The 288,358-nt window shown below is 44.2% G+C and overlaps 1 protein-coding gene, 3 long non-coding RNA genes and 1 other non-coding gene across 14 annotated transcripts; 4 read left to right on the plus strand and 1 right to left on the minus strand.

Moving 5' to 3' along the window:
- The first annotated feature begins 16,280 nt into the window (after positions 1–16,280).
- Positions 16,281–16,387, plus strand: LOC132693386 (U6 spliceosomal RNA). The gene has a single exon (XR_009616772.2). It is a non-coding gene; the product is annotated as a U6 spliceosomal RNA (small nuclear RNA).
- Positions 16,388–85,879: 69,492 nt separating this feature from the next.
- On the minus strand, positions 85,880–92,742 carry LOC132691535 (uncharacterized). 4 transcript variants are annotated; one of them, XR_014137650.1, is made up of 3 exons: positions 92,584–92,742; positions 87,258–91,453; positions 85,880–85,952 (listed from the first exon to the last, which is right to left on the minus strand). It is a non-coding gene; the product is annotated as an uncharacterized LOC132691535 (long non-coding RNA). The 4 variants fall into 4 exon arrangements; XR_014137648.1 differs by having other exon boundaries at positions 92,440–92,742; XR_014137649.1 differs by having other exon boundaries at positions 87,258–87,462; positions 90,438–92,742.
- Positions 92,743–92,880: 138 nt separating this feature from the next.
- On the plus strand, positions 92,881–180,131 carry IRF2 (interferon regulatory factor 2). Of its 7 annotated transcripts, XM_078445278.2 has the most exons (10): positions 92,881–93,058; positions 93,172–93,326; positions 136,587–136,682; positions 145,114–145,213; positions 146,895–147,071; positions 147,394–147,440; positions 157,409–157,526; positions 169,404–169,568; positions 177,399–177,445; positions 178,771–180,131. In XM_078445278.2, the coding sequence occupies exons 3-10, from the start codon at positions 136,596–136,598 to the stop codon at positions 179,077–179,079; spliced, it is 1,050 nt and encodes a 349-aa protein (XP_078301404.1). In that variant the 5' UTR covers positions 92,881–93,058; positions 93,172–93,326; positions 136,587–136,595; the 3' UTR covers positions 179,080–180,131. The 7 variants fall into 7 exon arrangements, with proteins under 7 accessions (XP_078301404.1, XP_078301402.1, XP_078301401.1 ...); XM_078445276.2 differs by lacking the exon at positions 93,172–93,326; XM_078445275.2 differs by lacking the exons at positions 92,881–93,058; positions 93,172–93,326 and adding an exon at positions 93,365–93,449.
- A 4,847-nt stretch (positions 180,132–184,978) lies between these two features.
- Positions 184,979–210,279, plus strand: LOC132691536 (uncharacterized). Its single transcript, XR_013554991.2, has 3 exons — positions 184,979–200,880; positions 201,617–201,818; positions 203,297–210,279. It is a non-coding gene; the product is annotated as an uncharacterized LOC132691536 (long non-coding RNA).
- Positions 210,280–227,693: 17,414 nt separating this feature from the next.
- LOC144616093 (uncharacterized) lies at positions 227,694–238,473 on the plus strand. Its single transcript, XR_013554990.2, has 3 exons — positions 227,694–228,585; positions 229,774–229,981; positions 234,311–238,473. It is a non-coding gene; the product is annotated as an uncharacterized LOC144616093 (long non-coding RNA).
- The last annotated feature ends 49,885 nt before the right edge of the window (positions 238,474–288,358 follow it).

Raw genomic sequence — 288,358 nt, forward strand, 5'->3', positions numbered from 1 at the left:
CATTAAGAGTGAGTGGGCATTTTACAGGACATTGTAAACAGTTTGTAAAGCTTTATAACACCAACAGTGTCTCCAACCACCAACATAATCCAGATCCAACAGGAATAGTAAAAATATGAAAACTGTATTTGAAAAGAAACTTGCCATAATATATATTAAAAATGGCCCTGCCCACAGCATGAACAGGAAATCTATTGCTTATAAAAGACTGGCACTCTCCTCATATGAAGTATTAATTTGTAGAACTTTCAGTCCTCCCAACATTTCCGGCAGAATATACATCAGCTAAATGGTGCTGTGTTGAATTTTAACAACACATATGGGATGCAACTTTTCACTCACAGGTAAGAGAGGCTCTACAATCGACCCAGTTGATCATGAAGCAACAATGTTTTCACATTGGGGTTCATCAGTTTTCACTGGAAGGGGTTTTATAAAGCCCCTCTAACACATATGGCTGTCAAATATGAAGTTCTTTTTTTTTTAAATTTTTTTTTAACATTTATTTTTGAGACAGAGAGAGACAGAGCATGAACGGGGGAGGGGCAGAGAGAGAGGGAGACACAGAACCCAAAACAGGCTCCAGGCTCTGAGCGGTCAGCACAGAGCCCGACGCGGGGCTCGAACTCACGGACCGCGAGATCGTGACCTGAGCTGAAGTCGGACGCTTAGCCGACTGAGCCACCCAGGCGCCCCAAATACGAAGTTCTTTTATCTTAAACCCCTACGTCCCACAATAAGCAGACGTCAGTCCCCTTCAACATATAAATCTATGCTCTTCATGTCTCTTTTTCTGCCTAGACACAGGGATTAGCGACCTCCTCTCCACTATGTTCCAAATCAGTAGTGGCACCATGAAGTGTCCCAAGGGCGACCTGAAGCTCCAAGATCAACAGACAGACCTGCTACTCTAACCTATGCCTGCCAAGTAACACGTTCCAACCTGTGTTCCTCTGTTGTTCGACAATCTTCCCGAACGAACGCTAAGTCCATCCCATTACAACTGGGAAGACTGAAGAAAATTTCCAAGGAGACATTTTTCAACCTACCTGTTGTCAACAAGAAGGCAGGTCTAGTGCCCATCGCGAGTATCAGCAGCACACGACAGTGATCACACACCATGATGTTTGCTATTTTGCTGCTTTGCTCCATCTGAACTTTCTGGTTTGGTCAATGAGTCATGACTGGGAGGTAAAGGGGATTCACTTTCAAAGACCAAGACGGACTGTCTCTGACACCTTGCCTTGACCTAGTTTACTGTCACTGGGGTCTTGCATTCAGGAGCTAAAGGACACAATAACATTTTGTTCCTTTGATTATCACACTAATACACAAACTACTTAAAAGCTTCTAAACGGTGGGTCAGCTCTCATGCGCCACAAGGCGCTAAGGGAAAAATCCCTATAAGAAGGGTACCTTTCACATGAGATACGAAGCGTGACAGGCAGTGGAAGTTTAAAAAAACAAAGTTCCTTTAACGTTACGAGTGACACAACTAGTCTAACTTCACAGACTGTACTTTCCTCTTCCAACTCAGTGGGAAGATACAAAGATAACTAGCAACTGATAGATCAGTGTGCCAGGACGTTGATGAATCTGTGTCGTCAGAAGACAGCATTTCATCCTATCCTAGGCCACGATAAAAATCAGCCCAAACACTGGTAGAGTATAATGCCACCTTGTTTCTAGATGACAGGTACAGTTAGAAAGGAAACAACAGCTTACATGAAAAATTAATACTTACAACACGTTGCAGAAGCTGAACCCTGAAAAGAATGTATTCTGAATTTTCTCGACTGGACACTAACAAATAGTGAACACTACATATTTAAGAGTAGGCTTGGAAAATAAATCTGAAGGACCAAATGTAAGAAATTTTATGAAGAATCAAATTTTAAAATAAAGCATTGCTAAAGGAGGCGACAAAGAGAAGCACCTGGGTGGCTCAGTCGGTTGAGTGTCCGTCTCTCGATTTTGGCTCAGGTCATGGGTCTCATGGTTCGTGAGACTGAGCCCCACAACGGGCTGCATGGGACAGCATGGAGCCTGCTTGAGATTCTCTCTCTCCCTCTGTCTTTGCCATTCCCCCACCCACTCGCTCTCAAAATAGATAAACTTAAAAAAAAAAAAAAAAAGGCAATATGGGGCTCCTGGGTGGCTCAGTCAGTTACGCATCAGACTTCTGCTCAGGTCATGATCTTAGCATCCATGAGGTCGAGCTCCTCATCGGGCTCTGTGCTGACAGCTGGAGGCTGGAGCCTGCTTCGGATTCTGTGCCTCCCTCTCTCTCTGCCCCTCCCCTGCTCATGCTCTGTCTCTCTCTCTCTCAAAAATAAATAAACAGTAAAAAAACGGGGAGGGGCAACAAAGAGAATTGTAGACTAAGAAAATAAGAAGTTGTTCATTGCATTTGTTTAAAATTGTTTTACTTTTCTTTTTTAAATGACTTTAATTACACAAAATAGATTAATCATAATTCTTGATTCATAGGACACATTTGTTCATAGTTCATCCTGGACTGGGCTTGGGCCTCTACGTAAATATGTTTGAGTGTATTCGAATAATACAATGATCACCTGAGACCTCAACACACAACACAAGAATTGGAACTCTGACCCTAAAATCTACTGAAAACTACTCTTCCCTTATCCTTCTCCCCACTTTACACCATCCAGCTCAGGGGCAACCACCATCCCAAATTTACGTTTATGATTCCCTTGCTTTAAAAAAAATAATGTTTTATGGGGCACCTCAGTGGCTCAGTCAGTCGGGCATCCCACTCCTAACTTCAGCTCAAGTCGTGATCTCATGGTTTGTGACTTCAAGCCCCACATCAGACTCTGCACTGATGGCACAGAGCCTGTTTGGGATTCTCTCTCTCCTCTCTCTCTGCCACTCCCCTGCTGGGGCTCTCTCTCCCTCTCTCTCAAAATAAATAAACTTTAAAAAAAGTTAAAAATAATAAAAATAAAATAAATGTTTTATCACATATATATGATTGCCTAAATTATAGATTGTTTTTGAGTGTATAACTTATTTATCCATTCTCCTGTTAATTTACCCATTCTCCTATCAGTGAACATCTGGATTTAATTTTTTTTTTTTTTTTAGGTAGACTTCATGTCCAGTGTGGAGCTCAATGTAGGACTTAAACTCACGATTCTGAGATCAACACCTGAGCTGAGATCAAGGGTCAGACACTTAACTAATTGGGTCACGTAGGTGCCCCCAACATTTGGATTTATTTCTGTTTTTTTGCTATTATGAATGGCACTGAGCTTTTTTATTTTTATTATTATGATTATTATTTTTAATATCTTCTGATGCACATGGGCAAGAATTTCTCTGTGGCTTATAGTAATTACTCTGCCATAAGATAAGGGAATGCTCAACTTCATGAGATAATCCAAAGTGTTTTCCAAAGCAGTGGTTCTTATTCAAACTCTCACTCAATAGTAAATAGGTGATCTCTTGGTCCACAATCTCTCCAAATTTGGTATTGTCAAACTTTTTTTTTAAATTTTTTTAACGTTCACTTATTTTTTGAGAGACAGAGAGAGACAAAGCGTGAGCAGGGGAAGGGCATAGAGAGGGAGATGCAGAATCTGAAGCAGGCTCCAGGCCCTGAGCTCTCAGCACAGAGCCCAAACAGGGCTTGAACCCACGAACCATGAGATCATGACCTGAACCGAAGTCGGACGCTTAACTGACTGAGCCACCCAGGGACCCTAGTATTGTCAAACTTCTTAATAGTTGCCGATTGAATAGAATAGAATGTCTCATTCATTTTCCTGATTACCGAGGTTGAGCAAAAGTTTGTGAGTTTGTTGGCCATGTTTCCTCTTCTGTGAAATCCCTATAAATGTATTTTGCCAGTTTTCTACTGGACTGTCATTTGTTATTAATTCACAGGAGCTCCTTATACTGTGTTGATATGATATTAACACTTTGTAGGTTTCATGTATTGCAAATGCTTCTTCCAATTTGTAGTCTGTCTTTTTCTTTTTGATGAAAGTTCTTAATTTTGCTACAGTCAAGAATTTCATTCTCCTTTTATGGTTACATATCTTTTTGCATCTCGTTCTCCTACATTTTCCACTAAATATTTTAAAGTTTTGCTTCTGACATTTAAGTCCTTGATCCATCTGGAATTAATTTTTATAGCTAGAGATAGGAATATAATTTCATTTTTTCCCTGTGTCAACAACCATTCTTTTCTAGTCCTATCTATTGAAAAGTCCCTCCTTTCCTTACTGATTTGCCATGCTACCTATGTTACATATCAAAGATTAAATATGTGGAGGTCTGTTTGGAGACTATTCTGTTTCATGAACCAGTTTCATTGGTCAGTTTGCTTATCTTTGTGGCAACACCACACTATCTTAAGTGTCGAAGCTTCACACAAGTCCTGATATTTGGCAGGATAAATCCCTCTTTCTTCTATAATGGTGTCTTAGATGTTCTTGGCTCTTTTCACTTTTTTCTATTTTAAGATCTGATCGCAAGTCTGCTTTTTTCTCTTGGTACTGTTTAGAACGACCGTGCTTAGCCCTGGGAAAGATGCTAGTGAACGATAATAATCTAAGGAATATAAAAATAAAACATTCCCTCTTCTCTATTGCGGAAAAGCAGAAAATCTCCTGAATCATATAGTTAGTTCTGATAAATCGGTACATTGAAAGCATTCACAGTGATATTAATTAATCTTGATTGAATTTCTGCTTAACTTGGAATCTCAACATACATAGACTTAAAAGATTATTGCTCTGTTCTATGAAATGTAACCTATAACCCCTACAATTCTGCCATTCTAGCTGGCTGTCTTACTTAATAATCCATTGCTTTGTTTAACAATATGCAAATTGGCATCAATATCAGTGAGGTTTCTTAGTTACTCTAGAGGAAACTTCACCTTCAATTACCAAGGTGACTTATGCATGAGTAACAAATCTTCCAGCTCCTTTTTTTTCTTTCCATCATAGCATTCACAGAAAACAATATTCCTACAGCAGATGGGGATAAATGGACCACAGTGCTTGTGACCTGAGGTGAGTGGCTCAGGGTCTCGGGTGTTCCAGGCCTCACTGAGCCTTCCTGATAGCTGAGAGCATCGGTCATCTCCACACACCTATAACATACGGTGCCCCAGAACATAAATCAGAATGCTCTGCTTTATTCAAATGAAGAGTTGACTCTATCTCATTTTAACTAAATCAACAAATAAGCACTTATGTATACTTAAAATCTGGTTCCGTTTATGTCCCTTTACAAAGCCAGTTGCTTCAACTGAACCACAAGCAAATGCAGAGAAAACATAAGTTAAGCACATATGCTTTCTGTGAGATACTATTCCAAAATCTAATTTAAACCTAATTAGGAATGCCAATAAAAACTTCAAACACTGAACTCATTAATTTCTACATTATTTTACTTTAATGTACTTATTTCTTTTTATGAATTTACTGTTTTTAAAAATGCTCATCTTAAAAATATATATAGCAGACTAATATAGCAAAAGACAAAGAAGATGGTAAAGAACCATTCTCAACCCCACAACCTAGAAATAACCATCATTAATATAGGAAAATACCATACCATCCACCTCTCTGGGAACACATGCAGATAAATAGGAAGATAAAAAGATAAATGATGGTAGGATGGATAGACGAAAATAACTCTGAATAAATGAGATCACTATAATTCTAATTCTGATGCAAAATTTTACATTTGCCTTTAATTTGAATTTTGAAGCTCTGTTGTTTGGTACACACACAATTTATATCTCTATGTCTTCTTGGTGGATTTTTAAAAACAATTCTATAATGCGCTTTTATATCCCTTTTAATTTTTTCTCTTAAGTCTGTTTACCTGTTATCTTTATCTGTTACCAATTTTAATATTAGCATATATATCTTTTTTTTTACCCTTTAACTTTCAACCTACCTATACTGTTGTGTTTGAAGTGAATTTCTAGTACACAGCATGTACATATTTTCTTTTTTTATTTTAAATTTATTCTGCTAATCTTTGTCCTTTACTTAGTGTTTTTAGACCATTTATCCTTAAAGTAAGTCTTGAAATGTTGGAGCTTAAGTCTGCTATTATTTATTTTCTCCTTGTTTCCTCTGTGTCTCTTTTCTTGCTTTCCCATGGGATGCTTTAATCATCTTCTTAGGATTCCATCTTGTTTAATTTATACTGTTTTTGAGTATATTGCTTTGTATAGCTTTCTTAGTGGTTGCTCTAGGTATTACAATATACATATGTAAGTTATCACAGCCTATTGGTATTAATGTTTAACTACTTCAAGTGAAGTATTGAAAGCTTACTTCCATTTAAACCTTTTTACCCTCCCTTATTTTAAAATAGAATTGTTTCAAGTATTTCTTCTACATATTTTGAACACACTACAAATACTGTTGTAATTTTGGCTTCAACCATTGAATAGGATTTCAGAAACTCATGAGGACAGTTCATTATTTTTACCCATTTCACTGTTCTTTTCTTTCTGAAGTTGCAAACCCTCTGTTATCACTGTCATTCTATTTGCAGAGTTTTCTTTTACTATTTTTTAAGGGTAGTCTGCTAGTGACAAAGTCTCTTAGTTTTCTTTCATCCAAGGATGTTTTTATTTTCCCTTCCTTCACAAAGGGTAGTTTCTCTGGACACAATTCACAGTTTCCTATTCTCTTCTATCAGCACTTGAAAAATCTGCCACTTCCTGCTGACCTCCATGGTTTCAGATGAGTAATCTTCTGTTATTTGAGTTGGAGCTTAAGTCTTCTATTTCAGATCTCCAACATTTTTCTCTGATTGCTTTTATGTTTTTTCTTTGCCATTACTTTTCAAAAGTTTGATTATGACATGTCTTGGCACAGATTTCTTTGGTTTGGGATTCGTTTAGTTTCATAAATCTGTAAGTTTGTGTATTTCACCAAATTTGGGAGGAAATTTGCAGTCATTATCTCTTCAAGTGTTTTTTCAGCTCCCTATTCTTTCTTCTCTCATTCTGGAACTCCAATTGTACAAATACAACTTTTGTTGTTCCACAGGACCATAAGGCCCTATTCATTTTTTTTCTAATCTATTTTCTGTTGTTCACGTTGAGTAATTTTTATTCACTGCTCTTAAGTGAATCATTGCTTTTATCTTTTGTCATTTCCACTGTACTGTTGAGCTCATCCAACCCAGTTTTTTATTTTAGTTGTTGTATTTTCTTGAATTTAACAGAAAAATAGATAACTGAAATAAAAGTGAAATCAATGCTGACCTTTAAAGAAATTATTTTTTTCACTCCCTGACAAGATAAGCTATTTCCTCAGTCCCCTTCTCTTCAATATGGGGCATATTAGCAGGACTATCCAAATGATCACTCATTTGGGAGGTAACTCTTGTTTTTTGTCCTCCCAGACATATTAAAGTGATCACATATTCCACAGAGGAAAATAATTTTCCTATAACATATTTAAAGATTTTTAAATAAAATGGCATGGAAATTTTTATTTTTTTTTTTTTTTTTCATTTTGAGACAATAGCAAATATTCTTGGATGTCGTTGTGGTTTTGCGGTCCTAGACTCTGCACCTGCACTGCCCAGTAGCTCTGGACTTATGTTGTTCCTGAGAATGGTCTTGACACCTGGCAGAGCCTTGCCAAAGTTTCTTTCTCTTTCATTAGCTAGCATCTCCTTCTAAAGGTTATAGCCCGACATTACATCATGTTTTGTTACTCCAGGGCAACTCTGCTCATGCCCTTTGGGTAGTTTATATCATCTGGTACTGAGGGAGGTAGGTCTCGTGATCCAACTGCATTCAATCATCTTTACCCAAACGTCTACCATTTTCTTAAAAAGTAGAAACTTCCATTTTTGGTCCTTTCTCAGTGTTATGTGTCCAAAGCAAGACACTGTTAATTTTTGATACTTCAGAATGTGCCTATCATTCCTTCATTGTCATTTATTCAGGTAACATTTACCCCTAGATTACTAATTAAATGTGATTAAGTCCTAGTTAAATTAAATTAATCCTAAAATTTGGCCTAATATAATTTCAGTTACTTTCATTTTAAATGGCTCAAAATTGCTTCCATCCTGTCAACCAAGGTTGCCCAAATGTAAAACATTATTCCTTTTGTTCATCTATTAAGGATGGATATATCTCAGTCTACTTTTTACTGAGATTTGTTCCTATATTCAGATCAATGCATATTGCCTCTTTTCCATCTTGCATCTGGCATGACAAAGACATCCGAGGCTCGGGTCACTGTATTTATTTTCTTTTCCCGATACTGCTTGCTAAGATTTTTGCTGTTTCCTTCATTACTGTACTTCCAACTACTTTTTTAACTTGTAATTTGGCATATTTTAAAAGTTTACCCTGTTGTTTTATCATGACAACCCTATAGTTACCAATTTATTTTATCCCTCTCTCCTGAAATTTCTGGTGTTTGATGCTCTTAATAATATTAGCATAAAAAGCCAGTTGGTTGCTTCTACACTGATGTTGCAAACATCATAAAGTGATGAAGTTGACAGGTGTTTCTTTTTTTAAATGTGCATAATAGGAAAAGTGTTTTGTTGTGGTGGTTTGTTTGTTTTGGACTTTCACAGACTAGATTTAAAGGTTTATGGAAGATGAGACAAATTGCCTGGTGAAAGCTGTATCCTATGGACCACAGGCTGACCTCAGGTAATGGGCATTGGATCTAGCAAAGACATCTTCCTACTTGGGGTGTTTGCATCTTTAAAACAGAAGCCTGGAGAGGGGCTCGGTCAGTTAAGTGTCTGACTCTTGATTTTGGCTCAGGTCATCTCACGGTTCGTGGGTTTGTCATGCGTCGGGCTCTGTGCGGACAGTGTGGAGCCTGCTTGGGATTCTCTCTCTCTCACTCTCTCTGCCCCTCCCCTGCTCTCTCTCAAAAAAAAATTATAGATCTAACTATATATATGTGTATGTATATACACATACATACATACACATATATACATACGTGTGTGTGTGTGTGTGTGTGTGTGTGTGTGTGTGTGTGTATATATATATATATATATACACTTTTTTTTTTTTTTTTTTTTTTAACAGGAGACTGGAGAGGCAGCTATAAAAGGTTTGTTTTAGATGTCTGGGGAGGGAAGAGAATACCTCTATATTCCTCCTCCTCCATTTACATTTTGTTGAACCACTGTCATCTAGGGGGAAAATATGAAAAATAAAAGATCATTATACTGTCTATAATAGGACATGTCACACTGAATGTAATGATTTGTTGATTGTTCATTCCAGGGAAAGAACTGTGAGTTCCTCTAGACAAAGGCCCAGTGTTATTGATATTTCTATCCCAAGGCCTAGAACAGTGCTTGCCCCATGGTTCATTTCAATAAATGTTTGCTTAATAATACCTGGAATATTTAAAACATTTTTCTATGGCTTTGTATCTGGAGGTCAAAATCTTGATTTTCCAGTGCTTGTACATAAAAGGTGTCTATAGCAATGACATTTTCATTTCTGAAGAGGAGGACCAAATCTACAAGGTTATTGTTGCACTGATTATAAGGACAGGTAACTGTCTATTCTTAGATCTGTAAATGTCTGTTTCCTTGGAGGTACTAACACCAGTGTCCATTCCTGGGTGTGCCTTCTTACCTCCACCACTGGGGGACAGCACAGATAGTGAAATCAACTCTATCAGTTTACACAGTGCAGGATCCCTCCACACCAGTTTATAGTACAAAATGAGCCCTTGAAAACATCAGTAAATAGCAAATGGTTGCAAGATGCAATCATTTTAGGTCTTAGGATTAATTTTCCCAAATCTGTAGAAAACCCAGTATATTACCTTAGGCTGTAATCCTATGGCAGAGTCTCATCTGTTAAGTGAGGGGTTGGTTAGTCCTTCTAGCTCTAAGATTGATGGTTTCCATGGTTGATCTTCTCTCTGCCATGCATCCCATTTTGGGTTTTTAAGTTGGGGAGGTAAATAGTAGATGGCCAGGTTCACCTTTAGGTCATGAATGGCTCCTTTCCACAGGGGCCAAAGTCTGGGCACCACGGTCTCTACTTGGAGTCTGGTAGTAAAAACGGATGCAGAGCAAAGAAGTTCCAGAGGCCAGCTTTCTGCAGTAGGGTGCCCTATACAGGGCAGGCTGTGCACGAAGTCGTGTTTGTTGGTCTCGTCAAAAAGCTCCTTCCAGGAGCTGGGCACTATGTACCCTGTAGGAAGCTAGTCGTAAGGCTCTGGCTCTAGACAAGGCACCCAGGCAACAGACAGTGGTCCCTGGCTTGACTATGGCTTTGGATGGCCTGTGGCCCTATTTTCCGAATCTTAAATCTGGACAACAGTCTGACCAGAGGAATGTGTTTCTGAATCTCATGTCAAAAATCTGAAGTGGGGACTGTCCGGGAAACTCTGGCATATGTGATCCTCAGCTCAGTGGTCAACTGTATGAAGGGGCTATTTGCACTTCATCTTGTTCATTGTAATCTTTGACATCAAAATTACGAACAGCTTTCTGCTTCCTTTCCTTCTTCATTTTCCATAAGCAACTCCTTCCATCCTGCCTCCCAATAGGCTATGGTCGATTTGGGAAATTCTAGCCGTGGAAGTGAGGGTTCATAATTGAGACATCTGAATAGAGGGAAGACCAAAGGGACCACCCCTCAAAGGAAAAAAAACAACAACAAAAACCTCTTTAATAGGAATTTAGGTTCTAATATAAATGTGTTGGACAATACTTTTTACCTTCAGACAAGTTTTTAAACAATTGTTGGTGAGGGACCTCAATGAGATTGGGCTGGTAATGTGGTTGGTTGTACTTGGAAGGGGCTGGTCCCTTTTTTTTCTTAGATTTGTCTCCTTATTCTGTTGAGAATCCCTAACAGCAGAGCCTGAGGCAAGGATGTGAGTGTGGAGATTTATCTGGGAAGTGATTCCAGGAACCAAGAGTGAGAGAGCAGGGTGAATGAGGCAGGGAAGAAGGAAAAGCCAAGATAAAGGTGCGTTGTTGAGGTGGCTGCTGTGAGCAGTGGGCTCGTTTCTACCAGGATCTCAAAAGTAGGGCCTGGAAAGCTGTCCAGATTTGTCTGCCTGAAGAAACAGGAGGCTTAAGCCCTTGCCCACCTGCTCCTGTCCTGTATTAGTCGAGGCTTCCTCCAAGACCGTCAACTCAGCGATGTGTCTGGTTTGCATTTGTATAAGGCAAACTCCTACAGTGTTGGAGATGGCCTTGGGGCAGAAAGTTGAGCTCGAGCTTGAAGTAGGAGGCGGGCAGCGCAAGGAAAGTTATGTTTCCGTGGAACTGTCCAGGGCAGCTGAGACTGAAATGAGAAATGGCTGAGAGGGCAGGGCACAGCGTTGGGTTGAGCAGTTGACTTAGGTAACAAGGCCCCTGCCTGGACCCATGCTTTAGAAGGTGCCTCTTTGGTCTTCCCCTGACTGCACTCCTTCCTACCTGGAGCTTGTACCCTCTGTTCTAGACCATTAGGGAATTAGGACCCTGTCTAAATGGCCCTGAGCCTTCAGGGCCTCTTCCCTGGGTCCATCTTCAAAAGACAGACTGCTTGTCCAAAGGATGCCCAAGGTACTGCTGTCTGAAGAGAGTGAGGATGTGTGGACGGAGCCTGAATGGGGCTTAGGGAGTCCACACAAGGGGATGCAAGGCCCCCTATGTGGGGAACAGGGCTGGGGTAAAATGAAAGGGGACTGGCCCAGGGCTGGGGGCTAGCTTTCCCTCAGTCACCACTGCCCTGTACAGAACACCAAGGAGTCTGAAAGTTATGAATTCAACCTTGGCCTCATAGGTCATTACCGTGGCATATTTGTTATGTTAGAGAATAGAGTGTGTTTCATTTAACAATTTGTTTTCTTGATTTCTAACTCATAATTATCTAGACATAAGGCAAATGTGGGTTGGAAGTCAAGTTCCATCACGTTCCAATTTTTGTGGCCTTGAACTAAGAAAAAGGAACCTTGGAAAATAGGCTTTATATGCTTGGATGATTTCATAGAATTCCCAAGTTCATTAGCTTCCGTAATGACTCATGGTTGTTACTAAAATAAACTTTATATTATCTTTACAAAACTGGGGATCTTATTTAGGTCAGCAACTAGAAGGCACTAGACTCAACATTTCTGTGAACTAAGGATATGAATGACTAAAAGCAGGGGAATTATTACCTGAGGGCTGACTCTCAGAATATTACATATGAAATTTTTCCTGTTGACTCAGTGCTGGCTGCAGGTGGGGCAGGAGAGCACCGGGACTGATGCATATCTGGAACAGTAAGGAATGTGGGAAGCAAACTGGAGAGAAACGGGCTCTGTTTTAGGCAAAGGTGAATCTTACAAGATGAAATTTTAGAAGAAAAAAAAAAAGGTGGATTGTGTGGTTGAAGTGGGGACGGCAGAAACTGAGTGGCAAAGAGAAAGAACCAACTGAGAAATGTGAAAATGCATATCAGAAATTGGATCCGTATCTTACACCATATACAAAAATAAACTCAGAATAGATAAAATGTAAATGTAAGACCTGAAAGTGTAAAACTCCCAGAAGAAAACATAAGGGAAAATCTTCGTGACGTTGACCTTGGCAATAATTTTTTTGGATATGTCAACTCCAAAGCAGAGGCAACAAAAGCAAACATAGACAAACAGGAACTACCAAACTAAAAAGTTTCTGCACGGCAAGGAAAACAGTCACTGAGTGAAAAGCCCACCTACAGAATGGGATAAAATATTTGCAAACCACGTGTCAGAGAAGGGGTTAATTTCCAAAATAGTAAAGGGACTCACACAGCTCAATAGCAAAAAAACTCCAAACAACGCGATTTTATTATTATTATTATTTTTTTAATGTTTATTTATTTTTGAGAGAGAGAGAGAGACAGCCCGAGTCGGGTAGGGGCAGAGAGAGAAGGAAACACAGAATCCGAAGCAGGCTCCAGGCTCTGAGCTGTCAGCACAGAGCCCAATGCGGGGCTCAAATTCCTGAACCATGAGCTCATGACTTGAGCCGAAGTCAGACACTTAACCAACGGAGCCACCCAGGTGCCCCCAAAGAACCCAATTTTAAATGGGCTAAAGACTTGAATAGACATTTCTCCAAAAAAGACACACAAATGGCCAACAGGTGTATGAAAAGATGCTCAATTTCACTAATCATCAATACAACTCAAAATCACAATGAGATACAATCTCACACCTACGAAGAAGTGATTATCAGAAAAAAGAAGAAAAGATAGCAAGTGTCACTGGGAATGTTGAGAAATTGAAACATTTGTATACTGTTGGTGGGAATACAAAATGGTGAAGCTGCTATGGAAAAGAGTATAAAGTTTCCTTTAAAAATTAAAAATAAAACTACCATATGACACAGCAATCCCACTCCTGGGAACTTACCCAAAGAATTAAAATCAGGATCTTATAGAGATATTAGCACTCCCGTGTTCCTATTCCCAATAGCCCAGACATGGAAACAACCTAAATACTCAATACAAATAAATGGATAAAGAAAACGCTGCATATCCATACAATGAAGTATTATTCTGCCTTTAAAAAGAAGGAAATCTTGAAAAAAAATATGTGACAGCATGGATGAACCTTGAAGACGTTACGCTAAGTGAAATAAACCAGTCACAAAAGGACAAATATTGCATGATTCCACTTACATGAAGTACCTGTATTTAAATCAGTCAAACTCATAGAAGCAGAGAGTAGAATGGTGATTTCCAGGGGCTAGAGGGAGGGGAAAATGAGGAGTTGTTAATCAACAGGCATCAAGTTTTTTATGCATGGTGAACAAATTCTAGGGGTCTGCTGTACAACATTGTGCCTACAGACAGCAATACTGTAAAATACACTTAAAAATCTGTTAGGAGGGTAGGGGCACCTGGGTGGCTGTTGGTTAGGTGTCTGACTCTTGATTTAGGCTTAGGTCATGATCTCACAGCTCATGAGATCAAGCCCTGCATTGGCCTCTGTGCTGACAGCACGGAGCCTACTTGGGATTCTCTGTCTCCCTCTGTCTGTCCCTGCTCCGCTCACATGCTCTCTCTCAGTCTCTCTCTCTCTCTCTCTCTGTCAAAATATATAAATAAAAACTTTTAAAAAAATCTGTTAGGAGGGTAGATCTCACATTAAGTGCTCTTACCATAACAGAATTTTCTTTTATTTTTAAAAAAAAATTTTTTTAACGTTTATTTATTTTTGAGACAGAGAGAGACAGAGCATGAACAGGGGAGGGTCAGAGAGAGGGAGACACAGAATCTGAAACGGGCTCCAGGCTCTGAGCCGTCAGCCCAGAGCCCGACGCCGGGCTCGAACTCACGGACTGCGAGATCATGACCCGAGCCGAAGTCGGCCGCCCAACTGACTGAGCCACCCAGGCGCCCCCAGAATTTTCTTTTAAATATCGTATCAATGTCCTTTCACATCTCCAATGTCTGGTATTCTTTTGAAAAGCGGGATATGAAGTAGCAATCTTTCAGTCTGTTATTATTAATATTATTATTACTACTATTATTAGAGTGGATAATTATCAAGTGCTCACTATGTGATAAGCTTTCTTCAAAGACCTTTACAAATATTATCTCCAACCATAAGTGTTAAGTAGTATTATTATCCCCTTTTTATAGATCAAGGAGTGGAGGCACAGAGAGTCTAAGTAACTTGACCATGGCGCAGCAGCAAATAATCGACAGAGCGGATGCAAATCCAGGTAGTTTCCTTCTGTTATATGAAATTCAGTATTTTTCTATGTTCATTCTGTTACAAATATACCTGTTTCCACAAGGGTTTTGAAGCTATCTAAAAAACATTTCAGAGTTCAGCTGTTAAATAAGGGGTGAATTCAACCAGCATTTGATGAGGACCCACTAAGTGTGTTAGCACTGTGAGACAATTAAGGATGATACAACCATGAATAGGCAGGAGTTAATTCATCCCTAAATCACTGAACAGCGTATAACATGAGGCAGAAAGTGATAAATGTTCAAAGAGAAGAGCTACAAAATGCTACAAGAATGCAAATGTGAGTAGGCTTATCTCTCTGGGTTGTGGAAGGATTAAGGCATGACCAGGAAGAAGTCACTTGGCTCCTGGGCTAGGCCTTGAAAGATGGGTAAGGTTTTGACATTTAGAGACTGAATTTTGAGGTTCTGGCCTTGTCAATGAATAGATTGTACTCATATGTATTTTTATATCTAGCAAGATTTACTCTTGTACATTTTTAAAGATAATTTATTAAGCACCTACTGTGTGCTCTGTGCTTAGCTAGGCACCAAGGATACAGGGAACATACGACACAGTCTCTGTTCTTGAGTAACTTACACTCTAAAATAGGAAACAGATATGTATATAAATATATTATAATGTGATAGGCATACACAGTGAGTAATCGCCATTTTCTATTCTATTTTCTAGAATATTAAAGTACTTCCTCTTCCTAAAAAAAAAAAAAAAAAAAAAAAAAAGCCCATTACACAAACCCAGAAAAATTTTCAGTGTATAATCCTCATGTTGGTCAAATATTATTTTGTAACTATTAGAACAGTCCAGACTCTAGGGAAAAAATTCCATTATTTTTATAAAAGGTACCATTCACAAATCTCAGAAAAGAAAATAAAGTTCTATACTAGAGGAATAAGATAGCATCTGAACTGTTCTCTTAAAGCTATTAAAGTTCTAAAAATATCTCATGGGCATAAAACCCCAAGTATATGCCAACAAATCCTCATGATGCAAAACTGACACCTTTCCCATCTCCTTTATTATTATTACTTTTTTTGTTGTTGTTTTAAGAGATACAGAGTGGGAGCAGGGGAGGACAGAGAGAGGGGAAGACACAGAATCTGAAGCAGGCTCTAGGCTCTGAGCTGTCCGCACAGAGCCCAACACGGGGCCTGAACTCACAAATCATGAGATCATGACCTGAGCCGAAGTCAGATGCTTCACCAACTGAGCCAGCCAGGCATTCTTCCCATCTCCTTTTTTACAAAAGTTTCCAATTCAGTCTCTTGCAAGACTACTCTTTTTTTTTTAATTTTTTTTTTTTTTAATTTACATCCAAATTGGTTAGTTAGCATATAGTGCAACAATGATTTCAGGAGTAGATTCCTTAGTGCCCCTTACCCATTTGGCCCATCCCCCTTCCCACAACCCCTCCAGTAATCTTCAGTTTGTTCTCCATATTTAAGAGTCTCTTATGTTTTGTCCCCCTCCCTGTTTTTATATTATTTTTGTTTCCCTTCCCTTATGTTCATCTGTTTTGTCTCTTAAAGTCCTCATATGAGTGTGCTCGCTTCGGCAGCACATATACTAAAATTGGAACGATACACAGAAGATTAGCATGGCCCCTGCGCAAGGATGACACGCAAATTCGTGAAGCGTTCCATGTTTTTTTCATATATTGAAAAAAATAAATAAATAAAATAAAGTCCTCATATGAGTGAAGTCATGATTTTTGTCTTTCTCTGACTAATTTCACTTAGCATAATTCCCTCTAGTTCCATCCACGTAGTTGCAAATGGCAAGATTTCACTCTTTCTGATTGCCAAGTAATACTCCATTGTATATGTATACCACATCTTCTTTATCCATTCATCCGTCGACGGACATTTGGGCTCTTTCCATACTTTGGCTATTGTCGATAGTGCTGCTATAAACATGGGGGTGCCTGTGCCCCTTCAAAACAGCACACCTGTATCCCGTGGATAAATGCCTAGTAGTGCAATTGCTGGGTCGTAGGGTAGTTCTATTTTGAGTTTTTGAGGAACCTCCACACTGTTTTCCAGAGTGGCTGCACCAGCTTGCATTCCCACAAGACTACTCTTGATAGCTGCATATTTCCAATTGTGTAGTGCAAGCAAAGGAAAGGCAGAAAGGTAGGAAGGGGCCTAACATTTGTTAAATGCCACCTGCTGTAAGGACCAGGCACTGCCCATGGCATTCGTGTTTATTCTCTTTGATCGTCACATCAACCATAATATGTAGATGTTAATCTCTACTTTACAGACAAGGAAATTCAAACTCTGGGAGAATACATAATCTAACCAAAGTCATGCAGTTTATATATTAAAGGCTGGAGTTATAATCTGTGGGATTCCCAAATCCCACTCCACCATGAAGTTCCTTATTTTATTTTGCAATCAATGTAACTGGGATATTTCTGCCCTAAAATAATAAGTAGGAATACTGGTCTCTATACTTCAACTTAACATCCATGGGTATGCCTTTAGTACTTGTAGGTGTCATTACATTACAACAACTGGCTTTTATTTGAATAGCAGGCATTATACTACATAGAGATTTGTGATATTCTGGTCTAAATTGAATGAAAGCTGTTAGGTTAAGATTAACCTGCTATGTGGGACGCCTGGGTGGCTCTGTTGGTTATGTGTCTGACTTTGGCTCGGGTCATGATCTCGCTGTTCCCAGTTCAAGCCCCACGTCAGGCTCTGTGCTGACACCTCAGAGCCTGGAGCCTGTTTCAGATTCTGTGCCTCCCTCTCTCTCTGCCCCTCCCCTGCTCATGCTCTGTTTCTCTTGCTCTCAAAATAAATAAATATTTAAAAAAAAAAGATTAACCTGATATGTAATTTTAAAGCAACTCCCAGACATTGTCAATTTTACCAAAAAAAAAAAAAAAAGACTAACCTAGTATGGTATCATAAAATAGAAATAAATTGAATTGCTATGGAGTTGCTACTTCTGAATTTAAAACTAGACAAGATGAAGCAGATCTCTACAGTTTTTACTTAAATAATTCATTTTTTAATGTTTATTCTTTTTTGAGAGAGAGAGTGCGAGCACAGGACGGGCAGAGAGAGAGGGAGACACAGAATGTGAAGCAGGCTCCAGGCTCGGAGCTGTCAGCACAGAGCCCTAGGCAGGGCTTGAACTCACAAATCATGAGATCATGACCTGAGCCGAAGTCAGACGCTTAACTGACTGAGCCACCCAGGCGTCCCTTAAATAACGCATTTTTTGATCAAACAACACATAGGCTTACGTATGGGCAAATAAAACCGACCTTAAAATACTAATTTCATTTCCTCTGCTATTTTTTGAAGGAAAAAAAGAAAAAAAAAGATGATGCTGACCTACTATTAGGCAGCAAAACAATGTTTCAAGAAAACCAAGTGACTTGAATAAAGAAAATTCTCAAAGATGAGTAGGTCATAAACCTGCAGACAGCATGGCACAGCAATCAGTGTGTTCAAACTCCAGCGGTATCAACATGTTGACTTGAAGACTGAGGCATATATAAAAGTAATTGTATACTCAGGGGCATGGAATCTGGAAGTCAGCAGACTGCTTCTATGAAGAGTTTCTTTGTTACTTTGTTCTTTGTTACTCTACAGTCTTCCAAAAAATATCTATGATCAAACTGCTTAGTTAGCTTTTAAGAGTGTGACTTTGGGGGGAAAATATGTATGTGTGTGTGTAGCACCATACTTATTTTGTTTTCTTTTCCTAAAAATATTGTAAAAAGCAGGAGGAGCCAAGATGCCGGAACAGCACGGAAGTTTTTTTGTGTGTCTCGCGTCCATGAAATACGGCCAGACCCACACTAAACCATCCTGCACCCCTAGAAAACTGATTGGAGGATTAAGACAACACTCTGCACAACCTGAACCACAGAATTCAGCAGGTACACAGCGCAGAGAGGTGAACTGTGGGAGGTAGAAGTCACAGAGGGCAGGGAGCTTTGTGTGGGGAGAGAGGACAGAGATGGGAGTGGGGGGGAGTATGGGAAAAGCACCACCATCCCCCCACCAAAACAGCCGGAGAGAAAGTGGAAAAGTGGAAATAGCCACAGGGACTGAACTAAAAAGGGAGAAAGGAGAACGGAGAGGGTTTAAATTCCATTAAGACTCTATAAACAGGGAGACCGCAGAGCCTGAAACTCCGCAGCTCCATATGTGGCAGTGCTCTGGTGGGAAAGGCGAATCCCCAGGAGCAGGGTGAAGTCTGGGGGGTCCTCAGGTCACATGGGGAGAGGCGGTTCCCCTGCTGGGAGGACATTCGGTAGAGGCTGTGCGGCCACCCCACAGGCAAATGTGCCAGCGGACCCCTTCAGAGAACAATCAGATTTTCAGGTGCTGGAACAAGGCCATTAAGGGTGAAGCCTGGTGCCAGATGTGTGTTGCGATGTTCCATAATTCCTGAAACGCTGCTGCTACACGATTGTGTGAGCTTTTTCTGGGGCAAGCTGGCACCCAGCCTCAGTCTCTGGGCATCGGCACCAGCACGATCCTGTGACCATTCCTGGGTGCAGCCGGCAGCCGGCCATTGCTCAGCGAGACCCTCTCCCAGACGATCCGAGCAGTCACAGCCACAGTCCCTCAGAAGTGAGGGGTCAGGAAACACAGCCTCATCTGAGATAAAACTCAGGAGGGAGGTGCCGCCTGGCAACCTGATAGGTAGGTCATGGGCAGCATAAAACTGGGGAGTGAATGGAAGCCGGAGATGAAGGGTGGGTGCGTGACTGCTGATCAGGGAGAAGAGAGTTCCGATACTAGAGACTGGGTTGCTGGGTGACGCCATTTTCACCCCTCCCACACATGAGCATACACGCTTGCATATTTTCAGACCACAATGCTATGAAACTCGAAATCAACCACGAGAAAAATTTGGAAAGGTAACAAGTAATTGGAGACTAAAGAAAATTCTACTAAAACATGAATGTGCTAACCAACAAGTTAAAGGGGAAATTTAAAAGTACATGGAAGCAAATGAAAATGGTAACACCACAGCCCAAAACCTCTGGGATACAGCAAAGTGGCCATACGAGGGAAGTATATAGCAATCCAGGCCTTCCTAAAGAAGGAAGAAAGGTCTCAGATACACAACCTCACCTTACGCCTTAAAGAGCTGGAAACATAACAGCAAATAAAACCCAAAACCAGCAGAAGACAGGAAATAATAAAGATTAGAGCAGAAATCAATGCTATCGAAACCAAAAACAAACTAACAAACAAACAGTAGAACAGACTGATGAAACCAGGCGCTGGTTCTTTGAAAGAATTAACAAAATTGAAAAACCACCAGCCAGTTTGATCAAAAAGAAAAAGGAAAGGACCCAAATAAATAAAATTGAGAATGAAAGAGGAGAGATCACAACCAACACAGCAGAAATGAAAACAATAATAAGAGAAAATTATGCAATTATACACCAATAAAATGGGCAATCTGGAAGAAATGGACAAATTCCTAGAAACATACAAATTACTAAAACTGAAACAGGAAGAAATAGAAAATGTGAACAGACCCATAACCAGTAAAGACATCGAATTACTAATCAAAAATCTACCAAAAAACAGAGTCCAGGGCCAGATGGCTTTCCAGGGGAATTCTACCAAACATTGAGGGAAGAGTTAACACCTATTCTCTTGAAGTTGTTCCAAAAAATAGAAATGGAAGGAAAACTTCCAAACTCTTTCTATGAAGCCAGCATTACCTTGATTCCAAAACCAGACAAAGACCCCACTAAAAAGGAGAACTATAGACCAATTTCCCTGACGAACATAGATATAAAAATCCTCAATAAGATATTAGCCAATCAGATCTAACAATACATTAAAAAAAAATTATTCACCACAAGCAAGTGGGATTTATACCTGGGATGCAGGGCTGGTTCAATATCCGCAAAACAATCAATGTGATTCGTCACATCAATAAAAGAAAGGACACGAACCACATGATCCTCTCAATAGATGCAGAGAAAGCATTGACAAAATACAGCATCCTTTCTTGATAAAAAAACCCTCAAGAAAGTAGGGATAGAAGGATCATACCTCGAGATCATAAAAGCCATATATGAACAACCCAACGCTAATATCATCCTCAATGGGGAAAAACTGAGAGCTTTCTCCTAAGGTCAGGAACAAGACAGGGATGTCCATTCTCGCCACTGTTATTCAACATAGTATTGGAAGTCTTAGCCTCTGCAATCAGACAACACAAAGAAATAAAAGGTATCCAAATTGGCCAGGAGGAAATCAAACTTTCACTCTTCACAGATGACATGATACTCTATATGGAAAGCCCAAAAGATTCCACCAAAAAACTGCTAGAACTGATCCATGAATTTAGCAAAGTCACAGGATATAAAATCAGTGCACAGAAATCGGTTGCATTCCTATACACCAACAATGAAGCGACAGAGAAATCAAGGAATTGATCCCATTTACAATTACACCAAAACCCATAAAATACCTAGGAATAAATCTTACCAAAGAGGTGAAAAATCTCTACACTGAAAACTATAGAAAGCTTATGAAAGAAATTGAAGAAGACACAAAAAAATGGAAAAATATTCCATGTTGCTGGATAGGAAGAACAAATATTGTTAAAATGCCAATACTATCCAAAACAATTTACATATTCACTGCAATCCCTATCAAAATAACACCAGCATTCTTCACAGAGCTAGAGCAATCCTAAAATTTGTATGGAACAGAAAAGACCCCGAAAAGCCAAAGACATCTTGAAAAAGAAAACCAAAGCAGGAGGCATCACAATCCTGGACTTCAACGTGTATGCCAAAGCTGTAATCATCAAGACAGTATGGTACTGGTACAAGAACAAGACACTCAGATCAATGGAACAGAATAGAGAATCCAGGAAACAAAAAGCGAAAATGAACTTTTGGGACTTCATCAAAGTAAAAAGCTTCTGCACAGCAAAGGAAACAATCAGCAAAACTAAAAGGCAACCAATGGAATGGGAGAAGATATTTGTAAATGACATATCACATAAAGGATTAGTATCCAAAATCTATAAAGAAATTATGAAACTCAGAACCCCAAAAAACAAATAATCCAGTGAAGAAATGGGCAAAAGACATGAATAGACACTTCTCCAAAGAAGACATCCAGATGGCCAACCGACACATGAAAAAATGCTCAACATCATTCATCATCAGGGAAATACAAATCAAAACCACAATAACATACCACCTCACACCTGTCAGAATGGCTAACGTTAACAACTCAGGCAACAACAGATGTTGGCGAGGATCCAGAGAAAGAGGATCTCTTTTGCATTGTTGGTGGGAATGCAAGCTGGTGCAGCCACTCTGGAAAACAGTATGGAGGTTCCTCAAAACATTAAAAATAGAACTACCCTATGACCCAGCAATTGCACTGCTAGGCATTTATCCATGGGATACAGGTGTGCTGTTTCGAAGGGGCACGTGCACCCCAATGTCTATAGCAGCACTATCGACAATAGCTTTCCAAAGTATGGAAAGAGCCCAAATGTCCACTGATGGATGAATGGATAAAGAAGATGTGGTACATGTATACAATGGAGTATTACTTGGCAATCAAAAAGAATGAAATCTGGCCATTTGCAACTACATGGATGGAACTATAGGGTATTATGCTAAGCAAAATTAGTCAGAGAAAGACAAATACCACATGACTTCACTCATATAAGGACTTCAAGATACAAAACAGATGAACATAAAGGAAGGGAGGCAAAAATAATATAAAAACAGGGAGGGGGACAAAACAGAAGAGACTCTTAAATAGGGACAGCAAACAGAGGGTTACTGGAGGGGGTGTGGGAGGGGGGATGGGCTAAATGGGTAAGAGGCATTAAGGAATCTACTCCCGAAATCATTGTTGCACTTGGATGCTAACTTGGATGTAAATTTAAAAAATAAATTAAATTTAAAAAAATAAAATAAGCTATCAAAAAAGAAAGAAAGAAAGAAAGAAAGAAAGAAAGAAAGAAAGAAAAAATAATTGTGGTACACCCATACAGCGGAATTCTACTCAGGCAGAGACGTGATGAATTTCAAAAACATGATGTTGAACAAAAGAAGCCAGATGCAAAGAAAGTACACAGTGTGTCCTCCCAGTCTCCCCACATCTTAGAAGAGGCGAAACTAACCCACAGAAACCGAAGTCAGAGGAGAAGTGACGTTCAGTGGGAGACCAGAAGACAGATGGAGGGGAGCTTCCCGTGCTGATGGATTTGTTCTCTTATCTCCATCAGAGGGGCAGTTACCCAGATGTACACAAATGTAAACACATGTTGCGCTGCACACTTAGGATTTATTGTTTTACTGCGTGTAAATAACACCTCAGTAAAAGGAAATACATAAAATGTAAAACAGAGAAGCAGTGACCACGCATGGCAGGTGGTAACAGTGGAGAGTGGGAAGGAAGGGAGGGTTCAGGAGAGGTTTTGTGGAATCATCTTATTTATCCTCTCTGAGCCCCACCTGCAAAGCGGATATAATAAAACGATCTTTGCCGAACTATTGGAAAAAATAATAATACAAAAAATAAAAATACTGTAAAAAGCAGCAAAAGCTCTTGGTGGACTCACTTGCATGTAGTATTATTAATTCTTTTACTTGTTGTTGTTTTGCTTTGTTGTAACCACAAGGCTAACCGTCACACTATGCCACACTTCTAATGGCTGCTTTTCTTATTGCCTTCCCTCCGGGGGACTTGACTCTCATTAAAGTGAAAAGGGACATGAACTGAATTTTCATAGAGTTCCTGGACAAACTGCAAGAAATACACAGGCAGAAGAGACATGGTACGGTGATGTAAGAGTCAGGGGAAAGACAGGAGGGCAGAGATTTTGCAGGTAATACTTTATAAAAGATGTGCATGGCTAACTTATGGAATTTTGGCTGCAACTTCCAACCAGAAAGATGGATGGTTAAACTAGGCTGGCGTGTAAAGAAGCAAAATCTGCCAGCCCAAAATGTGTCTCTTTGCATGTGGATTATTTTAAGCTAAATACTTTTTTGTTTTATTTTAGAGAGAGTGCGTGAGCAGGGGAGAGGGGCAGAGACAGACAGACAGACAGACAGAGAGAATCCCAACAAGGCTCCATGCCCAGCACAGAGCCCGACACAGGGCTCGATCCCATGACCCTGGGATCGTGAACTTAGCCGAAACCAAGAAATGGACGCTCAACCAACTGAGCCACTCAGGCACTCCTAACCTGATTAGTATTATTTAAAAAAATGTTTTTGTTCATTTATTTTTGAGAGAGAGAGAGGGAGAGACAGAGCACAAGTGAGAGAGAGAAGGAGACAGAGAATCCAAAGCAGGCTCCAGGCTCTGAGTTGTCAGCACGGAGCCCGACGTGGGCCTTGAACTCACAGACTGCAAGATCATGACCTGAGCTGAAGTCAGACACTTAACTGACTGAGCCACCCAGGCTCCCCTAAGCTGATTATTTTTAAGAACAGAAAAGTCAGGAAGAAACTTTGACCTTCCCCCTAACTACCTAAAATTTTTTTTAGATAGAGGACTGGCTGGCTCCAGGAAGGAAGGCACTACCACAGACAACTACAGTATAATATGAAGAAAGTATGATAGACTGGGAGGAACCTAGCAAGGCCTATTTGATCAAAGTCCTTTCTATGTCCCGTTGTTTCTGGATGGCCCCACAAACATGTTTCCTAAACATTTACTCTTTCCATTCTTTCTGTGAATTACGTCTCTTCCCCCTGAAGCCCCAGGCCCCTACCCCCTTCTCCTTAGTTCAGAATGACATATGTGCCTTGTTTTGCCTGATTGTCTTTGGATCTCTCACGTTTACGTGGACTCCTCATACACACATAATCAGATTTGATTTTCTCCCGTTCATCTGTCTCCGTCAATTTAATTTCTTAGACCAGTCAGAAGAACCTTGTAGGGTACAGGAAAATTTCCCAACCTCATAGGCGCCAACTCCCCTAGTCACCATCATGCTAACTACATAGAAGCTTTGCCGGAATAAAATAAATCTACAAATCATAGATGTTCCATAACAGATCTATTTTAGTAAATTCCCATCATAAGTCTTCCTTGGTATCCCTAAACACCACAACGAACACCTTTCAGATCAAGGGTCCCACATCCTCCTTGCCCCGGGTTTCCTATCGCCACCACTTCTGCTTACGTGGCAGGATCACTGCTGTCTAATAATCACACAGAGCGTGGCATCTCACACTGGTGAAGTCACTTCTCTCCTGGTTCCCGGCTTTCTTGAGTGGACATAAGTCTGTGCCCTACCGACGAGCAGGGGGAGAGTCTGAACAGAAGTGCCTTGTTGATCAGGCTGGCGACTTAACTAGCAAGTAGGTCACATCAGGCTGGTTATCTTGTCCTCAGTGGAAATATTTCTCATCTGCCTGGGAGAGCTGCAAGCCATCTAGAGACCTTCAGAGGCAAGCAATAATCACTACTGACTTTCCTGCCACATCCTATCCAGGTGAAGCGGTGCACTTGTGAGGCAGTAGAAGGTCTATGTACCTTGGGAGTAGCTTTTAATTCTCGAGAGGCAGCACAGGGATGGGGTAGTTTGCTCTTAGTAGAAATGCCTGGAAGATAAGCAATGAAGGAAGCAGACCCTAAAGGGAGATGTGTCTTTGACTGTCTATCCAGAGCCGAAGTCTTAAGGAAGGCAAAGAATATGACCAGGAGGAAATTCAGCTGATTCAGCCTAAAGAGGAGGCTTTTCTCTAGATGGGGACCCTCACAGGGTAAGACTTCTGTCAAATCTCCTGAGGAGATGGTAGGAAGGTGTGAGCTTCTGCCTTAAACTTTCACACCTAGAGCAACTTGCCCTCATCAGCAGAGGGTAGGTAGAGGGGAAACTAACTTGAATATACGTATGAATTTCTTAGAAGAGTGGGGTATAAAGGCAGTTGTGATCCAGAGATCAAAGTGTCCAATAGTCTAAAATGAGCCTACAGCATCTTAAAGTTCACATTAAAAATCTTTTCTTAATGTTTATTTTTGAGAGAAAGAGAGACACAGTGCGAACAGGGGAGGAGCAGAGAGGGAGACACCGAATCTGAAGCAGGCTCCAGGCTCTGAGCTGTCAGCACAGAGCCCGAAATCAAGACCTGAGCTGAAGTTGGACGCTTAACCGATAGAGCTACCCAGGAACTTGAGGCATGATGTTTTTAAATTAAAAACTGAAAGTTTTCTGACACCCAAAGCACAGGCAATAAAAGAAAAAGAGAGAAAAAACTTCTGTGCATCAGAGGACATTATCAACAGAGTGAAAAAGAAAACCCATGGAATCTGAGAAATTATTTGCGAATCATCAATCTGATAAGGGATTAATATCCAGAATACATAAAGAACTCGTACAACTCAACAACGACAACCGAAAAACCAATTACAAATGGGCAAGGGATTGAATAGGTACTTCTCCAAAGAAGATCTGCAAATGGCCAAGAAGCACATGAAGAGATGCTTAACATCACTAGCTACTAGGGAAATGCGAATCAAAACCATAATGACACAAGACTTCACAGCCATCAGGATGGCTATTATCAAAAACAACGATGTAACAAGTATTGGAGAGGATGCGGTGACATTGGAGCACCTACCACACGGCTGGGAGACACGTGAAGTGGTGTAGCCGCTGTGGAAAATGGCATGGCAGTTCCTCGAAAGAAGAAAGGAAAGAAAGAAACAGAATTACTGTATGAGTCAGCAATTTCACTGCTAAGTATACACACAAAGGAACTGAAAGGACAGAGTTTCAGTTCGGGAAGACGAAAAAATTCTGGAGGTGGATGATGGCGGTGGGTTATACGGCAGTGTGTGAATGTACTTCATGCCCCGGAACTGTATACTCAAGAATGGTTAACGTGGCATGTGTTATTTACATTTCACCATGATGAAAAGCTCGAAGACTTTGAAAACTTACAAGCTTTAAAAAATTAATTAAAGGAAAAGTTCATGAAAACTAAATCAAAATGAAAACCTACAATTCATTCATCAGTCCCCATAGCCACGTGCCACGTGTACAATTTCTGCTCTTTCTGGTCATTCCACTGACTGTGAGCAGCCATCTGTGGCCTTTTGGCTGGCTCATCAAAATCACCTTGGATGAGCATCATTTCTTCTAATTCTCCTCCTCTAGCCCACCAGCTACATCCTACGTCCTGCAGACCACACCTGCCGGTTATTAAGTGTTGCTCTGCCCCTCCCCCACTGTCCTCTGGTCTCTGTGTTTTCATTCACCACCTCCTGCTGCTCTAGGCTCAATCTCTGTGCAGTTGGACATGTGGGTATTGCTAACTACTGACCCGGATAAGCAAGAAACACAATTCAATGGACGTTTGCTCTTTGCAGATGATCCCGGAACAGGAGAGCCTTGGGGTGGCCCGTCCATATCCATTTATTCGCAGTGGCATTGCAACAAACGTTTTGTGGCTGGGGATTTCAAAGAAACGGGATTTTATTAATTTATGTGCTGAACCAGCATTACAACAGTTTATGTAGAGTTTGCAAGTGTTTGGGTTGTGAGCATGGACAACGTGAAACACTTAACGGAAAACTTTCACAAAACTATTTCCGGCAGTTTAGCTACGCGAGAATAACTTTCATATGACGACACCCTGAAAATAAAATCACTTTTTACTTAAAGCTGCTCGTCTAGTTGCTGTTTTAAACTTTATCCCAAGAACAGAGGTGTTACTCGGTAAAATAGAACTGCAGCCTTCTCAACAGCAAGGTTCACTAATTGTTAAATGTTTTCTGGTGATGATTTTTTTTTTAATTTTTGAATTTATAATGATTATTATAAAAGCGGTTGTTGATAGTATCACCATAATTTACTTTCTAATAGAATGATTTTTATTTTTAAATGTAAGAGCTACAGGTCTGATAATATGAGAATTTATTTTGTGCCATTTCTATAATGATGCCAGAAATACTGTCTTCTCAGCAGTATTTTTCAATGTTTCAGATTATTAACAAAATTATCTGTTTTAAAACTACGGCATTAAAATATACCCTCAATAAACCATTATAACGTCCAGGTCTTTGAAGTTTGTATAAATAATGACGTAAACATTTTTCTCTACAATGTAAAGTTTTAATTTCTACCAGAATAGAGCCCTCCTTTGATTAGAAATGTGATTCCCAGGGGCATCTGGGTGGTTTAGTCGGTTGAGCTTCCGACTTCAACCCAGATCATGATCTTGCAGTTCATGGGTTCGAGCCCCACGTCGGGCTCTGTGTTGACAGCTCAGAGCCTGGAGCCTCCTTGGGATTCTGTGTCTCCCTCTCTGTCTGCCCCTCCCCCGCTCATGCTCTGTCTCTCAAAAATAAACAAACATTAAAACAACAATAAAAAAAAAAAAAAAAGAGATGTGATTCCCAAACTGTGAACCAAAGCACCCCCGGGGTGACATGGCAAACTCCAGAGGCACTGTGGGCTATTAAGGTGTTGGGGACACAGGTACCAGTTGCACACCACATGAACTATGTCCTTTAGACCTAACTACTGAATAAAGACAATTGTAAGGTGTTTGTTTTGTTTTGTTTTGTTTTGTTTTTTTGGCCGCAGGGCTGCAGGAATCAGGGAAATTTGGGAATCTCTGGATTAGAAAGATTAGTGGCCACAAAATACAAGATGACCGAGAAGTCCTTATGTAGTATAACCCTGTTGTTTTACACATGAGAACACAGTTCAAATCTGAAATCTGTGGTGGGTCCTAAACACTCAGCCTCCTGGCTCTCTGGTCAGGGCTGTAAGTCAAAAGACCCGATGAACTTGAAGTCTGTTGAGGCTTCCATTCTTCCGCTGCCCCTCTGCCTCACTGCTTCCTGGTCAGTAGACCCAAACTGTGAAGCCCCAGCTTGACCACCTCCCAGCTGAATAGCTCCAGCCAAGTTCCTGACCCTCTGTGAACCCACACTTCGTCACGGGCAAAATCAGTGGGATGACGATAATTGCTAATAAGAAAACGGAATCACTTCCAGAATCAGTAGAAATAACGCACTTGAAAAAGCCTTGTAAACTGCCAAGCACTTTATAAATTGTTTTTCACCAAACAGTATTTAAACATCTATGTTACAAGCACCGGGGAGACACAAAAGGAAATCAAAATCATCTCTGTGTTTAAGAGGCTTATCTCTCTGGGAGGGGAGAAATAGAAATGATTATAACAAAAATTGATTCCCGTTACAATGGTAGTAATGACCAAGTATAAGGTGAATAGGGAAGAAGGTCCTCCTGAGGGGGTTAGGAAGTCCTGGCCGAAGAGACAGGGCCTTCAGTCTGACTCAGAGAGTGAGTAAGTAATGGACGGGGGAGGGAGAGCAGGCCACCGAGGGGGAACAGCCCGGACCAATGAGAGAGGTGAAGGATTAGACTGCCTTCTGGATGGCATAGCACTCCACAGGGCTGGACGGAGAAGGACAGGAAACAAGAGATGAAAGGTTACAGATGGGAGCCTAAATGCACGCGCTGGGATCTTGGTTGTTCAGGGCCTGGCACTCCTTTCAAAGGAGTGGACGTTACCCCGAAAACCTTGTGCAGTGCGCGGCTCCTCCTCCCGGCCTGCATCTCAGATGGAGGCTCTGTAAATCTCGCCTCTTTAAAATTGACAGCAATACCTTAAGTTACTGGCACGTGGGTTTCATTTTCTTCGTGGCCATTTAATTCTGTCACACATAATGTCCCTAAGTGAAAGCCATCTTCCCGTCTGTCACATTCGCTAAGACATCAAGCTTTGGTGACGACGCCTGTCCTCACTGAAGCCCTACGAGGAGGCGCCCCTCGCACCCTTCCACAATGAACACCAGTGGAAAAAAGGCCTTTATTATGGAATTCATTCACGATCAAGGGACCTCAGCTTTTGTGTGGGTTCCCTCCCAATGTGTCAAGCAGGTAGCCCCATTACCCGTGTGGCTCAGGCCCACAATGTCACAAGTGTGGGAGGCTCACAACCCAGAAGGGGGATGCAGTCACGTTTTGGGCAGCTCTCTCTGCTGAACATGCACAAGGCCCTGGGGTCCCACCTGTCGAACAGACTGACCTTTGAGAAGTCTGGCTCTTTCCTCCAGAAGCGAACGGGCTCCGCGGAGGTCCCCGCCGACTTGGCAGAGCCTTCCGGAAGGCAGAAGCTGCTCCTGCGTCGGGGCGCCAGAAGGTCAAGCTCGCGGGGTGGGGCGCCAGAAGGTCAAGCTCGCGGGGTGGGCCGCAGGTCACACGCATGCGCACTCACCTCACCGCGTCTCCGTGGACGTATTATTAGCTCACGTCACCGCAAGAAGGACCAGGAATAGTACGAGTATTTTGAGACAGAGAGAGACCGTAGTCATAGAGGTTTTATTTTATTTGTTTATTTAGTTTAAAATGTTTGTTTATTTTTGAGTGGGGGAGGGGCAGAGAAACAGGGAGACACAGAATCCGAAACAGCTCCAGGCTCGGAGCTGTCGGCACAGAGCCCAACTCCGGGCTCGAACCCACGAACAGCAAGATCATGACCTGAGCCGAAGTGGGGCGCTTAACCGACTGAACCACGCAGGCGCCCCCATATGGCTTTTATTGTAGCCTATCGTTGTAATAGTTGTGTTTTATTATTAATTGTTGTTAATCTACTGTGCCTATTTTATAAGTTAAGCTTTATTACAGGTATGTGCGTACAGGAAAAAACAGTGTATGTAAGGTTCGGCACTATGCATGGTTTCAGGCAGTCACTCCAGGTCTTAGAATGTAGCCCCGATGGAACAGGGGGGACTTCTGTACTTGCCCCGACCTCGGCAAAGCTTGGCTTCCAGAGCCTGTCAAGACAGAGATGCTCTCTTGTTTTCTGTCTTGATCTCACGTTTGTTGCTTCCTCTCAACATCACACAGTTGCTTTGGTCAGGAGTGACTAAGCCATGGGTGGATTCAGGCCTCAAAATCCCTGGGATGAAACGGGGTTCAAACGGAACCGAGACGTGGCAGGTGTCCCCCCAGTTGAAGGCACCCCACAGCACAGCATGTGGGGTACAGGCACCTCACTCCCTCCTACGCTGCAATCAGACCTGGTAACAAGCCTCTGTGGCCGGACTCTAGCAACTCTGGCAATAATTTAATTATTATTTATTCACTGCTTATTATTCTTCTATGCCAAGTGTTACAATAAATGTTAATCCTGATAATCCACCTGTGCGTTAAGTTCTAGTGTCACCTTTGAACTAGGTTATAATATTACCACCACTTGAGGTAAGGAAACCGAAGCTTGTAGAAGTTAAAGTGTATCCCAAGTCACGTAGGCTGTAAGTGGCAGAACTAGGATTTGAACTCAGGTCTGACTCCAAAGCCCCACGTCCTCACTGGAGGGATGGGAGCAAGAAGAGAGGTTCTGCAGGAAGACTCCAGGGTCCTGACACTCCTATATGTGTCCAATATCAGTGTGTTTGTCTCTCTTGATCCAGGAGATATCAGTGCTGATGGTTTTAAAACTCCTAACTGAACCAGTCAGAATATACATAGCAATCAGTCTCAACCCAGTAACTTGACCTACGTTGCCTTATGTCGCCATTGATACTTGAATGATAATCAGCTACTTTGACATGATTGCACTTGCTTCTCTAGAACTGAAATAGGTTAATGTACTTCTTGAACCCAACGTGGTGATAAAAAGGTCGAGTACATACAAAATAAGACAATGTCCATTGATGATACTTCTGCATTGAAAGTTCTTGGTCAAGTCTATGCCAAATTCTTCTCTGAACAAACTTAGAACTCTCTCTGGCTCAGAGGAGCCTGAAGTCTGCTGTTCAGGGGTGTGTTGAACTGGCTTAGACTGGCTTATGAGAATGAGCTGTGTTTACCCCTTGGGAATTCTGCATTCACTGAAGTCCTATCAAATGGCCAGGACAGAGGTATTTATCTGTGTGTGTTAGTTTCCTAGGGTTTCCTTAACAAAGTACCACAAAGTACCATAATTGAGAGTTAACTATTACTATGTCATATGTTTATTAGTTATTATGTAGCATTCTTTTTTTTTTTAATGTTTATTTTTTGAGAGAGAGAGACAGACAGAGTGCAAGTAGGGGAGGGGCAGAGAGAGAGGGAGACACAGAATCTGAAGCAGGCTCCAGGCTCGGAGCTGTCAGCACAGAGCCTGACACGGGGCTGGAACTCACGAACCATGAGATCATGACCTGAGCTGATGTTGGAGGCTTTAACCAACTGAGCCACCCAGGCGCCCCTATAGCATTATTTTCTTAACCACTGTAATGCTGTAAGTAATTGATAGCATAAAGATAGTATCAGTGATATACATGTTCTGTGTTCTCTTACAGTTCTGGAGGCCAGAAGTCAAGGTGCCAACAGGACTATGCTTCCCTAAGATTCTGGATGGAATCTTCCTTGCCTCTTTGTAGCTTCTGGTAGTGGCCATCGATCCTTGGAATTCCTAGTCCTGTAGATACATCCCTCCAGTCTCCACCTGTGTGGGCCCTGGCATTCTCCCTGTATGTCTCTCTGTGTCTCTTCTCTTCTTATAAGGCCATCGGTAATATTGGGTGAAGCCTCCACCCGACTCCAGTATGACCTAATCTTAACAAATGACATCTACAATGACTCTATTTTCCAAATAAGGTCACATCGGGAAGCACTGAGGGTTAGGACTTAAACATGTATTTTGGGGGGGATGCAATTCAACCCATAACACCATGGAAATCAGAAAATGCTACAAATTAGGGGTTTTTGTTTTTTGGTTTTTTTGAGTTGGTTTCCAGCATATCAGTGTCTCACATGGCATCAAGAGAGGGCCACTCGCCTCAAATATCACTTTTTCCATGGGAGTTTTCGTCAAAAATTTCCTCATACTCCAAATAGACTACACCTCCCTGACAGAGTAAGAATTAAAGTTGGAAGCGTACTAGGTGAGATTTGCCAGCCATTTATTAGCCCTTTAAAAATTTCTTGTATGGGGGCGCCTGGGTGGCTCAGCCCATTGAGCATCCGACTTCGGCTCAGGTGGTGATCTCGCACTCCGTGAGTTCGAGCCCCGCGTCGGGCTCTGTGCTGACAGCTCAGAGCCTGGAGCGTGTTTCGGATTCTGTGTCTCCCTCTCTCTCTGCCCCTCCCCCGTTCATGCTCTGTCTCTGTCTCAAAAATAAATAAATGTTAAAAAATTAAAAAAAAAATTTCTTGTATGTATTTCCATTATTAAAAAAAATTGAAAAATACAGAAGAGTGGAAAGAGAAGTTAAAAAGAAGTCATTCCAAGAAGACCTATCATTAATTCTTCATACATTTTCAAAATACTTTGGGAACTTTTTTGTTATCTGTATGTCTCTTTTTGTGCCTGACCTGTTTGAATGCTTTGTCCTCTGATCCTCGTGCTTTTGATTTGATAAATTTTAAAGATGAACAAGTAAGGGGCACCTGTGTGTTCCACCTCAGTCGGTGAAGCACCCAACTCTTGATTTTGGCTCAGGTCACGGTCTCATCGTTCATGAGATCGAGCTCAGTGTCGGGCTCTGCGCTGAAAGCCTGGAGCCTGCTTGGGATTCTCTTTTTCTCCCTGCCCCTTCCCCCCACTCCAAAAATAAATACGTGAACATTAAAAAAAAAAAGTATGAATAATAATACCTGAAGATAGCATCCCAGTTATAAAAATCGCACAATAAGATTAAGCAAAATCTGTCTTGCCTGCCACCCCCAAGATCCCAGTCCCCTCTCTGGAGGCAGACGCTGTCATCAGTCTTATGTGGATTCTTCCAGACCTTTTAAAAAAGTATTTTTATGCGTACATTTTTTGTTCATATAAGTGATACAGGTTTTTTTGTAAACATAAACCATAGCATGCTATGTATTTTATCCCCCAGCTTACTTCTCCCCTCTGTTCTTGAGAATTTCTCAGATTTCACTTGTTCTTTTTGATTGCTGCAATATATTTTTACTCTATAGATGTGCCATAAATTAATTATTTTCCTAATGCCGATTTTTAGGTTGTTTTCAATCATTCAGGATTATAACCAAGAAGCAATGAAAATCCTTATACATGCCCCTTTGTGCAAATGTCCAAGTGTTTCTCTAGGATAAATAACAAGAAGCAAAATTTCTGAGTTGAAGAATATTTAAAATTTTAATATCATGCAACTTTCCTTGAAAACAATACCAATATACTTTTCTACAGTGTAGAAGAGGACCCATTTCTCCACATTCTAATCCATATGGGATATTCTATTCTAAAAATCTGTCTGGAAAACATGACCACAGCTTCTGCCCAGCTGGTGGGATTAATAGTTCTCAATGATTTAGGGCACCTAGATAGCTCAGTTGGTTAAGCATCTGACTCTTGATTTTGGCTCAGGTCATGATCTTACAGTTCGTGGGTTCAAGCCCTGCATTGGACTCTAGGCTGACAGCGTGGAGCCTGCTTGAGATTCCCTGCCTCCCTCTCTCTCTGCCTCTCTCCCTCCTGTTCATGCTCTCTCACTCTTTCTCCCTCAAAAATAAATAAATATTGAAAAAAAATAGTTCTCAGTGATTTGAACCCAGCCTTTCCCTTCCTTAATACAGACTATTGAGAGTTAACTCTGTATTATGTATTTAGTAGCTATTTACCATGTCACATTTTCCTAACCCATATAATAATGCAACTAATTCAAATTATAAAGACAACATCAATACCACTAATGATTATTAAATAATTGAAGGCTCTACATGGGACTCTGTCCTTGTTTGTTTATATCTAAGTTTCAAAAAAAATTCCAACTTTCTCTTTTCTGAATTTCCTAGGTTTTATCCAATTTCTCTGATTAACAACCTTATTCTTTAGCTCCAACTGTATATTCTTTGATTGTAGGTTCAAATTCCCAGATGGTCATCTTACCAGAAGCCATTCCTCCCCTCCCCCTGGCAGGAGCTTATTAATTAGGTTAAAGCGCAGTCCCAATAAGATTAAATTAACTGTGTCATCTAAGTAGTAAGCCGTCTCTCTTGTGATAGCCTTCTATTTAATGTCAAGAGATGAAGACCTTCTTGTCAAAATTTATTAAGATGTTTACATCTGCAATGTGCTCTTCAACCTCTAAACTAAAGAGAATTGTCTGGAATCACAAAACATGTTTTTGTAAGAAACCATACCAGCTTATGAAAGGCAAGACTAACATTATGAAAGGCAAGACTAACCAACTACATTTTCTTCTCTTCTTTGTTTTCCAAAGGTTATAAAACTGAGAACAGCTTTTGTTTTGGGGGGATGCATGTTATGATTGGTTATCTTATTTTCGTGAGCGATTGATGAAACAATTTATAAAAATGTACATTTAGAATCTGGCTAGCCCTAAACCTGCAGGATGGGCCAGGAGGCTAGAGATCCAGGGAAGAGTTGCACCTCAAGTCCAGAAGTAACCTGTTGGCAGAATTTCCTCTTTCTTTAGGGAGGTTGGTCTTTTTTCTATGAAGGCTTTCAACTTATTAGACAAGGCCCATACAAATTATGGAGGGTAATCTGTTTAATTCAAAGTCTACTGATTTAAATGTTACTCTCATCTGAAAAAATACCTTTGCAGAAACATCTAGAAAAATCTTTGGCCGAATATCTGGGTACCATAATTGGATACATAAAATTAACCATAAGAGATGGCTTCGGTGGTGAAAAATAATGCTAATTCTACACAAAGTTTCTTTAAGAAGGTAGAAGAGAAGACATCCTAATTCATTTTATAAGAATAACATTACTCTGATGCCAAAAACAGAACAAGGCTTTACCAAAAAAGAAAACTACAGACCAATATCCCTCATAAATACAGACATAATTATCTTGTACAGAATATTAGCAAGTCAAATCCAGCAATTAATAAAAGGGATAATACATCGTGACCAAATAGAGTTTATCCTGGGAACGCAAGGCCAGTTTGGCATCTGAAAATCAGGCAACGTAATTCGCCATGTCAAGAACTGAAGAAGAAAAACCACATGATTGTTTCAATAGATGCAAAACAGCATTTGACAAAACTCAACTCTCGTTTATGATAAATCTATGAGAAAATGAATAGACAGGAAAATCCTCAAGTTGATAAAGGGCATCTGTAAAAAATCTATAGTTAACATTATATTTAATGGTAAAAGACTGAATGCTTTCCCTAATATAGCAACAGACCAAGGACGTCCACTCTGACACTTCTATTGAACAATATACTATACTGAACAATACAGCTATTGCAAAAAGGCAAGAAAAACGAGTGAAGCACATATGCTGGAAAATAAGAAATAAAACTGTTTCTATTGGCCGATGACATGGTTTTCCATGTAAAAAAAATTTTTAAATCTTTAAAAATCTACCGGAAATAATAAATGAGTTAACCAAACTCACAGGATGCAATGTTAACATACAAAAACCAGTAACATTTTTATATACAAGCAACAAACGGTTAAATATTAAAGTTCTTTAAGTGCTACTTACAATAGTACCAAAACATGAGATATTTAAGTATGAATCTGACAAAATATGTAAGATTCATATACTGAAAACTATAAAACATATGAACGAAGCAAAGAAAACCTAAATAAATGGTGACATATATAATTTCAAGGAGAGGGAGAGGGATAAGGAGGGAAAAGAAAAGGAAAAGAGGGAGGAGGAGAGAGAGGAATTACAACGATTTGGTTTGTGCAATTGTGAGGGCTGGCTAAGCAAGTACCAACCCCAGGGGGATGGCAGTCAAGGTGGAAGATCCCAGGTTGGGACTAAAAGGCAGGGCAGGGGAGGAGGGCTGAGCTAAATGGGTGGTGGGCATGGAGGAGGGCACTTGTTGGACGAGCACTGAGTGTTGTATGTAAGCGATGAATCACTAAATTCTATTCCTGAAACCATTATTACACTATATGTTAACTAACTTGTATGTAAATAAAAAGAATAAAAGGTACGGTGGACCAAAGCTCTTGTCCATATGCAGAATTTCTTTTTTTGTTAATTTGAAGACCCAATATGGTTAAGAGTCGATTGTCCTACACTGATCTATAGATTCAACACATTCCCAATCAAAATCCCAGCAAAATATTTTTTTGTAGAAACCAACATTTTCTAAAATTTTTATAGAAAGTGTAAGAGCAAGAATTGTCAAAGCAATTTTGAAAAAGAGGATCACAGACCTCAATGTAAAACTTAAAACTCTAAAACTTTCAGAAGAGATATGAGAAAAGCCTTGTGATCTTGATTCGATTTCTTAGATATGACACTAACAGACTAGTCCATGAAATAAAAATTAAAAAATAGAACTTTATCAAAAATTTAAAGTTCTGCATCTTGAAAGGCACTCTAAAGGGGGCGCTTGGGTAGCTTAGTTGGTTAAGGGTCCAACTTCAGCTCGGGTCATGATCTCACGGTCTGTGAGTTCGAGCCCTGCGTCAGGCTCTGCGCTGACAGCTCAGAGCCTGGAGCCTGCTTCGGATTGTGGGTCTCCCTCTCTCTCTGCCCTTTTCCTGCTCGTGCTCTCTTTCTGTCACTCAAAAATAAATAGGCATTTTTTAAAAAACTGAAAGACACTCTAAAGAAAATGAAAAGAGATACACAGGCTGTGAGATTATTTGCAAAACACTTATCTGATAAAGGACTTATATTGAATTTATAAAGAACTCTCAAAACTCAATAATAAGGAGCCAAATAACTCCATGATATAGATATCCATAGAAATGGGCAAAACATTTGAAGAGACACCTCACTGAAGAAGGGTTATGAATGGCAAATAAACACATGAAAAAAATGCTTGCCATCTTTAGTCATTGGGCAATGCCAACTAAAAGGATAATAAGGAACACTTAGAGTGGGGAAAAAAAGACACCACCAAGTGCTGTCAAACACAACAGTGGGAATACAAAGTGGTACAACCCCTTTGAAAACAGTTTGGCAATCTCTGATAAAGTTAGACACTTTTAAATATGACATACCAGACCCACTACTCTGTATTTCCCTAAGAGAAATGAAAGCTAACCTTCACCCAAAAACCTGTAGGCAAATGGTTATAGCAGCTTTATTTATATTTGCCCCAAACTGGAAACAACTCAAATCGCCTTTAACTGATGGATCCATGAACGAGTTGCCATACATCTATATACTGGTATACGAGTTGGCAATAAAAAAATAAAAAAAATGTACTGATACAACAACATGGTTGAATCTTCTATGCATTTTACGGAGTCTCAAAAGGCTACAAAATATATGATTTTACTTATATCACTGCTGTACTGAATGTCTCCCACCCCCAGATTCGTATGTTGAAGCCCTAACCCCAGAAGCAATGGTAGTTGGAGGTGGGGCCTTTGAGAGGAATTCAGTTTAAGTGAGGTCATAAAGGTGGGGTCCCCATGATGAGATTAGCGTCTTTACAAGAAAAGGAAGAGGGACCAGAACTCTCTCTCCTTCCTGTGAGGACACAGTGAGAAGGCAGACATCTGCAAGCCAGGGAGCAGGCTCTTGCCAGGAACAAAATCTGCTGGCACCTTGATTCTGGACTATCAGCCTCAGAACTATGAGAAAGAAATGTCTAATGTTTAAACCACCCAGTCCATGATAATTTGTTAGAGCAGCCAGAGCAGACTAACATAGTCACAGCCTCAAAAAAGCGAAACCATAGGAACAGAAAACTGATAAGTGGTTGCCAAGGCTTCAGGTTGGATCAGTTGTTTACAAAGGAGCATGGGAGAGTATTTCGGGCAGGATGGCTCTGTTCTTTATCTTGAGTACCGTGGTGGATACATCACTACCTGTGCTTGTCAAAACTTACGGAACAGTATGCTAAAAAGGATGACTTTTACTATCTGCAAATTTTATCCGAATACATCTGATTCCTAAAAATGTTATGTATGACAGCAAGATACAGAGCCAATGCCTGAAAAACAAAATAAAAGGAAGAATGAGCTGCTTTAGATGTAAATGGGCAAAGCCAAAAGATCTAGGCTAAATCATGAGAAATGCTGAAAATAGACAAAAAGAGGAAAAGCTAGTTTCTGGTGAGAAGCCTTTCAGGAGAAGGACTGGGGGCTTTCTGTGGCCTACAGGTTCAACACGTACACATACTATGAGTACACAATACAGAATATACAATACTGTTTGTTGCCATAACAGCTAAAAACTTAAGGCAGCCTTAGGAAGAACTCATTAGAAATAATAGTGTTTCCTACATGATCAAGGAAAGGTCACTTAGTCCTTGGCATACATAAAGAAAGATATCGAGAAGTAGCATAATAAAATTAAAGTAATGAAAATATATAGGTAACATAAAATAGTATGTATCTCTAGAATGTAGAGAAAAAGATACCATTATCAAAGTGCCATCTAAATCTAAGTTATTCTACTATATAAATAATATGTGTTTCTTGCAGAAAGGAGAAAAAATTCTCTTTTAAAAAATCTTTTGATGTTTTATTTTTGAGAGAGAGACCGAGTATGAGCGGGGGAGGGGCAGAGAGAGAGAGAGAGAGAGAGAGAGAGAGAGAGAGAATCCAAAGCAGGCTCCAGGCTCTGAGCTGTCAGCACATTTTTTTTTTCCTTGTGACTTTTTTCTCTTAGAATGAAGGAAAGAAGGGAAGGAGGAAGGAAGGATACTAGGGTGTTTAAAAAATTGCTCTGTATACTTTTTTTTTCATACTCGAAGTATCTTATACCAGAAAGGAATACCTAGCCGTTGTAAACAACTCAGAGAACACATAAAAGTGTCAAAAAAGGTAACCCCTCATTCAAAGAAAAATAATCTTAACATTTTGCTGCTTATTTTTCCAGACTGTGCCATACTTGCATTTGCCTGCATGTCATATGCACAACTTTTTGTATCCTTTTTGAAGAGGCCAAAATTTCTGGAAAATGTTCTTCGGATTCACGGAGTGAATACGGAGGTCTGTTCTTTGAGTCTTTGGAACGGCTTCCTTTCCTTGATTCTACAGCATTTTCTCCTGGATGCATACTCCTGTTTGCAAATGGATTATGTGGCTTGTCCTTCGCCCCACACTCTCCACTTGGGGGCTATCGCAATCCATCTCAGACCTACAGCTGACCGGAGGACGACACACACCGTTCCCAAACCAAGTCTCCCTGTCCCACAGGCGTTCACGGAGGGCAGCTCTGCCTCCCAAAGTGAGAAGTCTTCAAAAGGAACCCCCCTGATTTGCCTAAGCCCTTAAATCGTGTTAATTCTTGAAAAACTGCAAACCCCGCGAGGCTCTGCTCCTGGGTGCCCCGCCTCCACTCCTGCGCCTGCGCATTCCGAGAGTGGACCACAACTCCCAGGATGCATCGTGACGCCACCCGCGCAGCCCTACTTCCTGCCCGGGCGTTTCCTGGGTAACAGTGGCTCGGCCAGTCTGGGAAAAGTTTAAGGTGGGAGGGGCTTGTGGGCCGCCTGCAAGGCTTTGGAAGTAGCTGACTGTTATCGTTATTTTTTCTGTCACAAAAAGGGCGTCTGGTTTTATGGTGTGCACAGACTTTGCTTTTCTGAACCAGGAGATGATGGTTCTTTGCACCTCGCTGTAGGCAGGCCCGGCACAGGTGGTTCTCGGCTTGCCCTTGTTTATTGTCTTTCTGCCCCTTCTGGAATGTAAGCTCCACAAGGCAGGGATTTTTGTCTGTGCTTCACAGATGTATCCCCAGCACCTAGCACAGTGCCCGGCACGCAGTAGCCTCTCAATACCTGTGAATGATTGAATGAAGTGTTAAGATGAGCACCCAGTGAATATTTGTGGAATGAACAATGAATACGTCAACCTGGGGTATTCCTGAACAGTCTCAGTAGGAGCCAGGGAGGGTGGAAGGATAGCAGATTGTAGGGAAGAAGGGAGGAATTTCAGTTTGATACGTAAGCAGGTGGAAATAGTGAAAGAAGCAGCTTGGAAGGACCTGGGTGTGCATTCCGTGTCCGCCTTCCTTAGCTATGTGGCTTCGGACAGGTTCTCTACTCTCTCCGAGCCTCAATTTCTTCATCTGTAAACTGAGAAGAATAATACCTCGTTCACAGAGTTGTTCCAATCACGAAAAGTGGATGCATAGAAAAGGTTCAGCATAGGGCCTGGGAGGTAGTGAGCATTTCTTAAGAGGTAGCTGTTGTCACTATCGCCCTTATTCAGTACCAAAGTGCGGACATTAATAAGAATCATTGACCTAGACTAAAAGTTAAATTCTTGGAATTGAAAAGATAAGTCTTGTGAGGCGGGGATGCTAAACTCAGAATGGATGTAAATACACGAGCGCAGACTTCCCAGCGAGCTTGGTTCAGGATCTTTTTACGTAGCTGCAAAACAAAATGAAAATCTTTCAGCCTGTGCAACCCAGAAAACAGCTTACCCCAAACCCTTCAGTTTGCCCCAAGGTGCCACTTTAAGTGCAGGGCTAGTGGGTTCCAGGTCAGAGGCTCCATTCTTTCGCTTTCTACTGATACATGAGAGAAAATGTGCACTCTTTGCTGCTGATGCTGTGCTCGCCAGGATTGTTTTGTTTTCTCCTGAGGTTGTTGCTTTGGACAACAAAAGAGATGTTAGGTTCCAGAAAAGCATTATAAATACCCTACCCCAGCTCCTGTATAATTATTACCTCACATAGCTAGCAGGCATTTAAAAAACATCCAAAGGAATATACGCTCATCTTGAACCCTGTACATGTCTTGTTGCCTACATAGTGATACAGAATTTTTAGTTTTGGTCTCCTCTGATAAAACATAATTTTTTTCAGTATGTGAGTTGTGTGCTTTTCAGAGAAATACTAATTTTGAAAAAGATAGTGTGGACCTGGTCATTCTATGACATCATGTCTGCTTTTAACTTCTTGTAAGGCAACAGTTATAGCCATGAAGCAAAGTAGATTTCACGTAGAAGAAAGATGAAGGCCGGATGTTTGAGGTTTTTCTTTTGGCCTTGCTGTTTCCTGTAGTACCTGACTGCAGCTAGTTATAATGTGTCATGTTTATTTCAGGTGTGGGCAGATTGTGAAAAAATAGACAGTTGGCTGCACTATTTGAGCTGTTTTTGCTGCTTGATTTCTGCTTTGCGCTGTTGTTATAAGAAATCAATGGGAGAGCGAGCCATGTTTCAGAATGATCGGTGCTTTCAGCAAATCTTGTTTTGGCCCAAGGCCATTTATTTCTTCACGTAGATAGGACTGTAAAACTTGGAGTATTGCTTCTGGAGTGTCATCCAACTCAGGATGGCTGGACTTAGGTGGGGCAGCGTGGTCACCTCGACCTTTCTTCAAGATTACCAGATAATTTTGTATCTAAATGTTTGGGGTGGGTCATAAAAGGATCGCTGTTCTGTGCTCTGTTTTCAAAGTGGGGGAAAAAAACGGATTTAAATAGAATTACTCTTTGCTCTCCAGTGTATTTTGTTTTATACATGTTCCTAAGTAGTTAGGAATTAGAAAAAGAATTAAAACAGTACTTTTAAATGTATTATTTTTAAATTAAGGGTAACTGAATGTCAATTTAATTCAATGTCAAATTAAGACTAATTGATGTCCTATCCAAAAAATAGAATATCTTAATATATCATTTCCTAATAGGAATAGCCTAGGGTAAGAGTGAGTAAGACTCCAACACTTGACTTTGTTTTAGTGGTGAGATGCTCAAATCTGCATCCTCTCTAAAAGCCCTTAGCAGAGTTGGAAGCCATATCTTCTATTATTTATTTAACGTTATTGCACAACCTCGCACTCTTCACTGCACAACCCCAGGGGGCATGATGCACACCAAATTGTGTTTTTTTCCAAAGAGGAGACCTTGATTATTTGTTTCCATCAGTTTCTTAAAAGGTGGAAAGGGAGATAATTGAGGTTGCATTTATACATTGCTCTTTTCATTCTTGAGATAGGACAGCTGTAGTCACTGTTTGAGTAAAATTGGGATCCAGTTCCTAAGGTTCCTGCCACTTGCCAAGGACACCCTGGCTTGGAGTTCTTGTTCTCACCTAAGTTGCTCTCTCAGCCTCCGTGGGGGGACGCTGTGCTTTATGTTGCCAGATTCTTACCAGACATCTTATTCTCCAGCTCCCAGGTAACATGTCTCCCCTATCTTTTCCAAGTGTGTGGAGCCTAAGTTTTTATTTCTTGAGCCTCTTTTCCTTCGAACTCTCCGAGGAAATGACCTTTTTAATCTTTTTTTTTTCTTTTTTAATTTTGAGAGAGAAAAAGCATGTGTGTGCGTGTGTACAAGAAGGGGAGGGAAGGGGCACCTGGGTGGCTCAGTCGGTTGGGCGGCCGACTTCGGCTCAGGTCATGATCTCGCGGTCCGTGAGTTCAAGCCCCGCGTCGGGCTCTGTGCTGACAGCTCAGAGCCTGGAGCCTGTTTCAGATTCTGTGTCTCCCTCTCTCTGACCCTCCCCCGTTCATGCTCTGTCTCTCTCTGTCTCAAAAATAAATAAACATTGGGGCGCCTGGGTGGCGCAGTCGGTTAAGCGTCCGACTTCAGCCAGGTCACGATCTCGCAGTCCGTGAGTTCGAGCCCCGCGTCAGGCTCTGGGCTGATGGCTCGGAGCCTGGAGCCTGTTTCCGATTCTGTGTCTCCCTCTCTCTCTGCCCCTCCCCCGTTCATGCTCTGTCTCTCTCTGTCCCAAAAATAAAATAAAAAACGTTGAAAAAAAAATTAAAAAAAAAAAAAATAAATAAATAAACATTAAAAAAAAAAAAAAGAAGAAGGGGAGGGGGGCAGAGAGAGAGAGAGAGAGAGAGAGAGAATCCGAAGCAGGGTCCACACTGTCAATGAGAGCTCCCCACGGGGCTTGAACCCACGAACCGTGAGATCATGACCTGGCCCAAAATCAAGAGTCGGACACTTACCTGCCTGAGCCACCCAGGAGCCCCTTTATTCTTTATCATACAGAACAATTTAGCCGTATACTCCCATCTCAGCCTTGGACTTTACATTTGCATATCCAAAATCGTATTAATATGACCTGCTAATCAAGGGTCTTATATTAGGTCATCCACCCCTTAGTGCTGACAAAGGTTTTGAAATTTTGAGTCTTTTCTTCCCTTTCTGTTTTAAGTGAATGTGAGCCTTATTTTCTAACTAATATAAATTATGCCATGCTCCCATAGAAAGAAGAAGCAGTTAAAGTCATTTGTTTATTTCAAATATTCTTCACCCCCCCCCCATGCACGTTATTCTCTTCATTATTTAACTTTATAAATAAATATAAGTAAATAAATAGAAACATAAATAAATATAACTTTAACTAAATAAATTCTGCACACCTGTTAGGTCCCAGACACCAAAAATAGGTATGGGAATATAACAAAGAAAAACAAGACAGTCTCTTCCCTCATACATTTCACATTCTAGTAAGGAGTGAGAAACAGACAGGAAACAAATGGACAAATTATATAATGACAGACAATGGTAGGTGCTGGGAAGACAAATAATCTCAGATAAAGAGCTAGGAAACGATAGTACTATTCGTTTAGACAGGATGGCGAAGGAAGGTCTTTTTTTTTTTTTTCTTTAAAATTTTTTTTAACGTTTATTTATTTTTGAGACAGAGACAGAGCATGAACGGGGGAGGGGCAGAGAGAGAGGGAGACACAGAATCGGAAGCAGGCTCCAGCCTCTGAGCCATCAGCCCAGAGCCCGACGCGGGGCTCAAACCCACGGACTGCGAGATCGTGACCTGAGCTGAAGTCGGACGCTTAACCGACTGAGCCACCCAGGCGCCCCGGGAAGGTCTTTTAGAAATAGTGAGTAGGTTCCAGAATAAAGTGAGGAAGGGAGCCATACTCACTTCTTGGAGAAGAACATTTCAAACAAGGAAATAGTAAGTCCAAAGGCCCTGGGGCAGGGAGGGCCAGGGAATAGCAGTTTGGACAGAGTGGCTAGCACACGTGAGAGATGATGCTAGTAATGGGCAAAGACATTGCAGAGGAAACCAAGGGCCAGATCGCACAGGGTCCTGCTGGCTAAGGGTTTGCATTTTATTTTAAGTGTGATGGGAAATCATTGTAGGGTTTCGTGCAAGAGAGTAACAAGATGTGGCTTATATTTTATTTTGTTGCTGTTGCAATATATTTCATATACTGTAAAATTTAGCCTTTAAAAAGTGCACAATTCCATCGTTTTCATATAATGTATTCACAGGATTGTGCAGACGTCACCACTTCAGAGCATTTCATGACCCCCAAAAGAGACCTCTTAGCAGTCACTCCCTACTCTCCCCAGACCCTTAAAAACCCTAATGTATACATATTACACAGAGTAGAACAAAGGTGAGGGTGACAGCATATTTCTTGCCAGAAATAATGCAAGTAATAAAACAGTGGAGCAGCACTTTTAAGGTAATAAAAAATTTTATTTTATTTAAATTTTTTTTTAATGTTTATTGATTTTTGAGAGAGGGAGAGAGGGCGGGGGAGGAGCAGAGAGAAAGGGAGACACAGAATCCGAAGCAAGCTCCGGGCTTCGAGCTGTCAGCACGGAGCCCGCCGTGGGGCTTGAACCCACGAACTGCAAGATCATGACCTGAGGTGAAGTCAGATGCTTAACCGACTGAGCCACCCAGGCACCACCCCCCCCCCCCCCCCCCGCCAACCCCGCAAAAAAATTTTTTTTAAGATTGCCTGGAATTCTGTACCTGGCAAATCTATCTTTGAAATATGCAAGTGTGACAAAGGTTTTTTTCGGATGTGCAAAAGCTGAAAGAATCATCACCAGCAGACTCACATCACAAGCAATAGTAGGGGTAGCCCTTCGAAGAGAAGGAAGATGAATGATAACAGTTGGAAAGGTGGATGTAAGCAAAGCCAGGAAAAGCACCAGACAAGGGAACTACATGGGTAAATATGTAAGATTTTTAAAAGTATTTAAACCTTGTTAAAAAATAGCTAACTGTTAACAAAAATAACTGTAATATAGGGCTACAACATGTATAAAACTAAACTATGTGATAATTATAGCAGAAAGGTTAGGAGGGGAGAAATGGAAGTATGTTATTTAAAAAAAATTTTTTTTTAATGTTTATTATTTGAGAAAGAGACAGAGAGCAAGCAGGGAAGGGGCAGAGGGAGAGGGAGACACAGAATCGGAAGCAGGCTCCAGGCTCTGAGCTGTCAACACAGAGCCAGACACAGGGCTCGAACCCACAGACCATGAGATCATGACCTGAGTTGAAGTTGGCTGCCTAACTGACTGAGCCACCCAGGTGCCCGGAAGTGTGTTATTTTTAGATTCTTATATATAAGATGGTATAATATCACTTGAAGACAGACTGTGGTAAGTTCAGATGTCTAAAGCAACCACAAAAATAATAAAACAGTTATATCTAATAAACTAACAAAGCAGATCAAATTAAATCATAGAAAATACTTAATAAAATTAAAAGAAGGCTGAAATAAAAGAAAAAGGGGAAAAACTGATGGGACAAATTGAAAACACAGAAAAATGATAAATATGAACATAACCATATAAGTAATCAAATTAGGGGCGCCTGGGTGGCTCAGTCGGTTAAGCCTCCAACTTCAGCTCAGGTCACGATCTCCCGGTCCGCGAGTTCGAGCCCCGCGTCGGGCTATGGGCTGATGGCTCAGAGCCTGGAGCTTGCTTCCGACTCTGTGTCTCCCTCTCTCTCTACCCCTCCCCCGTTCATGCTGTGTCTCTCTCTGTCTCAAAAATAAATAAATGTTAAAAAAAAATTTTTTTTTTTAAATAAGTAATCAAATTAAATGTAAATGGTCTAAATTTAACATAGAGATTTTCAGAATGGATGAAGTAGAATTTGTTTGGGGGCATGCTAATTTGGACTCAATTATATGCTACCTACAAGAATCACACTTCAAATGCAAATATATAAATAGATTAACAATAAAATAATGAAAAAATATTTGCCATGTTAATCCTAATCAAAAGAAAGTATGGCTATATTAATATCAGATAAAGTAAACTTCAGAGCAAAGGATGTTACCATAGATAAAAATGTAATTCCATAATGATAAATTTATAATTTGTCAAGAAGGCATTCATCAAGACAAAGCACTAAGATAATATGTGATTTGAACACTATCAATCATATTAACCTGCTTGACAGTCATAAAATATTTAACCTAAATATGATACAATACACATACTTCTAAAATGTACATGGAACATATACCAACATGGGCAATATTCTTGTCCATTAAATAATTCCAAATAAATTCTAAAAGATTCAGTTCATGCAAAGTAGTTCTCTGACTACCATAAAATTAAGTTAGAAATCAATGACAGAAAGATCACTGGAAAATCCTCAAATATTTATAATCTAAATAACAAATGGTTAAAGAATAAATCAAAAGGAAAGTGAAAAAGTATTTTAAAAGAAATAAAACTAGGGGCGCATGGTGGCTCAGTCTGTTAAGTGTTCGACTTTGGGTCAGGTCATGCTCTAACGGCTTGTGGGTTCGAGCCCCACGTCGGGCTCTGTGCTAACAGCTTGAAGCCTGGAGCCTGCTTGGGATTCTGTCTCTGTCTCTCTCTCTCTCTCAAAAATGAATGAACATTTTAAAATTTTTTTTAAAAAATAAAAGAAATAAAACTAAAAAGGCATCATATAAAATGCACTGGATTACCCTGAAATAATATGTAAAAAGAAATTTATTGAATTAAATGACTATATAAGAAAAGAAGGAAGATCTTAAGTTATTAACCTCAGCTTCCACATAAGACACTAGAAAAAGAAGAGCAAATTAAAACCAAAGTAAGTTGAATTAAAAAAAAATTATAGCACAAATCAATAAAATAGAAAAAAAACGATAGAGGAAGTCAATGAAAACACCAATAAAATTGATGTATTTTTAGCTAGAAAGATCAGGAAAAAAAATAGATGACGCGAATTATCAACATCAGGGTTAGCATTGCTACATTTTCTACTGATATTAAAAGTATGATGAGGAACATCATGAACAATTTTATGCCAGTAAATCCAACAAGTTAGATGAAAGGGACAATTCTTTGAAAGACACAACAAATTACAAAAGCCCAATCAGAAAGAGGTATCCTAATTGCTCTTTTTGTACTAAAGAATTTAATTTGTGACTGAAACCTTTTCATGAAGAAAACGTCGAGTCCACATGACTTCATCAGTGAGTTTTACCAAACATTTACGAAAGAGATAATACCACTCTACACAAATGCCTTCCGAACGTTGGAAAGGTGGAATTGTTTTTCAGCCAGCATTACCCTGACACCCAAACTAAAGACTTTATAGGTAAAGAAAACTCCAGATCAATATCCCTTGTGAATGTAAATGAAAAAATTCCAATTCAAACTTCAGCAAATTGCCTCCAAAACAATAAGACGTCGTGACCAACTGGGGTTTATTAGGAATGCCAGATTGGTTTAGCATTTGAAATTCATTGAGGTAATTCACTATGTTTAAAAAAAAACAAAACCAACCACTTTTTAAAACGGTGACAGTCTTAATAGAAATAGAAAAAGCATTTGACAAAATCCCACATCCATTCATGTTAAAAACTCTCAGAAAACTAGTAGTAGAGGAACCTTTACAAAAAATCTATATTAACATCATACTTACTAGTGATACAATAAAGGCTTTTCCTCTAAGATCGAGAACAGGACAAGAATGTTTTCATCCCTTTTGTTCAGCCCTGTGCTAAAAGTTAGTTATACAAACAAAACTGTCTTTATTTGCAAATGATATGCTTATCTATCTGGTCTTTATTGTAACCATTCAACCTTGCCATTGTAATGCAAAACCAGCCATAGACAATATATAGCCAATGAATGTGTCTGTGTTCCAGAAAAACTTTACCTAAAAATCAAGCCTCAGACCACATTTGGCCCACGGGCCATTCTTTCCCAACCTTTGGTCTATGTAGAAAATCCCTTGGAATCTACAAAACATTTCTAAAGGTTGTAGGCTACAAGACCAATATATAAAAAAATAATTTTGTTTGTATATAACAACAATGAACAATCCGTGTAAACGCGTATATTATTATTAAATTGCACATATAAATACATAATGGTTGTATACTATGAAATAATTGCACATTGTTAAACTGTACATATGATAAATATACAATTTGCTGTGTTTCAGTTGTAGCTCAACACACTTTTTTAGTTTAAAAAAGTGGCAAGAATAACATACCATATTCCTGTCACTCAGCTTTAGTAGTTTTAGGAATTCCTCTGTTCTCTTTCTAGGAGTTTTGCTGTAAAGAGAAACAGAGAAATGGGCCTTATCTAGAAGGGATTATGGGATAAAGTGAGGGTTTTTATTTCTTTATTTTATTTTTATTTTTCATTTTGAGAAGGAGAACAGAGGAGAGGCAGCAAGAGAGGGAGAGAGAGAGAGAGAGAGAGAGAGAGAGGGAGAGAGAGAGAATCCCAAGCAAGCTCCACACTGTCAGCACAGAGCCCGATTTGGGGCTCGATCTCATGAACCATGAGATCATGGCCTGAGCTGAAATCAAGAGTCAGATGCTTAACCCACTGAGCCACCCAGGTGCCCTGGATTTTTGTTTTTTATTAAGGTGGGATATGCTACAGCAGGTTTATATGTGGATGAGAGGAGAGGACACATGGAAGCATAAAAAAGAGGAACTGAGTCCTTGAGTGGGCAGGAGAGGCTGGGCTTGTGTCCTGTGTACAAGGGAGGCACAGGCCTCCGTACCAGACAAAGACGGATAGGATAGGACTTGCTTAACATGCCACAGTGGCTCTTTGTTATTGATGATGCTTATGTCAACAAATACAACAATGAGAATAGTTGGGAGGTCTTTGTAGTCATTGTTAAATGCGTCCCACAAATTCAGCAGTACTTGACTTTCTTTGATGAGGTTTTCAACCAGCACACTGATGAGTATCTTATAGGTACAGATTTCTAGGTGTCCCCAGCTAAGAAAGAATGATGCCTGCAACCCCAGCTCTCCCTTGAAGCCACGTTCACTTAGCTTAGTTTGGAGCAATCGACTGATAGGGATGATGGAAGGTCCTCTGCCTATGTATTCAGGGTAGAGTTATATTGCCATTCGAGGTTTGCAGTGTTAGTAGTATTTTCGTGAACTAAAACCTCTACCCCCTACTCCCTGTTCCTTTGCCAGCCCCACAACCATCAGTCTCCCCACCATTACTAACGGAGCAAAAACTAGCAGTATCTTCCATTTATTAAGTAGTAGTCACCGATACCTCACAATGGCCCTATGAAGTAGATAGTATTATCCCCTGTTAACAGTTGTGGACAATGAGGCTTGCAGAGCTTAGGTCAGGGTCTCAAGTCACATCTCCGAAGTAGCAGAGCCAGGATTAAAATCCAAGTCCGTGCAACTCCAAAGTCTTTGCTCTTAATGAGAATTGTATGTTAAGCCACCTCCCCCTCTCTGAACAGTTTCCCTGGCAAGAGTGGATATATGCATATTTCCCTCCAACTCTAATTTATTGTAGGGGCCACATGTTGACATAATAAAGGAACTCAGAAGAATAAAAATAATTCACAGTGCCAACATCCTGTTGTAGCAACTGTTTCATTTTCCCGCATTTCCTTTTGATCTTTATCCATATGTACATATTTTACATAGTTGTAGATATAATTTTGCATTCTGCCTCTATGGTTAGTATTATAGCAGACATTTTCCTTGTTGCTGTTCGGTCTTCAGTGGATGCATAATATTCCATTTTGTTAAAAGTGCAGTGATTTAGTTCACCTGATGGACAAAGTTGTTTCCAGTTTGTTGTTGTTGTTGTTGTATAAACTACACTGCAGCAAAACATTTGATTCCCCTCCCCCATCTTTTATAATTTTTTAAAAGAGTAAATTCCAGGGGCACCTGGGTGGCTCAGTCGGTTAAGCGTCCGACTTCGGCTCAGGTCACCATCTCGCGGTCCGTGAGTTCGAGCCCCGCGTTGGGCTCTGGGCTGATGGCTCAGAGCCTGGAGCCTGCTTCCGATTCTGTGTCTCCCTCTCTCTCTGCCCCTCCCTCGTTCATGCTCTGTCTCTCTCTGTCTCAAAAATAATAAAATAAACATTTTAAAAAAAATTTTTTAAAAAAAAGTAAATTCCCAGGAGTGAGACTATAGAACAAAATTTTAACACGTTTATGGCTTTGATACTTTAAGAGAGAGTCAAATTAGGAAAGTATGTACCTTTGATGATAGTAAACAGATATCCAACCCACAAAAACAGGTTAACTACATAAATTCTTGTTTAGGGGAACCAAATAAAGAAAACGGGGAGAGATTGCTCGTGGGTGCAGGGTTTCTTTTTGGGGGTGATGAAATGTGTGGAATTAGCTGGTGGTGATGGTTGCACAGCTTTGCGAATATACCAAAAATACTTTGTGTATACTAGAAAAAGGTGAATTGTATGTTATGTGCATTATATCTCAATAAAGCCATTATAAGGAATTAAAAACAAAGCTTCTGATATTCCAGGTAAGGGTTTCAACCATTGCTATCGACGTTCTGTTTGTTTTCACATTCAGAAGCAGCGCATCACAGTGCTTAAGAGCATCAGACTGTCAGGGTTGGACTCACGGCGTCACTTAACTGCCAAGTGACCTCTGGCCACTGTTGTAAGTTGAGTCCTCCTGAAACACGCTGATACAGACTTTGGGGTACAGGATGTTTACTGAGGATCAGCACTTATGAAAGCTCGGCAGAAGCAGGCCTGGGTGGAGGAAGGGGTAGGAATGGGACGCAGGTCTGACGCAGCCCCGGTCACCACCCCTGCAGGGAACTCTGGACTGTCGGTGTCCTTCGCTGAGCTGAAATGGCCAGGCCGACCTACGTCTGTGACAGCAGAAGGCTGACTACTCTGCTCTGCCCGCCCCCCCCCGACGGGTGAGCCACACCACCAGGCGCCTGGATGGCACATTTCCATATCTGCCACAGCACGTGGCTCCTGACGGTCTGTGGGTTCAAGCCCTGCATCCGGCTCTATGCTGACCGCCGGGGAGCCTGGAGCCTGCTTCGGATTCTGTGTCTCCCTCTCTCTCTCTGCCCCTCCCCTACCCATGCTCTGTCTCTCTCTGTCTCCCAAAATTCATTCTTAACATGAATAGATGTTTAACAAAAATAGTATCTACCTCTTAGGATTGTTAGAGAATCAAACAAGAAAATACATGTGAAACACTCAGAGCTTGTCATACGATAAAAGTTCCGAAAATCCTAGCTGTTACCGTTTTATTATTACTCTACTGAATAATAAAGTCAGTTTTCCCCAGGCTGGCTGAAGAATTGCGACACAGCATATATACTGAGAAGGCTCTAAAGACTTCTTTTTTTATAGGCTTTATTTATTTTTTTCATGTGTATTTATTTTAGAGGCAGAGAGACAGAGCACAGGCAGGGGAGGGGCAGAGAGAGCCGGGGACAGAATCCGAAACAGGCTGCGGGCTCCGAGCTGTCAGCACAGAGCCCGATGTGGGGCTCGAACCCACAAATCGTGAGATCATGACCTGAGCTGCAGTCGGAGGCTTAACCGACTGAGCCACCCAGGTGCCCCTATAGGCTTTATTTTTTAGAGCATTTTCATGTTCACAGCAAAACTGAGCAGAAGGTACAGAGAGTTCTCATAGACCTTCCCCCCACCCACACACATACACGCCCCCCACATACAGCCTCCCTCACTATTCTGAAGACTTTTAAGAAAAGGAACAACGTCTTTCTGCAGTGGCTTGTTTATATTTTGAGGCCAGAACGGGCAGGACCTACAAGGAATGAGTGGAATGTTGTGAAAGCCTCCCTGCCCCAAATCTCCCCATTATCTGTCTACCCCTGACTGATACTTCTATCCCATCCCATCATTCTTGGGTCCATTTGGTGAGTACGGCAGATCTTCCCGCTATGGCAGTGAGCTGTAGGCAAAACCTCACGTCCAGGAAATGAGTTTTGCTCTAGTTGTAGAATGGGCAGAGCTGCCCAGGGCAGGAATCGCAAGGCGGTGGGTCTGGACGTTGCCCATAGCAGGTCCTGTGCACTTGGGAGGAGGGCAGTGTGAGCCCATGGGTGCCTTTCACCCAGGCTTGTACGGGAGGATCAGGCAAGGGGCACAGATCTCAGTAGGTAACAGGAGCCTTTGTTTGTCACAACTTGATCCTTCGTATGACTCTCCTCGAGAGGAGAGACAGCCTAGGCTTTTCACTTTCTGATTTTGGGGTTGGTTTCAATTTTATTCACGTTGGTTGGGAGAAATTATCTAAGTGTTGAAACAACTTTGTCTTGTCTCCTCCCCCTCCCCCTCCTCCCCCATCCTCCTCTCCCTCCCCCCCCCCCCATCCTCCTCCTCCTCCTCCTCCTCTTCTTCAATCATCTCAGAGTGAAATGGACTTTTTGGGGGGAATACGTTCGATGAATTTTAGCACATAGACATTTATGTAACCACTATCACAATCAAGATACTGAACAAAATTTCAGCCGCTGGTCTGTGCTCCATTACTGTTGTTTGAGACAACTCTGCTTTTAATAATCTAGTATCTTATCCTCGTGGGGTTTGCAAAGACCATGGGCTTTGGAGTCATAGAGAAATGCTACCTCCTCCATTGCTAAGCATGTGATTTGGGGAGGGTAACTTAATGACACATGGAAAGAAAAGGTAACATATTTATAGGGTCTCCTCTCCTGCCCAATGAGGGTAAAGCCTGTCCTTGCCATCTTGGTAACTGGACCCTACCTGACAGATCAGGGTAAAATTAAGGGGTGGGGGGGGGGTCCAAAAAAGGCTAGCCGTTATTATTTTCTTCCTCTACTGAACCACACAGCCAGTTTTGCCCAGACCACGCCAGACCACTCAGAACTGAGAAAGTTCTGAGGACTTTTTAAAAATATAGACCTGATTTTTTTTAGAACCGTTTTAGGTTCACAGCAAAACTGATTTACAGTGGAAAGGGCAGCAAGTTACTTGGGGGGAAGAATGGATTTGGCAGGGGAAATGAGAGAGATGGAAAGAAAAAGAGCCAGCACAGGCTGTGTTTGAAGAGAGAGTTTTGTTTTGTTTTCTTTGGCAGGGGGTGGGGGGGGGGGTGGAGGGGGAAAAGGTTAAGACGTAGGGAGACAAAGATTGGAGGTAGTTACACGCTTTGATCAGTAGGGTTTGGGGCAGATTCATGTTAGATGTGGAGGATATTACAGACATTTTATTATGTGTTATGGATGAAATCCTCTATGGCATTTTCAAAGGTGATACGAAGATTTTAAGTTGCTTTTAAATTAGTTGTGGATGTAATTTATTTACATCTTCTATTATTGAGGCAGACCATCAAGCCACACAAGTCTTTTTTATATTATGGCATAATTATTATGATATATAGAGATAGATACACATTTTGAAATGTGATATATATATATATACATAAGTTTAATATATGTGTATATGCACTGTGCAAGCTGCCTTATCAACACCATCTCACTTAACCCTGAAAACAACCCTGAGAGGTAGATATTGTTATTATTATTCCATTTCACAGTAGAGGAATCCCGGGTTTAGAGAGGCTGACTAACCCATTCAGAGCTATTGAATGGATCTGTATGTAGGCTTTTTAAAGGTCATTGTTAACCAACTGAGCCCCCCCCCCCCCAGGTGCCCCTTGGACCCTATTCTTCTAACCTTCATGCTATATTGCTGCTACTCTGAGCCTCAAATTTCCCATCTGTAAGATAGAGAATAATTCCTGACTCATAAAAGCATTGTGAAGATTCAATGAGATCATTATAAGCCACCTAAAGGGGTTTATTTTTATTCTACTTTGATCCCAATGGTCTGTTACCCTGCCTTCCACGTAGGAGAAATTCAATAAAAGCGCTGCCATTTTATGACTAAGCATATTCCATGCTGACTCTAGGTTTTATGCAAGACAATTTTGAGTTAACAATCACTGTGCTGGCACTGGGGATACAAAGGTGAATAAAACAATCCTTGCCCTCAGGAGCTCATAATCCTGTGGGTTAAAAACATACAAAGACCTCATTACCGCACACTGCGGGTAGGTGCAGTTATAACAGAAGTATAGATGTACAATCTGCCTGAAAGCTGTTTGAAAGGCTAATCTGGGAGGGCGGGTGAGAAGAAAAGGAGAGGCATGGGAAGGCCAGACACAGTTTGGGGAGTGGAAAACCACTGATATTTGGTGTTTGTTACTGAGGCATAAAATGCTGGGCAAGAACTGGCGAGAAATGAGGCTGGAGATAAGCACCCGTGTGCCACGTGGAAAAACTTGAATTTCATCTTGTTAACCACCATTTCCAAAACATCTTCTTTTTTCCCCCAACCATTTCAAATTTTTAGCCATGTTGTCTCTGTAACAGTATTTATTAACTATTAACATCAGCTCACTTTTTCCTTCTCTTGCTTGGTGTAATGTCCCTGAAATCAGTTTTGCCATGCTAGTTTTATTTTTCTAGGACACTTTACAATACATGGTAAAAATTTAGAAAACATTTACCCACGGATGACTTAGTCATCTCATATGCCACCAAGGGCATGTGTATCACACTTATTAAAGTCAGCAGTGGGGAGTCCTTGAGGGTTCTTAGTAGAGAAATGATATAGTTAGACTTCCTTTCTTTACAAAAAATAAAAATTTACAATTTTTACTCGAGAAGGATAAGCGAATAGGTATTTCTCATTACAAAATGTCTTCTTTAAGATTTAGGGTTTAGGGGCACCTGGGTAGCTCAGTCAGTTGAGCATCTGACTTTGGCTCAGGTCATGATCTCACACTTCGGCTCGTGAGTTCAAGCCTCGCGTTGGGCTCTGTGCTGACAGCTCAGAGCCTGGAGCCTGCTTTGGATTCTGTGTCTCCCTGTCTCTCTGCCTTCTCCCAACTTGCTCTCTCCCCTCTCTCTCTCTCTCAAAAATATAAACAAACATTCACAAGATATATATAAGATTTAGGGTTTATATTTCCCTTTTTATACTCCGGCTCCTAGACAAAAACTAGTTGATCAAGTTGAGGCACAATACTTCTTTTAAGAAGGTTTAAAGGGAGCCCTTGTTTCTTTTTATAAGCAAATACAAAGCATTGTGGAAAAATCATTTTGCAGGTCCGTATGATTTTGTGAGCATATTATTTTTTATTTTAAGAATTTCCTTTTTTTCCTCTTACTCTAATTCCATCTTGTTTTATAATCATGCTTCTAAAGTAAAATCTACAAAACAAGTCGTATTTGAAGAACTCTCATTTCCACCCAACCACTTCTAAGTGGTTCCCTCAATCCATTCTATAGGGAATCATTTTGTTTATTAATTTCGTGGTTTATCCTTCCACTTAAAAACATATACAAGTTGGGGGCGGCTGGGTGGCTCAGTCAGTTAAGCGGCCGGCTTTGGCTGAGATCGTGATCTCACGGTTCATGAGTTTGAGCCCCACTTTGGGCTCTGTGCTGACAACTTAGAGCCTGGAGCCTGCTTTCGGATTCTGTGTCTCACTCTGATGTATATGTTTTTTTTTTTTTTTTTTTAAAGGTATTAAGGTAAAAGGTATTAAGGTAAAATAAAGGTATTAAGATAAAAAGAAAGTTGTATTTCTACCTTGCTTTTTTTCACACTGTATTCTGGGGATCACTCCACAGCAACGTGGAGAGATATTCTTCATTTAGAGTGTACTTTTTTTTTAATGTTTATTTATTTATTTTTTTTATAAATTTTTTTTTTTTAACATTTATTTATTTTTGAGACGGAGAGAGACAGAGCATGAACAGGGGAGGGGCAGAGAGAGAGGGAGACACAGAATCCGAAACAGGCTCCAGGCTCTGAGCCGTCAGCACAGAGCCCGACGCGGGGCTCGAACTCACGGACCGTGAGATCATGACCTGAGCCGAAGTCTGACGCTCAACCGACCAAGCCACCCAGGCGCCCCTAATGTTTATTTTTGAGAGAGACAGACAGACAGACTGATTGTAACTGGGGGAGGGGCAGAGAGAGAGAGGGAGACACAGAATCCAAAGCAGCTCTAGGCTCTGAGCTGTCAACACAGAGCCCGACGCAGGGCTCAAACTCACAAACCATAAGATCATGACCTGAGCCAAAGTCAGACGCTTAACCGACTGAGCCACCCAGTCGCCCTAGAGTGTACTTTTGAGGAGAAAAGCATGGCATGCAGAAATTCTTACAAGGTAAGTTTTCTTATCACCTAAAATTAAACTATGAATCAATAACAGAAAGAATATTAATCAATACCTGTCTAAATAACCTATGTTAAAGAAGAAATCACAAGGGAAAGGAGGAAAAATTGTAATTTAATCAGTCAATCAATTAAAATCATAACAAAATGATAATATGAATGGATTTATATGACATACATATCAAATTTCTATGATGCAGGGAAAGCAAGGGCTTACAGGGAAATTTATGGCACTAAAAGCTTATTTTGGGAAGGAAGTTCTCAAATTATTAACCTAAGCTTTCACCCTAAGATAAAACCTAAAAGACAAGAACAAATTATGTCCAAACCAAGCAGAAGAAAAGAAACAACAAAAATAAGAGCAAAAATCAATGTACTAGAAAACAGGGTGGGGGAGGGGAATAGAGAAAATAGATACAACAAAAAACTGTTTCTTTGAAAAAAATCCGTAAAATTGATAAAACCTCTAGCTGGACCGATGAAGAAGAAGAAATACAACAAACATACAAAGGAGCAATGTTAGGAATGAAAGGGGAAATCACTACAGATAAAGGATAAAAAAGAAGTATTGTCTTCAACTTTATGCCAATAACTCTGATAGCTAGATATAATGGACGCATATATTGGGAAAAAAACCCACAAACTATTAAAGCTCACTCAAGAAGAAACAGATAACCTGAACAGTCTTCTATTATTAAAGAAATTGGGTTTATAGTTAACACTGTACTGAAGAGGGGTAGATTGATTTTATTTTTACATATTATACCTCTATACACTTGACTGTTAAAAAATATAATAAAAGTGGGGTGACTGGGTGGCTCAGTCAGTTAAGCTTCCGACTTTGGCTCAGGTCGTGATCTCATGGTCCGTGAGTTCGGGCCCCACATCGGGCTCTGTGTTGATGGCTCAGAGCTTGGTGCCTGCTTCAGATTCTGTGTCTCCTCCTCTCTGCCCCTCCCCCCACTCATGCTCTGTCTCTGTCTCTGTCTCTCTCTCTCTCTGTCAAAAAATAAATAAACATTAAAAAAATATATAATGAAGGTAAAAAAGGAACTGGGGAAAGAAGAGAGTGAAGGCAGAGAGACAGAAAGAGGACAGAAGAAGAGACGAAGCTTAAACCAGGGCAGTGATTGCTAAATTAGAGACACGGGGCTTATGACTCCTGGTCTTCGGAATGGGAGAGACTTGAGCTTGAATATTGGCTTTGCCGTGCACTATGGTGCGACCTTGGGCAACTTATTTAACGTCTTCAGTTCTGTTTGTTCATCTATAAATTGGGGTGGTAATAACGGTGCCCATCCACGAATACCTGGTATGATGTGTACAGAAGAGGTCAAGTATGGCTTTTGAGTCTTGCTTAAAAGGTGGAAGTAATGTGATGTAATGACTGATCGGGGCTTGGAAGTGAGGGAGCAGGGAGCAAAGAGTGATTCACAGGTTTGGATCTGGGTGATGGACTGCCACCAGCTGCCATACGGATTTGGAGGGAAGACAATGAGGTCAGGTTTAAACATGAGGTGAAGGAGCTGCTCTGACAGACATCCCGTGCTCCTTCTGGTGAGAGTCGCATGTCGGCACCCAGACCTCAGCGTGAAGTGAAAGGCTGTGGTCCGTGTCGATCTGACTTCTAACGCAAAGACATAAATAAAAAAAAAAAAAAAATCCACAACGTAGACAATGAGTTACAATTTTAATGTGGGTTCGTGTTGAATATGTATCTTTGGGGTTCCCACGAATCGTCCAATGGTTAATTCTATGGGGCTGGTACCCACACTAACTATTGTTAGCAGAACTCCTTGCGTCTTTGTGCTGAAACGTGGTAGGCACTCGACAGATACTTGTGGAACGAATCTGTTAAATATTTCCTTTTTGCAAAGTATTGGAGGTTTTTGCAGTCCCTGGACTCCGATTACATATAGGCAGGTGTAGGATGCAACTCAGAAATGGATGTATAACTAAGACCCCTTTAAATTCATGGCATCACCTGGAAGGACGGGAGGAGTCGAAGCAGCTCGGTGACTACTTGGTGACTCTGCACGAAACTGGTGATTTCTTTTTGTCATTTCTTCCCCAAAGCGTCTCTTCAGGGCAGCTGCAAATCTGCTTTATGCATTCGTTGTATTTTTTTATTGCCCTGGCAGTTGGAGCCATGCCAGAAAGACTAGAACCTTCTCTGAATTTTTTTTTTTTTTTTTAACTTTCCTTTTGTGACTTTGGCAACAGGTCCTGGAAGTGTCACAGGGACAATATGTTTGAACATCACTGTTTTGTGGCCCCAAACCATTTTCGCTCATTCTTACCCGCTCAGTCTGCCTTGGACACCAGAGTATTACGTTCCTCATCGTGCAGGAGCCTGCAAATTCAATTAAAATCTGGAGTGACTTCCTGAAAATCACCAGTTAGGATGATTGCATTCCCTTAATTGGGCAGGACGGCGCATGTCCTAAAACTTCCTGCTGTATCTTATTAGCCGCTATATCGCACCACCCACAGTCCAAGAAACCAGTCCTCGTTCCGTGGTCATCGTTTCTCCTTGTGGACCTTCAGCTCTCACTGTGTGTTTTCTCAGTATCTTGTGCATGGAGCAGGTTGCCTTTGAATGTCACAGTTATTGAGCAAATTTGAAAATAAGTGGGTTTGTAGGAGTCAGAGTGAGAAGTTAACGGACTGTAGGAGGCATGAGTCATAGCTGCTCTGAGCTTCAGAAACAGCTCAGCTCGGCCAGCTGTGGGCACTTGCCTCACCGTTTTAGTAAGCGCATCTATCCGCATTCCCCCGAGTGGGGTGGGACAGGAATGACTTGGGAGGTCCTGAATAGGAAAGTCCACACTTAAAAACCGTACCTTAGTATCTCAGTTTCACTCAAGGGTGGTCTTTAAGGACTGGTCATCAGTCTGAGCTCACAGGAGTGACCGGAAGAAGGGACTACGAAGGTGATGGAATGCACAGGCTGGAATGCGCAGAGGCTCACTTTTTCTGGTCGAGGCCCCCTGCAGGCTCCGCTGATGGCCGCATATTCAAAACTGGGACAACTTTGATGCTTCCTCCTTCTCGATTCCGACCAACAAGAATTTCACATGTACGTTTGTGCACCGCACCCTCAAATGTGTTAGGAGGAAAAAGTCTGTAACGAAAAGCAGCCGAAAAGACAGGCACCGCAACGTGGTTGGGTTCCATCCGTACCATAGTGATCACACGAGAAAGCAGCTCAGAGGCGTCAGAGGTGCAGAGAGAAGAAAAGGCAAGCAGTTCCAGGTTGGATCAACCGTTCAGCATGACAAAGGTATCGTTAAGCAGGAGACCAAAGAGTGTGGTGGCCTGTGATTTGGGTGAGGCTATGAGGTTAGGTACAGAGCAGGGGAGTAGACAGAGGAATGTGCCCTTTTCCCTGCTCCGTTGCCCGTCTTTTCTGTATCCACTTAGTGTGCCTCGCAAGGATCCCCACCTGTCACTCCTTTTATGGTTGAAGGACTCTACCGTAAAAGGCTCTTCAGCTCTTGGGCAAACGCAGCAAGACGAAGACCCTGTACACGTGCCTCTGCGTCACAGCTCTGAGATAAGACATCTGCTCTTGGGACCCCGGTATCCAGCTCTGGGAGACACAGCAGGCTCTCCCACCACCGTGTCTGTAGGCTGGGTGGCACTGAGGGAACACGGATGCACTAGCTAGCGCTCACCGCACTCACTTTCTTGCTGAGAAAATCCAGCAAGGTTGGCTTTATCAGACCCACATCTGGTTTCCTGTGAACATTACAACATGACAAACCCCAGGGTCTCTTCTTCTGAATAAGGGCCTGAGGTTTGGGGACGGAGGAGAGAGGCGGAGTCAGCTGTAGCATTTCTGTGCACCAAATATTCTCTTGTGACCTGGTGTCCGAGGCCCCAAGGGTCACCGCGGTCAAGGACATCTTGGTTCGGTGGAAAGTAAGTATTTTTCTGAAAGTTGCCCCTTGCCACCTGGGTCTCATCTGGGAGGAGAAAAATTAAATGGATAAATACGACTCTCCAGGGGCAAACACAAGGCCTTGGTATTTTGTGTCTGTTCTATTTTTATGACAGAAACAAAAGCAAGACAGAGGGGTTGACTAGGTACCAGAAGACAATGGCAACCATACCCGTTATTTCTTTTCCTAATTCTAGAATCTATAACCATGACCCCAATATTCCTATTTCAGGGTATGTGCTGCCGAAGCAAGCACACCCCGATATTCCTCCAGAACATAACTAAATACCATTGTTTTACACTTAGTGTTATAGGTATCTGGTGCATGTATTTGGAATGTAACCAGCTCTAGTGTGGTCAATCCTGAACAACTGGAAAAGAAAAAAAATGTTAGCCTAGCAGTAATCCAGGGTCTAATGGCTGCTCCTGAAATGCGTGCATAGAAAAGGACAGAGGATACCAGGGATATCTGGTGGGACCTCTCTCGTCCCATTGGTTCCACTAATCTAGCTTGTCAAGTCATGTTTGGTTCAACCAATCTGGCTTGCCAAGCAGGTACACCCTCCCGCCCTCCCCCCCATCTATGGAGGCCCCTCCCTGAGAGATGTGACAGCCTTGCACCCATGTGTTTTTAGAATTTGAAGGAAAAACTCACACTCAGACAGGTGAAGTTTTATAAAGGAAATCCTCCTTAAAGTTGCAATGTCGTTAAATGTATGGCGTTCACCAATTCATTCATTCAGCTGAGAATTCACCGTCTATCCTCTACGTGTGCCACTTGTTCGGCAGCAGTCATTGGCTTCCAGATCTTGACAGCTGGATAACAGCACAGAAAAATCCGCAAACCTGTCCCCCTCACTTTGCCTGGAGGGAATGGGGGCTTTGTACTCCCCTGCTTGCAGGTGTTTCCTGATTCAGAGAGAGGGCTGAAGGCTGTTCTAAACGGAGAGCTTTGTCATCTCAAGAACAGCTTTTTTTTTTTAAGAGTAATTCTACTAACTTGTGGTCCCTTCCTTCTCACATTCAGAACTGACCCTATAGGTCTGGGGGTTCATTGGAGAAATATTTAAAATTCCACTGATCTGTGGCCCTTCACTGATTCTTGGAAGTGGAAAATATTTTGCTTTGGTTTTGAAGTAGCTCCAGGGACAATGCACAACATTCAACCTCTTGCCCTGAGTGGTCGAACAGCTGCAGGTTATTAGAGGAGCTCTAGAATATTCTGGGTTGAAAATGAAATCTCTACACCTTACAGCAGCTGCAAAAGCATCTATGCAGTGGGGCGAAACGGGCTCCGGTGAACGGGGGCCTTGGAAATGTTACACCCCAGGACAAAACCCTCACACACACAGCCCCCCCCCCCCCCCCCCCCGCTGTGGCAGGGTGAAATTTGCCTGCATCCCGCCATCATTCCATGTGAAATCTCTAATTAAATGTACTTATTTGGGTCTCCAAATTTTCTTCTCCAAGCAAGCACCAGGGTTTGCTTGCCATCCGCCTACTCTCGCTTTCGAAAAAGCCGGTCACGTGACGAGCCATAACTATTAATGAAGATACTCATTAAACAAAGTAATATATATTTAGAATATTCATCCCTGCTGAACTTTCCTCCATTAGCATCAAAATGGTTGGAAAGATTAAAAGCCGTAAGAATTCCAGATAAAGCTTTAATCCTAAAGCATAGGCAACCAAATTAATTGTATTTCCAAGGCATTTGAGGGCATATTTCTCTGGCCCTGCAAAACTATAATCCTGGCCCCTAAGAATTTTACACCTGACATTTCTCTGGATTTAATTAGATACAAGAAGGGAACAAAGCCACATTTACATGAATGAACATGAATGCCTAATTATTTGTGTTGCAAATTACTGCCTGTTTTCCTTACCATTTGTGCGGCTTGCCAAGGCTTTCACAGTATTTTTAGCTATATTATCTTGTTTGAATTTCACAGCAACCTTTGTGAAGAAGACAGGCGACAAAAGTGACTGTCACCATTTTGCAGGTGAGGAAACTGAGGCTCCAAGAAGTCTCACGGCCAAGAACCGGCAATGGAGCTCTGCAGCAAAAGCAAGGATTTCGTCTCTGCTGCTCTCCACAAGGAATTGAGGCCACTTGTCAGCATAGCTAATAGTTGTGCGTGAGTGCCATGGATAAATATGGAGGAGAAAAGTGGCCAAAAGAATAAAAAAGAAGAAGAAGAAGAAGAAGAAGAAGAAGAAGAAGAAGAAGAAGAAGAAAGGAAAGTGGACTAAGGGAGGGGGGTGAGAAGAAGTGGGGAGATGATGCTAAAGTGTTTCAGTGCAGCAAAATCGGCCCATTGTGCCATAGGGCTGAAAATATCACACGAGCAACTATAACGTGTGTTAACCTTCGTGATTTCCCAAAACGCGGTCGATGAGAATTCTTTGGGTGGCACCCAAACCGGGTGCTAGGCATTGCTCTTAGCAGATCCTGCAGCCGGTACATGGGGGTGACAACAATAAGACCCGACTTGGGGATTAAAGTTAACCGCTGGGACTAAGCGAGGAAGTATCAAAAGATAGGGGGTGAAGTCAGACTAGTGTTTGCCCCATCTGGGGAAGGACGAATGTCAATAGGAGAGAGCCGGCTGAAAGACACCCTCTCAAGCAAGGAGCTAGACAGGGGAATCTGGCAGTGGGGATGAGCGGAGAGAAGGGAGTGGCAGTCACAGATCCCCTATTGTGGGCAGGATGCTTCAGGTTGCACTCAGTCTGGGGTGCTCTGATTTCACGCTCACTGGGTACCCCGAAGCACCTGGATGATTGGAAGGGGCTGCTGAAGGGGGAGTAAATAGTCTTTGGGAAGACCTGTTCCTCCTTATAAAGTAATAAGTTGGTGTTCTGGTTTTTATTTCGGGCCGTGGGGGATAGCTGGTGTGAGTCTGTCCTCCCATGATGCAAACACCTCTGGGGGTTCTGAATCGGCAAAGCAGAACTCTGATCTTTAAATGTGATGAGCGTGCCAAGGCCCTTGGCCCATTTTGCCCATCCCGCCTGGTGGCCAGCCAGTCTTCTTGGACCGCAGCCCTGCTGATTCCTCTTAGTGACAGGGGGCATGGTGTTCTTTTCTTTCGTTCGAATGGGTGATTTACTTGTGGTATGTAGGGCAGTAGTCTGATTCAAGGGCAATAGCAGCCGCATACGGGCATTGGAGAGAATGGGGGTTCTAGTCTCAGTGTTAGCACTAGCCATAGCTTTGATATTTCGAGCTGTTTAACCCCAGTCGAGGTTTCCTCATTGATGCAGCGAAGGGATTTCATTAGATGATATTTGTAATTTGCCCAAGGTCACTTAGCCGGTCAGTGACCAATGGGCCTTTACTCTATTACCCTTCTCCTGGACCTTAGTCTGCTTCTCCCCACGTGAATTTGGGACTAAAGCCCAGGCTGGAGGGAGGGTTCCAAGTGGACAGTAAAGTAGTTTGAATTTACTTCTCCTTAACTGGGAGGATTTCCCTTCTCCTTAACTAGGTTGGAATTGGGGTAGATTATGCATAAACTAGTCACCTACAAGAAGGCCTTACCAATAAAATAATGAACTCAACTACAACCCTGTCTCTCAACTTTCTTCACCTCACTGGACACATATAGAAAATAATGATAGAAAAGATTTGTATATTGCATGCTGGGATAAATGCATAGGGCTGCACATGGCCACCCCAAGAGATCTGGGACTCAATATTTCGGCTCAGCTGTGACCCATTTGCCCAAGCACACTGGTGGGAATGTTCAGTCAAAAGCCCTCTCAAACCAGGGGGCTACCAGAAATAAAGCCAGATTATGTTATCTTTTCTTGGGGTCCATCTGAGAGTAGCAGAATAATTCCCTCTCATTCAAGGGGTATAGAAAGGAAAGAACATGCGTCTTTGGTTTGGTGTCTTTTTTGTCAATTGGGGCCACATTCTATAGACTTTTGGTTTCTACCATATTGCTTACTTTGTTATTTTTTGCTACCTCTATTATGACTTCCATCTTCTTTCAGCATGATTTATTTAATGGTATGGTATGCTTTATTCCTTAAATGATCACCATCCTAACAGAGGTCAGGAAGCCAACTTCCATCCTTCAGTAGGTTCTACCAATCTTGTCTGTGCCGTTGAAAACAGAGTCATCCTTATAAAGTCTCTCCCTCTAATACGCTTAAGATTTTACATCCCCTCCCCAAAGCTCTTAGTTTTGTATTCTGGATAGAAAATAACCTACTTGAATGTTACTGTTCTGAGAGTAAAGATCTAAGATAAGTAGACATTAGTCCAGCTGGGACTTTTTTTTTTTTTCTTTTTGTTCACTTTTTCGGGGAAGCAAGGATTACATGCTGTAAAGTGCTAGTACATTTTTTTGCACAACACCATGGCTGTCTCGGGGCTCCACACATGTCTGTACGCCTTCAGCGGGTCTTTTCAGCATGGCTGTCAAGCATCAGCCGTTGTGCTTGGTCTCCATCCTCATTTTCTATCTCTCACCTCGTGATCCTTATCTCTTCCCCCCTATTTCTCTGACCCTGTGTCTATTTTTCCTATGCTCTTGGCATGTCCCTTTTATTTCCTCCTTTCTCTTTTTCTGACTTTCTTTTTAATGTTTATATTTATTTTTGAGACAGAGAGAGACGGAGCATGAGCGGGGGAGGGGCAGAAAGAGAGGGAGACACAGAATCCGAAGCAGGCTCCAGGCGCTGAGCTGTCAGCACAGAGCCTGACATGGGGCTCGAACCCATGAACCACGAGACCATGACCTGAGCTGAAGTCGGACGCTCAACTGACTGAGCCACCCAGGTGCCCCTCTTTTTCTGACTTTCTTCCATTTATTGCTTATTCTGTATTTTCCACAACATTTCTTTAGATTTCTGTAATGTGATAATTACAATGATTATGCTCATTACTCTTTGTCACTTTCACAAGGGGCTGCTAAGCTTCTGACCAGTCTAGCCTTCTTATCCCCAGGTCATGACAGACCCTCCTTCCTGCTTTGCCGGTCCCGCATCTGAAGGGTGAAGTTGGAGGCAATTCCTAAGGTCAGTGTCCCAGTCGATGAGGAAGGCGTAAACTACTAAAGATCAAGATGATAAGTGTAAACCCCGGTGTGAAAACAACAGGGTGGGAAAGATTTGCCCATCAGTATGCAGGGTTGGCTGTTCCAAGTGGGAGAGAGGACAATAGACTTGAAGAAAGTCCAAGAGCTGATGAACAAGAAACCCGGACAGTTGTTTTATGGTCCCTCTTCCAGTTACCTAGTGCCGTATAACAAACCACCCCAACTTTAGTGGCATAAAACAACAAAAAGTAGTTATCTCGCACAACTATAGGGCTTGATTTAAGGAGAAGAGATATGGATCCCACTTCTTAATGGGAGATGATAAGATCACGCTGCCAAAAGAGCGGGTGGGATGGGAAATACTGTTATGGTCATCTTTTGGTGATATGGTCTGCCACAGTCTGTGCTCTGGGCACAATGACCCACACTTCTCCCACAAGCAAAATACACTCATCCCCTCCCCCAAACCCAGTGCCTTATGGAAGCAGGACAGGTTGGAAGGAAACAAAATCTGAGGTTTTCCCTCCTGACTCTCTCTTGTCTTTCATGCAGGGATTCCCCTCCCTATTCTTTTGATCAGAAAGAAAGGGTGTCTCTTGGATCTTTTTCTGTCTGTGCAACTTAAGCTGTTCTGAGTTGCAGGTTGTCCCGAGATATGGAAGGAAACACACACCAGGCTGTTGGTCTTTCTTGGGGTTGTTTATTTCCCTCCCCGACACCCCTGCTGTGATTTCCCTTCAGGGTCCTCCTTAGTTGCTTTATGTATTCTGCTTAGGGTTTTTAGATGTAACCAGTGGGAGGGAGACTATGGAATCTGCTAAATCTATCTTTACTGGAACCAGACCCAGAAACCATTTTTTTCTTTTCCTTCTTCTTCTTTTTTTTTAAACTTTATTTATTTATTTATTTATTTATTTATTTATTTATTTATTTATTTTGAGAGAGAGAGCACGCATGTGCTCAAGCAGGTGAGGGGCAGAGAGAGAGGGAGAGAGAATCCCAAGGAGAAGATTCTCTGCTGATAGCACACTGGGCTCGATCTCAGGAACCATGAGATCATGACCTGAGCTGAAACCAAGACTCGGAAGCTTACCCAACTGAGCCACCCAGGTGCCCCCAGAAGCCATTTCTTAATTTTAGGTTTGCCATCTGGGAATGAGAAGCCATTTTGTTTTCAAACTCAGCCAAGTCCTGTCACCTTTACATTTAACTGTTTATTCTTTAGCTTATCTTTGTAACTCTCAGTTTATCCCAGGCAGCTGAAGAGGTCAGGTGCCACTTTCAACACTGTGCCTGGAAATTTCCTCAGCCAGATCTCACGCTCATGGGTCCATTTTCTATTCTCCAGGTTACCATGGGTGTCCGTGTGGCTAAACTTCCCTACACCACTACATAAAAATGTCTCCTTCCTTCCAGATTCCAATAATACTTTCCTCATGTTTATTTAAGTCTTTGCTGACAGACTTTTCAAGGCCAATCCCAAAGCCAGTGAACATGTTTTAGGTTTTTATTACAGCAGCACCCACTCTGGTTCCAAAATCTGTATCAGTTAAGGTTTGATTGGACAAGCAAAACCACTTTGAGCAAAACAAGGAGTTTATTGTCGAGATTAGAATGTACATGATCATGGGAGCTGGTTAAGCAGTCTGCAATCTGTGGTCCCCGCGTCCAAGACTTGGGTCTGAAGTCAGCGGGACGGGAAAGCTTCACCAGCGGAAGAAGGAGGCGAAGTGGGGCTGTGGGGGGAGGGGGGCAGGTACAACCGGAGCCTGCGCAGATCAGAGGGACCTATATGTCCCACCCTGGTCTCTTATGGCTCCCGTCCTCCAACTTCCATGATGAAGCCCACCTGCAGAAGAGCTGGTGCACGTCGTCAGGGAGTTATTCACAACCTAACCAGGATTCAGAGAAGCTGGAGAAGCGGTGAACGTGCAGATGCACACGTTGTTGTGTGTGAGCTGCCCCAGTGCGGACCTTACGCGGACCTTCTGCTACAACCATGGCCGCCATGTCACTTCCTCCTTCCCAGGGTTGCAAACCTCCTCCGAGAAACTTAGTTCCAGCCTAGCTATAGTCTCAGCTTAGTCTGAGATCCAGCTGTTGGCAAGGTTGGTGTCTTCTGAGGCCTCCGTCCTTGGCTTGTAATAACTATCTTCTCGCTTTGTGTTCAGATGGTCATCTCTGTGCATGGACCTGTTTGGTGTCTTTCTCTGTCTGTGTTCTAATGTCTTCTTTTTTATAAAGCCATCAGTCACTTTAGGGGCGCCTGGGTGGCTCAGTCGGTTAAGCGTCCGACTTCAGCTCAGGTCACGATCTCGCGGTCCGTGAGTTCGAGCCTCGCGTCGGGCTCTGGGCTGACGGCTCAGAGCCTGGAGCCTGCTTCCGATTCTGTGTCTCCCTCTCTCTCTGCCCCTCCCCCATTCATGCTCTGTCTCTCTCTGTCTCAAAAATAAATAAACGTTAAAAAAATTAAAAATAAATAAATAAAGACATCAGTCACTTTAACTTAATTGCCTCTTTAAAGGCCCTGTCTGGAGGGGTGCCAGGTAGCTCAGTTAGTTAAGCGTCCGACTCTTGATTTCGGCTCCGGTCATGATCTCAGGATTCATGGGTTCGAGCCCCATGTCAGGCTCTGTGCTGGCAGTGTGGAGCCTGCTTGGGATCATCTCTCTCTCCCTCTCTCTGCCCCTGGCCCAATTCACACTCTTTCTCCCTCTCTCTCGAAATAGGTAAGGAAACTTAAAAAAATAAATAAATAAAGGCCCTATCTCCAAATACAGTTACATTCTGAGGTGCCAGAGGTTCAGGCTTCAACGTATGCCTTTGGAAGGGGACATGATTCAGCTGATGACATTCTGGAATGGCACAAGAAAGCTCGAGGAATGCTACGTGCTGTATTTTCTTGGAAATTCGCAAAGTACGTCTGTATGAAAGATTACACAACGTCTTGAAAAATGTCTAGTATTTACACCCCCCCATTGTTTTATGCATTGTTGGGAATCCAAAATTGTCTTCTCTCCATCGGCTGGTAATATCGAGCTGCCACGTGCTAATCTTATCTGCCGGTCGGTGCTGGTGCTCAGGAGGGGAAGGTGAGGTGGGGGGTTGCGGGTGCCCGAGCTGGGCCCCAGGTCTGTGGAGTTGGTCTGTCACGACCTCTAAGCCTTTAAAGATGCCTGGTGAGTTGTTGTAGAGATGTGGGCCGAGGGAGTGGGGTTTGAAGCTGGGTGAGAGGATTGGCTTTGGATGCATGAACTTGCCCCCTCCGTCTCTACCAGGCGGACCTTCCGGGCTGCCGGGGGCCTGGAGTTTTTCCTTGTTCACTTACCACTGCCGGCAGGGTGAGCAGCCTCTCACCTGCCCCAACCTCTGCTGCCACTTTGTTCTCTTGTTCTTTCCAGGTGAGGAAAAGAGCAGGGCTGTGGACGCCGCTGCGGTGTGACAGACAGCTGAGCAAGGGTCCGTCCGGGAAGGTGTGGGCGGGTGTGGGTGCAGGTGGGTGATAAGGGTTAGTGACCTTGCCCCGTCGGCTGGGTCTGTAGTGGCAGTGGAAGGGCGAGCCCCCTGCCGCACCCCGGCGCTGCCCTCCCTCCTCAGCCATCTCTGTGTGTACCTGCTCAGGCCTCTCCTGGGTGGTGGCCTGCTCTTACCTTTCCAGCCCGGTGCTCGGCTCAGCTTTTTCAGCTCGGGCTTTGGCTTCCCTTCTTGACCACAATCGGGGCTCTTTCCCTAGGCCTGGGGCCCCGTGCTGAACAATTCCTGTGGCACTGGCCTTCGTGCGGATTGTCTCAGGCAGACTCCAGACCCTTCGCTCCTCAGGCGAGCGAAGGTCCCCAACTGCGCCCTTGGCACCTGAAGAAGCAGATCATTCCGTCTATTCTTGCAGTGCTCCTCTCGCGAATAATCTCCAGGACCTCAGACGGGATTCATCGGCTTCTGGTACCTGGCTATGCTTTGACACTGGTGTCTTTGCAACCTAGCGAAGGTATGATTTTAACGAGGCGTACATCTGTACAGGCACCGACCCGGCCCTTTGGAAAGGAGCAACAGCTTTACGTGCTTCTGTCTCCTCCCCACAACCCTGAACCATAGAACGTGTTGTCCCAGTTTCACAGCTGAGAAAGCTGGCTCCCAGAGGGCAGCTTCACACGGCCGGAGTGTCCACTCGGACCCACGTCTCCCGACTGCAGGGACGGGGCCCTCACACAGGCTGTGGCAGACATACGGGTTTGTGTTAAAGCCAGCTCTTGGCCCAGCACTGCCCCCCACCCCCCGCCCCGTGTATGGATTTATTACATTTTCCTCTAAATGCCAATTCGAAGGTTCCCTTGGTTCCGTGGGAAGGCTCCCCTTGGCATTCGGTAACTCAGTTACACTGAAACGGTTCCCGAGGCACGCCCCCTTCGCCGAAGTGCTTTGAGAAATATATTGTGTTTAAATTAAAACTGCCACATAAATGTGAGAGAAGGTATCGTGCGTTTCTCTCCCCACTTGACCTTGATCTGTTATCTCTGTGGCTTTCCTTTTCAGAATCTCCCTTCCTTATCTCCACCTCTGGCAGACTGCCCCCTGAATCTCACACAGCGTATTTGCACTTTCAGCCCCGACTCGCCCTCAAGTCTCATATGTATCTTTTCTTTATCTATTTTAAGCACAACATGAGACACTTAAGGACATATCAATTTAATTAAAAAGGCGTAAAATACGCACGACGGTGAGAGTTGTCCCCGTGGGATTTATGAAGCAGAAGATGCTGTCTTGTTCTAGGGGGTTCAGAGAGGGCTCGTGAAATACTTGCTATTCTGTAAGATTTAGTTGGCGAAGCAGTGTGACAAGTGTTTTCTCCTTTGATCCTTACGAACCTGAAAGAGGATTAGGCAAGTTGATATTTTACAGAAGGGGAAGCTGGCTCAGAGCGGGCCAACGACTTGTCCTGTCCTGCAACTGATATGAAGGGGGGGGGGTCCCTTGATCTAAGATCCGTGCGCTTTGACTACACCGAATACTAAAGTTATTTACCTGTCATCCAGGGGGCTGCTGTCTCCTGTGTACCAGCGTGCCGTAATATCTTTGCAAGCTAGTGAAGATATTATTTTAACTCCTTCTTTGCATTTCCACGTCTACAAATTACACCAAGAATTCTGGGTTGTGCACCTGCTTTGCTGGCTATATTGGGATGGAGGTGTGGCCCACACGGCACCAGAGGAGTCTCTGAAGCCTCCTTCGTTCCCTCGAGGCTGGAAGATGGGACACACGGTCTCTCCCCCAGCTACTTAGAATCCTGGCTGCGACAGATGAGGGCCATCATTCACACTGATTGCAGAGGGAATCACCATGTCGATGGAGCTCAGAGCCCCCAGAAAGCTGCTTTCCCGTTTCCTTGCTGCTTCCAGATAGGAAAAAAACCAAACAACAAAACTGAAATCCAGGCTCTCTATCCAGGGATCGGAGACTGGCCCTTTCCCAGGTGAGAGATACAATCTAATGGTACGTGACTTTCTGCGGGTTTTGTCCATGATAATGAGAACTTATGAGAACAAACCAACCATGTAGGAGCTGGAGCACATTCCGGGAGGAGGGAACAGGAAATAGAAAGCCCTGAGGAAAGAATGAACAGGGCAAGTCTTAGAAAGAGAAAGGTGTGACTAAAGCAGGGTTCAGCAAACTTTTCTTGCAAAGGACCGCCTAGTAAATAAATAATAGGTGAGCTGTTCCGTCTTTTTGTTTATTTATTTTGATGGAGTAAGCACCAGCGGGGGAGGGACAGGGAGAGAGGGGGACAGAGGATCCGAAGAGAATTCTGTGCTGACAGCAGAGAGCCCCAGGCGGGGCTCAGACTCACAAACCAGGAGATCATGACCTGAGGCCAGTCAGACGTTTAACGGACTGAGCCACCCAGGCACCCCCAGTTGTTCAGTCTTAATTGCAGCTACTCAGCCCTTTGTAGCTTGAAAGCCGCCCTGAATAAGACATACACGAATAGGCATGGCTCCGTTCCAAGAAAACCTTACTTATGGACCCTGATATTGGAATTGCGTATCATTTTCACGTGTCACAGAACATTGTTCTTCTTTTGATTTTTTCCCAACCTTGTAAATGTGTAAAAACCGTATTTAGCTCAGGGGCTGTTCAAAAGCAGGTGGCCAGCTGTTTGCCAGTGGAAGTTTGCCACCCCCTGCGCTAAGGCACAGTGAGTGAGTGAGTGAGTGGGAGAGAAGGTAGTCCCAGATGAAGTGAGAGAGCTAAGTAGGTGAGGGGCCAGACCGCATGCAGAGGTTTTGTAGGCCATTGAAGGGAGGGTGGATTTTATTCTAATTGCTATGGGAAATGCCTGGAGGGGATTAGGCAGGAAAGCGACAGGATCTATTTTAATAACACTCGGGTGCAGCTGAGTCCAGAATGGACTGTCAGGAAACCAAAGGAGAAGCAGAGATAACAGGAAGGCACCTTCTCCAGCAGACCAGGCAGAGATGGTAAAATACCAAAACGGAATTCGATCCTCAACCTCGAAGGGAATGACCTGTCAGGATGATAGGGTGTTTCAGCATCTAGCAGAGGGGCCTGGTACGTAGTATGTACTCAGTAAATTCTAGTTCTGTACACGTCCTTCCTTCTTTGGTGGTCAAAAAGCTGGGAATATTGGTTTGGCCTAAGTCTCTCATAAAAACGGGTCATTCTATGAAAAATCGATCCGATCATATCATGAAAGTGAACGTTCATGTTTTGTTAATGACTCAGTGATAGGATATGTAGGTACGGGGGTGGTTGGCGTGTGTGTATTCATATTTTTGTTGAGCCACATGAAACAGCTAAAATGTTTTTGCTGATTAAGGTCTCAAGATCGATGGCCTTATTGTTGCCCTGAAAACACATGTCATCTATTTAGTTGTCCTCATTAAAAGAATTCATATATCAAAAACATTTAAAAAACTGTCTGTAGGTATAGAGAGAAAAAACACAGCAAAAACTAGTCTGTGTGTGCCATTCCATTTTCTCCCAATCTCTTGATCTTTCCTGGCATTGAATAGAAATAAAGATATGAAAAATGCCAAAGAGTCAGAAATTTGTCTGATATTGACAACTTGTCAACTCGGAAAGGGGACAAATCACCCAGAACCCCACATGGGACCACGGAGGCCCATAAAGTTGGGATGAAGCACGATTAACACTCTAACCAGCCCAGAATCTGGGTATTAAACGAGATAACGTAGACAGTTGAGGGTAAAAGCTCCTACATCTCTTTGATTTTGCGTACCTTGAAAGGCAGAGGTGGTTAACCCATGGTTAGTCATATTGTATATATGGTGGGAGCATAAAAATGACCATAGTTCTTGGCCTCCAAAGCCCCTGCTGGAGAATCCTTCCTTGCCTCTTTCCGTTTCGGGTGTCCCCAGCATTCTTTGGCTTTTGTACCACAAGTGGTGCAGTCTCTGTCTTTGTCTTCACAATACTTTTTGCTCTGTCCGTGGGTCTTCTCCTCTTCTGTCTTTCATTACGACACTTGTCTTTGGATGTAGGCCCACCGGGGTAATCCCAAATGATCTCATTTCAAGATCCTTAACCATGTCTGCAAAGGCCCAGGTTCTAATAAGATCATAGTCACAGGTTTGGAGTGTTAGGACATGACCATGCCTTTTTGGGGGCCGCTATTTAACCCATTATGACAGTGGACTCTGTCTCTTTCAAAAGGTTACTCTAGGGGATCGGCAGTATAATTGGCCTCCATGCAACGTGCAGGTTGATACATTGCCCTAGAATTATTTCCTAATTGATTCTAGTAAGTAAATCTTGTCTTTTTAACTGAGTTCTGAGTTTTGTGTTCACCCCAGTTTTGTGTTCATGCTTTTATTTTTTAAGTTTTAGATTGTTTAGTGTTTTTATATTAATAACAATACTGCCTTGAGTACCACATGCCCTAGTTTATATCTACCGAGATAGTAATACAATGAATATCCATATCCAGAGATGCTGGATTAAAGGGTACATGAAGTTTACATTAAGGTATACATCATCAAGTCGCCCTCCAAAGGGGTTGCAACCAATTTTCTGTCCTACAGCCGGTGTGTAAGAGCATCTGTTTACCTTGAACTTGCAAAAAATTATTTCCTATCAGGTCTTTTGATCTTTGCCAAGATCATTCATCAAAAATTCTTATTTTAATGATCATTTATTTAATTATAGCTGCAGCTGGAGCTGTTTTTACATATCATGTACCCATTTTTTCTCTGAAATATCTGTTTATGCATATGCCAATTTTCTATTGGAGTTTTTATCTTTTCCTAAGTAGACTGGAAGAAATCTTACTTATTTTCTATTTCATAAAGACCTTGTTTTATATGTTGCAAATATTTGTTTTCAGTTTGCTATTTGTCTTATTATTTTCTTCATATTTTTTCCTGTTGAATTTAAAAATATTTATATGTAGTTAAATTTATTAATTTTTTATTTGATGATTTCCAGGATTTTGATTTTACCCATTCCAAGATATTTTCTTCTTATTGTCTTACAATATCATTTAAAAATTTTTGATTTCCATTTTCTGGTTTTTAAAATGTCACTTTATTTATTTAAACAAACAAACAAACAAACAAACAAAGAACAGTTCACCTATGTCTTCCAACTCCCATACCATGACTCTGTCAATCACCAGTTTGTTCTCTGTATCTATGAGCTTGCTTTTTGTTTTATTTTAGACTCCACATATAAGAGAGATCATATAGTATTTTTCCTTCTCTGTCTGACTTATTTCACTTACGATAATGCTCTCGAGGTGCATCCGTGTAGTTGCAAATGGCAGGATTTCATTCTCTTTAGTGGATAAATAGTATTCCATTGTGTATGTACCATAATTTCCTCATCTATTCATTCATTGACAGACACTTAAGTTGTTTCCATATCTTGGCTATTGTAAGTAATGCTGCAATGAACCTGAGGGTTTACATACCTTTCTGAGTTTGTTTTACTTTTCTTCAGATAAATTCCCAGATGTGGAGTTCCTGGATCATACGGTAGTTCTATTTTGAATTTTTCAAATAAGTTTTATTTATTTATTTATTTATTTATTTATTTATTTATTTATTTTGAGAGCGAGAGTGAGAGAGAGAACACGGGAGGGGCAGACAGAGAGGGGGAGAGAGAAAATCCCAAGCAGGCTTCGCACTGTCAGCACAGAGCCAGATGTGGGGGCCGAACCCAGGAACCATGAGATCATGACCTGAGCTGAAATCGAAAGTTGGATGCCCAATGGACTGAGCCACCCAGGTGCCCCTGTATTTTTAATTTTTTTTTTGGATGTTTGTTTTTTTAATTTTTATGTATGTATGTACGTATGTATGTATGTATTTATTTTACATCCAAGTTAGCATATAGTGCTATAATGGCTTCGGAAGTAGTTTCCAGTGATTCATCCCCTATGTATGACACCCAGTGCTCGTGTATTTTTAATTTTTTGAGGAACCACTGAACTGTTGTCCAGAGCAGCTGCACCAGTTTGTATTCCCAGCAGCAGTGCACCAGGGTTCCCTTTTCTATGCATCCTTGCCAACACTTGTTAGCTCTTGTCTTTTTAATACTAGCCATCCTAACGAGTGTGAGGTGATATCTCATTGTGGTTTTGATTTGCATTTCCCTGATGATTAATGATGTAGAGCATTTTTTCACGTGTCTGTTGTCCATATGTGTATTTTCTTTGGAAGAAAATGTTCAGATCTTCTGCCCATTTTTAAATGGGCTTGATTTTATTTTTCTATTGAGTTATGGGAATTCTTTATATAGTTTAGATATTAGCTTCTGACCAGATATGATTTGTGATTATTTTCTCCCATTCAGTAGGTTGCCTTTTCATTTTCTGGATGGTTTCCTGCTGTGCAGAAGCTTTTTAGTTGTAGTTCCAATTGTTTAATTATGCTTTTGCTGCTTTTTATATTGAATTCATCAATCTGATTACTAACTGGTACCGTTGCCTTCTGGGCTTGCAAAATTCCGATGAGAAGTCTGCTTTCTTCTTTATTTTTGTTCTTCTCTACATAACATTTTTCTTCTATGTAATATGAATCTTAAGATTTTTCTCTTTATCATGTGTTTTCAGAACTTGATTATAATATGCTTTACTGTGTTTTTTTGTTTGTTTTCCTTAGGGTTTGCTGAGTCTCTTACATCTGTGGATTTCATCAAACTTAGAAAATTGGGGGTCATTATTTCTTCAAAAATTTTTTTCTGGCCTCCCTTCTCCTCTTTCTGGGGCTTCAGTTATGCATGTGTCAGATTGCTTTGCATTTTCCCAAGGATCACTCGGTCCCTGTTTATTTCTTCTTTCAGTATTTTTCTAAATCTCTGTGCTTAATTTTGGATAGGTTTTATTGCTATGATTTCATATTGCCTTGTCTTCTGTACCTAAACTGCTGCTGCTAATCCTACCCAGTGAATATTTTTAAAAAGAACTTTTATTTTAGAAGATTTTTGGATTTACAAAAAATTTGCAAAGATAGTACAGAGTGTTCCTGTACACTCCTTATGCAGTTTCCCTTCTTGTTAATATCCTTTTCTATTACTGTGGTACATTTGTTACATAGTGAAGCAACATTGATGCATTACTATTAACTGAAGTCCATACTTCATTCACATTTCCTTAGTTTTTATCCAGTGTCCTTTTTCCCATCTAAGATACTACATTACAGGTCCTATTACGTTAAACCATCACACGTGTCATGTCTCCCTAACCTCATCTAGGCTGTGATAGTTTCTCAGACTTTCTTTGTTTTTGATGATCTCGACAGTTTTGATGAGGTATTTTGTGGAATGCTGCTCAGTTTGGGATTGTCTGATGTTTTTTTTCTCATGGTTAGAGTTAATGTATGTGTTCTTTAATGCGGTGGTAACAGATTACTCCAGATTTAGTGGTTTGAATAGCACAAATGTATTTCTTGACAGTTCTGGATGTCAGAAGTCTGACGTGGGTCTCCCTGGACCCAAATCAAGATGTCAGCATGGCTGTGACCCTCCCTGGCAGCTCTTCGGAGACTCTGTGTCCTTGTCTTTTGCAGCTTCTGGAGGCCGTCTGCAATTCCTTGGCTGGTGGTTTCTTCCTCCATCTACAAACCTAGCAGCTCTCTGACCCTTCCATACCTCTGACTCTTTTTCCACTGTCACATCTTTCTCTTTGTCTCCTGACTACAGAGCCAGGAGAGGGTCTCCACTTTTAAGGACTCCTACAATTAGATTGGGTATAGCCAGGTAATCCAGGATAATCTCTCCATCTAAAAAAAATTTTTTTTAACGTTTATTTATTTTTGAGACAGAGAGAGACAGAGCATGAACGGGGGAGGGTCAGAGAGAGGGAGACACAGAATCTGAAACAGGCTCCAGGCTCTGAGCTGTCAGCACAGAGCCCAACGCAGGGCTCAAACTCACAGACCGCGAGATCATGACCTGAGCCGAAGTCGGCTGCTTAACCGACTGAGCCACCCAGGCGCCCCTAATCTCTCCATCTAAAGTCTGTATCCTTAATCTCATCTGTAAAGTCATAGGTAATATAGTCACAGGTTCTGTGCTTTGAAAGGTGAACATTTTGGGGGCCATTATTTTGCCTGCCACATTGGAGTTATGGGTTTTGGAGAGGAAGACCACAGAGGTAAAGTGCCATTCTCATCGCATCGTATTAAGAGTATATACTATCAACATGACTTATCACCCTTGATGGTAATTTTGATCACCTGACTGAGGTAGTGGTTTCCTGTTTTTTCCACTATAGAGTTATTTTCCCCCCTTATTTCCATCCTGTACTCATTGGAAGGAAGACGCTTAAGGGGTAAGAGCTATGCCCTACGTCTCTGAGGGAGAAGTAACTACATAAAATTATTTGAAATTCTTCTATATGAGTTATTTGCATTAATTTATTTATCATTGATTTGTGTCTGTGCAGACTCATAGATATTTATTTTATACTTTTGTTATAATCCAGTATTTCTTCGTTTTTTGTTTTGTTTTGTTAAAATTGTTCAGATATAGGGCTTTCTTTTGGCTCCTGTGTCCCTTTGACATATCTCCATCATTTTATTTTTTGAGGACATCCTTACCTTCTGGCACCAGGCTCATCTTGTATATTCCCTGCCTCAGCCCTAGACTCTTGTCATTTTTACAAGGAGCCCTGGTTTCTTCTATTGGAGAATGGATTTGGATGCCAAGATCTGGGTCTGGGTTCATCTAGGTGAACTTTCTTTCTATCCTAGAAATTTCGTTTGATTCTTCTTCACATCTCCCATGTATTTCCTCTTTAGGTTCATATTTTCCTTTAAGTATGTGTTCACAATTATAATAGCTTCAACAAATCCTTATCTGCTGGTTCCACCATCTGTGGCTTTTATTTGTGTCTGTTCTTATTGCTTAGTTTTTTTCTCCCTTTGATTACGGGTCATATTTTCTTACATCTTGACGTGTTTAGTAATTTTTAATTAGATTGTAGACATTGTGTATTTTGTGTTGTTGAATGTCTGGATTTTGCTTTTTGTCTTACCTTAATAAGTTTTTGGCTTTGCTTGAGCAAGGAGTTTTGCTTGCATATCAGCTTTATCCCTTTAAGACTTGTTTTTAAGCTTTGCTAAGACATACAGAAAATAGCCTTTACTTCAGGGATTGTTCAGCCTTACCTAAGAGGCATAAATGCCTTGGATGATCAGTAAGACTTCTCCATTCTGCCTGTTGGAGATTTGGTCAATGCCAAGGTCTGTGTGAACTCTGCAAATATTTAGTTTGCCAGTCATTCTTTGTCTAGCATTTTGGAGTACTGGTTTCCACATGCCTGGTTCAATACTCAGCAAACACTAAAGGGGACGATACAAATTTCTGGACCTGTTTTCTATATAACTAGCTCTTTTTTGAGAACTCTGTCTCACAACTCCCAGCCCCTCAGCCTCTCTGACCTCTCCTATTTGTTTCCTTACTCTTTTTCCTGGTTCTGTTCTGTTTGCCCCGCTCCCTGCTCCCCTCCTCCCCCCATCCCCCACCCCCCACATCACTGTAACTGTGGTGTGGAAATTGCCTCCAACAGACAGCACAGTGCTCACTTTTTTGTTTCCTTTTCCTTAAGGGTTCTAGTCCTGTGTAACCCTCAATGCCTGAAAACAGTTGTTTTTCATGTTTTGTCCAGGTTTCTGGTTGCTGGCTGTAGGAAGTCAAGTATAGTCCTTGTTACTTTTTCATTACCAAACTGTCTTTTTACTTCTTTATTGTGATGATAAACTTGATACAGATCTGCACATATCTTCCTTCACATATTGTGCTAGACAGTGGGGTGCTTTTTAAATTGGGAAAATCATGTTCCTTAAAATGTCCTGAGGGATGTTCTTATGCTTTTACTAATTTTCTGTCCACTGTTATCTTAATTTTCATTTTCTGGAATTTCTACTAGATATTGGATCTCTTTGATTGAACACCCATTTTTCGTTTTTTTCTCCTATTTTCCATTTCTCTCTTATTTTATTACACTTTATGTGACATCTGTTTGACTTTATCGTCCAATTATTCTATAAAATTTTTAAAATTCTGTCTTATTTTCAATTCCTAGGAACATTTTCTGGTTCTTTAATGGTTCCTTTTTTTATCATTGCTCCTAGTTTATACAGGCAATATCTTTTCTCACATCCTTAATGATGTTAATGAAAGTTTTTTTTTTTAAAGTTTCCTTTCCTGTATCATCTTTGCTGCAGGAATTCTTTATTCTGTTTGTTTTCACTGTGTTAAAGTGTTTCACTTATGTTAAAGTGTTCGCTCTTTTTTTAATTAAAAAAATTTTTTTACATTTATTTATTTTTTGAGAGACATAGAGAGACAGAGCACAAGTTGGGGAGGGGCAGAGAGAGAAGGAAAAGCAGGCTCCAGGCTCCGAGCTGTCAGACAGAGCCTGACGTGGGGCTCGAACTCACAAACCGTGAGATCATGACCTGAGCTGAAGTCAGACGCTTGACCCACTGAGCCACCCAGGCGCCCTAAAGTGTTCACTCTTAAGATTAAGGGACCAAAACGCTGACCCCACCAGGAGTTCTATGGGCATGAGCTAATACACTGGTGGTTCTTCACTGAGGCAAACTGTCGGGGGAACAGTTGGTTTTCTGCTGAGGCTGTCTATATGTCACTGTTTGGTGACATAAGGGTGGATAACTGTAGGGATCTAACTGCTCCTTATTTGGACTTTTAATTTAATCCTGCTGCCCCTGCCCAGTTTTTTCCTGTTCCGGTATCTTTTCTGGGTTCTGTATGGAAAATGAGCTCGCTTCCCATAGAGATCCCTCCAACTCTCTTTGCAGGCGTTAAGGTCTGATGTTCCTTCTCTTTGCTTGGACTTTGCTCCTTGCTCTTTGTTATTCCTCTTTCCAAAATCTGTTTATATGTTGTGGGTATGGATACCACTTAGTTTCCTAGTGATGGATATACATTTCTGTTACCTATTCTCCCTGAAATTTCTTGGCGGATTTTGACAGAAGGTGGTTGGGTGGGTATGTCCTTACTCTGCTCTTCTAAACTTAGGAGTCTTTCACATTTTTATCACAGAAAACATGACTCACCATATTATGGATTCCTAGAATTCCTTTATTTTGTTTAATTAAAGCCTAAACTTGGAGGTAAATTGAATTTTAATCTAATTTGGGCTTCATGTTGGCTAATAGGAAGAAATGAAGCGTATAGTGGGAGGATCAGAGCACACACCATCACACATCTGGATAGAAATACTAGGTTGGTGCACAGGTGTTTGCCTGCATGAGCACAGGCTAAACATCTGGACATTAGCTATTTTCTTCTTTGGTTTCTACCAGCTGTTTGGTATCATGGAAGACACAGACTTATAATCAAAGTGACTTGTGAGTGGCATGCTGAGTTGACAAATAGGTTGAGGGGACTCTTCTCTACGTCCTGAACATGACGATGAATAGGTTCACCTCCATCATCGTATCAGCCTCCCTCCTGCTGCGTGCCCTAAGAGGATCCAAGAAATTCACGTCTCCAGGCACTGATCAGTGACTTTAACTTTTCTCTTTCATTTCTAAGGAATCAGTTAAAGTATCACAAGAAAACAGTTTTCCATCTACAGTTTTAGAGGCTGAAGATCTGACTCAGAGATCTTAGTAAATATACATGTTTCTTCCACATGTTGGATCTAGCAGTCTTCCTCCCCACCCCCATCTCTAATTTTTGATGGAAAAGGCTAATTTCCTAACTCTACCAATACATTTAATGTCTAATTCAATACAATTCCTTTGGTTTAAACACAAAGCTAGCTTGGACTATAGGACCAGATGAGTTTGTTAGATGGGTGTTCTCTGTGGGATGAGAGGACATTTTAAAGTCTGAAAGCTTCTGGGGCGCCTGGGTGGCACAGTCGGTTAAGCGTCCAACTTCAGCCAGGTCACGATCTCGCGGTCCGTGAGTTCAAGCCCCGCGTCAGGCTCTGGGCTGATGGCTCGGAGCCTGGAGCCTGTTTCCGATTCTGTGTCTCCCTCTCTCTCTGCCCCTCCCCTGTTCATGCTCTGTCTCTTCTGTGTTTCCCTCTCTCTCTGCCCCTCCCCTGTTCATGCTCTGTCTCTCTCTGTCCCAAAAATAAATAAAAAACGTTGAAAAAAAAATTAAAAAAAAAAATAAAGTCTGAAAGCTTCTGTCCAGGCTTTTTAAAGCCAGCTATTAACCACACACACACACACACACACACACACACAAATATACTTTTAATCACTCTATTTTTAATCTATTCTTTAAGGTACAGCTCAAATCCTACTACCTCTGGAAGTCTTCTGAGCCTTTCCTTTGGTAGTCTTGGCTATGCTTTGTTGTCTACTATCTGGAATTGTTCATTTTTGGGCCGATGAAAGTGTCATGTTGATACAATGGACACCTATCTCCTGCTGAATAATCCTTCAGAAGTACAGAGAAAACTGAACTAAGCGATTCACTTTTTCTGAGGCCACTGAATTAGTATCATGGACTTACAAGTAGTATTGAGCAGAAATGAATACAGCATTTTCTTAAAATGTATTTAGTGGGCCAGACTCCATTACTTGCTTGCTTCCTTCCTGTGAGTACCTCCAGCCGGCCTGGTGGGAAGCCATGCTGGTTCTTTAAGATGATGTTGGAGGGTTCATCAGTATAAAGCCGAGAACTCTTAATGAGAGTAGGGCTCATGCTGGAGTGAGGACAACACCCTTTATTCCCACATTTTTACGTATCTTCCTTTCCATTTAGGGAGAAGAGACATACAGAAAGGGCTAAGATGGGCCATTCCCACAGGGAGAGTAGGCAGATCCCAAAGGGAACTGATGTGACTGCCTGCTTAAAAGTGTCTCCAGTGTGGGTCTGTTGGTGGCTTTGGATTAAAGCCCTTTTGGCAGAAGGCCCTTGGAGTGACAGTCAAGAGAAAATCTATTTATAATTAATTATCCAGGGTAGTTCACACACACACACACACACACACACACGCTACCTTAACAAAATAGAAATCCGAAATCAAAGTGATTTTAATTTTTCTCTTTAAACTGCTCTGTATTTCCAGATTTTCATTTTAAAATTACCATTTTTTTTCTCCATACAAAGATTAAGAAAAAATTAGTAACCCTCTTGTCCTCAAGGTGACCAGTATCAACAGCTTTGTATATATACCTTTATCCTTTTGAATTCAAACATTTTTTGGGGGGGATGAGGGGGTCACTGTTGTCTTTGCAAAACTGAGATCCTAATAGGAACACTGCTTTGCATCCTGGTTTTCATTCTTTAAAACACATCCCAGTCTCCAGAAAGTTTTAATGTGTCCTTTTTTATTTGTGCATAACATCCCATAGAATGGATCAACTATGGTCTATTCAATCATTTAGTTACCGATAGAGAGTCAAGCCCTTTCCAGTTTTGTCACCACAAATAGGTCTGTATTGCTCAAATATTCTACTATAATCATGTAATACTTACATTAGAAAACAGCATGTAAAATATAAAAACGAGAGAGATAATTAGAGTCAAGAGGCACGCTGAACCTGTTTGCTGAACAAACAGGTAAATAAATGTATTAAAATGTTACCTGGGAGCAGAGCCACATAGCATTTCTGTCTTGAAATAATCATTTCATTGTGGGCCCTGTCTCCCAGTGTAGCCAGCACAGGCCTTGAGATCAGGAACCACGCCTCTTTCCTCCCGGTCTCTTCCAAATTGCAGAGCGCAGCCCTGCAGAGGGCAGGTGGTCCTAGACCTACCCAGTCCAGTGTGCTCTAACAATTTCCTTGGAAAACAGCTATTTAGATTTCAGAACGAAAATTTCCCATGTGTATAATGTTACAAGACTGGATTCCCAGGCCAGCCCACAAATTCTTATTTTAACCCAGAATGAAGGTAAACGAGATACTTACATTGTTATAGTTTCTTATTTTTTCTGTGGTAAAATATTTCTGAATTCCAAATGAGCATCTGTATGCAGAGAACCCTTCTCTACTGTGTGTGCGTGTGTGCGTGTGTGTGTGTGTGTGTGTGGTGGGCAGGGGGAGGGAAAGAAAAAGGAACAGCGATTCTTTCCTTCACTGCCCTCAAATGAGATGTTTTCTCTCCCCTTCTGCTGATCTGGTCGTATGTGGAAACTGAGCAAGCAGAATAGGAAAGAGGATGACTAAATACGAAAGTGCCAGAAAGACGAAATGCAAAAAGAACAAATTTAACATAAAAGTTGGATGTTTTTCTTAGAGTCCCCATTCATATTTGAGATCTAAGAATTTGAATTTGATTGCTAACAATATACTAACTGAAATCTGCATATAAGTGAAATAAAAACTTATAGAAAAGATACTTTAGTTGTTACAGATTTCTCTTAATTTGTTTTCTTTCTCAAATAGCATATTTAAAACATAATGTGACTCAAAGCCAAAGTTTATTTAAATATTAATGATCATGAGATGTATTACTTATGAATAGCTATTGATCTGGACACACAGTGATTTATAAGTTTGTTGTTACATGTTCATTCGGAGAGTCAATGTTTGAACTAAGATAAAAACACAGATGTGTTTTTAGATTTCTTTTTTTTTAAACATGAAATTTATTGTCAAACTGGTTTCCATACAATACCGAGGGCTCATCCCAACAGGTGCCCTCCTCAATACCCATCACCCACCCTCCCCTCCCTCCCACGACCCATTAACCCTCAGTTTGTTCTCGGTTTTTAAGAGTCTCTTATTTTTTGGCTCCCTCCCTCTCTAACCTTTTTTTTTTCCCCTCCCCCATGGTCTTCTGGTAAGTTTCTCAGGATCCACATAAGAGTGAAAACATATGGTATCTGTCTTTTTCTGTATGACTTATTTCACTTAGCATAACACTCTCTAGGTCCATCCACGTTGCTACAAAAGGCCATATTTCATTCTTTCTCATTGCCAAGTAGTATTCCATTGTGTATATAAACCACAATTTCTTTATCCATTCATAAGTTGATGGACATTTAGCCTCTTCCCATAGTTTGGCTCTTGTTGAGAATGCTGCTATAAACATTGGGGTACAAGTGCCCCTATGCATCAGTACTCCTGTATCCCTTGGGTAAATTCCTGGTAGTGCTATTGCTGGGTCATAGGGTAGATCTATTTTTAATTTTTTGAGGAACCTCCACACTGTTTTCCAGAGCGGCTGCAACAGTTTGCATTCCCACCAACAGTGCAAGAGGGTTCCCGATTCTCCACATCCTCTCCAGCATCTATAGTCTCCTGATTTGTTCATTTTGGCCACCCTGACTGGCGTGAAGTGATATCTGAGTGTGGTTTTGATTTGTATTTCCCTGATGAAGAGCGACGTTGAGCATCTTTTCATGTGTCTGTTGGCCACACGGATGTGTTTTTAAAAATGAATGTTTTGATAAAATAAAAGATTAGGAGAAACTGCATAACATTTGTAGGAAGAATCATCTTCCGTGTAACTTAAAGAGACATAGTTTAAAAATTCTTAAAAGACTGTAGTGTAAAATATAAGGTCTATTAATCAGTGCTTTCTTTTTTGAAGTACTATGCTAGCTAAAACTTACAAGTTATTTACATAAAGATCATATATCAAGAAATAATTCTCTGAAATTGCCTATTAAATATTATTTAAAATTTTACTTTAATAAAAATAAAATCTATTTTTAAAAATGTTAATTTTTCCACAGGAAAAAAATTAGCCATAGTTCCATCACTCAAAGACAACCACTGTTAATGTTTCGATGTGGTTCTGTTTGGTCTTATTTAATAAAGATATCTTTGGGGTGGTTATACTGTGCATGTAAAACATTAGGGAGCTGGGTGGCTCAGTCAGGTAAGCTTCTGACTCCGGCTCAGGTCACGATCTCGCCATCGGGCTCTGTGCTGACAGCTCAGAGCCAGGAGCCTGCTGCACATTCTGTCTCCCTCTCTCTCTGCCCTTCCCCTGCTCACACTCTGTCTCTCTCTCTCGCAAAAATAAACATTAAAAAAAACATTTTGGGGTGCCTGGGTGGCTCAGTCGGTTAAGCGGCCGACTTCGGCTCAGGTCTTGATCTCGCGGTCCGTGAGTTCGAGCCCCGCGTCGGGCTCTGTGCTGACGGCTCAGAGCCTGGAGCCTGTTTCAGAGTCTGTGTCTCCCTCTCTCTGACCCTCCCCCGTTCATGCTCTGTCTCTCTCTGTCTCAAAAATAAATAAACATTAAAAAAAAAAATTAAAAAAAAACCATTTTCTTTTTACCCTCAATGCGGTACAAATACTATCCTATTTATCTTAAGTGCATCATAAGCAAAAATACCAACAAAAGGAACAGTTTGTATGTGGGAACACACGGATAAGTCTTGTGAAAGATGACGGGATTGCGGTAATGTTTCTCCAGTTTCTCAATGAGGGAAAAAGTTTTGCCCAAAGGTGTCATAAAAGCATGACCTCAACTGCATACATGGAAACAAGAGGTCATGATTCTGTTGGTTCTGCATCACTGCAAAGATGAGAAGTTCTTATCAAAGATGGGAAAGAGAAACAAAGAAAAACGGGAGACAATTGGGCACGTTGATGATGACCTTATATGTGGGTACCTCTCATGTGGCTGGTTCCACTCTATCAAGGCGTACAACCACCTCTGTCGCTTGGTATCCATATTTCTTTCTCTCCTTCAGTCTGAACGCCTTTCCACTCATGGTTGGTTGTGTTTTCTTTCTTATCTCCAGTTGTCTGAAAATAAAATAAAACGAACAGCCAGTTTTTGTGGCTTAGTTTTTAAATGGAAAAAAAAAATTTTTTTTAAAGCAACAGAACCTTTTCCCTAAATGGAATCTTACCCAGAACCTCAATATGTAAAACAGAAAAAAGTGGACCTTCTTCGGTCATCAAGGAGGGAGTAGTGCAGAAACCGAGATCCACAGCTTGAGGTTGAGAAAATATGTGATGGGCTGTTTAAACCAACATTTGCTTTCAACTTACAAAACGTTCAAGGCAAACCATGGAGTTTTACTTATGCTGATTGTTCTGCCAACAAAAATTCAGTTTTGTGAAAACGATTTATTACACATGGAGTTTCTGACAGAAGAAAAAGATCTGAAAATTTTTGGAAATCAAAAAACTTGAATACATTTGGAGCCACTGAACTTTGGAATGAATATTGATTTTGTGGTGACCGAACCTCTGAAAATGATCACTGTTCACTCAAAACAGTCTGAGGAAATTACCTCAGTTGAATATTTCTTCTCTTTTTCCCTCTTCCTTAAGGGAAGTTTCTTGAGGGGCAAAGAGAATGAAGAAAAAACTTATTTTATTTTTGCAGATGAAAATCAGAGAGAACGTTAACAGGAAATAAATATTTTTTTTCTTTTTAAAAAATGTTTATATTATTTATTTTGAGAGAGAGAGACAGAGAGACAGAGAGACAGAGAGACAGGGCCAGACAGAAAAGGAGAGAGAATCCCAAGCAGATTCAGTGCTGGCAGCATGGAGCCCGATGTGGGGGCTCAATCCTATGAACATGAGATCAAGACCTGAGCTGAAATCAAGAGTCGGACTCTTAACCAACTGAGCCACCCAGGCGCCCCATAACAGGAAATAAATATTTTAACTGAGGAATTAAAAATGAATATAAAAAGACAAAACTGTTTCAGAGATCATAAATGTGTTGTATCTCTTTAGCAAATTCAACATATAAGGGAGAGGGCAATGAGAAAACAGTTGTAAATTCTCGTTAGAAACCAACAAATTAAGAAATCCTTGCATTTCACTGTTGAGGCGACAATTGGGAAATTTATAACATGACCTTTTAAAACCACAGAACCTGTGGAAATCTTCCCATTGATGGCAGAATAAAGTCCAAACTTCTCCATCTGGTGTCTGCTCACCTTGCCTCTGCCCAGGGCCTTCGTTCCCTCATTTCTAACTCTGAAGTCACACATTCCTTCCATTCCCAGAATATGCCAGACCCTTTTGCTTCTTAGGGCCTTAGTCCCCCACTCTTTCCTCTGCCCACCGGCTTCAGCGCATAATTGGTACCTGTTATGTGTTGAATTGTGTCCGCCACTCCATTCATTTGTGGAAGTCATAACCTTCAGTACTCAGAATGCGACCTTATGTGGAAACAGGTCCTTGCCGATGTAATTGAAGATGAGATCATCCTGGAGTAGGGTGGGCCCCGAATCCAATGACTGGTGTCCTGATAAAAAGAAGTTTGGACTCAGGTGCATTCCCCAGAGAACACCTGGTGAAGTTGAAGGCAGAGATCAGAGATCATTTGCAAGCCAAAGAAGGCCCAGGAGTCCTGGCAAAGCACCAGAAGCCAGGAGGCATGGAGCAAATCCCTCCCTCGGCCTCACAAGGAACCGACCCCGTGACACCTGGATCTTGAACTACCAGCTTCCTAACTGTGAGACAATGCAGTGCTGTTATTTAAGTTGCCCAGTGTATGGTCCTTTGTGATGGCAACCCCAGGAAACGAATACCTTCAAGCCATTTTCTCAGGGGAACCTTCCCTGACCACCTAGATTCTGCCAGTGTTTTCAGGGGGAGCTCTTGCTTATTTCCTTCAGAACACCAATACAAATCTGTAACTGTGTTATTGGTTGGTTTGTCTGTTGACGTCACCCCCACTGGAATGTAAGGTCCGGGAGAGCCAGGGCTTGTCTTGTTCCTACTTCCTTCACGGCAGCTCTCAGTACCGGGGGGCATGGCAGGGCTGGGCACACATGGGCGGGAAATGTCACCGACTCACATCAGAGGCTAAGGAGGCAGCACCAGGAGCCGGTGTGAATTGTCATGTACTTTTGGACTTAGTGGAGATGACTTTTTTTTTGTTTTCCCCAAGGAAGTCAGAGACTTAAAAATACTCTCAATCCTTCGTTTTATGACACTCTTCTGTCTTTCTGACTGGCAAACTTCCAAACATTTTCAAACAGTGAAAGTGCGTCATTCGCAACGCTAGGAAGTTTGGGGAGAAAGAGAACACACTGGCATCGAGCTTCACAGGCTGTGAGGAACTTGCAGAGAAAGAGAGGAAACTAACAGAAAATTCACCAATTAATCCGGACCCAGTGAATCTTGTGGTTTGCTGAATTTATGTTAAAAATTTGAAATGTATTCAAAATATTTTTAATAGTTGAAACTATTATAGTAGTTCTTTCTAAAGAACTTCAAGGCAGAGCTATGGACACCTTTTCCTTCCGAGTTTAAAAAAGGAAAGTACTACTTTATCATTTGGATATAGTAATGGATATTTCAAAGCTATTTGGGATGGAACAGAGACGTCTTAGCAAAAAACAATTTATGAAGTTTTCAAAATTGTAAGCTTTCCTTCTAGACAAGAAAATCTCTCTCCCCCTCCCCCCCCCCCCATACACACACAGATACACACACACACCCTGGCAATTTTAAGGAATATTTTTTCCCTGACTTCATCAGAGCAGGACAAAATTAATATTTATTATGAAGGAATGGGCAATATATGGCTCAATTTAAATTCATGATTTTCAGAGAATAATTGCAATAAAATGAACCTCATTTCAGAGTTTCCAGTAACATGGGAGGAACAATTACGTGAGGTAATAGTCAAGAATTTCTCCGATTTGATGCTCTGATCCTTGAACTTTGATAGAAGGCTTTTTCAATGTCCTTACCGTTCTGTCTCAACTAAAATCTAACTTGACTGTATATTTCTTCAGTGTAGACTTCACAATACTTTTTGGAGCGCAGAACTGTAGTCTATGGGTCTGTATGAGCCAACTGCTCTTGCAAGTGTGGAACACTCATTTCCTATGATTTGATAATCCCCTGAATAACACCGTGGAGGAGAGCCTCTGTGGCCAGGACAGAGTGGGATTAGTGATATGGTGGAGAAAATTGGGACATCAGTTGACAGATGGATCATGGGCTACTGATTTAATCATAACTATACTCAACACTTTAGTGAGTAAGCCATCATATTCCATGTTCTTAACTCTAATATACAGTTCTAAAAGCTGTGATTATAGGTGGAGGTGCTGCTGGGATACTGGGATGATATAGTGGAAACTAACATGCCAATTTACTAGACTCTAAGAGACCTTCCTGGGAGGCAGAGGTTTCCAATGGTTTGGGTTCAGTGCTGTAGTCCCAGTGCTGTGAAAAGTTTGTGGGCACTTAATAAAGTCTGTTACTTGAATGATTCTTTTATGAAACTATTCTTGGTAGAAAAATAAATTAAAAACCCATTTGAAAGGAGAGATCAATCACTATGTGTCCAGCTGATCACTGCTCTCACTTAACTTCCTTGAAGAGAAATTACTCCTAATGCATGCAGGTGGATCTTCTTTTAGGAGGTTCTATTCCACCGGTGAAATATTAACATGCCTCACTCAGGAGATCACTCTGGTTTCATTATAGAAGATTGCTTGAACGGTGGTTTTTGCATTAGACCTAGGTGTTTGGTCAGAGTTCTTCAGTACGGCAAAGGTTACTTTTTTCAGAGACTTTCAGAAAGGTTGCATTTTGCTATATCGATCCCTTTTCCACAGAGATTTGTGACTGTATGTATCTCATCAAAGAGCTAAGAAATATTTCCTGACTGTGTATATCAATACCATGTGGACTTTGGGGGCGTATTTAAACTTTTGTCTGCAGTGATACGTCATCAAGGTCATAAGAACTGAGTGAAATTCATTCTATGCTTTATGTGTCTAAGGGCCTGAAAAATTGGAAACAGTACCCATGCCTCAGGGAGCTCCAGGGGGGAGCTCAGGAAAGGCAGGAGTCAGTGATCTCTGCCAGTTTCCTGGAGGGTCAGTGAGGTGACACATATACAAGGTTGTCGGGAAAGATGTGATGAGTTTAGTTTTAGACATGCATGATTTGTTGAACCCGAGGAACATCTAGGAGGTAAATCACCCAGACGTCAGAAGCTATACACTTTGGAGCTATTACCAAATAGAGATATCTGAAGCTGTGGGCATGAGTGAGAGCACTCAAAGAGAAAGCATGTGGAATGAGAAAATACAAGGGTTTAGGATGGAATGTCTGGAAACACCGTACTTTAGGGGGCTGGCCGCAGAAGAGGAGCCAGCCAGGAAATAGAACAGGACAGAGGGAAGTCACCCAGGCACCCGGATGGGCACCGCTACATGGCACAGAGAGACTGAGTCGGTGAAGGCTGGAAACAGCCCTTTGGAAAAATTACGAGAAGGAAATACATAAAAACATCAGCACCTCAGTTCCCGACCGCTGAGATTCCAGGTGGCTTATGTTTTTCTTTCAACTCGTCGGCATTCTGTACAACGAGTATCGGTCACCGCATGTTAATAAAAGACTCTGATGGAGTCTAGAATATTTCATGAGAAACAAAAGGGCAAGGAATTCTTCATTCACAAGCATTTATTTGAGCGCCTGCGTGCAGGGCACCATGCTCAGCATAAAACAACAAACAAGAGGATGGCTCTGTTGTTTCACAACAAGGAGTGGCAGCTGGTTTGCCAAGGGCTTGTGGGGCCCTGGAGCAGGAGATGGGGCTGGGAAAGTACTTTGGTGCCAGATTATACCGATTTTATATGTTTTGTTAAATAATACGGATTTTATTCTGAAGGCTAGGAGAGGTTTTTGAGGGGTGGAGTTAGGGTTGGAACGCGCTTTATTTGGAGTTGATTTTCTACTTAATTGGACAGTAGTGTGGCTGCTAGCCCGGAGGAGCACAACCTGGGAGCACAGCTGGAGGCGGGTTCATCACTGGATGAAGGCAATACAGGGCAGATGGGGAGGGCCGGGTCCGGATTTGGGAGTAGTAACAAGCCAGCAGGATGCTACCGATTGAATGGATGCTGGGGTTTTTAACTTGGGTCTGTAGGTGGGCAAAGAGTGACAACCGCCCTACAGACTTTGTATAGGACGACTCCAACTGCCTGTCGTGGTCACTGTTCTATGAAATAGGAAAGCGAGTAGCTATGGCAGATGGTATTAGAGGAGAGAGGATGAGAAGGAATGTGTGTATCTATTGCTGAGATCACGTAGAAGACAGAATCCTAAACACTCAGCTGGCTGTCTCCTAACCACACAGGCGTCTTCAGATGCTTTCTTTTTCCAGTCCCTAGAAAACTCAATACTTCTGTGGCAAAGAGGGATGTTGGAGTTATGTTTTTAGAAAAGTGTTTGCCTGTACAGAACTATGGCCTCCCAGGAAGGGTCTTTCTTTGTGAGGCAGATCAGTTTGGGAGAAGCTGATTAAACTGCACCTGGGGGAAGAAACAGGTATAATTAGATGAGAATTGATGCTTTTAAAGCAAAGGACCCCCCCCCCCCTCCCCAGCACCTGGGTGGCTCAGCGGGTTAAGCATCTGACTTTGGCTCAGGTCACGATCTCATGGATTGTTCTGCTGTCAGCACCAAGCCTGCTCTCTTGGAATCCTCTGCACCACCTCTCTCTGACCCTCCCCCCACTCGTTCTTTCTCCCTCCCTCCCCCCCTCCTCAAAATAAATAAACTTTAAAGCAAAGTCCCCAAAAGTGGTAGGTCCCAAATGAACTGTATGAGTTTGAACTAACACACCCTGAAGGTGACAGGTGCTGTACCTGTATTCTTGCATTTTATCATTTATCCCCATTTCACAGCATTGAAAACTAAGGCCTTAGGTTATGCAACAAGAGGGAGCATGCCCAGCTAATAAGTTAAAAGAGGCCGGAGTTGAATCTGGCTGGAAGTGCCACAGTATAAAGCTTCTCTCCTGGACCAGCCACGATGAAGACATCTTGAAATACAATTAATTCACACCCTCGCGCATCTCATCCTGCATTAGGTAACTTCTGTTGCACTGGCGAGAACTCAGTCTGGAGTGTGCTGCTGTTGACGGACTAGGGGAAGGCCTTCCTTATCGCCCCCAAACAGAGCGCCAGGTGGTGCCCGAGATGGCAGCATCCTTCAAATGGTTCCACCCTCAACCACTGATGAGGGTTCAAATAAGGTTAAGGTCGCCAAGTCCTCGCTCGGCCCAGTTCTTGAATTAATATCTAAGTATTGCTGTCTCGTCAGTTCCTTTTATTCCTTTGAGGCGGGCAGTGTTGCAGAGTGAATTTTCATCCGCTCTGAACACAGCGGTGCTGAACACCACTGACACCTGCCCCACCAACAGGCTGGCAAGAGCCCCTTGGCTCCCCCTGCCGCCCTCCTCCTCCTTCCTTCCCAACCTTCAGGTAACCCTGAGGATGGAGGGAGGGTCGGGTACCTGCTTTCCTCTCCTACAGCCGCGAGCTTCGGCCCTGAAACGAAGCGGGCTCCCGGTCGCCCCGGGACCCCCACGTCCCCCCACCCCGCCTCGCGTGTGAGCGCGGCGAGTGTGAGCGTCCCGGTGTGCCAACGGCAGACTCACGAGCAGCCGCTTGTTGCTCCCGCCGCCGCGCCGTGGGGAAGTGAAAATGAAATTGACTTTTCCGAGAAATGATGAAAGCGGCTCGGCCTGCCAATGAACAGCCGCGGCGAACTTCCGCACCTCCCGGCCCGGCCGCTCGCGCCCTCCCTCCGCCTCCACCTCCGGGTTGCACAAGCTTGAAACAAACACTGGGGAGGAAGGGCGGAGGGAGGAGGGCGGAGGGGGGAGGCGAGGGAGGGAGGGAGCCGGGCAGGGAGGAGGGCGGGGGGTGGGGGGATTTCCAGCCTCAGCTCTTCGCAGTTTCCTCTCCTTGTTTTGCTTTCGATCTGGACTGTTCTCAGGCAAGCCGGGGAGTAACTTTTAGTTTTGCTCCTGCGATTATTCAACTGACGGGCTTTCATTTCCATTTCACACACCCTAGCAACACTTAAACCTTGCGGAATTGTATTGGTAGTGTGAAAAAGCACACTGAGAGGTAACATTTTTTCAAATAATAGTTGTGACTGTGCGTGTGTGTTTTTCTCGAGGGCATGTTTGTGAGGACTGGAGGGGATGTATGTGTGCGCGTGTCCTGATGGTTTGACACAGTGTTTTGCAGACGGAGAATGCTGGGGTTCATAAATATTAATGCCGATTTTTGGAGGAACAGTCGGAGCTCTTACGGATCATCTGATTTTAGGGGAAGCAGGTTCTGCTGCTGTTGCTGCTGCTACTGGGGCTGCTGAGGCTGCAAGGAGGAGGAGGTAGAGAGGGAGGAGGAGGAGGAGGAGGAGGTTGGTGGAGGTTTAATTTCACTTTTGGATTTGCAGATGCGGAGAGGTTGGCTCCATGGACACAGACCTGCTCTGTGTGATTCTGCGCCCCAGGTGTTGTGTGTGTGGGTGCAGGTCCGCCGGAGTGGGGCCTCCTTTTAAAACAAAATTACCGTGTGCATGTGTGTGCGTGTGTGTGTTTACAGACGCCGTGGCCACCGGATCCGAAGGAGGGGAGCGGGTCCTTCACGGTGTCCGGCGGCGGCGCCTCTCTCCGGGCAGCTCCAGCGTGAATAAGCCGGAGCCCGCCGTCCACCCGGCTGCCTGCGCCCCGCGCCCCGGCCGGGAGAGGCGCCTGGCGCCGCGGCCAAAGGAAACTTGGTGGGGCGCCCCGCGGCGGTCCCAGGGCTCGCCGGCCCGCGGGACTCGGGGAACGGTCGCGGGCGTCGGGTGCCAGCGGCCGGGGGCGGCGGGCGGGCTCCGAGCGGGGGTGGGCGCCGGGCCTGGCCGGCACGCCCGGCTTCCCGGGAGCTGGGCCGCTGCCGCCACCGCCGCTCCGGAGGGACGCCGCGTCCTCCTTCCCGCCGGCCAGCGTCCGGCCTGGCCCTGGGGCTTTGTCACTGCACTTGTCCAGGCGCGCGGGGGGTTCCGGGGGCGCGTCCCGGTAGGGCGCCGCGCGGAAGGGGTCATCCGCCCCGGCCGCGGCCTAGCGCCGGGCGCCTCCGGGTCCCCGCAGGCGCCCCCGGGCCGGCCTGGCGCGCTGGGCCTGACCCGCCTCGGCTACGGAGCGGGCGAGGTGGGGGCGGGGAGCCTCCGGGGACCGAGCGGCGCCCTGCTGGCAGGCGTGGGGGCGGGCGTCCCCTGGGGGTCCTGGGGCGCGCGGGCCGCGGCGGGGTGGGGACGCGAGTGCCCGCCCCGCGCCCTCCGACCCCGCTCTGGGCGCCGAGTGGCATTCGCCCGCCGGCCGAACGTGGTTGGTGCACGGCCGTGGCCGCCACTTCCTTTCCGCCTCGCGGGCCGGGCTCGCCCACCGAGCGCTGCCCGCCTCGGCCAATCGTGGCGCCCGCCCGCCTGCGGCCGCGCTCAGTGCCCCGGCCTGGGGGCCGGCCCGCGAGAGGGGCTCGGGAAGCCTCCGCAAGTTCGAAGGGCCTCTGGAGGTAACTCAGCCCCTCGCCAGGACGCGCCGGCATCTGTCTTTGGCCCCGGGTCTTGGTACGTTTGCCGCCCTACCCCCTTGCCCGGTTAGAGGGGGAGAAGGGGAGGAGGCTGGCAGCCCGAGCCGGGCGCAAAGACAGTGTTCCGGGCACCAGGTGAGGCGCTCGGGTCCGTGGTTGTAGGCAGAAGCCTCGGTCACCAGCTGCAGATGTGCCCCCTGGGACTGGCAGGCGAGGTTGCCACATTTTAGCGGCGTGGCTAGCACTCATTTTCAGTCCCAGAGTAGAGTGTTTGGAACTTGGGGACATGTTACCCGCTCCGTCCCTCCTCAGCCCCTCCCTCCGGTGCGGGCGGTGGGTTGTGCTCCTCGTCCTTGGTTACCGGTTGGGAAGAAGGCAGTGTTTCTAAATGAGGAAAAGTGCTGGCATTTGCCTTCCGCCACTGGCCTCCCTGTTGCTGTGACTCGGTCTGCTTTTGATGAATGGCTAGGGAGGGTGGAGGATAGTTACATTTCCTGTTGTGGATTTTCAGGAATCACCAAGGTTGCTGTCAAGCCTGCAGTCATTTATGAGTTTTCAGCCCGATTGCAAGTAGCATTGGAACTTAGGAGCCTGCACTTTTTGGTGCTTTCAGGGCAGGTGCAGGAAGGGGTCTGGTGACAGACTTGAGTTCGAAAGGTGGATCGTCTTGATGTTAGACAGACGCGCGCTTCCTTGCCAGGACCTTGAGGGTGATCCCTGTTTCACGGCAGCTTGCACGCAGATTCAGGATTCTCTCCTTTTCTCAACGCCCATCCTTCCTTTTTTGGACGGGAGAGGGATGGACATAGAAACCTAAAAAGTCTTGGAAAAACTTGTCTTTTCTAAGGAAACCTCGGAGATGGAATGTTTAGAAATTAAACTGGCCTTGCTAAGGGGTAATCTTGGAACATCTATCGATTGATGTGGCAAAGTCCGGAATGTCGCTGTTATTAGTGAATGATTATAATTTATAACAGCCTGTTGTGTAAGAAGTTAGATTCTGGCCTCTTAGATTCAGGAGTCCTGTTCTGTGATGGCTTGTAATTCCTTCTTTTTTTTTTTTTTTTTTTTTTTTTTTAAATGTTTATTTTTTATTTTTGAGAGAGACAGAGACAGAATGTGAGTGGGTTAGGGGCAGAGAGAGAAGGAGACACAGAAGCAGAAGCAGGCTCCAGGCTCTGAGCTGTCAGCACAGAGCCCGACGTGGGGCTCGAACTCACGAGCTGTGAGATCATGACCTGAGCCGAAGTCGGACGCTCAACTGACTGAGCCACCCAGGCGCCCTGTAATTCCTTCTTAATATTAAACATTTATATATTTCATCCAACGCGAGTTGTCTTTTTTTCTTTTGATCTTCAAAAGTTCAAGATAATTTTGCCTGTTTCAGACTTACTTACCTGTAAAAATGTCACCGTAATCGAAAGTAAGAGTTGGTAGTTAAATTGGAAGCAAATTGTGGCAAAGAAATGGTTGTGCTAAGCGCAGCTCTGTGAACTATGGCCCCACTCTTCTCTTACTGTGCTTTCTGAAGTACTGTATTAGGCAAATATTCAATATGCTAAAGCTAGTTGAGGGTGTTAAACTTAACAACTAGTCGTGGAAAATTTGAGACTTTGGATGTTTAACCTGAGATGTGCATCCATTGTTGTTTCATGGTACTTTTGCAAGGACGTTGTACTTTTATTCTTAGGATTATCGAATATAAGCTCTGTGGTTTCGAGAGCATTTTCACACAATTTCCTTTTGATAGAGAACAGAACTCTAAATGGGGTATCTGGGACATGGTTCTGTTTTGTGCTTTATACCAAAAAGGACTCAGAGCAGATAAAGCACTTTATTTATTCATTTAATAAATATTCGTGAGACATTCACTATGTGTCAGACACTGTGCTAGGCTCCGTGAGTTCAACTGGGAACAGGAAGACAACTTCCTTTACCTTCTTGAGAAATTGCTTGTAGTTGGTGAGCTGATAATAACACAGCTAAAAGATAAATAACAGTGATTGCCTTTTGGGGTTAGTTCTATGGAAGGTGATAATAATAGTTACCTGCATATCTGATAGGGTTGCTTTGGGGAACAGATGAGATACTGTGTATGAAAGAAGGTTGTATAAGTTGCAGCAGTTACAAATGTGTGAGGCATTAACTTTCAGAATTCCGTCATTATTATTAATGTGAAAAAGCCAGGAAATCAAGACTGTGGATTAAATACTGGCATTCTCCTACAGAATTTTCAGCAAAAAGGGATTTACTTCTCCTGAGAGTATAATATGGGTAATGGCAAGGAATTAAACACAGAATAGCTATTTTATGTAAAGCATCAAAGAATTTAACAGTGAAATATAATGTCAGTGAATTTTTTCCTGTCAGAAGAGAAGTTAGATGGTATCCATGGAGACCAAATGATATGGAAATAACAGTGATTGGACTGATGTATTTCTCTCTCCCCCCAACCTTTCTCCCCGCCTCGCCCCCCCCCCCCCCCCCCCACGTATGTTATAAATCTTCTCAGGCTCAGTATGCTTTGGTCTGAATTTCCTTCACCCTTGCTTCACACTCTTTAAAAATTCATTATTTTTATTACAGGTATGCCCCTAGCTAATTTTAGCATTTTGCTGTAACACCTTTAATGGGAGCTGGTTAACTTTCATTTATTGAATGCTTACTGTGTACCCAACGCTATGTATGGGAAAATAAATAAAATAGACAGTATATATATGTAAAAGTATATAAAGTAGGGGCACCTGGGTGGCTCAAACTGGTTAAGCATCCAAGGTCATGATGTCACGGTTTGTGGATTCGAGCCCTGCACTGGGCTCTGTGCTGACAGCCTGCTTCATATTATGTGTCTCCCTCTCTCTCTGTTTCTCCCTCTTCTGCCCCCCCTCAAAAATAAATATGAAAAAATTTTTAAGGTATATAAAGTAATACATAAAAATAATATAACTGCTAAGAAGTGTTAGTTACTATTATATATATTATTATACTATATATTTTATATAATAATATATAATAAAATCATATATTATAAAATACAATATATAATAAAATATATAATAAAAATATATAATAAAATTTTACTATAATAAAATCAGTTCTTTCCATCTGTATGGGATACCATATTCTTCTCACATAGGGTAGGAGGTCAGGGCTTTCTGCCCGTTGGCCCCCTATGTGCCCTACTTTTGTCCTGAGTGAGATCACTATTTGGTGCACAATGTCTGTCCAAGGTAGGGTTGAGGGTTGGCCCTCAAGGGGGTGGCTGGTAGGAATGAAAGTGAGGAAGTTTGGATGAATCTTGATTTTTTTTAAAAGATTGATAAATTATCCATAGGTTCCAGATTTAAACCTGAAGCCAATATTTTATATAAAATACCTAGGGAAAAACCCAAGCAGGAAATCCAGCCCTCAGGCACCAAGCTCTATATGCTCTATAATTTCTCTATAATTTCTATTATAATTTCTATAATATAATGAATAAGATAATACAGTTTTCACTGGAGAGGACTCCGCGAGGCCCCTTGGGCCGCACCTTCGAGCATCCTTTTTAAATGATTTTCTCCCTCTGTCTATGAAATAAATTGTGTTTCCTTAGGAAGACTTGGATTTCTGTTTTTATTATTTAGAATTGTAGAAGACTTCTGGTGAGAACTCCTGATTGACTTGGGAGAAATAGGATCCAGTCTGGTTGATCTCATTTCGGCCCGAAGTAGAGAACCTTGACGTTTTAGACCCCAGACGGCCTTTTTTAAGACAAACTCCTGGCCCCTTAGGTTTTCTGAGTTCTGAAACTAGCACAGAACCTCTGCTGGTGTTCGGCGTTGATAAACAAAACTTGAGTCCAGCAAAAATGTCCCCGCTGCCTCCTGCCCTATGCAGGCCTCATTGTCCCCATTTTTATGAGAAACACGGCTTGTGCAATTCTTTCTGAGGAGGGATTCTGAGCATGTTTATTTCAAGGGCAAGGCTGATGTAGTTCAACGAGATATCTTCGTCTGGGATTTTGTGTGATGAAGTTCTGGCCAGTTTTCATTAAAGCAATATTTTTTGAGAGTTAACTACTTGCTGTATAATCTTCATAAATAATTTCTTTTCAGGCGTACTTAGCAATCTGTTGCTACGCTTGCACACTCAGTGTGATGGAAGGAAAGATGAGCTTCCAATTTAATTTGAGCTAACAAATGTCAGGTTTGTGCACGATCTAAAGAAATGTTTTATAGATAGAATACACTGTCCTGGCCCCATACTCTTAGAATCCTGCTGACTTTCCCATTTCATGAGATTGACATTTTTGAGTGAGAAGGGACTGCATACACATGGCTTTTTTTTTTTTTCAAGCAATATCTAACGTGTTATTTTTGAAGAGAGCTTTTTTTTTTTTCCCTCCTTACCCTAGAATTACTGAACAGGGTGAGGAAAATTAACACTGGGGAGAACAGTGTCCCAACACCTGGGTAGGGTGCCAGTGGGTGCACGGATGGATGGGATGGGAGTGGGAGGGAATTGGAAGGTGATGGTTTTGGGGGGGGGGGCGGTGAGGGGATGAAAAAGAGAATAGGTGTAGGGTAGAATCATGCCTCCTGAATTCTCGTGTGGGGGAGAGAGAGAGAGAGAGAGTGAGAAGAAGGAATCAGGCAGGTGGATTTTCTCTCTCTACACATATCACTGAAGGGGTTTTGGGGTGGCAGGGAGCAAGGTGGTAGTTCATGGATACTGACTCAAGGGTAAGTTGATGTACTGGAGGACCGTCCACGTCCGACTTTGGAATGAAGGCTTTTTATCCTGGGGAAGGTGAAGTCTGATGGGAGAACCGCTAGGGCATCAGGCGACTTCAGGCAAGCTCACAAGAGGTTGTGGACAGTTACCACTTGGGCGTGGTTGAAGCCACCTTGGAGGTCGTAGTGCTGGAGCCAGAGCACTTGGAGGCATTGATACCCCCACTCGAGACCTCAGACTCCATCGAAAATTGCCTTTGGAGGCAACCATGGACCCCCGAGAGGAAGATACATGGTGATAAAAATTTTTAGACATGTTGTAATAGCTCTCTTAGCCCCATGCTGGTCTTCCTTGCTGCTGTTTTATTCTTGTCGGGTTGTAGGAGGTCACCGGGGGTCAGGAAATCAGAACGGGCTACTTCGATGTTTCCCAAAGGAATAACTGACCCACGTTAAGCCTGAGCTATGCGTGCCGAAGCTGGGTCCAGCAGGTCACTGATTTGGAAACTAAGCACTCTGTATTGCAGTTGGGATTGGACATGGCAAGGAAGTTTCCGGAATTCTATCTGGTGTTACATGCTTGAAGCTTTAAAGATGTTAAAACTCTCTGTTCCAGTAATGCCACTTCTAGGAACCTAGTCACGTGGAGTAACCAGAAATGGGACAAAGATTTATGTACAAGTATGTTTATTGAATTAGCTTTTGTCATAGTGAGAATTTGGAAACAACCTAAATACCCAACAATGGGAATACATGTAAGTGAATTATGGCACATCCAGACAATGAGTACAGATAGCTTGGAAAATTCATGTTTTTTGCATTTAATGATGGAAAAATGCTTGTGAGGAATGTTGAGTGGAGAAAAAGAGATACTTAATGGTGACTCTAATTCCATTTAAAAAATGTGTGTGTGTATTTGCATATACATCATTAAAGAAAAAAAACGAGAAGAAAATATTTTGATGGTGGGATCGAGGGTGTTTGGCTTTTTTCCCCACTTGAAACACTTGCGTTTTGCAAATTAAGGTAACAGCACCACTGGCTTCTATAACCAGAAAAATATTCTCGAGATGACTCTGTAGTGTCCCCTCTGACGTCATCTCTGATAAATGTAAGATCAGGACACGACTGAGGGGGATGTTGTATGTGGACTTGGCCATTCTTGAGCTCTTTCTGCCTTGACGTTTGGAGCCAGGCTCTAGAATCTGGGCTCTCCCAGCCAGGGCTGAGAGATGCCCTTGTCTGGATTCAGCTCTTGTTACTTGAAGTCACTGAGATTGACAGCTCCTCGGTGAGGGTGGGGCACGCTGTTTTGTCAAAAACCGGGGAGGGTCAGAGATGTTACCCCACTTCACAGATATGTCTTTTCTGTATGTGAATGCTGCAGAAACAAGACACTGGGGTAGAAGAATTCTTTATCCATCTCAATGGCCAGGACAACAGCCAGAATGATGTTGCAGTGATAATCACCCATACCCAGGGCCTCCGGTGATGCTGGGAAAACAGGTGGAACGTGGGTGTGGGCTACACTCTAGATGACATCAGAGCAACCATCCGTCTCCTCAGCCAAGGGAAAAACAGATGGGGGGGCGGGGACCCAACAACAACCACCTTTGCTCCTTTGAGAGGGAATGGAAAGGATTCAGGGTTCTACTCCTAACCTTTTGGAATGTAAGGTTTTTTTTCTAGAGGTGTTCTAAGATCTGGGTTTCATTCCTTTTGAAATGTCCTGGCACCCTGGGAACTTAACCCAGGGACCTATTCTAGGCTGTATCCCTTTGGCCCTCTTGAGCAGATAAGGGTTAAATTATCCTATTGGATCAGAGCAATTAATTTAGACAAATGGCTACAGATCCAATTTTCATGGCATGTGAAAAATAAAGTGTTTCTAGGGGAAGTGGATGCAAACATTCCCTATCTTGGAGGGCACTTTTGGGGATGAGCTCTGGGTGTCGTATGTAAGAGGTGAATCACTGGGTTCTACTCCTGAAGCAAAGACCACACAGTATGTTAACTAACCTGAACAACAACAACAAAAAAACCCCAAAACATCCCCTATCTTTATATCCCATACATTCTCTATCTTTATATTGCATACATTCCTGTGTCTTGGGTGGCTAAAGTGTCTCACAGAAGCACTGAAGAATCCAGGGAAGTTTTATTTCCTCACACAACACCCTTTATTGGAGAATGACTTTTGCTATGACTCAGAGTGTGACTGAAGACTTTTCACACCGGCAGAATCCTCCAAATCCCTAATTTGTGTCTGAGAAAAAATTTAGTTCTGATCCCTTGGTAGCTACTGGAGATATTTTTGGATTGTTACAAATTTTGAATTGTTCACGGGTGCAACCATTAGCACTTCAGAGGCAGAATACCAAAGCATAGCTTGAGAAAGAGAAAAGTATTGATTAGGACAACACTGTCCAATACAAATAACACATGAGCCACGTGCGTAATTTTTCATTTTCTAGTAGCCATGTCAGGAAAGTAAAAAGAAAGCGGTAAAATTAACTTCCGTAATATTTTATTTAGGTTAGGATGTCCAAAATATTACCATTTCAACATGGGGTTCATGTGAAATTATTAATGAGGTCATTTGGTTTGTTGTTGTTGTTGTTTTTGTTTTTTTTTCCCATACTGAATCTTCAAGATCCAGCATTGTCTTTCACAAACCTGTGTGGCACATCCGAATTTAGCCTGGTCACGTTTCAAGAGTGCAGTAGCCACGTGTGGCTGTCACGTCAGGTGGTGCAGGATTAGGAAATGAAGCAAGGTGTCAAGGGGGAAGTATGGGGAAAAGTTGTAATCCAAGGACTAAACCTAAGAACACTGAGGGAGAGCAGATTCGAGTGGTCCTTTTGGTGATTCGGTCATTTGGTGATAACTGCTTGCACCTCCCTGCCTCCCCCCCACAACCCCCCCCCCCCCCCCACCACCCCGATCTCTTCAGCCTAAGGTAGTAAAATGCTCCAAGTTTTTTTAGAGGTCACCTGCCATATGTACCATTCCATGGCGATCAGTCACAAACACCTTGAATCTTTTCTAGCCTCTGGAACTGTTAAGAAAATAGTTGATTCCTTGGGTTTTTCCACTTATAACACCTACATGGCAAATTATTTGTGAGCCAGGGATCGTGTTATATTTCTTTGCATTCCCCACCAGTACTTGATACGCAGTAAGAACTAGATAAATATTTGTTGGTTTGGTTTTCAGCCCTGAAGCAAAGGTTAGCTCACAAGGCTGAATTCCAGTTTGGAATGGGCGACATAGATCTGTCTACTTTGTGTTCAAAACCAAATGGCATATGTATTGAGCACATAAACGTTGAGATTTGTCACTTTGCGTTAGGATTTGTCACTTTGTATTAGGGGTTCAACATTTTGAAGGTGAAAAACTGTGTTTTTTTTTTCTTCCTTTGTACCCAGGACTTGACAAAAATCTTACCAGTCCCTTTCTTCTTTTTAAAAAATGTTTATTTATTTATTTGAAAAGAGGGCGTGCGTGCATGTGCACTAGCAGGGGAGGGGCAGAGAGAGGGAGAGAGAATCCCAAGCAGGCTTCCTGCTTTAAGCGTGGAGCCGGACACGGGGCCCAATCGCATGAATGATGAGATCACGACCTGAGTTGAAATCAAGAGTCGGACGCTTAACCGACTGAGCCACCCAGGCGCCCTGTCCCTTTCTTTGACATTGAAGTTCTGATGAGTATACTAACAGCTTTCTGTACATGTAAATAAGCTATGCACACTGATAAACTGGAGATGTGTATTTGGGAGCTGCTACTTTCTTGGTGGGTTAGTCATTGACGATAACTTTATTATTAACAGACACTTAGCCATAACGTATATGCGGTGAAATTCTTTTAAAGTCAAGTACAGTATTTTACAGTTGCCTTCATTTGTTCCCTTTGACTATCATTGTTGGTTTGAAGCAACAGACTTCTCCACAGAGCCAAGGCAATTTATTTTTACTGAAGCCTACCAAAGAACTGCTTAGGTAGCTTTTCTCCGCGAGATTAAATACGACCTTCACTGAATCATGTTAGCAGGGCCAGCAGCTAGAAAAATAAAGACTAAACCAAACCTTCAGCAAAGAAATTCCCAGCTGCTCAGTGGGTCCGAGCTTTTCTGATTGCCTTCTTCCAATGAAAACACTGTAGATTAGTTTTAAGTGAATTCTAGTAGGTTTGGGGATTTGCAACTGACAGAAGAACAGGAAAGTATAAGCTCACTTTAAAATAGTAATCCTGAAGGTAAATCTTTATGGACTCTTTTTGGGGAATGTTGGGATTTTGTTCATATGGGAAAACTTAACTCAATGTGCATTGTTTAGCTGACCTTGAAAGTTAAGCTCCTCAGGATAGAATGGAGACAGAGAAGTCAGAAGTGAAGCTGTTGCCCCAGAAGGACACTGTGGACTTGTGGGGTGTCCTGGGTGTTCCCAGGGACCGACACCGACAGCATTGCCCTCCTTTCTTTCTTCCATGATAGGGTAAAAGTAGAAATGGGACTCCTGCAAAGGAGGCCCCTGTAGGGAATGTAGATGAACTGCCATTTCCACTTTTGAGTGTGAGTTGTAAATAATTGGTCATACTGGTGATTCGAGAAGTCCGGATGAATTTTAAATGGTGTAGGAGAGGATTTGCCTCTCTTACAGGTGCTTTTAATACATTAGGTCTTAAAAATGTTTTTTTTTAAATTTTTTTAACGTTTATTTATTTTTGAAAAGAGAGAGACAGAGCATGAGCAGGGGAGGAGCAGAGAGAGAGGGAGACACAGAATCTGAAGCAGGCTCCAGGCTCCGAGCTGTCAGCACAGATCCCGACGTGGGGCTCGAACTCATGGAACGTGAGATCGTGACCTGAGCCAAAGTCGGACGCCCAACCGACTGAGCCACCCAGGCGCCCCCCCCCCCCTTTTTTTTTTTAATTTCTTTAAAGTCAGGTTGCAGTTTGGGTTGAGATGAGCCATTCCACCGGAGCAATGGACTATTTTGATGATTGAGTGACGTGGTTCACAGCTATTGACTCAGTGCCAACTCTGTGGAGAGGGAGGTGCAAAAAGGTAAAAACGTAATGAGCTTGGATTTGAGGTAGCTAGGCAGAGGATATCGCCATGAGGATATAGCTGTAAGGATGTAGCTAATTTTAACAGCTAGCTAAAACACAGTCAAGCAGTCAGGCGTCTAAGACCCCAGTTCTGGAAGGTGCTCTTGGACATGTGTCTTGGACCTTCTAGAGTCCTCCGTGGGCCATGTGGCGTCGTCTCAGATTGTAGGGGAAGTAACAGTGCTAATATGACAAAATTTTGGCCGGACGTATCCATTTTATTTTCTAAAAGACAGATTCTTCTATCGTAGGCATAGAACAACATATTGCTTTGTCGTTACTGTTGTTTTTCCACAGTTCTTTCACATTTCGTTTGGCGTGTAGAATTCAACTGTTGTCTGGTGTCTTTTGTCATTCAGGAAAACCATGTGGGTAAGTCCTGATAGCTATCTCCGCCGTCTACTTCCTTTTCCCTCAAGGTAGACCCTGTAGCCAGCAGTGCTGCTAATAAATTTTACTGCTGTGCTCTCGCCCCGGAGGTCGGTGCTGGGAGAATCTAGCCCTTTCTTTGTACGTCCAGGAGAGGCTCTGTCCTCACTTGGTTTGAGTTATCCTCGCCATGAAAGGGAGGTTGGCCCTTACTGAAATTTGAAAATCCTCGTTTTGCCTCTCTTGCTCACTCATTCTTTGGGTGTGTGCATGTGTGTGTGTGCACACAAGTACACACAAGCACACGTGCCAGTCAATACTTCAAGTTGCCTGGAATCAAAGAGTAACTGTCATGCATGATGGGACCAAAGGCAATAGTGGAGCAAGCAGCGAATTCACAAATGCCTGCCTTCGTATTTCTTTTTATTGTGGTAAAAGTTATGTAACATAAAATTTACCGTTACAAACATCTTTAAGCATATAATCCAGTGGCGTTAAGTGCGTTTACAGTGTTCGCAGGTGTCACCACTGTCCACCCAAGGGCTTACTAATATCTCCAACAGAAACTCTGTGCCTATTTTTGTTTTTATTTTTTTTAATGTTTACTTAATTTTGAGAGAGACAGAGCAGGAGCAGGGGAGGGGCAGAGAGAGGGAGACACAGAATCTGAAGCAGGCTCCAGGCTGTGAGCTATTAGTACAGAGCCTGATGCTGAGCTCGAACTCACGAATCGCGAGGTCATGACCTGAGCTGAAGTCAGATGTTTAACTGACTGAGCCATCCGGGCGCCCAGAAACTCTGTACTGAGTGAACAAGAACCCCGCTGCCCTCAGCCCCTGGCAACAACCATCGTACTTTCTGTCTATGAATTGGATCACTCTAGCTACCTCATATACGTGGAATCCTACAATATTTGTCCTTTTGTGACTGTTTTTTTTTTTCCCCACTTAGAGTGCTTTCCAGGTTCATCTGTGTTGTAGCATGTGCCAGAACTTCATACCTTTTTAAGACTGAGTAATAGTCCCACATTTTGTTTTTCCATCCATCTGTTGATGGTTGCCTGCATTGTTATTATTACCATTTAGCCGCAGTAATCATTCCTGCAAAAAGTATCAGGCCTGGTTCCTGCTTTCCATTCTTTCAATGCAGTGGATCATCTGGTAATTCCAGGTTTCAAAATTTTGACAAACCACCCAACTTGTCCACAGTGGCAATTCCATTTTACGCCCTTCTAGGAATGCATGAAGGTTCCAGTTTCTCCACATCCTGGCCAACATTTGTTATTTTCTGTTTTTCTTTCTCTCTCTCCCTCTTTCTTTCTCTCTCTCCCTCTTTCTTTCTTTCTTTCTTTCTTTCTTTCTTTCTTTCTTTCTTTCTTTCTTTCAGTAGCCCTCCTGATGGATGTGAAACAGTATCTCCTTGGGCTTCTGATTTGCATTTCCCTACTAGGTGGTGGTGTTGAGCATCTTTTCATGTGCTTCGTTATTTGTAGATTTCCTTTGGAGAAATGTCTGCTTAAATCCTTTGCCCATTTTTGAATCAGTTATTTGGTTTTTTTGTTGCTGAGTTGTAGGATTATGTCATTCTTTTTGTGGGTTCCCAAATGACGTGCTAGATGGTCTTCAAAGCTGATAATGATTCCCCCGTCTTCATAGTGTGAGTAGCATACGGCACAAAATCATTTAAAAAATTTTGTCATGATGGCGCGCCTCAGTGGCTCTGTTGGGTTAAGCGTCTGACTTCAGCTTAGGTCATGATCTTGCAGTTCCTGAGTTCGAGCCCCGCGTCAGGCTCTGTGCTGACAGCTCAGAGCCTGGCGCCTGCTTCGGATTCTGTGTCTCCCTCTCTCTCTGCCCCTCCCCTGCCTGCTCTCTGTCTCTCTCTCAAAAATAAATCAACATTAAAAGGAAGTTAAAACATTTTTTTGCAATGTTGTAAAAGCAACATTGTTGATAAAGCACCTATTGAGGAATTAAATTATGTTGTAGGAAGTAAATTTGGGTGGATTGGTAAATAGGGAATCAGATAAAAGTACTTAATCTCATAGAATACTAGAATTGGAAGTTTCCTTAGAGATTATAGTCTGCTCCATCGGTTTTTTAGCTGGAGAAATCAAGTGACCTGCCCAGGATCTGGTGGCCAGATGAAGTACTTGGTATGTTTTGTTGGACTCTGTCGTAAAGAATTAACTTTTTTTGTGTGTTGTACTTTGAATTCTAAAATTTCTGGTTAGAGGAAGCACAGCAGTGCCCGAATATGGTAGTGAATTAATTGTAGTGGCTGCTCACAGGTTCATCACCACTGTGGTATGAGGATAAAAGTGAGTGAAGGTAGCCTGTCATGATCTGGCCGTTTGTGAGTTTGAGCCCCGCATCGGGCTGTGCGCGGACAGCCTGGAGCCTGCTTGGGATCCTCTGTCTCCCCCTCTCTCTGCCCCTCTCCCACTTGCTCTCTGTTTCTCTCTCTCCAAATAAATAAACAAACATTAAAATAAAAAGCGAGTAAAAGCAGCCTTAGAATAGCATTTGGAGCATGAGCATTTAAATATAATACATCCAATAATGGTTTAATACTACTACTTGTGTGGATGAAGACAAATTGATTGCTGTAATAACAGATCTGTAAAGTCAAATGAACGCATTTGTGTATTTGTTGTGAATTATCGACCAAATGAGGAACCGTTTATTTGTTCTTACGAGAGCTACAGTGGATGAGGAAATTCAGTGAAATACCACAACTGTACAATAGCAAATTTATTGTTGGGTTGCTTTTATGTTGTGCTCAAATTTTTCATCTTACCCGATCCTTCTGCAGAGTTGGTTTTCATTAAATCGTACGACCTGGCAAGATAACATATGGATCATAACTAAGAGTGAATTGTAAAATAATTGGGAAGAAGATACATAATGTCTCTGACGTAAGGCAGAGGGGGGAAACTTATATTCCCTCTGGTGTGGGACCCAGGCTTTAAAAAAAAAGTCCTCAAAATTAGCCTCAAGTACTAGGAAAACAAATATGATCATGACGAAATCAAGTTGAAGACCCCTTTCTGCAAGCACGTATTTTAAAGGAAACTCTCAGGAGATTTAATTCCTTCGGGAGACATTTTTTGAACCGGGCTGCGGAGATGTAAAATTGACAATTTCGTGTTCTCAAAGAGCTTATCATTTACTTAGAGAGACAGGCGTGTAGATAACCATCTGTAGTAACAGAAAGAATGAAATGTGTGCTTCATAAAAGCACAGCAAGCCCAAGGCGCTGTGTCTTTGACCAGCGAAACGGGGTGTGCTTCACTCCCTACTTCCCACCTGCCAGAAAGACGATGGCCGATGGCGGTGTCGACTGGTGGCCAAAGGGCGAGCGGGGCATCTTTGGTTGACAGAAGAGGAAGAGCAAAGGTGACATGGGTTGAAAAGGCCTTCCATTCTTGGCACATGGGGCGTGGTCTGATGTGGTGGGGTTAGATGGATCCCAGGAGTGACAGGGACAGTCTGGGTGGCCACAGCTACCTCAAGTTCTGTGCTCCCGTGTTTCCCAGTAGAGAAAGGGTTTGTTTTGAGGACAGAGCAAGTTTTCAGGGGCGGGGGGTGGAAGGTGATTGAAAGGATTGGGAACATTTTCCCCTTACGTTTTGGAAAATGGTAGGTAATTACTGTGGCCCGGGGGTGGCAGGACCGAGAGCCTGTCGCTTTTGAGAGGAGATGTAAGGGGGCATGCGTTGGTTGTTCCTACGCACCGTGGGCCTTGCAGAAGGGGCCAGATTGTGTTTTTGATGATAACCAGGCCTGTCTTTGGGGTGCTTTGATACGTTTCTAAGAGGAAGTAATGCACAGGTATGAAAATATTTTTTTGTACTCTCTTTTGTTTGTTTTGGTTTGGTCTATAAAGAGAGAGAAGGGATTATGGACAGGTCCACAGTAGACCGTTGTCCTTAATACGGATGAGAGACCCAAGTTGGAGCACCGAGACACTGGATGGTGAGGTGCCCCAAAACCACGCATGAGCACAGCGGAAGTTTTCAGGACGGGCGTCCTGTTGGCTCACATGTGATGGGGATCCCGCTCTCCCCTGGGTGGTGAGACTGGCTTGTGGCTTAGGAGGCTCCTCCCTGTCCAGGTGTGAGGTATGCTCGTTCACGGTCTCTGAGTTATGCCCACAGAAGGCCATGGAAGGGCTGGGGCATGGATCGTTAGGGTCAAGCCCAAACTACGGGCACTTGGGAAGCTCAGAGGAAACTGGTGGTGTTGGCTGCACCTCGCTGAGGCCCCTTCCCATCTGCATTCCCTCCGCATGGCTGAAGCCAAAATGGCACCACCATTGGGTGTGGAGGCCACGTCAGCTTGGTTGACTGGCTGCACTGATAGCATGATGGAGATTTGCTGGGCTCTCCGCTTCATTGGGGGGATAAGGTTTGAAGATCTTACTCAAAGGCCTTAGATTTTTCTGGGTTATATTACAGATATCACATTCTGCATCTGTTATTCATGGCTGCCTTCTCGACTCTGATTAGATAAACTTTGGAGTACCGTCATGGGTTCCTCAGGGCTCAGCAAAATGACTCGCGTACAGCCAGCACTCGATAAATATTGGTTGAATTAAATTGTAATGATTGACCTAGTTCTCTGTTTATTATCTCCCGTCCACCCACGGGCCCGTGTAGTACCTTAGAGCTAGCAGGGCTCGTGTGCTGTGTTGCCTAGTAAAGAACAGGACGGGACAGCAGGTGGAAAGCACATCAGCCATGTTCACGTGTGCCCAGGGGTGTATGGGGTGTTTCCCCTCATCAGTCAACAGGGACCCTTGTTAAGGGGCCGAACAAATGGCTCTCTGTTAATTAGCCAGTCTTGGACGGGCTTTCCGGCTGTGTCTCTCCCGCTTCCACCCTTTCCCTGTGGCACAGCCTCTCCCTGTTACCGGTTCAATCCTGCCACGTACACTTCCTCCCTCTTGCCTCTGTTGTTATTCTTCCTTTTGTCTGGAATGTTCTTCCTTTCTTTTCACCTGAGGATCTCTGATCTCCCCAAGCCCAGTTCAGATGGCCCCTCTTCTTTGAAGTCTCCCAGAGTTAGCTCTTCTGGGTTTTTCCCAGTAAAACACCCCCGGAATGCCCTCTACAAAAAAGTCACCTTTATAAAACTCAGGGGCACATTCTTGTGAAGCTAATGAGATGGCGTTGAGGGTGGGGGAGTCTGTTGCAGAGAGCGAACCAGGAGCCGGTGGTGTTGAATGCCGCTGTTGAGTTGTCATGGGATGGAAGGCATCCTGAAGTGCCCCGTCGAAAGTTCCACCGTCCTCAGTTTGTTTCCCTAGAGTCACCTTCAGGACGAGATGCCTCATTTTGGAGTTGGTTGCTTATGTGCCCGAGTCCATCACTGCTGTGTCAACTCTGAGGATGGAGATCATGCCCTCATCACCTTTGTATCACCCCCGTCCGAGATGGTCATTGCGCTTGGCACATAGGGCTTTTTAGAGTACCTGGCTCGGTAAGGTTTTTTTTTTTAATGTTTATTTATTTATTATTTTTTTGAAGAGAGAGAGAGAGAGAGAGAGAGAGAGAGAGACAGACAGACAGACAGAGCAGGGAGGGGCAGAGAGAGAGGGAGACAGAGAATCCCAAGCAGGGTTCCCACTGTCAGCACAGAGGCCGATGCAGGGCTTGAACCCACGAACCGTGAGATAATCACCTGAGCTGGATCCAAGAGTCAGCCGCTTACCTGGCTGAGCCACCCAGGTGCCCCTAAATGTTATTTACTTTTTGAGAGAGAGGGAGGGTGAGAGTGGGGAAGGGACAGAGAGAGACAGGGAGACAAGAGGATCTGCAGTGGGCTTTGCATTGACAGCAGAGAGTCCGATGTGGGGCTTAAACTCATGACCTGAGCTGAAGTCGGACGCTCAACTGACTGAGCCACCCAGGTGCCCCAATAAAATTATTTTATTAAAAAAAATTTTTTTTACATTTATTTATTTTTGAGAGACAGCGTGAGACAAAGTGAGAGTGGGGGAGAGGCAGAGAGAGGGAGACACAACCTGAAGCAGGCTCTGAGCCGTCAGCACAGAGCCCGATGCGGGGCTCGAACCCATAGTAGACCGTGAGATCATGACCTGAGCCGAAGTCGGACGCTCAACCCGACTGAGCCACCCAGGCGCCCCAGGATTTTTTAAATGAAAAGTTGAGTAAATATATTTCAAAAGTTTGTTAACATACTGAGCTCGATTTATCTGGAAAATGTCACGAACGTAGCAAAATTCTTCTTCTTTATGTCGCCTGCTTTTCGCAATCAGTTTTCCCCCTACTTACTTACCACTTATTCATAGTAAGTTTTTTCCATCACATCACATAGTTCATATCATCTGCTTTTTCCTCCCCAGCCCCTGCCAACCATGGGTTCTCCAGGAGGGATTTTTCCACTTTCTTATCACTGGTTTTCAACCTTCTCGCAAGCTTCCCTGGTGTAATCTGCAATTGGCCCCTGAACTCAGAGGGCAGAGGCAGATGAGGGAGGAGGTAGGTGGCAGTTTTAATAAGCAAAGGGCACTTCCTGTGAGGCTTGTCTTGGCTGCAGCAAGATGATTAGATCCCTGCACCTGCCCGCCAGACCTTCGAAGTTTACATAGAGGCCTTAACTGGGTTCAGTCAGTATACCATGCAGGTGTTCTCAACATGACATCACCATCTCAAGGCTGTGTCCTTGGAGGAGCTTCTGGGAGCAGGAAAGGCAAGCAGAAGCCACATTCCAAGGACAGAGGAGGGGGCGAGGAGCCTCCTATTGGTGAGGTCCCGCTCACAGGTCAGCTGGCGGTCCCGTCTTTTCCATGACCTTCCCCAACACCGATCAATAAATAATTATTAATTACTGCATATCGTTATTTGCAAGGCACTGTGCTTGATACCTGTGAAGGTTTAAAGATGAATAAGATGAGATTCCTGCTCACAAGGACTTTATACAGGGATATGCCTGTTTTCAAGTTCGTTAAGCTGTGAGCTTTGGGAGGAAGTGGTGGGATATGAAGCCTGAAAGGTAGGACAGGCTGAGTTTTGGCCCAGATTTTATTCTGTGGGCCTCATGGAGCCGCTGAAGGATTTTGTGCCAGGGGAGACAGCGGTTCGGAAGATTAATCTGGCCGCTACTGTGTACGGTGGGGACCGTGCTAGTATTCCGGAAGATGGACCCTGGGTACTCCCCTGCTCCTTTGTGAGAGAATCTGTCTTTGTCCACTCTACTAGATGGAGGCCTGGCTCCATGTTTGAAATTTTGTGGGGGGACGTCTTAGAGGAGGCCAAAGCAGTCATCCCGTCTTCCTCCTCATCTAGCTCTTGCTCAGAGATGTCGCCACGTTGCCATTAAGATCTCTATTTATAGATGAGGAACCCGAGATCTGGAGAAGTTAACAGGTTGTGGGTGGTGAGGTTCGAATCCAGGTGAGCTCGGCACCAAATCTGAGCTGCGGAGCCCATCCTGTTTCAGCAAGGAGAAGGAAGGCAACCAGTATGGCCCTGGGAGGGGTTGGCAGGAGGAGGGAATGGTGACCACACCGTGGGCACCAGATTCAGCTTCCGGTTCGATCCGGAACTTGTCCAGGAAGTGTTGTTTAGAAATATTTGAAGACTGTTCTGCAGCTGGTGGGGACATATTTGCTCTTGGCTCAGGGGTATTTCTGTACTCAGACTGGGTAGCAGTTTTGGCTTGACGCTAATGGAATTCATTGGCGATCAGGATAACTTATCGATGGAAGCAAACTCATGAATGCTCCAGTGCCGGAGTTGGTTATGTGTTGGGTCTCCACCTGATTTGAACATAAAGAGCTGAATTGAATGGCTCTGTAATAATGATAATAATAGCAGATCGTCATCATCATCGTCATAGTAATACCTTTGTTGAGAGCTTACTGGCTGAGGGGACAACTCAAAGAAGATCTTCAAAGGAAAAGTGGCAGCAGGAAGGAGACTGTCCAGGCACAGCCTCAGGCACAGCCTGTGGATGTAGACCGAGGGAGGGAAGTATTTATTCTCAGCCAGGGGGAAAGATAGACAGTGCCCTTCAAAGTCAGCCGTTTTCAGAGCAAATCATTTCCAGGCAACTGTTTTTGGGGAAGGCGTTGATTTTCATCACAGTCTGCCAGTAATGGATTTGAAATCAGATGGCAGCAAACAGTTGTGTCATTTTATGCAGATAGGTTTTCTTAGAAGGTTCCAGTAGGCTGGTCCTTCTGAAAATCCCTGTTAACTTGCCTTTTCAGAGCTAAGCACCGAAAGCACGGCCCTCTCTTCTTTCCTCCCGCCCCTTTCCCTTTGTCTTTGCTGTATCCACAGTGTGTCAAAACACACCCATTGTTGGTCTGCTGAGTGAAGAGGACTTGAGTGGTAACAGCCATTCAGGGAGGGGCGCCTGGGTGGCTCTGTCAGGTTGAGCATGTGACTCTTTATGTTGGCTTGGGTCATGATTCCAGAGTCCTGGGATTCTGACCTTCGAGTCCGGGCTCTGCGCTGGTGACACAGAGCCTGCTTGGGATTCTCTCTCTCTCTCCCCTCTCTCTGCCCCTCCCCTCCCCTCCCCTCCCCTCCCCTCCCCCTCAAAATAAATAAATAAACTTAAAAAAAAAAAAAAGAAAAAACAATTCAGGGAATTCAGGTCCTGTCTGACTCCCTGCGCTGCTCCTTCTCCCCCAGCTAGTGTGTGTGTCTCATTTACCCACTGTGTTGTTCACACTTTTCTCACGTGCACTGTCTTATTAAATGTCTTTCCTACATTCCTGGCGTAACCTTGAGGACTACGCGATGCCTTTTTCGGGCTGGCCTAAAATGGGTGGCTTCACGGCCACCAACGTATCCATGGAAAGAGAGGCAGTCTTAAGCGAACTCTTAAGTCCCGAAAGGAGACGCTGTGCCTTTCCGAGTGTTTCTCCTGTTCTGCAAAGGCAGTGCTCAGAGGACATGCTGATTAAGGGAAAATTAGGGTCGCTTGTTTTCCTGTTTTCCATATGGAAAGAAGGTTTGAACATGCAGTACGAGCCGGAGTCCATATGCTTTGAAATCTGTCCATGATTCTCGCTTTGCTGAATTGCAGAATCGGATGCCATCTAGGTACTGGCTTCCGGGCCCAAACACGACCAGTAGTCACAGCGTGTTTCTGCCCTTTTAGGTCCGTATCACCTTCTATGAATTCTTCTGGAAAATACTCAAAAAAGGTGATGGATTTAAAACTGTTCTTAGATTTTCATAATTCAGATGTATCTGGGAAATAATTTATCTGCATACAGCCTTTTTTTTTTTTTACAAGAAAGAATATTATCTTTGTATTTGCAACAGATTTCATGATTATTATAGTTTTTTTTTTTTTTAAGACTACACGTCTCACACATGATTGTTTAAATTGCTTGGGAAACATTCCTAGAAGCGACGTGGCTGGGTCAAAGGATGCCACTTAAAATTTTTGATACCTATAGCCAAGCTGCTGTCTGGAAATTTTATACCTTTTTATACCATAACCCATGTGAGCTATAAAGAGTTATTCTAGATGTTCTACGTGTTTCCTCACCTACTCCTTGCAAAGGAGAGAACAGATAAGGTCAGCTACCTGTCCGTCACGCAGCTACTGAATGATTGAGCTAGGATTTGGAACCCAGCATCTCAACCAGACTCCACATTGCACACTGTTGCCTTTTGTGCTCTGTTACTTCCACAGCAGCCGGTGTGAGAAAATTAACAACGTGATGCTGTGATGAGCCCCTTCCTTCGATGAATCCCTAGGTATGGATATAATCTCTTGAACCCTCATTCTTGATGCATTAGAAAGGATAGGTGCAGAATGATTTCCCTGAACCAAAACCTTTGGTCTGTACATTCTTTTTATTTTTTAAGTTTACTTATTTATTTTGAGAGAAAGCAAGCATGGTAGGGACGAGAGAGAGAGAGAGAGAGAGAGAGAGAGAGAAAGAGAGAGAGAGAGAGAGGAGAGAGGGAATCCCAAGTAGGCTCTGCACTGCCAGCGCAGAGCCTGGTGCGGGGCTCGAACTCGCCAACTCTGGGGTCATGACCTGAGCCAAAACCAAGAGTTGGACGCTTAACCGACTGAACCACCCAGGCGCCTAATGGTCTGTACGTTCCTAAGGAAACTGTATAGTTCAGTGGCCACTTTCCTCAGTTCTCCCCTGCCTCATTCTGCAGGCTAAAAAAGGCTGGAGGTGGGATTAAACCTCCTACCCTTGTAACCTCATTGTCCCCTTGCCTCCTGCCATCATGAGGTTGCCAACATCACCAGAGGGACGGGGTCGGATGGAGGCGAAGGTTTTACAAAGTTCGGTCTAGGGACTCCAGGTTTAAAACCCATGTTTATCTTTGCTGGCGGACCTGGTGGGATAGATCACACCCCCTCCCCCAAAAGTGTTGTCATCATTGCAGCCCTTGGGTCATACAGGGTCAGAAGACTTCCTCATTTAGAAAAAGCCCCAGACAGCTCACTTATCTTGTTCCATCCTTGCTTGTGGGTGATTTGTATTCTTCATTGCACCTCCCTCAGAGCAAAGAGCAAATGAAACAGAAAGTGTTGGGAAATGCGACAACTGTGGCTGTGTGCTTCCTTTCTGATCTGCAGCCCCCCGGTGGCTTTAACGCTCACGTTCCCGAAATGTTCCTGACTTGTGGAAGCAGCTGTCAGAACCAGCGCGGTATCCGAGTGAAGCTTGGACACCAGCTTTCTAGCATTTATGTCTGAGGGCCCAAAGGGCACGCATAGATGAGCACTGTCCACTCAAGGTTGAAGCCTACTTGTGGACACTCGGTTCTCATGATAGTGGAGCTGTGATGGGGAATCAGCTCGGGCCAGGGCGAAGCCATAGCTTCTTCTTCCTCAAATGGTAATGATCAGAGTGCCTACCTCATAGGGTTACTGTGAGAGTTAATGAGATCATGTGTATAAAGCATAGACTTTAATAGCAGGTGCATCACAGATGCTCTATGGATATCCCTACCACCATCGTGATCTGAAAAATCAGAAGAGCGGTTTTTTTTGGAGGCCAAAAAAATGCCTCCAAAAATGCATATATTTATACACAATTCAAGTCAGTAAATGTAAACACTGATATAAGTGCTTTGGCCCTTATGGGAGGAAGGTCTCCGGGAGGTCTTCACCTTGACCGTTGTTAGACTTAGTGTGTTTGCTTTCTTCACATGTGCCCACGGATCTGTGAACTGAATTTCTGCCCACATTCCACAGACCCCGAGCAACCCAGTGTGTATTGTACTTCTCACATTTGCAATGATATCTGTGCTTTCATTCAAAGTGGTTTTAAGTGATTTTTAAAAATGGTGCAGGTAAACTTTCCAGACACTTCTTTGAGTCAGTTTGCATTTGTGCCACTGTAGGTATTTAGTCCTTGTGTTTCCCAAGATGGTGGCCACAGAGCAGTAGGGCTTCTGTGAAATGGGAGAATGGTTCCTGTACCCACTCATACTCCACTCAAAACAAAACAAACAAATAAATAAACAAAAACAAAATAAATAAACTTGCTCTAACTTGGTACTCATAAAATTATTTTTGGTAATAAATTTAATTTTGGAAATGAAATGTTTAAAATGCTATAGGGGAAGGAACAATGTCATTACTATTGTCATTGTAAAGGAACCCTAGGGAGGATGTTTGAAAAAAATTTAAAAAAAAAAAATTTTTTTTTTTTTTTTTAAATTTTTTTTTTTTTCAACATTTTTTTATTTATTTTTGGGACAGAGAGAGACATAGCATGAACAGGGGAGGGGCAGAGAGAGAGGGAGACACAGAATCGGAAACAGGCTCCAGGCTCCGAGCCATCAGCCCAGAGCCTGACGCGGGGCTCGAACTCACGGACCGCGAGATCGTGACCTGGCTGAAGTCGGACGCTCAACCGACTGCGCCACCCAGGCGCCCCAAAAAAATTTTTTTTTAGCGTTTTATTTATTTTTGAGACAGAGAGACACAGAGCATGAACGGGGGAGGGGCAGAGAGAGAGGAAGACACAGAATCGGAAGCAGGCTCCAGGCTCTGAGCCATCAGCCCAGAGCCCGACGCGGGGCTCGAGCTTACGGACCGCGAGATCGTGACCTGAGCTGAAGTCGGACGCTTAACCGACTGGGCCACCCAGGCGCCCGAAAGAAATTTTTAAAAAATGTTTATTTATTTATTTTGAGAGAGAGAGAGAGCAAGTGTGGGACAGGTAGAGAAAGGGGAGACAGAGAATCTGAAGCCCCACACCGTCAGCACAGAGCCTGACGCGGGGCCTGAACTCTGGAACCGTGAGATCATGATCTGAGCTGACGTCAGATGCTGAACCAACTGAGCCACCCAGGCACCCCTGAGAGAAATTTGAATCTCTATTTAAGGCTTTTCTTATTTTATAAATAAATATTTTATACATTAGATCGGAAAAGGAGAAACATATCCATATTGCTAGGTAGATGTAGCGTAAAGGCAATAATAATTTTTCAGTGGTTACTTAAGATTTCAAATGTTATAAAAATATCCTACTTTCATGCAAAGGAAGTTTGCATTAAACTTTTCGATTTCAGGACAAAAATATGCTATTATTCACTAATTTAAGTAGAGTGTGTGCCAGATTAACTTATAACGTAAGTACAGTTTAAGGAAGAAGATGCTGATTTCCTTGTGTAACATGGGAACGCTAATATATTCCAAGGATAGAAATAACTTGAAATTAATTACAGAGCCCGCATCCCTTATTTGCAATCCCAAAAAACCCTGAAAACTGAAAGTTTTTGTCATGACTCATTTGGCAGCATGGTCTGCCCTGAATTGGCACAGAGCTATTCGTAGCTTTCACTAATCCCAATCAGTGTGAATGTTCACGTTTTACTGCAGAATATGACTGTGTAGATTAAGGGGTTCTCTAGATATTGCTGGGGGTGTTCTTGTTCTATATGGTATATGCACCATATTTCTGATATCCCCATACCGCTGAGTTCTGAAACCTGTCTGGTCTAAGGATTTTGAATAAAAGAGCAGCTATCTCCTATAACCGGAACCGCCCCACATCCTGGTTTTCCTAGGGGCAGTTCCTCTTTACATCTGGTTAGAGGCAAGGTATGACTATTTATAAGGCCCCATTCACACTTCGAAGCGTTCCATTTGGGGGGCACCTGGGTAGCTCAGTTGGTTAAGCGTCCCGCTCCTGGTTTCAGCTCAGGTCATGATCTCATGGTTTGTGAGTTCAAGCCCCGCGTCAGGCTCTGCACGATGGGTGTGGCGCCTGCTTGGGACTTCTCCCTCTCTCTCTGCCCCGCCCTTGCTAGCGCCTTCTCTCAAAATAAATAGAACTTAAAAAAAAAAAAAAAGAGAGAGAATTGTTCCATTTTGGACAATCCATGATTTGGTCGCCATCCTGACTGTCTGTGAGTTCTTGGTAATGAGCAGTTTGGTGCTGATGGCCGTCAGTAAGTTTCCAGTGAGTTCTCCTATATACGGCTTTAAAATAAACAAGGTTCTAGGTTATATCTAGACCACCCTAAGGTGACTTGAAACGTTGTTGATAAGAAATCAAAAAGGTATTTTATTTTAAAGGTATTTATTTATTTTATTATTATTTTTTTTAATTTAAAAAAAAAATTTTTTTTTTCAACATTTATTTATTTTTGGGACAGAGAGAGACAGAGCATGAACGGGGGAGGGGCAGAGAGAGAGGGAGACACAGAATCGGAAACAGGCTCCAGGCTCTGAGCCATCAGCCCAGAGCCTGACGCGGGGCTCGAACTCACGGAGTGCGAGATCGTGACCTGGCTGAAGTCGGACGCCCAACCGACTGCGCCACCCAGGCGCCCCAAAGGTATTTATTTTAAAAAGGTCTATCTTACAGCTTTCTTAGATGCGATTCCCCACAGCCTTTATATGCATCTTTTTATGATGGCAAATCATTGTTTCCTGATCGTAATTGCTTGTGTACAGCCTTCTTTTACTAGTTCGCGAGTGCCTCTCTTGTTCCCCCTTTCATCATCGCTGATGCCCAGCATCTGCAGTATATTCGTGGTTTCTTTATCGAGCCTCGGCCTTTGCCATACCCTAGGACCTGGGTACAGAGTGGTGAGCGGGCAGATAGGGTCTCGGGCCTCGTGGAGATTCTCGTCAAGTCGGGCAGACAGATGCGGGGGCCTGGCCTGACCTTCAGAGACTAAGGGAGGCTTGTTGAGGAAGTGGTCTCGGAGCTAAGACAGTGTGAGGTTACTCAGTGAAAGGGGACGGTCTTGCTCTTGAGACCGGGAAGGAGGCCTGGGGGACAGACCCGCCACTGGAGGTGCTGGGAGTAAGGACAGTGGAGGGAGAGGACACCAGAGCCGGGCCTGTGGAACAAGGGGCTCTGAACGGACCGTATCTGTGCTTTTCCGGGGGTGTTCTGGCTGCAGGGTAGCTACCAGATTGGGGTTGGAGGGCGGGGCCGAGCTCACAGAGCTGCTTGGTCCTGACTGTGCTGAAGGAAGGAATTGTTCCCGACCCACTGGTCGTGGCACTTTCTATCCCCACAGTGTTCGAGTTACTCTCCTGGAGAATAGTAAATATGTGCTCTGCTCGGTACTCTGGGGCCAAAGTAGTTAGTGAAATGTTCCGCCAAGTTCGAGCAAGTAGGACTGAAGGTTATTCAGGCTTCCGAATTCTGCAAGATGAGGAAAAATTGCAAATGAGAAACAGGAAGCAAAACCCTTACTCATGGTGGGTGTTTCTCGAGCCAAGTGCCTGACAGACTGAGGGAGGGGGGAGGCGTCCTCGCAGAAGGGATGAAGCCCGGCTGGGAATGCCGGCTTTGGGGGCCACCGGGTGACAACCAAGAGCTGGCCTGAAGTGTCCTCCAGAGAACGTGGTGGTGTGGGGCCTCTGAATGCCGCGTATCTGAAAAAAGGCAGGGGGTGCTTCTGACTGCTTTCCTTGGCCGCTAACTTCACCCAACGGGTGAGGCAGTGTCTCTGGGAAACCACCCTCGTGTTTCCAAGTTGAGAGAACTGATAACTGCTGTTAAATATTAGCACAAAGATTAGGAGGCATATGTTTCGTGCTGAACGCTGAGAGCCTTCTCTCACATGTGCACACTGGCCCTTGGTCGCTTCTGGTTTTCCAGACAACCTGCAATTTAAATGAGTTATGGACCATCATCCCTCGTCTTCCCCAGGAAATGAAGCTTCCAGGCTTCTCGTTAAGATCATTGTTGCCTCATTGCGTAACATGACTGATGCGTGTAGTTAATCCTGTCGTGGTGCCTGGATTGAAAAACAAAAAACCACAAAAAACAAAACTGCCAGCAGTTTCATTGAAGCACCAGAGAGGGAATTTTCTAGAATTTGTTGTATTTGCAGAAAAATGTCGTGTTTGCTGCTGTTTCCCCCACTGGACTGTAAATCACTCATGTACTTTGCTCTGGTCTTTCTGGCCGAGGCTTTTTCCTTGCAACTCATTTCAGACTTGCACTAACGTTGCAAGAACACTACAGAGAACTGCTTTTCTGAACCTTTGGAGAGTAACTTGCCAGCAGGACGTCCCGTCACTCCCGAATGCTTGAGTGTATCTTCCTGCAAACAAGGGTCCTCTCCAACATGACCGCAGCGCCCCTGTTCGAATCAGGCCGTTACCCTGAGCACCACCTGATCCACAGACCCCATCCGGGTTGGCCAGTGATCTTAACAGCGACCCCATGGCACAGGGATCCGATTCAGGCTCAGGGGTCATGTCTCCTTAATCTTCCCGTAACGTCTCTGATCTTGACATTTTGACAGTTACGAGCCTGTTATCGTATAGATAACCCATCAGGTGGGGCTTCGTGACAGTTCACTCGCGGTCAGATTTAGGCTACGGAGTTTATGCAGGAATATCACAGACGTGGGGCTCTTTCCTCATTGTGTCCTCTCCAGTGGTGAGTGACTGTGATGTGTTCCTTTCTTCGTGATGTTCATTCAACCATTTGACCGAGGAGGTATTTGTCAGGCTTCTCTTTGGTTATTCTTTTTTCCCTTTGTGGTAAATATTTTGTGGGATGTCCTTCGAGACCGTGTAAGGGTCCCATTTCTCACCAGCCTTTTAACTCACTGGTTTTAGCATCCACTGATGTTTCCTGGCAGGAGAATTACTTCTCTGATAGCTGCCGCATGGTGATTTTTAGTTCCATACTCTTTCCACACTTACTACCTGCCCTGCTGCTTTGTAGAAAAGCTCCCTCCTCTCTATTTTTCATTGATTCCTATTTTATCCAATGGACTGTAACACGCTTTTGTCATTGTTTTGACATTCAGATTGTCTCCGATTGGCTGGTGGGAGCCTTTGTGTGGATTGTCCTGTTCTCTTGATGTTCTCGGTGTTCTTTGGACACGTCCTTACTTTCTGACCCCCCAACATAATTCCGTCTCGTCTTCTGCTTTCCCTGCCCTAGACTTGCAATCAGCCATGTTTCTGAAAAGCTCTGATTCCTTTTAGTGGAGAGTGGTATTTAGAAACCACGATTTGGGTGTTATGTGTGCTTATCACCAGTGGTGTATTGCTGCCCCCAGACCCTCGTAGTGGGCAGGGTTAGGGAATAGTGTACCACGTGTACATACACATATTTGTACGTACGTGTGTATATGTACACATATTTTTACATCTATATTTATTTCTGTGTTTATCGACATATATGAACTCAGTCCTTATTCTATCCCAACACCCAAGATTATTCTAGATTTCTTTCTCTGTTTGAACTTCCTTCTCCAAAAGTGAGAAACCTGGCTTCCATTTCCCCTAATGTATTAATTAATTTACTCAATTGCCTGAGTAGTGTATCTAATCTCACATCCCTTCGGCCGCCCCACTGCAATGAAGTTGCCCTCCCCATCTCATTCCTCAGGCTTCTGTGCTCCCAGACAAGACTGCTGTCCCTGGACAGGAGCCCACTCACCCCACTTGGGCCCTGACACCCCACTCTGGGCTGCTCTCCCCCACTGTCCCCGTGTCTATCCTCATTTCCCCACCTGGGCTTTAAGATTCCCCATACGATGTGCCAGCACCTCCTTCCACCCAAGGGGACACCCTCTTAATGCCAGTAGTCCTCACTAGCATGCCTCTGTTCTGCTCTCCTAATGTCTTCAGATCATTAGGACCATAACAAAGTACCACAGGCTGGGTGGCTTATACAACAGAAACGTATTGTCTCCCGGTTCTGGAGGCTGGAAGTCTGAAATCAGGGTGTTGGCAGAGTTGGTTCCTTCCGGGGGCTCTAAGGGAGAATCTGCTCCATGCTGCTTTCCTCGCTTTGGTGGTGGCTGGGAGTCCTTGGCGTTCTTTGGCTTGTAGACCCACCGCATCGCCCCCATCCCTGTCTCTGTCTTCATCTGGCCTCCTCCTCTGTGTGTGTCTGTGTCCAGATTTCCCTCTTCTTGTAAGGACACCAGTCCTCTTGGATTTAGGGCCCATCCTAATCTAGTATCACCTTGTTTTAACTTGATTATATCTGTCTAGACCCTATTTCCAAATAAGGTCACATTCACAGGTTCTGGGTGGATGTGAATTTGGGGGGAAACCCCATTCAACACAGTACATCTGCTTTGCTCCATTCCGCCCAATGGACTTTTGGACTCAATCGTTCATGGAGTGGGGGAGGAGGGGGGGAGGATAGAAGGAACCTCTGTAGCTTTGCGAAGTTCATTATTGCCATATTCTACTTCTTCTCAAATCTAAAACTAGAGCACTCTGCCGACATTAAGGCTTTTCAGGACTTGGAATGAACACAGGATGGCACTCATTGGCATGTGACTTTACGAGGCCTCATGGGGACTGTGCCCCTCAAGACACCCTATGCTGTAACGTATTACAGCTTTTTACTCACTGTTGGGCACCCGTCCTCACCTGGTCTGGTGCCCCTGGGGCGGGGGGCTCCCCTGACCCCTAGCCACCCAGTTCCAGGCCAGACAGTTGTGTCTTGGTGTGCATTGTCGGTCCCGTACTAGGCGGTGCTGGCCTCTGAGAGAGTCGGCTGGAGTCCTTGTGGAGGGTGAGGTCTGGCTGTCATCAAGAGAGCCCTGTGTCAGCGCCCGGGCTCAGCAGCCATGGGGACGCTGCCCACGGACCGGCACATCCAGGAAGCGTATTGCCCTGATAATCGAAAAATGACCTCTGCTCCCTGCTTTTTTTTCACTTTTTAGCTTGTATTATATTCTGAACTATGTTAACATATATACACTTACATAGACTATGTAAAAATCTATGGGACATATAATTACATACAGTAACTCTATATTAACGTATATCTTCTGGTCATCATCCCATACAAAGGAAATACCCTTCCAGAGTCACACTGTTTCGTTATTTGAGTCCACCACATGTTATTTAACCATCTCCCTACTGCCTGGTATTTGGATCAATGCAAAGTTTTTGCTTTGTAGATAATGCTCCATCGAATAGTCCTTGATCGAATATTTGTGTCTGCGGAAACTATTAACTATTAAACACCCACTGTTGATCAGATAGTAGGCCAGGCACTTTACACATCATCTTAGTCCTACCACAAACCCTAAGGAAGTTAGCCCCATTTTACAGATGAGAAAACTGAGGCCTAGGGATGTGGGGCTCTGCTACCCTTTGCGTTTGGTCCCTAACGCTTTGCCCTGGGGAGAGGCTGTGTTGCCGAGTGAAATACTCCTAGACCTGAGTGGCCCCTACAGTGGTGGGGAAAGTGGCGGAGACTAAGAGATTTATGAGTTTTTAGGGGAATGGCGGGTGGATTTCTCCCTCAGGGTCACAACTCCCCAGTCCTAGCCTCATCTAGGGCATGGTGATAAGGATGTAGCCCTAGCAACAGGCTCACCCCTTGCCCACCTTGGTGGACAAAGGAGCCTCCAAGGCCTTCCCTGATCTCCACTCTGCTCAAGGGTGGCCGTGCTGTCCCTGAGTCATTGTGCCTGTCAGTCCTGCATCGTGGCACCGTCCTACTCGCTGACAAATAAAGACAGTGCTAGGCCCCGTGGAGATCATAATCGCTTATTAGGAAGTTCTAGGTCAAATTAGTTAGCCAAGAGTCAGACAAGACCAGTTATTGTTAACATCCAACTATTCCTTGAAGCCGCCCTATCAGTATGAACAGAAAGACTGCTGTGGTAATAGTCGAACCTGTAATGGTCAGGGAAAGCTGTTGGGGAAGGGTAGATTTAAAACTGGCCCTCAATTCCAAGAGAGAAGGGAGTTGGTGCGGAGGGGTGTAGGACAAACAGGGTGCGGGGAGATGTACGCGGGGTTGGCGTGGCGTTTGCAGACGTGAGGTCTGGCCCTCCCCAGAGCTCCTAATGCTAAAAATAAGGGAGAAGCAAAAAGCCCTCACGGCCCACAATTGCTCTTCATACACACTGAGGGGATGGAAACTGACAAATACCCCAAATGTCGACCACCATAGTGGTTTCGGTACCTTACAAAAATCTTAACGCGGAACGTCCATCGCGGCGTTGGAGCACAGCTTGTCCAAGAGGGGCTTTTTTGCGCTCCTGAAATAGTTCCTGGGGCTGAGCAGTCATAGGCTGGGCAGGGTGCGCTTTCTTCCTCCCCTTGTTTCTGAGGACCGCCCCAGGACCCAGGTGGCCTGTGCTCTGGGCCAGGTGACCCTGCCGTGTGGCAGAAGCAGAAACAAGTGGAGAATACACCCGGGGACGGACAGACAGACAGCAAACCCTCTGGTTCTCCTCTGTTGCTTTCTTAAAGAGGAATTGGAGGGGTGGAAGGCGGCAAGACAGTTTTATTTTGGAGTGGGGAAATACTGTTTTCCTAGTACACATTACAGAAATAAAGGTCTGGCCGGACAGGATGCGCAGTTGGTCTCGCTGGTTTCCACCAGCCAGGAAGGTACTACGAGGGGCAGGAAGTGTGAACCGATGGGGGTGGTGCTGGGCACTGGAGGCGGAGAGCTGCAGTCTACACATCCGGCCCAACTGGGGCAGCTGGAGCAGCCGGCTCTCTCAGCCCTGGCTGGGAGCCCCTTCAGCGCAGGCTCCCCGTGCAGACTGGGAGGCGCTGGGCCCTCCATGCCTCTTTACGTGGACCCCAGTTGGGCCTCATGGTCCAAAGGCCACGTAAGGGCCGAAGACTCCTTCTGTTTAAATCTGAACTCAACCACCCAGTAGCTCTGGGACCTTGGCCAAGTTACTTATTAACCTTCTGTGTCTCAGTTTCTTCATCTGTAAAATGGGGATTTTAGTAGCACCTACCTTACAGGATCGTGGTGAATCGAGAGAACTAACACTCCTAACAAGCTGGGAACTTGCCTGACGGTGTTAAGCACATAATACTCATCAGCTATTGTTCGTGGCCTCGGAGTGTAGCATGGGATCCTGTGTGCTCGGTACCTGCCAGCTGCTGGTGTTTTCAAGGGCTTAGCAAGTCCAAACAGGGATAAGAATTACACAGAAGCTCCCTTCACTTAACCAACAGGTTGCCTCCCCAAAGGTGATTAAGCTTATAGAGTGTGAGTCAGGCTTCTCTCAAAAAAACAAAACAAAACAAAACAAAAAAACCCCAACAAAACAAAAAACAAAACCACACACACAAAAAACAAAAAACAAAACAAAACCAAACAAGAAAATAAAACCAAACAAAAAAAAACCCCGGGCTTTCCTCAAAATAGAACAGTTTCAATGTCAGGTGGCTAACTTGCCTCTTCAAAAACCCCACCAGGGTGTCCTAGGCAGACACTTTGTTTTTACCAGCCACCTGACTACTCACTGTGATTTGGAAAACTGGAAGTGGCCTTGAAACTATGTGTCTTTGTTTGGGGACAAATGGTTCCTCATTCACACTGGCCACATTTCAGGTGTTCAGTAGCCACACGTGGCTGATGGCTCCCTTGTCGGACTGTGTAGATACAGAACGTGTCCAGAATGGCTGGATAGGCCTGGCAGGTGCCTGCTGGGATGTCAAGGGCAAGGCTACACAGGTCTACGTGTTAAGATATGTGGCGACGTTAACACAAGGTTCCAGCTTGACAGGAGCAGAGGATATATATTGGAGGCAGGATTTGGTAAAGATAGGCTTTGTAGAAGGAATGGCATTTGAACTAGCTGTGTAGGGGTGGATGGCTATTTTCAGGCTAGGTCTTCCTCCTGAGCTCTAACCTCATGGATCAAATTGCCCACCCAACACTTTTTTTCCCCCGATATCCCAAAGATATCCCAAAGCCAGTAGACCCAAAACCAACCTCAATATTTCTCCCCTTAAACCTTCCGTATTCCCCTTGCGGAGAGCGGCATTACCACCTGCCCGGTGTAAAGAAGGGGACAAGGAGGTCACGGAAGTCCAGATAAGTTTGAAGAGGGAGGGGAGTCAGAAATTCAGAAAGAGTCTGGTGGCTTCTATTTTCCTCCCTGAGGTTAGAGGCAAGACCCTTTGCCGGAATTGATGGGTGTGGAAGTGAATTCGCTAGCGTGACGATGGAAAGATCTCCGATTGCTCCTGTGGGGAACAACCACAGGAGCTGATGAGGGAGAAGCAAAAAAGATGTGCAGAAATCCGCATGCTCAGGTGAGGTGATGAGCCCATCAGCGTGTCGTGGGTGGTCAGGACTGGGCATCATTCAGCCCAAGCATGGGGTTTGTGGCGCCTGAGCAAACAGGAGAGAGGAAGTGAGACCCATCTGCAGTGGAGAAGGGCTGGGGCAGCTGGGTTGGGCAGAGAAGGGGGCCGGAGAAGGTGCTCTGGGGAGAGGGGCCCGGGGAGCAGGGCTCCTTGGGCAGAGATGGACGGCAGGGTTCTGGGCCCCCTCTCCGAAAAGCACACGTTCGCATACGTGGAGCATGGTCCGTGTTTCTCAAGGCTTGCTCTCTCTGGATGGAGGACTCCTGATTGCTTTGGGCTGCATTGAGAACCGTTTCCTAGAATGACCGTTGGCTCACCTGCAGGACGGAAAACCAGTCGTATATTTTGGTGTCTTTCGAGCACCCAGGTGGAGGCCAGAAGTCAGTTTCGGTTGAAGTGGTGCAGTGCAAGTTACTATCAGAGGCTCAGTCACACTGTTTCAGGTCCCAGACCAGCTTGTGGTCAAAGACAGGGAAGTTTTTGTCTAGTAGCTATGGTAATATCTTCTCTAAAGGATACAGAAAACACGTCCAAGAAGAAAATTGTGGGTTGGATGGCAGATATGCAAAACTATAATTTGGATGATTCTCAGTATGGGAAACTTGTTCAGTGGTATTTAAAGGCATTTTAGAATTTTAATTTCATGTGCATTCATATTCCATTCATGATGAAAGCTACTCGTCATTGGCACCCTCATTTTCCTATGACTCATTTGGAGATGTTTATTAAACATATGGAATCCGGAAGGCCATTGAGCTTATGGGTACTGAATGACAGTGATACCTACACTTAGCTGCGTATCCAAATTGCCCTAGGATAATAAGAAGAACTTGGAAATGCTATTGCAGTGAGTCTAAGATGGGGCCAAGGAGTCTTTTTGTTTGTTTGTTTTTTTGCTTTTTTAATTCCCTAGGTAATAATGTGCACAGGCAGTTTGGGGATCTGGTATAGGAGAATGGAATAGTATAGAAAAATATAACTATGGTTTATGATATCTCAAGGAGAGCCTTTCCCAGTAATCCTGCCCCATCGTTCAAGGTTGAGTTCCTGAAAAATCCACAGGGTAGGAGAATTCATGGTTGAATTGCTTAAAAACCTTGAGAAAAACTGGGCTAGAAACTAAAATTATTAAATGAATCTATGACACGCATCTTTCGAAAGTTCAATAAAAGGAAACAGCCAAGTGCACGAAATAAGGATTACATCAGTGACAAATTACATACATGAAATAAGGATTACATCAGTGACACACTTGCTTTGATTGCCATTGTGTATTAACTCTCCTGAAGTTTATTGATTCTTTTAATGTTTATTTATTAATTTTGAGAGAGCGAGACAGCAAGCAGGGGAGGGGCAGAGAGATCGGGAGAGAGAGAGAACCTGTTACCTGTTACCTCACTCTGATTATTTATATCCATTATAATAATCACTCACGTGGTTGTTTTCATACCGGGTACTTGCTGTTAAATTTCTCTGTCTTCCGGGAGTCCTTCTGGTTCTAAGGTTGGCTATATCCTTCTCTTCTGCTTCCTGCTTTCCACATGACCTTCCCCTTCTCCCCTCGCCGCACCCCCCCCCCCCACCCCGCCACATGCTCACACACATCTGTGTGCACACCTGGGGAGTGGTTCTGCCCAGTGCAATGCTTTTTATACTTTTTTTTTTAATGTTTATTTTTGAGAGAGAGAGAGAGAGAGCACAAGTGGGGGAGGTGCAGAGAAGGGGGTGGGCAACAGCGGATCTGAAGCGGGCTGGCACTGACAGCAGAGAGCCCGATGTGGGGCTTGAACTCATGAACCGTGAGATCATGACCTGAGCCGAATTCGGACGCTCCACAGCCTGGAGCCACCCGGGTGCCTCTGCTTTTTATACTGTTTTTGACCATGGTACCAGTATAATATAATTGAAAATTGAAACAAAAATTTCAAGAAAACAAGCTTACTCTTATTTGGGGGACTCTCAAGAGTTTGTGTTCTGTGTTCACCTACATTAAAATTGCTGATCTTAATCCAGTAAGTTGATTTCCTGACCCAGTGTTTGAAAAACACTGGTCTAGAGGCTTTTGACATCTTTGGATTTGAATCCCAGCTTTACCACTTAATAGCTCTGCAGCTTGGTGACCAGCTTCATTTCCTCATCTGGAAAACGGGAGCTAAGATACTATACCTCCTATAGTTTGTTTGCAGATTCAATGAAATCATGCATGAGAAGCCCCTGGCTTAGTGTCTGATTCCTAGGAAGCACTTCAACGGGTGATGGGGATAATGATGGCGATAATTTTCAGTTTTCAACTCCAGCTTTCAGCTCTCTCAACTCACATAATTTTGAACTGGAAATTAACTTTTGCCAAAAAGGTACAAAAGTCAATGTGAGGGGTGTAGACTATCATGCAAGAGGAACTTGCATCTGGGGAAAGAATACCAGATGTGCAGAAAAAGTTACTAGTACAAATTGCTATTATTCTTACACCTGTATTGTCACTTGGCTTTATTTCCCTTGCATTCCCATAGCCACCATTTCGGACCAGAGAAGCAGCTCGGGCTCCTCTCCTTGCTTCAGTTTGCCCCTGTATGGGTGCTGCTTGGGTCACGGCTAGTCTCAAGCAGGCGCTCAGCAGTCTTATAGCCTCTAAACAAGCCTGGCAATGGGGGGTTCAAGCCTTGGTCCCTTCTCCAAGGGGCTTGGGTGACTCGGACATGATTTTCTTTTTTCTTTTTTTTTAAGTTACTTTTTCAAGTTATGCTTTTGCCCCTCTCTAAAACGGGGATAACAATATTTAACTTATTAGGGCCGGTGTGTGGGTTCGTGATGATTTCTGTAAACCAGCCAGCCCACGCTTCTCACCTGCTCGCGGACTCTCAAGAAGCTCCACCCACGTTGGTGTCTAAGTCAGTTGCTCCGCCCACGGCAGCAAACACATTTTCCCCGGTCCTGACCTTGGCTGTTTCTACCAACTTCACCTTTGCCAGGCTTGCTTGCCACTTTGCCTAGGCGATTCTTCCCCATCCTATAAGTTCTCCCTTTGCCGCACAGCTTTCCCTTACAAACCCATCCAGTAATGATTTATATATTCCTCGTGAAACTGGTCCGCGTAGTTGGCAATTAATCATATACTGCCTTCTGATCTCCATTGCAGTCTTTTATTATTATAATTATAGTATTATTAGGTAGCTTTATATGATTTATGTCAGTTAACTTACTAATTCCTTGAGGGTAGTGATCATGCCTCACACGTCTCTGAGTCGTCCATAGCATTTAGCAGAGTTCCCTGCGATAACGTGTGTAATAAATATTTGTTGATACACTGGACGACTGGATACTGCCCACACGAGCTGCCATAGAGCTGTGAGGGAAGGTTAGTGGATGAAAAGAGCTTTGAGCTAGCTTTTGTGAGGGGGTAACCCTCCCGTAGGTTGGTAAGCGGGATGGGCACATGGTTACGTAGGGAGGGCTGTTGACAAATACATGTCGCAGCTGCAGAAGAAAGGGGATGGAGCATTGCTGCGGTCAGCTTCTGCAACACGGACTCATGCTGAAGCCCTGATGTTAGCTAGCTGCACAGCACCAACCCTCCTGACTTCCCTGCTCCCCAGTTTTGACCTATCTCCTGTGCCCTTGCAACTGGGAGATGAGCTGTGGGGCTGCTGGTGGAAACGCTCTGTTTTTCTCTGAGTGAAGATGCTTTTATTTCCACTTCATTCTTGAAATACTCGCTGTCTATAAACTTTTAAAAATAGCTGTTTCTTTCAGTACTTTTAGAGACACCTTTCCATTGTCTTCTGTCTTCCCTGGTTTCTGTTGAGTAATAGTAACTGTAAGGCTTCTGGGTCTTGGGGGTTTTGTTCTTTGCTCTTTAAAGGTGATGCCAGCTGTTTTTAAGATTTTTCCCTCTCCCAGCTGTTTTTAAGATTTTTCGCTATAGTTTTGGTTTTCAGCAAACATGCTATAGTATGCTTAGGTGGGGTTTCATTCGTATTTGTCTGTTTGGGGTTTGTAGCAAGTTATTAAGATAATTGGTCATGGTCTCCAAACATCGCTTTTTGCCTCATTCTTTCTCGTGTCTTCGTGGAACTACAAACTGCCCATGTTTTACATCTTTTTAGATCTAAAATAGAATCTCCTATGGATTTTATGTTCTTTGTAACATTCTCCACTCTTCTGCCTCTAAGTGCTTCATTCTGTTTATTTCTTTCTGACTTCTGTTTTGGTTCACTGATTTTTTTTTTATGATGTCTAATATATTGGTACACCCATCTGTTGAGTTCTTAATTTTAATTATTTGCTCTGTAGTTTTATTTTTTTATTTTTTTTGAGTTATTTATTGATTTTGAAAAGGGGGGCAGAGAGAGGGAGAAAGGGAGAGAGGGAGAATCCCAAGCAGGCTCCACACTGTTAGCACAGAATCCAAGTCAGGGCTCGAACCCACAAACCATGAGATCATGACCTGAGCCAAAATCAAGTTAATCAGTGCTTAACTAAATGGGCCACCCAGGTGCCCTTGCCCTTTAGTTTTAGAATTTCTTTTTTAGGTTCTAGGTTTTTGCGAACATTTTCTGTCTTGTTTTTATTTCCTTGAACATGTTAGGCATTCTTGTTTTAAAGACTGTGTCTGAAAACTTTTGGTATCTGTGTCTCCATTGTATCTGTGAAAGACCTGTGTCAGAATCCCTGTGGGTCTCTTTTTGTTGTCCATATTTCATTGATTTTTTATTTATCCTTGTGTTCTCAGCTAAATTGATTGAATGCTCACCGTTGTGTATGAAAAACTCCAGAGATAATATAAATCCTAGGATAATGTTGTCTTCCTCAAGATATAATTTACATTTGCTTCTGGGAGTTCCAGATCATTTTAATTTGCACAGGGATTGAGGTGATTCAGAGCTAGGCTTCAGTCTCTGAGGTCAGTCTCTTTCCATTTAGTTTTATCCCAAACAAGCTTGTGTGTGTGTGTGTGTGTGTGTGTGTGTGTGTGTGTGGTTTCCAGGACTCCCTTTTCCTAGTTGGGTCCTGATCTTCAGTTTTTATCCCCCTAGTTCTGGGATCAGCAGATGCCCCCAGGCTGGGAAAAGAGTGCCCCAAACGTCAGGCTTACCTTCCTGGGTTTCATTCTTCTCCCAGACCCTGCTGTCCTAATTCTTTACTACCTTGTTAGCTCTCTGATTCTTCTAAACGGATTAAAAAAACACACACACATGTTTTGTACAGGTTTTCTTGTTATTCACCTTGGGAGTTAGGTCTGAATTACCCATTGTGTCATTATCAGAAGTGCACCCCTCCTCCACTCAGCCAAGGATTTTATTATCTTAAGTCCAGCAGGGATGTTTAGAAGTCTCTAGAAAAGAACATTAACATGATTTAAGTGGTATTTTAGGAAATTTAATATGTCAGTGGTATGCAAAGCAGACAGGAGTTGGGAAAGGCTCAGTACGTTGAACGGTTAAAAGACCATCAAAACTGAGTGCTTTCTAGAGTAAGAAAAAAAGCAGGTGTTAGGGTTTCTGAATCTGGGCATTTCAGAGAGACATGAATGAGAGCCTTGGCTCTCCTACTTACTAGCGGGTTGCGTTGAACAGTTCCTTTACCTGTCCTCTCATCTGTGATATGGAATTTTAAAGTCCCTGCCTTCCAGGGTTATAAAAATTACATGAGGAGCTCCTAGAAAACTCTGGTTTTAAGACTTGGCATATAGTATGTGCTCAGTAAATAGTAGCCATTTCTGTTACCATTCCAAGATCCAAACTTCAGTGATTCAGGTTAAAATGCAAGATCACTGTTAATGGCCCTAATCAGGACCATAACAGTGTCATCTTCATGGGGGCTGTTCACTTGCTATGAGTTCAGTCACTGTGTTCCAGGAAATAGCTTGTTTGCGTTTATGCAGCATCACGGTGCCCTAAATACCCGCCATGTACTGAACTGATTTATAGGCTGATTCCGTGGTTTTAAAGATGAGACCAACCCCGTATCTAGAAGGTATAATGATAGGTGGCTTTAGAAAGTGCCTTTTGTCGGGCTTGATGGTAGATGCTCTGTATTTTAGGTTTATGGAACCTCAAGACTTTAGCGTTTCACTTTTAAATTAAAAAAACATTTTTTTTAATGTTTATTTTTGAGACACAGAGAGAGAGAGAGAGAGACAGAGCATGAGTGGGGGAGGGGCAGAGAGAGAGGGAGACCCAGAATCCGAAGCAGGTTCCAGGCTCTGAGCTGTCGGCACAGAGCCTGGCGAGGGGCTCAAACTCGCCAACTGCGAGATAGTGACCTGAGCTGAAGTCGGACGTTCAACCGACTGAGCCACCCAGGCACCCCAGCATTTCACATCTAAAAACAACCCAGTGTACAAGAATAGATAGAAGCTTGCCAAAAAAAGATACATCAGATGATGAGCCTTCATGTCACAAAAGGATTCCTGGAGTCATGGATGACTTGGCCTATTATGTTTTTGAAACCTCTTCATTTTCCGAGATGATCGAAGTGTGGACTGGAGGGTTTGAGTGACTAGTGCAAGGGCACCCGCTAATAATGGCAAAGTCAGGACTGGAACACAAGTGTGTTGATTTCTGGCATACTTGGGTTTTCTTGGCAAAAATAGCCCCTCTGTGTCTTTTCTAACCAGTCCTGTGCCTTCCTCAACTCTGTTAGAGTTTCATACGGGCCATGGGAACTGGTGCCTACGGGAAACTTGCCTTACAGAAGGAAGACCAATCTGTCACTGTGAATTTCCTGGACAGAAGCTGGAAAATACATGCCGAGTAAGCATCTTTTCTCCGTATTCAGTCTCTGACCCTCTGTGACTGTCACCCCTGCCTTTTAATCTCTAGACGTATAATTTATTTTTAGTTCACACTAAATGATGAGTTTCTGGGGCTAGGCCCGGAAGAGAATTCTACCTTTGCTTCTTTCACAGAAGTCAGGGTGCGCACTCAACTTCTGATAGTCATGGGAAACGTGTTTTCTTCCGTGTCATGTGGCAACACCACTGGTAATTCATTACTTTTTTAGTGGGGGAAGTGGGGCCGGGCTATAAAATCAAGTAGAAATAGAGGAAGTATCTTCAGGTAAAAGGATCAGGTTTTTCTTGTTTAACATCAGGGATGTCCTAGCTGTTTAAAACATAACAAAACATAGAAACTGAAATAAGTGAAACCCTTTAAAAAAATTTTTTTTAATGTTTGTTTATTTATTTATTTTTTTTAAGAGAGAGTGTGAGAGGGGCAGAGAGAGAGAGGGAGGCACAGGATCCAAAGCAGGCTCCAGGCTCTGAGCTGTCAGCACAGAGCCTGATGTGGGGCTCGAACGCACAAACTGGGAGATCGTGACCTGAGCTGAAGTCGGATGCTTGACCGACTGAGCCACCCAGGCGGCCCAAGTGAAGCCCTTTGTAACAGAGTTTGTCCTACTCTGATAAGGCAATACTTGCATGTGCTTGCTTTTCCTACAAACCTGCTTATGATTAATGACAGTCCTGATTAAAGATTTAGAAAATGTTTTACATGTGCAATTTCCGTAGCATTTTGGCTCAGTAAGTAATAGCGTGAGGTTTGTTAGAAAGGTGCAGAATGTGAATGGATAAGAGATGAACCAGAAGCTGACACACTAAGACCGGCGGAGGAGATCTGCCTGCCAGAACGACCAGACTGTGCAGGAAGTCACAGAAGAGCAGGTGGCTGATAATTAAAAGTAAAAGGCAATCTAGAGCCTTGCTCCTTCGAGTCTGGTTCCAGGACCCATTAGAAAAATGGAATCACGGGTGCCTGGGTGGCTCAGTCAGTTAAGTGTCTGACTCTTGATCATGGCTCAGGTCACGATCTCACGGTTCATGAGTTTAGGTGCTGCGTCGGGCTCTGTGTGCTGACAGCACGGAGCCTGCTCGGGATTCTCTGTCTCCCTCTCTGTCTGCCCCTCCCCTGCTCATTCTCTCTCTCTCTCTCTCTCTCTCTCTCTCTCTCTCTCTCTCAGCATAAATAAATAAACTTAAAAAAAGAAACATAGACTCACAGGGCTTCATCTTCCAAATGAAGATTTGTGTGCACATTAAGGCTGGTGAGCGCTGGTCTGGATTCTGTAATCCACTCTTACCTTTCCTGTTAACAAAATGGATCATGGCATTTATCTGCATCAGTCTCCAGTTTCCCCTTCAGTCTTGGGATGATGGCCACAGGCCCAGGCATGGTTTTCTAGGCCCCGCGGGACCCGCCTGTGTCTGGCACCCTCTCTCTTGCTGACTGCTTCCTAGTATCATTCTGTACACAGGACTCTTCATTTGGTATGGAAATGTCTTCTTACCTGTTTCCTGTTCGGCTGGGAGTTCCTAGATGCTAGAGGATGTCTTACCTTTTCCTGTTCCTGGAGTATCGTTCTCAATAAATGTCTCTGAGTGGGTGGATGAATGAAAGCGAGTGGAGTGACTTCAGGGCCATTAAGAACCGCTGTGTTGGGAGCTCCTTTGGGCCTGTCCCTGAGGCTCCTCTTACGTGTCTCAAAGAGTGGCCCAGAGCCTCCACGGGAGCGGATGGGGGCCAATCTGCGATGGGAGCCCAGCCTGGCACACCTTTTGAGCTGGCCTGGATCTTGTTTGAACATCTCCTGCGTGGAAGGCAGCATTCGGGCTTTGTAGGAATATAAAAGACCTATGAGAGGTAGAATTCCTCCTCTCAAAGAGCTTACTGGTTGGTCAGGGAGAGGGCGGGTATGCAGTGGGAAAGTTTATAGTTAAGGTAAGAGTTGGATAAGAATAAAGACAGCATAGAGCCGCCCTAAAGCAATGTTTGATTCTCAAACGAGCAGCAGCGTAAGATCAGTGACTGTTGGGGAAGTCCAGGAGGGGAGGGATTTATTCAGGCTGGAGTCGTCCAGGGAGGCCCGTGGAGGAGGAGGGCAGAAGGGTCTTGGAGGCTGGGTCAGGATGGACAAGGCCGGGGAGGGAGGAGCAGAGAGCACGGTGTGTTGCGAGAGCAGAGCCCGAGGCATCTGCAACCGTGAGTGCATCTGAACTGGGAGAGATGTGCAAGGGAAATGCAGGTTCTAGAATGTAATTAGGCTCGAGAGGCCAAGGACGCGGTCCCACGTGGTTCACGTGGTGATGCTTGCGCTCTGGCATGAGCTGGGGGAGGCACAGAGGAGAGAAGTCCTCAGCAAGCTGCAAGAGAGTGTAACTGAAACTTCGCCCATCTCAATGCAAATTCATCTCGGTAGAATTTTCAGAGCTCATTTTTGGAGGAGGAAATGAGTAAAAGAAGGAAGATGCGACGAAGAGTTGAAAAGAGGATAATGTCACACTGCCCGTGAAGCTTTATAGAGTGGGGGCTTGAGTTGGCCTCCTCTTTGCTTTTGAATCCCATCTCAAATTTAGATTGGTGTGCAAACAGGATGAAGGAGCGGCAGGCGGTACTTTGTTAGTGATTCCACTCTGGATGTTTTTAAGTGGGCAAGGGAAGAAAGAGTATCTAGAAAGGTATCTGGAAGGAGGGGAGAGAGGCCTTATGTGGGCTGGTAGAGGAACCGCGTTGAGACCATGCAGCTGTTTGCAGAGGGAAGGGGAGGGTGGTCTCAGGGCAGGGGGGGTGGGGTGCCGTGCACACTTGTAAAGGAAGACCGATGAGGGAGGGGGCAAGAGAATGCATTAGTGAGCGCAGAGCTGAAGCCAGAGCAAGATGCTGCTGTGCCCTGGAAGCCGACAGGGTATGTCCGAACGGGAGAGCTCGCTGGTGAAAGACCTTGGAGCCAAGTGAACTGATTCTTTTAGGCTTTAAAGTGCAAAGATCGGGGGTTCAAGGCATTTTGGCAGCCCAGATTCCCAGAAGCAATGAATTGGTTCTAAGAACTCTTAACCCACAACTGTTCTGCCCTGTCCATCGTGGGCTCTTAGAAGGATGATGCCCAGAGGTATTTGTAAGATACCGGTCCTCCCATTACCGGCCTGGTAATACACGGAAGGCGTCTGCTATAAACAAGGCCAGGTTGGGGCGGGGGGCTTAAGACCTTGCGTTAGGCCAGGTCACTCAGGGCTGTCCGGGCCTTTGAGCCCGCAGAATTTCTGCCAGCCCAGGCTTCCTACCTCCCTGGAACCGTCTCCGCCAAGAGCAGGCCTGGCTCAAACCACCGACCCACTGAGCCGGCTCCTGCGGAGTCAGCGTGCCCAGGGTGGGCAGGTGGGCTCGATGCAGAGCCCCCAGTGCCCGCCCTAGCCCTCCAGTCCCCATGTACACATCAGCTGCGTGGTTTTGGGCAAAGGAGGGGGATCGTGGAGGACGGTCAGGCAGGGGTCTAGAACTTTCTAGTGCAGACATGGCAGGCAGTGGCAGAATTGCCTAATAACTGTGCTTCTCTTTGCAGAAGGGTACCATGCCCGTGGAAAGGATGCGAATGCGCCCATGGCTGGAGGAACAGATAAATTCAAATACGATACCGGGGCTGAAGTGGCTTAACAAGGTAAGTGTGTTGGGTGCTTGTGTGTGTGTGAGAGAGAGACAGAGAGACAGAGAGAGAGGAGGAGGAGGAAGAGAAGGAGGAGGGGGTCCTTACTAAAACCACATACATATAGACTGCCAGAAAGTAAAATTGTATTCCTTGTATTCAGAATCTGATGCTTGTTAATTACAAAACCAACCCACCCAAAATGATCTGTGTTTTTCTTTAACGATTCTTACCCTCTTCCTTCTCTGAATTTTTCTCTCGCTTCTCCTGGCTTTCTAGGATCAGAGGACGTGGAAATTCTTGGGTTTTATATTGGGAATGGAGCATATTGGCTTTCTTCTCAGTATTCTCTATGGAGAAGACTTTTGGTTTTGTCTTTAAAATCATCTCTTTCTTTTTTTTTTAAGTTTATTTATTGTTTGAGAGACAGAGACAGTATGAGTGGGGGAGGGGCAGAGAGAAAGGGCAAGAGAGAGAGAGAATCGCAAGCTGGCCCTGCACTGCCAGCACAGAGCCCGATGTGGGGCTCTGACCTACGAGACAGCAAGATCATGACCTGAGCCGAAACCAAGAGTCGGACACTTAACCAGCTGAGTCACCCAAGTGCCCCTGTCTTTTCTTTTTATTGTGAAACACCGTGTGCCTACTTGTCCTAAAAAAGTAGTCTGTCGTTTACAACCCACACATATACATAAATACTCTCTGACTTTATCAACCCCAAACTCTCAATCTAATTGATCCTACCTGTTGGGAGTGAATCAGGAAGAGAGCGGATGTCAAAATAAAGAACACCTGAAAATATATAGTTACCAGCTAGAAAAGCATCTAACATATCACGCTGTCTTTCAGAGGGCCCAAGAGAGAAGTTTCTCTCCCGCTACCAGGAATATCTCAGTTCTTCTGAGTAAATTTCCTTTTTCTCTTCTGCCTCCCCACTCATTTTGATCTTAAGGACCCAATGAATAATTCAGCTGGTCAGGCTTCATCTTTTATCGCATGGTTGAGTGCTTAGAGCCCGATTGTGGCCCTCTTCTCACAAGTGTGCAGGATACTACAGCATGATTGTGTTGACTAAGACCACTCCTGGCTTCATCTTTGCTTTTCAGATAGCTGTCAAGCCTTATTTCTTTTTTCCTCATCCACTTTTTTTGTTCACTTATTTTAAATGTATTGTATTTGAGTGCATCGGTTTCAGTGGGTCCTTTCTGAAACAAGGCGGGGTAAAAAGTAAATAGAAATCACTTAAGTAAACCATATGTCCACTTCATGGGAGCTGTCGTGTATCTTAACGTTGCATGGCAAATAAAATGTTTTTCTAGGCTTGCTGTATCTCTGGCGTATTAAATTTGTATCCTGGAGGGGTTTTGTAACTAGCCTGCTCCAAATAAATCAGGTTGGGCCTTGGCCTCCGTGGTCAGCAGGGGCACAAGTGGAATTATAAGGAGAGGGGAGTTGAAGAAATGTGGGGTACTCAATAATAATAGTAACAACAGCTACTCCTTTAAGCGAGATATGTGCATGAGCTCACATAATCCCCACAATGGGGTAGGATATTGTTGGGTTTTCCATTTTACAGACCAGGAAGCCAAGGTGCAGAGTCATTAAGTAGGATTATATTAAAAAAATTTTTTTTAATGTTTATTCATCTTTGAGAGAGACAGAGACAGAGACAGAGAGCTGGTAGTGGAGGGACAGAGAGAGAGGGAGACACAGAATCCAAAGCAGCCTCCAGGCTCCGAGCTGTCAGCACAGAGCCCGACGTAGGGCTCAGACTCATGAGCTGTGAGATCATGACCTGAGCGGAAGTTGGAGGCTTAGCCAACGGAACCACCCCGGCACCCTGGTAGGAGTACGTTTTAAAGAACAAGGTAACTTTGCCTATATTGATCAGAGTACAAAATTAACACAGAAGTTCCTGATTTCTGAAGGGAAGTACTTTTTTTTTTTTTTCCCTCGTACAAAAATATATCCACCAGTTTGGCTGGCTTGATGCAGTAGCAAACTTCACATGTCATTGCGTCCCCTGTATGAGGAGGCACTTGATACGGTGCAGTGAACTGTCCTTTCAGTAGGGCTGAATTGTGCCCCCCGCCCCCGCCCCCCTGCAAACCATATATCCACTTCCTTACCCCCGGAACCTGTGGACGCGTCCTTGCTGGGAGAAAGGGTCTTTGGGAAGAGTTAAAGATCTCAAGATGAGATCCAGCTGGGCCAATGCGGTGACAAGTGTCCATAGAAGAGGTGGAGAGGAGAAGACCCACACAGAGCAGAAGATGGAGTGAAGACAGAGGCAGAGATTGGAGAGACAGATCCACTAAGCCAAGGAGCGCCTGACCCCACCCGAAGCTGGACATGTCAAGGGAGGACTGTCCTTACAGCCTCTGTCAAGGGAGGACTGTCCTTACAGCCTCTGAAGGAGATGCGACCCTGCTGACCTCTTGGCTCTGGGTTTCCGGCCTCCAGCACGGTCCTGGGCTATACGCTGCCCCGTCTATGGCAGTTTGGGGACAGCCTGTGAGAAGCAAATCCACCCTCTTGGGACTGCTTCCTCGCTGGGACTCCACCGCGACACGTTTTCTTCCATCTACTTCGTCCGTGATTTTCCTGAGAGAGGACCGCAAAGGAAATGGATTCTTCTCTGTGCAGCGAACCCTCCACCCCTGTCAGGTGGCCCTCCCCGTTGAGCTCCACTCAGCTGGCTCCTGGCTTGTGAGTTCTCCTCCCTGGCGGAGCGGGAAAGGAGACCCCTCGGCCGCCTCGTCTGGCCCCCCTGCTGGCCCTCCGCCTGAGCGGGCCGTGGCTGCCGCAGTGAGGCCTCTGAGGCACAGGAGGCCGCGTGCGCCCTGGGGACCGGTCATTCGGGCCGCCCGCCCGCCTGGGAAGAGCGTCTGCAAGGTTGTCTGTGTGCTCAGGCAGGGCTGTCACTGGCACTGTGCACCTCGGGTGGCATCAGGACCTTTTCTCTCCGTACCTCCACCTCCTCGGGGCATCTTTATCTAGGTTTCTGCTAACTTAGGCTTTGGCATTCGTCTGCCCACATAAATATTTGAGACCTTGCTGTTCTTTCCTTCTCCTTCACAAGCATTCTGCCTGAAATTCCTGCTTGCGTTCTGTGGCTTGAGGTCGTCGTAAAATCTCTTCTCCTGCTGAAGACTGGTGGTGACTCCTAGAAAACGGCCCTGTCCGTGGGGCTCTGTTACTCACTTAGGCCTTAGCTGCGTTGTTCAGAATGTGTTGGCGTTGATGGGGGCGTACTCCGTGCTGGAAGGCCCTGGAGGGCAGGCCAGGGAGGTCTCGGTTGTTACTGCTCGCTGGCTGGGTGCTGGGCCTCCCTCCCGCCCGTTACTTTTTTTAATATTTGTGTAGAAAGAGGAGGGGGAGGGGCAGAGGAAAAGAGAGAATCTTAAGTAGGCTCCATAGTCAGCATGGAGCCCTCTGGGGGGCTCGATCCCACAACCCTGGGATCATGACCTGAGCTGAAATTAAGAGTGGGACACTCAATGGACTGAGCCACCCAGGCACCCCAGGGCCCGTTACTTTTTATTAGGAGCATTTGCACACATACACAGTAGGTTTAAATGGTATAATGGCTAGAGAGAAGAGTGTAGCAAAATCCCGTGTAGTTTTAAAACTCGCCTCTAGATGTAACCATTATTAACATTTGTTAAAAATGTTTTATTTATTTTTGAGAGAGCGAGCGCGAGCAGGGAGGGCAGAGAGAAAGGGGGAGGCAGAAGATCAAAGCAGGCTGCACGCTGACAGCTGGCTGACAGCAACCTGATGTGGGGCTCAAACTCACGAACCGCGAGATCATGACCTGAGCCGAAGTCAGGCTCTCAACCAACTGAGCCATCCAGATGCCCCAACAGTTGTTAACATTTAAAAAATTTGTGCGTGTGTGGTATTTGAAAGCAACTCCCTGACAGCATACATGTATAAGACTTAAAACCATTTTCTATATGTTCACCATACCATTATCAATTGTATAACCATAAATAAATCATAATTAATCGTAATTTTTTAACATCATCACTGCACCGTCCATATCCGAAATGCCTCGACTATTCCCAAAATGTGTTTCTACAGTTGATTTGTTCAGTCAGAATCCAGAGAAGGCTCACAAGTTGTGTTTGGTTGGTCTGATTCGAAGTGTCTCCTGATTGTCATGATAATGAACGGTAGCTCCTCCTTTTTTTCCCATTTTGCCATTGACTTGTGGAAGAGACCAGGTCATTTCTGGATTGTTTGTGGTTTCTCTGGGCCATTTTTTGAGGAGGGAAGGAGGCAGCCACATCCAGGCTCGTTGTTTGCTTTGTAGCTCTGATTGATTCCCACTCTGGTTCTTGGAGTTCTCATTTCATGTGGGAGACCTACCTGGACCCCGGGGCCAAGGCCACTCTCCAAGCGTACGGTGTCCTTAGGTAGTTTCAGACCTTATCCTTTCATTCACAAGCAGGCTTGTGTTTATATAAATATCAGTCCACCTCAGGTCAAGGTAAGGAGTCCAAACAAAAATAGCAGAGTAGATTGGAACATCTTATAGACAGTGGAGGAGAGAAGAAGCAGAGAAAGTTAAGTGAGCTAGTTTCCACTTGGGGCCAAGGTATGTTTGTTCTGCATTACTCAAGATAATCTTAAATGTTCTTCTCAGTTCAAGCAGTGCTTCTCTCTCTTGCCCTCAGGTAGGTAGGCAGAGTCCTCTCTCTGTATAAGCACTGGTAGAGTCTGTAACATGCCATCCTTCCATACATGGTAGGCACATCCTATGTGGATGGGACACTCAGGGCTTCTCATAGCAAGTACTGATGTCCCAGAGTCTACACAGACATGGAGCAATGTCATTATCACCTTTGGGACATAAAGATCTATGACCAGAATGTTTACTCCTCAGAATCTCTTCCAGTGCGTTACTTTTTTTTTTTAATGTTTTTATTTTTGAGAAAGAGAGAGAGCGAGTATGAGTGGGAGAGGGGCAGAGAGAGAGGGAGACACAGAATCCAAGGCAGGATTCAGGTTCTGAGATGTCAGCACAGAGCCCAACATGGGGCTCAAACTCACAAGCCACGAGTTCATGATCTGAGGCAAAGTCGGGTGCTCAACTGACTGAGCCACCCAGGTGCCCCCAGAATCTCTTCCAGTTTTAAAATGAGTCTCCCCTTCTTTATCTTTTAACATAGTCTTTAAAAAAAAAGATATATGTGATATGTTTATTAGTTGTTTATTTTTTGCAACATGAAAAAGTAGTTAAAAGTAACATGTAGTTTTTTGGGGATACCTGGGTGGCTTAGCTGAGTAAGTGTCCAACTCTTGATCTCAACTCAGGTCATGATCTCATGGTTTGTGAGATCAAGTTCCTCGTTGGGCTCTGTGCTGACAGCATAGAGCCTGCTTAGGATTCTCTCTCCCTTTCTCTCTGCCCCTCCTCCACTCACACTCTATCTCAAAGTAAATAAATACACTTTAAAAAAGTTACATATATATTTTTTTTAATTTACCACTTTAACCATTTTGAAATGTACAATTCAGTGGCATTAAGTATATTCACAATGTTACACAACCATCACCACTACAATTCCAGAATTTTCATCACCCCAAGAGGACGATACTGTGCCCGTTAAGCAGTCACTTTCCATTGCAAGGCACTGCAAATCCTTTCCTTGTGCAAGGCATCAACTAGTCTGCTTTCTGTCTCTTTGGATTCGCCTTTTCTGGTCATTTCATATAAATGGAACCATTCGATAGGTGGCCTTTTGTAGAAGGCTTCTTTCACTTAGTGCAACGTTCAAGGTTCTTTCATGTTGTAGCTTGTGTCAATAGTACATTCCTTTTTGTGGCTGAATAATATTCCATTTAATGCATGTACAATATTTTCTTTATCCATTCATCGGTTGATGGACATTTGGCTGTTGTGAGTAGCACTGTTTTGAACATTCATGTATAAAATATTTGTTTGAACACCGGTTTGTGATTTTTTTGAGTGAAATTACTGGGTCATGTGAGAACTCTGTGTTTAACTTTTTGAGGACTAGCCAAACTGATTTCTACTGTGTCTACCCTATTTGACATTCCCACCAGCAATGTGTGAGGGTTCCAGTTTCTCCACATCCTTACCAATAACTTACTACTTGTTTTTTGATTTTATCTAGCCATCCTGGGGTAGGAAGTGGTATCTCATTGTTGTCTTGATTTGCATTGGCCTAATGATTGGTGATGCTACGTGTCTTTATGTGCTTATTGGCCATGTTATTTATCTGCTTTCAACAAAGGTCCATTCAGACTCTTTGCCTATTAAAGAGGATCTAGGGATCCATGGTGGATAATTGCTAGGTTTAGTCATTACGTTTGTGGTTTTGTGATTTGGGCATAATTTCTGTGGTACTAGGTTTGGTAGGGTGTGTGTGTGTGTGTGTGTGTGTGTGTGTGTGCGCGCGCGTGCCTGCATGGACACAAATGCTTGAGAAGATCTATATACCAGAATCCTTTGTGCTTAATGAGATAGATTTCAGCCTGGGTGACTGACCTCCAGAACTCCTTGGACCTACAGAAAGGTGCAACAGCAAGTTCCATGAAGGGTTTAGGTCTTTAAGCATAAGCCTTTGGATTCTGGTTGTTCTCTTGAGGAGAAGTTGTTTCACTGAAATAAATTTCTTTTCTTTTTTTTTTTTTCCATTTTCATGTGAACATCAAAAATGACATTAAAATGATTTTGCCCTCTGATTTTCATCTACATTAAAAAATAAAATTTCACTCAGACCTTTGCTCATCACTGCCCTTTGGAGACAGCTAACCTGAAACCGTGCAATCTCAGTGGATGATACAGAATGAACAAGGAGGGGTTTATGAAAAGCCTCTGACTTTCAGTTCTTTTTAATTTTAACAGGTTTTGGGGAACTCTCAAATGTTCTGAAATATTTTTAGTTCAGGCTTTGTGATTGGCTCTATAGAGAGGCACTGAGTCCCTTTTGGGTCAGTTGGGACCCTTTCTGTCTTTCGTTGTATGAAACCAAGGTGGTGGAAAATCCCTACTGACATCTTCTTCCCTTCCCCAGTGTATCGTGCAGGGATCTCCATACCTAGAAACTACCAGAACTACCTTTAGGGCTTCAAAAAATATAGTTCTCCTGGGCTTCGTTGCCACAGAATCCAAGACAACAGATGCGTCATAGGATTGGAAATCTGAATCTGACCACTGGGAGACAATGTGTGATGTGATTAAGTGATTGTGGGATCGCGTGATGTGGTTTTGAATTCAGACACTACGGTAATTTCCTTGGCTATAGAATGAATTCTGTTCCTCAGTTTCCTCAACTGTGAAAGAGAAATGATAACATGTGGAGCTCTGTAGGTTCTCAGAACAAAACTGAGACCATGTGAACACATGGACAGCCAGATGTAAAGTGCCAGGGGAACACAATAATTGCTGGTCCTGTCCAGTCACGGGCATGGCTTTGTTTCCAAAGCTCTGGTTTCTTTTTTTAAAATTTTTTTTTTCAACGTTTTTTATTTATTTTTGGGACAGAGAGAGACAGAGCATGAATGGGGGAGGGGCAGAGAGAGAGGGAGACACAGAATCGGAAACAGGCTCCAGGCTCTGAGCCATCAGCCCAGAGCCCGACGCAGGGCTCGAACTCACGGACCGCGAGATCGTGACCTGGCTGAAGTCGGACGCTTAACCGACTGCGCCACCCAGGCGCCCCCCAAAGCTCTGGTTTCTAATCCTGTGTTTGCCAGGGTTGATTCCAGCTATTCTGAGTTGCCTCTCGGGCTGTAAGAGAGGTGGGAGGGGTCTACTGTGAGAATTGCACTGAGAGACTTCTCCAGAAAAGTAGTATCATCTCTGCACACTCAGTACGTCTTTGTTTGTACATCTTGATGTTCCATGCAGGGCAGTAGACACTTAGGGGTTAGGACATTAGACCACATCTTCAATTTCTGTTGGCTACACAAGTAGATTGAGGTAGTTAGTCTCTGTGCCAGTGACCTCAGATAACCCTGATTTCCCTTTTAGCAGCACAAATGGGTGTCATTTTGGAAAGTTGCCTACTTTTTAATTTGCCTAAGGCAACCAGAGTTCCTCTTTGGCAAATGATGGAAACCAATGGTAATAATAAGCATTAGAAGTTGCAGTCAGTGACCAGTTATATGTGGTCCTTTAAGGAAAAATGACGCAGGTAACAGAACGCATTGGCATATCCCCAGATCATCACGTTGACCTTGGAGTACCTTCCTATGCTGCCAGACTCCACATGACTCTGAATCTTTCCCGATCAGGCCATCAAGATTTGGGGCCCAGTGGGGAGGTGCGTTTACTAGTGGATTTTACTGTAGACACTTAGCAAACCCAGTGACACTTAGTAGAGAATCTTACTAGCCAGGACTTACAAACCTCCCGCAAAGGTGGCCTGAACCCTGTGGTTGCAGTTGCTTTTTTGCTTTTGTTTTTCAGGAAAAGAAGATTTTCCAGATCCCTTGGATGCATGCGGCTAGACATGGGTGGGATGTGGAAAAAGATGCACCACTCTTTAGAAACTGGGCCATCCACACAGGTAGCAAACGCCCCGCATCGTCTCTAGAGGCAGACGCTGTTGTCAGTTGTTGCTTACATGTCTTCTTTTTCTTTCTTTCTTTTTTTTTTTTAATGTTTATTTATTCTCGAGAGAGAGACAGACAGAGACAGAGTATGCGTGGGGAGGGTCAGAGAGAGAGGGAGACACAGAATCTGAAGCAGGCTCCAGGCTCCCGGCTGTCAGCACAGAGCCTGACGCGGGGCTCGAACTCACAAACTGTGAGGTCATGACCTGAGCCAAAGTCGGACACTTAACCGACTGAGCCACCCAGGCACCCCATTTTTCTTCAATTGAGGTATAGATTGACAAATAAAATTGTGAGATATTTAAGGCGTACAATGTGATGATTTGATGTATGCACCGTGAAAGGATTTCCCCCCCATCAAATTAATGGACCCACCCATCACTTCTCGTATTTACCTTTAATTTTTGTTTTTGGTGAGAACATTGACATTCTATTCTCTTAGCAAATCTCGATTTTACAGTAATACAGTGTTAACCATCGTTTTGTGTTTTTTTCTCACTGCATATATATGGCTTATGGCTTCGTGAAGATAGCTCTGAAAAGCTGGTGACGTGTCCCCAGGCACATCCAGGACACGTGGGGTACACACTTCATCATTCAGAAGTGATGCTGTGCCCGTGCTGGGGAAACTTAGTCCTTAAATTTCCTGTAAATGTGGGATTCTGACTATGGCGCACTAGGTGTGCACCAGGGGAATATAGAACTTATTTGTTCTGGCAGGTAAGCTTGAGTTGGATTTATCTCTCCAAAGGGTAGTCAAGGATATATTTATTTATTTATTAAAGTTTATTTATTTATTGTGAGAGAGAAAGAGAGAGCGAGGAAAGGGCATAGAGAGAGAGAGAGAGGGAGAGAGAGAGGGAGGGAGGGAGGGAGAGAGAGAATCCCAAGCAGACTCCATGCTTTCAGAACAGAGCCTGACGCGGGGCTCAGTCCCATGAACCGTGAGATCGTGACCTGGGCCGAAATCAAGAGTTGGACATTTTATAACAAAATTTCAGTAGGGAGCTATTTACAGGAATCGGCTTTCTGATTAATATTTGAGTCATATGAAAAAGAGACACTCCAGTTATCTGGGTTTGTTGGCCTCCTGGCCTTCCAGCCTTCTCTGTTACGTACCTTGATTCTCCTTTGTTCTACCGTTATGAGGGTTTTCTCAAGCTGTTTGGTAGAGCCAGAGTGACCAGTTTGTCCCAGTTTTCCCAGAACTGTCCAGATTTTAAAACAAAAATTCTCACATCCCAGGAATTCAGTCCCAGTCCCAGGCAAACCAGGATGGTTGGCCGCTGTAAGTAGAGCCTGGAATTAAAAGTTCTCTAGGTAGTTCTCTGCACTACCTAGCCAGCATTCCTGTGTTTCCAGGCATTTTTACTCTATATTTTCCCCCTCTTTTTCTTTTTTTTAATAATTTTTTTTAATATTTATTTTTGAGAGGGGTGGGGAGGGCAGAGAGACAGAGACAGAATCCTTAGCAGGCTCCAGGCTCTGAGCTGTCCGTACAGAACCCGACGCGGGGCTCGAACTCAAACCATGAGATCATGACCTGAGCTGAAGTTGGGCGCTCAACTGACTGAGTCACCCAGGCACCCCTTCCCCTCTTTTTCTTAACCTTCATTCTTTTGGCTCTTTTGTTAGGAAAGCATCAACCAGGAGTAGATAAACCTGATCCAAAAACATGGAAGGCGAATTTTCGATGTGCCATGAACTCCTTGCCTGACATTGAAGAAGTCAAGGATAAAAGTATAAAGAAAGGAAACAATGCCTTCAGAGTATACCGGATGTTGCCGTTATCTGAAAGACCTTCTAAGAAAGGTAGATAAAGAAATTTACTGATGAAAACCGTGATCACTGAGTATATATTGTAGTACCCTTGTGATTTCGTTATTTCCACATCCGTAGTCACTCCAAGGATGGAACAGTAATTCACACTGTGGATGATGGTCCTGCCTTTACCTGGCTGGGGAAAGTGACTGTCCGGTCACCAAAGACAATCAAAGAAACATTTGGAATTTTGACCATGTATAGATTAAAACGTGTACAGGTTCAGTGAGAGTTTCAGAAAGAATTGAGGGGAAATGTTTTCTCTGTACGGTCTTCGTGAATTAATTCAAAACTATTCTATTTGTTGCCACAGGAAAGAAACCAAAGACAGAAAAAGAAGACAGAGTGAAGCACATCAAGGTAATCTTTGGTTGTTCAGAGAGAAAGCCAAAGTTGTGACCGTATTAATGATTCCTATTCTGTCTCATGAAAACAAGTCATGGGATCTCTGTGAAGTATTTAACCTTTCTTCTTTGGCTGTCGTGTTTTATGTGCTTTTCATGTATCCTCTTTGGCATGTCCCCTCGTGTAGACTCCAGCACGCATATCCCCTGCTTAATGCAATTCCACTGAGCAGTTTATGAATGAAGTCACAAATTCACACTGAGCTGGACTCCAGCCTCCATCTGGTCCCCAAGACTGTTGCCAGCTGGTCACTTAGTTTCAGCTGAGCTCCAGCAACCGGCTACTATCTGATCACATGAAGTATATTTTTAGGCTATTAAATATATGTAACGTATATTAAGTATTATAGACTTATATTAAAATGTAGCATCTATACGTTACGTGTATATTCCATGACAGGCCGTTAGGTTGGGGGCACAGTGGTCCGTTGGAACACCCTGTTAGTGTGGTTCTCAGGAGATTCTTTCTGCAACCGCCCCCCGCACCCCCCCCCCCCAGAACTACTTCTCAGGACTCCCAGGGGTTTTCCATAGGGGTGTGTTTGTGTGTGAGCTTTTCAGTAGGCTGTGTAGTCTGGAATCCCCTGTGGCCTGAGGATCTTTGTGCCTAGATTGCGTAGCCCTTGTTAAATAGCCAGAGAAGAGCCAGATGTCCCCGGAAAATGGAGGATGAGTTTCAGTCGACAAGCAAAGAGCAGACACTACATTCCCAGGCCTATAGACCATCGAAGAGAAGATTGTCTTAGGGTTCACTGCACTCCGTTTGCAGGTAGAGAAACTGAGGCTAGAGGGAGTAGAGTGACGTGGGCCCAAAGGCTGTGTAGGTCATGTGGCCAAAGTCACATGGTCATTTAGAACTGACCTTAAAGGTGATGCCAAGTATTCTGATTCCTACGCCAGAATCACTGTCAAAGAAAAAATCCAGTGTCCAGACAGCACGATGTTTAAAAGCAAGCCAGTTAGTAAAATAGAAAGAAAAAGAAAACAAGACTATTTACTTCTGATATAAAGTTAATCTTGTGAAGGTAGATGGACTTTGAGGGGAAGCTGAGATAAACTGTTAAAGTGTTGGACATACTCACCTTCCATTCACAGTGGAAAACAAACATTTTAGGCAGTGTATTTTAGGCAACCTCCAGTGTCACTCTAAATATTTTTACTTTCTGACTAATTTTGAATACAGAGTGGTACTAAGACCTAATTTTGTTTTAACTTAAAAAAATTTTTTTTAAACATTTATTTCATTTTTTGAGAGACAGACAGAGCATGAGCAGGGGAGGGGCAGAGAGCAAGGGAGACACAGAATCCGAAGCAGGCTCCGGGCTCTGAGAGGTCAGCACAGAGCCTGATACGGGGCTTGAACTCACGGACCGCAAGATCATGACCTGAGCCAAAGTTGGAAGCTTAACTGACTGAACCACCCAGGTGCCCCAGTTTTAACTATTTATTGTAGAAAATGTTTATGCACACAGGAAGGAGACAACTGAGTAAAATTTACTCTGCAACCATCACCCTAATTTCCACATTAATCAGCTCATGGCCCTTTAATTTCAGTCGTGGCCCCATCGCCTTCCCCCCCCCCCCATCCCATATGAAATTGCAGATTTCAGGCAACCATTTTTTTTTAAAGGTTTATTTTTGAAAGAGAGAGTGCAGGTGGGGGAGGGACAGAGAGAAGGGGGGACAGAGGATCCAGAGTGGGCTCCGTGCTGACAGCAGTGAACCTGATATGTAGCTCGAACTCATGAGCGGTGAGATCACGACCTGAGCTAAAGTTGGATGCTCAACCGACTGAGCCACCCCGGTGCCCCATAGATAGCCATTTTTGATTCCCAAAAACCATTTTATATGGTTCAGCTCACTATTCTGAAGCAAAATCCACATCATATCATTTTCCCCCCATGACTATTTCAGGGTATACTTTCCAAATATGGGCACTCTTTAAAAATTGTTATCAACACAGTATCATTATTGCATCTGAAAAATTAACAGTAATTCCTCAAGCGCATCAAATATCTGGTGAGTGTTCAGATTCCCAGTTGTTTCGTAAATGATGTAATTTTTGTACAGTCTGTTTACTTGAATTAGAATCCGTATACAGTTCACACACTGTGGTTGGCGGGTATGTCTTACAAGTGTTTTTTGTTTTTTTTAATTTTTTTTTCAATGTTTTTTATTTATTTTTGGGACAGAGAGAGACAGAGCATGAATGGGGGAGGGGCAGAGAGAGAGGGAGACACAGAATCGGAAACAGGCTCCAGGCTCCGAGCCATCAGCCCAGAGCCCGACGCGGGGCTCGAACTCACGGACCGCGAGATCGTGACCTGGCTGAAGTCGGACGCTTAACCGACTGCGCCACCCAGGCGCCCCACAAGTGTTTTTTAACATATAGATCTTCCTTAACATCACTTTAAAAAAATGTATTTTTCCTTGCAGTTGATAAAACCTAGTCATTAGTTTTAAGTTTCCCGGAGTTTGGATTTTTTTTTTTTTTTTTAGGGCCTACATTTTAATTAATGTTGTTGAGTCAGAAAAGTTGAACTTCCCCACAAATATGTGAGTTTGAAGAATTTGCTACAATCTTAGGTATGACTGTCATATTTTCACTGTTTTCATAGCATGTAGCTCAATGCCTGGTAGGGAACAGATACTTAATACATATTTGATCACTAAATAGATGCACAAATAAATATAAGGTGTGAGGTGGGAGCGGGGGGGGGGGAGGTTTACACTGCAACGCAGATTTAATTTCATAATCTCTGTTAATAGACAATAAGAATGGAGTAACAGATGTTCACTTTCAATAAACCTTGCTCAAACATACCTGCCATACTCCATCGAAAAACAGATGCCAGCGATTTATATGATACGCCATTATCTTAGGTATGTCCAAGCAAGAAAAACTGCTTGCAGTGAAACCATGGCCCACAATTGATTACCAGGCAATCCTATTTTAGGGCTGTGGAGATGAGCTTCTTAGAATTGATGACACTTGCTGTTCTCATCAGGGAAGACGTCTTCAGTCACGTCAGCAATGGCGGTATCTTCTATATGGCCGCTCAGTTGTGGAAGGGACGGCCCCGGGCGAGGTGTGGCCGTAGTGGTCCAGGGGAGCGAGAAAGAGCTTTCCTCTTACGTGCAGCTGTGTAGATGAGGTTCTATCCCAGCCAAGTGCATATTGCGCAGTCTTCCACTGATGACGGTATGGCTCATACCTGAGACTTGTCCCTCAGACAGGCCTTGTTCCTTCGGCAGAAGGCAGGCGATTCATCAGCCGTAAGCACAGCCTACCTTTTGAGTTTAAATCTGCTTGCACCTGTCCCACAGTGTAGCAGCAGAGTATAGATAAGGCCAGTAACCTTCCCAAGTTCTGTGGCTCGTGACTGCCAAAGCCAGTGTGTTTCCTGAAACGTTTGTGTAGATTGTTTCCGAAGTTAACTCTCCAGGTTGCCTGGAATCGGACAGTTCGAGGGCTTTATCCTTACTGAGCTGTTAATACGTTACTTTTGTCACAGTGCCTGAGCTCTGAGTTAATATGTCCTGTGCAGTGTGCACCTGGGTAGGCCAGGTAGGTTTCTTGCACGGAGAAAGTTTGTCTCGTGTCTAGTAACCGGGTAGGAGAGTTTGCTATTGAGACAGGCTCCTTCCCGTCTTCGTTGAGTTCAAGTTGAAGTCTTAACTAGCAAATGATGTTTCGAACGTGTGGGCTAAGTGTCAGCATTTTTCTTGGGTAGGTCAGGGAGTTTCTGTCCTTGCTCTGTGTTCCCTCAGCCAGGAGCTTCCCTGAGACTGGGAAACTGAGGCCCCTCGGCTATGCAGTAGGTGCAGAAACTCTGCCTCGATGTTCCTCGATGTTCTCTTTGTGAATATGTATGCTCTGAGCTCAGTGGACCATGTTTTACTGGAACCAGGCCTTGCCTGAGTGGAGGTAACCATCTAAGGAAGTAAGACTGAGACACACATTAGTGAGCAATACTGTATTGTGCATCCCCAGTGCGTATATGCGTTTCAAAAACATCACAAGGCCAAGATCAATAAGGAGAGAAGTGGATAAACAGAGGGGTGGTAGCTGACATTTTAGAGCCAGGTTCTACCCAGTTCTGAGCTCTAGTTATTATGTCATTTAGCTCTCCCTGTGATGGGCAGGTCATGAGGAAATGGAAGCACAGGGGGGTGAGTAATTTCCCTAAGGTAGCACGGCTTTTGAAACTGGGATTTGAATCCGGGTCACTCTAGCTTTGGAACCCACACTCTTTCACCACACCTGGTGCCTCTTGGCCTTTCAGAAGCTGTGGGACCCGAGCCAGGCTTTGGGGCAGGGATCAAATAAAATGGTCGTCAATCCCCGGCACCAGGAGCATCAAATGAAGGCCGGGAAGTTAGAGTTGCTGTTTGGTCTTCCCTGGATGAGTCAGGAAACTGGCTTAATTAGAGCAGGAGTCTGTGTGAGGCAACAGTGGGAAACAAAGACTGTGGGTGAGGAGGATTAGAAATTAATACTTCCTGCCTCACTGGATTGTTTGCAGATGAAACAGACATGCTTTGAAACTGTAAAGTGCTTCCAGATCAAAGCATTGGTGCTATGATGGGAACTATATTTGAGGAGGTTCCTCTAAAGCCACTTGGTCAAGACCAGGCCTGGTCCGTATTAGTTCTGACTGCAGACCTCTGGGTACAAGTTACAGAAAAGCAGGTATTTGGTTTTTATTAAAAACATTTTTTCTAATGTTTATTTTGAGAGACACAGCGCAAGTGAGGGAGGGGCAGAGAGAGGAGATGCAGAATCCAAAGCAGGCTCCAGGCTCTGAGCTGTCAGCACAGAGCCCGACGCAGGGCTCGAACTCACGAACCGCGAGATCACGAGCTGAGCTGAAGTCAGACACTTTAAATGACTGAGCCACCCAGGTGCCCCTGTTTTTAGCACAACTTTCTTTATTTTTTTAAATTTATTTACTTATTTTTGTGAGAGAGACAGAGCGAGTGGGGGAGGGCAGCAAGAGGGAGAGAGAGAATCCCAAGCAGGCTCCTTGCTGTCAGCACGGAGCCCGATGTTGGGCTCGAACTCACAAACCGTTGTTAGATCCTGACCTGAGCCCAGACCGAGAGTCGGATGCTTAACCAAGTGAGCCACCCAGGCACCCCTAGCACAACTTTCTAACCGAGCTGTTGGCTCTAACGGTGACTTGAGCTGGATTAAAAACAACATGCTCCCTTGTCGCTGTCCAAAGACCACCTGGCAGGCTGATACTGGAGCGATCCCTTCCTTGGTCGGAAGAGGTCTTCAGTTTTTAAACCTTAATCAGGTGAAAACACAGGCTGACAACCCACTGGAACAGGTAATGAGAGCTGCCCTGGATGGAGCAGGGGAGAGGGCTTGCCCCAGGTGCCTCCTTCCACTCTTGATAGCTCTCGAGGGTGCCGCTCAGAGCACAGTGCCAAGGCTGGGGGGTTGAATAACCTCTCTGGATGGTGTTGTGCAACAAGGCATGGTTGAACTCCTGGGGTAAGATCAGAGCATGATGGAGTTGATATTTGGGAGTAGGAAGGAACGGAGGAGAGGAGACCACACTGGGCAAGTGTAGATGAGGTGGTGGCAATTGGAACGGAGAGGAGGAGAGTTTGGACGGGAGGTAGAGGGTGAAGACTGGAGTGGATCAAAGAAGAGATCCTGAGTCCAGACCCTGAGTCCAGTCCTGTCTGTCTTCCCTTATTAAGACAGAAGGGAATGTTGGGAGTGGAGCATGTTTTGTGGAGAAGAGGGTGAGTTTAACTTGGGACGTGTTGAATTTGAGATGACAGAGACCCCTCTGCAGCCAGTGTCAGGTAGAAAAGTTGGATCTAGCAGGCCCCAGAGCTCAGGTAAGCGCGGGAGCACAGGAGTGTGGTCATGTACTCGAGAACGACACTGGAGGCCTTGACAACAGATGTCTTCTCCAAGGAGGAGCTGTATGAGATGAAAGCAGAAACCCAAGGACAAGACGAAGAGAAAAGGGAGCCAAGGAGAGAAGTCAAAGGGAGGTTGCAGTGAGAGTAGGAAGAGAATGAAATTCTAGGGAAGTTCTAGGGAAGGAAGGAAGGTGTCGTAGGACTGCGCGGGAGGCGTCAACCTGTTTATTAGAGTTCCTGCTCTTAGCGGCTTCATGGTGTGGAGTGTGGAGTCCCCTGGGCATTTATGGAGCCCAGCCATCAACCTGAAATTTTAGTTAGTAGAGAGACCCAGAGATGTCCTTCAATGTGGCGTCAAGGAGACAGGCTTTGTACAGATGAATTAGGGCATTTCTGGCAGTAGGGGGCTGGATTGCCCATGGAAATGGTCATACGGCCATTGTATTTGGCCTCGAGGAGAGGGACGTCTGGACAAGGGGCTGTGGCACAGGAGTGAGATGGAACTGGCTTGGAGCCAAGGGCTGAGTGCCCCTTGCTGGCCTCTGACTCGGTCTATCCCCAAACCCCTCCAGCAAGTACAGCTTTCGAGACCAACCAAAGATGTGTTACTTTAGAGGTCTAAGGAGGACGGCCCCTGCCCTTGCACTCTCTCTTGTGCCAGTTTGCTTTTGCCTAAAATCCCTTTCAACTGCAGACCAAACTTTAGATTCTATACTGAGAAGAAAGGTTCTTGGGCGTAAATATTTGGCAGAGTTAATGCACCATGGAGGGGTCTGAACCTAAGCATAATCTTTGATTTTCTTTGGGGCAGGTTGGAAACCAAAACTAGCTGATTCACAGGACAGCCTATCTCTAAACTAAGAAAGGGAACTGAAAGAGGAGGCTGGCTCAGGATTAATCTGGCCCTGAGATAGTACAGCAAGGCAGGGGACAGGGCAGGCCTGGGGCACCATATGGGACCAGGAGATGCTAGACAAAGACCTCTATGCGCGTGTTCCATAGAGAACTGTGCACCCCCTTGCTTAGTTTGACTTCTTTCCTTTTTAAAAAAAAAATTGTTAATGTTTGTTTATTTTTGAGAGAGAGCGAGAGAGCGTGAGCCGGGGACAGGCAGAGAGAGAGAGAGGGAGACACAGAATCTGAAGCAGGTTCCGGGCTCTGAGCTGTCAGCAGGATGCAGGGCTCGAACTCACAGACCATGAGATCATGACATCACTGAGCTGAAGTCAGAGGCTTAACTGAGTGAGCCACCCAGGTGCCTCCCCCGCCTTTTTTTAAAGTATATAGTTTAGGTTTGACTAAGTACAGTGAAGACCCTTTTGTTTTGCACCCTGCGTGGAGATCTTTCGGACAGGCGCTGGCTACATCTCGCTCTACAGTGTACTCTTACTGTCCTTCCAGAGTGATGATACCGGCGACATGGTTGGCGCTGCAGATTTCAAAAGCAACAGGGCATTTCTGAAGTAGGACGTTCGAGTCTGACTCATCTCCGTTGGAAGAGCGTGCTGTTTGTTGCGTTAGAGACGTAGCGCGGGACACAGGGTAGGGATGGGGTGGGAAGTAACACGGTGTGGAAAATACTTCTGTCTGAATCTCTGTGGGGATTAGCGCAGGGTTGATTAAGACAAAGCTCCTGGAATAGGATCATGTTGCGTGACGAAAGACGGAGTTCGGTTCTTGTATCTCCTTAGGCTAAAAGTAGTGTGATCTTGGAAAATTAATTTAGTCTCTGAGTCATAGTTTTCTCAAGTGTAAAGTTGATAGAAGTATCACTTGCCACTAATTAAACTGTAGATCATGCGAAGCACTTGAGAGGCCTTCAGCTGAGATCAGAATAATTTAGGTCTTTAAATCTATGCACGTCTGGCTGCCTCGTTACTTTTATAAGCAACCTAGAAGCAGAGTGAAATAAATAAAAGTAAAAAATAACTTGACAACCTAAGAGAGCCATAAAGATTAGCAGTTCCTTTCCTAATTCCTGAAGATGTTCTGCACATAGTTCCTTTTGGGCAATTGCGGAAGAATGGATAGAGGGGCGTGGCCAGGGAGGGAGATGTGGAAAAGGGGCCGCTGAGAAAGCAGCAAGAGAGGCAGGTGGCGTCAGAAGGTGGGGAATTAACACCAGACGGTCACATTGTCAGGAGTGATAGTGCGTTCCCCTCCTGTTGGATGTCGGAGTGTGGGGTTGAGGGACGGTACTTAAGGACAGGTCATTGCATTCGCGAGCAGTTGTATTGGTGATCTTGAATAATAGAAAGCATTTATTTGATGCTAAGTGCTAGGGGCATATTTGTCTCATTTAATCTTCACATCATCCCTGGGACATGGGTCCCTTATCGTCCTCAGCTTACAGCTGTCTACAGTGCCCTAGAAGAGGCTTGAAGAGGGTTAAATGAGGTCCTGCATCCAGTACAAGGTGGGAGGAACCAGGCTTTGAGCCCAGGTCCGTGTGACCGCAAAGCCTGACAGACAACACGCGTGTCCTCCCGGCCCCACAGGAGCCGGGAGCTTGAGCCCGAGGCTGGGGTGGCGGCCCTACCCCAGGCTCTAACAAGGGTACGGGTGAGGAGGCTACGGTGGGAAAGGCAGACACCTGTTCAGGAGTTTGGCAGTAAAGGAAGAGAAACGGTGGACACTCGTGTCACAGGCAAGCGAGTGCTCCCCAGAACGGGCAGAGTTCCTATTTGGACTTGTACAAAGGGGGAGATGCAAGGCGCTGCAGGAGAAAGGGAGAAAGGGGTAAGACTGTGCCGGGGGGGACTATCCTGGGCCCTTCTCCTGTTTGCCCTTTGGGGCCTCTTGTCGGCCGTGCAGTGTGGAAGTTTATTAGGACTGAGCTACGTGGTGAGGTGGTGCCTTCGAGGTTAGAGTGAGTTACCATGGTGGGAGTCTGCCAGGTGGGGTCATGAAGGAAGAGGTTAATTTCTTCCTCCTTCCCTAAGACTTTTGGGGAGGGGGTGTTCATCCCTGATTCCAGGTAGCATGTAAACAAATGGGTAAGACTAGTTGGCATGCCTTGGAGGTGCCACCACTCTGGATTTTTCAAAGCACAGGCATGTCTATCTCCGATGACCTTCTGCTCCCGTCTTGTGTTCTTTCTGCCCCCACTCTTCATTCTGGTTTCCCAAAGGGGTTGTCCTGTGTGGCTTTTTTTTTTGTCTGGCTCAATTGATCATAGATGCAAATGCAACCTGACCTTGAGGAAAAGCTGTCTCATCAAAATGCTGAAAGTCCATAGGTACCTCAGCACTGGCTCCCCCAAAGTTGGTTGGCTTTCTCAGAGGTCGGAGGGCTCCGGTGGGCTTGAATAAAGCAGAATGGAGAGCTACACTAAGGAAAAGGAATTTGTTGCATTGTTTCAATAGCATGAACAAGTAGCCTCTCGGGCGGCCCGGGACGTTCACACACTCGAAAGGCATTTACGTGTAAGCCCTGGGCGTGGGGTTGCCCCACTGGACGAAGCCTTCCACTTGGTCTGGCCCGTGTTGTCCGCCACCGGCCCAGAGCAGGGTGCTCAGGTGACCAGGGCCCAGGGCAAACCTTACCTGAGGAGAAGTCGTTCACAGAGTCCCCTGGGTTCCTGTTCTTGGCGCAATGGTTGAGGCGGACCTTCTCCTCAGAAATAATTGTGGAAGACGTGGCATGATTCCTCCCCTTAGAAAGCCAGGAGTTGGCCCTCTTGAGCACCCCGTCTCTCAGAGAAGGAAGATCTGGCAGCTAGGCACACGGTACCCAGACAGTTACGCAGCCCTGCTCAACCCCCAAACCGTCCTCTACAGGTGTAAGCATTTCATAAACGCAAACCAGCTTGCTGGGACCCTTTCCTAGAAGGAAAAGAAGAGAGGGCCATACGTGGTAGTCTAGTCTATGCAGAAACATGCTTCTTTAGCTTCAGGCTGATTTAAATTAGCAGGGAACGCATTCGGGAGACGAACATGACCCTAGCGTTAAAGAAAGTAGACAGAGGGTAGAGTTGAAGCTAAGAAAAAGGAGGGAAAAGGAAGTGTTCTCAATTCTTTTTTCTTTTCTTCTTCCTAGCAAGAACCAGTTGAGTCATCTTTGGGGCTTAGTAATGGAGTAAGTGATCTTTCTCCTGAGTATGCCGTCCTGACTTCAGCTATAAAAAATGAAGTGGATAGTACGGTGAACATCATAGGTAAACTGTTTTGACATCTCATTTTTCATACACACAAGCAGCCCCCCGGGGTCTGAAGTTTGTAAAACGTGATTTGAAATAACATAGTCAGGGGGAGGAGGTCTTGGAACCATCTGAAAACGCAAAGTTCCAGCCCCTAGATTTCAGGGCTGAAAAAGAAAGACCTCTGAGGTCAGATAAAGGAGCTTGCGATGGGTCAGCCTCAAGAGTGACTTCCCCGGAGAGTCCGGTAGGTGAAATGGGTTTTTTTTTTTCTCCCAGTGGCTCACGATCAGCAGTTCTCCGTCTTTCAGTAAGCGGTCACGTGGGCAAAAGTGTTATTCATTTAACTTGGGACCCAGGAGAGGGAAGACTGTCCTCGTGGGTCCTCTCTGCCCCTGCTCCCTGGCATACCTCCCATACAAGCGGCGCTCGTTCTTACAAATGAAGGAACTGAGGCACAGAGACCTGTTGCCAGAGGGCACACTTTGATTCCACAAAGATTCTTGAGCGCCTTCTGTATACCAGACTCCGAGCTAGAAATAGGTTGGGGGGCAGGACAGTCTCTGTGGAAGGACGGTCAGTCACCACATAGCGCCACAGATATCTACGGCGCTGGCATTTGAGAAGAATGCTGCAAAGAAAAGAACAAGAGGGAATATCCGGGGCCGGATTTAGATTGGGGGCTTCGTGAAGGGGTGACATTTCCTCTGCAGTGGGTGGGTGAGGAGGGGCCACGTGGGGCGGGCCCCAGAACTGTGGGACACGGACCTCAGTGTAGGAACCCACTTGGAGTACTAGGAGGAAATCCAGAGGGGCCGAAGTCCCCCCCATCAGAGGGGGACACAGGGTAGGCTCCTGGGGGCCTGTGCAGGCCATGGGAAGGACTTTGGATCTTATTCCCAAACTGCCAGAGGGTATGTTTCAAAAAATACATATTTTTAAATTTTTATTATTTTATTTAATTAAAAAAAATTTTTAATATTTACTTATTTTTGAGAGACAAAGTGCGAGTGGGGGAGGGGCAGAGAGAGAGGGAGACACAGAACCTGAAGCAGGCTCCAGGCTCCAAGCTGTCAGCACAGAGCCCGATGCAGGGCTCGAACCCACGAACTGTGAGATCATGACCTGAACTGAAACCAAGAGTCGGACGCCTAACCGACTGAGCCACCCAGGCACCCCAAATATATATATATATATTTTTATATTGAAGTATAACAGACAGTAGAGTGCACAACCGTTTTACATACACCTGCAATGTAAACACCACCCCTTGGAGGGTTTTCGGCAGGAGGGTGACCAGTGTGAATTTCATCTCAACCAAGTCCCACTGGGCCACTGCACTGAGTGGACAGTGGGGGTTCTGTGCGGGAGTGGAGGCCCGTGACCTTGTCTTCCAGCTCCAGCCCCAGAATCCACAACCCGGCCTTGCCCTCAGGCGCCTTTGCGTCCCTTAAACCCTTCCCCGTTTTGTAGCCTGTCAGGGCTTCTGATGCCGGTAAGAACCAGTGAGATCACGCAGAACCATGAGAGCAAACCTCTTGTCCAGGTACCTTCGTTCCTGGATCCTTAGCCGAGTACTGATGGGAGGCTACGGATGGGTGCTGTAAATGTCACTCGCCCCTCCTTCCCCCTGGGTTCTGGCGACTGGGAAGTAGGATGATGTATGCAGGGACTCCCCTGAACGCTGCGGGCTTTGGCAGAGTGCGGTGTGAAGGAAGGACGGGAGCATATGTTGCGAGCTCGCTGTATCAGGGCAGATAATGGCCCTGCCTGCCAGGCTTCCCTTCCTCGGCAGGCAGGCGGTCTCTGGAAAGCCTTCCCCATTGAGCCCTTTAAAAAGAAACAGCAACAACAAGCTAATTTGCCAAGACTCCAGGCACTTTTTCTTAAGATTCAGCTATTTCCAGGGAGCTGGTGGGTTTTGCGCTACCCTTCATTTATGCGGTGAATTCAGCCTCAGATAAAATGGCAAACAAAAGCCAGAGTGGTATCAGAGGGGTTTTTTCTGGCCTTTTTTTCCCCCCTTAAACATTTGGTTGAGTCTTTGGCATGTAAATTCTCTGTCAGGTTGATTGTTCTTTGCCCTTTCGGTAGGATTAGTGCTCTAGGGGCTGGTGCTAATTTAATGAGTCATTACTTCCTTACTTCCGGGCAAAGACTGGATGCCCGGTTTGGTGTAGAACTTGATTACACGAGTCTCTTCCTTGGCCTAATAATAAAATAATAATGGACGCAGTAAAAGGAGTTTGAATATCTTGAATCCGTTGGTGGCCTTCACAACGCTGTATAATAATATACCAAGTGGATCCATACAAGCATTTTAAAGGAATGGGTGATTGGTGATCCTTGTTAACAGCAGCTCTATCTCCAGTTTTAAACCCTTCACAGATTTTTTTTTTTGGTCTCCACTCCCACGTATCATTAATTAGCCATTCCCAGCCTGTGTGACTTGTGGACGGAGGTGACAGACACAGGGATTCTGATTCCGAGGCCACTGTGGAATTTGAGAGATTCGGTTTCTCTTAACCTTTTAAAAACGCTTTATTGAAAACTGACACCGTTTCTCACGTTCAGTTCGTTTGTTTCTAAACCCGGGGTTCGTTCCAGTTTTGTATTTAGGCACCAAGAGGAAAACTTCCAGATGTTTTCATTCTACTTTTATGAGCATTATGTTGATAGGGTTAAAATTGGGAACTGAAATGAGTACTTGATATGAGAGCAATTTTTCACACTGTCCGTAAGCTCTTAGGTAGGGAAATAGATTGAAAATCAATACGTCAAGTCAGTGGAGGCCAACCACCCAGTACATTTTCATTCCAGACAGGGTAGAGGTTATTGTAAGTGAATCCAGTTCAGTGTGGAGAAGGAGAAAAGGGGAACGGACCGTGGCCCGGACACAGGGACTCTTGCTTGATTGCTGTTCTGTTTGACTTTTATTGTTGCCAGAGATGATAACGGTTAGTCACACGCAGGCTTACAGGCACACGCACACTTGTGGCCATCGGCGGGCTGGGTCCTGGGCTTGCCTTCTTGTCCATAACTGCTGAACGCACTTTCAGATGTGCCTAGTGGTGCACAGCAAAAAGGAGCACAGTGTCTCAATACTTAGGATTTGTCTTTTTACTTATTTATTTTTTTTGAGGGAAAGGGAGCAATTGGGGGGCGGGGGGCGGGGTGGAGACACACACACACACACACACACACGCACACACACACACAGAATCCGAAGCAGGCTCCACGCCAACAGGCTGACGGCAGGGAGCCCGATGTGGGGCTCGGGCTCACAAACTGTGAGATCATGATCTGAGCTGAAGTCAGACGCTCAACCGACTGAGCCACCCAGGCGCCCCGGGATTTGTCTTTTAATGTTCCATCTCTCCTGTCTGATTAAACACACAGGTTGGCGTATAAGATAGCCCAAAGACCCATCCCTGCTTTCCTTTTAAGGAGTGGGGGGGGAACACTCCTTTATTTTTATTTTTACTTTTCTTTAGCATTGAATTCTGTCTTGTGGGGGAGGAGGGGGGGGAGGACTTCTGTTTTTAGGAAGCGGAAGACGCCAGCAACATGTTGAATTGTTCTGACAATACCCCCTGGCATCTTGCCCAGGTTAGCAGCGCTTTTGCTGAGCCGTATTGAAATCATCTCCGGGCCAGTGTAAAAAGTTTGCAGGTGCGGACATTCTGTCTGACTTGCCCAGGCAGTGCTTTACAACCCCATTGTGTTTCTTGATAAAAGGTAACCCACCCTTCAATAAAGCAAAGATTGCCGTGTAACAGAGGAGGCTATTCATTGCTCCAAAGTAAATCGAGCAACCCTTAGTCACGAATAACAATTAGGAAACAATGTAATTTGAATTTTGTCTGGATTTTGTCTGCCCAAATGCACCTTATGGGATGTATGTACTTCTTTTGGTAATTGCTTCCAAATTTGACTGGCTTTGGAAGCAAAGCTTGGTAGCTCTTTCGGACAAGCTTAGGAGCTCAGGTATCACCAGGAAGGACCTGTGTTGGAAGAGAACATGACGTGGGTCCCCACGAGGGCCTCATGGTTGTGACTCAAGGTTGGCAGCCTCTGGCACCAGAATTCCTAATGCTTTGAGGTCGACCAAAGGTGGTGCTAGGCGGTAGAATTATGTCTTCATCTTTTCCCAGCTCCTTTGCTCACCCTTCTTTTGTTTGCTGTTTTTCCTGGTGCTTAAGATGTAGAACAAAAAAACTTCATCAACAAGATAAATAATAGCTTGAGGTGGCTCTTTATTTTTTTTCATATTTTTTAAAGTTTATTTATTCATATATATATGTATATATATATATATATATATAGAGAGAGAGAGAGAGAGAGAGAGAGAGAGGGAGTGTGCAAGAGGGGAAGGGGCAGAGAGAGGGAGAGACAGAATCCCAAGCAGGTTCTGAGCAGTCAGTGTAAAGCCGGACGCAGGGCTCGAACTCACTAACTGTGAGATCATGATCTGAACTGAGATCACACGTTGGACGCTTAACCAACTGAGCCTCTCAGGGGTCCCTTGAGGTGGACCTTTAGGTGGAAGGCATTCCCTGGCAAGGGAGAGGGAGTGAAGGTCTTCCGTGCTCCTTCTCGGGGTGGGGTGGGGGGGCTGCGCCTCCTGCCTGTTTCTGGGAGGGCTGAGCTGTTCACCCCCTCACGCGACAAGGCATCCGGTTCTGTTAGGACTAGAAAACGCAGAGCAACATGAACCCCCACGTGAGACGTGAACCCAGACCCAGAACCCATAGTGCACCTTATTTTTCTCTGGTGGACCCGGCCTGGAAAAGCCTGGTCACAGAGATGGGCCCGTGCGGGACGCTCTCCGTCACCATGAGCGTGCAGAGTTCCGGCAGTAGTCTGAGCTATGTCTTTTCAACCTTAAGAAGTTTTTTTTTTTTTTTTTTTTTTACGTTTTTATTTATTTTTGAGACAGAGAGAGGCAGAGCATGAACGGGGGAGGGGCAGAGAGAGAGGGAGACACAGAATCGGAAACAGGCTCCAGGCTCCGAGCCATCAGCCCAGAGCCTGACGCGGGGCTCGAACTCACGGACCGCGAGATCGTGACCTGGCTGAAGTCGGACGCTTAACCGACTGAGCCACCCAGGCGCCCCCAACCTTAAGAAGTTTTGATTTGCCCAAGAAACCTGGCATCCTTTCATGAGGCTAAAGGTTTCTCACCTTCCCCTCTGCCTTGCCACTCCCACCTCATTTATAATTAACCATCAGCTCCTCGGGTTTCTCAAATCCGGCCCCTTCTTTCTGTTTCTGACACCAGTCCCAGTCACCTTTGCTGTCGCAGCGCTCTGTTTCCATTCCGCCCCCGCCCCATTCATTCTCCACACAGAGTGACTTTTTAAAAAAAACAATGCCAGTCTCACCATGTCACCATTGTCCCCAAGACGAAGATCTGAGTCTCTCTTGTCTCCACAGAGTCCTGGTGACCTGGTCCTTGCCCACCCCTTTTATTTGTATATATACTTTGAATGTTTATTTTTGAGAGACATAGAGACAGAGTGTGAGCGGGGGAGGGGCAGAGAGGGAGGGAGGCACAGAATCCGAAACGGGCTCCAGGCTCCGAGCTGTCAGCACAGAGCCCAACGCAGGGCTCGAACCCACGAACCGCGAGATCATGACCTGAGCCAAGTTTGGAGGCTTAACGGACAGAGCCACCCAGGCGCCCCATGAATTTGGTTTTGAACTTGAATGATTCAGCATGTTGTGACTTCCATGTGCCTGTCCAGCGTGCAAGCGAGGTGGCTCTGGCTTTGTCACTGTGGCGCGGCCCTTAGGGCTCTGTCAGCGCAGCACAGAAAGAAACGGACGTTTGGCAGTTCCGCTGGGAAGCGTAAGCTGCTACCCCGGCACGTCTCACCCACATTTCTGCTCCCAGACTGTTGACCCTCGTGATGTATTGATCAACTCTCCTGAGATTGTATTGGGGCAGAGTATTTGCTCCCCTTGATGGTAACGTGTGGTGCTGTTATCTCGGCCCCGTCACCCTCGTGCTTCACCCTGACCTACATCAACCGGTTGGGGTGGGTGCAGGCTGCAGGGGGTCCGTCTGGCCTGTTCGAGGACAGAACTCCATTCTCTAAAATTATTAACCCTGTAGTGACGGTCTTTCCCACCATTGCTCTTGGACATCTGTCCCAGATCATGCCTGCATTTTATTCATATGCACACACACACACACACACACACACACACACACACACCCCAGATTAGAAAGACTTGGGTTTTAGACCTCCTTCTGCAGGTTTTTTATTTTATTTATTTATTTGCCACATGACCTTGGGCAAACTCCCTAACCTCTCTGAGACTCCATGTCCTCAAATATAAGGTAGAAATAATAATACTGATCCTGCCTACCTCACGGGGTTGTTGAGAGCACAAAATGAGCCTAGTGGAAAAGTCACTGTGTAGTTAGAAGGTGGTAAAATAATATTGTGATTAAGTAAGATCCGAGTAAGAAAAGTAGCCTCCAATCTGTGCCTCATCGTCGCAGCTAATATTAACAGTTCCAGTTCTCAGACTTTCAGACAGGACGAAGAAGAAATTTCTCTCCATAATACCACGCCGATGGCCTGATTTTCTGTGCCCTCTGGTATGCTTTAACGTTTCATTTACTTATTTTGAGGGAGACAGAGACAGCGGGAGTGAGGGAGGGGCAGAGAGAGAGGGGGAGAGAGAGAGAGAGAGAATCCCAGGTCGTCTCCATACTGTCAGCGCAGAGTCTGATGCTTAACTGACTGGGCCACCCAGGTGCCCCCCTCCCCTAATTGGCTTTATTCTCGAACCTGCAGCTACCTAGGTGACCTTGCCGGTTATTTGTCTGGCCTCTCTGGGTCTCAGCTTTCTTTAGTTATAAAGTGGTAGGACCAAGCCTCCCCGCCTTCAGAGGCCCTTGTTTTCATTTCTAATAGTCTCTGCTATTAAGAGCTTTCTGTGACGCATGGGGGCAACTGTGTTCTCAGGTGGAGCCCTCCACTAAGTCAACAATTGTTAATAAAGTTGGGATGACCCTTTAAGGAACCACACTGGCTCATCAGTAACCAGCCACGAATAATATTGTTGTAATTCTTAGCAACTAGGTCCAGATAACATTACATTCCTGTGGGGGACTCTTTCCCCGATGTGCTGGAGAAGGTTGGTGGATTTCAAGCCCCTCCAACCATTGGAGAGTTTCCTTGGCACCCAATATAGAGCTGTTGAAAAGCAATTCCACTGCTGGTTATGAGCCCAGAGTCTCATTAAGGTGAGATGCGTAAGTTTTTATCCTCAGATGGGCTTATTAGGAAGCCAGAGGCGCCCGGTCAGAATTTCCTGAGCTCTCTTAGCTGGGGAGACCATTATCGGGGAGTACTTGAGTTAAGCCTTGGGGTCAGGGAAAGTGGAATCTGATTGCTGGTTTTGCCACTTACTGGCTGTCTGGCCTCAAATTAGTATTTAACTCTTCATGATGCCTTTTCCTCGTGTCTAGAATGGGGACAGTAATTGTGCCTTCCTCATGGGGCTGTGGAGACTTATAGATGGGACGTACAGGGTGAGTGGGAAAGGCAAAGATTAAGTGCTTGGGAAGCCTTAGGCTTTGTACGATTACTTATCCGAGAGGATGTTCAGGTGCCTAGCAGGGTGCCACCTGTGACTTTATTTGCCTTAGGGGTTGCTAACAGTTCTGCTACTTGCCCGTCTTTTCAGGTGTCAGGAGTCAGGAGTCGGTGTCACTGGGGGCAAAGGCTAGTGGTTTGGGGAACTCGTGAGAGAGACATAGAGGCAGAGATTGGTCAGTGGATTAGGGGTTGTGCCTAAAGCACATCCAAAGAGCATCTCAGATGTTGAGATTTCCCTGTTTCTCTTTTGGGCTGGAACCTTACGGATTGGGACCTCAATGATGTTCAGATATTAAGTGAAATAATGTAAAATGAACCTCTTCTTGGCCGGTGCACTCAGTTGTGTAACCACCACTATATTCAAGACCTACGACATTTTATTACCCCTAAGCATTTCCTCCCCTTACCCCCAGCTTCTGGCAACCATGGCCCGCCCTATCTTCATCATTTCATCTAGGTTCTAAAAAGCCCGGTGCGCCAGAAGTCCTGACATTTGCTAGGAAACATTCATTGTCACATCCGGCCTTTGCAAGCGGCCATGGTCTCCTCTGGGACTCCGGCTCCAGTCGGTGAGCCTTGCCGTGTTCATTCATCTCTTTGTTTAGCAGAAATTCACTAGCTGCTCTCAGACATCAGCCACGAGCCTGGGCTACGACTTGATACACAAAGTTCTAATCCCAGTTCTCGGCTCTCTCAGGAGCCACAATTTGGTGGCGAAGATGACGCATCCAAATAAAAAGTTAAAAGGAGACATAAAGAATTAACTTGCAATAGGAGGCAGAAAGTCAGGAAGTGTCTCCAGGTCATGTCATGTTGTTAGTGTTGGCCGAGCAGTGGGGACCGCGAGTGAGGGGCGCTCTGGAAGGGGAGGTCAGACAGTTCTGGATGGTCAGGAAAAGGCTCCAGAAAGACAGAGGCATTCTGAATGCTGCCTGTTGCTCACCTTCCCCTTCCAACCCGTGTTACCGCCTCACTGAAGCCTTTGATGCTTCCCACTGGGAGAAAGTTCTCTACTGTCTTTTCTTTTCACGCTGTCCTAAACTTCACCTCTCGAGCCTTCTGTGCTGACCAGGAGCCCTACGAGACAGCTCACAAACCAGGCCCTTGCTGGCTCGGTCATGTCCTGCCCCTCCCCAGTACGTGACAAGTTGTCCTACGAAGTAGGTGCTCAGCAAATCTTCCGTATGTTGAATGACCGAGTCGGGCATTCTGGGCAAAAGCAGCGAGGGCAAAAGTTCCTGGTCAGAGAGTTCGCGGGGCTGTTGTAGAGAGGAAGACTTTTGAGCTGCTGTCATTGGGTACAGTCCCAGCTCGCTTGCCGTCTATTTGCAACGACAGTGCAAGAGAGAATTGAATTTTGGAGTATGGGAAGTTAACGTGGCTTCGATGGAAATCTAATTCATAGAAGAGCCTAATTGCCTTAGTGTGCAGGGTATTACTTGTAGCCAGCCCTCCTCGTACACACGCCCCGTTTGGCTTCTATCTGCCGACTGCTTTTAGGACTTGGGAAATCTCGTTTTCCTGCCATTTTGTCTTCTGTGCGAGAAGAGGCAGAAGAAACTCGAGAGAGATCGGTGTCAGCACTCAGTCTGTGTCTGGTGAACTGCATAATTGATGCTGTCCTGCTCAAATAGGATAGTCCAAAGATAAAATAAGAATTGGGGAGTCTGCTTGCCATATATAGTCTGCCTTCCTCCTCTTTAATTTTGTCCCCTCCAGGAGAACTTAGACAACATTCCATTTCCCTTCCCTTCTGAATGCTGTGGCTTTGTGGATGGTTATCACATCCCCAGATCTCCTTCCCCAGCCTCGTGCGTGCTTTTCCTCTCTTCCTTCCAGAACCCGAGAATCCTCACTCCCTTCTCAAGCCTTCTCCGAGTAGAATCAGGTCATGTTCTCCCTACGTCGGGCTGGTCATTTCATCTCCCTCCAAAAAAAGCAATTAAAACAGGAACTCATTTCTAAACAAAAATACCAGAGCAATGAAAATACTTTGAGCAGTTAAAACAAGCATTTGCCCATGATGGCAAACTTCTCAAGAAGATTGGAACACGGCGGCCTTCTTGCCTACCCTGATGGTCGGGAAGATGCGAGGGACACGGGCACCGTACATAATCCACAGACTGTGTGACTTTGGAGAAGTCAGTCTACCTCTCTGTGCCTGAGTTAGTTTCTTAGTTGATCGTAGGATGATGGTGGTTTGCCTGTCATGGTCATGGGTGGAAATGTTAAAATAACTTACACGAGTAAAACATTGACTGTGATGGCAAAGTATTTTGAGGCCCTTGGGAAAACACTGTTATTCCTTTGTTATTTCCATGGGTTTATTGGTGGCGGTTTTCAGGGATATTTCATCCAGTCAGTTGCCAACAGAAGTCTAAGGTCAGTTCTGTTGGAAAGTAGGGGAGGGCATTAGGGACATTCGAATTAAAACCACCGTAAGATACCACTGCACACCTATCAGAGTGGCTGACAGAAAAATAGTGGCCACGCCAGAAGCGGACGAGAATGTGCATAAATGAGATCATCCCTACGTTGCTGGTGGGAATGGGAAACAGTACAGCCACGTCAAGCCAGAGTTTGGCAGTTCCTTGTAGAATGAAACATGAAGTTACCGTGTGACCCAGCAATTGCATTCTTGGGCTTTTATCCCAGAGGGGTGGAAACTTAGGTTCACATAAAACCTGAACACGCATATTCATAGCAGCCTTATTTGTAACAGCCAAAACATGAAAACGGCCTCCTTCCCCAGCCTCTTGGGTGCCTTTCCTCTCTTCCTTCCGTGGCTGGAGAGTTAAACAGACTGTGCTATATCCACACCGGGGAATATTACTCGGCAGTGAACAGGAACCAACTGTTGGTATCCACAGCAACTTAGGTGAATCTCTAGGGAATTAAAAAGCCAATATAAAAAGGTTACTGTGTGAGCTCATTTATGAAACATCCTTGAAATGACAAAAATTATGGAAATGGGGGACAGGTTAGTGGATGTCAGGGGTTAGAGATCATGGGGAAGAGAGGCTGAAGGAAGGTAGATATAAAAGAGTCACGTAGGAGATACTTGTGATGATGGACGTGTTTTGTATTTTGATTGTGTTGGCAAATGTGAAACTCCGTAAGTGATAAAATTGCAGAAAGCTAATTGCGTGTGTGCATGCGCGCACACACACACACACGCACGCACGCACAGGAAAACTGAGGAAATCTGAACAAGATGCCTAGAATGTTATCAGTGTCGGTATCTTGGTATTGTACTGTAGTCTTAAATTTTAATTTTTTTTAAGTTTATTTATTTTGAGAGAGAGCGTGCCGGTGGGGTAGGAGCAGAAAGAGAGGGGAGAGAGAGAAGCCCAAGCAGGCTCTGCATTATTAGTGCAGAGCCTGATGTGGGGCTCGAACTCGTGAACCATGAGATCATGACCTGAGCTGAAACCAAGAGTCAGATGCTTAACCGACTGAGCCACCAGGCGCCCCAGGAATTGTACTATAATCTTGCAAGATGCTTGCATTGGAGGAAACTGGATAAAGGGCACACAGGATCTCTCTATTACTTCTTCCAACTATATGTGACTCTATAATGACCTCAAACTAAAAGATTTGAATAAAAGGAAGTTGAGGCAGGATTCAGAGGCAAGGTGGTCGGAAATCATCTTGTCAGTGTTCTGGGGAGCTGGTGCTACCAATGTGTGTTGGGCTGGGAAAACCATTCTGTTCCACTGTTCAGATATTCCATCCAGTGGTCATGTTGCCTGCAGGGTAGGAAGGGGCTGGGAGTGTGAACAGAGCACCCACAGCTGGACATGACACAATGGAGTGGATTTTGGTGGTCCTTTCTCCTTAATAATAACATTTGGTAATATCTCTCTGGACCCAGGACCTGGAAAATGGCACAACAGCTTCCTTCGGAGCAAGAACAGAGGAAAGAAATGGGTCAAGTTCAAAGCACTGTCTTTCTGGCCCTGGGGCTAGGTCTGGATGCAGCCTCCAGTCCTGCAGGCTTGGCTGTGATTGGATTGAGTTTGGGACATTGCCACATGTAAGCACCATTGGCCAGCATGCTGGAAATAGCCCTGGGGAGCCAGGTTACTGGCAAGCTGCTTCTCTGGAGACATTAACCCAAAGCTAAAGCTGTCCTTCAGTTTCGTGGCCGATGACATGTGGTGACTGAGAATCTGACTCCTGACCATTCAGCTTTTTGGGGGAAGGTTTTCTTTCTTGAGAGCACACGTTAGAATCGTGAATCAGGCATCGGCGCCTGATGGCTGTCTTTTCTTTGAAGTTGTAGGACAGTCACATCTGGACAGCAACATCGAGGATCAAGAGATTGTCACTAATCCTCCGGACATTTGCCAGGTTGTAGAGGTGACCACCGAGAGTGACGAACAGCCAGTCAGCATGAGCGAGCTCTACCCTCTGCAGATTTCCCCCGTGTCTTCCTATGCAGGTAAGGGGGCAGGAGGGGAGCTTTGGAACTGGGCACAGATCAAGGTGGGGCAGCCCTTCAGGGTGGGGCCACCCACCCTCCACACAGCAGAGAATCTCTCCTCCGTCTTGGGAATTATTCTGGCTTTATTGTCTTAATGAACATCTCCTTGGGTACTTTTGTTCCCAGAAGTCATAGCCATAGCGTTTCTTTACTCGATCGCCCATAACATCTTTGTGCATGACTAACAAATACTATTTCTTTGGAGAAGTAGTACATCTAAGGCTATTTTGTTTGCAGAAATCTGGAAGGGTGTGTTCAGTGGAATCTGAGTTTGACCAAAAACTGGATAGAACCTCGGGGACCATTTCTTCCAGCTCCTTCATTTTTACAAGTGAAACACTTATTCTAGGTCACATGGCCAGTGAGGGTTTGGGTCAGGACTTGAACTCAACCTTGAGACCTGGACCTTCATTCCACTCCGGCAAGTTTACTTGTTTCCACATATTTTCCCCTTCTTTTTCAATTTAGTAGAGCTTCTAATCAGGCCAGGTATCTGATTCCCCAGGGAAGGGCCACATAATGACCCAGGAGTAGGATTAGAACCAGTTTCATTTGGTTCTTCGATCCTTATAGAACAAACCAATGAGTCCTTTCTCTGCCAACATTACATCATCTTATACTCTCCGATGATCTCTGTTTAATTTTGGGGGGACTTGGTTATAATTAGGAAATATATATCCCGAGTCAATGTTATTGCTTGCAAACATTACAAAAAGAAAGCAGAGGTCCTATCATGAATAACTACAGTCAGCGCTCATAATGTCGAGGAGTCCTTCCCAGTGTCCTTTCGTTAGGATGCTGCTCCCGTGACTGACACACAGTCGTGTTGGAATTGGGTTGATCGTGACAGGTTCCTTGTGAATTATCAGCCACTAACCTAACCTTTTAGTTCCTGAACATCAACTTTCTGGGTTTGTTTGGGTTTTTTTTTTTTTTTTAGCTTATTTTTTAAAATCGTGGCTAAATAGACATAACACAGAACTGACCATTTTTGCTACCTTTAAGTACACATGTCAGCGGCAGTAGGTGCCTTCACAGTGTTGTGTCGTTGCCATCCCCGCCATCGGTCTCCAGAACTTGTTCATCTCGCAAAACTGAAACTCTGTCCCCATTAAACACGAAGTCCCCGGTCCCCTCCCCCCAGCCCACCGAGAGCGACCACCATTCTGCATTCTGCTTCTGTGAATTTGGCTACTGTGGGGGGTACCTCATGTGAGTGGAATCAAACAGTATTCCTCCTCTTGTGATGGGCTTGTTTCCTTTAATGCCCTCAAGGGCCTACCTTTCTTCTGTGCTAAGAACATACAATGAATGTGAGATCAAACCTCGCCTACAAGAACCTTCTAATCTGTCAAACCGGATAAGCTTGTCATTATTTATTTGTCACATTTTGAGCCCCTGCATGTGCCTTTATGGTCTTTGCCAGGCCCCAGGAAGAATAACTACTATTTGCTGCAAGTTTCTCGTGCCCCGGGAACTGGGCTAACGGCCTGGTATCAGCTGACTTGTTTAATTATGAGAATAACCCTGTCAGCCTGGGTATCATCCTTATTCCCTCTTTAAAAATGACAAAACTCAGGCCAGTGTGGGTAAAGCAGCGTGTCCGGGGACGAACAACTGGTAAAACAGATAGAATCCACCTACATGTGGCTGGCGCCCAAAGCCTGTTCTTAACTGCCCCCCCACCCTGCCCGCCCTCCCCTGTTATGCTGCCCTGGACAGCTGCACAGGGTTCTTCCGTTCAGTGTGCACCCACAGCCCTGATCTCAAGGACCCACAGAAGACGCAGAACAGCATGTTTATGCCTTAATTTTACAGCTGAGATAACACTAGGTTACTTTGCTTATATTTACGTAGCTATGGCTAAAAACGAGTGACTTTCTTCTACATCATGAGCTACAGGCATTATTCCACCCCGTGGGTTTGTTGTTTTAAGGGTCGTAGTTTTATTGTTTTATTTTTTTATTTTTTTAATTTTTAAAAATTTTTTTTTAACGTTTATTTATTTTTGAGACAGAGAGAGACAGAGCATGAACGGGGGAGGGGCAGAGAGAGAGGGAGACACAGAATCGGAAGCGGGCTCCAGGCTCTGAGCCATCAGCCCAGAGCCCGACGCGGGGCTCGAACTCACAGACTGCGAGATCGTGACCTGAGCTGAAGTCGAACGCTCAACCGACTGAGCCACCCAGGCGCCCCAAGGGTCGTAGTTTTAGATTAGATGTTTCTGTTTATCTGTTGAAGACTTTCCGAAGACTTCTTGAGGATTCCGGAAAGACATTTTCTTGCTATTCTTCCCTCAGTGGCATTTTGCCTTAGCAGAAGAATCCCAAGGACAGCTGATCCGTGCAGAGAGAAATGAAAATTTCATTACCCTTTTCAGGATATTTGCATAGATTTGAAAAGAAGGATTCCAGTGCAGGCTGGCAGGCAGCTGGGGGGTGTTGTTGGAGCCTGGCTTTTCTGTCTGGCCTTTGGTTCTTTCCATTGTTTTTATTGTCTTAATTCTCCAGAACCTTTTGGAGTGAGGCTCATTGGCTAGAGCCAAAATGTTTCATCACGGCTGCTTTTCTAGAGCTTACCGATGTGAAATGTACCTGTTACGGATGGTGGCTGGTTTAAGTCTTTTCGACAGGAGTTTTACGGCTTTCTGCTAGGAGAGGCAGCTCTTTGGTTGTAATTCACTCTTCTTATTTTCCGTTCCCCAGAAGGATAGGCTGTTTGTGTTTTCGTGATGAGATTCCTTTGTTTGGACTGGAATTCAGCTGTCGACTTCCTCCAACCATTTTCATTCACTTGTTTAGGAAACTGGTATTCGGAGGCTGTTGTTTATTATTTTTTTACCCTCACTGATCACTGAAATCTAATCCAGTAGCATTACAAAACCACATTCAGTTTTGCAAGTCTGTCTAAATTTTGTGGCGAGCAAGAAAAGAGGTGGTTTCTTCGAGTGGAGGTACTTGTGTTGGATGTTTGAAGACAATATAAAATTCTTGCTGGATTCTTAAAACTTTCACCCTGGGGAGAGATAATCCCAAAGGCCAACCTTGGGAAACTCTGGAGGACGGTCATTTTATATTTTTAAAGGTTTATTATAAAGTGGCGCCTTGCATGATGTATCTATGGCACCAGGATTTTATTAGGTAATTGATGGTTTAGTAAAAGAAAGCCATAGCAATATATTGTGGAGGGCTGGACGAGAGGATGGAGAAGAGTTAGAGGAGAGAATATAATACAAAGGATTGATTGGTTATAACCAAGAGAATGGAAATTGCCTATTGACCTGGAACTGGCAGTGAAGACTTCCTTAAGGAAACCATAGTAGGCTTGCATTTGGTTGGGTGGGGCAAAGATAAAAGTACTTTGAAATTAAGAACACTCTGATTTGAATCTTTTGATTGAGCTTTCCAGGGAGTTGAGCAAAGGATGGACGGAAAGAAATCCTTGTCAATCTTATTAATAAAGCTTATGGAATAAGAGCCTTCCAGAAAATGTACCAGGGTATCAGCATGCAAAAAGGCTTTAACACTACACATATTGCATGATTGCACATGGCACGTATTGTGTAAAGACGTATTGTTTTCCTCCCCATAATGTTCCTGAGGTGTTTGGACAGTAAAAACTGTGCTAAAGTGGAGTGGGAACCCAAGGCTAGTGTCATCCTAGAACCACCGCTCTGGAAGAAGAACCTCAGAGATCAGCCTACCCAAGGGTTGACCCCCTTCCCTCTCACCAGTCACTTTCAGGGAAACTGGGACCACCGTGTTGAAATGAGCTACTCACGTACCTGTTACCGCTCTGCACGTACTTTATTTAAATTTTTTTTTTTTTTACATTTTTTTTTGAGAGACAGAGACAGAGCACAAGTGGGGGAGGGGCAGAGAGAGAAGGAGACAGAATCTGAAACAGGCTCCAGGCTCTGAGCTGTCAGCACAGAGCCCGACGTGGGGCTCGAACCCACAAACCATGAGATCATGACCTGAGCCGAAGTCAGACGCCCGACTGACTGAGCCACCCAGGCACCCCTGCACGTACTTAGTCACTAGTGCTAGTCAAGCAACTCCCAATTTTTTTTATTCCATTGTATTCACAACCAGTAAAAAACCAAATCCAGACTAATCAAAAGGGAAAACAAGATAACAGTACAGGCTGATGTTGGGCAGTAGCATTGACCCAGAAGCAGTAGCTCCAATGAACACATTTGTCACACACAAAAGGATCTCAGGGTGCCTGGGTGGCTCAGTCAGTTAAGTGTCTGACTTCGGCTCAAGTCATGATCTCAGGGATTGTGAGTTTGAGCCCTGCATCGGGCTCTGTGCTGACAGCTCAAGAGCCTGGAGCCTGCTTGGCATCCTCTGTCTCCCTCTCTCTCTGCTCCTCCCCTGCTCATGCACTCTCTCTCTCTCTTTCTCTCTCTCAAAAAATAAACATTAAAAAAAAGGGGGGGGTGTCTTGAGAATGGTAATGGTGAGGAAAACCAAGGAAACAGAGGAAAATGGGCCTGTGTGCACCTCAAAGACACTGTGAGCTGGTGATTTGGGGCAGCCAGATGAGCTGTAGTTATTGCAGAGAGAAGGGTCTCGGGTCCTCAGGCTGGAGCTTCACGCATCCATGTGCTCCTAGGTAAAAGGCACTCAAGGCCATTCTTTTAGACAACTAAAAAATCTCAGCTTGCTATTATGGAGCTGTTGTTATATACTGTTATGAAATGCAGTTACTTCAGAAGTGATCTTAATCTAGAAACCATGCTCTCCACTGACATTTGCGTTAAGTTCAGAACACGTATGTCTTTTCTTGTCTCAGACCGTCTCCCTGCAGTTGAAAACTGGGTACTTAAAGGCAGTTAACATTCTGACGGTGGTCATGGTCTCTGCGAGGTCTTCCCAAGGAGTCTCCCCAGGGTCTGCCTTCCAACCTGTCCCGCCGCTGGGGCTCGGGCTGTGGCGGAATCCCGGAACCTTGGTGGTAACTGCTCATTTTGACATATCTCCAGCCCCCGACACACGCCTGTTGGCGTCTGTTTGTTTCTTTTTATTTCAAGGGGAAAGGAACCGAAGATGATGGCATTTAGGGAGGGTACTTAGGAGCAAAAGGGGTCTAGACATGTAGGAAAGGAAGAGAAACCTTGGCTTTGGAGCACAAAGAAAGCTAAGCCTAAAAATGGAAAGGGGATCTTGAAATTTCAGCTGGAGGAGCAGGAGAGCTTCAGGAAGCAGGGCTGCTGCGTTCGGTGCCCGGGGCCCTGGGCTCAGACTCGACTCGCAGTTTTGTTTTCTCTCCTCCGTGCTGACTCAGGCCACAACTCTGGCAGGTTTCTCAACATCTCTGTTCCTCATTCTTCTTGGGAGTGGCAATACTGATTCCTGCCTCCTTGGGAGACCGAGCTAGCCCAAGGGTTCCGTGAGCAGGGGAATTTTCCTTTTTTGTTGTTTTTAACTTGTTTTTGTGTGGAAACGTTTCTTGTGCCTGGTGTTGCCAGCCAGCGTCGTTAGCGGCCGAGGCCCGGCCTTGTCCCGGTGGCTGTTGCTCCCAGTTGGGGAGGGAAGTCTTGTCAGTCTGAGGAGAGGAGAGGCCCGTATCCTATCTAGGTGCTCCTGGTCAGCCCTCGGGGATCACTCAGGCCCTGGGGGTGGGGGGCTGGGGGACAGTCACTGGAGGACAGTGGCTGATCCAGGCGTAAAAAGGCTCCAGGGTGGGCCCAATGTGGTCAACATTCTTGATTTGTCTGGTTAAGGAATGAATGAACCTGTGGCCCAGTTTATCCGTTTCTTCTTTAACCTTGACTTCATCGAGATCCTGCTCTGTGGCCAGTGCTCTGGGTGGGTGAAAAGGCTTCGTCTGGGCTGGAGCCATCGGGGTCCTGGCTGTGCCACCCGCCAGATGTGAGACTGGAGGCCAGTCCCTCAGTAGATTTAGGATGGAAAGAGGTAGAAGGTGCTAGAACACATGAGCTTTTCTGCATAAGCGGGGGGGTTGGGGGGGCGGTATGGAAATAGGATCTGCTCCCCGACTGACGATCTCAGTCAGGGCTGAACAAGACCCACGTGCAAAGACACCAGCACGGCTGACACAGCTCTCTAGAAAAGTACATTGTGATGCTTTCTCTAGGCCTTGTCTGTAAATGAATGACCCAGACTCCGAGATCTCTAAGGGTCAGTGTATTTCTCTGCCCTCTGTGCTTTCGTTTCTCCATGCTGCAAACACTGAAGAGCTGCACGCCATCATTTTTTTATTTAAAAACGAATTTTTTTTTTACCTAAAAAATTTAATTAATTACTTATTTATTTTAATTTTATTATTTTTAGATAAATTTTAAATAATTTTTCAACATTTTAATTTAATTTTTTTTTCTTTCTTTAAAAAAATCCTGTATGCACAGGTGATGTGTGATCAATCACTTGCTATTGACTTTGACTGTGTTAATCTCTGTGTTGTGCAAATCCAGTGTTGAGCAAGGCTGATGAACTCAGGATAAAGGTGTGCTATCGTTTATTGAGTGTATGCTGTGGGCCAGGCCCTGTGGTAGGCCTTTTCCCACATATCCTCTCACTGATTCATCACTCAGTCCTCTTTGGAAGAGGTCCGTACTCCTGTTTGACAGATGAGGAAGCTGCATTTTGTGAAATTGAGTAACCTGCCGTGTGTCTCACAGCTGGCAGACTGAATTGGGATGGCAACCTAATTGGTTATCTGTCGCTGCACAACAACATAACCACAGACGCAGTGGCTTAAGACAACACACATCCATTATCCCGCCCGGTTTCTGAGGGTCAGGAGCGCAGGCATGGCTTAGTGGGGTTCTTTGCCCAGCATATTGCCTGCACAGACCTGTGGTCAAGGTGCGATCCAGGGCTGCTAGCTCGTCTGAGGACGGAAGTGGTGGGGAGAGTCTTCTTCTAAGCTCACATGGTTTGGCGGGGGGCGGGGGATGTAGTTCTTTGCAGGTTGGCAAACTGAGAACCTCGGTTTCTTGCTGACTGTTGGCTGGAAGCAGCTCTTACTTTTTGGTCATGCAAACCTTCCCAACATGGCTTCCTCAAAGCCAGCCAGGGAGAAAGTCTCCTCACGGGACAGCATTCGGTCCTCGTTAACGTAACCACACACATCCCATCGCTCACTGTGTTCTGTTGCTTCAAACCAAGTCTCAGGTCCCACCTACGCTCCAGAGGAGGGAATCCCAACGAGCAAGTAAACACCAGGAAGGAGATGAGGATCATGGGAGCCCCCCCTAGAATCTGTCCGCCACAGTAACCCGGGTGGGAAATGTAACTTTATAAACCGAACATAGAAGTATGAAAGGGACATGAGGTAAAGGACCGGATCCAAGTAAGTGGGGGTAATCCAGGAAGGCTCTGAGTCGGGACTTGAGTGAACTGACAGGGATGGAAAGAAAGCACGAGTGGGGTGCGTGGATGGATCAGCCCTGAGGAAAGGGGGTGAGGCAGACGCAGGAGGGAGCGGAGAGCAGATTGGCATCCTGGGGACCAACACCCCATCCTGGGAGGCAGCGGCCATGAAAAAACATAGCCTGGCCCCCAGAAAGGGAGCTACCCCCCAACTCTAAAACTTTTCTCGGGAGGGCCAAAATCAGAGACATAAAATCCACTGCAATGTCTCCCGAGCCCCAAGTGCTTAACTTTACAAAGGGGTTGAAGATGAGTTCGCTGACCCATTTCTTTTGGGAAAAAAAAAAAAAGAAGAAGTGCTGATATATTTTTCAAATACTGCCTGAGCCTCACGACAGTTGGAGCGGCAGGAATGATGGCCCTGTGTTTTTCTCTCTGTGAACAGAAAGCGAAACTACCGATAGTGTGCCCAGTGATGAAGAGAGCGCCGAGGTAAGCATGGAGGCCGCCACTCGGCTCCAACCGACGCTGTGGGAAACCATTTCCATTCCCATCCAGCACCTCGGTGTCCCGGCTGCTGGTTAAGCTGCTCTGTGTTTGATCATGAGTTTTCCTGGAGGAGTGTGTGTGTGTGTGTGTGTGTGTGTGTGTGTGTCTTAAAATATACATAACATGAAATTTACCACACTTTTGGATTTTGAATTCTAAATTTAAGCTTTGGGACCTGAGCGGGAGGCAAGAGAGTGAGATGTTACTATTAGAAAAAGAGGCTATGACGGCAGGAAAAGGAAACTCAAGTGGAGGCCAGGAACTGTTGATATTCTCAACCACTATAAACATCCCAGTTCAGCCGCAGAAATAGAACGTCCAAGTGGCCAAGAGCAGTGACCGGAAGTAACTGTCAGAAAGTGCTAATAAGCAAATGTATCGGCACCTTTACCTGGAGTCCCCTCTCTCTGTGATCGGCGCCGAGGCTAGATGTGTGTTCAGTCTGGATTCCCAGTCGCCTGCTTCCCATTTCCCTGCTCGAGGCTGGGCTCACACAATGGCAGGAAATGGCTGTAATGTGATGGAAAGCATTCCTGCTAAGGGTCTGCTTTGTGTCTGTATTTGAGGTAGAGAGACTGACCGACTAATGGTTGTTTTTAATCCGTCATTTCCCAGTGTACTAAATACTTCAAATAAGAGTCCAGGAATTCTGCAAAGACAGGAAGCATAGATGCTCACATGCCAACCCTGTTTCTTCAAGGTCAGAAATTCCAGCTCATCCTCTGAGCGAAGCCACCTTGGAGGCCCCCTGTTTGCTCGGCACACTGGAGCTCTAAGCTATACCCATTTGAAGACAACGGAAGGGCTCCTACCCTCCGAGTTCCTCACTTCCCTTTCTCTGAAAACGCAGATTGACTCACAGATTGGATTGGGCCAGGAGTGAGGAACCAAGTCTCTATGACAGACCAGCCATGATGACCTAAAACCTAACCTAACGATCAGGCTGGGTGGTTGGAGGAGAGGGGAACCAGAAACCCAAGTTGCTGCCTTGTTTTCCTGCCTTCATAGAACAGTCTTGACTGTTTTTTCTGGGAGGTAGCAAGTAGGAATTGATAAAAAGGGAAGAGAAACCATTGCTTGGGATGTGAATAGCTGGGTATGGATGTCAGTTGAGGGCTGTCGAGACGCTAAGCTTCTGTTCATTCCACGCCTCTTAAGAAATTCATTTAACACACCGACACGTGGGAACAGTGGTGCCTCTTTATAGAAAGCCGTTCGGTAGAAGGCAAAGAAAAAAGATGTATCTCTCGATTATTTTTCTTTGCAAGGGACGACCGCACTGGCGGAAGAGGAACATTGAAGGCAAACAGTACCTCAGCAACATGGGGACACGAAGCACCTACCTGCTGCCCAGCATGGCGACCTTCGTTACTTCCAACAAACCTGACCTCCAGGTCACCATCAAAGAGGAGAGCTGTCCGGTGCCTTACAACAGCTCGTGGCCCACTTTACCAGACCTCCCCCTCCCGCCCTCCGTGACCCCAGCGCCCAGCAGCAGTCGGCCGGACCGGGAAACGCGGGCCAGCGTCATCAAGAAAACGTCAGATATCACCCAGGCCCGCGTCAAGAGCTGTTAAGCCTTTGACTTCCCCCGGTGGTTGTTGGGATGTCTTGGCTGTGTTTTGTTGTTTGTTTGTATTTTATTTTTCTCTCTGACACCTATCTTAGACAAATCTAAGGGAAAAAGCCTTGACAATAGAACATTGATTGCTGTGTCCAACTCCAGTACTGGAGCTTCTTTTTAACTCAGGACTCCAGCCCATTGGTAGACGCGTGTCTCTAGAGCCTGCTGGATCTCCCAGGGCTGCTCCCTCAAGTTCAAGGACGTCATAGGACCAACACCCACACGGGCAGCGCGGTGCTGCGTTGCCTGCGGTCAAGGCCAGCACAGTGGAGTGGATGCCTCAGAACGGATGAGAAAATGTGAACTAGCTGGAATTTTGTATTCTTGTGAATATGTACATAGGGCAGCACTAGCGACGTTGCAGTCTGCTTCTGCACCTTATCTTAAAGCACTTACAGATAGACCTTCTTCTTGTGATCTTGCTCTATTTCACGGCACATTTCAGCGTTCCCCCTTCGCGGCCCTTTGTGTCCTGCCTCCCGGCCCGTCCCCTCCACTTCCCTTTCCTCCTTGTCCTCCCCGCAGAGGCTGCGTTCCGCATCCCTGAGGAGGAGAAGAAGAAAAAGAGCTTCTCCACAGATGTCCCATTTTTAAGACTGCTTTAAAAAAAAAAAGAAAGAAAGAAAGAAAGAGAAAATCTAATCTGCTGTGCTTGAATGCCACGCGGTACAGAGGAAAACTATCATGGAGATATTATGCAAATTCCCAGATTTGAAGACAAAAATATTCTAATTCTAACCAGAGCAAGCTTTTTTATTTTTTATACAGGGGAATATTTTATTCAAGGTAAAATTCTAAAGAAAATATAATTGTTTTTTATCTTTTCTACAGCAAATTTATAATTTTAAGATTCCTTTTCTTGTTTATCAGCAGTTGTTATTACATCCTTGTGGCACATTTTTTTTTAATTTTGTAAAGGTGAAAAAGCTTTTATGAGCTCATGTAGCAATCAAATTATCCTGTGGATTGATAATAAATGAATATGATATATAGTTAAATTTTTAATGGGCATCATGCCTGACTTTGTCTGTGTCTACTTGGGAGCACCACCATGGGACAGGGCTGGACAAGTATCGTTGCTTCTTGGGCATCAAAACTTTCTCCCATTTCAACCACGAGAAACCCCGGGGGGGTTCTTAACCATGAGGACCAATTGGCCTCTTCTCTCGAATGCTCACCATGAGCCAGGTGCCAGGCTGCGTGTTTTACAGGAGTTCCCTTTCTCACTCATCAAGGTTGTGTCCAGGAGAGAGACTTCTCTCCATTTCACATGGAAGAAATGGTGACTTTTAAAATGCCTTTGCTCAAGGCCACATGGGTAGTAATCAAGGGCACGAATGAAGCCCAAGTCTGGTGTGACTGTGGAGGCAGTCATTTACCTGCTCCCCCCTCTCCTTCTCCACCTCAGTGCTGCTCCTGTTCTTCCCCATAGGTTTATACATAAGACGAAAATTTTGTATTTTTAAAAAAAATTTTTTTAAGAACGTTTATTTATTATTGAGAGACAGAGTGTGAGCATGGGAGAGGCAGGGAGAGAGGGAGACACAGAATCTGAAGCGGGCTCCAGGCTCTGAGCTGTCGGCACAGAGCCCGACACGGGGCTCGAACTCACAAACTGTGAGATCATGACATGAGCCAAAGATGGACGCTTAACCTACTGAGCCACCCAGGCGCCCCTGAAAATGTTGTATTTATGTCACACACCAGGCCCAAGGGCAAGACGTTTTCAGTAACAGGAGGTACCTGTTGGGTTCCTAGTCTCCATCAGTCCTCATTCCAGGACCTGACCCTTAGACTGAGAAGCTGCCCTCAGTACATAGGACATGTCTTTTTGCATGAGAAAACTCCAGACTCCATCACCCATTTGTCATTTCAAGGTGTATACCTGACCTTGGCAAAGCCACTGCGCTAACCTCTCCTGCTTCCGAGATGTCTACAAAATCCGAAAACTGAGGCTTAGCTGCCTGTCTGCTACCTCCAGGGTTGTGGAGGAGATTGCCAAGTTAATTTTTGAAAAGGTTCCTTCAATGAAAGGACAGTGAGCTGTTTTTATGCTTTTCTCCATGTGTGGCTACAGACATAATGAGTGGTCATAACATTATCCAGCTCTGAACGGAAATTAACTGAAGCATTTTCCTGGTTGATGTGTTGAAATGCCACATCTGGATGGTTGACTGCTTCTGCGAGGAGCACTTTGTGGACCGTGTGTTTACCTCAATTTCATGGGTGAGCCTCACTTTCTTAGTGAAAAAAGTCCCAGAGAACCTACTCGTCTTCAGAGTCCTAAATAGAGGAGTCCAGCTCTCTGTGACTTGTATCTAAGTCCTTTTATTTGACCCTCCCGTTTTAAAATAAATTAAAAAAAAAAAATCGTAGCAGAACGTGGCCCTAAGCCACGTGGCCTGGCAGTCACTGGTTTGTGGGTCGCTCCTGGTCCCCGTCCCCTTCTCTCTTCCCAGCTTGCTTCTCTGAGGAGCCAGCTCACATCCTGCCCCTTTGCGCAGCTCTGCGCCACCCCCGCTTGCGTCCCCCACCTCTGTGGGTGTAACCAAGACTTCCAGAACCTGACCAGGTGAAAGAAAGTTCAGGATTTGGAAATGCACAATTGAAGTCCCAAGGATAATCATCCATGGCGGTGGAAAACAGAACCCCGTTTAAATTCTTTCTGAGGAAGGCTGTATTGTTTCTAAGTGTTACTAGCCAGTTGTGTAGAAAACAATGGTGGGGGTTGACGTGAGGAAGAAAAGCAAATGAGATGGGGCATCTCAGGGACTCAAGCCTCAGACCTTGTTGTTGTCAGTTAGAGGAAGTACAAGGGACATGTGCTCCGTTTGGCTCGCGCCTGTGTGAGCTGATAGGCTTTTATGATGGGCTGTGTGTGTGTGTGTGTGTGTGTGTCTAAGTAGCAAGTTCGATGGAACGACTTCTGGAACAATAATCTCCATTCTCTGCAGCCAGCATCCAGGGCTCTCCCCTGATAACAGAAACAGTGTACAGCTATGAGCTGTGAATCCAGTGACAGGATCTTTCTCCCAGTCAGAAGGCCGAGAGAACCCAGCACATCCTCCAACTGCACAAGGCTTCCAGAACACCATTTGCAAGTATCTAAATAAATCCATGCTCAACCGTAGCATTTTTTCAATGTTTTGATGAAGTAACTGCCAAAGGAGGTGTTTAGTCTGTGCAAATGTATTTATAGAGGAGAAGAAATACACATGGAAAGAAATCCACACAAATCCATTGGACATCAACCCCCCCCCTCCAAACAGTATCCCTTTTTTGCTCCTCGCTTCTCAAGTATACTAAACTATCAGGTACCCACTAAGGAGATAAAAATTTTAAGAATGAGGAAGATTAGAGATTTGGTCTCAGCATTCTGAATTTTAAAACTTGTGCTTTTGGAAATATTTTGCATGTGAATGAAAAAGACGTTAAGCCCCAATGGCCTCCTGCCCTAAACCAGAGAGAGGGAACATTAGACATTCCATTTGCTTGAGGCTATTCTTTGAACGTTGAATTCATTAGGTTTTAAAAGCCCCTGTTATTCTAGCTGTGGACCAACAGACTCAGATAAAAGGTGAAAGTAAGAACCCCACTCTTCTGCCAAATTTCTACTGAAGAAAGACAAAGAGCAGGCGAGGAAGAGGTTTGCAACGAGGTAGCCGAGAAGGGTCCCTGGCATGCAGTCTCAGTACCAGTTTCGGTTTGGAAAGAGAATGGAAACAGAAACTGGTTTTTACCTGGTGGTGTTCAGTTACCTCATCCTAAAATTCCATCCAGTGGTGTACCCAGGGCCACGATGATCATAGCCAGCGGGAGGCGAACCTGACCAGCCAAGGGCACCGGGAGCCAGCTCTGCGTCTGTTCCCGTGCCACAGTGGACCCCTTCCCAAGAGTGTCACAGCCCACGGGACTGTAGGCTTCTCGGGGCTGTGTCTCAGTCATGCCTGCATCCCAACATGAGGAACAAGGTTGGCAGTCACCCCCAGAATCTCCTCCTCCTCCTCCTCAGAGATCGACCATTCCTGTGTCAAAAGGACAGGGCTGGGGCTCGGGAAAGTGGCCAGCCCCAGACCTAGAGAGGAGCCCCACGGCGTGCCAAGAAGGTGCTGGGTGAAATGTTAACACCCTGAGGCTGCCTGGCCTCTGGGCCCCAGCGTGCCCTTCTGGACACTGACCCCGTCCCCCCGCTGCAGCTCGGGCATCCCTGGCTGTGCTGTGGGGGCAAATGAGGGTTTGTTGCGTTTCCTTCTGTGGCTGTGCTAACAACAGGTGCAGGGGCTCCGTGTCTCTGCTACTGAAAATAGTGCCTGGAAGGAAGGAAGTGGCCAGGCCTAATAGCTGGTTTTAGCAGAAATGTTAAGTCTGTCCAAGAACTTGAGTCATGCTGTGGAAGGAGCAAGATGCAGGACATCTCAGAGTGCACACAGTCCGAAAAACATTTTCTGGAGTCCTTTGACCAATTTCATTAGACGGAAAGCTGCATGTGCACTTCTGTTCCTCTAAGCAAGCTGCTCTTTGGAAGTTTGGTCATTTGCTCTGTAGCTGCTCTGTAAACACAGGGGAATGGAGAATGCTGGCTCCGGGGAATGTGTCGTGCCGGGATTGTGCAAGCACCGCTCGGTGAACCCCTTACACGCGTGGCTGGGGAAACACCACCATCACATGCCATGGCCTGCGCAGTACCAACAGTTGATTTTAATAACACAACTGTTGTTGCAGGTGCAAAAAATTCCAGAGCGATTGCATCTCTCAGTTTCAGTTTTGGTTGAGAAGAACGTTTCAAAATTGAAACACCCCAACACCCATCCGCATGAATCCTCAGGGAAGGAGAATACCCAAAGTGTTCCATCTGCCAAAAGCTTGGGGCCCAGATCTGAGGATGCTCATGTTCTCCAAATTCTCCCCAAGGCACCAGTTGAAAGGTGTTGACATTTCGAATCAACAAGTTATATGCTTGAACCCGCTGTCTGAAGTTTCAGGATAATGTTAGCAGCTAAAGAAGGTGAGTTCCGGGGCGCCTGGATGGCGCAGTCGGTTAAGCGTCCGACTTCAGCCAGGTCACGATCTCGCGGTCCGTGAGTTCGAGCCCCGCGTCAGGCTCTGGGCTGATGGCTCGGAGCCTGGAGCCTGTTTCCGATTCTGTGTCTCCCTCTCTCTCTGCCCCTCCCCTGTTCATGCTCTGTCTCTCTCTGTCCCAAAAATAAAAAAAAATTAAAAAAAAAAAAAAAAAAAAACGTTGATAAAGAAGGTGAGTTCCTTTGGATTAGGGATGGCTAAGCCTTTATTCACTCCTAGAAATAACATTGATAAATATTCTCTGTGGAGTTCACTGTTCTGACTCCCAAAGAGGTTATAAACTCGGATTTCTCTTGTCTTTCCCAGAGGATCTAATGCGATAAATCCTGCAGTACCTTTTTCTCTGGGAAGTTCACATATCGTAGTCTTAATGTAACTGTGAAATACAGAAGAGATATCATTTCATATTCATAGGCTGAGCTCCAACACATCCAGGGTAGAGGCAAACAGGAATCTTAGTAAAAGTGCAAATTACAACTCCAAGCCTTTGCTCAAATTTCACCCCATGGCTTCAGGGGTCACAGCAACACGGCTGTGATCTGGGAATGAAGACACAGGCTGGTTGAATAGATTGATGTTTGCAAACTTTTATGTGCAAGGTTGATTTAAAGTAATGTGATTCCAAATGCCTTTCTGTAGCATCTCATGAATTTAATTAGGGTCACCAATCATCTTGGTTTGCCCAGGACTGAAGGAGTCCTGGGATCAGGGGGCTGGGCCAGCGGGGGCGGGGGGGGGGGGGGGCGGGCGGCTTTAGTGGTGAAACTGAGAAAGTCTCAGGCAAGCTGGGAGGAGTTAGTCACCCTGAATTTAATGCCAAGATCCAGAGAACAGATACCATTTTGTGTTCTTTGAGGATTTTCTAAACCCAAGTGGAAGCTTCATGAGGAGGTGTTATTGAGGGTATATTGTTGATGAGTCTATTACTAATACATTAATTTAGTAGTAGTGTTCTGTTAAGAAAAGATTCACTCATTGGACACTCTCTATTGTGTTCTCACTGGTTGCCAGGGCTGTTCTAAGTGTTAGAAAACTGTACAGATACGAACAAAACTAAGTCCTTGTTCCAGCAGGGATGGACAGTCAACCAATAAGTCATCTTTGAGTGACAGTAATAAATACTATGGAGAAAAATAAAGCTGTGTAAGAGAGATAGGGAGTGAACGGGGGTATTCAGACTTTCATTTTAGAGCTTAAAGGATCAGTTGAAGTGTTGGCAGTTGCAAAGACCAGCAGTTAGTGGGAAATAAGGAAAACAGTGTGTATCAGCAGGGTTCAGTTGCAGGAAACAGAAACCACTCTAGCTATTTTAGGCAGAAAGGCAATGAACAGAGAGAAGCAGGTGTTTACTGCATTGTTTGGAAAGCTGGAGGACCTGACTTGGTTCCATAGCTGCCACTGCCGTTTAGCTCGGAAATCAGGAGGCTGCCACTGTAAGGAATGACTGAGAACACATTGCTGTCCCTGAAATGTGAGAAGTAAGAAGTGCCTGTCACCCCCCTTCTGACTATCTCTTAGCACCCATTAAATTAGTGACCAAAAGCCCCAGTGTCTCCACAATCGTGTTTGCCAATGGTTCCAGCGAAATCAACGGCAAGGTGGATTTTGCTTCAATTCTGACTTCCAGCCTCATGCAAATGCGTATAATTAGTCGACCCTAATTCACAATTAGAAATCCAGCTGCAAGAAAGACTAGGAAACGTGGTTCTAGATTTCCAACCTCTGAGTTAGAAAAAGACACACGAGAAGGAGTTGGGAATGAGCCTATTCAGGACATCCATACATCTCCAGGAAACCACTCTTTGCCAAGAAGACCAAAGGAAGTAGAAAATCCAAGGTAAGACTATCCAGAGAATCAAACTTCATCCTGTACATCCAGCGTGTATGGGAAGGCAACATTGTGTAGTGGGAAGAAATTAGGTTTTGAAATCAGATAAACCTAGATTCAGTTCTCACTTGCTGATGACTTTGAGCAGTCTCTTAATACCTATGAGAAATGGCCTCTTTATATATAAAAAGGAGTATTAGCACCTTACTTGGAAGCACGTTGTAAGCATTAAATAAGATAATACTATTGAAATATAGGGCATATTGTAGGCATTCAATTTGATCAACCATACAGCTTGTATGTAAAATTGTTAACAAACATATTTTGGAGTGCTGATTCCAAATTACCCATCTTCTCCCAGACTTAGATTAATTCAAGGATTCACCACAGAAGATCCCAATTTCTATGTAGCTAAAATGAGCCGGATTTTTTTTTTTAAGATCCTGGGCCATCCTTTACCGGGACAGGCTAATTCTATTATTGAGTGGCTTAGAAGGAGCTAAGAAAACATTCCTTTCGTAGAAGTTGAAAAGGTCAGAACTTACTGGTAGTTACTTTTAGTTTTTGCAACACAGAATCAAATAAAAAAATTTTTTTAATGTTTATTTATATTTTCAGAGAGAGAGAGACAGAGTGCAAACAGGGGAGGGCAGAGAGAGAGGGAGACACAGAATCTGAAGCAGGCTTCAGGCTCATAGCTGTCAGTACAGAGCCCAGCGTGGGGCTCAAACTCACAAACCATGAGATCATGAACTGAGCTGAAGTCGGATGCTCAACCGACTGAGCCACCCAGGCGCCCCTCAAACAAAAATTTTAAATGCCTTATAAAACCTCCAAGGGGAATTAAATAAACTTTTGATTATTGAGGTGATTCTCTGGGTCGGCAATGTAATACCCATCTATCATGGACCAGTTTGCACCACATTTCCCACAAGATTCATGTGATGCATGACATTTGGCTCAGCAATTTCAAAATTAGGTGTATTTCAACATACTTATAAAACAGGCTATCAAACAATTAAGCTTTTGTGCTTTTTGGACTCATGGATGGGATGAGGGAACTTATATGGCAGATGGTTTGTCAGAGCCCAAACATGCGCCAGGTGTGAGGGCAGGAGTACTCCCTCCTGGGGCCTCTGTTTGCCTACATCGATTAACATCGGGGCTGAGAAGGCTCTGGAAGAAGAGCTAGAAGATAGAGACTAGATCCTGGGATGTGACCAGCTGGAGTCCATAAGACTCTGAAGGTGGTAGGTGAACATAAGCTGTTCTCGTAGCGTCAAGACTGTTGCTTGAGCCCATAAGGACACTTGGCCACCCTTGAGAAGCATGTGTACCCCGAGGAGAGAATGGCGGAGGGTGTGGAGAACTGCCACCTGAGGGCCCCTCCCCCTCCTTATCTCCCTGGCTAGTGGTTTGATGAGTCGTGGCCTGAGCCCGAGTGGCAGATCCAGTAGAATGACCAGAATGACCCTGGAAAGGGCAGAAGCAGATGGCCAGGAGGAGCTCTCAGACATTCTGGAGTAGGGCCCCATCATTGGGACATAGGGTGGCCTTAGCCAAGGGATGAGAACTTGGCTACAAGTGGCTAGGTAGTGGGGCCGGCAGGCGGCCCAGGGAAGCAGCCACTCCAAGCCTAGGGATGGACGAGGTGTACTTGGTGGGTGGGTGCATGAAGCAGAGAACCCAAGACACGAGAGCTGGAGGGGACCTCAAAACTGGGTGGTAGTAATGGAAAAGGGTTCTGCTACTGAAATCCTTAGGTTGCATAGGTTGGGCTTTCAAGTTAGGGACACAGTCTATGTGTCCTATGGCGTCACATGGATGCAGGATGGTAAACATTGGGACATTCAAATTACAAATGAATAATAAAAAATTGGGGATGGGGGGCGCCTGGGTGGCTCAGTTGGTTGAGCATCCAACTCCAGCTCAGGTCATGATCTCAGGTTTGTGAGTTCGAGCCCCACGTTGGGCTGTCTCCTGTCAGCGCAGGACCTGCTGCGGATCCTCTGTCCCCCTCTCTCTGCCCCTCCCTTGCTTGCTCTCTCTCTCTCTCTCTCTCTCTTTCAAAAACTGAATTAACATTTTAAAAAAAGTTTTTTTCATCGTAGTGTGACCATTATGATGTAAAAGTGTATTTCTTCTTCATTTCTTCAAGACTGTCGAGATTTCCCCTCCTGTCTCCTCTTTCCTCACCATCAGATCTGTAAGGAACACCGCTGCTTCTCCATGTGTCTGATTCTCCTCCAGAAACAAGGCTTCTCTCATGAGTGTTCCTTCACTCACATTGAAGACCCTACAGGGAATCAATACCACATACATGTGCCTTCTAGAGAATTCTTTTGAAGGATGAGCTGCTTCCAGCAAGGGATAGGTGGGGAAAACATCAACAAAAGCACTGATGATGAAAATTTAATGTATATACTTGTATAACTAACACCAAAGCAAAGTTGGGAATGTGATCAAATAATAGAATGTAAACATGTGTTCGGGCCAAGCAGGAAGAGTGTAACTAAAAAACGGTGGAAGAAGGGAGGAAGAAGGGACCACCATCTCATGCATTGTTCATTCTCTCGTATTATTCATTATATCAATGATATTGACAGATACTGGGTATGAGTCGTATCACACCACTTAAAATGGACAAAACAATAAAAAGTGAAGAAAAAGAGAAATCAAAGGTATTAAAAAAGACATAAGTCTAGAAGTATCCAAATGTTCCTGCATGAAAACAACATGGCCAAATATCTTGGTCCAGTAATATGGCTGCTACAGATGGAATGTTTGTGTCTGTCCAGAATTTGTATGTTGAAGACTCTTTCCTCGGTACTGGGAAATGGGGCCTTGGGAAGTGATTAGGTCACGGGGTAGAGCCCTCATGAATGAGATTCATGCCCTTAGAAGAGAGGCTCCGGAAATCTCCCTCCTCCCCTCCATTATGTGAGGACACGGCAAAAAACAGCCATTCCATGCCTTTATCTCAGACTTCCCACCTCCGGAACTGTGAGAAATAAATTTCTGTTGTTTATAAGCCACCCAGTCTATGGTATTCTTGGTTTAGCAGCCTGAATGGACTAAAACAATGGCTCTGGAAATTGCTCAGTTCAGTGATTTGAAGGAGAGGATAAGGAAATGTTCACACACCAGACTCTGGGGAGGGGAAAGTGTGTGTCTAGAAAGAAAACAGTGCTTTGTCTCACTGCTTCGACTTGTTTCTAGTTATGGGATTTCATCTGTTTTGAATTTTATAAACATTTCAATAATGTATGAGATTTTGGGGATGATGAAAAGAGAAAATGGGTTCAAAAGGGTTAAGAAACAGTAATCTAAGCAAGTTTCCATATTTGGAGGATAAGTGCAAGCACCTGAAATCGAGTCTCTTCATACAGACTTTAAATTCAACAGGAGCACAAGAATACCACCCGTAGCCCATGACGTCAGCATGAGAAGAGACAGAATACCCCAAACTTCAAATTACCAACAAGGAGAGAAATGAAGGCTGTATCCCAAGAGAGCTCCTATCACTTGTCACTATAAGCTGGGTAAGAGCGTGGGAGAGAGACTTAAAATCTCCAGGAAAAAGAGTAAAGAGACAGGGAGCACTTAGCTGTAGTGTAGACAAAAACACTCACAGAAAGAGCAAGTTTTAAAACTAAGTGAAATGTCTACCGCACAGTGAGGGAGAAGGTGCTTGAAAGTGAACAGAACCAGAAATAGCCGCTACAGGAAAGCTTTACTTTGTGGGAGAATCAGGTAAACCAAAAAAGGGCGGTGCACCTTAGAGACCTGGCAATGAACGGAAAAGAAGGAACTAAGAAGAAAACTTAGGATCTTGCAGAAATGACACATAAATAAGACCTGAGGGCTCTGCTCCCCATCACTGTCCCCCAGAGACATTTTACCTTGCGGCACGGACAGCTGACAGTGTTCTTGAATTAGGAATTCTGTTAAAAATGGCTCAGCAAAAGAAAAAAAAAATCAACCTAACTCTATAAAGAGATGCTATTAGAAGAACCCAGAGGGGTGCCTGCGTGGCTCAGTCGGTTAAGCATCCAACTTTGGCTCGGGTCATGATCTCATAGTTCATGGGTTTGAACCCCGTGTCGGGCTCTATGCTGACAGCTCAGAGCCCTGAGCCTGCTTGGGACTCTGTGTCTCCCTGTCTCTCTGCCCCTCCCCTGTTGCACTCTGTTTCTCTCTCTCTCTCAAAAAGAAATAAACATTAAAAAAATTAAAAAAAGAAAAAGACAATAGATTTGGATGTTGCATGATTTCAACATTGAACAAGGGCAGTTAAATGATCAGGAAGATGAAAACAAAATAAAGAAAGGTGTAGCCGAGGTGGAAGACAATGTGATCGAAATGGAAGATAGGCAAATAAAGTGCAACATATAGAATAGCAGTTCCTGAAGAAGGAAAACAAAGCAATGAAACATAACTATAATCCAAGAAAACTGCAGAAATAAGAAAAAATGTAAATCAATATTTTAAAAGGCTCACTACATATCTAGGAAAATTTTCCAGAAAGAACTTGAGGCATTTTTGCGTAAACCATGAGATTTAAAAACAATTTTTTTTATTGCCTTTATTTATTTTTGAAAGGCAGAGAGAGACAAAGCATGATGGGGGAGTGGCAGAGAGAGAGGGAGACACAGAATCTGAAGCAGGCTTCAGGCTCTGAGCTGTCAGCACAGCTGACAGGGGCTCGATGTGGGGCTCGAAGTCACGAACTGTGAGATCGTGATCTGAGCTGAAGTCAGACGCTTAACCAACTCAGCCACCCAGCTGCCCCCGAACCATGAGATTTTATAGACACACACACATACCCACAATCCTCAGCACCTGTATTGATGATAGCTTACATCAAACTGGTGGCTTAAAGCAACATAAATTTATTTTTATACAGTTCTGGAGTCTGGAAGTCCAAAATCAAGGTGTCAGTATGTTCCCTTTGAAGGGTCTATGAGAGAATCCTCTAGGCTTTTCTCAGCCTCTGGTGACTCCAGGTGTTTCTTGGCTTATGGCCACATCACTCCAATCTCAATGTCTGTCTTCATGTGGCCTTCTCCTCTTTATCCCTGTGCATTTCTTTCACTTCCTCTCTCAAATTTACATCCCATCCTTTTCTCTTTTAAGAACACTTGTCATTGGGGCACCTGGGTGGCTCAATCGGTTAAGTGTCCGACTTCGGCTGAGGTCCATGACCTCAGAGTTTGTGAGTTTGAGCCCCGCATCAAGGTCTCTGCTGTCAGCACAGAGCCCGCTTCTGATCCTCTGTCCCCCTCCCTCTGCACCTCCCCTGCTCGTGCTCTCTCTCTCAAGAATAAATAAACATTAAAAAAAAAAAAAAGGACACTTTTCATTAAATTTAGAGGCCACCTGGGTAATCCAAGATGACCTAATGTCAAAATTCTTGATTACGTTTGAAAAGTCCCTTTTTTCAAATAAGGTAACATTCACAGGGTCCAGGGATTTGGCTGAGGACATACCTGTTTTGAGTCACTATTTAGTCCATTACAGGGCCTCCCAGCTAACAGGTCAAATTACTTATAAGGGTAAGAATATTAAACTGACATCAGACTTCTCATGAGCAACTTATAAAGCCAGTCAATAAAGGGCAGCTTTTTAACAGGCTCAAGAACAAAGACTGTGAGCCAAAGATTTTCTATCCAGCCAAGCTTACCTTCAAATATTAAGGTTAAAGGAAATGGTTTCAATATGCAGTAACTCAGGGGATACTGTATACGTGTGCCAGAGAGGACTCTTTTAGAGGATGAATTTTATCTAACCAAGAGATAATTGGTAAACTTGAGCAAAAGCACTAGTAGTGAAAATGTATTTTATGATGTAATCTTATTATATTATATTATTTTATTTTATTAGCATTAATTAATTATTATGTTATTTATGTTGTAATATATTTAATTGCATAGCTAAGACTAAAACGAGGGTGAGAATATGGATTGAAGAGTAGTATCTCTATAGTTTATGCTCTGGAAAAGTAAAACTAACACAACCAAAAAAAAAAGAGAGAGAGAAAGAGAGAGAGGGAGGGAGGGAGAGAAACAGCAAGGTAGGACAGTAAAATTGACAGTTGTATAGATAAGTGAAGAAGGATACAAATGGACATACCAGATGGCAAAGCCTTAGTAAGAAAAAAAGGGAGATTAAGGGCACTGTCAGTGGAACAAATACAAAGACAGCCCCTGGAACAGACATACAAACATTCTGAACTGCCAAAAGCAATGAACAAAGAAATTGCAAAGAAAATATGCCCAATGAAGAAGGGAAGACAGTAAATATAACACAAGCATGATTAAAACATAATGTGATCACCTTGAGACTAAACATGTAAGACAAGCCAGTTAATGGAATGGACTTTTCTGGTGTCTTCTCTTTTCTTGCTATAGGGACAAACGAACCAATTCTCAAATTAGCTCACAAGGCAAAAGCAGATCCCATGTTATATTTAATAGACGCACCTCAAACACAGTGATTCAAAAGACCCATGATAAAGAAATGGCCCAAAACACACCATAAAAATAAAAACAGTAGAAAGACAGGGTAGTGACTCATATCGGTTAAAGTAAATTCAGGCCAAAAACCTTTAAATGAGACAAAAAATACACTTAAGGCTGAAAACCACAATTTGCAATGAAGAGAAATGATGAACATCTATGCACCAAATAATACAGCCACCACTAACATAAAGCAGAAATTACATGAGATGAGAATAGAAGAAGATAGAAAATAGAGACTTCAGCACCACAAACTCAGCATGACAGGTCTAACACAAAGGAAATAAAGATATACATGTTTTAAACAAGTTAATAAATAATAAGGTAGAACTTGTGCGCATATGTTTAATACTATGCCCTAATAATAGAGATTATATCTTCTTTTCAAATGTAATGAACATGGATCATTTTGAAAACTTGATCATATATTCATCTTTATGGTCACACTAAATGAACCCGGGTTAAGTTTGGTAGACCTCTGCTTTTATTGCACGTGATGCATGTGCAGTGAAAACCGTTCTCACTTTAACACGTATCCCTGACCTTTTCCAGACACAGCATAACTAATATCTCCTTTTGAAGGTCAGCACATGGGCAGCTTAACATACACCAGGCTTTCAGACACCTGTGTCTCAGGATCGGTGACTCCTTTAAGTCTCCAGATCTCCTGAAGGGGGGTCTGTTGCTCGTGCTCAGGCGGATCACTCAGTGTGCCCGTCAGCTGTGCCCTGCGGTCTGTGCTGTGGCCTGTGAGATGGATGGCAGCATCACATTGCCACTCAGCAAGGTCAGTGGCAAACATGGGAAACTACAGGGTGGTCGTACGTGAAATACGTGCAGAAAACAAAAGCTGAGCGTGGCTTCCGTAGCACAAATACAAAATGCCCTGAATGCTCTTCCTGCAGTGGTTTTGTCGTTCGCTGTATGGTCTGAATCCACAACTATTCATTCTGATATTTAGTAATTCCTTTTTGTTTGTTTGTTTGATAAATAAACAATGTGGGGAACAATATACGTTTTTAAAAAGTACGTGCTTAGTGAAAAAAATTATTACTATCTTTTTGATTCTTGGGGAAGTTATAATGAACATGTAATTTACACTAAATTTTTGTGACATTCACCATCCAGCCAGGGACTGGCCACAAGAAAACCTGTGGACAAAATCTACTAAAGGACTGTCAGCATCTATTTCAGAAGTTAGTGGTTATTTTAAGAAGATTGTAGGGGCGCCTGGGTGGCTCAGTCGGTTAAGCGTCCAACATCATCAGCTCGGTGATGATCTCACGGTTTGTGAGTTTGAGCCCCGCGTCAAGCTCTGTGCTGACAGCTTGGGAGCCTGGATCCTGCTTCAGATTCTGTATCCCGCCCTCTCTCTCTGCCCCTTCTCTGCTTGTACTCTCTCTTTCCCTCTCTGAAAAGTAAATAAAGATTAGAAAAAATTTTTTAAAAAGATCATACTTGAAGTTGGCTATTTAACATAAGTGGATACCAAAAATGTATTTATGTATCACTGTGAAGCAGTGCTGACTTTGTATTTAGATCAAATGTCTGTTTTTCTTTTTTCTCTTTAAAAAATTTTTAACGTTTATTCATTTTTGAGAGACAGAGAGAGACGGAGTGCGAGCAGGGGAGGAGCAGAGACAGAGGGAGGCACAGAATCCGAAGCAGCTCCGGGCTCTGAGCTGTCGGCACAGAGCCCGACGCGGGGCTTGAACTCACTGACGGGACCACGAGATCATGACCTGAGCTGAAGTTGCAGGCTTACCGGACTGAACCACCCAGGTGCCCCCAAATGTCTGTTTTTCTACATGAACTTTTGTATTTTCAGTAATGGTGCCCCCATTATTGGGTTCCAGCAGGACTGCTCAGCCTGTGCCTTGATAGTGGCCAGGAAAGTCCAGGACCTCCAGATGCAGCATGCAGAGACAGTGGGTGATGCAAAATGAGGCCCTTTCTCAGAAAATAATTCAACCCGAAAAAGTAAGGGATATCTTGCATTGAATGTGGAAGATTTCCTGGCCAGAAATGAGAGGAAAGGGTTTCTAGCTGCTCCGGTAGAGACGTTACTCTTTCCTGTCCAGCAACCAAGGGCCGCTATGGCAGAGGCGTGTGGTCCTGTTTGCTTTTCTTATGTCGGTCTGCGGGGCTGCGGGCACCAGCAAGAGGCTGTATTCTCACCCTGGGGCTGGCTCTCAGTGAGAGAGGCACTGAGCCCCTGCTAGGTGACTCCTTCTTCCAGACACTGGATCTTGGCCTGGTTTGTTGGCTTTGCCCTCCCATGTACGTTCATGTCACATATTTCCAGATTTTTTCCAGAGGCAGCAAGGCAAAGCTCTTCCTGCTAAAACATGAAGGGAGGGGCTTTGCTGTATGAGAGCTAGTAACCATGAGGAAAAGGTTTTTGCTTTACAATTTTACTCAAAAAGAAACAAAAGACACCCCAAACAAACACAACCATACATGTTGCACACAAAACTGCAAAAAAATACTTTTTGTAGGATTAAGTCCTAATTCCTGTATCAGATGTGAGTTGGGGTTTCAACAACAGCTAATTCAAGGGAGGTTCAAGGCCATACAAAAGGGAGCCTTCGTATTTTAGCACAGCCGCGAAAATACACATTTGCCTTTGAGCCCTCAGGAAACAAAGTCCGATCTGAAAGAAATTAGTCTCATGGTATTTCAGGCAGGAAGTTTAAAATAAACGTTCACTATTGTCTTCTTCTTCCTTTTCAGATTGGTTTTCCCTCCAAACTGTGCTTTGAATCCTGTTATCTCCAAGGTTGGAGCTGGAGCGGGAGTTGGGATTACAGAAAGTGTGGAGGAAGGCACAACTTTTCAGCTGGTGGATACGGTGTCAGCTCTGTGGGCTCAATAGAATTCTCAAGGCCTTGTGAGTTTTGAAAACTGCCGTATTTCCTCTAATTTAAGACTCGCTCTATTTTTCTTACATGTCAAAATAAACAAAAAAATAAAAAAAAAAGAAATTGCCCCATCACGCAGAGCGAGTTAAAAAGTTTTCAAAGCTGGGGGGAATTGTTGTGACCGTTTCATGCATCATTAAAAAAAAAAAAAAAAAAAAGCCTGTTATTCAGAATTCAAAATCTGTAGAAAATTTCTAGTGACTTTCACTAGAAGCTGTTTAATGTTTATCCTTAAAAAAAAGGAAAAACGAAACTATAAGTTTAACCAAAGAGGAAATGCCAGTAAACCCCTAGGATTCTCCAAGATGCCTTCAAATTATATTGTCAATCTTAAGTGTGCTAATGAGGCCAAACTCTTAAGCATGGCTGAAAAGCAGCCGGTCCCCACCAGGCTATGAAATAACTGGGGGTACAAAATGATTTGGAAGAATATTTAATCTCTGATTATGAAAGAAGCCAGAGTTAAGCTTTGGTAATTGTGAATGGTGTAGAGTCTGTGTCTAGAATCGTTTTTTTGTGCATGGACATCCATTGTTCCAGCACCATTGGTTGAGAAGACCATGTCTTTTCTCCATTGTATCACTTTGCTCCTTTGTCAAAGATCAGTTGACAATACTGATGGGAGTCTGTTTCTGGGTTCTCTGTTCTGTTTCATTGGTCTGTTTGTTCTTTTGCCAATACCACACCCTCTTCATTACCGCAGCTTTGTGGGAAGACTTGAAATTAGATAGTGTCAATCTTCCAGCTTTGTTTTTCTCCTTCAATACTGTGTTGACTATTCTGGATAGTCTGTGTCGCCTCTCCACGTAAACTTTAGAATCAGGTTATTGGTATCCACAAAATAACATGCTGGGATTTTAGTGGGATTGCATTGAACTTATAGATCAAGTTAGGAAGAACTGACATCTTGAAAATACTGAGTCTTTCCATCCGTGAACATAAGACATCTCCCCATTTATTATTTATTGAATTCTTCTCTAATACTCTTATCAGAGTTTTATAGTTTTCCTCATATAGATCTTATACATATTTTGTTAGATTTTTATTTCATTTTGGAGGGTGCTAATATAAATAGTGTTATGTTTTGGTTTTGTTTTTTTATTTGAGAGAGAGAGGATTTCCAGCAGGCTCCACACTCAGTGTGGAACCTGGTACAGAACTTGATCCCATGACCCTGAGATCATGACCTGAGCTGAAATCAAGAGCCAGATGCTCAATCAACTGTGCCACCCAGGAGCCCCAGTGTTATGTTTTTACGTTCAAATTCCCCTGTTCATTGCTGGTATATAGGAAAACAATAGCAGCATATAATTGCACAGATGTGTGAACGCTAAAGTAATTTAAGAGTATATACAGTTAATTTAGCTCCCCAAGCTCTCCCTGTCTTTTTCCCTCCTCTCTTTCTTTCTAACTTCTTTATTTACTTCCTTCTTTCCTTTCTTTCTCCCACTGAAAGGCTTCTATTCAAGTGATAGAGCATCTTACAATCAGTAGCATCTCAGAATTGGGGAAATAGCATCTCGTGTTGCTTGATATGGGATGAAGGGATGGGGATGCCTTCAAACAGGTGGGATTATTGGCTCTCTTTAGAGAAGATACTGAAGAGATCAAATCACCATAAAAGAGTCAAGTGCAGATAAACATAAGCAAGGGCCGGCTTCCTTCTGCCTATTTGGAGCGGGTGGAGAAAGGGTGGCTCTTGGTTTTGTGAGCATGGCAAGTGGGTCAGATGGGCAGAAAGCAACTCTCAAAAGAAGGGAGGCAGTGAAATTTGAGCATTTAGAGATCAAGTACACAACCTTCCTTAGGGCCTTTGCATCTACTTGTTCCCTTTGACCAGGCCATTCTTCCCCTAGATAGCCTCACGGCTTTCTTCCTCATCTGCCATAAGTTTTTGCTTATACTTCAATTTCTCACTGAGGTTTTCTTTGACCACCACACTAACAATGACAAAGTCCTACTCCCTATATTCCCTAATGTCCTTCTCTGCATTTTCTCCCACAGCAGTGCAAGGAACAGAGAAAGAAACTGAAAGGACAGGGAGAAGGGGAAAGTGCGTCTCCCCTTATTTTTCAACAGGGAGAATTAAGCCTCTTTTTTTTTTTTTTTTTTTAATTTTTTTTTTAACGTTTATTTATTTTTGAGACAGAGAGAGAGAGCATGAACGGGGGAGGGCCAGAGAGAGAGGGAGACACAGAATCGGAAGCAGGCTCCAGGCCCTGAGCCATCAACCCAGAGCCCGACGCGGGGCTCGAACTCACGGACCGCGAGATCGTGACCTGAGCTGAAGTCGGACGCTTAACGGACTGAGCCACCCAGGCGCCCCAAGCCTCTTATTTTTAATTTGCTTGTGCTCTTAAATGCGCCAGAATCTAGAATAATGCATAGGGTAGAAACTCACTAAATATTTGTGGGATGAATGAGGGATCCTGGTGTGACTGTCGGAATGCTTCATCTATGAGTTCAAGCCCCAATTACAAATTGTGTTCCATGTAAACATAGTTCCAAGGGATGTGAATAGGCATTTCCCCCCTTGTTCGGCATTTGTTCCGTGTCATTTTTTTTGCTTTATCCTCATTTAAAAGAAATGATTGTGACATAACTTATATGCAGTAAAATTAACCTTTTAGGTGCATTCAACTCTGTGAGTTTTGACGAACGCACAGTTGTATAGTCATTGCCCCTACTGTGATGTAAAATATTTCCTTCACTCCAAAAACTTCCCTCTTGTCGGTTTCTAGTAAACCTTTCCCCTACTCCCAGACTTTGGTGGCCACTTGGCAGCTTTCTACTCTTACAAGTTTTGCCCATTCCAGGATGTCACATGAATGGTATTATACAATATGTAGCCTTTTGAGTCTGGCTTCTTTCCCTTCATACAATGTACTTGACATTCAACCATATGGCTGCATGTGTCAGTAGTTTATTCTTTTTTGCTGTGGAGCAGTATTCCCTTGTATGAATGTATCCGTTTGTTCACCCATTCATTCATTAACTGTGGAGGGGAGGAAACACACTTTTTCCTCTACCCTCTGAGGTTCAGTGGCTGGAGCCCTGCAAACTGAACTGACAAAAGACAAATTGACAGGAGAAAAAAAGGTTTATTTCATATGTGCATAAGAAGGGCTTCGCAGAAATCAAAACCCCACAGGAGCCTGGGTGGCTCAGTTGGTCAAATGTCTACTTCTGCGCAGGTCATGATCTCCCGGTTCGTGGGTTCGAGCCCCGCATCAGGCTGACAGCTCAGAGTCTGGAGCCTTCTTCAGATTCGGTAGTCTCTCTCTCTCTGCCCCTCCCCCACTCACAGTCTGTCTGTCTGTCTCTCTCTCTCTCTTTCTCTCTCACTCACTCAAAAATAAATAAACGTTAGAAAAAAAATGAAATTAAAACCCTAAAGAGGCAGGCAGACCTTAAAGCTTATCCACCATTTTAGCAAAAGGGCAATAAATTTGCAGAGCTATAATAAGAAAAATGGAAAGGGTTTGAGCTTCTAGGGGTGGTAAATTGTGGGAAGGTAAATATATGGGGAAGCTAATGGAAGATAGGTTTATTTAGTAAAGGCTGTTTGTGTAGGTCCTTTCCATCTGCTTTGTGGCCATAAAACTCCCCCAGGAGAGGGCATTTACGGCAGCCCTCGTTTCTCAGAAGTTTCCGTTCTTAATCAGATAGGGGAGGCTCTGAGAAGGCCTGTTTCTTCATCCTTTGATTCTCAATTGGCTGTAGCTCCAAATCATCTTTACCCCAAAGTGGCATATTTTGGGGTGGCATATTCTGGTCCCCTTCCAAGGACATTTGCCCTGATTCCTGTTGTGGGTGATGATGAATGAAATGCTTTGAGCATTTGTGTCCTAGTTTGCTGTGAATGTAAGTTTTTTTTTCCCCACTTGGATCAATACCTCGGAGCGAGATTTCTGGCTGTATGGTAAGCGTACATACGGCCTGAACGTGAGGACAAAGAGAGGGTGGCCATCCACAAGCCAGGAAGAGAGCTTTCACCACAAACCGACCGTGCCCCCAGAACTGTGAGAAAATACATTTCTGTTGTTTAAGTCACCCGGCCTATGGAAGTTTCTTATGGTAGCCCAAGCTAAGACAGTATGTATTTGACTTTATTTTTCAAAATTGCCCAACTGTTTCCCAAAGCTGTGGCACCATTTTGCACCCTGACCAGCAGTATTACAAAAGTCTCATCTGCTCTGCATTCTCACTAGTACTTAGTATTGCCAGTTTTTTAAAAAAGTCATTCTAATAGGGTGTATGTTTTAAATTTTCACTTCCCTATTTACTAATGATGTTGAACATCTTTTCATGTTTAACAGGGTTTTCAACCAAGTGGAACAGATTTTCTTTCTTTACTGCAGGACTGCACTCAGTCTTACTATATTTATGCACCGTGTGAACTGCCTAATGGGAAGATTGCTGGGACTATGATTTTGACTTGACTGGAACTCTTATCTCATGGTCAAGATTGCAAGGCTAGGATTCCAGCGAGAATATTTTAGCAAATGCTGGCCTGAGTATATGGTCAAGTACACACTCTTTTGTGGAGCATTTAATCTGTTTGCAACCAACTCATTCAGTCTTACTTCCCTTTGGTCCCTATTCCCAAGAGAAACATTTTTGAGGTATCAGTTATTCCACCTCCAAGCCTTTGCTCATGTCATTCTACCTGCTTGAAATGCCTTCCCCCCTTCCCTTCTTCTCCCTGAACTCACCCAGCTTTGCCCATCTGGCTCACGCCCACAGGGAGCTTTTCCTGCCCACAGTGATCTTTCTCAGACCTCCCGATGACTGGGCCACTCATGGGGACTCTTGATCACATCCTGCCTAGCTTTTTTCTATATTTTCCCCAAAGTTGCTCTGCTCTGCTTTTGTAATGGGATAGTTAGTGGAAGGCTCTGATATCCTAGACTTTTTAAAAAGTCCCCTGATGCGTTGAGTTGTGTGCATAGCTCCTGCTTATAAACCCCTGTTGAATTCAGCTAAAGTAAATTAATAGCCATTTATATCAGCTCACTTAAATGTTAACTCTCCACTTATCCAGGCACCAAGAACAAAGGTCGGAAAGAGAAGTTTGTTCACAGTTCCTGACTGAACGGGGAGAAGACATTTAATGGAAACATGAACCTCATGCCTGGGTCTCCTGGAACTTGTAGCTGGACCTAGGAGTTTGTGGCCAAGCCTACCAACCACATTCCCCAACGATTTCTTCTCTTTTGGCACGCTGGTCATGGAGTTGGGAGAGGAGAGCACCCAGTCCATTCTTATCTTTAAAGAGAGAAGAAACAGCGAAGTCTGTGACATTCAGGTTTCTGTGCCCTCTCTCCTCTCGCTGGTCATCTTGCCCAGCTCAGCAGACTGTGCATACCCAGCTCACTAGCCAGAGAACTGGCTAGCTCAGGCAGCTGGTGAGTCAAGAGTGTGCTCAAGTGTGGTTGTCGAGAGTGGTACAGCCCATCTCCCACATCTTAGCCTTTTCTGAGCACCTTAGCCCTGTGGTAGCATCAGACTGGGTGGCACAAATGGGCGTGCAGCCAGGAATCAGTCGGTGGGAACACGACTTGCACAGTTCTGCGGTGACCACACCCTGTAGCTTTCTGTCCTTTGTCCTTTCAATAAACATAGATGGAGTATCTACTATATATCGGGCACTAGGGATTCGGGGATACAGGTATGAATGTAACATGATCCTTGACCCAAGGAACTTCTAGTTTTCATGGGAGACAAGCATATAAATGAAACCTTCCAACAGACCCCTAGATGTAAGCCATAATTCCTAGCCTGTGCTACTGACGGTGGTAGGAGTTGGGATAGAGATCCTACTAGAAGTCACAGATTTGCATTGCTCTGACTCCCACCCACAGAAGTCTAGGCGTTTCTCGGGTCTTCCATAAGGTTATGAAGACCTCTTGGCTGCCACAGTGCAACACAGGTCTTCTTCCTCTGTTTGCCCATGCTCACTGAAGTCAGCTGTCCTGGATCCGGTGACATGTAGATATGAATGCCCGCCCAAGGCACCCTGCACTGCAGATACTGGCTGAAGGCACTATATACATGTCCCCTCCCACTTCTGTGACATGCCAACCACTCTGGCCAACTGCCCAAGCCCCCATGACGATTCTCTACTCAAACCTGTTTCAACAGTAACTTCAAGTGGGCCTGAGTCCTCTTCACCCCAACTTGAACTCCATTCTGTTAACAACACTCCAGAGCTGTACTTCTTAACGTATAAGTCAAACTACAGTGGTGTTTGGGCTGCCCTAGTGCCTGCAACACTCCTGAACATTGGAAACATGCATCGACTTCCTCCAGGTGGATGCAGCCCCATGCAAGTGTGCATGGCTCGGTAAGTGAAGGACAGCTTGGGTTTCAACCCCAACTCACCCCCTTGGCTGGTTGTCCTTGGCAGGACACAACCTAGCCAAGGGACGATCCTGATGACATGGCCCCTGGCTCTATTATTGCAAGACACTGGCTGTCTTCACAGTTGTTTGCTGGACATTCATGGCCATTTCCCGAGGTTTTGTCTGACTTGAACTCAAGGGTAGGTCTCTCGGGGACTGTTTCCCGAGGTTCAGTCTGACCTGAATTCAGTCTGACCTGAATTCAAGGGTAGGTCTCTTGGGGTCTTCCATCTTGACCTTCTGGTCACATGGCAATTGACCCTTCCGAGAGTGGCATATCTATTCGGTGCACCTGGCCTTTTCTGGAGACTGCTCCTGCTACCAGCTTGAGGGAGGGGATGCCACTCTGTTCTGTACTCTGCCTACCAACTGCATGTGCCTGGATTTTCATTAATTCCTCATGGCATCACTGAGACAACCTTATAGCATTTAACAAGTTTTCACTCAAGTTTCAAAGATAAAGGAAGAAACATACATATGTGGTTGATGAAATATATATGTATACACACACACACACACACACACACACACACATATGTATATATATCCCAGGGGATATATATATATATATATATATATATATATATATATATATATCCCCTGCCCCAGAGCTGGAAAGAGTGAGAGAGAAAGAGAGAGAGAGAATGATATACATACTGATATAGATTTCCCTGGAATGAATTTACAAATATTGTATAACTAATATCTGCACTGGGGTTTCTTACCAGACCACTGTCCTGCTGTCTTCATGGCTTGTGGCCAGGGGCAGCTCATCCCTACTGCCAGAAATCCCTGGGGCACCTCCATCCTCAAACTCAGCCCAAACCGAGCCATGGCTTCAGAGAGGAGGACGTTGTATCCCTTCATCTCAATCCCAGGTCCTTATTTCCTGTCCCAGAATTTATTTTTTGCCAGGATGATTAACAGTTGGAATGTTACACCCTTTAGGAGAACCACACCCCCACCTACAAGAGGACTCGTCTGGCTAACAGGTTAACCACACAAAGAAGTGACGTCAATATATTTTTTAAAGTTTGGTTTCCAAAGGCTAGGGATACAGGCTTATCTGTGGGCTTTTTGTGACAAAACACTTAACAGAGATCTCAGTGAAACGAGACTGTAAGTTGTTAATGACTATAGTCTCGACAGAACCCATGAGGACTGAGCTATAGGAGATCTTCAGACAGAGCTAATATAGCTCCTGTAGGTTCCAAATGGGAAATGATGGGCAAATTCTTAGAGCTCAAAAGAAGTGACTTTTGGTTCGATGAAATTATGTATTACTTCATATGGCGGATGGTAGACTTGGGGGGACTTTGGCAGGTGAACAATGTCGGGTAAGACAGGGCTATGTGTAAAAAATAAGCAACCTCTGAATACATACACAAACCCTTTTTTTTTTTTTTTTGCTACTCTCAAGGATTCCTGAGATGCTTTGGTGGAATAGAAACTTCAAGGTGATGCCAAGCAAGGTCCTATAGTTTCTCGGGTGACCTGTTGCACAACCGTGCTAGAAAACTTCAAGTCTTATTCAGAGAACTGATAGAGAGCCTGTCTTTGGAAGCAAAGACCTGGGTCTGAATCTGGACTCAGCCACTTACTACCTCTGTGTTCTTGGTGATAAAGGTAATTCTTTTTTTTTTCCCCCTTTTCTTTAAAAAAAAATTTTTTTTAATGTTTATTTATTTTTGAGAGAGAGTGTGAGCAGGGGAGGTGCAGAGAGAGAGGGAGACACAGAATCCAAAGCAGGCTCCAGGCTCTGAGCTGTCAGCACAGAGCCTGATGAGGGGCTCCAGCTCACAAACCCTGAGATCATGACCTGAGCCGAAGTTGGACGCTTAACCGACTGAGCCACCCAGGCGCCCCGTTTTTCTTCCTTTTCAATGATAAAGGTAATTCTTATATCGGGACCTGCAAAATCGAGGCTTTCGCAGTGGCATGGCCCACCACACAAATTGAAACCTAAGTGTGTAGCACTTAAGGGAAATGTGTCACTGTCACAGAAACCTAGCATATGCCAGTTACAATCACCCAACTCAGCTCTGCCTTACCTTAGCCTAGAAAATAGGAACTTTGAGCTTTATAAGGAAGTCCCCACCCTCTTGGCCATTGATTCTCTGAGTTGCCGTTTCTTATGCTCTAAAAAATCTGCTCTTGCCCCAACTCCCTCAGGAAGAGTGCGTTTTTACTGCTTGAGAAGCGCTGTCCTCCCCCAATGCATGGGTCGTTCCCCGTGAATAAAGGACATCAAAGTCATTGCACGGTTTTATTTTTGTCATTTGACATTGGGAAAATCACTTAACCTCTCTGAATTTCAATTTCATCCTCTATAGCATGGGCATGAGAATTCTTTCGTCCACAAACTCTCAGGGTATTGTCAACATTCAGTGAGACACTACCTGGAGGGCCTGACGCATTGTGAATACTCAATAAATGGTTACATGGTATGAACTCATTTCTACTGTAAGTTCCTAAAGCTTGAGTTATAAATAAAATGTGACAAAATATGCATGCATTTTCACATGTGAGTGTTTTCACTTGAAGCAACTGAAACAATTCTAGGGAGTTCATGACCTCGATCTCTTTATTTATTGTATATGAAGAGGCATGTGGCAGGGGTCCTTCACATAACTCCATCCCACCGCTGTCCCCATAAGTGGTTACAGATCTTAAGTGGGTGGCACTGGGGTTCACTGAGAAATACCCAGATCATTCCCTCAAACCTTGTGAAGTTACTTTTGTCAACAAATGTCAGCTTTGGGATTTTCCTTCTAAAAGCTCATTCTCGTCTTCCTGGGAATTCTTAACTAGCTCCTTTGAGATCCAGTAGAAGCAAGGAAACCAATTGCTTAGGAAGAGATAAACTATCTGAAGTGCATACACCTTTGCAAAACTCAGCCATTGTGCTCAGCTCAGCACTTTTTTTTTTCAGGATTTGAGGGGCCAATCTACCTAGTCAAATGCTATACAAAAGACCTTTTTTCTGGAATCAACTTCCAGCAAGGGATTAGCACCAGTTCTGAGATTCCATCTGTCTTGTTTACATTCCTTGTGCGATTTCAGAACATCGTGTTCCCTTTCTTGTAATTGCACAACAAAAGCACTGCCACAGGGCCCTGGAATGTCTTTCCTCTCCATGTCAGGATTTCCTTCTGGCTGGCATTCTTTGCAGACAGCTCTGGGACCTCCAGGTGGGCTGGTTCAGAGAAGAGAACTTGGGCTTTAGAGACGGACAAATCTCCAGTTCTGCTGCTGCCATTCGTGACGTATTCACTGAACCTTCCTTCTGTAAAATGGAGATAGTAACATTTTAGCCTTTGTAGGATCCTTGTGGAGATTGAATAAGACGATGTGTGTAAATCATCCAGCACAGGGCCTGGCAATCTTAGGTACTGTGATAAGTGACGTCATTATTTTAATTCTGGTGCCAAGGGACCTTGCAGCATTCATTTCTTTCTTGTGCCCAGCATCAAAATGCTCTACCTTTGCCTGACTTCTCCAAAGGAACACACACACCTGTCCCACTGGAGAAGGTGTTAAGTGATGCAGATTCTTGGCTTCGCTATCTTTTAAAATATTCTGTGGCTGGGCAAAAAGGCTCTCTTGGTGACCCGCTGGTCACTGTAAATCAGTGCTGCTTTTGTAACATCGCTGGAGACAGAGGAGGGACACCTGACTGTTGACTGGGAAGCAGACACGTGAAGGGCCTTGTACTGATGTCCACCCGAACACAATGATCCAGAACAGCTGTGGTGTCTCGGCAGCTCGCCCTTTGCAAGGTTGGAAAGGACTGGGTGTGGCCACAGGTCCTACGCTCTCGTTGTGCACGGTTATGGGCCAGGAACGCTCACTTGGCGATGAATACATTGTCACCGAACTTGCTGTACGTGGGGGCTACTCTGTCAAGGTGAAGGCCCCAGGCAGGCCCCTGAGAAGTCTGAGAAGCCTTATGTGGGTGAGTCTTGCCACGGAGCGGGGAGTGGGCTGGTGTTTGCCTGGTGTGTGCAGAGCATTTGCTCTTGGCTGGTGGTGAGCACCTCATGGCGTGATAGTTGGGGGCTGGCCGTCGTCATCACACTGCATGGTGGAGGGAGGACGCATTTAAATTTTTTTTAATATTCACTTATTATTTTGAGAGAGAGAGAGACAGAATGCAAGTGGGGAGGGGGAGAGAGAGAAGGAGACACAGAATCTGAAGCAGGCTCCAGGCTCTGAGCTGTCAGCACAGAGCCCGATGCGGGGCTCGAACTCACGAACCACGAGATCACAACCTGAGCCAAAGTTCAGACGCTTAACCGACTGAGCCACCCAGGCGCCCCTGAACACATTTTAGAGTTACATAGTTCTGGAGTTGAATTTCAGCTCAGCCACTCATCATTTGCTTTGAACAACCTACTTAACCTTGCCCAGGTACCTCCTTTTAAAACAAAACCAATGTCTACTTTACAGAATGATTGTTACTATTATAGAAGTCCTGGACTTTGTACAGTGCCTAGTACAATGGGATCACAGTCCATGATCGTTTACATTGCCGTTACTTTAAAAATAATTTAGATCTACATAGAAGGAGGGTGATGGGCCCGCACAGCAGGCCGGTTTATTATGCAAATGAATAGGGTTTTATACAGGCTCGCTTGCCCCAGGCGTTACATTATTAGTAGCTGCTTACAAAAGAATAAGAGAATTTATTACTAAGTGAAATCCTGGCCAAGGCCTAATCTCACAGCAAATATGTTTTTCTTTTTTTAATGTTTTATTTATTTCTGAGACAGAGAGAGACAGAGCATTAGCAGGGGAGGGGCAGAGAGAGAGGGAGACACAGAATCCGAAGCAGGCTCCAGGCTCTGAGCCGTCAGCACAGACCCTGATCCAAGGCTCGAACCCACAAACTGTGAGATCATGACCTGAGCCAAAGTTGGACGCTTAACCGACTGAGCCACCCAGGCACCCCACAGCAAATCTTCTGGATGCCCAGTGCTGGCTTCTTAAAGTTGGCCTGCAGGCACCCGCCATGCTAATGTGTCTATCTGTCATTAAGGATGGAAGGAACACTCTCCTTCACAAGGCCTCCCATATATGGTCCTCCTCCAACCCCTTGGGTGAAGGAACATGGAAAATATGAAAGGTCATAGCACCGCTGTGCTGAGCGCAAGTCAGGCCAGCACAACCTCATCCATCTGTGCTATGTCGTCATGGGAGGGACCGTCTGCCAGCTCCATAGCACTTCTCCAAACTAAATATAATGCAGACCAAGGCAGCAAAGCATGGGTCTGTTGTGACTGGACTTCAAATAATAGTGTGTGGCACTACCCCATAGGCTTGGGGATGGGTAGCATCCACGGTGTAAATGAGATGGGTGGAGAAGTGTTGGTTGTTCACCAAAGAACTATGCCCCTTTCTGTGTTGCTGGGAAGCGGATGGTCAGCCAGGGATAGCATCGCCCAGAAACATTTGCATCTAATTTGAGCCATGTAATGAGCTCTGGCCATCAGGATGTGGGCAAAAGTCATGTAAACACATCTAAGCCTGGCCTATAAAAATGAGGCGCTTTGCTCCCTGTGTTCTGTATGTTGGTTGGATGTCTGTGCTATGGACAGCGCTGTGAGCCATGTGTTGAGGACACTCATGCGTTTGCTGTCTCAGCTGGGGTCCCCAGAGGGCTGTGCAGAGTGGAGCCTTGCGTCAGTCGGACTCTACATGAGTGGGACATAACTTTCATAAGTAAAATTGTATATTTTATATAAATCAATAATAGTATTTTGCGGGTTTATGTGTAATAACAGCCAGCACCATTGTAACTAACACAAGATGATCTGTAATTGACTTTTTCCAGAAGGTCACCATAGGTAAACTGGAGATTTGACTAGTTAGTGATCAGATGATTGAGGATGTTGGGCAGGTGATTACACTAAGAAAGACTGAAGTCCCTTAAACCAATACTCAGTTCATGATTACACCTTTTAGGACAAGAAGAAGAAAGCCTGATATTTAAAATATACGTCTGGAGCCTCAAGTAGACCTGTAATGCATAATAAATCACAGCTAATACGGAAGGAAACATCCATTTACTACAGACTTTAAAAAGTTCTTTCTTGGAATTTCTTTATCCAAACAAAGAGTTTTGGAATTTCCTGCTCAGTAATCATTGATTGATTGATTGATTGAAACATCGAAGAACTTCATATTCCCATCCTGGTCCATGCAAAATTATTCAGTTGTCTTAAGCAAAGAAAAAGAATAGTCCTAATAGTAATTTCTTGGATTCCTAAATGTCTTAACAATATCGATTGACGTCTACTTAACTGTCAAGACGTTACAAAGTCTACCAAGTTTTATTTTTCATTTCAGCCGTTCCCCGTATAATGAATGGGTCCCGTGTTTGGACAACTCACTTTCACTTCAGCAACTTCTGTGGGGATTATTCTCCTTTCCTTTATGAGCCTGTCACAGAGATTCCTTGGACTGGGAAGTTTGCCCAGCCCCTCACATGTCAGCCACAGAAGGCAAAACTCACTTCCCTTTTCTTCCCAGCAACAATTACTCTGTCCAAGCTTCAGGAAGTCCTGTGCACCGTCAGCTGTGGTGTGTGTGTGTGTGTGTGTGTGTGTGTGTGTGTGAGACCCACAATGTGGCATAAAAAAGACATATATAAGAAACAACAGAAAGGACTATTACCGCGACTGCCTGGAAATCCCTAACCTGTCTGAGATGTGTCCTTTGCTGTTTTCCTCCCACAGGGGCCCCTCCTGCCTAAGTTGGGTGGTGGTCTTCCCTAGAGCAGGAAGGCAGTGTACCCGGGGGTCCTGGGGAGGGAGTTGTGCCTATTTTCAGCAGTCTGTAGGCACACAAATTCTGCTCACTTTTCTCTTCTAGAGAAGTGATAGACTCCCCCCAAATATCTTTTCTTGCTTCAAGTCAAAAAACTGTCTTAGAAGTGATGCTCATAATGCTTTTCTCTCATCCAGCACTGGAGAATCCACTGACACTGCCCTAGTTTTCCTGGGCGTTCGTCTATCTGATGACTTCATGGCTGTGGTCATAACTCTGAATCAGGATACCCCTGATTACTTACTGTTGTAAGTTCAGTGAAAATACCTATATAGTTCATACCTGGTACCCCAGCCACTGTTGCTGCATAAGAAGTCACCCCCAAAGTTTAGTGGCTTAAAACAACTTTATTATTATGCTTATGGATTGTGTGGTTTTGGAATCGAGATAGTGGGAATGGCTGTTCCATAATGTTGGGGGCCTAGACATTCTTGGCTGAGTGAGAGCCAGGCCAGCACGACCTCATCCGTCTGTGCCGTCATCATGGGAGGGACCATCTCCCAGCCCCATAGCACTTAGGGTTGTTCCATAATGTCTGGAGTGAAATGAAATTGGGGGACAAAGTGATCTGAGGACTCCTTCCACTCACATATCTGGTCCCTGATTTGGGATGAGGTATTTGAAGATGAGCACTATGGACTGAGCACCCATCCAGGGCCTCTCCATGTGGTGTGGTTTCCACACAGCACGGCAGCCTCAGGGTGGCTGGACTGCTAACATGGAGGTTCAGGGCTCAAAGCTTAAGTGCTTCCGCGGCAAGACGAAAGCTCGATGAATGCCTTTGTGATCTGGAAGTCATGCAGCACCGTTTCCACTGCCTTCTATCAGTGGCAGTCAAGCCACAACCCTGCCCAGACTCAAATGAAACAGAATTAGACTTTGTGCCTTGACAGGTTATTGGCAAGGTTCCGGAAGGGCCTGGATGGAAGATGTTGTGATCTTCTTATCTTGGGAAAATACAGGCAGCCACAGTGGATTCTGCTTTTAGAGGTTTGTGTGGATTTTGTTGCAGAATTTGAAGCCACACGTGTTCGGTGCTCTGCACTTTGCAAACAAAGTGCCCTACGGGTCCCGGAGTGGGAAAAATCTTTACTTATTGAGATGAGTCTGGTTGCGTTTTAGCTAAACCTGGAAAGATGAAGCAGACCAGAGGGGACACTAGGCAGAGGAGATCGTGCTTTTAATACAGGGAGACGGGAAGTACAGGGAAATGTGACTATATCCTAAGACTACAATATTGGAGAGGGGCTCTGGGGCAGATGGAGATAAACTTGACATGTCCATGGAACCGTGATTTGTCTCAGCAGCTGACTGACAAAGCGAAAGACCTGAGGAACTGCTTATATCAGTCCCTCCTGCCCTCCCCTTCCCTCCAAGAGTCTCTACATTTTAACATTTTATTTGTAGTGCTTTCAATAAAATGTGTACTCCCTGCTCTTGGGATATATTTAAGCATAAAAATACTTTGATATCTTTAAGGATCTCATTTTTTTAATTTGAGAGAGAGAGAGAACATGAGAGTGTGCCAAGTAGGGGTGGGGGGGGCAAAGGGAGGGAGGGAAAGAGAGAGAGAGAGAGAGAGAGAGAGAGAGAGAGAATATCTTAAGCAGGCTCCTTGCTCAGCACAGAGCCCAATGTGCTCGCACCTACAATCCTGGGATCAGGACTTGAGTGGAAATCAAGAGTTGGATGCTCAACCGACTAAGCCACCCAGGTGCCCTTTGGGTTCTAATGTCTATGCTACATCTTTGCACACTTTATCTTGCCCCCACTCACTTCAGTTTTCCCCAAGACCTTATTCAAAATGTGGAGAGAATGGACCCACTTGGACTCTCTTTCTCCTTGGTTGTCTGCTCCTTTAATTCCAGCTCTCTCCTTGCTCGGTAAAACTGCGCTTGATCCTGTCTTGCACTTATTCTTGTCTTTAGATATATGTGTTATTCATGTTTTTAAAAGCCTGGATGCTGACCAGTCATCTTGAACATCTTGCAAGGCAACGTTATTGAAAATTGGGGCAGTAGTTAATCACCTTTGTATCCCAGCAGGAAGGTAGGAAAGATGCCGTAGTTGGGTCAACTCAACCCATGCCTGAGAGTACACCTGGGTGTTATTCAAATCAAGAGTGAGGAAGGAAAGTTAATTTAAACATAGCCTATGTGTATCTGAATTGGGCAATTGCTGTGGGGAATAAAAAGACAAAGAGGCATTCAAGGAAGCGCGAACACACAGAAGGGTAACAGAGTGGTAGCAGAATCATGGCGTCCCTAAAAGGTCCACACCCTAATCCTTGGAAACTGTGCATGTGTTCCTTTACACAACAAAAGAATGTGTAGATATGATAAAATCAAAGCTCTGAGATGGGAAGTTAGCCTGGATTATCCAGCTTGGCCCAGTGTAATCACATGGGGCCTTTATGTGAAAGAGGGAGGCAAGGAAGTCAGTTATGCAATATGAGAATTGACTGGCCAATGTTGGCTATGAACCAAGAAATGAAAACAGGTTCTAGAAGCTGAAAAAGGCAAAAGGGAACAGAGCTCTGCCTCATCTTGATTTTAGTTCAGTAAGTAAGACCTGTTTTGGACTTCTCCTCTTCAGACCATGAGATAAGATATTTGTGTGTGTGTTTTTTTTAAGCCACTGATCTTGTGGTAATTTGTTACAGCAGCAATAGGAAACTAATACAAACAGCAAAGTTAAATGAGACACAAATCCAGAAAATGGTGCCATGATGGGTCAGTAGCCAGAAATTGTCAAATATTGGGTTTTCTACTATAATGCGATATATGTATCCTGCCCTACTAAAACAACAACAACAACAACAACAAACAACAACAACAAATACTTCTGTCTGTAAAATCAAGCATGAAAAGTAACTGGGCTCTAAGTGAAAGTATGATTGTGGCAAATCACTCAAAGCTTATGGAGTTTAGAATCAGAGCACTACTAAAACAATAACAACACCAATAAAAATACTGGTACAGTTAATCTCTGCTGGCATGGCATTTACCTCTTGCTTTCTCCTTGAGAATGGAACGTTCATAGGGCAGTTGTTTCTGATAGTGATCTGCTTCATGAAAATTAAAAGTACAATCTTGGGATGCCTGGGGGGCTCAGTTGGTGGCGTGTCCAACTTCAGCTTAGGTCGTGATCTCATGATCTCATGGTTTGTGAGCTCGAGCCCCGCATCTGGCTTACTGCTATTAAGCGCAGAGCCAGCTCCAGATCTTCTGTCCCTCTCTCTTCCCCTCCCCCGCTCATGCTGTTTCTCCCTCAAAAATAAAATAAACATTTTTTTTTTTTTAAGTACAATCCTGAGATAGCCTTCTTGGTCAATCATTTCTTTTTAAGCACTGGAGGAAATGTCTCTGCAAATTCTTCATTTCCACTTACAACTTCCCTAGACATATTGGAAAGTCCAATTTCTTGAAGTTATGAAACCAGTTCCTACTTGCACTAATGGGAGACGCTTTGGCGAGATGCTCGGAGTCTCAGATTTTCTTCGAGTTTTCATTTGGTGCTAAAACTTTCTATTTAACTCTGAAACCCTTGCTGATCATTGCTTCCAAATGGTGATCTGCTTGGAATAATTGAGCAAAAGCAGACTGTAATTGGTGGAAACAGTGAGCGCTAGGAATTTAAATGAAGGTGGCAGTGTGGTGGCAAAGGCCTCCTGCTGGTGGCCTTGAGCAGAGCCTTGAGAATGGGTAAGACTGTGGAGGGTATGGAGTAACTTCCAGGCGGAGCGAAGAACAATGGCGGCACCATCCAACCTGGGGTGTGCCTGGTGAACTGTGTTTGGCTCCAGTACCAGCGGCTGGCACAGTCACGATGGCTGCAGGTGGCAGACCTCCTATCCTCGGGGTTGTTTCTCATGGTCTTGGACTGCAGGCACCAAGAAGCTTCTCTCAAGGAGGCAGTGCCACCCCTACGCTCCCGCATACGTACACTGTGACTTCCTCACGTATCCTTCAAGCTGTCTCGCCCCTGTAACTCCCCCTTCACGTCAGCCTCCTGTGATTTTGTGGCCCTGGAACTCTTAGAGGAAATAAAAATGTACAAGAGCAGGTTCTAGACATGCACGCTTTTCCAACTTTTCCAGCACAAGGTCCTTCCACAATTTCAGTGCCTCTGCCTATCACAGATATCATTGAGAGAAAAAGCCTCACCAACAAAATCACCATAGGGTGGGGAGGTGGCCTTCAAATGCACACCCCACGGACAGATATTAGAACCTCCTGTATATTAATGTGTACAATGAATTTGTACCCATTTCTCAGCCTGAGCCACTCTTACCCCACGTCTGTTCTTCATCCTCCCTGACCTGTGGGGTCGGTCCCCACTCCTCCACCTCCTCCTCCTGCCCACATTCCTCTCGGTGCCTCTTTCCCCGCTTTGCCCTTCAAATGCATCCTCTAAATTGGAAGATGACAGTTGCGCTCGGAAGGGCCCCGGGCTCCTCACTGTGCACCCTAGAAGATCTTTGTGTGGTGCTTCTGTCCTTGCCAGTTGCCAGATCTATCCTGTTTGTGGTACTGGACTTGGGGCTGGCCTTATCCTTTGTTCCAAAAGAGCGTGCATTCATCACAGCTTTTCTAGAGTCTCTCCTGCCTGTTTGCCTGCTGTTCGTTCAGAAGTAACTCAGTGATGGCTTAATGTCTGGGCCGCACAGCATGCCCAGTCAGAGAAGTAATAAGTCCTTAAGGGCATTCAAAAGAGAGCCACAAGGACAACCGGGGGAAACTGAGGCCACACAACCCGGAAAAGAAGGCAGGCCGCTGGGGGACTTGTAAATGTGACTTAGAGGGGGTGCTCTGTCACGATCACAAGATTCAGAAAGAGACTGGAGGATGAGCTATGTGTGTGCAACTTTTTCCAGTCACGTATTCAAGAAATACTAATGAAAAATGAGTTCTGCGCAATGGATTAGTAAGTGCCGATAAGGCACAGATTGAATATGTAAGTGAATTGGATTTAAATTACGCATTAAGGAGCTCTTTCGAGGGCAATTATCAGTCCTCCTTTGGAAGACTTTAAAAAGAGGATCGATTAAACTAGGTTTAAATGGGGACTGTGGAAAGCAAGAGGAGGAAAGGGTTATGGAGGGAGCTTTCTCGGTGCAGCGCCCTCAGCCCCGCCCGCTCGTGAGCAGCACCTGCAGGTGTAAATATTTGCCTGCCCCTTGTTCAGCAAATCCTTGTCCGGCCACACCCACCTGCTTCCAAGGGGGCCCATGATAAACTGGTGCAGTGACAATGATATTGGCCTTGGTGTTCTAAAAGAGGCACATGAAGTAGTGTGGACCTTGGCCTTCAATTAACATCACAGAGAAATGAACTCCCATCATCCCACTGGATTAGCAACATGATCAGGTGGTTTTTTTCCACCTACTATATTCCAGGACAATGCTCCAGGGAAAAGTCTAGAGAGTCAGCACTAGCTCAGTACAGTACCCGGCGCGGGGCGGGGGAGCACTGGAGGAAAAAGAAAAGGACTTACATGTTTTTCAAAGCTGCTGCCAAAAGATAAGGTTGTTTATGCAACTCGTAACACTGATCAGGGGAGGCCTGCGAAACCAGGATGGAAAGAACTTCGGTCGGCTGATAAATACACAATTCACATCAGCCAGGCAGGGAGAAGGGTTGAGTAAGGTCTTCGTGTACCAAGAGTCAAGGAGCAGTACCTTGAAGGCATATCTGGGGCGAGGTATCTTACTTCATTTGTATGGAGTGATGATTTGGAGTCTACATTCAGAAAAACAATTTTTCTAACGGAGCACCAGGCCACAGACACAGGCCTCTTAACAGACCCAGATGGTCAGTGGATTAAAATGATGACTTCCCATGTCCTGGGTGCCAGATGGCTCTCCTATTGGCCTCACACTGACCTCTGGGTAGCAGAACCTTACCATCAGGGAGCAGGCATTGGGGAGGAATTGAGGCCAACTGGGGTGTTATAAAAGGAGTCGGTCATCTGTGAGTCCTGGCTGTTACCGGGAAGTGATCTAAAAAAATGAAAATAGATATGCATATCAGAAGTCAGAACAGACCTTTTACTGAAAGGCAATCTGGAGAAGTCCATTGACTTCAAGGGATTAAAACCCCGTTGATCTCTGGGTGGAGACACTGAAATTTCCTCCTGGGCTCTGAGTGTGACCAGACCGCGCCTTTGGACCTCTGTCTGGTGGGCAGGCTCCAGTGGAGGAAGCCTTACTTGGATCCTTTTGTGGAAGAACAGAGACTTTGATGAATGCTTCTTTGGCAATGACAAGCTTTTTGCACCTATCGTTAGAGTCAGGAGGCAAGTTCCAAAACCCTTCTCAAGTGGAACTTGAGGAGGTCCAAGGACGTGTCATAAAGCCTGGGGAATTTACCACTAGGCACAAGGACATAGCCACAACATGGGGGAGTATGGATGTGGGACTCCAATCCAGCCATGGGCAGAGTTCTCATCAGAGGGCACTCCACCGGCTATGCTGAGGCAGCTCTCCCAGGATGATCCCAGCTCAGAGGAGATGGTCTAAGGTGTCCGTGTGACGATTAATGACATTGGATCTTTCTCCAGTGTCAGTGTGGGAATCGTGAGACTTCAGATTAAGATTTAAATGTTGGCCGAATGCTTCTGTGTGAATTATATTTTTAAGTTGTGACTTCCTTCCTGTATGTTGTGGCCGGTGCACAAACTGGAGGAGGGACAGTTGGTGTCACTCTTCCCTCGTCTCTCTATTTCTGAGTTCTGTCTGGCTTTAAATGTGTAAACCTTTCGACCACTGAGATCATTCTCAGAACTGGGTTAGGAGGACAAAGTGTTGAGATAGAAGGAAATTTTAGCCAGCAATTTCCCAATAGCACAAGATTCCTTTTCCTCCTTTTTTTTCTTCTTCACAGGGGAGCGGGGTATGTGGGGTGAGGACATGCCAAGCTGCCTAGGCAGGAAATACTGTCCCGTGACACCAAATTTAAAAGGAAGAGATTTTTGAAAAATGGCAACATATTTTAGTTTACTTCTTTCGTTTTGCTCAATGCCACTGACTTCTTCATGCTTTGTAGCTATTCAAAATGTTGCTTGCAACTCCCAAAGTGAGCCCCATGAAACTGACTTGAGTGGCTATGCTTTTCCTAAAATGCTGGGGCTTTTTTTTTTTTTTTTTTTTTTTAAAGGTTAATGTGTTTTTTCAGTTGGTCAGAGGATATTTAGAGACCATCCCCTGGGTGCACAGTGATGTCATGGGTCTTCAGGGATAGCAATTAAAGAGCAGGCTTAGGTTCTGCCCAGCTGTATTTACAGCCTTATGAAGGGGGAGGCCTTGTGTAGAATGAAAGGCCCTACTCCTAGAGCTGGTAGGTTGGGATGTAGGCAGCGAAAGTGGCAGGGAAGGGGCCCCGCTGTGGGGGAGATCAGCAGAAACATTCGTCTGGGATCCCAAATTCAAAATTATACTGGGTTCTGGCAAAAAATAAAAGGAAGTGGCCCAGGTAGTGTGCGCCACTGAGAGACGCTGGCAGGGAAGAGGGGACCTGAGGGGTAAGGCAACTGTGACGCGTGCGTGGTCATTCCAGACCTGGGCTCTCCCCTCTCCTGTTTCCACACACATCTGTCCACACCAGTCATCCACCCCCAGTCCTCTTCCATGCTGTGCTCTCTCTAGAGAGGCTGTTGTCATGGAAACAGTATGGCTTTGGAATAAGCCAGACCTGGGTTTGAGTCTTCTGTGTATTGTTACAATGTTAGACTTTATTTATGATCCTTCCCTGTAAAATGGGCGCACCAATACCTACCATTCAGGGTACTTGGGAAGACTAAAATACATAATGTGCGTGTCAAACACACAGCACGGTGCCTGGCACACGACAAACGCTCAGTGGAGGCTTGTTCCTCAGGCTCCTTAGGGGGAGCCAGTCACAGGGATTTGTTCACATTTCTGTGTGGGTGGAACAGACAGGGCATTGAATCTGGCTCTGCTGCTCCTCAGCTGTGAGGTCCCCCAAGCTCCCCACTTCCCGAAAAGAACATGATATTAGAAGGTCATTGTCAGGATTGGAAAGAGAAAACAGTAGAGCTGGTTTCCATCTTTAAACTTCTTTGTAATGTGCCATCCGTACACCCCGAAATGCCCCATGTGCAGCTGTACCCCTGACATTGCCTTAGCTGGAGCCCCTTCGGGAGCCCCAGCCAGGGATCTAAGCTGCCTCGAGGTCCCAGGGACGGCCACTTCCAAAACAAGCCTTGCTTCACTTTCCATTTTTACAACTGCCTTCACTGTTCAGTGTGACCTGATTTTACCTGAGAAGCCAATTCCAGCGTCAGGATAGAGTTCCCCTGAGCTCCGACCAAGCCTCATTTGTCAGAGTGTCTTCTGCCCTATCACACTTGTCCTACCCGTCTCCTTTCCAGGGCTGGTCTTGCAGGCAGCAGCTTGATTTGTGCCCATGAAGGGAAAACCGGGCTCAATAAACCTAAGAGAAAATCCAATAGTCTAAAGAAGTCTGTGCTCAGGTGTCCAGGGGAAATGACCTTGTTTCATAAGGGACAGTTATTGCTAGCTCATTAGCATTATTGTGCATCCAGACTTCATGTGTGCAGGAGAGGAGAAATAATTTCCCTCTCCCTTTCTGAGTTCTTAGCCGAGACCTCTGTGATAGCAGACAGATTAGCAAGAGAAAAACAGATGTTCATTAACATGTATACCTCCTGTATATACCTGTATATACTAATATAATGTATATGTGTATGCATTTACATGTATACTTATGTGTGTGGGAGATACTCAGGGACAAATGAACAACTCAAGTGAGTTAGGATTTGGGTTTAAAAGCCATCTTAATAGAGAAAGGGGAAGGAGAATATAGGCCTTTCAGGAGAGAGGAAATGATTTTTAGGAAAGAAAAATGGGCCCTTGGAAGAATAGATGGGTGGTGTGACAGTTTGTGACAAAGTTAGTTTGGGTGCGGGGTTGACTTCTAGGCTCCTTTCCTGTGACAAGAGTCAGTTCTCCCAGGTTGATGAGACTCACAGGAGGGGATTTATGACAACTGAGTTCCTCTTGGAGTATCTGCCTTTAGGCAGATGAGGGGAGTTCAGAGAAAGCCTCTCCCCGTATTTGCTTACAGCTCAAAATAATCAATATACAGAAGCACTGGGGTGCCTGGGTGGCTCAGTTGGCTAAGTGTCTGACTTCAGCTCAGGTCATGATCTCACAGTTTGTGGGTTCGAGCCCTGCATCAGGCTCTGTGCTGACAGCTCAGAGCCTGGAGCCTGCTTCACATTCTGTGTCTCCCTCTCTCTCTGCCCTTCCTCCGCTCACACTCTGTCTCTCTCTGTGTCAAATATAAATAAACATTAAAAAAATAATAAAAAATGTAAAGAAAAACTCACTGAAGCAGCATATTTGGGGGTGCTATGTCATATTTTGGGGTGGCACATTCTGTTGCCCTTCATGTGCGATCACTGATAAAAGATGACAGTTTTGAAGAGAAAACCAGGAGCACCTTTGGGACCCGTTGAAGGCAAAATAAGGGCTCTGCTGTCCCTTCGCATAAGCGGTCCCATACAATGTACACAGGCATCGGGTATTTAATGAAACGCTCTCAAGTGGGTAGGAGGCAGGAGACTAGGAAGATTTCCCTGGTATCTTGCACAGTGAGTGTGAAATGCAAGTTTTTGCCAGTGTTTACACATCCCCTGCCAAAGCCCAAGGAGGAACGGAGTAAATGGCCGCGAGGGAGAGGGGTTTGATTATCAGATGGTTAAACGTGGCATGATAGCGTTCTACGAGAAGTTTTGAAACAAGTCAACATATGTTCCCTTTGCTTCCCACAGACCCGAACAGAAAACATCTGGAGGTACACACAGCGGCGCTACGTGAAACATCTGTGTGTGACTCATACGCTGGGCTGCTTGCTCTTTGCCGGCTCTTGACTCCATTCCCACCCTTCCCGCCTTTCTCCAGAGGGACCGGAAGCCTGTGAACTACACTTCCCAGACTCCCCAGCGGGCTGGCTTCCACTTAGCTTCTACCCGTGGGGCAGACAGCAGTGGGAGGCTGCAAGGGAGGTGGGAGAAAAAGCCAATTTTTCTTCCATGTCTGCTGAAGGCTTTGGCAACAGCAGGTGAATGTGGGTTTGTGCTCAGGTGGTAGAGTTTCAACAGCAGTGGGGCAGGGGGGCTTCTGCAGCCTCTGCAGGGCAGAGTTCCCGAGCTCTGGCTCTGGCTCAGGCAGCAGCAGCAGTGACAGGCAACCCTGGGTGGGAGTTCAGCCTCCTGGCTTCCTGAAAGACGGCCCGACAAGAGCAGTGGAGCAGTGGGTATACCAGCAGCCTCAGCAGCAGAGCGGCTGCGGATTCTGGATCACACCATTTTTTCTTGGGCTCATTCAGCCTTGGGATGGTAGTCGCTTCCTGCTGTTACTGATCTCTGAATGATCTCAGCTTCCTTTTCATTTTCCTCCAGCCCTTCACATGTTGTGAACCGCCCCTCTGTTTGAAATTCCTATAGTAGTTTCTGTCCTGCTGACTGGACACTGACCGACGTAGACACATATAAACTAAACACAAACATTGAAGGCAAACCAAACTACCGTTTCACTGTGTTTAATCCCCTATTCCACCTGTATTTTGGAATTTACAGAAAGGAAAGGATAGGCAGCACTTTACCCCCCAAATTTAGCAAAATTCAGTTCCTGCCGTATGTCCTGCAGGTTCCACCAAGCCGGAAAAGAAGTTACGCAAGTATTTTATCGTTTGTATTTATTTTAATGTTTATTTATTTTGAGAGAGAGTGTGCACGAGTGTGGGAAGGGGCAGACAGAGAAGGAGAATCCCAAGCAGGCTCTGCGCTGTGAGCACAGAGCCAGATTCGGGGCTCGATCTCGTGTACCGTGAGATCGTGACCTGAGCTGAAACCAAGAGTCGGGTGCTCAACCAACTGAGCCACCCATTTTCCCCAACACAAGTATTTTATTTTAATTTTTATTATTTAAAAAAATTTTTAATGTTTGTTTATTTTTGAGAGAGACAGAGAGAGAGACAGACAGATAGAGCATGAGCAGGGGAGGGGCAGAGAGAGAGGGAGACACAGAATCCGAAACAAACAGGCTCCAGGCTCTGAGCTGTCAGCACAGAGCCCGACACAGGGCTCAAACCCACGAACGCATGAACTGTGAGATCATGACCTGAGCTGAAGTTGGACGCTCAGCCAACTGAGCCACCCAGGCACCCCAACAACACAAGTATTTTAAAAGAAGAAATTTTCCTTGAGGGAGGCCTGTCTCTGACCTTAGTCTTTTTTAAAAAAATGTTTTTTAGTGTTCATTTATTTTTGAGAGAGAGAGAGAGAGAGAGAGAGAGAATGCAATTGCGGGATGGACAGAGAGAGAGGCAGATACCAAATCTGAATCAGGCTCCAGGCTCTGAGCTTTCAGCACAGAGCCTGACGTGGGGCTCAAACTCATGAGCCGTGAGATCATGACCTGAGCTGAAGTCGACGCTTAACTGACTGAGCCACCCAGGTGCCCCTATAACCTTAACCTTTAATGACATTAATAACAGGTATGCTTTCACCAAGTGTTTTTTATATGTCAAGGCTCCCAAATATGTTATTATATTTAATTATCAAAATAACTCTAGAATTTAGTTATTAGTCTAATTTCATAATGAGGAAAATATTTTAATGGCACTGGTTGCTTGTTTAGTGGCTAAACGTCCCTCTCTAGTATGCACGCTCTTTGCAGTGTAACCTAGCCGTCCCTCCCATGCAGCAGCGCAGTTTAGTTCTTCACCGCCTCCCCCTTCCCAGAATTGTGAGGACCTTGTGACCTACTCTGGCCTATAGAACGTGCCAGAAGAGACATGCATGTGAGTTCCGGAGCCCCCGCTCAAGAGGTGTGGCAGGTTCTGCCCTCATTCATTTGGACCATTGTCCTATAATGCCTATAACAGCAGCATGTATAGCCCTATTAGAGGATGTGAGGCTGTGTGGAGAAGAAACAAAATGCACCAGCTGACAGCCAAGTACCCACTTCTCGCGTGTGAGTGTGGCCATCTTGGACCTTCCAACAAGTTGCCTTTCACTGAAAGCAACTACGTGAGCAAGCCAGACAAAACTAGAAGAGGAACCACCCGGGTGACCCACAGATTTATGAGAAATAAGAAATCATCACTGTTTTCTTTTTTCTTATTTTGAGAGAGAGAGAGCTAGCTAGAGAGTGTGTGAATGGGGGAGGGGCAGAGAGAGAGGGAGAAAGAGAATCTCAAGCAGGCTTCTGTCTGTCAGTACGGAGCCCGACTTGGGGCTCAGTCTCATGAGCCATGAGATCATGACCTGAGCCAAAATCAAAACTTAGGTGCTCAACCTAATGAGCCACCCAGGTGCCCCTAATCGTTATTTTCTTAAGCCACTAAATCTATAGTCAGCAATATATAACTGATAAAGTGCCATTTGTTGTTTGCACCAAGCCTCTATCCTACCTTCATTTGCTGATAGCATCCCAAATCCCTTCTGCTGTACTTGCTAAGAAGATGTGCATCCCCCTCCTGGTCAAGGGGCATGCATGTGACTTGGACTGGTCCCATTGGATGCTCTGTCTCTGGAATTTGATTCATGAGCAGAGGGAGGAAAATTCTGGATAAAACTATTAAGATCTGGTTTCTGCCATCGAGATGCTTTGGAGCTGTTGGTTCTTATCTGCTCCAAATCTTTGCCTGAATCAGTTTCTGATGCTCGTGACCAAGTACCCCTGGCTGATATACTGTGACAAATTAAGAAGCCACCTCTAAGTCATTCTGCTGTGGGCAGCAGCACTGCAACTTGAACCCACATCTGTCCTGTTTACCTTCCACGTATCCATGTTGCCTCCCCAGTTGCCTCCAGTCTAGTTTCCTCACGCATTTTCGCATCTTGAAGATGCCTGGCCTTTCTCAACAGGCACTTATAAGGACCGATGATCCCGCTGTGAGCTGTAACTTGACATCGATATAGGGTCTCTCACCCAATAAATGTGGTCGTAACCACAGAAGGGGCTTTTTAAACTGGAGAAATAGTGTGTGGAGCACAAAGTGGTGGATTTTTTCGAGATTTATTGAAGCGTAATTGACATATGGCAAAATGTACAATATTTGAGTGCACGTATTTAAAGTGTACAGTTCGAGAAGTTTTGTCATATGCAGCTACCCACAGAACCATCGCCACAGCTGCGATGATGAGCATCCATCACCACCAAAAGTTTCACTTCCTTGTGCCCCTCTGTGAGTCCTCCCCCATCTCTAGCCCCCATCAAGTAAAGCCCATCTGCTTTCTGCCACTATAGATTAGCTCGTACTCTCCAAAATTATATATAGAAATCACACATCCTGCATCTTTTTCTCTAGTTTCTTCTGTTCAGCATAATCTGGACATTCGTCTGTGCTGTCATACATCAACAGTTTATTCCTTTACATTGCCGAGTACTATTTCATTTGCACAGATAACACCACAGCGTGTTTATCTATTCATTTGTCGAAGGACATTTGGGTCGGTTCTTGTTTTGGGCTATTGCCAATCAAGCTTCTATGAACATGCATGTAGAAGTCTTTGGAGGGACACATGCTTCCATTTCTCTTAGGTAAAATCTAGGAGTGGAATGAGTGGATCATATAATAGGTGTGTATCTAAATTTTTAAGAAACTGCCACTCTATTTTCCAAAATACTTAACACTATTTTGCACTCCTACTAGCAGTATGTGAGGGCTCGATTCCTCCACGTTCTCGCAAAACTTGTTGTGTTCAGTCTTTTAGATTCTGACCATTTTAATAAGGTATAACGGTGTCTCATTATGGTTTTAATTTACTCTAATGACAAATTCTGTTGATCGTATTTTCATGTAGTTATTTTATCTTCTTCAGTGAGGGGTCTGTTAAAATATTTTGACCACTTAAAAATCGGATTTGTTTTTTTATTATTGAATTTTGAGAATTCTTTATATGTTCTGGATATAAGCCCTTTTTCAGATATGTGCTTTGACAATATTTTCTCCTAGCTTGTGACTTGTCTGTTTTAATAGCATCTTTTGAAGAGCAGGTGTTTTACATTTTGATGAAGTTAAAGTTAATCAATTTGTTTTGAATGCATCGTGTTTATGGTGGTATATGTAAGAGATCTAACCCAAGGTCACAAATATTTCCTTCTAGAAGTTTTACAGTTTTAGGTTTTCCATTTAGTTGTATGATCCATAGTTTTCATATATTGTGCAAGGTATGGATTGAGCTTTTTGTGTATGGATTACCAATTGCATTGGCATCATTTGTTGAGATGACACAGTAGAAAAATAGGAAAGACTCATTCTCCATTTACTTGCTTTTGCATCTTTGTAAAACATTGATTCTCCATTCATGTGTGGGTCCCCTGTCCCCTGTCTCAACTTTTTCTTATGCTCCCTCACTTTATTTGTCTATCTTCATGCCAAAATTATTCTTTCTCAATGACTGTACCTTTAGAGTAAGCTTTGTGATCTAGTCATATTAATCCCCTTCTTTTTAAATTCAGCTCTTAAAAAAAAAAACCAAAAAACTTGTTTTGGCTATTCTAGGTCTTTTACATTTCCATAAAAATTTTAGAATCACGGGGATGCAAGCTGGTGCAGCCACTCTGGAAAATAGTATGGAGGTTTCTCAAAAAAACTAAAAATAGAAGTAGCCTATGGCTCAGCAATTGCACTACTAGGCATTTATCCAAGGGATACAGGTGTGATATTTCGAAGGGACACATGCACCCCCATGTTTATAGCAGCACTATCGACAAGAGCCAAAGTGTGGAAAGAGCCCAAATGTCCATTGATGGATGAATGGATAAAGAAGATGTGGCATATATACATAATGGAGTATTACTCAGCAATCAAAAAGAATGCAATCTTGCCATTTGCAACTATGTGGATGGAACTGGAGGGTATTATGCTAAGTGAAATGAGTCAGTCAGAGAAAGACAAAAATCATATGACTTCACTCATATGAGGACTTTAGGAGACAAAACAGATGAACATAAGGGAAGGGAAACAAAAATAATAAAACAGGGAGGCGGACAAAACAGAAGAGACTCATAAATATGGAGAACAAACTGAGGGTTTCTGGAGGGGCTGTGGGAGGGGGGATGGGCTAAATGGGTAGGGGCACTAAGGAATATACCCTGAAATCACTGTTGCACTATATGCAACTAATTTAGATGTAAATTTTAAAAAAGAAAAATTTTAGAATCAGCTTATTACTTTCCACACACATACAAACGTGCTGAGACTCTGATTGGAATTGCACTGGAGAGGTCAATTTCAGGGAGAATGCTCATCTTAACAATGTTGTATCAGTCCTCTTTCTAAGAACATGGTATATATCTCCTTAGTTGTTTAGACCTTCTTTAGTTTCTCTCTGCAGTATTTTATAGTTTTCAGTGGACAGATATTTTAGTTGTGTGAGATTTATTCTTAAATATTTCTGATCTTATTTTAAAAGGTGTTTTTTTCTTATAATTTCCATTTCAATGGTTTGTTGTTAGTATGTAGAAATACAATATCCATTCTTGTTAAAACAAAAAAACAAACAAAAAAACCCAAAACTCTTAGCAAACTAGGATTACCTATTTAAGGCAATAGGGAAGGATTTTTATTGGGCTCTCGTGCCAATCCAGGCAATGCTATCCGTGTGCTTTTAGCTACGTACCTCACACTGATACCTGCCTACCACATCCTGTTCAACAGAAAGGAATGTCTTTTTATCCTTTGAGAAAACATCCTTTTTGTTCTCGGTGAACATCTTCTCAAATAATAAGTCGGATTGAGAAATGAACAAAATGTGGTGTATACACATGCCATGGAATATTATCCAGCCATAAAAAGGAATAAAGTTGTAAATAAAAAGGAATAAAGGCTACAACATGGAGGGACCTTGAAAACATGTCGCCAAGTGAAAGAAGCCAGTCACAAAAGGACAAAAACCGTATGATTCTGCATATGTAGGTTACCTGGAATAGACACATTCTTAGAGATAGAAAGTAAATCAGAAATTACTAGGGGCCTTACTGTTTAATGGGTACAGAGTTTGAAATGATGACAAAAGTCTTGGCAGTGGTGGTGTTGGTGGTACAACCTTGTGAATGCACTTAATGCCACGGTATTGTAAACTTAACAATGGTTAAAATGGTAAATGTTATGTTGTGTGTATTTTACCTTGATATACCAAAATGAAAATAAAATACTGGATGCCTTGGGCCATCGGGTTCCATGCAGGGCCCTTTTGCTGAAAGAACAGACAAGACTATGTTTCCAAAGCTTTTCCATCCCAGATCACTTGCAAACTTCCTCTTTTAACTGGACATCCCCTCCCCAACCATTTCTACTGACCTTACCACTCAGCTTCTAGTCTCAAACCCACCAGTGAAACTTTCCAGAATGACAGAAAGACTGGGGAATGGGTTTGTTTGAAGCCATCATTTTTTGGTTTTAATCAAAAAATTTTAAATATTTTAAGAGCAAAATTGCTATATAAAGTAAGCTAAAATATAACTGCAACTTTAGGGGAACTTCATTACACATGGTATCGATTCCCAGCATGTGATCGGCCTGTTTTTATTCTCCTTTGCTCTTCTCTCAGAAAGTAAGAATAAAATGGCCTTGCTTAAATATAACAACCTAACCTCTTGTTATTTCCTTGTATTAGATGGGTTTCTAAAATTTACCTGGAGGTCTCTCAAGCTGGCTCTGTGGCTAGGATGCTTAGAGAATGGTTGTGTTCTTTATAACCACTCATATAAGGTTTGCTTTTTATGTTTCAGGAGGCAGAAAATCCCTTAAAGATTTTCTTTGTAAATAAGACCTTTTACATAGAACTGATTATATATTTCACCTAAGATGGGGAAGCTTTTGCCCAAGAGCAGTGTGCAGGGCTTGAACCTGACTCAAGGTCACCAATTAACCCATTTTTTTTTTAACGTTTATTTATTATTGAGAGACAGAGAGAGATAGAGCGTGAGCATGGGAAGGGGCAGAGAGGGGGGAGACACAGAATCCGAAGCAGGCCCCAGGCTCTGAGCTGTCAGCACAGAGCCCAACACGGGGCTCGAACCCACAAACTGCGAGATCATGACCTGAACCCAAGTGGGATGCTTAACCGACTGAGCCACCTAGGTGCCCCTCAATTAACCCATGTTTGAGAAGAACCTATGTATAATAAGAAGAAATGAATGTGGAACTGGCTGTTAACAGATGCTGATAGTTACTTTTATGTGTCCAACGTTATTCTGGATGTCTCTGTGAGGGTGTTTTTGGATGTGATTAACATTGCCCTCCATGGTGTGGGTGGGCCTCATCCAAACAGTTGAAGGCCTAAACAGTACAAAAGCTGCCCTCCCCCAGGCGAGAGGGAGTTCTACAGCTGACTGCTTTGGGGCTTGAACTGCATTGGCTCCTTCCCGAGTATCCAGCCTACTGGCTCACCTGCAGATTTGGGTTTGCCAGCCTCCATAGTCCCGTGGGGGTAATTCCATTGGATAAAATTCTTTCTCTGTATACACATATCCTTTTGGTTCTGCTTCTCTGGAGAATCCTGACTGAAACACAGATCTAGGCCTGAGTCCTCTGCTATATATTTGCTGAATAATTTTAGTAAGTCAGTTCACCTCTCTGAGCCTGAATTTCTTCATCTATAAAGTGAGATGTTTATATTACCTTGAAGTGTCCTGGAGAGAACGTATCCACATCACGTGACGTAGCATGGGCACTGAACAAAGGGTAGCTTTTAAGAGGGAACACTATGAACTTGAAACTAAAGAAACCATTTCTCCTCCCCTTAAGGAGCTTATTCCCCTTTGCAGGAAACAGAAATAACAATGGGGGTGCTGTGTGCCAATACCAAATCAGTAGCGTTACCTGTTCAGGCTCTTGGGTATGAAGAAAACCAAGCACCCTACCCCCAAATGTGCCACCTTGGCGTAAGGATTGTCTTGAGCTAAAGGAAATTAGCTCTCTCCCCTCTCCCAGTCTAAAAGCAGAACATAAATTTCCATTTATAAAGGCGTGTCTCTTGCCCTATCAAGATGAGAACTCCTCCAGAGAACTCTGAGCCCCAGAGGTGACTCTTATTTGCATGACAAACCTTTCTGAACAACCCTATTTACTTTTCCTTCCCTTAACTTCCCATAAGTTACCACCAGAAACCCCCAACTCCTTTTCCTTTGTCTCGCCTAAAATGATATGTGTGTATGTATACATATATACACACATATATACATATATACACACATATATACATACATACGTATACATGTGTGCGCATATGCCCCAAATACTAATTCCCTCCTTGAATCATGTCTCTTTGCGAACTCCAGTGCATTCTGATATAACGAAATCTGTTCTTGTTTTTTTTTTTTTTTTCTTGTTAATCTGTCTTCTGTCAACTTTATTTGCAGGTCCTCCAGCTATTGAATGTGGGAAGGTAGAGAAAAAGAAAGGTTTATCTCCCCTATCGTATCATTCAAAATATAGGAGATTTTGTGATTAAGGCTTGACCCCCTGAACAGATATTACCAATCTCCAGTCTTAAACCTATTCTTCTCCTCTTGAATTGATGGTATATCGACTTAGAGAAAATAATAACAAAGATATTTAGATGAGTAACACTGGCAGCTAATTAGGTAGAATATCTGGAAAAGTCTAAGAGCAAAATAGTCCAAAAAAAAAAAAGTAAAGGGATCCATAATCATAGGTGGATTATAGTCAGTTTATTTTTGTTAGATGTTGAAATTAGATCTGTTGAGTTATATATTGTCTGAGCTTCAGTTTTGCTCATCTATAAAATTCGGTTAGTGGTATAGGGGGAATGCAGCGAAAGCTCGAGTCCTTGAATAATGGAAAGACAAATGGTTGACAGTCATGGAGTCAAAAACTTTACCAAACCCCAGGCTAGGTGGTCCCAAGGCAAAGACAAGTGGAATTAACAGAGAATCATATTTTATTTTTATTTTTTAGGTTGATTTATTTAAGTAATCTCTACACCCAAGGTTGCAGTCATACCCATGACCCCGAGATCAAGAGTCTCATGCTTTTCCAACTGAGCCAGCCGGGTGCCCCGAGAATTGCGTTTTAATGACAGAGATGACAGGGTAAATGGAGAAAGGAGATTGATTCTGGAAAAATTGAAAGAACAGCAGAAATACTGGGAACCTCCTGATTCTGAGGGCCTGTTCAAGAATTTAATCTTCAAAATACTTTCCCAACCTCATTTTTAGTGAAGGAAGTTATATTAAAAAGAGTAATATGGAGAACTTGTGCCTCTATGAACCAGAATAAGTCTAGTTTCTACAACACTCAGGGTGACCAGTTGGTCGAGGCAAAGGAATGTGGAGACTCCTGATGTCAGTGACCTAGGGCTACTACAAGTGGCCGTCCTGACCTTAAGAGGATTCTAGGTGAGCCCAGAAGACAAGATATTTTGTCAGACCCAAGTTCAACCATGTGGCCCTCATGGAGTATATAACATACTGTTTGTTGATCAGGCCAGTACCCAAGGAGGAGTCAGCTGTGTGCATGCCTCCGTGCAGGGATTCTCCAACGTCCAGTTTACAGATGAACACAGAAGGGGCCATGGAAGCCTGCAGAGCATGCGTTCCTTTTCTGCTCTTTTCCTGCACAGGTGCCAATGCATTAAAAGTGAGAGCAAAGGGGAAGCCTGTGTTTTGATTAGGTGCCGAGCAATATTTGCACTCTGATTCCTGTCCTAGACTACAGAGAAAGGGATTCTACAAACTTATATTTGGAGAGGGGATTTCTTGTTACTCCCTAAATTCCTAACTTCAGCTCAGCTATCCCATCAGTACAGAGGGGTTTTCTTCACTGAGTCATAAAGATAACCTCCAGGCTGTCTCCAGAGGTAAGAGGAAGTTGCCTTATATTAGCATTTTTAACGTATTTTTAAGAAGTACAATTCATTTAACAAAAATTTAATACAAATCAATTCTTTATGTTTATTGCTATTAATTTTTGCAGAGAAAAAAAAGGTCCCAACCCTCAAAGATTTTATAACTGGGAATCAAACATAAAATTAACTAAGGCTATACACAAAGTACACTTATATTATTGATTTTAATAAAGGAGCACTAACCTTCATGGAGGATCTCCTGTGTTCCCGGTACTGGCATAGAAACTTTCATTTACCCCTCTGATTAGGCTGCCCACCTCAGTGAGAGATACTATCTGCCTTTAACAAAAGAAAGCTCTAGGCTCAGAATGGTTAAGGAACCAGGTCCTCCCACCCAGAGTTTTGATTCAAATTCCAGGAATCGTTCTACTACATCAAACGTGATGATAAATATCACAAGCTTTTATCAAGAATGATCACTGGATTTTGCTGTGTCCAAAAGCACACCATTTCCTTGGCTTCCCTGAACAGCCCCACTCCCAGCTGGACAAGTACAAGGCCTTATAAGTACAACTCGTCTGCATTCCATTGGCATAAATTCCTATCACATAGCCTTTTCCCTTCCCTATTTCCCATCCTCTGGCTTTTAAAGAGGTAGTTGCCCTTCAAGGAATTTTTTTTTTTTTTTTTTTTTTTTTTTTTGCCACTAACAAACAGCAAAGGCCCTTTCTGAAAACTTTGCTGTCCAGTAACACCTCTGTGGAATCATTCAACACATGACAATTTTGTGTGACCATATGTTCCTGTTGGTTTTGTTCTCGGAGTGGTCACAAAGCTAAGTGCAAGGCCAGGAGCGAAAAAGAAGTTAAACTGATGGTATGACTTTCTATCAGCTTTCTCTGCTGTTTTGTGGTGGGTGAGCCCTCACACGTCACATATACGTACACGCCTTTATGTGATATTTATAAGTGCATCTGAGAAGAATGGAAGTTTCACGTTGACCAGTCAAGGTAGACCATGACTTGGCCATTCTAAATGTCACGCAGATAATGCCCAAAAGAGCTCATCCCCAAATCACATGTTGGCTCTCAATTGATCATTTTGTTAACGTTAAGATTAGACAGGAAATGTTGTTTTTAGAGAGTCTGGAATTTTAATAAGTCTAAAGACTCCTGATGGTCTTATTTATTTTGTTTGCAGGGTTCCCCAAAGGAATTTCACAGCGCACTCCACAGCCAGAAGTAAGCATCTTCTTACTTAGCAAAACAAAAGTTGATGGACACAGACAGAGAGTCCCACACTGGTGTATCTGTGGTACAAAGATGTGAGATTGGGAACAAAGAAAGAAGCAGACCACAATGGGTGGCAGCACGTACCGTTAATAAAAGGACCAGCAAGTAGTGCAAAAGTAAGTTTGAGCGGGGAGGTTTTCTGTGCCTTTTGAAATGATGTAAAAAGAACACTGGAATCAGGCCAGAGGGGAGAAACGGTAGCCTCAAGGGGCTTTTGCTGGCTGTAGGACACCAGCCTGGTATCCTAGTATCATTCAAAAGCTGAACTGATTCATCCACACACACGAACATACAAACAGGAACACACACATTTAAAAAAAATGGTTCCTGGAGTGGCAGCGTGTCCTCTTTTAATTCACCCCTAGCTCAATGCCATTTAGTTAGTTTTATTACTCCTTCTAATAAACGGGCTGGGGAGGTTTGCTATAAAAGGGTTTAATGGTGAAGAACCAATATGCAAGGTCCTAGAAATATAACAACACCTGTTACAACAAAGGTCCTTAACAATACGTGCCTGCTTTCTAGAGCTTTGGGGGGAACTCGTTAAACTAAGGGACACAGACATTCGTATGTGGGCTTATGTGCCTCTGAACTTCATTACCAGGTGCTTTGTTACAATGAAAGCAAGTCTCAGACTGAATTTGGCCATAAAATAAACATTTGGAAGCCAGCAGGCATGAAAAAGTTGTACAACCAGTTCTGTAAACTCAGTGAAGTACAGTTCTCTGTCCTACTGGCTCTCAGACAAATTCCTTGCATAACAGACTCGCTTAAGGCAGATGTGACAGCATTCTAACAGCAAGATTTAGCTCCACGTTCAGTCAGAGTCAGGTGAGAGAAACTTCCTACAAAGCTGTGGATACAGATCGGTTTCAAATCCTAAAACAGAGATTGCATTGGGAAGGGCATGCATTATCAACTGTTCTGTTGATACTTGTTTGTTTTGTTTTGGGGTTGTTTGTTGTTGTTGTTTGTTTTGTTTTTAAGTAGGCTCCGTGCCTAGCTCAGAGCTCAACGCGGGGCTTGAACTCATGACCTTGAGATCAAGACCTGAGCTGATATCAAGATTCAGACTCTTAACTGACTGAGCCACCCAGGCGCCCCGATAATACCCTGTTTTAAGTAAGGTCAGGAGTGTCTGATACAGTATTTTCAACAAACTCATGTATCTTGAACATCATTAATGCCACCAATGACCATTACTTCTAAGATCCATTATGCTAAACAACAAAGCCGTTGGTTCTTATGGGGAGTGGAGACAGGGGAAGTGCTTTCTAGCAGCCTCTAGAGCATCTGATACTCCTTCAAATTCCAAAAAACATTCCCCGGAGTGTGTATTCATCCTCTGATAGAGTCTTTCAACATTACCTGCACCTGCACCAGAGACTGATCCCACACTGCCTATGCTGAAGTCCTTTGAGGGTCATTGCAGACGTTATAGCATTTCTGTTAAGACATTTTATTGTTTCTAATCAGAGCCCAGTCAGGGGATGGGGGACCCAGACCTACAACTGGGCTCTGGACTTAAGAGATCCCTCTCTCTCCTGTCTCCGTGATCTGGAGTCTTGGACAGAATCTGCCTGTAGACAAACAGGCCTGTCTCCTCACACCTATGCCTTGGATCAGCCCTATTTCAAAGGTGATGCATTAAGAGCTTAGAGCTTGGTTCCTTCACCGGCTCATCAGTGCAATCTGCCCACGGAAGTGATTTTTTGCCTCAAGTAATTCATTTGAATTCCAACATTTTCTTTCCGAAACTCTTACATGACCTGATGTTTTATGATTTGCTAGGAAAGTGCCACAGTGTCAGCTCTGTTAACACCAGCCAAAAACCCATCATAAATACTACACTCAGTGGCCTTTGGCAAAGACACTCTTCTTGACCAAACTTTAGCCAGGCCCCTCTGAGCCCTCTTTCTCACTGGGCCTCACCAGTGGGCCCTGTCTTTGGCCTTCCTAGACCAGTTGTAGCAAGAATCCTAAGTCACTTTAGTGACTTCCCCCACCCTTGATATCTGACCAGCCTGGTCTGCTGTCAGCAAGAATCCTAAGTCAATTTAGCAAGAATCCCCCACCTGTAATGTCTCCTCTTAGTAATTTTCTTGTCTTTTCTTTCTTTCTCTTTCAGACTCTTTCCTTTTTTCTTTTTCTTCCTTCTTTCTTTCTTTTCTCTTTCCTTTTCTTTCTTTCTTTCTTTCTTTCTTTCTTTCTTTCTTTCTTTCTTCTTTTTCTTCCTTTCTATTTATTTTTGAGAGCGAGAGGGTGCAAGCAATTGAGGGGCAGAGAGACAGAGAGAATCCCATGAGGGACAGAGAGAGAGAGAGGGAGGCAGGCTCACCTGGGGCTTGTGTTTTACCCAGAGCTAGGTTTGGGCTCACCCGAAGTGGGATTCCAACTCACAAAACTGTGAGATCATTACCTGAACTGAAGTTGGACACTCAACCAACTGAGCCCTCCAGGCGCCTCCTGATCCTTTTTCTACAGGAACTTCTCAGTCAGCTGAACCTCCCCTTCATAAATCCCTCCTGACTGTATGTTTCACCGCCACTGTGCTAATGTCTCACTGGCATGATTTTACTCGGGATAATTTGGAACTGTGGTGGCTCCCCGGACTGACTAATCTAAGACCTCTCCCTTCACATCACTTCCATTCCTCCTTCCTCTTTGTACCACTTTTGATCTTCCCTTAGCTCCCTTGAATCCTTTCATGTATCCTCCTTTAAGTCCCCTGCCTCCTTCATCCTTCTGTCCACCTTGACAGACTTTTCCTTTCCTGTTCCAGCCCCTCAGTTCCCACAGTCACTTGAACTTGAGGCCCCCTGTCCCCAGGCAGGGGCTCTCAAGGAATTTAAGGACTCCCAGAAGCAACTACATATCAGGGCAAAAGAAAATCTTAATAAAAGTTTCCTCCACAGATATTGGTGGAAAGCCTTAGCCCTCATATTAAACAGGTAACCTTGGGGGTGAGTGGGTGGCTCAGTAGGTTAAGTGTCTGAGTCTTGATTTCTGCTCAGGTCACGATCTCATGGTTCGTGAGTTCAAGCCCAGCATTGGGCTCTGTGCTTGGGATTCTCTCTCTCCCTCTGTTTCCGCCCCTCCCCTGTTCTCTCTCTCTCTCAAAATAAATAAGTAAACATTAAAAAGAAGTTTTTAAGGGGCGCCTGGGTGGCTCAGTAGGTTGAATGGCCGACTTTGGCTCAGGTCATGATTGCATGGTTTGAGCCCTGCATCGGGCTCTTTGATGACACCTCAGAGCCTGGAGCCTGCTTCAGATTCTGTCTCCCTCTCGCTTTGCCCCTCTCCTGCTTAAGCTCCATCTCTCTCTCTCTCTCTCTCAAAAATAAATAAACATATAAAAATTTTAATAAATTTTTTTTTAAATAAACAGGTAACCTAGGGCAATAGGGAATGATTTCCTTATTTCCAGATTAATTAATTTCCTGAGTGCCCAGGGCTTCAACTTTTCCCCGTATCCTGGAGAAATCACATTCTCTATGTCCTAAATTTTGTGTCATGAGAAAATGCTCACCTGATAACATGTTTGCAGCTGATTATATTTTGGGGTCCATGAATTTTTAAAAATGTTTATGTATTTATTTTGAGAGAAAGAGAGAGAGAGATTGAGAGAGAGAGAGCAAGTGAGCAAGCTGGGGAGGGGCACAGGGAGGGGGAGAGAATCCCAAGCAGACTCCTAGCTGTCAATGCAGAGCCCTAAGTGGGGCTTGAACCCAAGAACCATGAGATCATGACCTGAGCTGAAATTGAGAGTTGGAAGCTTAACCGACTAAGCCTCCCAGATGCCCCAGGGAACATGAATTTTTTTAAATAAAATTTCTACACAAATGATTATTCATTCTTTAAAAATCAGGTAATGGGGCACCTGGGTGGCTCAGTTGGTTAAGCTTCAACTCTTGATTTCAGCTCAGGTCATGATTTTAGGTTCAAGCCCCACTTGGGCTCTATGCTGACAGCAAGGAGTCTGCTTGGGATTCTCTCTCTCTCTCTCTCTCTCTCTCTGCCCCTCCCCATCTCTCTCTCTCAAAATAAATACACTTAAATAAAAAAAGATAAAACTATTTAAAGCTTTAAAACACCTATGCAGAGAATTCATTCTAGAAGAAAATGTGTATTCTAGTTCCAAGATATGGATTCTTACAGTTCTCTAGAAGTCTGATTACATGAACTGCCTTCTCCCTCTGATTTTGTTTTATCTTTAATTACAGCCTCCAACACCCTCTTCATCATTCATTCATTAACAAACATGGCAGAATTAATTATTATTTGATCAATAATTATAATTATTTTAATAAGCATATTGCAAGTGATTATTAAGTAACTAATAATATGATTAAAGTTAATGAAAAATAATTATCTGTAATAATTATAAGCAACCACTTAGTATTTAATAATGAAATAAAAAATTAATTTTTGCCTTCTTTATTCAGGATTCTCTAAAAGGTCTCCCAATAGATATTACTGCTTTGCCAGTTGGCCTTATTTTCTTGGCAACCCATGAAACTAGACTTTTAACCCCGGAAACATTTATCAGACTTGAGAGACACAATGCGGACACAAAGAATGAACGTCTCAGGAGGCTGTGCATGCCAGCTTGGCACGTATGTAATCATTATAAATCATCTCACAGAAATTTCCATGCATTCTCAGTACTAGTTAATAACTAACTTTATATGAGAATTTACAATGGAGTTTTTTGCTAGTGTTAGGTCGTTTGAGCCTCACACGGGATAGGGAGAGCAGACAGGTGAGGAAAGTGAGCTGTAGAGAATGTAAATTGCAGAGGAGACTGAACTCCAATCTTCACCCCGTAAATCCCACATGTTTCCTGCTATTCTGAGGAGTCCGTTTCTATTGCACTGGAGAGTATGGCTTCAAGAAGGAGCAGGGCACAGGGCTTTGCCACACTTTGCCGAATTAGCTGACGAAAGTTCTTCAGGGCGAAGAAGCCAATAGCACACTCAGCCCTCCGTTCACATGAAAGCTTGGATATCCTCAGCCACGGCAGAACTACGTTTCTAATTGAACAGCGAGGGTCCCACATCACGCACATGAGTGTCTAGGACAAATGGCTGGGTTCTGTCACTGGAGGTGATTATCCGGTTTTAGTCCAGAAATTAAAAATGATGTCATGGTCCAACCGGGCACACCCGGTCTTCCACATGGACGGGCTTGCCGGTTGTCAGTTATTGTGAAGGGGTGGGTCCTCAAACGGGTCTTCAGAATTCAGAAAGGGGGCCTCTGGCAGGTAAGACAAAGAATCCTGAGGCTTTTCTGAGCCTGGCTTCTTGGGTCTGAAATTGGAGGAACCAAGAAATGCTTTAAAGGATTCTAGGTGGTAGGAGTTCAGTAAGACCCCAGGGTCTGGAGATCACGGTGGTGTATCTCCTACTTCAGGATATTCGGAATTCTCCGTGCGTTCACAGAGAGCTGCCATCCCGTTCCATTAAGACATTCCAGTTCAACGGTTCCGTGTTGTGTTAGCTGTGTAAAGCGGGGAGGTTGGGTGGGTGAAGAAACAGGGAGGGAGGGTATTAGCAGAAGTGCCATATGCCTATCCTCGTGCCAGGCTGTTAAATAAGGGCGAGGCGATGGTCCCTAAAGCCCGGGCTTGCGGTCAGCAGACCTCAGGGAGCAAACCTGTGGCAGAGGGTCTGCTGCCCTTCTCAGTCAGCATCGGAGAAGACATGGGATTTCCCAAAGCCGGCACTTTCTGGTGGTTCTGTTACTCTTTCGAGGCCAAGCAAGACAGACACGCTGTGCACCCATGTAAACAGAAGGTAACGAGTTCTTCTTTTTCTCATGGCCTCTTTCATGCCCACAGCAGGCCGAATGTTCTAGCCTTATGGGACCCACCTCCCCTCCCCCCCACCATCTTTGATTATCAGGGTCTGAATTTTTAGCCTTTGTTACTGTGGGCTGCACTTTGCAGTGTCTTCAAACACCGGGATACACGACATGAGGTCAATAGGTGCGAAATCTCCAGTCTTTGGTTGTTTTGAAATAATTTCATAGGAAAAATTCTGGAGAACTGACCCCTTAAAAATCACGAGCACGACGTTTCCTGAGAGATCAGGCTTAAATTGTTCTTTGGGGCAGCCTGCTCCCACTTAACGGGGCCCTCACCATTAACCAGATGGAACTGTGCACTGTCCTGGGGGCTCTGTCTTTGCCCCCTTTTGGCGGCACTGATGGAAGACGGTACAAAGAGAGAAGCAACGATTCCTGGCTCCGTAAGGACTTAGAGCAAGTTGCACCGAGACCTGCACTCTTGCCTGGACTGTAAGTGGCTGGGTCTTCCTCCCTCACAGTTGTAGCGTTCTCTGTGCAGTTGTTCCTAAGGGCTGGAAAGCCGATGGCGGCCCTCTGCGAGAAGGACAAGCAGACAGGATCACCACCCCATGCCGGAGGACTGGATGTCACCAGAATGGGCCTTGGCCCGGCACTCCCCAGATCGGATTCCTGGGGTCCGCTGAGTAAGCATGATCCCACCAACTCTAATGCCTGTAGGGACCAGGCAACAATAGAAATTGTTAGCAAGAGACCGGGTGGGATTCTGGCAGATTGGAGAACATGGGTCCCTTGGGAGGGAACAGCCGCTTCCGAGCTGGAGCTGGTTGCTGACCCGCAGTTAGAGGGGCCGAGAGTGTCGCTATGTCTTCTTACCTGAGATGAGATGGAAATCTTGATTGTTTTTTCATGTGAAATATCTCAGCTGGAATACTGATAGCAGTTCAGGTTTTTAAAAACCGCTTTGTAAGTTTATGACATTGAAGTTGAGGGTCTGTTGTCTCAACACTCTGCTGCCATACATCATCTACATATTTGTCCCTGACAACGCTAATAACATTGACCTGTAGGGCTCCAACTCTCCCTCTTCCTTCCTTTCCATCTCCCGGGGCTCAGAATACATGGCTTGCTGAATTCCCCTGAGCATCCTGTGAGGTGGGCAGGGGGGGAGAGGCTTCAACAGCTTTCTGCGGCAAAGCGGGTCCCCAGGGCCCGATGAGGGCACCCCTAGCCCTCACTCCTAGGAGGTGCCCCTCTGGGCATGGGACAAAGCCTCCCACTGCTGCAAGGCAAGCCCTGCTGGGGTGACACAGGACACGTGGAGTCCACTGCATCAGTAACGACACTGTCCGGAGGTCTACAAGAGGAAGTGAAAGGAAAGCCCATCAAAACCCATCCAGAAGAGCAGGGAAATTCCATGTAGCCAGGGTCTACCCACACCACTGGTGGCAGCCGGGCTCCGCAGAGAGCCCCAGCTCTGTAGCTATCTTGCAGGGCCTCTGTGCACGGGCTGCCTTAATGTGCTGATGCGAATGTCAATACCGGCCCCTGTCGTAATCTAAAGGTCAGCAGATGTGTCCTCTGGCATGTGGGGCCTGCAGGGGCGCTAGTACTGGAAACACCTGCAGTGCTGAGGCTGTGCCCATCCAGGTGGCTTCTGTGGGGCCCCGGGCTGGGCTGGAACAGTGTTGGAGAAGCCCTCTGCTGATGGTTGCGGGCCCCGCCAGTGGGCTCTCCTCCCCTGCCCTGCAGGATGAGTGGTGTTAGCCAGCTTTCCCTCCTGTCGTGAGCACGGTGTTCAGGGCAACCACGTGTCCTCTGAGAGGTGATAGAAATAATGAGAACAAGACGACAGGCCCAAAATAGACTTTGCTTTGATCAGACCCCATATGTGCGTCATGCCGTGAAGGGAATGGCCTGGAATCTGGAGCCTCTCCGCTGCCTCCTGTCCCCTTTGGGGAATGGTTTCTCTGGGGAACCTTATTCTTTCAGGATCCTGTCTGCCTGCCGATTCTCCCCGATGGTCTTTATAGCCTGGTGCAATTTGGCTTTAATACACCAGAGAAATATGAATGGGAACAGAAACACAACACAGATGTCCACAGCCTCTTCCCCTGTGTCACAGAACTACGTATGTGCTTTGAGCTAGTGGTTTTGAGGAATGATGAAAAACATGTGGTTTTACCCCAACTTCCAAGAATTAGAGGCAGATTCTAGGAGGGTGGGGACTGCCTGAACTTAAAATTAGTAGCACAACACATCTGGTGACGGGATATTACTGCCCATTAAAAGGACAAAATAGGAGTTGGTCTGTGGGGTAGTGCATATACGTTCCCAGCTTTCCCGGTGAGGCCCAGCCCTGGGGGTGCTGCCTTCCCTTGACGTTGAGGACTGATAAAGAATTCCTCCCATTTCTAATGTTCACAGAGAACAGTGAACCTCCTGGTGGTGAGCCATATCTCCCTGGAATGTATCCTCACTTTGCCAGAGAGAAGTTTCTAGAACTCAGCCTGACCATGCACGTTACTCCCCCGCTTAAATGCACTCTTTGGTTCTCAGACTCAGCAGGTTGTACCAGACCCCTGATGTTCAGGCTCCCGCTTATCTCAGAGGTCCACATATAGTCCATGTTTTCTCTTGCTGTTTGGTTTCGTTCTGTTCCAATTCTCTTTCTCCGCTTGACTAACTCTTACTTCAAGATTCAGGTTATGGGAGATTTCTGGGATGACTGCCCAGCACTGCCCACCCTATCTGAGTTAAGGGCTTGGCACTCGCATAGCCCAACCGCCCATGTGTCTGAACGGTCTTTCTCATTCTCTTGTGTTTTCCATCGCGTTATGCGACCTTCAAGTGTGGGGAAGCACATCTCCTCTTTGTTCTCCTGAGTACAGGTTTTTCTACCAGTAAAAATGTATGGAGCTCTCCTTATGCCTTAGTTGCTATGCTAAGCTCTACGGATGCGGTGGCACCAAACAAACAAAAAACATGCAGGAATAAAGACATGATTGCCCCCCTGTATTAGTTTCCTAGGGCTGCCAGCCCTAGGGTTTCCATCCCTAGGGGTAGCCCACGGGAGAGAATCGTGGCTGGCTTTTGTGACTATTAGCTCAATCTTCACCCACTTCACTTCAAGCTCAACCCACAGACTGGGTGGCTTACGCAACAGAAATGTATTGTCTCACAGGTGTCCGCGGGGAGTAACGTGACTGGCATCAGCCTGCAGGAAGCTCACAGTCTGGGAGGAAAGCCAGACCTGCGAGCCAATCAGTAATACTGAATGACAATGGCCACACTACACACCGGAGCGGGGGCTCGGGGAAGCACAGAAGCCAGTCCTCTGGGAAGTGCTGAGCAAAAAGGGAGCAAGAGTGAGAGAGGGGGCCGGTTGGGAGAAAAGCTGCTGAGTCGATTTGGCTGAAGTCCTTCTGCCTTGAGCAGAGAGGGCCCCCAGGGGAAGTGGCTCTAGATCTTTGTACAAAGGAGTTAAGAGGCTGGGACTGCACCTACCCCGCTGGGTGTACTCTTTGGCTTTTTTTTTTGGTTGAAACGTAGAATTCATGTTTTTGTTGTTGTTCCTGGTGAGGGGATGTGGAAGAAGATTGAGCTAATAGTCACAAAAGCCAGCCAGGATTCTCTCCTGTGGGCTACCCCTAGGGATGGAAACCTGGAGGGATTCTGTTCCCAGGCACAAGGTTGTAAACAAGTGAATAGAATAGAAATAATGGCAGGGGGTGTAAGAGGAGGAGAGAAGGTGACTGGAGAAGATTAGGAGGAAACAGGGGTTGGGACTGATTGCCTGAGGGAGCATATACCTCCCTGTGGAGTCCCAGGAAGGTCACCCCATGAGGAGGTGGGGTGTGACCGGGGGGGGACACAAGAAGTCTGCCTAGGACTGAACACTTAGTGGATTGCACAACCTTCAGAGTGGAATGATGCTTCTTTGTGGCACGGGGGTGGGTGCATTTGCTTTTCCAGTAACCTGTCGGGCTTGGGTGCCAGCCAGAGAAGGGACCATGAGGGCTGACTCCCTGTATGTGGTTAGGAACCCTATTCAGAGTCTTTTTTTCTCACCTGTTGTTTTCCTAAACCTCATATCAGCCCCGTGAGATAGGTGTGACCGGGATTATTGACTCTGCTGCAGGTGAGAAAACAGAGAGGCTAGGCCAGTGGCCAAGGACAACCAGGGGTGATGGAGCTGCTCCTACACCCAGGCTGTCCTCTCCTTGACCTCTTTCCCCCCAGGGGCTCACTCCTATTCCAGTCACGGTCAAGGAGACGGAGTGCCTAATCTTTTTGCAAACCGTGGAAACAGGATTGATTAAACTGTCAATAACTTTCCACTATACCCTAGGAAAACAAAATACAGAGAGCACCAAGTCTAATGTGCGGTTGTACGCAATGGAATACTTAGAAATGGCGGAATGGAGGCCCCCGGGTGGCTCAGTCGGTTAAGTGTCTGACTCTTGGTTTCGGCTCAGGTCATGTGCTCAGTTTCATGAGTTCAAGCCCCGTGTCAGGCTCCGCGCTGGTGACCTGAAGCCCGCTTGGGCTTCTCTGTCTCTCTGCCTCGCTCTCTGCCCCTCCCCGATCCACACGGTCTCTGTCTCTCTCAAAATAAATACATAAACTTAAAAAAAAAACAAAACAGTGGAATGGATGTACACGCGACAGCACGGTTGGATTTTACGAAGGCAGTGCTGAGTGAAAAGGGTAAGAAATGGCAGGAGGTACAGGACGCAGTTGGCTTTAGGTCAATTAAAGATACATGCCTACACCCACAACTTTCTTTAAATGGGCACAAACAAAAATTCATAATCAAACGCATTTCAATGGTTATCTATGGGGAAGTAAGCAGTAAAAGCTAATAAATAACCAAAGGAAAGACCTTGTCTGGACCGATAATGGCAACGTGTCATGAATTCTATATCCTCAACCTCTGTAGCCAGAGATACGAAACCCGCCAACAAATAAACAAAACCAAGACAGACCCCTCAAAAATACCGCAAAGATGTATGAACTGTGAACTTCAGCTTTGCTAAAGCCTTACGCTTTGTTGGCAGTGAGTGAAGGAGGAGGTGGGGGGGACGGGAGGGGGTGGCAGGCAAACCAGTGCCTTTCCTTCTGTGCATACACTTCACAGAACTGTTCCCGGTGTCTCCTCAATGAAATGACTTATAACATCCATCCATCCACCCCTCCCTGCATCCATTCGCCCATCCCAAACATTTATCGAGTGTTCCTAAATGGAAGAGCCTCTGCTTTGCCCTGCAAGGGACAAAGAGGTAAGGAAATCGGATCTTCCCTGGAGAAGTGTTTTATCCGGTTTAAGTATAAGATGTCAGGGACTATGTGAATTTGGATTTTAAAACGTGCCTATACAGAGAGCTTCTAAAAATAGTACTAAAAAATCTCATTTTGGTCCACTTCCCTTAGTTACAATATAGAAGCCGGGGAGAGAGAACTCATACTTGGGATGAGATAAGTCACGTTGCTGATTTTACGATGGAAACCCCAAAGCAACTGAAAATTGTCTGCCTCTAAATGAAAGGTTAACCTTAAAAACAAAACAAAACAAAACTATTCATTGATTTATTTCACTGTGATGCCAGTTAGGGTTCTGAGCATTTTCAGTCAGGTATGAATGTATGAGGAAGGTAACTAGATTATGCCCATCTTTACAGACATAAAACTGAGGGTGACACTGAGTAATTTACTCAAGGTCACACAGTGGTGAAAAAGGGATTTGAGCCCAGGTAATTTCAAATCAAAAGTATTTTTATCCCTTACATCAGGAGGCAGTGACTTTTTTTTTTTTTTTTTTTTTCTATTTAAAGCTAGATAGTAAATACTTTAGGCTTAGGGTCACAAGTCTGTGTTGACTACTCAGCTCTGCTCTTGTACTGCAACTGAATGGGCATGACTGTGGCCAGGATAGTCATGCTGCCTGCATTCTTTCTGGGCGGACTTTCTCACGTCCTCACAGGTATGCTCTCATTAGTGTTCCAACAAGGTCTCCAGGGGGAGTGTCTGCACGCCTCTGGAAAGCTCTCTCTGAAGGCACCAGCTGTTCTGTCCTGGAGCTCAGAATCCCATTGCTCTGCTCCAGGCAGGGGCACTGCTGGCCTCAGAATGCACATTGTATTTAACACATTGCATAGATTGTTTTAAATCAACTCTTTCAGACTACAGACTTAGCTTTTCTTCAAGCCAAGGACAATTTCCCTCCACTTTAACGGTTACTTCTTCTCCATGGACACCTTTTCCTTGTACTGGAAATTCTAACAGAGGATCACAATCCCTTATCTAAAGTATCTTTGTGTTTTTGCTTTGTTTTGTGTGTGTGTGTGTGTGTGTGTGTGTGTGCGCCTTTTGAAAAATAAATTTCCAGGGGCACCTGGGTGGCTCCATTGGTTAAGCGTCTGACTCTTGATTTTGGCTCAGGTCATGATCTCACAGTTCATAGGATTGAGCCCCGAGTTGTGTTCTGTGCTGACAGCATGGAGCCTGCTTGGGATTCTCTCGCTCTCACTCTCACTCTCGCTCTCTCCTTCTCCCTCTGCCCCTCCCCCTTTCATGCCCGCGCGCGCACGCTCTCTCAAAATAAATAAACATTAAATAAATAAATAAATTTCCAGCCAACACATTTATTGGAAAAACATAACCTGAAATGAGGTGAGACTACTTTTAGTTACTAAAAAATACTAGTGTGAGGGGCGCCTGGGTGGCTCAGGTCATGATCTCATGGTTTTGTGGGTTCAAGCCAGCCAGCCAGCCCAGCTGTCGGGCTCCGTGATGTCAGCACAGAGCCTGCCTGGGATTCTCTCTCTCCCTCTCTCTCTGCCTGTCCCCAACTTGTGCTATCTCTGTCTCTCTCTCAAAAAAATACATAGACTTAAAAAAATTAAAAAAAAAATACTAGTGTGTGAATATTCCATATATTTTGGTGCTGAAAATGTTTGATTTCTGAGTACTTCCCATATCCTTCTGGGGATATTATATAGTATGTACTATAACTATATAAATGTATGTAATGTAAAATGTACGTAAGAAATATATGTAATGAACATAAAAACAGAAATACATAGATACGTACAAATATATATAATATTCAGTGTTATTTCTAAAAGCTGAAACAATCTAAATTCCCAAACTTCTTCTGGCTTTGATGTTTTCAGATAAGAGACTGTAAATCCGTAATCATATGTCTACTCTCCTGGATCTACCCTCAAAGCTAGCTTTTTCCTCAGTATTCCTCAGTCTTTGCATTTTTTCTCTAAGTTTTCATCTCTTCCTCAAGCGACTGAGCCACCCAGGGGTCCCTCCACATTTTGAATGAACATTACCATGCTCGATAATAAAAGCCACTGTTTATAGAAAATTGTATTAGTTCCCTCCTGCTGCTGTGATAAATTGCCACAAACTTAGTAGCTTAAAACAACACAATTTTATTATCTTATAGTGGTCCCAGAGGTCAGGTGTGTGTTGTGGGAATAAAATCACGGTGTTGGCCAGGTTAGTTCCCTCTGGAGACTCCAGGGTGAGTCCCTCCCTTTCCTCTTCCAGCTTCTAGAAGCTGTCGGCATTCCTTGGCTTGTGGCCACATGGCTTCAGTCTCTGCCTCCATGGTCACATCACTTTCTGCTACTACTCATTCTGATCTCCTACCTCTCAGGTAAGGGTCCTTGGGATTGCACCAGGCCAGCCTAGAGAATTCAAGAGAACTGCCCCATTTTAAGGGTCTTGGTGTAATTACCCCTTTAGCCATGCAGGGTAACAGTCACAGATTCCAGAGATTAGGACGTAGACATCCTAATCAACCACCAAATGCAACTGTATTCCATACATGATGCTCATTGCTCACTGACATATAGATAATGTCACAACACCCTGTAGTGTAAGTGTGACAGTCAACATAAGTGTTACATTCAGTTTGCAGGTGAGAAAACTGAGACTCAGAGATATTAAATAACAGGTGTCACACACTCTCTAAGGGGTAGAGACAGAATTCAAAGCCAAATCTGCGCTGTCAATATCTTAATAGCTGTCCATATCCTCATTTGACAGATGAAAACCAACCATCATTGAGAACAGCCCTACACAGGTCAGGAAAGCATCAGTGACTTTATGAAATCTTCTCCCTGTTTGCACAATTCTTGCAAGTAATCCAGAAATCCGGGCCAGTATGAATAATCAATCTTCACTTCATGAGAAGAAGCGTCTCTCCAAGGCCGAGAGCATAGACATGACTATAGAACACAGTGGAACTCAGGACAGAAAATCACCACAGTGTTGAAGGAAGGAGCTCTCTGCCGCTTTTCCATCTGGGGAAATACTGACGGAGTCGCGGAGGGGTTCTCTTGGTGCACTGAGTACATCCTATAATGTCCGTGGAAAGAGCGTGGCTACGTGTCTCCATGTGTTTTGCAGTCATTCCTGTCTTCCGGTCTCAAGGACATAAGCACAGTCATTTAGTTAACTACCGGAGCCACAGACTCCCTTTTCTTTGGTAAACACTGCTGTGAGGTCTTTCTGCTTCCTTTTTGCAGCCATAGTAACCGTTGTTGGGTAATCCAGGGTTGCTAGACTCCTCAACTGGAGGGAGATTTTTTTTTAAAACCTAATGTCATATCCAGGCAGGACAAACAAGAAAGGTCCTTTTAACCATACTGGTCTCCTTTATAGCTGTGGTGTTTTAGAAGAATTTTATATGCTCTAATATGCCTCTTCGTACTACGTGGGAAAGTGTAATTCACACACAGATATCGGTCTCAATTCTGAGAATAAGTGGAAAAATAATGATTGGAGCTATTACACGTAAAATGCTTATTAGGCCAGGATCTAGTTAATCCTCACACCTGCCTTAAAGTGGGTTCTAACATGACTGCCATTTTACAGAGGACAGAGTTGACGTTTAGCAGTTTGAGCCCCGCGTCAAAGCTGTGTATCGGCCAAGCTGAGGTTGGGGTTTGAACCCACAGCAGATGATTCCAGGCTAGAGTCAGGGCTGTAAAAGGAGCTCGCTAGTGCACCTTAGGTCTAGTTTACAGACCGTCTGCCATTTGTGTGCATTCCATTACCAACAAGCTTTCTAGTTCTAGAGAGAACACCATGGATAGGTTCTTCAACTCCTCGTTGAGTGAGGTTTTCCCTAGAAAATACGGCCCTTCAAGAAACAAGTAAAATCAAGGCAAACTTTCTCTAATGGGGAGAAAGGGAGGATTAACTGCCAAAAGAGGGAAAAGTAAAGGGCTACAGGTCCCCCCCAGCTGGATGTGGCGGCCACATGTTCCAGCCCGTGTGACAGCAGGGACAGCCCTGGGGCCGTAAGCGGTCCCGGCTCCTCTGAAGAGTGGCCAGGCATTTGGGACCTGGGACCACCCGGCACACGTCACCTATCGATCCTTCAACAGTGAGCATCTGGAGTGTCATCACACTCAAACACAGTCTGCTGCTTTATCATGACACGATCTCAGCCACCTTTGTAGGTAAGGAGACAATATGGAGAATGAAGGAGGGCAGTCTTCTAAAAAGTTGTATTTATTTGTTTGAGGGGCTCTAATCTCCCAAGTGGACTTTCCCAGAGGCACCCGTCCACGGCAGAATGTTATTATACTGTAAGGAATTTACACTATTATTTATGGTTTTTATTACATTATTAGGAATTTATATTATATCGGTATATTAATGCATATTATATATTAAGAATATTATTTTTATTGAACTATCCTAAGCTTACTGAGTCCTCAGACATAGGTTAATATTCTTAAGGTCTGTAAAGAGTTCTTATAAATCCGTGCAGAAATAAAGAGGATTGACCCGACACAAAAATGGGAGAAATAAATAAGCCATTCACGCAAAAAGAGATATAAAATGCCCCAAATTATAAGTAGACAACCTTAACTCTCTCTCTCTCTTTTTTTTTTTAGTGTTTATTTATTTTAAGAGAGAGAGAGAGAGAGAGAGAGAGAGAGATTGACAGTGAGACTGGGGGAGGGGCAGAGGGAGAGAGAGAAGGAATCTTAAGCAGGCTCCACACTCAGCACAGAGCCTGATGTGGGGCTTGATCCTATGACCCTGGGATCATGACCTGAGCTAAAATCAAGAGTCAGATGCTCAACCGACTGAGCCACCCAGGCATCCTGACATGCTCTTAATGAAAGCAACTTAAACTAAATAAGATGTTATATTTCCCTACCAAATTGTCAAAGAGAACAAAAACAACAGATTTAGAATTCTGTGCTATAGACCGTATGAAAAAACAGAGTTGATAGACTCTGTGATGAGAGTATACATTTGGTTCAATTATCACAGAAGGGCATTTGGGGATAAAAACAACCTTTAAAGGGACAGCATCACACATACATCAATACACAGGTACAGAAGATAGCTACAGAAATATAGACACGTACACACACGCGCACACACACACACACACACACACACACACTGCATATGCTTTGACCTGGCAATGAAACTTTGAGGAATGTGAGCAAAAATGGCCAATACACTTGACAAGATCCTTAATCTCACTAGAAATCGGGAAAATGCATATAAAACACAGTAAGATACCATGTTTAATCAGAGCGGCAACAACCCAAAGTTTGCTCAGATAAAGCGTGGGTCGGGTTGTGCACCACATACGCCCTCACTGGGTCTCTGGAGGGAGTGCTACCGTGCCGCCACACCAGTGGGCAATTTGACGCTATCTGCACAAACAAGGCATGTGCCTCCTCGACCACCTAACAGTCCTACTGTTCTGAATCTCCTCAGAGAAACACGTGCACGTGTGTTTGAGGAAAAGATCTAACGTAGCGCTGCTGGTCTTGGCAAAAAACTAGAAAGAGTCCAAATACCCAACAACACGGCAATAGTTCAGTAAACAGTGGTTTGTCTTTATTATGGGACCCTACACAGCAGTTAGGGAGAGGGATGCTGATCGCATGTGCTATCGCGGAAGCATCTGCAAGATACTCTGTCCAGTGAACAGAGACAGCATGAGAGCATCTGTGTACCACCCCCCGCCTCACAAATAATAATACCATGCAGCACCATATACTTTACATGGAAATATACGTAAGCACATTGAAAAAGTGAAGGGTAGGCACCAACCAATAACAGTCGTTATCTCTGTAAGAGTGGTGGTGACTAGACGGGTCATTAATGGGGACTTTAGTCATATCTGTAATGTTTTACGTTGTTGCCAACAGTGTGTATTCATTTATTACGTGTGTGTTCTAAAACTGTTTAAAAATGGGGCGCCTGCGTGACTCAGCTGGTTACGCGACAGGTCATGATCTCGAGGTTTTTGAGTTCGAGCCCCGCATAGGGCACTGTGGGGATGGCTCAGAGCCTGGAGCCTGCTTCGGATTCTGTGTCTCCCTCTCTCTCTGCCCCACCCCTGCTTGCACTCTGGCTCTCTGTCTTTCAAAAATGAATAAACATTAAAAAAGTGTTTTAAAAAACGATTGCAAAGATTTTGTGACACTAATACTTATCAAGGTGTTAGTTGTGAAAATGTGGGACTGGCCAAAATGTCCAGCAGCAAGGAATACATCATAAGACGCCTCGTGACGTGTTATAACACAAGCATCAAAACAATATTGGGAAGTCTATTAAATAGTGGAGAGGAGATGTTCACAACAACATCAAGGGGAAAAGGCAGAATACCAAATAGTGTGTACATTATTAAATACCTGTCAACTGATGGGCCCAGAGCGGAGATGTCAGATTCCAAAATGTGAGTGGGCTAGCCAAAAAGCTTTTTAAAGGCTAATACCAAAGTCAAACAACCTCAGTGATTGCAATGATGGTCCTGCTCAGATGGCAGAACTATGGAGGCCAGAGAACTTGAGGAAGAAGGCTTGGCAAGGCAGCTAAGCGGAAAGCAGAAGCGAGCAGGGTGCTAATGAAGAGGCTGAGGGTCGGATCTGTCTCACCTCACACTGGAGCTGGCTCAGCTCTACCCGGAGATTCTGAGCCCTCGCTGGTTCGGTCCAGCCTATGGTCGGTCTGGTCTCTTCCCTGTAGCTGCTTCAGCAGGGACTCTGTCAGAACAAGGGCGATGGCCTCCTCCTGCCAGAAGGTCTTTGCAGACTACAGTGTGATCCCCAACTGCACGGGGCACCTCTGATTTGCTGGGTAGCGAACATGTATTCCAGGCTTAGCTCATTTCATTTCCCGTAAAGAGCACAGAGCACCAGGCCACATTCTGGGGGCAACACTAGGTAGTTACTACCCGCAAGTCCCTTTTTCTTTGGCTAATGCAGGAACTGGCTCATAGTCATGAAAGCACATGGCATGCCACATAAAGTAGTGAGTCTCCCTTGAAAGTCAAGATGAATGTTAGAAAATTAAGTGAGAGTTAAAAACCCTTTAATGGAATAGCTCGATTTTACATTATGGACAAGGAACAGAGGGAAGGAAGAAAGAGGAAGAGAGAGAAGAAAATGACCAGAGGGTTCCATATTCACAAGTGACAACGTTGTTATTTCTAAGTAACTTCCTGCCCCTGGCAGCACCAGAACCTGAGTGAATTCATGCCCTTTCTCCAGGTGGAGGGTGGGAAGAACAGTAAAATAAGATACAAACTAAGATAAGACAACGGGATAAAGAGTCTAATTTGAAAACCCAGAGAGAAAATAATCTGGGTCCTAGGTCCTAGGTGGTTGTAGTTAAAACAAAACAAGTTATCAGCCAAACAGATCGAAATCTCTACCTGAGCTTGGGGGGCAGAGAAGCAGAAGAATAAGAGGGGGAGAAATAAGGAAAAAGCATTTCTGATCCTGGAGGGGAAAGTCGGGCACCTGGGAATGATTCCAGGAACCGTGAGCCCGAGGTCAACTCATTTGTTTCACTGTTCATTTCTCCTCTACTCTGTTTGTGTTCAACTCCCTTTGGTCCCCCTGCTTTCACACCTGCACGTTGTAGTTGCTCTTAGGGAAGGGGACGAACAATCCAGAGTCCCTCATTTGTTTTATGACAAGGGGTCCCTGGCACGGGAAGGGGCAGATGGGGTGGGAGAGTCGCTGTTTCCCCACGCGCCCAGCAGAACCGCAGACGGTCAGGGTCAGGGGGAAGAGCTGGTGGGGCCCACCGGCCAGCTTCAGAGATCTGAGCACCAGCTGTCTCCTGCGCTCAAGCTGGCAAACCTATTTAGAAGCTTTCCTGGGTGAGATGTCAGTGGATTTAAACTACACCCTTTCTCAGAGAATAGGTCTGTGCTTTTGAGCAATACTGACACCCAGTGTTTGAAATTTCAGGACTGAAAGGGAAATAAAAACGTGCCGTGAGGGGAAGAACAGATCCTAAACAGAACAGCTATCATCTGTTGAAAAGTGGCTTCTTGTAAAGCAACGGAGGTTCAGAAAGGTGCGTCGTGCCGGGCTGGCCCAGCCTCTGCCTCCACACCAGGCCTGTTCCACTCCAAAGCGAGCGTGGGCACTGCTGTGAATTCGGGTGTGTGTGTGGGGGGGGATCCTTTAATTTGTAGAAAAGATTATTCAAAGACGATTTGGTTTTAAAAATCAATACTCGACCTACAGAAGTTACAAACTTTAAAGACTATGCTAGTTCTTAGGTTTTAAGTTCAACTTCCAAAACTTACTCTTTTATTTAGAATTAAAATACATTCTCAGTCATAGATACTCTTTGGGAATGTCTGTCAATCAGCAACTGAAAAACTTAAGAACAAACCTGAATATTAAAAAATAAAATGAGAAAAATCCACTTAAAATGTTTAAGGGGGCTAACTGAGATTGTCATGGGACCTCTTCAAACATTGTAATTTCTTTTATAAACTTATTATAGTCGGGTATCTTTTTGACCATATCTGAATGAAAAGTTTCCCCAAATACTTTAGATAACTTTTTAAAATCAGATAAAACAAACCTATAAATAAGGCAGTTTAAGTTGCTGAAATGACCCAATATTGTTTTCCCAACTTAAAAAAATTATGTCATTATTTTTTAAATCATAAGTGTAGGGGCACCCGGGTGGCTCAGTCGGTTAAGCGTCCAACTTTGGCTCAGGTCCTGATTTCATGGCTTGTGGGTTCGAGCCCCATGTCGGGCTCTGTGCTGACAGCTCGGAGCCTGGAGCCTGCTTCGCATTCTGTTTCCTCCTCTCTCTACCCTCCCCCACTCGTGCTCTGTCTCTCTCAAAAATAAATTAACATTGAAAGAAATCATCAAGTGTAAAAAACTCAAAACTCATTTAAATAAAACTTTGTGAGTATAGTTGACACGCACCGTTTCATTAGTTTCAGGGGTACAACATAGTGATTCTACAACTCTCGATCTTACGCTGTGCTCACAAGTGTAGTTACCATCTGTCACATACAACATTAGTACATACCCCTGACTGTATTCCCTGTGCTATACTTTTCATCTCTGTGACTTATTCATTCCACGCTGGAAGCCAGTGTCTCCCTCTCCCCTCCACCCATTTTGCTCAACGGCCCACCCCTCAGGCAACCATCATTTTGTTCTCTGTGTTTATAGGTCTGATTCCTCTTCAAAAACGCATTTTAAGTTGGAATCACAAGGCCCAATAGTCAGACCCTTCAATAGGGCAAATTATCTTTCACGCGATCAGTACATTAAATTCCAAGCAAACAGATTATCCTGCAACACAATACAATAGTATGAATAATGAGTTTGATTTACGTATTAATCCAAATTTTCTTGGTGTTAGAAAACACTTACCCTGTAAAGAAACCATCGTGTCAACCCAATCCAAGTCCATTCTGCTTCCTATGTTGATACTCCAAGGTTACTTGTCAGCCCGCTGGGCCACAGTCCTGATCCTAACTTATGGCATTGACGGCACACGGGAGAGTGATTTAGAGGCACCATTCCATTAAGTCCATGCCTTTCAAATGGTCTGGTCTAGTAGTCCACACCTCTGGGATTGAGACATTTGGTTATTTTTCCTTCTGAACCCCCAATGAAATTGGAGATGACTTCTTTTTCTGCTATAGTTGGATTTACATTTATTTCATTCCCTTGTGTACCACCCTCAACTAATTTATGACACCATGATTACTTACCACTTAGAATTTTTATTTTAAGCTTACTGAAAGTCCTCTCTTGGACTTGTTTTTGAGAGAGAGAGAGAGAGAGAGAGAGAGCAAGAGAGACAGAGTACGAGTGGGGGAGGGCAGAGGGAGAGGGAGACACAGAATCTGAAGCAGGTGCCAGGCTCTGAGCTGTCAACACAGAGCCTGACGGGGGCTCGAGTTCATAGACTGGGAGATCATGACCTCAGTCGAAGTTGGATGTTTAACCGACTGACCCATCCAGGTGTCCCTTAATTATATTTTGAATATTAATCACCTTGTACATAGCCTAAAAAAGAAAGTAAATGTAGAACAAGCTGGTGAAGGCATTCCAAAAACTTCTTTATATTCAGAGCCTCTTTTTTTTTTGGAAAGTTTATTTTTGAGAGAGACAGAGACAGCGTGTGAGCAGGGTAGGGGCAGAGTGAGAGGGAAAGAGACAGAGTCTCAAGTAGGCTCCGCACGCACCGTCAGTGGAGAGCCCAATGCTGGACTTGAACTCATGCAACTGTGAGATCATGACCTGAGCCAACATCAAGAATCTTTTTTTTTTTTAATTTTTTTAAAATGTTTACTCATTTTTGAGAGAGAGACAGAGCAGAGACAGAGCATGAGCGGGGGAAGGGCAGAGAGAAAGTGGGAGACACAGAATGTGAAGCCGGCTCCAGGCTCCGAACTGTCAGCATAGAGCCTGACGTGGGGCTCGAACTCATGGACCGCGAGATCATGACCTAAGCCGAAGTCGGATGCGTAACAGACTGAGCCACCCAGGCGCCCTCAGAGCCTAACTCTTTTGAATCACTTTTCCATTTAGCTGTTGATGTGTGCACATTTCAAAAAGTTAAAAAAAACAAGATTCTCATGCAACTACAGAATAAACAACTGTCAAAGCTTAACACCTGGTTTGGAGAATTACAGGAACAAAGGCTTTATGAGCATTGGGAAAATATGTTGGAGTGTCTCAACTATACTCAAATTTTTAAAAATAATGAAACTGGAAAAAAAAAAAAGAAAAAATATGTTGGAATAAGCTGGCTAGGTTAGAAACAAAGCTGGTTAATGTCCTACAGGGTAATAAAATATACTTTCGAGATATCTTTTCTAACGGACAAAGGTCATTTGGATCTCTACCAGACAAAACGTATGAGTTAACATGTAACTCCACAAAACACAAACTTTTACCCAGTAGTAGACAGCAAGTCAAACAAAAGTGCTTCGCATTAGACAACGAAGTGACCTACATGACATTAAATATGAGCGATGCAGCGATTTCTTAAAATAATCCGCTGAAGAACCAAAACCATCGGTCTGACTCTTAAGCTGGCTTTACAGTTACGCAGCCTTGGCTAGTTTTCCTTTCCTCCTTCAGAAATGTTGCTGAACACAACCGTCTGACTCACCACTTCCTCCGCCTCCTCTTCACAGTAATTAGATTCCTACAGTTGAAAGTGTATTAGATTATTTCTAGGACTTTCCTCCAAGTCACTCCAAGTTTTGCTGTTGACTCTCATGTTCTATCATTTTTAGGCGATGGTAACTGTATCATGACTGCTACTTGGTGGACGATGATCGTGAGATGCTGTTGATTTTAAGGTGTTCTCAGTTTCAGAGATGTCAAATGATGGGGAAGAAACATGTGTCTTAGAGTTGATGAAATATGGCGTATCATAGAGTAGCTGAAGGATTAGACTGAAAGACTAGTCTATTGTGTAGCATATATGGGAGACATATGTATGAACAATACATTTTTGGTTTTTCATAACTCTGTAAATGTCAGTTTTCCTTTCCCTCTCCCCAGTATAAAGTTTAAGTGACATATCACAGGTACATCTTCCTCCTACAGGGAGGAATGCAGGGCACCAGAGAAGAGTTTGGTCTTGGAGGGATTCCCCAATGGCCAACTTCTACAGACCGTGGGTCTCCCTTTATGTTTAGCTTTGGGGCCACATGTGATAGGGCAGGAGGAAGGTTCTGAGGTCTAACTGCTGTCGCGAGGTCATGAAAGTGTCCTTGAGAGTCTATACAAGGTAAGGCAACTTGTATCACAGTGTTCTTAGTTTTGGGGGTAATAATACTTCTATTGACACCCCAACACTTGCCAAGATCTCATTTGCTGTGCGATAGAGCTCATGGGTGCCTCCCAATCTTCTTCATGTCATGGCACACATAGCAAATGCTAACATGTACGCAGTCATTGGGGTCAATGGAGACGCGTCTCCAGACTGGAAGTGACTGGGTTGGGGGGCGGTGGCAGCTGCCCAGCCTTACCTGACCTCCTGAAGGCTGAGGGTACTGTGACTGTACTCTGTGACCTGCTGCTCTCTCCTAACTTGGAACCTGGCATTGGTCACGGGCCTGGGAGTGGGCCAGGAGCAAAAGCCTTAAAATGAGAAATAAAGCAGGTTATGCTCTCACAGAAGAAGGGTATAATTTCTGTCTACTGCAAAAAATGAGTAACCAATCTTTCAGGTTTACTAGTCAGAATTCAACAGTAGCATGGTCACAAAACTACTGACGGATATAGCAAATGTTTCTACTTCTCTCTGGCTGATCTGATTTTCCTCATGAGCCCGTACCCACCATGGAAAAACAAACTAGACTATGTTTAGAATGATCTGGGGGGAAGTCAGTCTGTTTGCAATAACATAAACTGTCCCCGTTTTTTAAAAAATGCTCAGTCCCTTTAGCAGAGATGCTCAGGCTTTCAGTTTCCACTGCCCTCCCTGGCTTCTCTCCAAGATGATACCTATATTCTGAACAGAGTGACCATTAGAATTCATCCTTCAAATGAGACACTTTTTTTTTTTTTCATTTTTACAAACACATGCCTTGGGGGGGGGGGGGGGTGAGTGCCTGGGTGGCTCAGTTGGTTAAGCGCCTGACTATCGATTTCAGCTCAGGTCATGATCTCACCATTCGGGAGTTTGAGCCCTGCACCGGGCTCTGTGCTGGCGATGCAGAGCCTGTTTGGGATCCTCTCTCTTCCTCTCTCTCTGCCCCTCCCCCCACCCCATGCTTTCTCTCTCTCTCTCTCAAAATAAATAAATATTTAAAAAAACATGCCTGGTACAAGCAGCCATGCATATGAAAACAGTGCAATGCTTTCCATGTCTCCGCCCAGTCCCCAGGTAACTACTGTAAACAGTGTCCTACACATGCTGTCTGCACATGCATAGGCACAAAGATGCCTTAGACATACAGGTGACTTATATTCCTCACTAATAAATGGAATCACTATAGGCACTTTATAATGTTTATTTTACAACGATTCATGTCAATCAATTTACAGCTTGAGAGAAGGTGGGCACTATTAATAACTATGCCATGACAACAGGCGTGAATTGTCAAGGTTGTTCACCTGGTTACGGAAGAGGCCTACGGCTCGTACAACCTCATGGCGGAGCAGCCCGCTGGGTTCATTTTGTGTCCGCCATTTACACATCAGACTATAGCAACAGGTGACTGGGTTGGACGGCTTTCTGCCTCGGTCCCCCTGAGGGGCTGCTGTTCTCATCCAGCCCTTTGGGGGTGAGGTGCTACAGCCCCTGCGGGAGTCTGGGGACCTGGCCATTTTTTGTGATCTTGAGGTCTAGAGTCCCAAGGCTTTGCTGGAGTGATCCCAGATCCCGGAGAGCTGATGGCTTTCTCAGCATGGCTGTGTTTCCTTCTTGGAACGCCTGGGACTATTGGCACTCCAGTATGCCACGTGCAGGCCCAGGACATCCAGAAGCCCTGCCTTGGGTTTATCTTTCACCCATTTGCCATTACTGTGCCATTTTGGATGTGGTGTTGAGCTGAAGGCTGGTGTTCTCTGAGGACCTGAAACTTCCCCTTCCAGAGAAATGGACTATCAATCTTGGGGTTCCAGGTTCCCTTCAGTGATCTGGGTGTTTCTAATGCTCCTCTCTTCCTGCTCAAGCAGGTCCTTAGACAGGAGGCGAGCCAAGACCCAGAGTCTGTCTTCCTTAATCTATCTCCTTCCTTTCCTCCTGCAGCCCCTCAGTTCCAGAAGGGATAGGCTCTGGGCTTTCCAGTTCGTTCATGTCACAGCATCCTTCTGTCTAAGAATTACAGCCTAACCAGCTTATCTGTCATCAAAGGACAGGGGGATTTTTCTCTACCTGTGTGGAAAAATGATCTGAGTCATCTAATTGGGTTTTTGACCTGTTAAAAACTTGAGAAAAATAGCTCTCCCAATAGAAATCTGCTTTCAGATGGACTACCTTACTGCAGACACAAGCAAAACTCTCATTTAATGGTCAATGTTGAGCAAAGATGTCATGGTTATGGAAGATATCTGCTTTTCCCCCCAAAGCCCTCAACCCATGTTGCTAAAGGGTAGGAGGCATGAGTAGTTATTATACAGAAATGGTAACACAAGCCTGGGTATTGTCCAGGCCTGCCACACTCTTTGACTATTTTATGGGTGACTCATTGCCCCTGGTCTCAGGGCAGAGACAGAAGGCAAGAAAAGTGAGAAAGGGGGCTCCCACCACCCACATAACCACTATCATTCCTGCTCATCAAAACAAGAGTCTAAAACAGTTGCTGGAAAGTACCTTGAATGATCCCTCATAGAAACAAGAGCAGAAGAAAGTCTGTACAATAAATGCTGGGCACCAAACAAACATTCTCCCACCAATTGTCCTGTTTGTGTCCTCCCTGTACCTTGCTTCTTCCACTAGCCAAGCTTTAGGTCTCATTTCCCCTGGATTCTTCTCTTTCTCCCAGGGTTTAAGAGAACCAAGTCCTGTTCCCAGAGCTTCTGGACAGTGCTCCTGGAACACTCAAGGAGGGAACGGCAAGGCAAGGGGCTAGGCAGAGGGTGGAAGAAGCACAGGATTTGGTCCAGGTCTGAATCGCAGTTCAGCAGACATGTAACTTGCTGCACTTTACTTAATCTGACCCTCAGTTTCTGCATCTGTAAAATGGGAATGCTATTATCAACTTAGTGGGCTGTTGTGGGAAATAAATATTCTCATGGATATGCCATCAGTTCTCTGTTGGAGAGACATATTGTATGAACAATCAAAGCATGCCTCAAACTGTGCAGCTGTCCACAGGAGCCACAGCTGGGCTCTGGGGGACACAGTGACGGCCTTTTTTCTTTTTTTAAATGTTTATTATTTTAGAGAGACAGAGCATGAGCAGGGAAAGGGCAGAGAGAGAGGGAGACACAGAATCCGAAGCAGGCTCCAGGCTCTGAGCTGTCAGCACAGAGCCCGACGTGGGGCTCGAACCCAAGAACCACGAGATCATGACCTGAACAGAAGTCGGACCCTTAACCGACTGAGCCACCCAGGCGCCCCAAGTGATGGCCTTTTTTTGCTGACTTTTTCCTGGCCACTGCCTGTAGGGTTTCAGAAACAGAGTTTAAATTAATTTCTGGGAGAAAAATTTTAATATGTAATTTCATATACATATTTAAAATATTTAATGGATGTGAGAAGCAACATGTTCAGCTGCCAAGAGCTCAGGACCATGAGTTCAAAAGCCGAGAAGTGTGAGTTCAAAAGTCAATGCAACAATAAAAATAATATTAATAATTTCACTGCAGCATTTCCAGGGGTATTATAGAAAAAAAAAATGAGGTTATCTAAACCCTGCCACTCAAAGTGAGGTCTAAGGATCAGGAACTTTGGCCATCATCTGGGAGCTAATTAGAAATGCAGAATCCTGGGCCCCACCCCAGAACTACTGAATTAGAATCTGCATTTTACCAGGATCTACAGAGGATTTCCAATGCACATTATCTAATGTGCATCTATCCAATGCACTGATCTAAAAGCCCTTGAGAAATTAATGCATTTCTGTGATGAAAGGTCACAGATTTATATTCCTCCTTAAGTAAAATAGCATCTCTTGAGAAGATGTCATTACAGGTGCAGTTAGATTCATATAGGACAGGGGTGCCTTGGTGGCTCAGTTGGTTAAGTGTCCGACTTCCGGCTCAGGTCATGATCTCACAGTTCGTGAGTTCAAGTCCAGCTGCATCAGGCTCTCTGCTGTCAGTACCGAGCCTGCTTCAGAGCCTCTGTATCCCTCTCTCTCTGCCCCCCTCACCTTGCCCCCACTCACATTCTTTCTCTCGGTCTCTCTCTCTCTCTCTCAAAAATAAAATAAACATTAAAAGAGAGATTCATATATGACCGAGACAAGTACAGGAAGACCTTCCCCTCTTCTTCCTCCCTTTTAGTACTAATGTGTAGGGTTGCAGAAATGAAAAAGCTTAGTGCTAAGGCAAAGAGAGGTTCTCTTGGGTGGGAAAGAAGAGCTCACAAGTGTGGGAAGGGAGAGAAAAAGATGGAAAAATTTGACAAAGCAGCTTCTGGGATTACTGCAGTTTAATAAAGTTTTGCTGAGATGGGTGATGACTTTTCCCTCACTGCTTTTGGAGTCAAATTCTCCCTACTTCTTCTGGAATACTCCAGGACTCACATATCCTCGTTCCATAATTCAACTTCTTATGCCACCATTGTTTGCCCAGCATCGTGCCAGGAAAACATAAATAACGTAAATTGTTCAAATATTATTTTAAAGTTTAAAGGTACTTTAGATGTCCTAACTCCAAAAAACTCACATTACAGATGAACATCCTTCTTTAGTCTAGAGACTCAAAGTACTGGCCCAAATTCATAAAGAAGAGCCTGGCTCACATGCTGGGATATGTTCTCAACACTCGTCACAAACTAAAGGCAACAAAATCTGAGACACCCGACTCTTCTTCTGAAAACTTAAAAGCATTCGATACACTGGGTCTTGTGCACAGCTCGGGAGGAAACCCTGAGCCATCTGGAAATCACCCAACTCCCATGGAAACTCCCAGTTGACACCCCATTCGTAGCTACATGAAGTGGTTTTGGAGAGGGGGCAGCTAAGACTGAGCAAAGAAGCCAGCCCTGAACAATTCCTCCCCTGCAAGGTGGCCAAGAGCCCAGGAGCATGGCTTCCTTCCTCACCAGAGTCTGCTTCTTCCCCAGGGGTGGGTGCTGACCCCCACCGGGGCTGCTCCAACAGCACCAAAGCATGGTGGCCCTGGTTCCCAGCAATGTCCCCTTTCCCGGCAGCACCCAATTCTAGGGCTCTAAGAAGTGTGCTTTCTCCCAATCCCCTTCATAAACTTCTACGTCAGACGTGAAAGAGTAGGGCTTGGGTGCACTCTTTCAGTAGCCTGAACACCCATCTGGCCCAAACACTTTTTTATTTCATGCCACAGCCCAACTCTAGGCAGCTGTTATTTTTTGTCCTGGAAATGTGAAGTATAAACCCAGGAGGAAGGGCAGAGGAAGGGGGCAAGTGGGGGGCAAGGGGGAGTGACTGCTGAGACTAGTGTTGGGGTTGGGACAGGGGGGACAGCAGCCAGGGTGGGGGGCAGGGGAGTATTAACAGTGACAATCACTGGGGGGGGGGGGGGGATGCAGCTCTGTTTGCCACAACTGACTAGTGTCAAAGGTGAACAGAGCTGGACACTAAAGTGGTAAAGACAGATTTTAATCGGTAGTACACCATCGTCATAGGGAAAAGCCCAGTGTGGACTGAACTCAACTTTGGTACAGAAATAGCCGAGCATTTTAAAGGAACGAGGCAACACGGAGGGGGCTGAGCGGGGTTCAACAGAGGCAGGGAAGTGAAAAATAACAAAAAGTGAGAAGTGGGGGTTGGTGCATGTGAAGCCCATCTGGGCTTGTCAACTGGAATTTATCAAAGTTGGGCCCCTACCCTTCCACAGAGAAGGGGGAACGAGAGCCCCACCTTCAAGTGTTGGCTGGGGAAACAGTAAATTCTTTTGGTGGCCTTGAGCTTTCTCAGACAAGCACTTTAAGCGGGGGCTTAGGCTCATCCTAGGGATGTGGCCTTGAGCCGTTAGAAACTATTTTGGTGTTTTGTTCAGGTCTTTATAGGCCAAGGTTGAGGCCTAGTTGAGAAGTGGGCTCGGGGGAGCCTGGCTAGTTTGGCCAAGTTGTCTGTCACTGGCTTGTGGTGGTTCCCTTTCATGTTGAATATCTTCAACAGTAGTTTTTAAAGCAGCATTCCTTTTGATTCTGGGGGGGTGGCCTCACTCAACACATACAGCTGATATTTAGGGTTGTGCTGTGCTGGGCACTGACCACATGATATCTCCTCCCCGCAGGAGCATTTGGGGGAGTGACCGCCCACTTTCAGCCCATCCCCAGACGCGCCACATGCGGAGGACACCGGCCAACTCAGAGGGGCCACGGAAACAGCGCAGCTTTGGCACTGGAACTGGGTCGGAATCCCGATTCTGCCATCCGCGGTCAAGCTTCCGTTCCCTCACTTCTAAAATGAGGGAAGGGCCTCTCTCCCTTTGGGCCGCTGGATTAGATGGAGCCATTCTGTAAAGTGGGTAGCATCTAATGAACATTCAATAATGCTCATTCCTTTCCTTCTCTTTTAGAAAAAAAGTTCAGAGAAGTGCCTGATTCAATAAACAGGCTAAAGACCAAAATGCCCCTTGTAAGTGGGTTGTAACTCAGAAACAAAAATACATTATATTTACATTTCCAAGACCGCTCACAAACACTCATTTGTGCTATAGTTCCCTACATATTTAAAACAAAGGGTGCATGAGCAAAACACATTTTTACCCAGCTGTTTCGATGTGCAAGGTGTGCACAACTGAGACAGGTCTTTCCCGAAGTAAGCCTGTGGTGAAGACTTCGCGGAGCGCAAAGCCGAAGCGCTGTGCCTAACTCTTTTCACCCTCACCTGGAGTTGTCTGCAGAAAAGAACACATTTTCTTGCCAGGCAGACTGCGGGTTCACGTCCTGGGTCCTCCATTCAATAACGTGTGGTGTGGGCGAGTCATTTGATTTAGCTAAACCTCAGTCCCCTGATCTGCGAAAGGGGCTAACCACAGCATGTGACCCCGAGGGTTCTTCGGGGGATCCGATGAGCAAACGCACGGTTAAGTGCTTCGTGGAGTGTCTGCTCGGGGACCATCACTGGATCCTGCGCCCCTTCGGCGTGTGCATCTCGGGGCTGCAGAAGGGCCTACACGGTAGCGGCTCCGGGCACATTTGCAGAACAAATCCACCCTGCGATGGAGAGGAAGGGGACTCCTCCGGCCAGTACGACAGCCGCGCTTTACAGCATCCACCCTTTACAGTAGCCATATTTTACGACAGCCACGCCTGACGACTTTCACTAGAGAGGGCGGGACGTGGGTGTCGGCTGAGCGGTTTCAGCATGTGGAATAAGCGTGGAGCCAGGGGGAAGAAGCCGTGTAGTCCAGTAGTGTTCCCAGGCCCGTGTGCAGATTCTGTCCGGAAACCCACGCCCAGGGCCGCGTGGGCTCCCAGGTCTCCGAGCTTGCCTCTGGGCTTAGCTGGCCATGCTCAGAAGCGGGTCGTCCTCGAAAATAGAGATTCGCAAAGGAAGTTTTCATCTCGGTGGAGACCTATTGTTGGAGGAAGGGTGAGATTCTAGAAAATCGTTACTTATTGTTGATATCCCTGTGAGGCATCCAGAAAGCAGGGGGCTTCGGCCTGTAACCCTGGTGGGTTATAAAAATGCGATGACGACAACGCTCTTAGCTTCCTAGTGCGTTCGTTCATTCGTGCACCAAAGAGGACACCCACTGTGTGCCTGGCACAGTCCTAGATACAGCAGGCACAGCAGGGAACAAGGCAGAAAAAAACCCTGCCTGCCCTCAGGGGGCTGACATTCTGGCATGCACCTGTTTGGCAGAAATAATTCCAGAATATGAGGGTCAGGAAAGAATCAACGGGGCGAAGAGGAAAATAAAAAGGAGTAGAACAGCGGAAGGGGGAGACAGATGAAGGAACCCATGCCAGGGCCTGGAGGAATCCGCCACGCTTCTTCAGGGTGCCGCTGGTGTTGCCATGGTTACCGGTCTGGAAGGGCCGTAGGTGATGTTGAAAGTGCATCTCTTATTTTTGTGACATTTATATGTGGCAGTCGCAGAGCCTCTGCGTGGGTTGACTAAAACCCACTAGTGACTATCCAGTGCTGAGGAAATGACCCAGAAATTCTCAGCCTTCAGTTTGCTCCTCAGTTTTCTCTTGGGTATATCTACCAAAAATCCAGCTATCTTACACAAAGAGCAGTAAGGACTTCTTTGGACTCTGTGGTGACTGTATCAGAATACTGCTGCACAGCTGGCAAGTAGGCTCTATGTACTTAGGAAGCAGGGAATCCAGAGGTGGAAGGAGGCTGAAGGTCTGGGAAAATCTGAAACATGGACATTGCTAGGACAGGCATCGGTGAGATACCACGATAAGATGCCCAAGTTGGCCCGAAGCCTTGAATTAGTGGGGATTAGATGCCCAAAGGTCCTGAGCAGGGCATGGCTACATGTGACAATGGTTGATTTACCCACTGTGCCATTTTTCCAGGAGTCCGCTCTACCCACCTGACGTCACAGGATTCCCCATGCCAGGCACAGAGCACCAGATGGGCTCCCATCTCCTCTCTCCCAACGTGTAAACTGACTTCTGGAATTCTGTTGGGACTGGAAAGGCCCTCCCTCCTTCCAGCATGGGAGAGCCAAGCCAGTGAGAAGGAGCTCAACCCAAGCTGCTACCCTTCCCTGCTGCCTCCCCTGTCCCCCCCTGGGTGTGCCACATGTCCTCCCAGATCCAGCAGCCATCACGTCTGGCCTCACAGCATTTGCAGCACCTGAGCTGTTCTGGTGCAACTGTTGGAAAAGAAAAGCATCCTTTTTCTCTGATTTCGATGAAGACCATTAGGAATTTTTTTCTAAAGATTGTTCCATAGAACGAGAAGAAAAAGAGCCATAAAATTCAGGAGCTTAGAAGTGAGTGAGCATATGCCTCTCTGACAAGCATCTAAATTCTCTTCCCAGGCTGAGTTGGGCTCAGGTCACAGTCCCCAGGCCGTTGGAAACTAGACTAAGCTCTTTGCCTTTTCAAGTGAATTTAGCTGGCACCAGCTGGACTTCTTTTTCTTTCAGAACCTGCCTGGAAAGTTAGAGGGATGGGAATGGGGCAGTCTTGGGGCTACGCTGTGGTTTCCATCTTCCTTTGCCCTGGTTCTGTCTGTTGGATGAGGACAGCTTGGCTCTGCCCGATTTGCCCTTCCTATTCAGAGCAGGGACTTCTGCCCTGCCACCCACTCTCACCCCCAACCCCACCCAGAATGACTGATAGCTAGATGATAGGAGACATAGCAGCTGTTTGAATACTCCTAGTAGTGATTCAGTAGAGACCTTGGAGAGAGAAGGGGGCATTGCTGGACTGGGGTCCTTAAGTAGATAAGAGGTCATGGGGTCTAGAATGCACACGAGTGAAGCACACGAGTGAAGAAGACAGGAATGTGAAGAGGGAAGGCCCGGCTGGCTGGCATGTGTTTGTAGAGGTTTTATTCTTCTAGCTTCTAGTCATGCAGTGAAATGATAAGCCTTGTCATGGGCTCGTGATGGTGGTGGAGGAGGTGTGAAGTCAGAGTGGGAGACTGGCCGCATTAGGAAAATGGCACAGAAAATACTCACTTGAGATTTATGGTCATGAATTAAAAGGGCCAGTCAGTGTGGCTTTGGGACTTCCTCCAGGCACATTGAGCTCCACAGTATGTGGAGAGTTGGATTTAAATAGGGTTGTCGTTTCGCCAAGTGAGTGACAGAGCAAAAGAAGGTGGAGGGAGCCGGAAGTTTATGCAAAGGAGGGACGGTGATGGTTTCCCATGGGATTGAAGTCTGTAGCGGGGAGGGCAGAAGGACAGCCGGGTATGAAGGACAGTATAGAGAGGGCAGGACCAGTGGGTTGAAGGACCTGATGGGGTCAAGGGATTATGAGTCTGGGTTCTAGGGGGAGTAGGGAGGAAAGATCAGAGTGGTGGTCCATGAGTGGGCCAGACGGATTGAGGTTATGGAGGAGTGTCAGTTATTAGAAATGGTGTGGTTGTGCCTCAGGGTATGATCATGAAAGTGGCTGAGGCAGGTCAGGGAGTATGATCATTACAGAAATAAGTTCCACGAACTGAGAAGACTGGTTTGGTAGAATCCTCTAAATCATTGATGGGCAAACTATGGCCCCTGGCCAAATCCAGCCTGCTCCCCAGTTTTAAAACAAAGTTTTATTGGCCAGATGCACCCATTCATCTATGTATTTTATATGGCTGCTTAGCCAAAAATAATTCCTATCTGGCCCTTTGCAGGGAAAGTTTGCCCGCTTCTGATCTAAGTGGATATTGAATTCCCCACTGTTTACAATTTTAAGAGAACAAGCAATGTTCTACAACCAAAATTTAAACCAATGTAGTTTCCTATAAAAAATACTCATGGTGTGATGGTTCTAAGCCAATTGCCCTTGAAACTATGAACATGAACTTTTCAGTATTCCAGAAAAGCTCTTTGCCCTTCTTTATAAGCAGATACTCAGTTCAATTTTATAATGACAAGATACAGAATAAAGTTAAACCCATTTAACTTGAATGATATGCTAACAGTTCTGTCCATATTCACTAAAGTATCACCCTATTTCAATTATAAGATGAGGGAGAAGCTGTCTGCTCTGTTTAGCTGATTAAGGAATAAAGTGCTTTTAATTTTCATTTCTGTATTGGCTGTGAGTTCTGGTTGTGTGATATCTTTCCAACCGGGTCAATTCTGTACCTAATTAAATACTGTGAGGCCAACATATAAATGTTCTGTCCTCTCAGAGCACCTGTGCTCCAGAAGAGAAGGAACTTGTAGTTCTTTAGAGAGATCTTCCCTGGCTATTTCATCTAAGTAGGTCTCTTCCCTGCCCCATGTCTAAACCATCACCCTATTCATTTTCTTCAAAACAATTGTGCAATTATGCACCAAAACAAGTCAGAGTATTTTCACTTACTGTCAAAAATTTCACTCACGTTTCCTGATTCTTGTCAATAAGTGGGATTTTAGATAACATTTTTATTAGCAGTATGTTTTTTTCATTGTATAACTTTTCTTTGATGTATAACGTACATACTCATTTGCTCTTAATTTTGAAAGTATATTTGAGGTGCCTGGGTGGCTCAATTGAGTGTCTGACTCTTGGTTTCAGCTCAGGTCATGATCTCAGGATCCTGGGGTCTGTGCCGAGCATGGAGCCTGCTTAAGATTAATTCTCTCTCTCTCTCTCTCTCTCTCTCTTAAATAAAATTAAAAAATTAAAAAAAGAAAATATATTTAATACATCCTTTCAGACTTATTTCTATGATTGAATTTAAAATGTTCCTATTCCTTCCGTAGCATAACTTCTCCATTTTTGAGTTATCCCTTTTTAGACAGGGGGATGAGTAATTTTTCTATAGGTGCCATTTTGTTAGCCCTTGCAGATGTGACAATACCTTTTTGTCCTTTTCTCTTATGAGTAGCAATATTAGCTTGTTGTAGAATTCTTGAGTTGTACTTGCTATGATATTGTTCTACGGCCTTCTGGGAATTCCTGTTATGGAACAAAAGTCCAAAGCCACACTGATTTCACATTTTTCTCTACAGATAACTTTGAACAAATCTGATTATTTATTTTGTAAATTCAGACATTTCTCAAGGAAATGTCCAGCAGCTGTACTCTTAATTTTCCTTGGAAAAGGATGAACTTTTACATTTTTAGACTTGGGTATTGTTTGTTTCAGGAAAATATCCCTTTATCTTCATCATTTTCATTCAATTGCTGTGGTTTCTCCTTTAGAAATACCAGTCATCCAGAAAAGAGTTTTGTATTCTCAGTCATCTTTCTTATCTTTTTGATCTCTGCTGCTCCCTTTTCCTCTGCATCCCAGGAGTTTGCCCTCTGCCTCTTTTTTTTTTTTTAATTTTCTTTTAATGTTTATTTTTGAGAGAGAGAGAGAGCGCAAGTGGGAGAGAGGGTCAGAGAGAGAGGGCGACACAGAATTGGAAGCAGGCTCCAGGCTCTGAGCTGTCAGCACAGAGCCCGACATGGGGCTTGAACTCACTAACTGTGAGATCATGATCTGAGCCGAAATCAGACTTTTAACCGACTGAGCTACCCAGGCGCCCCTGCCCTCTGCCTCTTTAAACTGCCCATTCGTCTCCCTCCTACTGTCCATCGTTACTTCAGTTCCAGGCACTGTTATCTCTTCCCTGAGTTGAGACCCTCTATCTTTTTGCTTCCTCTGTGGTCTCTAGTCCATTCTCTATGCAGTAGTAATTAATATATGTATTTAAATATATATGTATATATGTATGTATATATGCAGATAAATACACATAAATACACACACACACACACATCCATATATATTGACACGCAGTAACTTTGTTTCATATTTAAAATCCAAAATGGTTTTTCTGGCAGTAAAGGTCCTATGTGACTGACCGGTGCTTGTGTTTCCAAATTGATCTTGTACTGTTCACCACGCACACTGCTCTTTTTCAGGTTCCTCAAGCAGGCAGAATCCTTTTTTCACCTTACAGCAAGCTGCTTTCTGCTCTCTGCCAGTAATGTTCTTTACTTGCTCTTCTCAAAGCTGGCTCAGAGTAAATACCACCCTGTTCCAGGAGCCTTCCCTGATGCCTTTATCTAAGTAGGTGCCCCCCGTTATTCCCTAAATCAGCGCCCTTTTGGTTTTCTGCATAGCAGTTATCACATGTTAAATTATTTATTATTTTATTGTCTGTGAATCTCATCAAAGTATAAGTTGCAGCAAAAGCAGGTTACGTCTGTTTCTCCTATCTCTGGGCTCTCCACTCCTAACACAGTGCTTGGCTTATGTTGGGTTCATAATTATCTGTGGAAAGTATTAGCTTATCTTGTATCACTCCATTTTCATCTCCACTTATTCTTTATGGTTTTTGGTTTTTTTTTTTTTTTTTGCTTTTGCTAAATAGAGGTAATATCTTTTTATGTCCTATAGAGGATGCCAGTTCGTTGAATCTTGTGGATTCTGCTGTAGCTTACTTACTATTTTTAGAGCTATTATTCTACTGGATCATCAAGATGAATTCCCTTTCCTATTTTCTGTTGCTTTTTACAATTAGCTCCCCGTTGTAGGGTTCCTACCCCCCGTATTTACTCACCCTTGAACGTGGTGGCGTCTGTATACAGTTGGTGTCTGTTAAGAGAGAGCAAGCTGATTGTGTGTGGTCACATCTGCTTGTGTGCAGTCTCATTCTCTGAGCGCTGGCCAGAGGGACATCACAAGTTCCTGTTCCCAGTTCCCGGCCGATGTTCACCCCGAGAAGTTCTGTTTTACCACATCTCCAGCTCCTCCTAGCTGATTGGTTCTCTGATACTGTATTTGGAATCCAAGAAGTGCCTGGAAAACTTAGGTGCCTCTATCCTGCTAAACAGGTTTCTTTCCCACTCTTCTATTACTTAGTGAACTTTACTTGTGGGGACTGTTTTTCCTCCAGTGTGATGAGCTACCCTCGGTTCCTCCTCCTTTCTGCATGGTTTGGTGTTTTCTCAGTTCCTACGTCTGAATGGACCGAGACTAAAAGAGGCATGGGATGGGCAGTGGAATCACCAAGAACTCGTTATCTCAAAGAGTAGCACCTGTGTGCCTCTCTGGTTGTTTCAGAGTTCGGATCCGCAGTCCTGCGGAGACATATGGGAATGGCTTCTGACCTTTTTCAGTGGTCTCAGTCTCCAGAAGTGAAACCCTGGATAAGTATGCCTTGACAAGGAGCATGTCAGTAGGCGTTTCCCCCCCCCCCAGCTCCCTCTGCCCTGTAGCTAATGGAGTCTGTCTGAATCTTCCATGAGTTTGTCTGTCAAGCCTGGTTTTGGTGAGGGTGTGTGATTTTGCTTTTTGTTTTCTCCTGGGAGGCTGAGAAAAGTTGCATTTTAGGGCTGCTGATCAGATCTCATGAAAACCTTCCAATTTATTATTTTCTTATGTTTCACGCTGAGATGATTTTCCTCAAAGCAGCATAAATAAGGAAGGAGTACTAAATATATGCTTTTTTCACCCCTCAATCTGTATGTTAAAACTAGCACTAAAGGGAATTACAAGAAGATTGTTATATTTTCATATTTGGTTGGGACTATTTAAAGCCTTTCTTCCTCGTAGGTACAATAGACTCTTGTTTTTTTTGTTTTTTTTTTTTTTTTCTTTCTGCCCTAATTCAGCAAGGAACAGCAGCCAATGCCTATTTCTCTTTAAATGTAATCCCTCCCTTTCTTTTCTATTTTCAACTCTATGTGAACAGATACGCACTAGGGAAACATAGAATTAAATACCTTGAATGGGTCAATAAAAAGGCTTTTCTGTGTGTTCAGGGTTTTTGGTGATTATTACAGGGAAAACAGCCAGAGAAATTACAAAGTATGTATCTAGCACTCAGCAACAGAGAAAATTTCAAATATGTATTTTAAAATATTTTATTATATAAAATATATTTAGCACAATACATATAAATATATAGATATCTTATGTATAATTGGGGTTACAAAGTAGGTATTTATCACTCAACAGCAGAAAGAATTTTAAATATATAACATATGCAATTATATAGAATGCAGTAAACATATATTTTGTATATTAAAACACATTTAAATATATCTGAATATAATTACACATAAATATATATTAAGTATATTTTACATTGTATTTACATAATATAAAATATATGTTTCATATGTTAGAATACATTTTAAATATATATTTAAAATCCTCTGTTGCCGAGATAAATACATGTTTTGTAACTTCTCTGTTCAGGTTTATTTTACACACACACACACACACACACACACACATCCATTGTATTTACTTTTAAGACAGTAATCGAGGGACCAAAAGGTTTAGCTCATGGGGGCACTACAGACTATAGACTTTAGATTGGCATAAAATCTGGACGGGAACCAGTGGATTTGGTGAGCAAATCCTTGCACTAAGCTGGTATTTTCAACCATTTGAGCTGAAAGCCAGTTCATAGCTCAAAGATTAAGGCTTTATTTTGAAAATAGAGCTCCGCCTAGTGGTCATTCGTAGGCTGACTTTAAAGTTGAGTTCTAGGAACTTGCCGGTTTCAGGGGAACATCTACCAATTTGTCTTCTTTCTGCTTTGAATTTCTGTCCCTCTGCTTGAGGTAGATTTCAGCTTCTATTCACCCCCTGGATCAGGATCCCTTGTGATTTATTCTTCCAGCTGGATGATGATGACACACCCTTCCTAGAAAGTGATCAGATAGGATGAAGGAGCAGGGTTCACTTTGGCTGCTGTTTGATGGTTACAGAGGCAGCTGGAGGCTGGCGGTGGGAAGAACCCTGGGCTAAGACCCCCAGGACACCCAGGTCTTGGTCCTGGCTCTATCATTCACTGGTACACTTGTTTCCCACTACAGGGCTCGGAGCCTTTATCTCTGTAACCAGAGGCCGAAGGAAGACTACTCTTCAGGGCATCATCCACTTCCAAGATTCTGTGGTCCTGGAGAGTGTTTCAGAAGGAAGGGGGATGTTAGATCCGGCACCTGGCATTTCTCAGAGGGAAACTTCCTCCACAAGTTTGGCCCTTTCTGAAGTAGCGTCATGTGGCTGACCTGGGGCCTAGGGAGAAGAAAATCCAAGCACAAGCTGCGTGGACAGCTCCAGGCACTTCAGTCAGGGGGTGTCCACATCCTCCTCAGAGGGATTCTGCTGATGGAAGAGTTCTTGGAAGAGGTAGTCAAAGAAGATGAAACGGTTTTTAAGATGGGTAAGAACAAATGAGAGACTGTAGTTTAAATATATCAAATTAACAAGGGGCGCCTGGGTGGCTCAGTCGGTTGAGCATCTGACTTTAGCTCAGGTCATGGTCTCACGGCCGGTGAGTTCGAGCCCCACATTGGGCTCCGTGCTGACAGCTCGGAGCCTGGAGCCTGTTTCGGATTCTATGTCTCCCTCTCTCTCTGCCCCTTTCAGGCTCATGCTCTGTCTCCGAAAAATGAATAAACCTTAAAAAAAAAAAATATATATATATATATATATATATATATATACACACATAAATACATATATACACACACACACACACACACATATATATATATATATATATCAAATTAAAAAATTTTTTTGCTTGGTGTAGGTAAGGGTACTATAAGATGACCAAGCTGATGGGAGTATAAACTGGTTGACCTTTGTCTGTGTGGTTTGGGCACATCAAGAGCTTTAGAAAATGATCATTATCCTCAATCTGCCATTATGTTAGAGAAAAACTAGAAACAACCTAAGGGTTTAGCTTTAGGGAGGAGGTTGAATAATGAGGCCTCCAGTTCTCTTAGTACTTGTTTTTCCATGGAGCCTTTCTTCAAGTGGAGTGTTACATGAAAGTCTCAAATGCACAAGGATTGATTCAAGTGGGGAAGGGGGTTCTGTTTCAGTCCCCCACCTGGAGGGGAGGACCCAGTCAGTCCCTACTCTCCAGGGTGACAGCCATGGCCAATGTAGGACTCCACAGCATAGCGCAAAGCCACCCACCCACTCAGTCACGGGATATTGATCGCATTTCCCTCCGACGGGTGGAATTCTGGATGATTCTTTCCCCTGTCATTTTACTTTTCTTTACTAGGCAAATTTTTCATCATGGTCTTTTTTTTTTTGCCACTAGATATTTATGTTAAGATATTAAAAATGATGTCAGTTTATTATTTTACAGTTGTATGTATAATTGTCATAGGAACTATGTGTCAACCTGGCCAACATATTCTTTATTCTCAGCCGATCTTCGGGCTTATTAGGGAAACCTGAACAAACAGAAAAGCAGTGTTAAAAAATAAAAGCCACTCATAATCCCACCACCTAGAGAAAACTACCATTAGTATTTTTAGTGTATTTTCTTCCCGATTTTTTTTTTTTTTTTAAATTTTTTTTTTTTTTCAACATTTTTTATTTATTTTTGGGACAGAGAGAGACAGAGCATGAACGGGGGAGGGGCAGAGAGAGAGGGAGACAGAATCGGAAACAGGCTCCAGGCTCCGAGCCATCAGCCCAGAGCCTGACGCGGGGCTCGAACTCACAGACCGCGAGATCGTGACCTGGCTGAAGTCGGACGCTTAACCGACTGCGCCACCCAGGCGCCCCTCTTCCCGATTTTTTTTCTATGTGATAGGTGTGTGCCTATATATGTATTATTAAATACATAATAAATATAGTATGTATCTTATATATGGCATTTTATTCATTATAAAGTTTTACACCCTATTTATTTTTGTAAACATTAGATATTCCTAAAACATTTTGAAAACATGCCGTTTAATGGTTTCTCAATATTCAATTCTGTTGACAAAATATAATTTTATAACTAATGTTTTTATTATGATAGCACTCATGTGAACATATTGTATGTAAATCTTTTCCATATATCTAATTTCTTCCTTAAATTGGATTCCTAGAGAGAAGGTTACTGGGCCAAAGATTATGAACATTCCCCAGGCTGAAGAAGCATATGGCTCAATTTCCCTCCCATCAGTGATTATGACACAATGCTTAAAAAAAGTCTTCTCCAAAGTAAGTGACCAAGTGACCTTTATTTTGGTAGTGATTGATTGAGGATTAGAAATACATGTGCTATGTAGCCTGTTCATTAGGGGATAAGTCTATTTATTTAGACAATAATTATAAACCTACTAGATTTACATTTAAATGTTTTTTTATTTGTTTCAAATTGAGCTAGAAGCTGTTGAATGTTAAGGAGTCCTTTTGTCAGTTTACAGTCCATTAACGTGACACAGTTAAAGCAAATTACTGGTTTGATGTTTTGCATTACTAGCCTCAGCTAAAGCAAAGACCGACAGCATTCAGTTTTGGACTGAGAATGAAGGCACGAGCGAGCAAGCCCACAACCCCCCACACTTAGCGAATGCAGTCTTCTGCTTCACAGAACGCCTTGCTGGCCGCCCTGTTTTCTGGGGCATTCTCAGAAGCTAGCCTCTCCCGTTGTTCCACGTCTGAGGGTGCAGGCTCGGGCACACGGAGGCCCCGTTCAGCTGAGACTGAGTCCTTCTCTTGTATCCCCAGTGTCTCCTTGTTGACGGAGCGTTTCCTCTCGGTTGAGGGCTGGCGTGACAAGGTCCTTACACCTGAGCACTCAGACATCACATGATGGGAGTGAGTCGTGGTTCACATAAAAACCTACATATTCTTAGTTTTTAGAAAGAGACTTAGTAGGAACTTTTCAAGGACAGGAATCCTCCAAACCTAGTACAGTGTCTGACCTGGAGGACGGGCTCCGTAGAAAAATTGTTGAACTGAGAACTGGGAATGTAAAGATGGGTAATGGTATGGGAGTATTATATATGGAACATTATTCATTTGTCTAGAATAATTCTAAAATAGGGGTGCCTTGGTGGCTCAGTCGGTTAAGCGTCTGACTCTGGCTCAGGTCACGATCTCACGGTTGGTGGGTTCGAGCCCCGCGTCGGGCTCTGTGCTGATGGCTCAGAGCCTGGAGCCTGCTTTGGATTCTGGGTCTCCCTCTCCCTCTGCCCCTCCCCCGCTCATGCTCTGTCTCTCTCTCAAAAATAAATAATAAACGTTAAAAAAAATCTCAAATTGGGGCGCCTGGGTGGCTCAGTTGGTTAAGCGTCCGGCTTCAGCTCAGGTCATGATCTCACAGTCCGTGAGTTCGAGCCCCACATCGGGCTCTGTGCTGACAGCTCAGAGCCTGGAGCCTGCTTCGGATTCTGTGTCTCCCTCTCTCTCTGCCCCTCCCCTGCTCATGCTCTGCCTCTGTCTCAAAAATAAATAAAAACATTAAAAAAAACCTCAAATAATTGGAAAAACTAACTGGGAGAACATTAAGCTTTTAGTCTAGAATAGTGGGGATTTTTTTTTTTTTTATTTTGAACCTCCTGAAGTATTCATATCTCTGCTCTGTCCTAATCATGAACAGGAAATTTCAAAACATAACAAAGACCCAGTTCTTGCTTCTCCCATGTTCCTGTGTGACCTATAACTGCAGCGCTGTCGGCTGTATTTACTGATGCCACTACTTTTAAATGTTAGTAACATTTAAACAGCATAACAGCGATAGTGTCTTACATTTGTAGTTTCCAAGGATTCCCTCATGTATGTTACCTCATTTAATTCTCAATTAATTAATTCATTAAAGCATCTCAAATTAATGAAAGCACAAGATTGTGCATTAAGTATTAGTGCTGTTGCTATTTCTAGCTAAAGAAGTGGTATTGAGAGAGATTGAAGACCTTACTTACCTAAGTGTCCAAGTTGGGAGTCACTTTTTCCTGTACTACAAAGCCTCTAGAAATGTGAAATAAAGTTGGTTTTGTAAGTACAGCGTCAGATTGTTCCCAGGCACAGGGAAGTTGTCAGAACATTTACTCCCTGGTTGTAAAAAGTCGAGAAACGGCACACCCAGAAAATTACATGAGTTCATTTAGCTCACAGGGGCAGCGTCTCCTAAGTTGTCCTTGAGCCCCACCCCCGCATCTGTTCATCAGTGAGGAACGGTTTAAAAGTTGCAGGGTCCACATAACCCAGATCCCAGGTCATGGATTGGGAGGCAGAGCGTCTCCCGTGGACCTTTCCTTTCTCCCTCTGCCTGGCTGGTCCCTAATATCATAATGTGACAGTCACCAGCATTGCAGCTATGGAGGGACGGTTGGAAATATTCTCCTAAAGGTAGGGCAGGGCTGTGATACCTTGCTGGACTTGGGCACTGTCTCAGTGGCACGCCTAGGCTGGCTCGTACTGGCAGCAAGCAATGAGTCTGCTGCTTAACGTTTCTGTAGTTTCTGGAGCCAGGTGTCAGATACAGCTGCTATTAAATAATGCAGATTTGGACAATGTTGTCATCCCTGTAACTATATGAATATGGCTGGCACTATTGCAATCATAGCACTGAAGCTGAGAGAAGTTTCTGTTTAGAATTTCTGAGTGTAATATGTACAAGAAAGAGAAATAGTTCAATGGTGGGTCACCTATTAGATTTAATTACAATAAATTTATAGGGAAGAGAATGAGCAGTTTTCTGTTAGCAATTGAGCGGGAAAACAGTGCAACTCCATTGGTCAAATCGTGGTCGAACCTGTAGGTTGGCTAAGAATATAAGATTTTGGCAAAAACCAACAAAAGCATTCTTTGAGAATTAATTGGACAGATGGAATTTTCAACAAAGTGTAGTATATATTACTATTTGTAGATTGCATATTACACATCCTTTGTATCAGATGTACATATGTTGTGTTATATCAGATATACACATATCAGACATACGCATGTTATCTATACATATCCACACATGTATCTATATTGAGACCTGCTTTTAAACATTGATCAGCACATCACTGCTTTTGAGAATGAAAGGAAGTGCTAGTAATACAGATGTTGGAACAACAGGTGAATCAGGACTGTCCCCCCCCCCCCCCACCCCGCCGCCCCAACAAAAATTTCCTAGGTTTTACACTGACTCTCTCCAGGCTGGCTTATTTTTTTTAACAGACCTCCCCATCCAGAAGCTCTGCATGATCCCTCCAAAAAGGCTTTTTCTCAAACCACTTCTGGTGCTTATAGAAAAGCTATAGGAGAGTGTCTTACTATCTGGTGAACCTTAATTTTCTTACTGCAAAATAGGCCTAATGGCACCACCTCACAGGATTATAAAGGTATAAATAGTACATGTCAAGTGCTTTTATATGTTTGGCACAAAATAGATGCTCGATGAATGGTATTATTTTTCTTATCACTCCTACTTCTTCTATTATGATTATTACTACTCTTGTTTGATGCTCCTGCCTCAGACTCCATGTTTTGGAAATACTTCCTTTCCCTAAAGCCTCTGGGATTTGGTGATTCTGACCCCTCTAACCCACCCTATAAGCTGAGGGCTGCGTCCCCCTTCCCGTGCCCAGCCCTGACTCGTGGGGTGGTGGTTGCATAGAGGGGTAACCTGTGGTCACTCTCCTCATTGTCTATGAGGAGCTCTGATACTTAGTGCTGGACCTCAGGAGACAGCTGTGGGTCCCCAGCCTGTGCCTTCCCTGAGCTACGTGATCCAGGTGTACCCAAGTTCAGCCAGTCAGACTATCTCAGCCCTGGTCCAAGTGGTCGGTCCTGAGGGCCTACCTGTGCAAGCCCGGCCAATAAGAATGCCTCCCTGGACTTCGTGAATTGGAATGAAGGGAGGATCGCAGCACTGATTGGGAACAGGAGGCCCGGGAGCTGCCCAAGACAGGTTACTTACCTAGAAGAGCCAGTGGGAGAGTCTAAAGCCAACGTCAGAGTGAAGTAGACTTGAGAGATGGTGGGAGGGTCCTGCTGGGACAGTTGTCTCTGAGGCCTAGCTGCTTCCTGTTCCCCTCTGGAGGGAGACGGCTATCTCCACGCCTCTCGAGGGTGGTCTCCACTTCACCTGAGCTCATTCAAGCCAGCTTTCCTTTGCTTGCAGCAGCAACAAAACTTCCTTTTTTTTTTAAAGTTTATTTATTTATTTTTATTTTATTTATTTATTATTTTTAAAAAAAATTTTTTTTTTTTTACATTTATTTATTTTTGAGACAGAGAGAGACAGAGCATGAACAGGGGAGGGGCAGAGAGAGAGGGAGACACGGAATCCGAAGCAGGCTCCAGGCTCTGAGCAGTCAGCACAGAGCCCGACGCGGGGCTCGAACTCACGGACCATGAGATCGTGACCTGAGCCAAAGTCGGACGCTTAACCGACCGAGCCACCCAGGCGCCCCTATTTATTTATTTTTAGAGAGAGAAAGAGAAGGAGGGAGGGGGAGAGAATCCCAAGCAGGCTCCTTGCTGTCAGAGCAGAGACTGTTGTGGAGCTCGAACTAATGAACTGTGAGATCGTGACCTGAGCTGGAATCAAGGGTCAGGCACTTAACCGACTGAGCCACCCAGCTGCCTCACAACAACAAAACTTGTAATTACTATTTCTGGAGTCCCAAGCTCCAAGGAGGGGAAATCAGATACTCTCTGCCCCTGCTCTCTGCAGAATGGGTCCCCATTTAAGGATGGGGCCACCTCTGAATGTTTTATATCAAGTGCTCAAGACAAGCCCAGCGCTTACCCCAGACAGAAGGAATGGGACACTAGTCCCATGCCCCAGGGGAACCTGGCTCTAGAGGGCTGCTGTGCCCTGGGTGGATCAGAAGCAACTCCTGTGACGTTCTTGCTTGGTCCCTGGATGTGAGCTCCCAGAAGCCCATGTGAACGACAGACTGATTGCACTGCTTTGCTCTGGAGTGGACATACAGTGTTTAATTCAGGGGGAACATGTGGCCCACGTCTGGGGTAGGCATTGCCAGTCCATCATAGCACTCTACGGTCAGGCTTGGGTGCGCCCACGAAGCCACTTCGGCTTCTGAAAGTCAAAAGTTATTACCCAGGGAAGGGGACAGTCTACTTGAAAGTTGCCCGTGAAAGGGGCTGGGCAGTAGGAATGTACAGCTGGGCTTATGGAGCAGCCTGGGTTTCCATAGAAACAAGATGCAGTCGCCTCAAGCCCACGAGTAAACTTTTCCCCACTGATTTTAAGCCTGGAATGAAGCCGGCAAAGGATATTTACCGACAGAGTGCAGGCAGAGTGAGATCTCAACCGCAAAGCCCTCAAAAAAGACGGCTAAAAGCAAATGGCAGAGGCTCCTCACAAAAACCATGCTGGAGCCCCAGCCCCCGCCTCATGTGCGGCTGTCGTGGTGCATAGGCCAGCTTGGGAAATAAAAGTTTCTGTAACTCATTCTGGGAACCTCCCACCCTTAAGAAACCCTTCATCAGCACGACGGTGGTGATTTGGCATCTTGGAGTTTAGTGAAATACAGTACCACACTTCGCAGGCCCAAAGCCTCCAACTTATTGGGGACTTAGTTAAGGAAGCCCAAGGTGTAATGCTGTTCTAGGGGGAAGGTTCAGCCGGAAGGCTGCCGTGTGCAGTGGCCACAAACTTCGTCCCCTACTTCAGAGCCTTCGGTCCCCAGCAGCCTGTCTGGATGCAGGGCACTTGTGCTCACACTTTCCCTCGGGCAGCTTGTGTGAACTTGTGAGCCTGTGGTGGCTACCTTCCTGCGGGCTCAGGAGAAGCTGAAGGAAAGCCCTTTGTGGGGGGTGTGACTAGGGATAGTGTGGAAGAACATCCACTGTTTTCTCCCCTTTTCCTCCTCACAGCAGGGAGCAGGGGTGCCCATCCAGCTAAATGGCTAGAAAAGACTTCTACCAGAAGCCCCAGCTCTTGCTCTGATGCAAGTCCGCATGGAACAGATAGAATTGCAGAAACAAAAGTATCGGTGTTACTTTATCAACCGCTTGAAAAGCTGAGAACTCTAGTTCCATAGAATTTGTAGAGCTGAACGGGACCAACGAGGTTTTTTAGTCCAACCCTCTCATTCTGTAAGAGAAGACACCTATGGAGCTTGCCAGTGTGCTCACCTCCTGGCCAGCCTTAGGGAGAATGTCAGGACCATCCCATCTCAATGTGGGAAGGAGCACTGAATAAGTGTCCTCTTTGGGGGGGCCCATGTTCTCATACCTGAATCTCAGTCAGATTTGAGTCTTCGGAGCCCATGGTACAAGGCTTAGCAGCAGGTCATTTCTGAATAGATAAATTCAAGGTCTGACGGTATTTCGCATTTCCTCCAGGAAAGAAGTTAGGGCATGTATCAGTTTCCCTTTGCTGCTGTAACAAGTTACTACCAATTTAGGGGTTTAAAACTTATACACATTTATTATCTTACAGTTTTAGATGTCAGAAATCTAAAATCTCACAGGGCTGAAGTCAAGGTGTTGGCAAGGCTGTATTCATTTCTGGAGACTCTTGGGGGGAATCCATTTCCTTGATCTTTCCAGCTTCTGGTTCCTTGACCCGTGCCCTCTTCCTCCCTCTTCAAAGCCAGAGACATTGGTTCAGGTTCTTCTAGTTCTCACAACACATCACTCTAACTTCTTTTCTATTCCCTCTCTTACATTCAAGGACCCTTATAATTTCATTGTCCAGGAAATTCCCCCTAGCAGCTTTTTAAAAACGTTTATTTATTTATTTTGAGAGAAAGAGAGTGTGTGTGAGCAGGGGAGGCTTAGAGAGAGAGAGAGAGAGAGAGAGAGAGAGAGAGAGAGAGAGAGAGAGAATCTTAAGCAGGTTTCCTGCTGTTGCAGAGCCCTGCACGGTGCTTGATCTCACGAATCCTGAGATCATGACCTGAGCTGAAATCAAGAGTCGGATGCTTTACCGACTGAGCCACCCAGGTGCCCCTCCCTAGCAACTTTAATTCCATCCACTACATTAATTCCACTTGGCCACGGAACCTACCTTACATATAGGTTCCAGGAATTAGAACAAGGACATCTTTGGGGGAGCCATTATTCTGTCTACCCCAGTGCAACCCCACTTTGTCAGGAGCAGTCCCTACAGCCACAGTCTTGACCTCTGAAGATTTGAAGGTTCTTGGTTTCAACTATTTGCAAATGATAGTGAGAGTCTGCGACATATAATCATTTGCCATTTTACTTCTATGCTACTGTGCCAAAGCCACTGTCTCACCAGCGAGTGAGCCTAACCTGCCTCCCAGCTGCAACATCACAACATTCCCCTGTTGATTTTATTTAATGAGCTCAGGTTAGTTCCCCTAATAACCCTTTGAAAATTGATATTATCATTCCGGGATTTATGGTGAATATGCTTATAAAATTAAATGCGATAACGATATTTCCAAATTCAAGGATTATTTACACATTCTCCACAAGAATGTAAAGGTGTTGTGTTCTTAGTGGACCCAGGCTGCGTTACGGCCCGAGTCTTTTTTAAGAAAAATCTTTGGCCACTAGAGGGAGACAACTCTTTGAAGAACTGAAGCCATTTCTCATGTCTGTGGGTGTAGATGGATGAAAACACTGTTTATATTTAAAAACGGTATCCAGGGCTGACCTACCAGGTGGACAATGAAGGGGACATTCCCACAGTCATCCCTAGTACAGGCCTCAGTGATCAGCATTCGCCATCATCCCCTTGGCTCCCTCTTCCATAGTCACCCATACTCTCCTAAGGCAAGGGTCCTTTTTACTTACGCACTGGCAGCTTAAAATTTAAAAAAATTTTGTCTCTTCTCCCTGAAGGGAAACTTTGTGGACAGAATGTCCAATAAATTGTCAGAACTTACACTTACAGGGGCGCCTGGGTGGCTCAGTCGGTTAAGCATCAGACTCTTGGTTTCAGCTCAGATCATGTTCCCAGGGTCATGGGATCAAGCCTCACATCAGGCTCTTCCCTGACAGTGCTTGGGATTCTCTCTCTCCTCTCTCTCCTCCCCTTCCCAGCTTGTGCTTATGAGCTCTCTCTCTGTCTCTCAAAATAAGTTTTTTTGTTTGTTTTTGTTTTGTTTTTAAAGAACTTACACTATGTAAAGGCATCGAATCTCAAAGATTTCAAGTCTACAAGTGCTGTCATGTAGGGTCTAAAATAGTGGCCACTGCTCACCCAGACAAGCCCTGTTGCAACATTGCGTCATCTGACGATGTTGTTCTGAAATGGGAACCAAGTACATTTTCCCTGTTAGAGAGTTCTGAGTTCCCTTACTTGAGATTTGCTCCTGACATCTCATAGTTTAAAAAACGCAACTTCTGTAATAAGGAGGTTGCTTTCTGTGGGTTAAATGGCTACTATGGTCATCACATGAGCCCAATTGAGGCACTATGGAGAAATATCAGGCATGGAGATCAGAGAGTCATGTCAGAAATATAGTGACTGCAGATAGGACCCGGTAGGAATGAAACAGAATGACTTTAGCCCAAAGCTCTCTGTGATGGATTTCAGACACTTGAGGGTTTATTAGATAATAATACATGCTTTCCTCCCCTCTCTCTCACACGTATACACAGAGATTTTTGATTCATTCCTGGAAGCATTGTTGCAAGACCACTCTTAGTGATAGGGATGTGCCATGTTGCTAATGTGTTTGAGGAGGTAGAAGGGCCTCAATTGTGATTGTAAATTTATAACAAATCTTTGAGAAGCCAGTCCTGTTATTTTTAGCCATGCCTTAGAAATAGAAAACAGGGTAGATAAATGTAAAAATATATGAGGATCAAAGGCATTGCAAACAAAATGTATATTCTTTTAAAATATTGGCTATATGGAAACAGTATCTAAGTGTGAGGCCCATCTCTTTGTCATAACAAAGAGATGCCAAGATAGAATGGTTTAAACAAAATAGAAGATAATTCTTCTTTTTCTCATTAACCTTCAAAGGGTTGGGGATGGCCGACTGGCCTTGCTTCACAAGATCATTTAGGAATTCAGGCTGGTGGGACTTTTCAGCTATGGAGCTCTTCTCTCTGGATCCACTGTGGCTGTTCCTTTCTCCTTCCATGGGAAGATGGAAAGAAGAAGTGCAGAGTGAACAGTTTTGCCTTCAAGGAGATGTAACTTCTACTTATATCCCAAATCTAGTCACCTGGCCTCTCTTGCCTGCAATGGAGGCTGGGAAAGAGGGTCTCTAGCTAGGGAGGCACTATGCTTGCTAAAACTTTGAAGAAGAGGAGACCAGACGTCAGGGGACAGTTGAGTAGCTCCAGCTCCAGTCAACGTTTCTAGCTACGAATTTCCTCATGCCCACCCTTCTTCACACGGAGAAGAAATACACCTGTCCCCAAAGGGAAACAAACCAGAGTGCCATCCAATTCATGGTCCAGGAATTCCGGGTGATGGAGAGTCCTTTGAACAGGTCCAACTGGGTCTCCTTGTGGTCCAACAACCGAAAGACAAGTTGTCTGCCTGCCTACCTCCCCCGTGGTGGAGTAGGAACAAGACCACCACAGTACAGACTCCCATTGGATATGGCAGAAGGGAAACACACAGCAGCCATTGTATGTGGCCTTCAGGTCCTGCAGGGAGGGTTTGCACAGAGTAATCTCGCTGTCGTGATGTGCAGTGAGTTCTGTGATCAGCCCACCTGGCAACACCAGCTCTCCTCTGGAAGAAACTCCCTTGGCCACCATCCTCTCTGGCTCCAGTTCTTTCTCTGGAAGGTTCCTTCTTGTCTACTTTCCTTTTTGGCCACATTTGAAGCAGGTGTGACAAGTCTTCCCTTTTTTAGGCTGTATGGTGCTCACCACCCAATTCCTGTCTGTACATTTTCAAGGGCCTGTGGAATGATTTATGGGTTTGAATTGTCACAGGCTTTTGCCAGGTTTGTGGTTTCTTTGGCAGTATAATTCTTTTAAAAATATAAAACGATGTCAATCTATTTTAGTCTGTCAATGTCATGAACAAGTAACCACAGTCAAGGATCTTGACTGACATGTAATTATTTTATCTGCAGATGCTGGTCTTTAAATCATTGTCCTCAGAGCTCAGTTCATTTATTTCTCTTGCTACCAAGTAGCACTTACCTTGAGACCATCCAAAAAAACCAAAAAAAACAAAAAACAAAAACAAAACAACTGAGCTTGAGTGGGGAGACACCCCCACTTAATTGCCTCTACCCCCCAAACTCATTGCTACTAAGATGACATTGCTTCTAGGCCTTGTTGGTGAACAGAACTATCAGTTTAAAAAATAATAATATATAAGGATTTTTATTGTCCTTTTCAAATTTTATATAGCATGGATTTTTAGCATCTTTGCTTCTGTTATAGTGTCTATTTTCTATCTGACCTCTATTATTTAATTTCTGGTATTATTATAACCTAATTTTTCCTTTTTCAGGTGGCACATAATATTACATTAGTTTCAGGGGTCTAGCATAGTGATCCGACAAGTCTATAAGTTTAGTATAGACTTTTTTTACTGTGTTTCACTGTGTTTTACTTTGTTCACCACCGGTAAGAACCAAATATTCTTGAGTCGATTTTGGTAGGTTACAAGTTTCTAAAAATGTGGCAGTTTTCTCTGTTTTCAACTTTATTGACATTAAGTTGTTCAGGACATCTTGTTTAGGTTTTGATCACTACAGGATCTGTACTTCTGTCTCTCTTTCCATTTCTATTATTGCCTAATTGTGTACATGCTCTCTTTGCCTCTCTTTTTTATTGAGCTTGCCAACTTTTGGTTTTGTTGATCTTCTGTTTTGTGTTCATTTCTATTTCTTTAATTTTGGCTCTTTTTATTTCTTTGTTCTTGCTTTTGCTGGGGTTATTCTGTTCTAGTTCTAATTTCTCAGGTTGGGTACTTAGAGTATTCATTTTTAAACCTTCTTATTTTATAATATAAATATTTAAAGTTATAAATTTCCCTATAACTACTATTTTAGCTGCATCTGCACGTTTTATCATGTAGTATCAATATTATCATTCCAAGCTGAACATTTTATAATTCTCATAATGATTTCTTCTTTATTCATGAATTATTCAACATTTTCTTTGTGGCTAGACATGTGTAATCCGGAGTGTTATCATTAGAAAAATAATTAGAAAGTTATCTTTTTACTGTTGATTTAAAATGTAATTAGGTTGTGGCCAGATAATATGGGCTGTGTGGTATCAGATTGTGAGATTTGTTGAGTAAGTTTTTTTTGGCCCATTTTGCACAGATGTTCCACGTGTGCTTGGAAAGAATATGAATTCTCTGCTTGTTTGGTGCAGTGTTAAGTATGTGTCCATTAGGTGATTCCTGTTGACTATGCTATTCAAACATCCATCCTTAATGATTTTGAACCGTCAGTTATTTGGAGAGGTATTTTGGAATCTCCCATTGTAGAGTAGATTTTTATATTTCTCATCATTCTGTTAGTTATTTATATTTTTGCAGACTATATTATAAGTTATTAGAAGTTTGGCATTGATCTGTTTTCCTGGCAAACTAAATTTTTTTATTATGCAGCTTCTCTTCTCTAGTGATTTTTCCTTAAACTCTATTTTGTCTGGTTTTAATATAGCTACATCTGTTGACTTTTGTCTAGAATCTATGTACTACCTTTTTATTTTCAACACTACTATAGCCTTATATTTTAACTGATATTCTTATAATTGGCATACAGTTATTTATTTATTCATTTATGTATGTATTTATTTATTTAAATTCAAGTTAGTTAACATGTAGTGTAGTATTGGTTTCAGGAGGAGAATTCACCGATTCATCACTTACATGTAACACCCAGTGCTCATCCCAACAAGCACCGTCCTGTCCTTAATGCCTGTCACCCATTTAGCTCATCTACCCACCCACCCTCCCCTCCAGCAACCCTCAATTTGTTCTCTGTATTTAAGAGTCTCTTACAGGGTGCCCGCGTGGCTCAGTCGGTTAAGTGTCTGACTCTTGATTTCAGCTTAGGCCGTGATCTCACGGTTCATGGGTTTGAGCCCCACATCGGGTTCCATGCTGATAGTGTGGAGCCTGCTCGGGATACTCTCTCTCCCTCTCTCTCTGCCCCTCCCCTGCTTGCTCTCTCTGTCCAAATAAATAAATAAACTTAATTTTTTTTTTAAAAAGTCTCTTATGATTTGCCTTACTCTCTTTTTATTTTACTTATCCTTCCCTTCCTCTATGTTCATCTATTTTGTTTCTTAAATTCCACATGAGTGAAATCATACGATATATGTCTTTCTCTAACTTATTTCACTTAGCACAATACACTCTAGTTCCATCCATGTTGTTGCAAATGGCAAGATTTCATTCTTTTTGATCACCAAGTAATATTCCATTGTATGTATATACCACATCTTCTTTATCCATTCATCAGTCGATGGACATTTGGGTTCTTTCCAAAATAATTTGGCTATTGTTGATAGTGCTGCTATAAACATTGGGGTATATGTGCCCCTTTGAATCAGCATTTTCATATCCTCTGGATAAATACCTAGTAGTGCAATTGCTGGGTCATAGGGTAGTTCTATTTTTAACTTTTGGAGGAACCTCCAAACCGTTTTCCAGAGTGACTGTGCCAGTTTGCATTCCTACCAACAGTGCAAAAGTATTGCCCTTTCTCCGCATCTTCACCAACATCTGTTGTTTCCTGAGTTGTTAATTTTAGCCATTCTTACAGGTGTGAGGCAGTATCTCCCTGTGGTTTTGATTTGTATTTCCCTGATGATGAGTGATGTTGAGCATTTTTTCATGTGTCTGTTAGCAACCTGGATGTCTTCTTTGAAAAAGTGTCTATTCATGTCTTCTGCCCATTTTTTCACTGGATTATTTGTTTTTTGGGTGTTGAATTTGATAAGTTCTTTATAGATTTTGGATACTAATCCCTTATCCGGTATGTCATTCGCATACATCTTCTCCCATTGCGTTGATTGCCTTTTAGTTTTGTTGATTATTTCCTTCGCTGTGCAGAAGGATTTCAAGCTATATTACAAAGCTGTAGTCATCAAGACAGTATGGTACTGGCACAAAAACAGACCCAGTGATCAATGGAGCAGAAGAGAGAACTCAGAAATGGACCCATAAATGTACGGCCAACTAATCTTTGACAGAGCAGGAAAGGATATCCAATGGAAAAAAAGACAGCTTCTTCAACAAATGGTGTTGGGAAAACTGGGATGACGACATGTGGAAGAATGAAACTGGCCCACTTTCTTACACCATACACAAAAACAAATTCAAGATGGATGAAAAACCTAAATGTAAGACAGGAAACCATCAAAATCCTAGAAGAGAACACAGGCAGAAACCTCTTTGATCTTGGCCAAAGCAACTTCTTGCTAGACATATCCCTGGAGGCGAGGGAAACAAAAGCAAAAATGAACTATTGGGACCTCATCAAGATGGCATATAGTTATATTTTTAAAATCCAATTTGATAACCTTTGCTTTTAAAGGGAGAATTTAGTCCTAGCATTGGTCGTAAGTAATAGTCCACCTGGATTTTTCTGTTACCATGTTTTCTTGCCCATGATGTTCTTATTGTTCAACATTTTTCTGTTGTTTTCTTTCCCTTTTCTTGTTTTGGATTGGTTATTTTCCCTCACTTTCCCCTCTCTCCTACTAGCTTACACTTATATATTTTAAATCCATACTTACAAAATTTAATATGACACACCCAGTTGAAAAGAAAACCAACAAGGGTGTCTGGGTGGCTCAGTCAATTAAGTGTCTAACTCTTGGCTTCGGCTCAGATCATGATCTCATGGTTTGTGAGTTCGAGCCCCGTATCAGAATCTGTGCTGGCAGCATGGAGCCTGCTTAGGATTCTCTCTCTCTCTGCCTCTCCCCTGTTTGTGCTGTGTCTGTCTGTCTCAAAATAAATAAATAAACTTAAAAAATATTTTGTTAAAAAGGGAACCAAAGACATGGCCTTAGGTCTTCTTCAATTGATATATAATTGTTAAATTTATTTCTAATTTTGACCCCATGAGCTCTTGCTATCAATACTGTTTTCTCTACCAAATTCTTTTGATTTAGGCACATATTCATTATTTCTTTGTTTTTCATTCCTTCTCACATCTTAAACCTAATTGGGCAACTTGCCCCATGTCTAAAGCACATCCTTTAGAGTTTCCTTTGATGAAAGTCTGTGAGGCAAACTCTCAGTCTTTAGTTGCCTGCAATACTTTCCCAGAAGTGACAACCGTCAGCAGCCTCTCATTATGAGCAAAAGCTCTCGTTATTGAAAGTTATTTCCCCTGATTTTAGGTTGATCGTTATTTTTTATTTGGTACCTTGATGACGTTGCTCCATTGTCTTCTGGCTTCTATTGTTGCTGTCAAGAAGTCCTTTGTTATTCTCCTTTCTGTTTGATTGGGTAATCTGTCCTTTTTACCGTGTCTGCTTTGTAACATGTCTTTGGTGCTCTGTGACTTCACTATGATCTGCCTACATGTCTATTACTCTCTTCTGCCCTTGGCTTTATGGAGGTGTAATTGACAAATAAAAACTGTATGCATTTAAAGTGTACCACGTGATGTTTTGAGATGGGTGAACATTGTGAATTGATTACCACAATCAAGCTGGTTAGCATATCCATCACATCGCGTAATAATCATGTTTGTGTGTGTGTGTGGTGAAAACACTTAAGATCTATTCTCTTAACAAATTTCAGGTATACGATACAGTACTAGTAACTACAGTCACCACGCGGTACATTAGATCTTCAAAACTTACTCATCCTGTGTAACTGAAAGTTTCTTGCCTTTGACCAACATCTCCCCATATTCCCCACCCCTTAGTCCCCACCAACCCCTGTTCTACTCTTTGCTTTTATGAATTCAACTTTTTTTAGATTCCACATGTAACTGAGGTCATGCAGTATTTGTCCTTCTATGTCTGGTTTATTTCATTTAGCATAATGCCCTCTGGGTTTATCCATAAGTATTGCTTTTTATTTACCTGTTTGGATCTTGGCATCGTCAATCAGAAGGCTGTTGACAGGGGGCGCCTGGGTGGCCTGGTCAGTTAAGCGTCTGACTTTGGCTCAGGTCATGATCTCATGGTTCACGAGTTCGAGCCCCTTGTCGGGCTCTGTGCTGACAGCTCAGAGCCTGGAGCTGCTTTGGATTCTGTGTCTCCCTCTCTCTCTGCCCCTCCCCCACTCATGCTTGCTCACTCTCTCTCTCTCTCTCTCTCTCTCTGTCTCTCAAAAGTAAATAAATGTTGGAGCACCTGGGTGGCTCAGTCGGTTCAGCGTCCGACTTCAGCTCAGGTCATGATCTCATGGTTTGTGGGTTCGAGCCTATGTCGGGCTCTGTGCCGACAGCTCAGGGCCCGGAGCTTGCTTTGGATTCTGTGTCTCCCTCTCTCTCTGCCCCTCCCCCATTCACACTCTGTCTCTCTGTCCCTCAAAAATAAATAAACATTAAAAAAAATTTTTAAAAAGTGAATAAATGTAAAAGAAAAATTAAAAAAAAAAGAAGGCTGTTGACAGTTGTCACTTCTGGGAAAGTCGCCATAGTTATCTCTTCAAACATTACCCTGTCCCGTTTCCTCCTTGACCTTAGGAATTCTGCTTAAATGTTTGGTTTCCTCCAAGTCTCCCAACCATTCTTTCATATTTCCTTTCTTTTCTTCTTTCTGTGCTGCATTCTGAATATTTTTTTCAGCTCTCTTTTCCAGCTCATTAGTGCATTATTTAGCTTTGTCTAATCTTTCATAAAACTTCCTCTAAGTTTGGAATTGTGTTTATTTTACATTTCAGTTGTGGAATTTCTATTTGGTTCTTTTTCATGTCTGCTTCTGTTATAAATCTTTTCTTACTCCCTGCTCATATTTTTCATCCCCTTTTATTTCTTAAGCATGTCAAATGTGTTTATTTTGTATTGTGTAGCTGATAATTCCAATATCTGATTTTTCTGTTTGTTGTTTCTGCTTTCAGCCAAATGCCTGGTTTCCTTGAGGGGTGTGTGTGTGTGTGTGTGTGTGTGTGTGTGTGTGTGTGTGTATAGTGTGTTTACTCTAGGTTCTATTCCTGGAATAGGTGGGAATTCCTTGGGTTTCAAGTTCAAGGTGAATTTCTTCAGGGGGGATTAGCATTTACTAATTCCAGGTACCCGTGGGCACTATCAGCTTGGGGTAATTTGAAGCCACATTCTTTGCCTGGCAGTTGCTTCGGATTCTGTGTCTCCCTCTGTAATAGTGTAAATTGGATGCAAACTCATGTAGGGGCTAGATTGTCATTAAGAGTTATCATGGACTTTTCACCCACCAGAATTTCAAGAAAGGCAGTTTTCCTTTCTTGTTTTCTCAGAGTGGTGGTGATGATTTATTTTGTTTTGTTTTTAATGATGGTCTTTCATCTGTTGCTTAGACTCCCATCTTTATGATTCTGTTAGATTCCACTTCATCTTTATCTGGCCTAGGATTTGTCTCTTGTTCCCTGCTGGGAGTGGCACTTTAAAAAGCAGACGTCCAAAGCTAATTTTGCATTCTGACCAGTCTGCCTTCTTGTGTTTACTTGGTTTTAGGCCCCAGTGAAGCTTTTCTTTCTTGTGACATTATTAATGCATTTTACAAATATTTTAAAGAAATCACTTTGTTTTTGTTTTTGTTTTTGTTTTAGTTGCTTTCATCGAGCAGGTCAGTCCTGGTATATAGTCCATCATGTTCCTAGAAATGACAGCCCATCAGGTTCTTTAAAAGTTTTACTTATTTAGGGGCACCTGGGTGGCTCAGTCAGTTGAGCGTCTAGCTTCGACTCAGGTCATGACCTCGTGGTTCATGAGTTCAAGCCCCGTGTCGGGCTCTGTGCTGACAGCTCAGAGCCTGGACTCTGCTTCAGATTCTGTGTCTCCCTCTCTCTGCCCCTCCCCTGCTCATGCTCTGTCTTTGTCTCTCAAAAATAAATATAAAAAACATTTAAAAAGATAAATAGAAGTTCTACTTTTTTTTAATTTTTAAAAATGTTTTTAAAATTTATTTTTGACAGAGAGACAGAGTGTGAGCAGGGGAGGGGCAGAGAGAGATGGAAACACAGACTCTGAAGCAGACTCCAGGCTCTGAGGTGTCAGCACAGAGCCCGACACAGGGCTGGAACTCGTGAACCACGAGATCATGACCTGAGCTGAAGTTGGCCACCCAACCGACTGAGCCGCTCAGGTACCCCTCTACTTACTTCTGTAACCAAATTTGAAATTCATCTTCTGTCACAGGCAGCATACATTGGGTTGGAATATCCATTCTCTGTGAAATATAGATCTAGCTCTTATGTAACATAAAGAAGTGCTGCCCAAATTTTGCATAATGATAGCATTTGGTGTTCAAAATAGTCTCTGTTTTTAACAATATGAACTCTGCAATAAATGCATAGATGCAGATTGCTTCAATCCGTGTATATCTTCAGAGAAGAGGCTCCCGAAAGCTGGACATTTTGGGTCAGACCCTTCAAATAAAGGGAGAGCTTGGGTCAAACCAAGCCTAAGACCTTCTGACTGGATAAACATAGGCCTAGAGAGCATACCCCTAGGTGATCTGAGCCACTTCTGGCACCACTTGAACTGGTTCAGGCAGCTACTTAATTAACATTCTTTAAAGTTTCTCAGTGAGTTTCTCAAAAAGTTAAAAATAGAACTACCCTATGATCCAGCAATGGCACTATTAGGTATTTACCCAAAGAATACAAAAATTCGAAGAGTTATATGTACCCCGATATTTATGGCAGCATTATCAATAACCAAACTATGGAAAAAGCCCAAGTGTCCCATCAACTGATGAATGATGAAGAAGTAGTATATATATCCAATGGAATATTACTCAACCGTCAAAAAGAATGAAATCTTGCCATTTGCAACAGTGTGAATGCAGCTACAGTATATCATGCTAAGCAAAATAAGTCAGTCAGAGAAAGACAAATACTATATGATTTCACTCATATGTGGACTTTAAGAAACAAAACAGATGAGCATATGGGAAAGTGAAAAAAAGAGAGAGAGGGAAACAAGCTGTAAGGGATGATTTTATTTATTTATTTATTTTTAAAGTGGGCTTCATGCCCAGCACAGAGCCTAACGAGGAGCTTGAACTCATGACCCGGAGGATCAAGACCTGGGCTGGGATCGAGAGTTGGATGCTTAACTAGCTGAGCCACCCACACACCCTGGGAGACTCTTAATGATAGAGAACACACTGAGGGTTGATAGAGGGAGGTGGGTGTGGGATGGACTAAATGAGTGATGAATACTAAGGAGGGCACTTGTTACGATGAGCACTGGGTGTTGTATGTAAGTGATGAATCACTGAATTCTGCTCCTGAAACCGATACTGCACTGTATGTTAACTAACTAGAATTTAAATAAGAAAGAACATTTCTCCAGGAAGGAAACTGGAAACTTCTTTCTGGACGCCACTAGTCAGACCCTGGACTGGAAAGAGGTACTTTGTGTGACTTGGCAGCTAGTAGCCT

The sequence above is a fragment of the Panthera onca genome, chromosome B1 (assembly GCF_046562875.1).
Source record: "Panthera onca isolate mPanOnc1 chromosome B1, mPanOnc1 haplotype 2, whole genome shotgun sequence".
Classification (NCBI taxonomy): domain Eukaryota; kingdom Metazoa; phylum Chordata; class Mammalia; order Carnivora; family Felidae; genus Panthera; species Panthera onca.

Coding starts and splice junctions, on each gene's coding strand:
- IRF2 (XM_078445275.2), top strand. CDS start 93,393: ATGCGGAGAGGTTGGCTCCATGGACACAGACCTGCTCTGTGTGATTCT. Junction 93,450..136,586: donor TGTGTGATTCTGCGCCCCAG/GTGTTGTGTGTG, acceptor TTCTCTTTGCAG/AAGGGTACCATGCCCGTGGA. Junction 147,441..157,408: donor ACAGAGTGAAGCACATCAAG/GTAATCTTTGGT, acceptor TCTTCTTCCTAG/CAAGAACCAGTTGAGTCATC.